Genomic DNA, 288,358 nt, shown 5'->3' with positions numbered 1-288,358 from the left:
CCTTCGGCACACTCGGCCTTGTTTATTCGTCTCAACTCAAGCTCAACTCAAGTTTGACTCTAGGTCATACTCTTGAAGGCCTAGTGGCACGTAACATCGCCGCCGGCATCTACAACAGCTCTCATCCTGCCAGGAAGGGAGCTCTAGAGTGAAGTGCAGAGGTGAACATTGGGCCTTAATGCTTCCCAATGCTCTTGGACTGCTCCCCACAATTGGTCTGCCAACAAACCATGCAGGTTTTGACTCGACAACACAAGTTTAATGTTCCCCCATATAGGTTCTCGATGTTGAGGTGTGGCGATTGTGGAGGCCAATCCATCATGACCATTCCCCAGTTCTGCAGGTGCGAGGCAACCTTCTTGGATGTGTGTATTGGGGAGCGGTCGTGTTGAAGAACGAAGTCCATGTCAGGGAACAAGTACACTACCAGAAATGGCAAAGCCACATCGTCCAGTATAGAGCAGTAGCCCTCCGATGTGCATCGCCTGGGTATTCGGACAAGAGGTCCAAAGCCATCCTTCGTCATGGTGCCCCACGCACAGTCACAGAGGTCCTTCCATTTGCGCCAACTCGTTGTATGAATTGCAGCATATACCTGCAAGAAAACCGGAATGCAGGTACTATATTCTTCTTCGCTCTGTTGCCGTGAAAAAATCACTGTGTTCTAGTGTCGTAGAAGGAGTAATTGTCTTTTGTTAAAATGCATTTGTTTGATGTAATAACATGTAAATTTGTTATGTGCATACATTTGTTATGAGGATTATACATCAGCCATCCGAAACCGAATTTCAAGGAAGGGATAATTCTGAAGGCATACTATGTGTTAATATCATTGAGTCTGCCAACGGAACTTGTATTCCTAGAAGCCAAGATAATTACCACATGCAACTGAAAAAAATAATGGCTTGGCTGCTTTTTTAGCTTACCGCCTTTGCGTCAATCGGCTGCGCTGCCAAGTGGCTGAGAAACAATAAAAAAAATTGAGAATTGACACTTCAACCTGCATGTATGCATTTTTGACCTGTAGTTTAGCGTGAGCACCTCGTGCATGGAAAAGTATCGCTGTCCAAGCAGTCCACAATGCACAACACAATTTTTTTTTTTTACGCTGTTCGCAATCGATGCTTCTAAATAAGAAGGTCAAAATCAGAATGGATTGCGCGCAACTGTGATCAAGCTTTCTGTATTCAAGTTTGTTTTTACTGGCTTTAGACATATACAGCTAAGCCGGACACAATGATCAGTCTTTGCTTGATGCTGTTAAAAACAATGAGCTGCTGCGCATTTGAAAAGTATATTATGCAAAGTATGCACATTCATCAGAACGCTAAATTGCAAACTGAATAATTTTCCTAAAAAAAGTTCTTCAAAGCTGCCACGCATTAATTTATAAGAAAGGTTTACGAACAAAGCCACATACCTCGTGTTGATGGGGCGCCAGACTCAAGCTCTTTGGTCCCATCTAGTAGAAAAAGTAGACTCGTCCGTAAAGACGACGCTCTTCCAGTTCTTCACCGACCAATCCGCACGGTCTTGGGCAAACTGCGGACGTTACGCCTTGTTTTGAGCATGCAGGAACGGCTTCTGTGCAGCAGTTTTGCTCTTTAGGCCAGCTTCGTAGAGGCGGCATTTTATTGTAGTGGCAGAAACATGTTTCAAACCTAGCTCCACTTGCAGCTCCCGTACAGACCTCTTTGGGTTATCTGCCACAGTAGCTACTAGCTACTAGCTCTCTGTCTTCTTGATCTGTCGTCACTCTGCCAAGAGGCCGACGAGGGGCATCCTGATGCCTGCCTTCATTCCGGTATGCATTAATTATTCTGTTCACTGTGTGAATTGCACGATTGGTTTCTGCTGCAATTCGTTAATGCGAGTAGCCCCTCAGACTTAAATCCATAATTAGCTGCCTTTTGTCCTCCGGCACACTCAACATTTCGGTTTAGTGTAGCCCACATGCAGAAAACATTTAAGTGACCAGACGCATCTGTGCTCTTGTCCTAGACAGGCGGGATACACATTTTGGGTCACAGTTGTGATAAGGCAATGTTCTTGTAGTCTTAATCGCCGAATGACTCGCGAAAGCAGTTCCATTCGGTGGCAGACGGTGTCCTGACCGTTTACGTCTATAGGCAAATTTCGTCATAGAAATTTCGCAACCGGGAAGCTTCAGTATCACGGTACACCGGAGAAAAGATTATGCTTTTAGCGCTCATCCAAAAGCCTTGATGGAAACCTTAGAGGTAGACTGAAAGGCGGTGGACTGAATTGTCCACATACCCGATTCAAGAGGTTCTGCTTCGATATGCCAGCCACACTTGGAACTTAGCGGGAACACAGTACGGCACTCTTTGCTACGGCACCTGGAACTGTAATAAATACCCGCTTAGAAACTACTTAAAGCCATGCAAAGATGAAAACTGAGGTCCTCATAAACGTTATGGATTGTTTTCAAATGCTGATGCATTTGAAATTTCAGCAGACAACAGCAGTTGTTTGCTAACATTTATTGCCAGCTACTCAGCAAGACACCAAATATTTAAAATATTTTCAGATCAACTGCACCAGGCACACAGAAGACTTTGCTACTGCTGCTGCGACGGGATAAAAGCAGCTCATCGGCTTCTCAGCAATCTTTTATTTAGTCAGAAACGTTTCTCCGATCGACGTTTTGCGACCGCAATGCAAAATTGAAGCCCACTTCATCGCAATACAGGGCACACTGTAGCAGACGACGTGCGAAGCCCCACCTGCGGCTCTCACTGCTCCTGCGCAATAGTTTCTACGGTGCCCGCCAGAGGCGCCCCAGGGAGCGCAGGCAGCACGCAGCGGCATTCTAAGAGTGAACGACCCTGTACATCATAAACGCACTGGAAGTCAGCAACATTGCATCGAAACTGGTTGCTTTCAGCGCTAACAATGCGAACTGCAACTTCGGTGGTGCCACGTGGAATGGCAAGAACGTCTTCTCAAGAATGCAAGGTGCTTCGTCACTGAAAAGATAAAGTGCGCTATGCAGCACACATTGTGCACACCATCCAGACTGCTGCTGACTGCCTGCCTCTTGATCAAGTGGCAGCTGTGATTAAGCTCTAAGCTGTGATTAAGCTCTAAGCTGTGATTAAGCTGTGATTAGGCTGTACTCATACTTTTACATCTATACAGTGCGGGTGGAGTCATTCAAGGAGTTTTGTTACTTCACATCTGAGCAGTACCGGTGGCTTCTGGGCTACAGCAAGATGAGGTGGTTGGCATTAATGCCAGCTGTTCAGAGAGTGCTTTCAAGCTCCTTCCGGCTTTGAAGTCATTCTTTTTGTCGGCAGACAAATTCCCCTCTCTGATTAAGTCATTTTTTGAAAAACCATGTGGAGAGCTGTGGCTCTACTTTCTACACAGCCAGGCTGCCATGTTTCAAGCAACTGTGTTGCAAATTGAAGGGGACTTAGGCACTGGCATTGAAGTTCACAAAGCACTGAACCAGCTGCAGACCAAAGTCCAAGACAGACTTCAGCAGGCATTGTTTCCATCAAGTGTGGATTCCAGGATAACATCACTTGACTTGAGGAACTAGGAGACGTTAGAAGAGGATCAGCAGCAGAAGTTGTGAGGAAGTTCTACCAGACCCGCACTTCGTATCTAAAGCAATGCTGCAACCAGTTTGATGAGCTCAGCAGTCTCTCATGGGCCTCTCTTGAATCTGCACCACTTTAGGACAATGTGCAATGAAGTGAGCAGCTGATAACTTCAGAGTTCAGTCACATCCGTCTTGACGAGTATGCTTTATTTGATGAAGCCTGTAATGTTTCATGTTATGTCACGACTGAAAAACTAGAGGAATGGAAGAGTCAGAAGAAGCTGGTCAGGGAATGGTGGGTGGATGTTCTGCAGCACTTTGAGATGAATGATGTGTCTTGCAACATGACGGCAATCATCAAATACTGCATGTGCTTGCAAGGAAAAAATTCACCAGTACTAGAGAGGGTGTTTTCTCTGATGAACAAGCTCTGGTCTGCAGAGAAAACGCAACTTCAAGTGACGACACTTAAAGTGATGCTGATGCTCAAAGTGGATATGCACATGACATGTGAACACTACCACGGACATATCTGCAAAAATGAAAGACTCTTCAAGAAGACCCATTCAAGGCTGAAGTATTAGGTATTAGGAAGCATTAGGCAACGAAATGCTGCATAATATAGATAGAATAATAAAAAGTGCATTTCTAAACTACTAGCTGTGTCAGTCAGAGGCACCCCCCCCCCATGTCTCGCTTTGGGGTCTGAGGAATATGGTCACTTTAGGTATTAACATTAGTCTGAATTTCACTATTACATCTCTTAGCTTGTGCTTGTTGCAAATTGCATGATTGATATGTCAAATTTAAAAACAAAACTTTGTTATCAATTCATCGCTAGCACTTGGACACTTTTAGTGGGTACATAAGCATGAGCCTGTGGTATGAGGCTAAAGGTGTTTGTTATCATCATCATCAGCCTGACTACGCCCACTGCAGGGCTAACTCCTCTCCCATGTCTCTCCAATTAACCCGGTCCTTTGCCAGCTGCGCCCACCGTGTCCCCGCAGACTTATTAATCGCATCTGTCCCCTGACACACTTGCCTTCTCTTGGAATTCAGAAGGTGTATGTGAATATGGATTATTATGTGCTGTAATGGCTAGTTTCTGCTTGCTGAGTGGGTTTAAGCTGCAGGCTTTCAGTTATTTTTTGTCCATCATTTAAGAAATATTTAACACTTGTCAGTAAATTGAATACTTCAGAAATATTAGAAAAGAATTAGCTTACACTACAAATGTTTTACCCAGAAATAACTAGGAGTCTAGGTGCGAATAGCTTTTTTCCAAACCGAACACGAATTGTGTAGCTAAAAGCCAAATTGAATACAAATCTAATGGTAACAGCCTCAAATACAAATTGCATATTTCTACTAATATGCACTAATTGTGCAAATGCATCCGTGCCTCATTAATACGACCCCTGTTAATATGTGAGACTCGAATTGTGGACGATTTCTCTGGGAACCACACTTTTTCATTACATTTACATCTTGTTAATTTGAAAACTCTGTCCGGTCAACAGAGGAGGTGAAAATGCACAGTGCCCATTAGGGCCCGTATATTTTTTTCTCGTTAATATGGGCATGAGAAAAAAATCTACACTGCACCAACTAGGTGATTCAGTTTTTGCATTTAAGCACAAGACAGCACAGGAATGTGAAAATGGCTGAGTGATGGCACCCTTTCTTTTCTGCCTGATTGACATGCCTCACAAATTTTTGACATTGCATTAATGACTGTAATGAAAACTTCCTCTGCAGTTTGAGCCACGGTCAGCCAACTGAGTGCTGATGTGCAGTAGTGAGCGGTTTGTGAGATGTTAACAGTCACAGTATATATAGCTAGGTCATTTATCCACAAGACATACATACAGAGAATTCTGTCTTTATTTGGGGGAATTTAAAAAATTCCTGTGAGCAAACTACTGGCCTAATCGAGAGCAAACTTCGCTCACGGGGTAGCATATTATGGTCTACATTATTTGAGATGTAATTAATGTTGGTACTGGCCTGCATTTCCTGAAATTAAGAAGAAACTGCTGTCAACTGCGAGTAAAGCTGTCGCAGACACGGGCCAAGCAGCTGGTTCGACAGGGCGCGCCATCTGCCGGAAGGCAAGGCAAATGACATCCCGGCTCAGCGGATGGGAGGGTAGCGCGCTGGCTTCGAAGATGCAGCTCGTCTGCTCGTCGAAATGAAAGCGACAAGAAAGAGTCGTCTCTTATAACACTAAAAACCACGGTGAAAATGCGACATCGATAGCACTGCACACAATAAAGCTAACTTGTCGCTTGTAGTGGCGCGTTCGTTTCGGCGTCGTGGTCCATGAAATGCCCCGCAGTTGAAGGCTCCAGAATGATTTCTACCCGAGGTTCTTTAAAAAGCGCTGACATCACACAGTACACGGGCGTTCTTGCGTTTCGCCTGTGTCAAAGTGACATGGTGCTGCAGCCTGAAAAGGATGGGTAGAGGGTGGGCTGGGTATCTTAGGTTGCAAGAAAATGTGCTCAAACTTCGAAGTGCCCTCCTGCAGCGTCAATACATCGTTGCAGCCTTTCTTCGTAGCTTCTGAAAACCAATGCCCTCATGGGGTCCGTGACTTTTGAGCACGCATCCTCAATCTGCTGCTTGAGCTAGGTTGGCACTCGACACCGGCTGTAAACTCTGCTTTTCAAATAGCCCCACAAAAAGAAGTCGCACAGAGTTAAATCAGGCGAACGGGGAGGCCATGGCATGTTGGGCGAGCCTCGTCCCACCCACATGTTCGGAAAAGTGCTGTTGAGCCAGTTGCGGACCCTTTTAGCGTAGTGGGCCGGAGCCCCATCCTGCTGAAATATGCATACTTCCTTCTGCATGTGTCTGTCTTCCAGTTCGGGAAGGACCTGATTTTTGAGCATGTCCAAATATTCATCAGCGGTAACTGTGTCTTCGAAAAAAAATGGACCGACGAGTCCTTCGCGCCAGAGTCCACACCAAACAACTGTACGTGGGGACTGCACATTCCTTGTTGAAAAAAATCTTGGGGTAGTCTGTGCCCAATACCGTGTGTTCTGTTTATTGACCCGGCCATCAAGATGGAAAACGGCTTCATCTGAAAATATTAGGAACTGGAGATGTACACCCGCGGCTATGCGTTGTTCTTGCGCACGGCAGAAGTCAAGGCGACGCTCCTTGTCACCTTCCGACAGCTCTTGCGCAGTTCGCATTCTGTACGGATAGTAGCCTTTGAGCTTCAAAGCTCGATGAACAGTTGCAGGCGACACGCTGAACAACAGCTCAGCGCGCTTGCAGGACAACTGCGAGTCAGACAAAAATGCGCCTTCAAAGGCATCGGCGATGCTGCAATGGGTTTTACCTGCATCGGTTCTCTTCTTTCTCACGACACTGCCTCTTCCTAGGAAGGTGCTTTTCCATTTCAGCACAGAACTTTCAGAGGGAGGGCGACGGCGAAATTTTTCTTTGAATTTTGTGCATACGAAGTGGATCGAGCCAGATGCAAGGAGCCACGACACAGCTGCAGCCTTTTGGTTCATTGAGTACCCTGGCATATCACCACACTCGTAATAGAAAATACGATACGTGACGATTCAAACACAAACTGTTAATCTTTTCCGCAGGCACAGAACGGAAAGCAACTCAAAGTCGTCAGAACAAACCAACTGTCGCAAGCAGATGCCGCCGAAACAAACGCGCGACCACAAGCGACAAGTTAGCGTTATTGTGTGCAGTGCTATCGATGTCACATTTTCGCCGTGGTTTATAATGTTATCAGCGACGACTCTTTCTTGTCGCATTCATTTCAACGAGCAGACGAGCCGCATCTTCGAAGCCAGCGCGCTACCCTCCCATCCACTGAGCCGGGACGTCGTTTGCCTCGCCTTCCGGCAGATGGCGCGCCCTGTCAAACCAGCTGCTTGGCCCACGTCTGTGACAGCTTTACTCGCAGTTGACAGCAGTTTCTTCTTAATTTCAGGAAATGCAGGCAAGTACCAATGTTTAATTACGTCTCAAATAACGTAGACCATACTATGCTACCCCGTGAGGGAAGTTTGCCCTCGATTAGGCCAGTAGTTTGCTCACAGGAATTCTTTAAATTCCCCAAGGTAAAAATAGAATTCTCTGTATAAAGGAATGGCAAGCAAATGCTACAGCTGGGCTTCAGAGGCCTCCACACACGAAATGGCAAAAAAGTAGGAGCCAAAGCCATAAAACACCCCCACCATGCACTCTTCAAAAAGGGACGCTGGGTCCCTCTCAGCGGGGAGCTGCGGGGATGTCGGAGGAAGAAGACATTCACATGTAACCAACCCAGAATATACGTGCTCATAGCTGTTGCCCCACTATGTTCAGTTCCCGCTCGCTGGCTTTGGTAGAATTCATATGTGCCGAGAACAGGTAACTCGGAGGAAGTCCGGGGCAGTCACGACTGTCAAATGACTTCTCGGATCATAAGGCCATGATTATCACCACCACAACAAATGAGTGCACGTTATCGAAGATGAATACATACAACTGAAATGTGATTCTGTTTGCGTAGCTACTGCACATTATCAACACTTTTCGTAACCCTTGGGTCTTCATCTGTCTCATCATAAAAAATAATCGTGAAATGTGGAGTACAAACTTAGAAAATAATGCACTTCTGATGGCCCCGGTGCATTGTGAAATCTGTGGATTTCAGATGCCACAGCATCGCCATCTCAAACATCACCACCAAGAGGAGAAAGATCAGAAGGCAGAAGTAGTTAAAGCGCTAGTCTGAGCTTCCATTGGTAGCAATGCCGCATTTCTCTCACCAAAAGCAAAAGCACACGAAGCGCTAAACGACGCAAATGAAGGAATCAACTTTCAGGTTGATTTTCTCAGCTTTCACTTTTTCTGTGATTGCTAACACTCATCACTTCGTGATGAATGACAGTAGAATGATTTTTTTTTTTTTTTAGCTTTTGAACAGAACATAGGTACCTCCTTAAGGACAAGCAGACAAGGAAGTGGAAAGAGGTGCTCATTCTGACATGCACGATGGAAGCAACGGTTGCTGAAACCGTGGAGTACATAGGGGATGTCTTTTTTTTATTTGTATAGTTTTCATCAATGTGTGATTCATAAAAGCAGAAAAAAAAAATTCCACATGCCACTGGTGGAAGCCAAACCCACAAACTCCAAATTTCTCACTGGCGGCATGTGGTTGTCCCCATGCACCTTGGTTTCAGTGACTGCAGTCTTAGCTGCTTTTGCGCCATTAAACTCTGTATAAAAAAGTACCTAACTTTTTTTTTTTAACATGAATTCTAAGACGTTGAGGAGTGCATTAAAACTGTAGATTTTTCTAAGTACACATATTTATAATATAGCTTTTAGAAGCTATACTTTGCAAGAAACATCTTCATGTAAATATGCAATTTTTATTCCATGAGTTTTATTCCATTTCCATGAGTATGCTGTGCATCTAAAATAGAGGAGGGTTTTGTGAATATGGCAGAAGTAAATTACTAGACAAAACAGACTGCCGGCGCACATACAAAAAAAAAGAAGAGTGCGTCGGCCGGGAATCGAACCCGGGCCACCCGCGTGGCAGGCGAGTATTCTACCACTGAACCACCGACGCGATGAGAGAGACATTCAGTAAAAAATCGACTCCAGTGAAGTTCCAATCGTTTCGCCAGGTAGTGCACGCGTGACATGAATGCTCCGTAGGTGCTACCTCCGGCCGATAGTGCAGTGTGCCGCGCGCGATTAGTTCCAGACAGGACGCTACGTACGCGCGGCTATGTATACCCACATACAGTTTACTTCTTTTTGTAAGTGATTGTGCGCAATGGCAGCTCGCGCGCACTTATTTTCGGACAATGCTTGGACATTAGCGCGCGAGCGGCGCGAACTTGATTATTTTTGTATTTTGTAAATACATAGCTTGCACCGACGTCACATCCGGTGGCAGTCGGTTGCGAGTCGGCCATGCTGCCGAACCACTGCCAGGCCGCCTCTATATAGTGCCTAGAATATACTAGGCACTATAGCCTCTAGCTTTCCGCTGCCTGTGTTAGCTCGCAACGTGTCGGTTCTCGTCCATCCGTAGATTCGGTATGGTTTTGTGTGCCACCCTTGGCTGCTATGACTGTAGCGGCAGCTCCAGGCGAAACAAGAAGCCGATTAACACGAATTTCATCTGCATTCGCAAGATAATCGCAGGCATGCAAGTGCGAGCGCTCCATGACACAGTAGGAATCTGCGCGAGCTGTGGCTGGCTCGCATTAAGCGCGATGATTTGGACCCCGACAACCCAAATTTAATTGTGTTCGGAGTGCACTTTGTGACAGGTAAGAGGCTTGTGTCGACAACTTAATGTTTACGATGTAGCGAACCACGACGGGCGCGCCTGATACCGCCTAGGCCGATCGCTGCCGTAGCGCCAACGACGACGAAGCGTCGCTGCAAGACGAAGTGCCGCCGCTCTGCACGAGATCGCTTGGGTTGGACTGGCCGTCTTCTGCGCTGCTCGCCGTTTTGTGTCGCCCGCTGTGAACACCACGCCTTGCACCATTTCTGCAGAAACCCCCTTTCAACGAAAACGTGGGAAGCAGTAGCTACACTCTTGAATGCTGCTGTTTTGATTGACGCCATCTAATTTGTCTGAAAACACAAACCCAGACTGGGTCCCGTGTCGCTGCACAGGAATAGGCAATCCTTTTCGGATCGCTGCGACCGCAGCGAGCAATGACGGCAGAGAAAGAGCGGCGTGCCGAGGCCGAGCTTTTCGTCTCGTTGCTTGCGCATCGCAGACAGGTTTCTCACCCACCTGCTGTAGAAATCATTGTGTGGTCCCATTGATTCGAAGGCTTTCATTTTTTCCAACTTCACAAAGCTGGAAGGAGTACACGATATCCCCCGTGGGCCACTTCGAGGAACAGATCAACGCCCATCGTCACGTCGACTCCCGGTCGCAGCGTGTACGGATCTGTATCGTCGCTAATTTTCACTTCGTCTGCGTAGCTACACGCGCCGATCGAATAAATTCAGACCAGTAGCCTTCACTGAATGGTTCATTCCTCTGTGGAGTAGGCATCGCATTCGAAAGGTAAGAAAATAATCCAAAGCGTCCGAGGAGTGGTCAGGCGTCGCAGGGCGGAGGGGCGGGGACGGCCGAATGGTTCGGCAGCATGGCCGCAAGCGCTTGATGGGGGCGGAAGTGACGACACGTGCAACCTGTCCCCTGTCCTTTCTTGCTGTCGCTCCCATCTACGTATACTTCTCCTCACTATCCTTTCCCTTTCATTTCTGCCGGCTGCAGCTCGGGTGCATCCTTTTCCTCACTTTTTTTTTTTAAAAATAAACCCTACCACCACCAGCACGCAGCGGCAGGGTTACGGCGCTCAACTACTGAGCCGGTTCGAACATGGCTGCGGTGACCGCGTTTAGATGGAGGCGTAACGCATAAGGCCCTTGTGCTATGTGCGATGTCAGCGCACGTTAAAGGTCCTCAGGTGGTCGAAATTATTCTGGGGCCCTCCACTTCAGCACCTCTGCCACCTTGCTCCCCCAAGGCACAGTCGAGGTGTCCACCAAGACGCGAGACATTTACCGCGCTGCCTTTCATTTGCCGATAACCAAACATTATGAGCGCAAGCAGTGCTAAAACGGGAGCTAGTTGATTCTGCATCATTGTTAAGCGCGCTACTTTACAACACAATCACACGATCGCGCTTCGTCATTCTGTGCTTTTCTTCGTGTGATTGTGTCACAAAGTAGCACGCTTAAGAAATCATTCCGAGCGGCAATAAAAGCTCCATGTCCCTCTGGGGAGCATGGAGGAAGAAAAACTTCCTCCATGCTGGGGAGTGCGGTTGACACACGACGCTCGTGTGGAAAAACTAATTCAGTCACTATAATGACACCGTCGCAACGCAACAGCATAGTCACTAGCCGTCAGCGGCAAATTACCCCCGCCTCTGGTGCCGCATAGCTCTGCCAGACCCACCTCAATTCAAGCAAAACTGCGCAATGTTACACCCACGCTTACCACGGGAATGTCTGTGTGGTCTCACAATGGTTACTCCCTTAACGCGTTCTTGACGACGCACTGCTATCAAGAGCGCTTGAATTCTGATTATGTAATTAAGTAATATTATGTAAATAGAATAGCTATTTTAATAAGCACATAAATTTGAATGCTTTGGTCCAGGTTACCTAGACAGACATGGCAAAACACGGTGGTAAGTTCCCATTAATCTTTTTTTTTCCAAGCCCATGACACCTCATAGGGTATCATCGACTTTGAGAGACGCCGACACTGCCAACACCATTACTAACGGGTAACGGCTGCCACACTCATTATAATTATAAGTGGTGGTTGAATCATTCTGATTTTGGATTTCTCGTGAAGGGGGATAGCGCGAACGCAGTCCCCCACTACCAAAAATTGCATGCCCCATCTGCCCCAGTTTGTGGTAGTGGCAGGGGTCAGCACGAGCGCAGTGCAATGCCCGCGCCTCTCCCTGGAGGCACCGCCTCGCTGATCACGGTAACCCCGGCACCAGGTAAGTATGCTGGAGAAACGTCTCGACTCGGGTACCCACCGCGCGCAGGCAGCCAAGAGAGGCCGGTTGGCGGATAGGAAAAACTGGGAACGAAGACCACTAGGCGCAACTAACGAGCAGATTTCAAGAGTGGTCTAAGAGATAGCACACAATAAAACAAATTGTTATTCAAAGCACCCGTGCCTTACTCTAAATGATTAAGGGGACCCGAAAATTATCCCGAATATAGCCTGAGAGTATGAGACGAGATGCTTCCTGTACAAGCCACTGTAGGCGCCACCGCTGCTCGTACCGGCGTAGTCTGCTTCCAGACTGCGATGGGTCACGACATGTAGCGATCGTGGGTACAGCACCGAACAGACGCCACAAGCGTCAAGCCAGTACATCTCTGAAACCCTATCCCGGCTTTACAAGGCAGCCGGCACAGTGCATCCCTTCTCCCCTGACCTAGCAGAAACAGCGCAGAACTGACAAGCTCACAGTTGACGGGCAGAGCATGCGACACTTTCAAACAGCCAAACCGAAATGAAGGCACCACTAGCTAGCCTAGACGGACGTTGCATAGAAATGCAGTCATAGGCGACATGATTGACAAAGCATGGTATAAATGTTGGCAGACAAGAAATTAAAATAAAAACACGGGATGAAAAAAATAAAAAATACTGCGTCGGCCGGGAATCGAACCCGGGCCACCCGCGTGGCAGGCGAGTATTCTACCACTGAACCACCGACGCGACGGAAAGGTCATCGCATGAATCAAGATTTTGGATTTCCTTTGAAACTGCCCTTCCGATAACCTATTGATGATCATCTCCGATGTAGCGCAATTTAATTCTCTATAGTAGTACGTTACATGCACGCTTGCTTTCGGTCATTTATTTATGGACCTATGCGCTAAATCGCAAAGCACGCTCACACGTATTATGCCGTGCGCGAGCTCGCCCTTATTGCCCATTCGTCATTGCCTTTCCACGATTAGTACGTGTATTAAACAGCATGTTGATTTTTGTTCTCCCTCGCGAAGGAACAGCAGCAGCCACCATTTCCTTGATTCAGTTCCTCCTCCTCCTCCCAGCAAGAGACCCTGAAACTTCTGCTGCAGAAAGCGTATGCGAATTCGCAGCACCATGGGACCGGACAGCGCGCGTATGTAGCACGTGACTGCATTTTATCTGAGAGACAATATTATCATTGTCAGCTTTGGCATTGTAATTCATCATCAGCCTGACTACGACCACTGCAGGGCAAAAGGCCCTGCAGTGGGCGCAATCAGGCTGATGTTAATTGGCATTGTAATCAAGGGACTACACAATTTTTTTTTTTTTTGTAAGGCCTACTGCTGGTGCTCCATGCATACAAGACGCGATGCCCTCCTTTTTTTACCCAATACCAGGCTATTCTTACGACTCCTTATCTAACTGCAGCACACCAATCTGCTGTTTTCAGGCCTCTGGGTGGTAATTCTTTTCCTCATTTTTATTGCTTGTTTTCATATTACATTGCCCTTTTGTTCCTCAGATGATACATTAAGTGCAACGGTTCATGATCATTAGTTCGTTGTTTGCATGACATGCTTTTAAAACGCTTAGTTCACCTTGTAGAGCCTTTTGGAATAAAGTTGGAATCGAGCACGCATCCATGTTGAATAGTCTCTTTCACAGTTTATTCACACAGTTCCACTTCAGCACTATATATACTTCAGGAAACAATAAACCTCACCTTTAGTGAAATCACGACTTTCTATCAAAGGAGCAGAATGGAATATCCCCCTCCCAACTCCACGCTCGCAAGAGCAAGCAACCACTCTCAGGCACCTCCAAACACATAATTCGCCCAGATATATACTCTGCAGAATGCAGAAGTTGCGGAGAGTATGCTAACCTCTACTACATCATGTGGGCCTGCAGTAAGAACCCTTTCAGCTGAATAACCACAGAGGAGCACTGCGCAGCTCGGACCTGTGGTAACAAAAGTTGCTCACAGAGAGAGCTGACCAGGTCACCTAGATGCAAGAGATCAAAGCAGCAGTAGCCCACCTGCTCCAGAAGGGAGCCTTCCTCTTCAAAGACTCAAGTAAAGTTTATTCTCTGTCTCTCTCATAGAATTGACTAAAAGCCACTGTAAACCATCAATCTCTGCATGCCCACAGGCATGCAGTGTTTGAAAACCTATGGAGGAATCATTCAAAACACATCCCAGCAAGTGTCCATGCCTGTTGTTCATTCTCGACAGAGTTGCTGTTAGCATTTAAAATGTACTATACAGCTTATATATGCACACTACCACACATCCTTCCCAGATGAAAAATACTTCCATTCCCAGCTAGATTATGATAAAATTATGGAACTAGAAATAGTGCGCTTTGGAAACCATTCAATCCCCATGCAACGCCTCCTGTTTCCAGCATAAAAATTCCATCTGCTGGATTATGGAACCAGAAATCATGTCAATCAATCAATCAATCAATCAATCAATCAATCAATCAATCAATCAATCTCTGTGCACACTATGGTATGTTCTCTCTGCCGAGCACAAGCTAAGCACTGCTCGGTTGCGGCTGTGCAAAAATATTGGGGCTCGAACATGCAGATTCCTCGACCACATGAAATGAACAGCACCACTGCAGCTGACATTTTTTTGGTGTATACTTCCTATAAAAGTATACATACTTCCTATACAAGTGAACACTTTGAATTTTGAAATTTAGAAAATTGATTTACATGCCATTTATCAGACTTGAAAGCTGCATCCCCCTTCAGGACCTCCTTGATTGACACGCAAGACATGACGCAGGTTTTTTTCACAGCTGAAACTCATAAAGAAAGTGTTTCGTTCAGGTGCATAATCAGTGAAAAGGTTGCATGGCAGAATAGCAAGCCAGTTCCTGCTGAAAGAACTTAGCACAATGGTTGTAAACTATCCGTTTGTCATCAGGAATAGTTTCTAAAATATTGAATTTTTGCGAGAACCAAACTCAGCAGGACATGTTTTCTGTAGTTATTGTTGACCGATTTTATTCTATACCATAGAACGTGTTGCAGACGGCTGTTATGTTGTGCACAGAAATGAATGTATCAGTGCCTTTCCAAAACAGTGCTGGTATGTCTGTTGACAACTTCTTAGCACTCCTAAAGTTTTATTTGTGTTCCACCGCAATGTCATTTGAAGGTAGTGAATATTTACAAAAGAATGGAATCTACATAGGGTCATTTGTGGCCCCTGCGCTTTAAAACATATTTCTCGCAGGGGTGGTAAAATCATTATGCGAGGCACGCGAAGTAGGTAGCACGGTAAAGATATTTAGATATGTAGACTATTTTTTCACTGTTTGACCTATCTGCAAATTGTGGAGGACATCCTTATTAACTTGAGACGATCAACTTGTCAAAGGATTAGATTTTACTTTGGAACTCGCCAAACACAACTGTTTGATATTTATAGATTTGAAAATAACCCTTATAGGGACGAAAGCTTTTGCTGGAAGTACCAACCGCGTGCACAGAAAACTGTTGCCATTTGATTCGGTTTATGGTTTATGGGGGTTTAACGTTCCAAAACGACTCAGCCAGAAATTTCAACCACCATGGGGTTTGTGCACTGACATTGCACAGTACACGGGCCTCTAGAATTTCACCTCCACTGAAATTTGAACGCCGCGGCCAGGATTGAACCTGCGCCTTTCGGGTCAGAAGCCTAGCAAGGGAGTGACACTCTCATAGAGCCAATGGGGACTTTTTTTTTTCGAAAGCGATGGTGGCGGCACCTGGGAGAGGCGGTAAACGCATCAAAAATCCAATATGGCGGCGCGCGTATAGGCGGCTGGTTGTGGCCGGTTGCTCGCGCTACAGTGCGCTGTACTCGCGCGTTCCTGGTGCTGGCGGCCGCTAGCTCGATCCAAGCTTTGTAAATACTGGTGATTAACTGATCCCGCGCTGCATTCACGCTTGATTTCCTAAGTGCTTTCGGAATCTGCTCACTCGCTTTTGTATTTCGATGTGTCTGTTGATGTAGCATGGTGTATGGTGGCGAGCGGCGCGACTGCTTAGCAGCTGCGCTCGATCGAGAACGAAAAGCGTAAATGGTTTTGTACAAAGAACAATTTATTAAAAGAACATCAGCAGTGACAATCCATGTTCAAAAAGTGATTTTAAGTATCAGTGACATTGCAGTATCAGTAACAGGCATCCTAAAAATCAAAATATAGAAACGCCATTATGTAAACCTAGAAGACATGAGCGCACAGAGTATATATGGTGGATAAATAAAGGTTTCAAGGTACAGTATACATAATAAAATGCTACATGACTGAATATAGGTTTGTACGCGACTTTGTAAGAGATTTAGGTAAATAGCAGGGAAGTAAAACATCTGACATGTATTGAAACGCATCAGTCTGTGGCTATGAATAAACACACGCAGAGAATGGCAGAGAAAATTTTCAACCTTTGACTCGTGTAGAAGAAATCACAGTGCGTTGGGCTAGGGACAACATAATATGCTGCAGTGCTAGTTCTTAGTATAAAGACTCCAAGAAAAGCTCACTGTGTGACTCGACATGACGCCAATGACGCTGCTGCAGTGCGAATGTCGCCGACGTCGCCGTTTTCGCTTGCGCGGCTGACCGGGCGTCGTCTGCTTGTCGTCTGCTGCCGCGTTACCCGCGTCGTCATCTTCACAACTAATTTATTTGATGTCTTATTTTTAATACCTATGGCTGGTTATAATTTAGTTCATAAGCATGTTTTTATTATTGAGAGTGGTCTAAAAATTTCACTTTTATTAGGCTTAACTGCAGCCGCGTTTACCGCCGATACCAGGATCGCTGCAATCGTTTCGACCGGGGCGCCACCCTCGGCGCGGACGCGCAACTTGCAACATGCCACAGCCCTGAGCCTAGTGCCATAACCACTGAGCCACCGCGGCGGCTACACTGCTCTGTACACAGCTGTCTTTTCAAAATTCTGAAGTTTCAGCATATATGGGTTAAAATGGTTTTTGCCATGCATGACTCGGAAGTTTAACTTCATTCTTGGCATAATTTGGTCACAGCCACTTTTTCATTTTCATCACATTGTTGCTGCATGACCTATTACATATCAGACTGTGTCTATGGCATGCATATTACTTATTGTATAGTCATGTAGTGGTGACTGCAGTCGGGCGAACAGGAAAACAGCGAGAATGTCTTCGAAACGAAACTCTTTATTCGGGCTGACTTGCGCCCGCAAAGAACTGAATCACTCGGCGGCGGCGTAGCAACAAGCGTGCTTGGCGGTCGTCGAACAGAATGCCCGCCGCTGTCGGCCGTGCTCTTTTTAAAGCTGATAGCGAACATTCGAGATAAAGCTTCGGAAGTTACTAGAACATTCTGGCACAAAGTAGAATCAGCTCCGCCTGGATGCAATCAATCGAGATAAATCTAGGCGCATCTTGCGTCACAAACAAAGCGATAAAGCGACGTGCCGGCAGCCTTGAAGCATGAACAAATAAACACAACAAACGCTACAAAGATTCGTGGCAGTATTATATTTTCTCTACAAAGTGTCCTCCAATAACAATTCATTCCGCTTTTTTTTTTAACTCCTGCAGTGAGCCACGCTATATGTGCTTGATTTCGCATAAATGAAAACTGAAGCCTTGTCTAACTTTTCTTAACTGACCGTCATAAGGCAGCTGAACTGATGGCCTTCTGCTTGCATGTAAAGCAACCAAAGAGGCAGCATTTTGTTAAAGAAAGAAAGGGCCTAACTCAGGCAAATGTTAGCTATACAGTAACAATATTTCATTTTCATTTAGTAAGTGTGTTTAAAACTTGGACATCATTAAAACCACTATGCTTTGTTCTAATGAACAGTCTGTGCTGTTGAGCTTTGGTAGGGAGGGTAGGCCGTCCTAAGTGCACCTTCTTAGGCCGACAATTGTGCAACAATCTGCAGGCAAAAAGACCTCTCCTGGTCACAGCAACTCATCATCCAGACCAACAAGGTTTGTATTGCCAATCAAAACATATACGTTTAGCAGCTGCTAAGTTAGAAAGTATACTGCTGATGAATATATAGGTGTATTTAAGAATCCCATACTGAATGAATGTTACCGCTCAATACAGTGCATTCATTGTTCTTTATGTACTGTGTTAATTTCTTATTTTTTTGTAGTTTTTCTTCACCACTATTCTTCAGTTCACGTGCAGTCGGTACTCCAGACAAACCTTTCTTCCTTTCATTTTATTGCATTTGTTGTTCTCACAAGTGAAGATTGCTGTGCAGTGTGCTTACAATTTTGACATTTTGACTATATTGACATCAGTTCTATGTAGCTAGGACCTTACAGTTGTAATCTGTTTCTAATTCATATTTGCTATCTTGGTCCTCCAGCAGGCCAGTTTTGCATTTTTCATTCTGATTTCCACAGGTGCACTTTTACATCCCACGAGTTATATCACCCAATTCATTGGTCACAAAAAAAATAACCAGCTCACTGGTCGCTACGCAAGGCAAAACGTTCATGATCTCTGTGGCGGTTATACTCACTCTGCTTCTGATTCAGTCTCCTTTTACTACCTGCACAGCCATAAACTTTACTGATATTGCTTGTAACGCTCTTAACATTGTGTGTCTAGGTGACTGCACAAAACAGTGATGTCCTTTTTTCGTTTGTACGTTGCTTACGTGGTAGGTTACACCAGAATCAAAATGTGTTGACAAAAGTGAGTACTGCAAGCTCATTTAATTTCAATGCTAGTATAATGGAAATGTGGTACTCCTCTTGCACTGCATTTAGAAGAAAATTTGAGTAAAATGATAGCATGCCAAAAGACGGTATTCCTGCTGACACTTTTTTTCAGTGTGGGCTGACTCAAAAGCACTTTACAAGCATTGCAAGAAGTGTGTACACATATTCGGGACAATGTGAAGCCTTTCTTTCAAAGTTTTTTCTTTCCAATATCAATATATGTTGTCGAACAGTACCAGGCAAAATTAGTTGCATGTCAACATGTTGGCCTATTTTATGTATTTGTGAAGATGCACCTCACCCCAAATTTCTGAGACTGTTTCGCTCTGTCCGGTACCGCAGCTGGGACAGCCTTCGCAAATGAACTTCTTCACATCCTGGGCAAGCTCAAAAATGAGCAACCTGGACGATGGTGAGGATGGCATTGAAGTACCACAAGGAATGGACAAATTTCTGGAATTCAGCAGATCAATGACTGCTTTGCCATCTACGAGAAAGCAACTGGTAACTACTTTCCTACTGACATATGACATGCTTCTACATGTTGTGTGCAAAGAACATTGCTGGGTATTTCTGCTCTTGCGGTGCTTGCGTTGAAAAGACAGCAATGCAGATCTATGCTACTTATTATGCTACTACTTAGTGAGTGTGCATCTGGGGAAAGCTATGAACACCATTACATCTAACTAGTCAAAAAAATATTATAGCAAAAGCTGTTTCAAGGAAGCCATCTTGGCTTGGTCCTCAGCGTAACCTGCAACTTTGATGGCATTGCGTCTTTGGCTCGGAGTGGAACAAAAGTAAAAAGATGGAGAAGGGTGCATAGACAGCTCATCCCTCATACTATGTTTATTTTTAACTTCCTAAATGACCTACATAACCATGATTCCTTTGATCGGCTGACCACCTCATGTATAGGCTGCTCCTCGTGTGTCATGTACGTAACCTTCACTGTTGCAGGGTGGGAATGCCGTCATAATATGCCGCTGCCTCATGCTTTAAAATGCCTCTTGCGAATATGCACATGTCTCTGTACAAGATTTAAGCAGTTCTGGAGAGAAGCACAGTAGTACTTGGACGGTACTGTGAAGAAAGGGATGAAGGAAGAGAAAGGAAGCCCACCAAGCCTGGAGCCAAGACCTTGTGGTTCAAGCTGCAGGTGCAAAGAATGCACCATCAAGGTTGAGGTGCCACCAATGCTTTTTAATGGCACTTTAGTGCTAACCCTCAAATGTAGTCTTATAAACATACAATCATTCATTGCAAAACAACAGACAGTGAAATCACACGCAACAGCGCGCAGCTCACTATTCGACTTTATTACCTCCAAGGTGCAAACATCTGTACAGAAAGCATCTCCATGACCATGGCAGATAGTGCCACCACTTAGTCTAGCTTAGTCACAATGAGTACAGTAGCGCAGCTCTCGCTGATTAATGCAATGTGCTGCTAAAAACCCAGCTCTACCAATTTTTGAAATTATCCTCTCATTCGTCACCCCTCAATTTTGCTAAATGTCTTCTACAATCACTAAACTCTATAATGACACCAAAAGAAGTAGTCAATTTAAAAATGGATCGTTGCATGACAAGTACAATGAACTGACCAGACACCTGCACCCAAGAATGCCAAGTAAAAAGCGAGCTTTATTATGTTGGCAGTTGCTTATATGCTTCAGATAACAGGTTGAAAGAAAGGGAAACCGGGGAAGGGGAAGTGATAGTCGCCAAGTGCTGCGGCGCACTGTTGTCACACTAATCTTCTTTCCCCTAAGGGGAGAACTGCTGTGGAGGCCTATGGCTTCGCATGGACCTCCTCAGTACTGGTGCTCGATCCAGGGGTGGCAGGTGTGTGGATGCAAGCAAATCTTCTGCAGGTGGGCTCTCTGGTCCTTGAGGGCCCGTGTTGCCTTCCAACTGGGTGTCGGCGGGACGCTGGACTGGTCAGTTGGCCAGGAAACTGTCCGGAAGCCACAACCTGGCTTGGTCCAAGTGACGGCACATGGCCTCCCGTAGCAGCATCTGCAGTCACCATCCAGGCGTCGTGTGGCTCCCTGATGGTGATCGGAGTCGAGAGTTCTTCTAGTCCGAAGCTGCGTATCCACACTGCATCGCCTGTTTGCAAGAAGCCAGATACGTGAGTACGGCTGGAGTTATATTCAACAGGGGACAGGGGTACCACAGCATTGTCTAATCTAGAATGTGGCTGGAACCACAACAGGCGCACTGCTGGTGTCTCTCCACAGGCCAACAGGGTCGCTCGATAACCATGTAGGATCCTTGCTATATGGGTTTGCAACGGCCCTTGCTGGTTTTTCTTCAAATTCTGCTTTACGGTCCACACAGCTCGTTCTGCCAGCTACGGGTGATATGATGCTATGCACAGGTGTATGATGTTATTCAGCCGCAAGAAAACGCCGAACTCTTTACCCATGAGCTGAGGACTATTATCTGATACAATGGTTTCAGGTATCCTAAAGGTGCTGAACGTGGTGTGCAAAGCCTCGATGGTTGAGCACGCTATGGAGCTTTTCAGGGGCTCAATCCACTTAGTATGAGAATGTATGAATATCAGCAACATGCACCCTTCACCAGAACCAGTGAAATCGATATGCAACCTAGGCCAACGTTCCATCAACAACAACCAGTTTCCACCCAGGGCATCGACTCCTGTCTAGGTGGCAGTAGAACATGTTCTGGGGCAAGTCTAGGTGACACAGGAGCTGCTTGCATGAAAACATGGCAACTTTTTACGAGCCGCTCTATGTCAGCATCAGTCCATGGGTATCAAAACAGTGAGTGTGCTATAGGGTCTTCATTGCCGCGATGCCTCGACGAGTGGCGTACAAAAGGTGTAGCACCACCGTTCTTGCCTCGGTGATGTTGACAATCAACTCGACTCTTCTGTTAAAGAAGACTTTGAAAGTCACGTCCTGTCTCGCCAAGTGCTTAGACCAACATTCCTGTACCCATTTGAACCCTGGTTAACTCCTTGTCTTTTGATGTCAAGACTGCTAGCTGTTTGGCCGAAATCATCCCATCTTTGAGGCTGTCATCCGCAAGAAGAATATGCTCACAACTGTCAAAGTCTTCCATGTCTTTGGGAAGTGTTGATGTTTTTATAGGAAGTCGGCCGAGCGTGTTGGCTGGAACACTGGCCTTGCCCTCCTAGTGCTGAATGTCATAGCTGTAGGCAATCAAGATCAGGGTTAGGTTCGGTAACTACACTCAGGTTAGGTGAGTACGTGGGAGTGGAAGCCAACCGAGCATAACACACACCGTCACATAACGTGCGAAAGGAGTGCACAGATTCCAAATGGCGATGTGTCGCATTCGAGAATTAGTGGCTTGTCGCCATCAAAAGGGGCTAGCCATAAGGCTTCTTTCAGCAGTGTCTTTACCTCGCCAAAGGCCCGTTGCTGCTGGTGGCCCCATCGCCATTTGGCATTGGTGTGGAGCTCGTACGGCAGTGTCATCACTGACAACGCATTCTTCAGGAAGTTGTGGCAATAAGTGACCAGTCCTAAGAATGGCCACAGCACAGCCGTGGTTTGCAGCTCGTCAACTTTGAGGATTGCATTAATATTTTCTGCTTTAACTGCACCCGTGAGCACTTATTTGGTGACCCAGAAGTCAACTTCCGGCGTCGAAATTTGGACTTCTCTGGGTGCAAACACACTCCGTACTCTTGCAACCGCTGCACCACTTTGCAAAGACAAAGAATGACATCATTGAGGTAGACTTGCATGTCAGACAAACCTAGCTGTATTGCGTCCATGCGGCTCTTAAACAACGCCAGTGCTGATAAAACGTACCCTGAATGGTAGTCGAGTAAAACAGAAAAGCCCCTAATAAGTGCTCATGGTCATCAGTAGCCGAGATTTTTTATCCAAGGAAAGCTGGTTGTATACATCACGGAGGTCGGTCATAGTAAGAACTTCACCCCCGTTTAATGTAGCCAGTATATCATCCACGCAGGAAAGGAGATACTGCGTAAAACGACAGGCCTGGTTAAATGTGACCTTGAAATCTCCACAAAGCCTTATTCTGCTGTTGTGTCTAACCACCAGAACTATGGCTGCAGCTCATTCGGAGTGCTTCACAAGTGTGAGAATGCCCTTTTCTACTAACCCACAGGCTTCCACAGAGGTTCTCTCCCTAGAGGAAAGCAGACTTATGATGTCAACATGCCGCAACGCTCAATGACTGTCACTTTTGACTTCCCAGGGTTCCTTTTTCCTCCACTGGTTATCTGGGACATATGAGTAACACCCGACACAATAAAGACAGCTTTTTTCTTGTTGGCATTCTCGATCGTGCAGGCACCTGGTCACTCAGTGGCAAAGAATGTGGCATGATCCGATGAACAACACTCGGGAAATGGAATGACCAACTATGCAGGCCCAACGCCGTTCGACGAGGCCATCGATACATGGCCCACCCACATACCAAGTTTGTCTGGAGGTGTTCTTTAAGGGTCATGGTGTTAGGGACGAGAAGAAATGGGCTATACTCGTTGCAACACTGAGCACCGACATGGTGGACATGACTGCCGGACACTGTGAGCCAGCCAAGATGAACAAACTTTCATACAGCGAGGTTGTTGCCCTTCTGCATCTATACTTTTCACTGAAGCTTAACAAGATAGCCCAGTCTTAAGTTTTCACGTGCAGCCAGTTGCCAGGTGAGCCATTCAAAGAATTTCTTGTGGACATTCGTCAGATTGCACACGTACAATTTCGGAGACAGTCTTCACAGGATGCTGCGAGACACGATTGCATATGGGTTGCAGAGCTCCAGTGTATGCCCGCAGCTTTTAGCAAAGGCAGGCCTGACCAGAAGCGAGGCTGAAGAAATAGCGGTAGCAGCAGAACTGGCAGATAACGAAAAAGGGACAGGCGTGGCTAAGTCAAGCGTATACATGTATGTGGTGACAAAGGAAAAGCCAGCTTTATTGTGCGGGGCGCTGCTTATATGCCCCAGATGACCTGTTGAGGGAAAGCGAACCCAGGGAAGGGAAAAGCGATAGTCACCAAGCACTGCGGTGTGCTGACGTCATAATATACACGTTCCCTTGGACATAACATATTTCCCTAGAAAACTTCAATCAACTGTTTAAACAGAAATTTAGAACCCCACACATCAAGTGTGTGTGCAATCTTGTTTGATGCAAGTTGCGCTGCACTGTTGATTTACAGGTTTAGTTGATCCAGTAGCCAGCATGGCATAGTAGCTAGAGTCTGGTCATCATGCGAGCATGAAAGCCTAAACAACTTGATTTCTGACTCACTAGGGAAACGAAACTGCTCATTCGACAAGATTTTATACAATGGGGATACCCGAGTAATTAAGTTACAGCAAAGAGGGTAGGCACATAGATTTATAAGTAGGTGCTTGGTTGCTATATTGGTAGTGTTTTTCTTGTGCATGCCTTTAATTTTATACCTTAACTGCATCAACTCAGTTATATATCGGTACTGCTCGCAGAAGACACGGTTGAAGAAACTGGGAGGAACTAGTATTGGAGATGAGCTTTTGCTTTGGAATTGCGCTTATGAAAAAGACTTGGAACAACACAGGAACGACACAAACTCTGGTGCGCAAACTGTCAACTGAAGTTTTATTGCGATGAGCACACATATATAAGCTTCACATGTCATAACAGAAATCACCAAAAAAACGCAATTAAGCAACAGTTTTGCAATCATGTCAAATAGCATCAAAAAAAGATTTTGTCCCAGCTGATTGGATTATATTCGTTAATACTGATCCAAGAGTTGCATTTCCTGTTTGGAAAGCAAAACCGAGGGGTCACTTACACAAGTCCTTTTCCCAATTCCATGCGGTAAGCTTCCCACAGCTCCCTGATTGCCCTATCTCTGGATTTCAGCAGAACTGTGGTCCGTTGGAAGTGGGGTTTGCAGCTATTGCACCTGGCGCAATGCGCTGCCAGATTTCCAGGTGAGTTAATCTGGTGACAGTTGCGGTTGTGCTCTCTTAGTCTTTCATTTAGACATCTGCCCATCTGGCCCACTTATGCGCGGCCGCAAGATAGCAGCACTTGGCGAACCTGTTTGTGTGCCTGACGCCACAAGATTGCTCTTCTCTGGGACCGGTTTCTTTGTTCACCTTCGCGCACATTCCTTTTAATTTTCTTGGTGCGGAAAAAACTACTTGCACCTCATGCCTTTGAGCAACTTTTTTCAAGTTGTGGGAAAGGGCATGAATGTACGGAAGGACCACAGGCCTTTTGTTTTCTTTCTTTTTGTCTTTGTCCGTTCCTTTCACAGTTCTTTTAAGCACTTTTTCTGCTACTGATACAAGCAGAGGTTTCGGGTAACTGGCTTTTTCTAGTCTTGCTGCCTGGTTGTTCAGGCTACTTCGCATCTTGTGGCTGCAGGACTTTTTTATGGCCTGCTCAAAGCAAGACATTGCCATGTTTCGCTTGATCAGCTTTGAGTGGGCCGAGTCATATGGCAGTAGGCCTTTTTTGCTGCGTGTTGCATACTCCCAACACAAGTGGGTTTCCAGAGATATAGCAAGATCAAGGAACTGCAGGTTGCCGTTTGTGGGAACTTCATGAGTGAACGACAGCCCTGGGTGGGCTAACTTGAATTGTTCCAGTTTTTCTACCAGGTTGGGTATGGCCACAGTGGTGTCAGCGCAGACTAAAAAGTCATTGACGTAGCGGAAGCACTTTGTGACACCAAGTGGAGCCAACGCTTCTTCAAGTTTCTTGTCTCCTCTGGCAAGGAAGAGGTGACAGAGTACGGGGGCTATGGTGTATCCAATGCATATCCCGTCATTTTGAGAGAATACCTCTCCTTTCAGCTCAACACACAATGATGTGAGATACGCATTCAAAAGGGCGAGGAAATCTGTAGTCCTGATGCCACACTCGTTCATAAACTTGACAGGGTCAAATTCTTCTATGTACATTTCGACACTTTCTAGCACTTGGTCCCAGGGAACACTGTAGAATAGGCCGGTGACGCCAATGAAGAAGCATGTCACGCTAGGCTCATTCTTTAAGTATTCGCCCAATTCGCTCAACTAGCCCAATTTGAAACCCTCTTAAAGTCTTAGTATTGGAGGTGCCACAAAAGGGACTTTGAAGGACATGGTGTCCGATGAAGTAGCTATCCACCAGAGGTGGCAAGGAGTGAAGGGCAAAGGCTTGGTATGATCATACGCACATAATAAATTATTGGATTTGAGAAAGAATTTTAGTCCACACTCAGGTGCCACAAGTTCAAAATGACAGTACATTCAGGCACCCATCGTTTGTCAGCTTCTCTGCAGTACAGTAGAGTGAAATGTTTCTCCTTCAGGAGTTGAAATTGCACATGTAAGTTGAATGCCTGCGAGTAAACATGGTGTTGTTACTTGCCTATCAGCATTTTTGCAGTTGTGCGCTGTAAGGGTTTGGTAGCGTTCGCGGGGGTCATCGGAACGCGGCCGGGGGTGCTCAAAGCGAAGCGTCTCCTTTCTTGGAACGCGGCCGCTCGCGAACGCGCCGGCAGGTATACGGGTGTCCCCCCACCCGCGGTACTGATTCGCACACGTGCTGGCACGGATGTCTATTTGTGTTTGTTTTTATTTTGTGGTGGAGAGAGTGCTCTACTTTACGGCAGCTGGAGGGCTGGCCAGGCTCTTGAAGAACCAATCATGTTGAGAGCACAATATGATTGGTTGCTACGAAATGTGGGCTGGGCCTTTAGGTCTTTAAAACCGGACCCCGGAGCCGGAATCGGGGTTCTGCGCTAAGGTCAGATGCAACGCATCTTCGGCAACGCCGAGTAGGGGCCTCCCCTAGTATTAGCCAGATCCACCTTTTTGTTGTTTGTCTTTTGCCGTTTAATTTGTCTCGAGTGTCTAAACTTCTGTACGCTGTAAATATCTGTACATAAACTTGAAGTATTTGCCTTTATCTCTGCGTGTCAACACATCTTGAGACCGTCTCTGACGGGGCACCCCTGGTGCAATGACATAAGCTTCAGTCTTCGAGTTACCAACCGTCTCTGGCGGAGCACCGCTGGTGTAATAAGGAAGACGAAGAACCTGTGTGATCTTTACTGGCGCAGTCGACAGGATCCTGCGGCCATCGGAAGACGGCGCAGGAAGAAGACAAGGCAGGGAGAAAGGTGACGACAAGGCGACAGGTCGGCGTTCGTGAACGGACCTGCGGAGACACGGCGGCAAGGACGCAAGGACCACGGCAGGTGTCCAGCGACGCGGGACTGCGTCCGGTCAAGGAGGCAGCGCGTCGAGAACTCGACAGTCACTGGCGGGTCGCAGCAAGGCGACAGCAGCGGGCACAGGACCAGCGGCGTCCGACAGCTCATCGCAGCGTGCGGTGAAAGTGGAGGTGGACTCCGACGCCAAGGAGCTGGCAATGCGGATCGACGCATCGAAACCGTGAGTTTCCTTGGTCGCATTGTTCACGTCCCTGTGTTCGAGCCGGCAGGACAGTTGAGGGATACAGACGGCGGTATGGAGGGTTATCCGTGCCGGCCCTCACTCGATGTGAGGTACCAAGTGGAATTAGCGAAGGCGCGCTTAGCGTACTTTCAGGCTGAACTTGCGAAAGTGAATAAAGGAAAGGCGCCGCTGTGCGAGGAGAAACCTCAGGATGTTAAGTGCGTCTTGGAGGAATTAGAAGCAAGACGCCAGCAGGTAGAGCTCGAGATCTCTCAGATCAAGGAGAGTAGGAGAGCTAGTCAACTAGCCATGGAGAACTGCTCTGAGTCCCGAGTGGAGAGGCCGCCAGTGCTGGAAGGCAACGGCATATGCCTGCCGGGCGCAGGTCAAGAGGACAGCCGGGCAGAGGTAAAGGGTGAGCCAGATTTCTGCGTAGCTGGAGTCGCAGTTCAAGAAAGCAGCCTGACGGAACGCAGCGTCGCGGTATCAGAGGCGGTGAACGCGCACGCCGACGACACGGCCGCCCAGGTTAGCTCAATCCCAAATGACACCAGGGACGCGGACGCGTGCTCAGGATTGTTGGAAGTGAGTCTCACAATTCCAAAAACGCAGTCCCAAGCAAGCTGCGGAAAAGAGCATTTAGCTCAGCAGGGAACGGCCAGCGACGACAGATGTCAGATCGCGGACCTAGTGACAGGAGAAAGTCTAGCGTTGCTGGAACCGCACACTGTGTCGGTCATAGGGCATGAAGGACCCCGTAGCGTCATTGATGGAAAGAGCGTTCCATGCGAGCCAGGGAACGGAGGCGGGCTTGCTGGGCCGACCGGGCAGAGCGCCACACAGTTGTGGAACGCACCCGATGTGTGTCTGGCCAGGTCATTTGAGTACCCGGAAAAGAGTGGCGACTTGCCGCAAGGCAAGCTCGGGTCAAGCGACGGCGAGTCAGCTCGTGCAGCAGACGATGCCACGAAGCCGGCCAGCGTCTATCAAGCAGGGAGCGGCGATTTAAATGTTTGCCCGTGCAGGAACGGTGCAAATAGCTCCAAACGCTCCAAAGTACCAGGGGACAGGCGCATAGCCTTCACAGTGAATGTCGGCGCGTGGAACAGTACGTTCCGTGCTGCGGTACGCCAAATTATGTTCAGCAAAGCCGGCCGCACTGTTACAGCTGAACTCGGCAAGAGAGATGTTCCTTACGCAGCACGCGGTTCGTACCGGCGCGCCAGAGAGAGCGGGCCCTCAGGTGCGTCGTGTAGTGAGGGGTTTGGACCCATCAAAACCCGGGACGTTTTTGATCCTGGAGGGCACCATCTTTTCAGTTCGCGCCCCGTTGTGGCGCCAGCCTAATGAGTGAGTTACCGTTTAGGCGTTAATTGTGTTACTGACAACACGTGGTGGCTCGAATGTACACAGGGACGCTCGGTGCGACTAAGGAGGCTCACGTGGGCATTGTGCGAGTGCTGTGAACGCTCCAGTCGCGAGTGTCTGTGTCTGTGTGCTCATTCGCGAGCAGGACGACGGCGTGCATGCAGGCGAACTGGGTGCAACGCACCAACTTGGACGCTGTGTTACGGCGCACGGCAGGCATGCCACTGTGTGTATTTAAGTGTGCATTTTGCGTGATGTTGTGTTGGTGCCCGTGTGCATTTTGTTGTTTTTGGTTTTGTTCGTGCCAGTGTTTGTGTAGCTGCGGTATGTCACCCACAGGGTGGTTTTGTGACCCGTACCGATCCCTTTGTTAGAATTCTAAAAGTGGCATTTGAGCCCTTTGTAGAATCTTGGGAAGGGCGTGTAAGGGTTCGGTAGCGTTCGCGGGGGTCATCGGAACGCGGCCGGGGGTGCTCAAAGCGAAGCGTCTCCTTTCTTGGAACGCGGCCGCTCGCGAACGCGCCGGCAGGTATACGGGTGTCCCCCCACCCGCGGTACTGATTCGCACACGTGCTGGCACGGATGTCTATTTGTGTTTGTTTTTATTTTGTGGTGGAGAGAGTGCTCTACTTTACGGCAGCTGGAGGGCTGGCCAGGCTCTTGAAGAACCAATCATGTTGAGAGCACAATATGATTGGTTGCTACGAAATGTGGGCTGGGCCTTTAGGTCTTTAAAACCGGACCCCGGAGCCGGAATCGGGGTTCTGCGCTAAGGTCAGATGCAACGCATCTTCGGCAACGCCGAGTAGGGGCCTCCCCTAGTATTAGCCAGATCCACCTTTTTGTTGTTTGTCTTTTGCCGTTTAATTTGTCTCGAGTGTCTAAACTTCTGTACGCTGTAAATATCTGTACATAAACTTGAAGTATTTGCCTTTATCCCTGCGTGTCAACACATCTTGAGACCGTCTCTGACGGGGCACCCCTGGTGCAATGACATAAGCTTCAGTCTTCGAGTTACCAACCGTCTCTGGCGGGGCACCGCTGGTGCAATAAGGAAGACGAAGAACCTGTGTGATCTTTACTTGCGCACTTCAGGTTCATAACAAACAGTGCCAACTGTATTTGCAAGGAGTGAGTATGTGACTTAAGTTAACAGGAAATCACATTAATAAAGGTGAGGACCTTACTAAGCTTTTACCTTGAAAGCACAGTACACAATGGCATAAGATAGGTTGAGGCAAACCAAAAAAAAAATATGCCTCTGCCAGCAAGCAATGACAGATAAAAGGAAAACCTGATGCCTGCTGGCTTAAGGTAGTACAACCGTCAGAACTGCAGCACTGTAGGATTATTCGCCATGGCCAAGTAGCCAGTAATTGGGCAAACAACTGTGAGCAGTTCCAGTCTTGGCCGAGGCCAGAGACATTAAAATGACTGCAGCCATGCTTATGACTGGTTCATTCCCATCTAAATAAATCACGCAGCAATATTGATGCTCCACAGTTCACATTTTTGGTATTGTACAATGACCACAATGCTACCAAAAAGGGAGCTTCATGCGTAACGTTTTTTAAGAACTTTATTCTTCTTTTTCTATGGATGGTTGTTTAATACGGCAAGGACTTGCTTCAGATATGCATATTTTTGGCATGATGCTGCAAATTGGATAGATAGGCTTTCCATCACAGCATTATTGCAAAACCTCAGTTGCAGACTAAATGGCAGTCTCAAGCTTTTGTAAAAGAAAGAGGAGCTATTTTATTTGTTTTGAGTGAATACATGCCAACAATGACACTGGTACAACACTGGAAATGCTGTGTACTGGAAGTGCTGTCTGTTACTTCAGAAGCCATGTATAGCACAAAATGATGTTGACCTTTCTTGAAAGTACTGTGTTCTTTCACCTTTAGAGTACTCGCACCTTTAATAACCTAGAAAAGATGGAAAAAAATTGGAGGGGACACTTAAGCTCTGCCTTACGGGTAAGACACGATAGCGTTAGTGGGGTAGTGTCCATATATGCGGAATTGGTCATTCTCTGATTAACATTCATAAACCCCTGGGAGTCCTCATAGCACTCCCGGAGCAGTGATGCAGTGGTTAAGCGATGCACCATTGCCCTGCGATAAAGGTGCTGCCATCAGTGGAGCTTATCCAACCTCTCGCGATCAATCATTAATTTAATCGCCACCTGCCGTGGTGTGCAGGTCGTGATGACGGCACAAGGTTACGCGACTGAGGCTGCCCACCTGCCTCTTAGGTTAGTATTAGGTTAGTCCTAGGTTAGGTTAGTTTTCTGAAGATTTTTCGTACATTTTTCGCTCATAGTTGATGACGCCAACAGCGGATTTTCTGCGACGCGAGCTCCTTAACACCATCACGTTAAAATAAATACAAATGCTGCCATCTTAGGCTGATTTCACAAGTAGGCTGTGTGGCTTTGACAGGGGTTTTTGGATGCTGTATCGAGAGGCTAGACTACACCACCATTTACTTCGAAACGATGGACCTGAGTCATTTTCCGCACAGACGTTGCAAGTTTGAATGCAATGATGAGGAATTTTTTTAATTCAACATATTAGCAATAAATGCATTTTTGCAACCAGACAAATACAACATTCCCAGAGAAAGAACAAAAATTGGATGGAGCTGTTTTCAGTGTCCCTTTCAATGGGAGAACCACACAGTTTCCACTGCTTCACTAAATGGCACAGGCATATTTCACTACTGCTTGTGTCCATCTGTATGCTAAATACCACACTTACTCACATAATGAATGCACTCCACTCTTTTGGTGCACAGTCTGTTTTGGAAGATAGTGAATGGTAGCAAGCACCCTTTCTTGAACAGCAAAACCTCTCTGCAATACTATAAAGTGCCATCTGTCAAACTCAAGACTACTGCCTATGGACAACTGTTGCCTATGGACAACATTATGGACCGCTATGCGAGATATACATACGGGTTTAAGATAATATTTGACTCTGCTTCTTAGCATGGAAGGCATACTGAAAAGTCTTTTTGTTTGTTTTAAAGATCAGCGTTATTATTTCTTCCACTGGTTAATTCTCCTACCAGCCTATTTTTCCTCCTATTATAACAAATTATTATTACTTGTTCTGAATGTTTCAATGCGAATGTTTGAGAAGGCGAGCACAGCTGAGGGCGGCAGGAAGTTAGGTAGGCAGAGGACAAAGAAGTTTGTGGGGACAGGGTTGCTGCAGCTGGCACACAGGGTTAATTGGAGAGATATGAAGGAGGCCTATGCCCTACAGTGAGTGTAGTATGGCTGCTGCTGCTGCTGATGATGAATGAATGCACCCCCAAAATTTTCGGCAATTTGCAGGGAAAAAAGGGTATTCATTACGCGAGTAAATATTGGGTACTTCCCCCTTTACAAGCTTATTTCCACAATGTCAAGAGTGCTTTAAAGGGGGCTAGTTGGTTGTTCATAATTACGTAGGGATGCGTCAGCTTCGGAACAGACAACACAAGAAAACACCAAGAGAGACAATCACATACAAGAGCAGACTTTCAAATGAGTTTATTTTAAGCAGGGTGCACTTTGATGCCCACCTAATCATGGGAAACAAACACACAAAAACAAACCAGCAAAACAGCCATGCAAGCAAGACATCAAGCAAGACATCACCCCTGTCACACAGTCATGTGTTTCTACTTCTGAGCAGCTAAATAAACATTAGCGATCCTCCTCACATGACCTGGAGGAGTTGTTGCCACTGGGGTTGTTGCCCGACAGCCACAGAGTTAAAGGGGCTCTGAAACGCAGTTCAGGGAGAGCACATCAACTCACTCAATCACTGCATTGTGTCGTCATGAACACCTGAGCAAAATAACACTGCATGCAGCAGAGAACCCACAATAACGAGTGAAATTTGACGAGCTCTTCCCAGCGGCTTTTTCATGCTCGCACCCTCCTCCATCGCTCGCACCTGCGTATACAGGTTGAGAGATGGCTATTGGCTAGATTCTTTCAGACACTAGGTAGCCACACAGCTCCGGCGGATCAGGAAGCTCCGCCCCTGGAGGTGGGGTCGACGGAGCAGCGTCGACCATCCAGAACGGAAAGAGTTATGAGAGAAGAGGGAGAGGTGCAAAGACGTTGAAATTGAAATTTTGACTACAGATAACTCAGCTTCCACAGAGCACATTAAAAAGATTCTTGCTGGGGAATATTCGTCAAGCAGCGTGCTTTAACAGGCATACCGCAACTTTACTACAGCCCGATTCAGAGCCCCTTTAACTACCAAGTACAGGCTTGCTCATGCTCTGGCCTTTTAAGCCAGATCAGTCTTTTTCTCACTGACAGAAACAGTCCAGCTAGTGGACTACCATGGCTACTGCAAACAGCATCGGTGACACTTTCAAAACTGAGGGAACTATATAGCCAATCAAAGCATTGACAGAATTAAGGCCAACCAATGGAGTGATTTTCCTGCGAAAAACTGGCAAACAAAAACCTGAAGGCATCAGTCTAAACAGCAACATGCTGAGACCAGGCCCAATCATGATTATCAGAGTACAGTGTGCACAGCCCAGGCCATTTGTTCAAATCCTTCAGTCCATGTACTGATGAAAAGGTCAAACACTGTCAAAATAATCTTAAATTTAAACAATAATTCATGCTTTCCGCTCTCACTGCATAATCAATGCTTAATTCCAAATGCAAAGCTGCTTTTTTTAAGGCGTTTTTTATCACGCCATTTCTAGCAACACTGAAATCATAGCAGCGGCAGCCTAGCAATGGAAGCCCATTTTTCAGAGCATGTGGTGTAGCATGGCGACGACACGGCGGTATTTCACAGCGCTGGTGCTGGCCACAATAAGTTCAATATGCAACTGAACTTTTCCACGCTGAACTGTGCAAGAGTTTAATGTGGGTTGGCCTTTAGCAGCTAGCTAACATTGATGAAATGCATCACAAACGCAAAAGAGACTGCAAGAATTTTATTAGGGAGAAGTTTCAAGAGTTCAAGAAAGAAACCATAGAAATTCGGAAGCGGCTTGCCGACACAAAGATTGATATGAATGAAATAAAAAAGGAAAGCAGTTGCCTCTTAAATGAACCAAAATACGGCACAGACAGAACCCACAAATTTTACGGCACTGCAGTCTCCAGTGTCGACTTAAAGATTAAAGGCAGCCCCATCGCCCCAGAAGAACGTTGCACTCGCATATCCAGGAACGTGACTTATAAGTTATTCACTTGTTTCCAGCAAAGGCAAAGATAAGCAAATAATGTAGCAAGATTTTTTTCCTCACGAAATGACAGAAGTTTCTAAAAGCAGCAAGAAATAAATAAAACAGCTGCAGACCCAATTTTGGTTTTTCGCAATATAGTGCTACCACTTACATTAATAAGCACCTGTGCTCAGCAATCAAGGTACTTCTGCATGGGCAAAGCATTAAGTGCTAAGAGAGAAAAATAATGAAAATTCATCCTGGCGTAATATCTTGTGGGTGATTCCATAAGGATAACGCTCTTGAACTCATTTATCTGATACACCAGACTAATCCTTTTACAGACACTTCCCACCCAAGCAAATTAAATTGTGCACAGAGGACACTTGGGCATTGTCAGAAAAAAAAAGCTCATCAAAGAAAACCATATGGCTTCAAGGTGGACTGGACAAGAAAGTAGATGCTGCCATAAAGAACTGCTGTTCATACCAGAGTACTGATTCAGCAGAGAGACCACCAATGCTGAACGATTGACCCCTCAACAGGACCTTGGCAAACATTAGCAGCCAACTTCACAAGTATCCTTTCGGGTGGAAAGAATCTTTGATAACAGTAGAAGAGTTTTTAAAATTTCTCTGGGTCACTCCACTTCTCTCATTTACTAAGGAGTCGGCCATGACAACCTGATCTCGAAGAGCAATTTTTAATCTCACAAATGCGGCGCGTTCTACGACTTGCAATAAAATCTTTTCGTCCATGTCACCAAATTCACAAGTAGCTGACAGCACACAAAGCTAGTCAGCAGTTTTGGTTTCTTCCTGCTTTGCTTGGCAAAACACATGCCACTCAAAGATGGCATTCTAATCTGGTGCAGAACACTTCTTCAGCTTTTTCACTGTAGTGTCAAATGAAGCACTAGTGTCTGGGAGTGCAAGGAAAATGACAGCTTCTCCCACAAGGTGAAACAGCATCACTCATTTTCTTTGTCATCAGTGCTGTTGGCCGCAATAACATAGTGCTCAATCTGGCATGCCAATACGCCCGTCACTGCAACAGCGACACAGGGACTGTGCATGGGCCAAAAGCAGCAGTGTTCACAACATGGATGTCCATGCCAGTCTAGCCTGGGGACCAGCAACAACTTCGTCATTCTCTTCTGGAATCCCATTCTTGTCACCAGTTTGTAGCGTCTACTAGGTGATTTCAAAAGAACCACGTCCTCAAACTGGAAACATTTATTTAGCCCACCTGCATCAGTACTGACTCCAGGTCTCCGCGCACAGCTGGCTGTTGTTTTCATCTGCCTGGCTCTGTCGTTTCCATTTCCCTGGTTTCGTGCTTCATGAAGCAGCAGTCTATTTCTGCCAATACAGCATTCCTTCGGAAGTGTGGCACCCTCTCTGCAAGGTGCAGTGCACTACACCCGAGTTTCTGTCTGCAAGATATTGACGAGGGAAAACAGAAAATTCCCAAGCTCTGCAAGTGACTTGTGCATAAGGGCCTAGCTCAAGTGTAGTAAAATCATGACCGTGTGATTGTAGGCCCTGAAAATGCATGGCAGGAACAGATTAAGTAACTGATACTCAAATGCAATAATTTAAGCATCAATGAAATGTAAAGCTGCAGCTAACCTACATTTGACAGCATTAGTTTGCATATGATGTTATTGTAGTAAGAAAAACATTGTTGAATAATTCCTTAAATTCCATGATTTATATTTTATGACAACAATTAATAAAGCACATCAAGAAAGCAGTGCAGTCTCTGCAGTAGTGCAGCACAGCGCATGCGTTGTGTTAGAATATTCTGCAAATCTGCAGAAAAAGCTGAACGAGTCCCACCCCGCACGTTGCCACAATAGCCAATACATGATCCATGTTTCAAAATGGGAACTGCTAGGTATATTCGAAATGCGCAACTAAAGCGCAGAAGCATTGTTATCTCAGTGACATTGTGCTAGTTTCTACGCAGAGCGATTACATGCTTACTATAAGCGTTACACACATTCAGACTGTGTCCGCAGCGTTTCTTTTAGGATACATTCTATTAGAGAGGAATACTACCCATGCAGCCGCAGCACGCAGTGCACAGTGCCCCATAACACAGCTGCTCATGCGCAGTAGTAGCACACGCACAGAGCATACTGTCTTGAACCCTGACTGCAACTGCGAAAAAGGATTTGTAGCAAACAATGCAGCACCTTGGATGGCCAACGAAGAGTGTTACACTATTTATAGAGTCTTGCATTCCAGTACTCTGCGGTAAAAAAAAAAACCATAGAAACACTCAATTGTACATATTGTAATGGGAACGACCGCATCAGTTCACGCGGTGCGACGAAGAGGTGAACGAAGTGCTGTGCTGATTCCGGAGTGACTCCTGGGTGTGTGCCTGCTGTGACGCGTCGTCGGTTAACGGCCTCCGACCTGTACAGCACCTGTACAATATATAAACCTGAAGTATTGTATTGTATTGGGTTTCATGGCGCATAAGCAACTCAGACCATCATGCGCCAAACACATGGTATAATTTATTTCAAAAATTGGGTGCCCTCGGTGACACTCCTTGTATGGACAAGGACTCTGAGGAGCCCAACAAATCAGATAAAGACCTCAGCTTTCTTCTCAGGCCTAAGAAAATGGATGAGGTGCATCATGAAATGCATCAGAGCACAAGGTAAGAATTTTTAGAGCTTGTAGTTTTTGTGATATTATAGTTTGTTCAACATCACCGCTTCTTCAGGAAGCTAAAAACAGACTAAATATCTACAAGTGGGTTATCTCCTAGAAGTAAATTGGGGTGGAAGGAAATGTGTTCAATGCAAAATCCAGTAAAATACTTTTCCTTTGCCGTTCCAGTTCTGTGCACGAAAATAAAATGTAATTTACTGAGAGCTCACCTCCACATTTCTCACATAGAGGTTTGTCTTGTTTTGTCAGTAGAAAGTTATGTGTTAGTTATGTGTTATAAACCTGGAGTGCGATGCTATAAGAAGGGTGGTTTATCACCTGCTTAACACACATACAAATGGGTTTATCTCGATCGCTTCAGGAAGCCATTATGGTTCTTCCTATGCCTTTATACTGTTGAATGCCATTTGTGGGAACTTCAATATAGACCTGGCAAAATAAGGCAGCCATGACTAATGCACATTTTCTTTATCTTTCAACTTAAAAATCTCTACACACTTATGTAATCAATCTGCAATCATCATTGACTTAATGTAGGACATATGTACAGTTAGGCATCTATGCCATTGCTCTTGCAGAGCGTTGCCGTGCTTTTTTTCTTTTTGTTTCAGTGCTACTTTCTACCATTTTGCCTGAGTTTGAAAAAACTGTGTGTGTCTGCATGTGTGTATTATTCACGGGTGTACAACATTCGGAACTATTATTTTACAATACAATGATGACCTTCATGCAAAAAGCAAGAACATCTTTTGCTGCATTATTCACTCGACAGAGCGCTCAAGCTAAAAATGCCATTAATATAACCACAATTAATCAATGTGCCCATGGGTTACCAAAAATATACTTACAGTGCTAAAGAAGAAAGATTACTCCTTCCTTCCAATATCTGAAACAAGATAAAACAAGTAAAAGGAAATTTAAACTGTTTAGAAATAGGTCTAGCCGTTATTTTGTACAGCCAAAGCATGTAAGCAGGTATAAATAATTATACGCTGAATAAGCGTGCTGATTCCTGCATTAGCACAATTTGAAAATTGAGAAAGTCGTACAAAGCCAATTCAAGTTCCACTGAACACTGTGGGGGTGGGGATACTGTGGCTGCAGTGGGGATAAAGTGAGTGCAGCAGGCCTAGGACAGGGTTAATTGGAAAGATATGGGAGCGGCCCTTGCTCTGCAGAGGACTGAGTTAGGCTGCTGATGATGATGAATGTAAGCTTCGTCTCAAAAGATAACTTGTGAGAAGCACTGGCACCAGCAGCACGCTGGTTGTTGGAGCATGAGCATCTGAGCACGTGAGTACACGAAGCACAGGTTATTACATAATTTTAAAAATGCAGCGAAGAGGCATGACGTTGAAATTGCATTTTTATCTCTTAAAGAACTCTATAAAATCTGCAGCCTAATAGAGAAAAGAGCCAATATGCATATTTACACCGTATGAGATGAAATGCACCTCAGCTTTCGTGACCTGCCAATTGGCAGTGGTACATCAACCAGCTCTGTCATGCATGGAAGTGTATACTGCATGGAAGTGTATACTACATGGAAGTGCATACTGCATGGAAGTGTATACTGTTTCTTTATCCCCTGGAGGACCAACACAGGAGAATGCATTTGTGCCAACAGATCAGCATGGTTGACGTGGTGCCATCGCCTGTTCATTTGTGCAGGTGCAGTAGTGGGGTGCAATACCTGCCTCGCTCCTCGAGAGATGTGAAGAGGGCAAAGAGGAGAGTGGTTTCAACAATTTTCCGGCCCATCCACTCCATCGCCTGTTCTTGTGGTCTGCTATGCGCATGCGAGCAGCTGCCAGATGATCAGCACATGACTGGTCTCATGGCCTTTCGCCCATGGCCTGGCCTGTCGTCGGGATCCCTCTTTAGTAACCAATAAGGCTGCCTATTTAGCAATGGAGTACAAGGACTGCTAGCCACCAAATATTTGCACACACCATCATTCTGGCATACCATGCTAACCACCTCAATCGGAAAATTACTAAGTGTCAGCCAGCTGTCTACTGCCTTAACACATCCAGAGGTTGGCTTTGTCAATAGTCAGACCAATGTAAAAAATCACAAAATCAACGTGTGTATCTGGCAACAAGGTCAGTCTTTATCAAATTGAAGTGTTATACAGCTGACCCTTACCTTAATGCTCTGCTTACAAAAAGACTGCTTGAACTGTCCGCTTCTCCGCTTTCTGGTCTCTTGATAAAGGGCACATGGTGAAGCTGCCCATTACATTCAGGTTTCTTTTCTTTTTAACTACCGTACTTGGTATTTGTTGCTGCTCTCTAACCATTTCGAAGCTCCATATGGTGACAATGGTACTTTTGCATCAAAGACCACTTCACTTCCCACTCATAAAAGCATGTCTTCCGAGGAGTCATCCAGCATTTCCTCTAAATTCTGCTACACCGGTGATAAAAAGTAGCAACTGTTTTCCATGATGCTCTTGCTTTTCCAGTCGAACTCTCCATGCTCGCAGATACCCATTCTTGACACAAAATATTTTTTGGACGCCACCATAATGCTGTCAAAGTCTTGTCTCTAGTCTTCACCAATCCTAAAGCTAACCACAAAGTCTGCAGCTTAGAATAATACAGTAGTGCAAAGAAACATATAAACTTGCTTTGCATCATCTTGGTTTGAAAGACCAGAAAGGTCTCTGCATCTCTCAAGCTGTCACAATGATGGAAGTCTGACTTTTCAGGCAGTTCAACGGAGAAAGGAGTAAAAGGCAGGCACGTGTTGAAACCACTGCTTCTCAGTGCTGAGCCAGGGCATCACTGTAGAACAGAGCTGTAGCACTCAAACACTGCTGTTGCTGCCATACCATGGACGTATCTTAACAGCAGGCTGAATATATATAGCATAAGTCAGTTACACAACGAACGGTATAGGGTCACACTTTGCCTATTCCACATCTGATAGCATTCAGCTAACCCTCCCACTCCCCACACCCTTTATTTCTGTGACATGCAAGTCACCACACTGCGTGAGCATCAGATGTCATATGACGACAGGAATCTTGCGGTCCAACTACTGCATGCAGAGATGCAGCATTTTCACGTCTCTGGCATGTCTGTCCTAATCCTTGATTGGTCATGCACATGGCCTGCATTTAAATTAAGGCAACTCTCTGCTGCCAGTATGTCTTCTTCATAAAAGAAAAAGGAAAAACAGGTTGAGAAATAAAGTTGGTGGCTTGGGACAGATAAAAAATGTTGAGTCATGCAGGAACTGCCTGTTACAATGCCAGTAATCCACGATACCGAAAATATCAAATGACTCATTCCTTGCACTCCAAGAATGCTGCCGTAGGCCCAATGCTTTTATGGTGGAAGCCTTGCCGGCACCTAAATACAGCTTTACAAGCTCCCTCGTACAGCAACTGCACCCTTACTAAAAAATTAAACCAGCTACTTCAGAAAGTACTCACTACAGACACTGGATTGACTAGTCAAACAAGAAACAGAAGCTGTCTTCAAAGCTGTCTTCAGCTGTCTTCAAAGCAAAACAATTTCTTGCTAGAGTTAACTTTGGTTGTTACAAAAATTTCAAGTAGTTACATTTGAACAGACATGACGAGTTACACACCAGTGATTGCTCATAAATAACCGATCAAACAAACACACGCTTAATGAGCCCAACAGCAGATGTGTTTTTCTTTTGTTGAGTTCAGCAGCCTAAATAACAACAGTGTCAGCATTTAAAAATGATGAAGGCACCTGGAAAAGAACAGCAGTAAAGTGAAGTTACTTTCCTACCCCTGAAGTGTTCACTTGTTCAAACAAATGTGCAAGGGTAGCAGCACACCTACTAAAGGGAGTGGACTGGTTTAAGCTGCCTGCGTTAAACATGCATTTATGAGCAGGAACACAGTGGCCGTCCCTGCACCTATCCCTTAATGATGCGGTTTCACACCTGCACAGCGGTCAATGCAATGTGGCTCAATTTCTGAAGACATGCTGTGCCAACACAGCCACTCAAAGAAGCAGAGATGCCGTATCAAGAGTGCCTCAGAAAATGCACCAGGTGCCTTGCCCTTTCTACTGCGAGCGCAAATGCGCCAAGAGCAAAAGTCTCCCCAAAATCTTAGTGTATAAACAGCTATGTATGCATGTGGAAGAAATACACGTTGAAAGCACAAGAGGAGAAGACAGCATGCAGCATTGCTGGCAGCTGGTGCAGTGAAAAACAAATCAACAAGAAAGCCTATCAGTGAAAATGTGCCAGTAGGTCAACTGTGCACCATAGATGTACAATAATGAATGCTGGGATTCTTCGAGGAAACCAAAAGGACCCCATTGTATTGTTTTTTTCCTTGGTTCTTTACTCTTTTTATTTCTGGCATTGCCAACTGAACAGAAACTGCATGCTAATAAAATTAAGTCTTGGTACTCACCTTCTGTCTATCCAATAGGTACATGTCGCAAAACAATCAAACCTTTCCTTTCAGATGGAAGTTCCCAAGGTGCCGAAAGCTCCAGGTGCTACCTTTGGCTGGCAAAAATGCATCATAGTAAGTGCTGTTCTGCGTTACCAATAGCATACATTGCACCAGACAATTCTTGGTGGTGCTGGAGCAACCCGCCAGAATCAGAGACTATGGGACACTATGTCCAGACACCAGGGGTTGTTTCTTGTTGAGTACTAATAGAGATAGTCACAGGAAATAGAGCTGAAAATTTTGGCTAGTGCATCTGCTTCTTAAATGAACACAGTCTTTCATTTTTATGATAATGAACCAATTTTAAGAAAAGTGAGAAGTGACTCAATTACTAGTTGTTATACACACTGAACTGCCTACCTGTGCCACTGACAGGAACTATAATGAGCACACAACTGCACACATGTGCACACAGGAAAAGCAGTACCACGACATGATGTTAAAAAAAGGTGACGAAAAATATTTTAACCCAATTAGACACTAGACCACTAACGACACAGCTCGACGAAAGCTATAAACTTAGAAGCATTTTTCTTTTTCTTCTACAGCAGGGAACACAGTTTCAGCTCAGTGGCTAAGGTGTTAAACTGCGGAGCACAAGGTCGGGTTCAAATCCTGGCCGCATTTCGATGGATACAGAATGCAGAAGCCTCGGTGCGCTTTGCGACATGAATTCATGTTACAGCTCCCGGGTGGAAATTAATCAACAGCCCTTTAATATGACACCTCAAAGACCATGCATCACACGAACGTTAAAGGAGTAAAGACATATATTTTAATTGCATGTTTGGCATTAATATATGATTCGCCCATTGGTATATTCCCCTACAAATAAATATTACTGAATTTCTTTTTAATGCTGTTTCTGCTTCAGCAAGCAAGCAAACGATGGATGTGACATGTGAGGTGTGTTTAGGCCACTTAGGCATGAAAAAAATTGCAACGCTTAAGCCAGCCTCCTTCAAAAGTTGCAATGACAAATACCCCAATTTTTTTCATTCCTCTCGTGACCTAAACATACCTTGCATGTCAGCCATCATTCAGTTGATGTAACCAAATCATCAAGGGACAAGAAATTAAATTATAAATTATAATTAAGGCAAACATCACGTGGTGATATTTTAATGTCCTGTGCATCGATCGTTACATAGAAGAAAACAAGCAACTAAAATCGCCTGGTTACAGTCCTAAAACCTAGCAAGACCCTCTAGCAAGGTCAAAACAGGATTTCTGTGCAGCGTACGTCAGAAAGCGCGGGTAATGGAAATCCGAGAAAACAGAAACCGAAATACTGTCGCCGCGGCCGGGAGGCAAAAACAACAATATTAAATCTCGCGAACTTGAGATACGCAGCTGAACGCCAAAGCCACTCGGCTACAGCGGCAGGTTCCATTCTTTTTATCAGCATAAATGATGACAATACACCGACTGACTGACGGCCTAACGGCTGGGCTAACGTGTACGAGCCAGAGGAAAAGCGAAAGCAGCTGGAGCGCATGGTCATAACCGGGGCAGTGAATCGAGACAACGTTCATCGAGAACAACAGCTGAAGCCGGCACGGCAAGAGAACTTAAGTTGGGGCGCCGCTTTAAGACTTAATATATGCGACCTTTCCGCGAGACCGCTAGTGACAAGGCGCTGTCCAGCACACTTCTAGAGCCTCTTCTGAAGTGTAGTCTATAATGGCAGTTCTCACGCTACCGATTTGAGACACCCAGTAGTACAAGGGGGGCAAACGACAGCAATAGCAAATTCCATTACTTGTACGCGCAAGCTTTCAATTCCGAAACCGAAAGTTCACAAATCGCTCACTGGCAATTTCGAGTATTGCACACATGTTACCGGTAGACTGAAAGCACTGTACAGCGCTAGGTATTCAGAACTTAAGGGCTGGTATAATTTATAAAATATATGTTTAAACCTCAACGGTACCTACCTCCTCTATGTACCTCATTTCCGCCGAAAGACTCGTGCTTCGGGCGACGACTGTACGTCGCACTCACAATAATGCCTTTGGGTGACGTCTTCACGAAGAAAACGCGAGAGTTGCAGCCTTTTCTGTTGCAGTTCACACCTCAGAAACGCAAAACGCGCAAACTTCACGTATTTTGACCGTACCACAGACCACAGTCACTGCAAAGCATGTCCAACAACTGCGTCATGCTAACAACGCCGAAGAGCACGTGCGAGCAACATGCATGAAAGTGGTATATGCCGTGCGTCACGTGACCGAAATGCGCATACACTGTATTAATTAACGTAATTCGCCGTGTCCATGAGCTACTATCGTGAAAATGCCATTATTTGAAACAGCTCCCAAATTCTAAATGTCAGCAGTGAGCAGGGAGCTGCTATCATCTACTCAGTTTCAGCAACGCGTTACTGAAAATACCAAATCCGAAATTAGTAGGTTGGTTTATCTAGGGTACAGTGAACTATAATCTAGGGAGACAGCATGATTGCACGTGCCCGGCGTGGTTTCGCTTTTGTGATATGAACACCGTCGTCGTAGAATTCTTGATTGATTGATTGATTGATTGATTGATTGATTGATTGATTGATTGATTGATTGATTGATTTTGAGAATGATGGGTTGCAGTTATTGGCTCAAGACGTACGTTATGCGGGATCAAAAACGCTTCCTCCGCGGTGGCTCAGTGGCAAGGAGGATATATAAAACTTGGTTAGGGCGCTTGGCTATTGAGCCGGGAGTCCCCGTGTTCGAACGCGACCGCGGCGGCCGCGTTTCGGTGTAGGCTAAGCGCAAAGGCGCCCGTGTGCTGTGCGATATTAGTGCACATTAAGGACCCCATGTGGTCGAAATGATTCCGGAGCCCTTCACTACGGCACCTCTTTCTTCTTTCACTCACATCTTCCTCCCTGCCTAAAATATATACTTTTTTTTTTAGAAAGGAAATGGCGCAGTATCTTTACCTTTAACGTGCACTGACTTCGCACAGCACACGGGCTCCTTTTGCGTTTCGCCTCCATCGAGGAGGAGGAGGAATAAACTTTATTAGGCTTTTCTGTCGTCGTTAGCCCACTTTCGAAATGCGGCCTATGCTGCGCGGTTCGGGGGTCCACCGAGATGTCAGATAATTACTGCGCCACAATTTTTGTAGCGAGAGTAACATTCAAGGGCGTCCGCAGAACTTTTTCCAGGAGGGGGGGCGCCCGATGGCCGGGTATGGGGGAGGCGGTAGGTTAGCACCAAAAAGGAACTTTTGTGGTCTAAACTGCGCACATGAAACAAAAATTAGAAACAACCAATTAGTGCTATATAGTAGAATACAACTTATAAAAACAGCAGTTGCTAACACTGGGCCGCGGTCCGCGGCGTCTTGTATTACTCCGCTGGCGAATCGCAACTGTAAACGAAATCAATTTTTTAATGCTTGACTATATGAAACAATCCACATATCAAAACTGTAGAGCTCGTAACTTATTTCTTGTGCTAAGCTTCTTGTTTACGTAACAAGAAACGTTTCAGCCACAGACTACTTTTTCGTCGTGGAGGAATTCTGCGCGCGGAGGCTGAATGTGGGCGGCGCTTTAAGTTGTATCCGACTATAGGCTTGGAGAACAAACATTGGAATTTATTAATGGTTGGTTGGTTTATGGGGTTTAACGTCCCAAAGCGACTCAGGCTATGAGAGACGCCGTAGTGAAGGGCTCCGGAAATTTTGACCTCCTGGGGTTCTTTAACGTGCACTGACATCGCACAGTACACGGGCCTCGAATTTCTCCTCCAAAGAAATTCAACCGCCGCGGCCGGGATCGAACCCGCGTCTTTCGGAATTTATTAATGAACAAAAAATTGAGCTCAGTAAGCAGAATCCGATAAGTTAATGTTACCTTAGCGTGGTAATCCTGTTTAGTTATTTTCTACTAGTGCATAATATCCGTAATTCCAGGAGGAAGGAGGGGCAACCGCCCTCCCCCCCTTGCCCCCACTTCCGGACGCCCATGGTTACATTATCCGCAGTCCCGTCGTTTGTTTCGCTGTGGGCCTTCGACGCCACTTGTGCGCATGCGCGAGGAGGTGAGTGACGTCACAGCCGCGCTGCTGGTGCGCCGCGCGCCCCGCCGCTCGCCTCGGACCGAGAGGAGACGCCGAGTGGTGCCACAGCTGCCGGCGCCGCGCGCCCGTGGTACAGTGCACTGTACCCGTGGCGCGCCAACGCCGCTCGCCTCCGACCGAGAGAGAGACTGCGCATACGCGACACGCAGCTGGCGCGCCATGCTCTACTGTGCATGCGCGGCAAGGGGAGGAGGGTCGCGTTGTATAAATGATGGCATAGTCCTAACATTGAAGGACTGTGATGATGGTGATGTGGCGGCGGATTTGGGGAGGGGGAGAGAGGGGTATCTGTTACAGCCAGCGTCTTCGATTCGGCGGACGCGATTGTTGCGACGCGCGTCTTTTCTTTCACTCATTCTTCTCACATCTTTCAGCTCTTCTCTGTCTGCACGTGGCAGCGATTGTGGCTCAGCTCGAACCAACCCAAGCAACCACCGATATCCTTCGGACGGCCGACAGAGGTCTGTTTCGGATGTTCCGTACGTCCGATGAACATCCGCAAACAGCCGGTAGACGTCCGTCGGCCGTCCGAAAGGAGGTCAAAGGTATACGGTTCGCCCGCCGACGGACGTCTAGTTGAGTACGTCCATTGGCGGATCTTTCTCGAATATTTGCATATATGGTGCATGCGTGCTTTTTTCACTCCGTGCAATGCAATAAAACGAAAAACAATTTGATGCATAACAGGCATATTTTATTGTGGTCGATGATACATCAGCAGAGCAATGGGTTATATTCGTAAAATTTCTTAAATGTGACTCTTCAAATGTGGCAAGTTTGGGACACAACCTACCCACACGATTTCCGAAAAGAAAAAAGAACGCGGGAAACATCAGTCATGTGAAACAAATAGCACAATGTATACTAGTAGCCCAAGTAAAAACATTGAAACCAATTAATAGAAGTGTTTAATGCTGCAAGTATAAGAGACAATGCACTTTAACAAACACCTCAATAAGTATAAGACAATAACAGCTCTCACTTTTCCACACCATATTTGACAATGTATCTGTTCTTTGGATATTAAGGCACTAACCTGCGCAGCATTGTACGCCACTGTGCACAGAAAACCGCAAAGCTTCCGTTGCGAACCACTGCGAACTACACGTGCTCCCTATGGTCTGCCTTTCGCGTGTTGTCACTCTTTATGTAGGAACAGTGAACCTAGCGATGCCTTAAAAATGAACAAGATGCGAAAATACTCCGTCCCGCAACTTTGAAGAGGCGTGGGAATTAGCTGCGCGAGTTGAGGGCTCCCGCAGCTTTGGAATGTAGGCTCCCGAAAGTGCGAGGACAGCACACACTTGTGGAAGCCAACTCCTCGCGTTTACTGCTCCCACTGTCCTGTGAAGGAATGTTACATGATGATGCTGTATTGTCCGAAAAGCAAGTTCCAAGAAGGGTACTGGATACATACCTTCGTAGGCAATCGCATGTGCACTAGCCTTCTTTAAACCAAGGTCGACGCTGTAGGGCATTCCGGTGTTCCAGAAGAGCTTCAGGCGCTTCCCGTATCTTTCGAATTGCTTAAGTTACATACTACTTTCATCCACAGACCGAACAAAGCCATGCATTATAATAACAGAGCTATAAAGCAGCACAACAATACGCATTGTAGTGAACTACTACGCATCAAGTCAACGACAACCTCACGGAGCCGTACTGATGGATTAGATTGGACTGACCGCGAACTGACGTCTGTGATGATGGTGATAGCACAATGCGCGAAAGTTTTGATACTCAAGAATGGTTTCAATGTCAAGTTTGGCGCGACCTCTTGCCAAGCTTTTTCCGGCGAATAAAATGTTTTACAATCAATCAATCAAGTTTAGCTAGCAAAACGGTGGACATGTACAACTCTACTAATTTGGAAAAGTTTTATAAATATAAAACTAGTCATTGAGTTCTTGCAAAATTCTGCAACACCTGCTTCTCCTCTTAGATAAATTTAGCTCGTTGGCGGCTCTTGCACTGCAGGTAGGAGTGGAATCGCACCAATTTACAAACATCTTCGCGTCAAACCCTCCAACTGATGCAAATGAAACAGTATACATACACGAAAGGCGCGAGTTTTTTGTGAAAAAAAAAACGTCCATTCTCATGGCCTGATCCTCACCACCTGATCTTCACTTCGGCGGACGCGGTTGTTGCGACGCGCGTCTATTCTGTCACTCTTTCGTCTCATATCATTCAACTCCTCTACTTGCACGTGGCAGCGGTAGTGGCTCAGCTCGAGGTAGGCCCGTGCATATTCCTTTTCATCCTTCGTAACGACAACGTGGAAAAGCACACTGTCATCCCAGCAAACCACAAACCTCTCAGAGACGTCTAGCTTGACGCCTCTGAGAGGTTTTTGGTTTGCTGGGATGGCGGCCAAGGAGAGCGAGTCCGACGCTGTGCGGCGTAGAAGACGGGTGAAACCATGGGCGTCCGGAGGGGGGGGCAAGGGGGGGCGGCTGCACCCCCCTGGAAAATCACTCACTCGAACCGTGAGTGATGGCCGCACGCCAGGGGCGGTGGTGCGCTCAGTCAAAAGGGTAAAAGCAGCCCCGCATGGTCACATCTGCGAAATGCCGCGTCCGGGCGTGCGTCGTTCCGCCGTTTTCAAACCACGCCATCGTTAGCTCTACTGAAGGGCGACCTGTTCCAGACATACAGCGGCACCGGCGAGCATGTGTTTCGAGCCGCCTTGAGATGGGTGTCTGTTTCTTTGATCTCTAGAGAGATAGCGACACGGAGGCAGACAGTGCACGGGGCATCTTGTTTTCGCCTATCGTTACGCCGGTCACCGATGAATTCTTAAGGAGGGAAGGTAAAATCAGCCGTGTCCACCCCCGCTTTGTCGGGCTGCTCAGGGGCAAGCGGGCGATGAGTTGGCGCCGCCGCCGCTCGCTGTCTCCTCCGATCCACGGGTAGCGCAGTTCGGTAGAAGCGCCGCTTTCAGAATCTCCGGCAAAGGGGATTAGCTGCTTTTGTTCACGGCGACGCAGTCTCCCGAGGCGCCCCCACACCAGCGTTCTTTGCGTCTTCTGCGAAAATCAGCGCCTTTGGTCAACGCAGCCCGATGGCGCCTGCCTGGCTCGCCTGTCACCTCTGGCTGGGCCTCAAATCACAACAGCGCCCATGTACTGTGCGTGTCAGTGCATGGTAAAGAGACCCAGGTGGTCGACATTACCCGGAACTCTGTACTACTCCATCCCTCATAGCCTGAGTCGTTTTGGGGCTCTGAACCCCATAAAAACACAAAAACAAATTTTCCGACTGGAGTGGCGAGTGTCCCTTCCCCTCGGAAGTTGCGCGGCGTTCCTTTCACCCCCAAAGTGCGCATTCGGGGATACTGCGGCAAGTAAGCCCTTGCACGTGTGCGCGCCTCTGTGTTTGTGCTTGGGTGTTTTTAGTGGCCGGTTGTCAGCGAAGCTGAGAACAACCAAGACAGCGGACGAGAAAACGACGAGCGGAGAGCAGTGTGTGTGCGGTTGCTCGACTGTGCGGATGCGCAAGCAAGATGGAGCGAGGTGTATGAAGCTGCGAGCGTGCATTTATCTTGTAAATAAGTTTTCGTTGTATATATAGTCATCTTTTGTTTTCAACGTACGCGTTCAACAGTTTTTCCAATCAATGTGTATGATGAGTGTGCACCGAGAGCGTGTAATGAAGCACAGAAGTGAATTTATCACACGTGTAATTACGCAATTCGCCCAGAAAAATCCGAGGCGCCTACAGTTGCTGTTCAAGGAAGACTGACTGAGTGACTGTAGTTGCGTGTTTGTGAACATATTGTGCTGTGTGCTGGTCATCAATCCGGGTGAGTCGAGAACCCGTATGCAGCAAGACTGAGCACTCTTCTCCACGAAGTGATATAGCATCTTTTTGCATTTTTATTAATTTTAGTTGTTTCTTCGTTGATAAACTCCAATGTACCTCTCCTAGCCGCGCTTTAATTTGCTGTTTGTAATTTTTCTTTCATGTGTGCATTTTGTTTAATTTTTATTTATATATAAATAAATAAATTTACTCCACAAATAGCGCCTTTCTGCTACGAACATACCCCCCCCCCCCGGGGCACCAACGGGGCCCCCCCCTGCAAAAAATTCTGCGGACGCCCTTGGGTGAAACTCGAGTCGTCGGACCCCGAGGTTGTAGCCTGGCAGTTAGCCGTCCAGGCAAGGAAGAACGAGCGGCGCAGGGCCAAGAGAGATGCGGAGACACCGGAGCAGAAAGAAGAGCGCATCGCCTAGCGCATACGCCAGGACGTGGTGCGGAATCAGCGGCGTGCCCTGGCCATACTGGAAGACCGGGGCGAGATGGATACGACCGAAGAAGAAGAGGACGTGAAAGGACGGCGCGTGACTGACCACGTGATCAGACTAATTGAAAGTCCCAGTGCCACGCGCGCGTTCGAAGCCGACTTCACGAACAATCCGTTTGGCTTTGCGTGTGACGTGTGTGACTAGACGAAACCAGGGATATACCATACCTCTCGCTACGTGTATCCTGGCATAGCTGAGCTAAGCCATTGCCAGTTTTTTCGGTAGCTGGAGCCCGTCGGGTTAATTCAAGCTGTGTGGTGTGATGGCGGCAGTTGTGGCGGTCGGAGATGGCCCGCACGGGCTTCCACGTGTAGTCACGCTCGCTGCGAGTGTGTCGTACACACCTGGGGGAGAGGTGAGCGATGCCGGGTCGACGGAGGCGTGACAGTCGGGGCATGCACGTGTCATTACACTCAAAAGCGTGGGTCCGCGCCGTCAGGAAAAGCTAGCGTCAATAGCCCTTGAGCACTTGCAAGTTGTTATACGTGCACCAGTCTACTATGATAACCGGCTCATAAGGTGGTTCGTCAAAGGTTAGATGAGTTAAGCCCTTCTGTAAACGGAAAACTGTATATGCATATGGAGGGGCTTGAGGGTTGCGGCGCGACCTGCATCGCCGGTAGTGCCTATTTGTCCGGGCAGACGATGTACTTGGGCGTACGAGTGACATACGCCACTTCCGAATATCACCTGATGCAGGCTTTCGGCCTGAATTATGCTATGATAACCATGGCTGTCATGCTCACACTCTGGCGTCATGAGCGAGCGAAATTCGCCATTGTTGCGAAGCTCAATGTGCGCGCTCCGCTGGCGCCTGCAGGGCCGTACGAGGCGACCCAAAGACACGCCGAGAACCTTCGCTTTTCGCAACGTGCCCCGGTCTACGCCGTGGAAGCGTGGAAGGCGAACATGGCTCGCCATCATGGCGCTCGCGACGTCCCGTGCAAAGCGGCGAGCAACCGGTTTATTAGCCGACAACAATCGGTTCCATATCGATCACGCTTTCTGCCCCGTTCACCGCCGGAATGAGCCGCGGCGGCGGCGGATTTCGCTCGCTCCTGACGCCGAATGCCATGTGTGAACGCATCCCATGGCGCATAACCCCTGCGAGCTCTGTTGCATGGCCAGCACGTTCAGCGGCGAGCGCCGTTAGCAGTGTAACTGTGACAACTCAAATCTCTCTCTTGACAGTAGTCCTATAAACTGGCGACATACGGGTACTCGCACTCTACATCGACAAACATAGAAGGGCAGACGCTGCATTGGTCAAACATCGTATGGTAGGTGACCAGCTGGGCCGCACGATCCGCCGGGTTTCCAACAAACATAGGGGGTTACGAAGTAAGGGTGCCTTACAGCTGGCAAAGGCTTTCGTGACCAGTCGAATTCTCTATTCGACTCCTTATCTCCACCTACGGAAACAAGCGGAAGATGCCCTTGAGGTCATCTTTCGCAAAATTATTAAACGTACCCTGCACTTCCCCATACCTCAAACAGCCGTTTTATGGTCCTTGGGGTGGCGAATACTTTACGGGAGCTCCGGGAGGCGCACCTTACAAACTAGTACTCGCGCTCTGCTTGCTGGACTCCATATCCAACACACCACTCTCATGGAAGGCAGGTTTCGCATCCAGAACTGTGGAGACGTGCCCTCCATGTGCGACCTCTCTCAGCCAACATGTCACATGAATATCATAATGGTCGGCGCCTGGTGAGGGCGGAAGGCCTGACCCGACATTATGGCAACAGAATAGGTGTATACCACGTGGACGCCTTCGGCCCCCAGCTAACGGCCTCACCTTCAGAGCCCGCAGTTCAACACATGCAGAAGAGGTCGCGATTGCTCTCGCGGCCTCTCATTTCGATTCAAAATACATAATAACCTACTAACGGGGGAAGGCTGCACTCCCTCCATAGCCTATCTAATCTACCAAAATTGCATACGAGATACGGTCTCCGCACACCGTTTTCTTGTGTGAGCCCCTGCTCATTAGGAGTTGGCAAGAAACTAGGCAGCACACGCTCACCAGGCTGTTTTCTGCTTCCCACCCGATCACGAACCCGATTTCAATCCGGTATATACCTTCAAAGATATTACAACATACTATCAATATTGTAGTCACCTTTACCCCGTCCATGTAAAGGCCTCAAGAAGGCGGACGAGCGGATCCTTCTCAACCTTCTCACCAATACATTGCTGTGCCCGGCAACCCTAAAACATTTTGACTCCTCCTTTGGCGGCAGGGGCGAAGACGAAGAAGTGGACCTTGGCCTCTTCAGCTTTTTTCTAGTTTGCGTCATTATAATGAAGACGCCGTTTCTTTTCGGATGACGGTAATGGAAGTGGACGCTGTTGGACCTCAGTCCGGTGGGTCAGCCGCTACCGTCCAGAATAAATTTCTTAGCCTCCCCAATGACGCAAGCAGCCAGGACACCGTGGGGTACTCGCCCACCAGTGATGACTCCACGTCTGACGACGGCTTCACCAGAGTCCTAAGCAAGAATGCCAAACGAAGACTGCGCAAAGATGAGGATTCGTCGTCGTCGAGTGCGTCCACAATATCCACGGAGTGAGGATCATCGGCACATACTGTCCTGTTTGTGCCAAAGACTCCCACCGACAATCTCAACCATATCAATAGGTAACCGACGTCTGTGGTCCTAGAGTCTCGCATCTCTGGAGCAATTAAAGATGTGAGGGTGAATCTTTTTAGGAATATCGTCGCCATTGATGTCTTGGACTGGAACGTGCTTGAAAGTTTGTGCAGTATCAAAACGCTCGGCGGCATCAGCCTTCGCCCCATGTCCTTCTGGGCAGCGGCATACGGCAGGCGCCATCTACGACGTCCACGCGTGGCCATCCGCGACTCTGATCTGCCCATCGTGATCCAACCAGCTACCGACGGTGTTGCCATACTGCAAACTAACCACATTAGGAGGACAAAGTGCATCAAGTTGACCTTCCAAGGGGACTTCATTCCAACGTACATGAAGGTTGGGCACTTTCGGCACGTGGTTAGGCCTTTCGTCCAGAAACCTCTCCAGTGCTCGAAATGCAAGAAAACAGGACACTTCAGTAGTGTGTGCAATTTCCACTCTGTACTCAGCCACGCAGCGTCGATGCTTGCCGGGCAATTATCCTAAAGTGTACCATTGCCGCGGCCCACATGACGTGGCCTCAAAAGATTGTTCTCGCCTGAAAAGGGAACGGGCGATATTTAAACAAATGACAACAGATAATTCCCCACGCAGAGAACCCGCCGCTAAGGTGCGACGACGTCGTCACCCTCGTCACAGGCTTCTAAGAGTGTAGTGACTACTGGAAAGGATTGTCCAGGAATTTCCGCAACTTGTTCTCCCCCTCCGCATACCACTCTAAGAAACGGGAGCCATATGACTGGTGAGGCAGGGACAGTTGTAGACGGGCCTTGGCCGTCCCTGCCTGAGCTACGCACACCCGCTGTGACCAAGCAGGTATTGCACACCCAAAGTTCCGAGCCTATTGCAAATCAAGCACCAGGCCCACCTCCGATCCAAGACCGGGACTGGCAAGTGACTTGACCATCGCTCCCGAAGCACTGCACACTTCATTGATGGAACGGTCACCGCGCACCCAGTGTGCTGAGCCTATAGCTGGTCGGGCAGTAGGTCAGGGACCGGCACTAGTCGCAGACGAGCAAGTAATTGCAGAGCTGAAGACATTCGTGAGTAACATACGTGTGCTGCTTTTCAGCTTGCACACGCCAGGTGCACAGAATGCACTCCAGATGGCTGGATTTGTTTAGTGTTTGAGCTCTCCAATAGCTGGTACAACGCATCGTCCAGCCTCATCGTTCGAATATGGAGTCGGAATGTATTACGTTGTCATCCGTATTATCAGCCGCAGCGGCAAGCAGCCTTTCTTCAAAGTGGAACGTCTGCGCTGCCTGACTGCCTTGTGTTAGTGATGGAGGACTATCGATTCGTTCTACTCAGGTCGCAGCGCTCGGCAGACCTCAAGGTGTGCAGGCTACAGCTGCGACGGCTTGTGGTTTTCAGTGCATCGCGCTTGCTATACGGACCGCATTGCTCTACTTGTCATTTTACGCCCCACTCATCCCTCTCCCCTAGTGCAGGATAGCCCTGCACTACACTACACTGTCCTACACTGTTCTGGTTAACCTTCCTGCGTTTCCTCTACCACTTCTCTCTCTCTCTCTCTCTCTTTAGCGGCAGCAGCCCGCACGGTAGAACAGTTTCTTCGGGCACCCATCACATGGTGTGAGCCTGCCCCTCCAACCCGGCTATTCTCTCTATCCCCAACCCAATCAGGGAGGACTGGGAGGCGATCCTGCTCGGCTGCCACGACTTATAGGTCAAACAAACCTTAGTCGGGCGTGCCCGTGCGGCGGCCACCGCCACTGGGGTCCCACACTAGGGACCTCCACCTAGTGCTAAAAGGACCGGTCCCTTACGGGCTGATCCAAGGATACTTCCTGTCTTTTTAGTCCCCCCCCCCCCTCCACCGGATATGGGCCGCTGTAGTTTTGGCTACCAGGCTTTGTTCCGGTGCAATACCAGCGGTGGGGATGGGATTGCCGGGACCTATACTCTGGGGATGCGAACCCCATGGGAGTGGCAGCGACTCCCAGGCGACTGTGAGGGCCAGTGGCGCTCGTGAGGTCCGATGCCTGAGCGGACGCAGGCCTGGGTTTATACTCAGGTTGGACCCACGGAATCCGGCATGGAAGGCATGTCCAAAACAAAAAGGTTTTCAAATACATGCTACTATCTCCGCACGCGGGGGCGTGCAAGTCTGGCTACCGACTCGCCGGTGTCTGGTTCCGGAGAAACCAAGTCCGCGCGGGGGTTCACGGTGGCCAGGCTCTAAAACGACACCTCGGGGAAGCGGCCTCACGGCCGGCCGCAGGGCTGTAATGGTCATTGCGGGATGCCGAGGTAGAGGGGGGGGGGGGGGACTACGACCTTGAAACATCCAGTGCAAACCGTCGATGTTGTGGAGCACCGGCGGAGTAGGTCCGGGTCATCTCACCCTAAGCCACGTTCTTGGTTTGTGGCTCGGTCAGCCCAGCCTTGAATACTCCCTCCTCAGTAGGAGAGGAGCAAGCTAGGGGAGAAAAAAAAATGCATGTTTGGTTGTTTGGAAGCACATGTGGGTCCCTCCGGGGGTGTTAGGTCATGGAGCCGAGGGCCGGTGGACCGACAGGCTGACGGCTTAACCCTCTACTGGCCGGATCACATCATACATACTTCCGGTGTCTGAAAAACCGCGAAAAGCACTCAATGGCTATTAGCTGGCAGGTCGGAAACGAACCCCGTCGTGGAGGGGCCCCAGGTAGCTGACCCCGAGTTAGGTTCTCCTGTCTCCGGCGGTCGGAGCCCGTTGCGTTTGGTGGGTGGTCGGGCATCCCGTGAGCGCGGCCGCACCATTGGGCAATCTCGATGCTCTCCCTGTCTTGGCCAGGCAGGCCAGAAATGGAGTCGAGATAAATGATGGATCAGATCAAACAACTCGCTGTCCCCATTCCCGCCCTAATTCCCATAACCCACTTCCTGACAACCATTCACCCCATCCGTTTTTTCCATCCTTTCCGCTACTTCCCAGGGGTGATCAGAGGAGTCTCCGGCCCGCTCCCCCGGCTGTGGGTCACTGCAGTAACTCCCCCACCCCCATTTTTTTTCCTTTTTGCCCACCTACGGGTGGTGAAATTATCATTGCCCACGGGCCTATTATTTTATCTTCAAATTGGTTTAAGCCTGTTGGCAGGGGCTTATTATTTTTATTATTTTTAGGATTCCCCGACCTAAAATATGTCCTTTTATAGCCTAATAAATGTTTTCACCACCACAGAGGTCGACTCCAGTCCCTTCTTTGAGAGAAGGAGATGGTTTTGAAAAGGAAAGGTGTGACTTGTGCTCTACTCTCTTCCTCGACGTTTTTGCGCTTTCCCTCAAAAAGTGGACTGAAGTCGACTTCTGGTTTGGTTTGGTTTGGTTTATGGGGGTTTAACGTCCCAAAGCAACTCAGGCTATGAGGGACGCCGTTATGAAGGGCTCCGGAAATTTGGACCACCTGGGGTTCTTTAACGTGCACTGACATCGCACAGCACACAGGCCTCTAGAATTTCGCCTTCATCGAAATTCAGCCGCCGCGGCTGGGATCGAACCCGCGTCTTTCGGGTCAGCAGCTAGCGCCGTAACCACTGAGCCACCGCGGCGGGGAGAAGTGAAGTCGACTTCTGTCGCATTCGTGTGAAAGCGTGTGGTGTCGACGAGTGTGGGCAGATATTCTCTTCCTGTACAAACTTGTTCGTGGGGATATTTTGTGCTATGGCCGGAGGCTTGTTAACGTTCCTATGGCGAACAAATATGTCCCACCAAATCGCTGTTTCGGGACTCGTGCCTTGCTCAATCGAGATTCTGCCACTGACAGATTATTCTTCATATAATATTTATTCCTACCGACTGGAGTGGAACTAATCTGACGCTGCGGTATATTAGCTAGCTTTTACATGTGCGCATGATCGCTGCCATTTTTTCTCGTTTTCTCTCTATTTTTCTTGCACCTTGAGCCGTGCTCTGGTCGGGTGCGCAGACTGCTACACCGCGCTTTTTTCTTTTGCTTTGTGCTTGTTTGTCACGCTTTTGGTTTGATCTGCTGACTTCGCTGACATAAAATCGTCTAACGGGTTCGAATCTCGGTTGTCATTTTTTTTCTTGCTGTGATAATGTTTCTACACTGTTTTATGTACGATGTCAGTGTCGCAAAAATCGGCGCTCATCAAATATGCTAACGCGGCGCGAACGGAAGTGCGCTCGCGCAGGCTGTAAAAATGTGCGAGAAGAATGGAGAAGCTTTCGATTAGAAATGGAGAGCGCCTAACCTTGCCCTCTCCCCTTCGCCCGGAAGCTGCGGCGTCCCGCGCACACCGGCGGGAGGACAAGCACTTCCACTGTTGATGCACGGCCACCTGAATTTGTGTCCAAATTAGATTAAAAAATTTAATTAAGCGTAATTAGTACTTAAAATCACCGAAAGGTCTATAATTTGGGTAAAAATTGCTCAAAAACGAGGAAAACTAGATGATAACGTCACATCAGACGAAAGGACGTCGAAGGAGTGTGATCCGCCGCCAAGCAACAACTGCCGACGATCTGCGCATGAGCAGCGTGACGTCATCGCTTTCTCTCGTCACACTCTTCTCTGTCGTGAAAGGAATTCAAGCACGGCAAATTCAAATCAGTGCAAGGAGTCACAAACGGCTTTCGCCTTCCCGCACTTAGATAAGTGCCTCCAAAGAATTTTTTTCTGCCGTTGCTTTCCGTATTATGTGGATTTGCGCCCTTTATTCAGTTTTTATTTTTTCCCTTCAAACAGTAATCTAAGTTGTTGCTCCTCGTGTATATTAGATACGCACCTTTCTCAGAGGTCAAACGCCAGCAGCTATGCACCGCACATAACGAGGAGGAGGATGAAGAACAGGAACGTTTGACGTGGTACGAGATATGCCGACACTCTTTCTGCAAAAACAACTGCCGTCGTGAAGACTATCGACGTTGCTATGAGCCATGAGTCCTCAGAGAAAGCGGCTGGCCTCTTCCGAGACCACTTAGACCAGGAGGTCGGCAGCACGAGAAGGATGTTCTCCGCCCCCGCCACAGGGGAAGAGTGAGCAAATTAACCTCTTCGAGTACTCTTACTTTGTAGTACGTAGTAGTAGTGGTGGTACTGAAGAGTAGCCGTAGTACTCTTAGTTTCAGCATGGGAACGACACGTTTGTTGACATGGAAGGAAAAAGGTGGGGAAGGGGGGGGGGGGGTCGTTAAAGGACAGCTGAAGAGGTTTTAGAGTCCACGACATTAAAGGGATCAAATGAGTGATACTCGCAGATAAAGCATCCGAATTCTTTTATGCTAACGTTTTAAATGGGGGCGTAATAGCCAACTAAAGCCACGACGGCTTCTCCGCAGCGCACTGCGCAGGGGGGGGGGCACGATGGCGTCATCCGCGGTTACATCATGGCGATTACGTTAGAATTCTAAATGCTAGCTAGCGCAAAGGAACATGTCACGTTCTACTTATAGAAGCTTCATATATTCTCCTCGTGGAACTCTGAAAAAACGTTCAGCTTTCCTTTAAAGGGACAAATGAGGATAAAATGAAATTCGCTAGATAAACCTTTTTCTGATTACAAAATTTGTACCCGCACAGAACACGAGGCTGCTGGAATTTAGAGAGAAAAAACTAAAAAAAAAAAGGCTCAGGTTCAAACCGGCTGAACATAGTTTATAGAGCGGAAGCTTAGCTTCCTCTGTCATTGTTCACGCCGCTGCTGCCGCTCCTTCTCCCGACGAGCCTCTCGTTCTTCTCGTTCCGTTTCCAAAGATTGCCGTTGGATGCCGCACGCGTCAGTGCAAAATGTCGACTTCTGGGTCTGAATAAAATATTAAGCGTCACAATTTCGCCTTTCTCACTGGTCGTTGCAGCATCAATATGAACCATCCACCGCAAATAAACAATAAAAACTACATGGTTAATCTACGTCGCGGTGCCCCTTTAAAGAACCCATGAAGGTGGTCGAAATTTCCGGAGCCCTTCACTACGGCGTTTCTCATAGCCTGAGTCACTTTGGGACGTTAAACCCCCATATACCAAACGAAACAATTGTTCATTCAGAGGTTTACGTCATCCAGGTACATGCTAAATTTTAGGCCTTCCTTGTCCCTGGTGGCCGCGGGGGAGGCCCCTCATCGCCACGTTTAAAAGGAAGGGGCAAAGCACCAAGCCCTGCGGCGTATCCTCACTTCCCAGGTGAACCGTGGGGAATTTTAGGTAGTGAAATTTTTGTTTTAGCGTCCTGTTTGACAGGAAATTCTTCATGTAATAATACATCCTCTAGCCGACTCTTAACTCCCGAAGCCCGGCAAGGATCGCCGCATGCTTAGCATTGTCTAAGGCTGACAAACCTATAAATACTATAATCTACTTAATTACTTTCGCGTCTTTGGATCTTCTATTTGTGATGTCATGTTGTGAGCGAAGCATCACATCTTGCGTGCAAAAGCCCGGCCGGAACCCGACCATCTCGTGCGGCCACATCATTCTGCTACATGAAGCGCGTCAGTCTGGCCTGAATCATGCGTTCCATAAGCTTTCCTATGCACAAAGTGAGGAAAATGGGTCTGAGATTTTCTGATTTGGGTGGTTTACCCGGTTTAGGGATTAGCACCGTTTGCAGTCTTCCATTGCTGAGGCAGACGACCTCTACTCCACACCTCCTGCATGTATTTGGTTCCTTAATAGACTCCTTAATATTTTGTTCGTAATCCCGTCAGGGGATCCGACCGCGGGGGCCGAGGTGCAGCAAGTTGACATGGTATGACGTCACAGGCACACCTTCACTCCACCGCTTGAAGGTCATTCATCGGAGCTACGTGACCTTGAGGTTTTGCATGGGAGGAGTCGAGCTGCCGCTCTAGAAATTCAGGACAGGTGTCAGCCCCACCGAGTGCTTCTGAGAGCACACTGCGCGGACGCTAGTTAGGTGAGGGTCATTTGTTGAACAGAGCAGAAAACGAAGGATTGCATGCCCGCAAATGAAGCTAGTCACTGCAGCGCTACCGTCATATAGTGCGCTTCTATCGCACTAGGACGACGGCAACAAAAAATAAGCACGAGAAATCGCAGGAAGCAAGCAACGTAATCACCAACGTCGCAAGTTTGAATCAAAGGCAGGGAGAAATATTCTATCTTCAACTCCTACGTTATCAGCGAAAGTGAAATTTGCCGTCCGTGAAACGTCAACTGAGTCACGAAAGGCCAAGCTATTGGATTCCGCTAAGAAAACATCATGTATAGTTGATTTCAGTGTAAAAAAGAAGCAAAACAGCGCTTCTTGATGATCGCGCTGAGCCTATTGCTGGCGGTATCCTGAGGATGCGCCGCCTTATCATCGTTTGTTTCGACTGAATGTTTAGTTATCTGGAAAGCCCTTCTGTGCAGTAAAAGGCCACCATCTCTCTTTACTAACTGCACGGTATGTGTTCTGTCTCTTGAACTCATCTGCGGGTAAGGCGTGCACATGTTTACTGCGTTGCGACAATAAATAGCTGATGGTATCAGGTCAACAAAACTTGTCTTGTGCATGTGTACTGGGAAGGCGGTGAGAGAAGTTTCATATGAGTCAATATCGAAGACACCTTTAATATCCAGTTGACAGACGACAGTGGGAACCACAACAAGCGGCCCACTGCTACACCCTGTGTGCGCTCGTCGTGTGCGTGCATGTCAGCTCTTGTTCATCCAGTGCCGCTCACAGTCAGCGTATTGATTGCATTTAATTGCCACTAGATATGTACTACGACGCATAGCTGACTGATTGTCTGTATGCTAACATTACGGCATCTCTCACAGCCCGCGTGCACTTGTGGGACGTTCAGCCCCGCGTCCTCTGTATAAGAAAGCAGCTGCGAAAAAGAGTCGCTGTGCAGCACAAGGTTAGCGGTTATTTTCTCCAATGAAGCGCCTGGCCCCATTTAGAAGCCCGCAGGTTACAGATCTGCATTTGAACCATGCAGTCGAACACAATTAGGGCATCTTTGAAACTCCAAATCCATGGAAAGGAAGCAGAACTCTCGCTTTCACTCTGCAAGAGTTTTGTTGATTCAGGGGTGCCGAAAATGCGCCACTGCTCAGTTCAAACGTACCAAGCAGTTTTTGACCACCGGCTTCATCTACTCAGCACATGTATATAAGTAGCGAAGAAAATGTAGGAAGCCCGATAGGGAAGAGCTGTATGTTTTGGCAGTGCCATGCTCTCAACAGAGACCAAATGAGCGCCTTTAACTGAGCGCCAAGTCCGATGTTAGCAGCCCACCACTTATTCGGCGTATATGTGCGGAGCAGTTGATTGATTGATTGATTGATTAATTGATTGATTGATTGATTCAATTTTATTTCTCGACATTCATACAAGGCATGCTTGTGAAAACATCTGGATCCCTAGCTAAAAGCTAGTTGGGATCCATGCAATGTTCGTGGGTTGAATCGTAATCGTAAAAATGCCTCCGCCAAAGCGTTTTACTGCCCTGGACAGCTTGTCCTTTTTCACGGGTCCAACGAGACGCAGACGGCCTAACCTTGAAACGTACGCTGTCGACAGAATGGAGTGTTTTAGCTTGGCGCCGTGCACCATGCACTATACCGTCACTAGTATATCGTGAAGAGTTAAGATGTCAAATCTCACGTACGCATAAGTGGTTGGAGGGAAGTTTTACCTTGTGGTCACCGCGCGTGCATGTGCGCAGCCAGCGCCCCACGGTGGCAGCGATGGTATAGTGGTGTTAGCGGGATGTGCTGAAGCGTTCGCGTGTGTGTTGAAGGGCGCAGCAACTCGGTGCCACCGAGCTGCATTTGAATTCGTTTCGCCGCGCGCGTGCAGGCAGTCGCACGTCTCCGCCTCGTCTGTGGATGAGCGGGGTGCTCAGACGGTGACCGAGGAGCCCTCGCCAACCAGCGAAGAGTACCTGACGGCTGAGATCGAGTGAGTGGGCGTCGCCCTTTTAATTGTGTTGCATTGATCATCATCGTCGTCGTCATCACCAAAGTGCACTGCAGGACAAATGTCTCGACATCCATTTAGCCCTCCAGTCGAGACCTCCAGTGACCTCTATAGTCTTCTTGCTCCAGGAAATTTCCTCGCAAGTCTTTACCACCGTTTCCCTACATCGACCCTGTCGCTTGGAGGGCCTTCCTATAATCGCTGTGATCACACTGGATATTATCACGCTTGCAGGAGTTTGGAGCCAAGGAGATAGTTTCTTATGCGCTGATAGTTGATATTGGACATCACGTTAACGAGGTCACGTCAGTGCTTGGATGAGCGCGGTTCAGGGCCGATTGAAACAGTACTGTGAAACGTTCTGTATGCATTGAATTTATTTCAATTCATTTCATTGTTACCTGCAATAGAGGGCAGGTTGCTTTCGTCACACGGACGGACGCCTGCAGCTTTCTCGCGAACATGGAAACTTGAAGAAACATGGAACTACTTGCCCTTTTTCGCCGAACTGCGAATCGTTTTGCTACGAGGTGTTTGCAGCGCTAGGAACTGCATGCCCATCTTGCAGCAGCGGCGGTCTCAGAAGAACAGGACAAAGGTCTGGTAAAACGTGAAAAAGTGTTTTTTTTTTTTTTTTTTTTTTTGCAGCGTTCACCACAATATTAAGGCCTTGCGGTTTGTAAGGTTATGAATGACACCGTGGTTTTATCCCAACGACATTACAGAGCACCATCTTGTACAGTGTTAAATTTGCCTCAACCGCAGCAATGACTATACCTTCGCCATGAGAGGGAAATAGCCCCGCCTATGGTCTCTCATTTTGATGATTCGTGTCGCTAGCATAAAAATGCCTCGTTATAATGTTCGCGTTCTGATTCAACCGACCGTCGCGAGAACACACGCGTTTTTAAGCCATTTCTCTAATTGACTGCAAGGTGCTGCGTCATGGTGTTGCTCTGAACGTAGTTCAAACATATATCTTGTTTTATTTTGCATAGTATAGTATATATGCTGAGCCCATACCGCGGAGGTTCAAGTAGCGTGTCTTAACAATTCCATTTCTCTTTAATGCCTGTTCGTTTGCTGCCTACGTAGCAAAATGAGGCAAGCCCACAAACCGATATATCTGCCCGGTCTGTGGTAGATCTCAAGTTTGCGACTGATTTCAGAATCGCGAGATGCTCGTTCATAACCTTGCACCGTCGGACACCAAGTAGTACTTTTTTTTCACGCGCCTCAGCATAAGATGTTGCCGGCATTCAGCCCCCCCTTCGGAAGCAATAAACACCGAATCCGTATCTCTTAATTAAGCTCCACTGCGGTCTCCTGAAGAGAGTGGTGCAAGGTAGCGTAGTAATAAACTACCTGTCAAGTTCTGTACACTTGCGGTGACAAACGTGTGCTTATGGCTTCCGAATGCCTGCCTCTGAGCCACTTACCTTTGGAGATGATGACCTTGCCATTCCAGCGGAACCCTTTCCATCTCCTCCAACTGCAATGAGCGTAAGGAGGGAAAGCAAGTGGTGCTGTTCAAACTGGTTTTCTTTATATTTTCCGCCCGAACAGGGATGCACCTTTTGCCACTATATAACGCTCCCTTCGTCACATCTTGTAAAGCCGCTTAGCGGGACCCATAGCATCTCGCTCAGTTGTGCACGTTTCTACCTAGCCCCGCTGCACTGCATGTGTCGGTGAAGACCATTAGGTGACTGCCCTCTGTCCCCTTGCCGCACGTCCGTCCGTCCGCATGCAGCCAGGGCCAGCTCGAGCCGACCTCCCCGCTCCAGTTGCCGTTCACCGTCGAGGAAGGTTCGGTGCCTCGGGCGGAAAGCGGCGAGGCGATCGGCGGCGGCGGCAGCGCCGTGCTGCCCTCGCTGCCCACCAGCTGGGACACCACCTGGGGCAGGGACACGTGCAGCCTGTGCAGGCCCTCGTGGTCCGTCTTCTGGCAGGTGCGTGCGTGTGTCTGCTCACGCAGTCGATGCGCATCTTCGGGCGAGTCGCAGAGATGGCGCTGACTGCATCGCAGGATTACGCACGATCATGCAGCAGTGCTTTCAAGTTGGAAGTCTGCGCCTGTGTTGTCGTCTGTGCTCCTCGTTCTCCTGTCCTGTCTCATTCGCACAGTACTAACGTTGTTTCTGCAATGAACGAACTAGCCCGCAAGAACGTTCTGCTTTCAAGCAGCTTGACGGTATACGCCAAGGCCAGATAAGGGCCCAATAGCAAGCTATGTAACGACCACTTCAGTGCTGTCTATAGTCGGCACAACTCAAGACTGAAACAGCAAATGCTCCTCAAAGGAGGCCCTGCAGTTAAAAGCGTTGACGACCGATTGTCATGACATCGCGGTTAATCCCCTTAGACCAGCTGCTATAGTCCGATACAACTCAAGAACGAAGCGGCTTTTCCCCGTCAGAGGATCCCCTTCCAGCCAATGGCGTCGGCCGATTCTCGTGAGTCTGCTAGCGTGACAACGTATGAAGTGGCGCATGAAAGGGGGTAGTCCCCTCCCTGCATTGCCACCTTAGCAGGGTCATGAGAATCAGCCGATGCCACTGGCTGGAAAGGGAGTCCTTTGACGGAGAAAGCCGCTTCGTTCTTGAGTTGTATTCCGACTATAGCATGGTATCACGGAGAGCGGCAGATGAAAGGGGATTAACCAAGGTTTAATCCAATTAACCCCGTCGGCATGAAAATCGGTCGACGGCATTTCTGGAGGGCCTCCTTTGAGGGGCCCTCCATAGCTTCGTTCTTTATTTTATTTATTTTTATTTATTTAGTAGTGCCGAGGATGTTGCAGGATTGGGGCATATTATACAAGGGGAGAAAGACGACAGTAAGACCATGTACACTTAACTAATTGTTATACAGTTCTAATTGGAACAGTGGAACAAAGGAAAACAAAACTACAGTCAGAGATCATTAGTCGCAAAAAAATTTGCAGGAGGGCAAAAGTAACAAATCGAGAACATTCTGCAGTCAGGGTACAGTTGATAGCTGGGAAAGAAAACTTTTCAGGGACGGGCACTTGACCACGTCATCAGGTAAGACATTCCATTCACGGACTGCTTGGGGGAAAAATGAATATTTAAAGGTGTTGCTGTGTGCCCGGTATTCGATTAAATGCTTGGAGTGCTGTGTTCTAGTGCTGCGGTGAGCTTAGCAAAAGATGCAACTCTCACTGTTTATTTTAAAGGCTCCAGACAAGAGAAGATAAATATATTTGAGGCGTGTATGCTTGGCACGACTACTAATAGTGCTGAGACCAGCCTGGGTAAGAAGTTCGGATGGTGACTCGTGGCGGCGATACTTGTTATAGATGAACCTAATTGCCTTGCGTTGTATGTTTTCTAATTTGGTAATTAAATTATTTGTGTGTGGGAACCAGCATATTATGCTGTATTCTAAAATTGGTCGCACGAGGGATGTATAAGCAAGCAATTTTGTGTCGGGTGAGGCGAAATTGATGGAGCAAAGAGCGGAAAATACTTTGGATGTTATGTATGCTATATGCTTGTCCCATTTTAAGTCGGAAGAAATGATTATGCCAAGTTACTTATATTTATCGACAAATTTTACTATGTTATCTCCAATTTTATACGGGAAAGTGAATTGTATTCGACTATAGCTATCGGTTGCTGAGAGCTATGTAGAAGTAGCGGTGTGTTTGAGTTTTGTGGGAATCCTGGTTTTCCGCCGTCGCCTTTGCGCGGCTGTGCCGGCCTCCCGCGTTGTTTCTCCTCTTTCCCTTGCTCCCGCCTCAGGCGGTGGAGAGGCGGCTGGGTGACTAATCACTGTCATTTAGCCACAGCTCCGCCCCGGCTCCCCAAGGGCCTTTGCCATTGGCGCCTTTTGGCGGGAATTCGGGGACCCGCTTTTGGCGGCCGCGCACCGCGCGACCGTCCGAGCGGGGCCCAGAGAGAGAGAGATCCCTCTGAGACAGCGTAAGGTGCGTACGCAACTGTTTTGTCCGTGCCGGCCTTTGCCGTTCGGACCAGTGCATACTCGAGCTCGCCCGCACGTGTCCTCTGACCTGCAGCGGCTCGAGCCTGTCCAGCGGGGTCCAGCGACCTCCGACAGGCGTACATTGCGTTGTTTGCCCACTCTCTCGCAACCGGCCCAACGGTCGACACGAGAGAGAGATCACAGCACTGCCGCGGGGACGTTCTCCTGCAGCGGCGTGCTAGCGGCGCGCATTACTCGAGTCGCTTCGTGCGCGCAGCGGAGCCTTGCTCCTCGCGCGCCCCGGGACGGGGTGACGATTGAGTGTGTGTGTATCTGCTGAAGGACGACGTGAATAAACGTCTCCTTTGTGAACTTGGAGGCCTATTTCTTTGCGGCGAATCGCTCTCCTCCCAGCGGAGGTTGAGTGCACCGCATCGGTGTCCCAGTGTGTGTGTGGTGACGGCTGATCGGGGCCCTTGGCTCGCGCGAAGCTCGAACCCGCGGTGGGTGGTGGCCTGTGTCCACGTAGAAACCCACAGTTTTCACTCTATATACTGGCCGCAGGTGTACGGGCTCTACCTGGTCCTGGTGGCCTCGCTGCTTCTGGCGCACTCGAAGCCCTGGACACAGTCAGAGCCCCATTCAGAGGCCTGCTCAACCGCCGGATGCACGGTATTGCATCTACAAGCGCACCGGCTCGTGCCAGCAAGAACAGTTTGCTATTCAGTCTTTTACTGAACTTTATAAATATTTCTGCTCTTCGTTTGTTCTCGTTAGTTTGTCACTATAACATTAAGCATAGACCAAGTTAGGTCTCTGAAAAGATGGAAGCCATACAAAGTTTCTCGAAGACATTTCGCACGGTTCGGGCGAACCGACAGACCTCGAATTAATAAGTCAGTAAGAAGGCCATTCAGTAAATGGCATTAGGGTATTATTAAATACCTAAACAAAGTATGAGCTCATCAATTTGAATATATTGCTTCCTCCTAGATAAACAGAAAGGTTTAAATTAAAAGCTGCTGAGTGCGCAGATTTGCTGTCGCAGCTACACAATCCCTAGAAATTTTGATAAAAACGTTGGATAAAAAGCTGCTTGCGTACATAAGATGTAAGGGCGCCCATAGGCTCAACAAGCAAAAGGGCAGGACAACAAAGACGGAAGTACACTGGACAAGCTGGTCCTTGTGGCTGGTACTTTTTGAGATACTAAGCCACAACGATACATCTTTCATGCCGGGCAATTATGTTGTGAAAAAAGCGCCCGTTAACACTCATGAACGCTATGGAACAGGTTTTGAAGGCCCTGAAGTGAAGAGCAAATGGATGGATGATGTATGAAGCTGTATTCATTGCCTTTGTTTGCCGGCAAGGGGACTGCTGAGCGCTGACGTGGCGGCGCTATAAACGTAGGCGGCTGCTTTCCCCGGCAACGAGAGACTGTGACAGGCACGCGTATGGCAAGAAGAGTATATGTGGAAGCTATACGCAGATAATGTCACTATGCGCTGCACCGCTTGTCTAAACAGTTGCTTCTGCCATTAAGGCTGCAATGCTTCCTCAAATCATGGCGCTTTGTATGCCCTCACGGTATATGACACGTACCTTCGATCCGCCAAAGAGCGCTAAGCGTCAGCCGTCGCAAATTTCAGCTCGAACGTACATTTTCATTCTCTATGAATGCACCGCTCGAGCAAAAATGCGTGGGTATTGAGCCCGAGACTCGGAGGTGGTACACTCGGGGGCAACTTTCTGTATATAGCTAACGCATGCGATGGTTTCGAGATATACTTGGGGGCAGCTTTCCTTTGCTTCATTCTATCAATCGATCGATGCAATTTATTTACCAGAAAAATCTGGCTGGTCACCCTGGGCTACAAGCTATGCACACAGCTTTACAAAGGACCGGAGGACCATTACGTGCAACAGAAGGGAACGTAAGAAAAACAAGTTGCTACTTTAACGCAACATGAAAGGTACACCAATCAACGTAAGAGATACAAATTACAATCGCATTACAGTAAAGAAAAAGCGAAAGAAACAACTTTAAAAACAAATTTACAGTACCAGTATTACACTATAACACGTACAAAAATTAAGACATTCAGCAGTGTGGCACGAAATATAAGAACAACACATAAGGCAAATATAAAAATGCAAGTTACAATGGTGCATATAGATTAGCAGTTTAAATTTACATATGCCCAAAATGAGCCATCAACACCTTGAAACTAAAATCGGCTGTGTGCTTATATTTGTTTAATACATATGGTAGATTATGAGCCAATGAGCGTAGTTTATATTTCTGAGATGCGGTATTTCCCATACATCAGTGCTCTGAGTTAACATTTGTACTCCTGTAGCCCAAAGAACTGAGATTTTCTAGAAAGTTTTAGCACCAGATGTAGAAAAATACATAACCTGTAGTAATCAAAATTGGTCTCCACAATGTTGAATAGAAGAAAGCTTCTGTAGGCCGTACGTCAAAGCGGCGTACCCTCTTCGGGCACGAAAAAAAAAAAAAAACGAGGACGAACTTGGCCTTGCGCTGAAATGGTGGATTTCGCGCGCGTGCTAAACGCAATGAAACTACCCAGGAGCTAGAACGCGTCCTGGAGTCCCTGTCCAACGCGTCGGTGGACCCGTGCGACGACTTCTACGGACACGTGTGCGGCGGCCTCCACGCAGCCGCAGGAGCGGAAGGAGTGGGGCGGCGGCGGCCGCTAGGCTTCCGTGCGCTGCAGCGGCGATCGCTGAACGAGCTGCTCGCCCGCAGCCTGGCCACAGCCGACCCGGACAGCTTTCCTGGGGACGTCAGGCCGCTCATCTACGCCTACAAGGTGGGCGCCGTGTCTGCAGGCGACGACGCAGTATAGACGGAACAAATCCCGGCTGCTCTATCTGGTCATTGTATGGAGGAGTACGAAAGCGTGTGCCGAATACCTAGCCGACACGTTCTCGCAACGTTATGTTGTTGCTGAGAAATTTTGTATAGCTGTATTCCATACCATAAAAGCTTAATCACATGATGAACCGTTCGCCCGCGGAGCAGGCGTCACGTCACGTTCCATTTCCGCTTCGTGAGGCTCGCGTCCGGCCGTTACCGCCGGAACCCTTGCGTAATTAATCTTTGCTATTTTTCGTTACCCTGAAAAATCGTGCGGACCTGGCAGTCAAGCAACCTGGTCTGTGGCATAAGTTCTTGCGAGGTGCGCGCGTGACAAGCGCTTGACAGTCATCGAAATTTTTACAGTGGCTATAGCGCTATACAGTACAGTATATTCTGTACCACTTTATTGCACTGTCTATGACTTTGCACTGTAGACTTGCGTCTTGCCACGATACATTTCCTGCACGCCGTGCGTCGATCCCACACGCGCGTCCTGCAACGGTTTAAAGGGCCACTGACCAGGGTCCAGACATTTTTGAAAAACAAGCCCACTGCATAGATGAAGCATCGAAGATAACATCTGCAAAATACAAGAGCCATGCGCGCCCCGAAAAGCTGCAAAAATTCAAATCAAAGCCCGCTCGTTCTTTCCTTTAACAAAAACGTCCCCGCCCCACTACTCTGAACCCCCTTGACGTCATGGGGGTTACTTTCGCTAAAGGCACTCCATTGGTGCATCGTTCTGACTGACGGGAGAAGGTTGGGCGTAGCCTTGGCGTCGCGTCGTCTGCACAACGCTTTCCGCGGCGCCTTCTGTTTTGGCACATGCCCACAAACCCGCATGAAGAACAACAAAAAAAAACTGCGGAGGGAGCGTACGGTGACAGCCTTGAACCGTAGCCATAAAAAGTAAAAAATTGTAAAAAAAACTGAGTGAGTTGGTTCAAAAAATGAAAAGGTGGCTCGCTAACTGGGGATGACAAACAGATGTATGAAAGGATGCGCTCGCTAACAAGTTTAGGTGGCCGAGCCGATCGCGCCTCTCGATCGTATAGTGTGCGGAGAAAATGCAACGGCGCTGTTTCGTCGTTGGATGCGCACGCAGCGACTGGAGTCGAACCACGATCCGGCACAGATTTCCAGGAGATTATGAGTTGAGTTGTGTCTGGCTCAAACGCATCGGCCTTTCTGACACAACGGTAAAGAATGTGGTGGTTTCCGGAAGACACTTCGCGCCGGACGACTATGTCCACGACCCAAGCAACTGGGGAGAGGAAGGACAGAGAAAAAAAAAAAACGCGACGAAACACCGCGAGCAGACCCAAAGAGAAAAATAGAGAGGGCTTTGGGAGACCCGCCGCTCTACCCCCCCCCCCCCCCCCCCCCTCAAATTGACCGGGTAGCAAGCAAAAACCAAGAAAAGAATTCTATTAAAGGTGGGGCCATGACGTAGACTTGTGACGCACTCCACGAGACAACACGCCTCCGGCTAACATCGGAGGAGGAAGGGGGATTTTGCCTTGCGGAGCCTACTCGATGAGGCGCGGGAGAGAAAAATCTCGAGGAGGGAGCGGAAGGAGAGGAGGTTCGCTCCAAAAGAGGTAGAGAGTGTTTTCGACCAGAGGGTGGTCAGGGGCCCTTTAAAGGGACCCTGAAATGATTTCGATGAGTATATTCTATTGCAACAGATCTGTACAGGTGCTCTTTGTGGATATTCGAGTCAAATTTGAAAGCTCTGCGTGCGCCCTACAATATATAAATAATTTTTAAAAATCGCTGCTCGCAGTAGCTCGCACCCGATTATGGCGACACACCTCACCGCGCGTCCCTTACCCGGATGACGTCAGTGGTAGTGGCAGAAGCGCCAGCCTTGAAGTTCTCCCCGTCTGCCCCACTAACGTCATTGGAGTAGGGGACACGCGGAGAGGTGTGTCGCCCTAATCGGTTGCGAGCTACTGTGAGCGGCGATTTTATAAAATTATTTCTAAATTATAGGGTTCACGCAGAGTTTTCAAATTTGACACGAATACCCACAAAGACCGCCTCTACACATCTGTTTCACTAGAATATGCCCATCGAAATCATTTCAGGGTTCCTTTAACTGAGCGCCGCTGAATGTGCGAAGAAGTGTACGCGTAATGGAACTGGCGGTCGCTCTCCGGGTGCAGTACTGCCTGCTGGTTATGAAGGACCACCTGGTAGACGCTGTCGAAGTGCACGCCCTTCTGGCCCGCCACAACCTGACCGTGGAGCTCTTCCGGTCGGCCGAGCGGGCCACCGTCATCGAACACCTGGCGCAGCTGGCCGAATACGGGGACCTGGTGCCTGCGCTCAGGGTTCGCCACGCTGCTGCTCCACACGACGCCGCTTCCAGGTGCACTCAAACGCCGCGCAATCCCGGTCTCCTCAGTGACCATGACGGGGGCCAACAGTGTCAGAAATTTTTGGCGTAGCACTTCGCGCTGCTTTTGTCGTCTCCGGGCGGGACGCGCAGTCGTAAGACACCGCCAAATGGTTAGAAACGTCTCTCGAACGCTGCACGTAAGCGGGAGGCCAGAGCCCGCCGGTATGCTGAAGCGCAGCACCATTCAGAATTGGATTTCCTAACCAGTACAGCGAATCCTATATGAATGCAGCATGAATTAATTGGGTGAAAACGGTTCAGGAAGCTAGTAAAGGCACAATTAAAACACTCTATATATGCTTTGGCGAGCACTGCATAAACGAAGGCGCCACTAAAGCTTTTCAAATATTTGCTTGTAATACTTGATAATATCTGTTAACGGAGCCTAGATCGGAATAATGGGATAACGTCAGAATGCACCTGTTAGCGCATGTATAGACTGGCTCCAGAGCAATATTCTTAGCGCTTGGGAATGCAAATATGATTGATCTCACAACGTGAATTTTTCGCGGGACTAGTCTCCCGTGAAGCGTAGCCCGTTCACGAAAATTATACCCGGAGCTCAATGATTATATGGAGTCATTTCTCCAACTCTGTTGTCGGATACAACTTCAGAACACGACGGCTTAGGACCCCAATCCGGCCAATGGCGTCCGCTGATTCTCATGACCCTGCTAGTGTGACAAAGCAGGAGTGGTAGACGAAAGGGGGAGAGTCCCCTGCCTCTACGGTCGGGGATCGAACATTCTTCTCATTGTGGCTGCATTGTCACGCTAGCAGGGTCATGAGAATCGCCCGACGCCATTGGCTGGAAGGGGATCCTTTTACGGTGAAAAGCCGCTGCGTTCTTAAGTTGTATCCGCCTTTAGTCCTTTTCGGTCGCTGCTGTTTACCAGTGAAAGAAACAATGTGGGCTGCTTGCACGGGCACAATGCGCAAGTGTTTTATCGGTCCCATAAAGAACAGGCCTGCAGCAGTCATCAGTGTTGCCACTTTCTGCACGTGACGCGAAATTTTTGTGATCATTTCTGTAACCGCAAGTGACAGATTAAACAAGACAAAACGAATCGAAGTGCATGTTTAGCTGTCCTGCCTCGGCAGTTTTCGGCTGCACACAAAACCAGCTTCGCCACATCTTCCGAAAGTGCGTTTGTGAACTGAGTCCGCTCTTTTATACCCATTCTCGTGTACCACTCACGGAGGTCGTCGGGGTATTCAAAATAATGAAGAAAAGCACAGTTTCGCTTTTGCTGATGTAAACATCTTAAAGGCGATCACTGCGATTGATGGGGACGGGTATGTGATCTAGCAGTGCGACTCCGATTGTGCAAGACCGATTTCTGTTGACGAACTGAATTCACTCACACCAGTCACAATTAAAAGTTTCGACTTGACAATTTATTTGCGTGTTTCCAATCAGTTCAAATCAGATGTCCAGTAGCCATCAATTTTCCTCTTCAATGGTCGTTCTGAGCTTTTCTTTGTTACACCCAGGCCTAAACCGGCAACGACTTCAGCTTTTGCTCGTAATGAAAATTGGTTTTGAAGAAATGGAAGGCGAAGTGCATGTTTAACTTCTTGGTCGACACCTCAAGCGCGGCGTGAGTAAAGGCAGGAAGGTGGGAGGGAAATATAGGTAAAACGGGGTTTAGTCATAGGAGATGCTCGGTTGGGAAGCATGGCGCCGATGCACAGAAAAAGAGGTGCCGTAGTGGAGGGCTCCGGAATAATTTCGGCCGCCTGGGGATCTTCAACGTGAACTGACATCGCCCAGCACACTGGCGCCTCTTGTGTTTCGCTTCCATCGAAATGCCGCCGCCGCGGTTGGGTTCGAAACTGGGTACTCCGAGTAGTCAAGTGCCGTAACCACTGAGCCACGGCGGCGGGTAAGCGAAAATGACCGTACTAATGCTACTACATTGAAGCTGCATCCTTCTCTCCACTTTCCTAACCTCCGCTCTCCCCTCCTCACTATGTTACCCTCCACTACGGCGCCATTCTCCCTTCCGTCCTTCATTCCCTCCTTCATCCCTACCGAGAAGTGAGATGGTCACTGCATGCGCTTTTTTCGTTTTCATTCTTTTTTCACTCTCTTGCATCGAGACTTCGCGCCAACTACGCGGAGTTTGCCAACAATGAACTTACTAATGCTAGCGCATAAAAATTAAGCCTGATCTCTGCGTCTGGGCTCCTTATCTCCATCTTCTACGAAAAGGAACCCAGTCCTGGATCCGTAGTGCAAGTGAGAAGGGAATCGCGTAACGTCTCACATACAACTGGAAGCTTTGCGGGTCGCTGGGTGAGATGTGTGGCAATGTGCCGACCCCTTGTGGCCATCCCGCAGAAGTAGAGCCGCGTCTATCGGCCGGTTCTTGCGGGCTCGGGATAAAGGCGCCCCACGGCCGCTGACGATGACACTGTATACGGCAAACACGCAAGCTGAGCGGCACAATCTTCAGAGGTGAACGTGATTTGATTTGATTTTATGAGGTTTGACGTCCAGAGCGACTCAGGCTTTGAGGGATGCCGTATGTGGACTACTGATAATGTTGACTACCTGGGGTTCTTTAACGCGCACTGACATCGCACAGTACACGGGCCTCTATAGCATTTCGCCTCCATCGAAATGCGCAGCCGGGATCGAACGCGCATCTTTCGAGTCAGCATCCAAGCACCATAACCACTGAGCCGCCGCGGCGGCCGATGTGGACGTGAAATCTTTAAGATATGGCTTGCACCGACGTCATATATCCACCGCCATGTTGATGGACCCAGAAGCGTGGTGAAATTCCGCGCGTTTCTAATGCGCTTGTCACCCCCTCCTTCCAAGTGCACTGTGGAAGCTATGCGTTGTCCACCACTGTGACGCCCGTGACGTCACTCGCAAGCCATCTATATCATCCTTTTCCTTTCTGTCCGCTCTGTAAAGCTATTGTGCACTGAGTGAGTCGCAGTTGTCACTGCCCCCAGTGCTGTCTACTTCTAAAGTAGTTGGGATGCAGACGCGCGCCTTGCTTCCGTTGTATACTGCAGCAACACGAGCGACGATGGCGAGGAATGCTGGCTTCGGCCGGGCTCCCCTTCCCGCCTAGCCTCCCTCGAGCCAGCCATCCGAACGGGCCAGCTGTCAGCCCTCCTGTCCAAGGTACGTTTGGCAGGAAGAACTAGCAGGAACAGCACCCGCTCGCGGTGTCTCGGTGCCTCCGCTCAAGGCGGGTCCACGTTGGCCTCGTTACATGTGACCAAGTACGGTTCTTGGAAGGTTACAGAGCTCAGATGCAAACGCCGTAGCAATAACCTGAAAACCCGTCGGCGACAGCAGTGCTAAAGCTCTCTAAGGCCCTCATCTCGATCGCCACCCGCAGGCCTCGTGAAAAGCTTGCTGATGTCGATGGCCATGATGCGCCGATGTCAGTCTCCCGTTGCGGTGGTCGCAGGCGCTGCACCTGACCATCACCGCTGGAGACCTGGAGCTGGCCGCAAAGCTCCGCGGGAACCGCAGCGCTGACGAGCACGATGCTGCTGCAGTGGAGGTCGTGGATGTGCCCAGCCTCCTTTTGGACAGCCCCTTGTGGGCCGCCGCCCTCGGTGCCAGCATGCGCTTCGTCGAGGAGAAACGCAACACCTGCAGGGTGCGCGTGCTGCTGCCAGCCGGTTTCGTTTTCGTGAGCACCTGTAGCTTGAATTGCCTATGAGGTGCCCTAGCGCGGGCCTCTCGTCTTGTTCTACTCGATGTGTCGAAGGTGCCGTAGCATCCCCCTTTTTTTAAAATGTGCTGGCCCTAGGGTACCCACTCGCCGATTTCGCCGATGTTTGTCCGGTCCCTCTGCGACCTTGAACAGCTGTGGCACCCACCTATGTGGCAAACACGCCACCTAGGTCACGTGACCTTGTGACAATACCACAACCTTCCGATCGGACTGTGACGAAACTGCCCACAGTGACAGGTAGCAGTCCAATTAATGATTGGTCGCGAGAGGTTGCTCCTAAAGAGCAACCTATCTGGGTCAAGCCTCACCGTTGTCAGCAGACTCAGCACCCGCCATCGCAGGGCAGTTGCGCATCGCTTTGTTGAACCGTTCTGAAGTGCAGTCTAAAATGTGAGGGTTATTTTATCAATATGTCTCTTCCAATTGAAAGAAATTGTTAGACAAAGCAATGCAGTCACCAATGCAGACCAAATATGTAGCCCATAACCTCCGCAAGTCGCGTGCGGTGTGTTGCTAAGTGCGGCCATTTACAAACTTCTGGTTGTGCGCAAGTTCATAGTTTAGTTTTAAGGGTGTACATCATCAACCGCGGAACTCGTGGAACGTTCTACCTGACGCAATATGCATTTTTAGCGCGAAAGCATCATACTTCACTAGCGAAGCTGAAAAACCTGAGGTATGAGCGAAGCCTCGACCTTTGACCTTAAACGAAACGCCAGCGGCGGATGCCTTGCGCAGCTACTTCGTCCACGCGTGGAACCGGCACCCCCCCCCCCCCCCCCCCCCCCCCCCCCCGCCTTTCCATGCGCGTAGGTGCCGATAGCGGCTGACGATAAGATCTTGCATGCAGTTGCCTTTGAGGAGGTGTTGCCTCAAGTGCTTTCGCACGGCCTAATCGGTTTAACTGCGTTAAAACGCTACCCTTTTTTTCTAGCGCTCATGAAGGGCAAGGGACGAGACGGGTGAGAAAGATGTCCTTCTTCATGAGGGTTACGAAAAGTGCATTTCGAGACCGGTCATCAACTAGCCCAGTTGCATGCAGTTGACGTCTACCTGAGTGGGACATGGGCAAAGCCAGTCGAGCTGTAAAACTCGCGCGAACGGTTGAGAATATTAATGAAAGAGCAAGTATGTGAGACAGAACACACCTAAAGATCCTGATGTGATGATGAAAAGCCTTTATTTAATAAAAGAGGTGAGGCTCTCTTAAAGAGCCCCGCAATGGGTGGAGTCCCTATTCCGGGACCCCATTGGTCGAAGCCGCCAGCTTAGCACTCTTGACCAAAGCCTTTTGGGCGGTCCTGAAGGTCCGAGCAGCCAAGCAGGGCCGCCTCCCATTCCTCTCTGGTAGGGTTGGGGTGGGGGGAGAGAGTTGAGTTGCGCTGGCAAGCCCAAACCATGTGGTAGGTGTCAGCCACCTCGCCACAGTGTTTGCACCTGCCAGTGAACGCAGGATCGAAGTGTTTTAATACTGCCGGGCACAGCATTGTATTAGTGAATAGTCTAAGTAGAACGCGTTCGTTTGCTTTCCCCAGTCCCTTTGCAGGGGCTGGGTACACGCGGTGCCTATCCTTACAATAAGATGTTATATCTTTGAACGAGAGTAAAGAGCCACCTTCAGGTTTCAGGTGCTCAGGAGCCAATGGGAACGCCCGGTGAATGAGTGCTCGGGCCGCCGCGTCTGCAGCTTCGTTTCCTGCTAGGCCCTGATGGCCCGGAGTCCAAACTATGCAGCGGGGAGTAGGATCGGTGTCTCGGCTGCAGTTCCTTAGTATTCGTTCAGCTAGTGGAGTTATCCAGCCAGCACTTTCAACTATATCAAAGATTTTCTCACCCATTGAGCAGCATTAATCAAAATCCAAGAGGCAGAATACGGTCCGTATCAAATGGGTACGCGGGGGACACCACAAGGCGCGGTGCTATCCCCACTACTCTTTAATTTGGCGATGCTCCATCTCCCGGACCAGTTGCAGGGTATTGAAGGCATACGGCATGCGCTGTATGCCGATGATATCACGATCTGGGCCACAGAGGGAAACTTAGGGCGCATGGAGGAATGCCTGCAAACAGCCGCTCACGTAGTGGATCGCTACGCAGGGCACTGTGGTCTCCAATGCGCACCCAGCAAATCTGAATTTGTACACCTTAGGGCATCACCTAAGGACAATACCAAAATACATCTCTCCTTAACAAGTGGCCCCATACATGAGGCCAAAGAAATTCGAATACTCGGACTCTTCATCCATAACCAAAGAAGAGTAGACACAACATTGCACAAGCTCCGCAAAATTGGAGACCAGGTGGGCCGTATGGTCCGTCGCGTCTCCAATAAGAGAGGGGGTTTGCGAAGCAGGGATGCAGTTCGCCTGGCCCATGCTTTCGTAATCAGCCGAATTCTCTATTCGGTCCCTTATCTACACTTGCGGAAGCACGACGAAGACAAAGTTGAGGTAATACTCCGTAAAATGATGAAGAGGGCACTTGACCTTCCTGTCTCCACCTCCAATGCGAGACTTCTTGCATTGGGAGTGGTGAACACCTTTCAGGAGCTCAAGGAAGCCCATCTCACAAATCAATACACGAGGCTAGCCCAAACGAAGTCGGGCCGGGACTTGCTAGCCCGGCTTCACATCCAACACGATTTCCACATTCAGGAGCGGGTCCGAGTGCCCGAACTCTGGAGACGCGCCGTCAGAGTTCGACCCCTCCCCACTAAGATGGATAAGGAAGACCATAGTGGTCGTCGCCAGGCTAGGGCGGAAGCCTTAGCGCGCCACTATGGCAACAAGCCTGATGTTCCATGATCCGTAAACGGCCTCCTTGTCCTGCCCGCCACATGCTGCTGGAAATAAAAAAAGAACGACGGAGTACCGTCAGAAAACAAAGAACACGTGTTACCAACAGAGACCATGAGCCAGGCGCCTCAAAGACGTTAGCCCACTGGGTTTCAGCGCAGCTCCCTCATCAATGTGCTTCCTCACCAGTCATGTTTTCCTTCCCCTTCGCTATGCGCAGGTGGCCGATGCAGACGTGGTGGCGGCCGAGCTGCATTCCTTGGAGACGGCCCCGCTGCAGGCACTGCGGCTGCACCTGCTGCTTTGCAGCACAGCCAACATGCTACGCAGTGAACTGCGCAAGCTGGACCCGACCTTCTGGCCCGGGGGCGCCTGCGTCGACGACCTGCACCACGCGTACCCGATGCGGGAGTGGAACCGCCTCCTCTGGCTCGTGGTGCAGCCCTGGAACAAGGACCTCCAGGTTGGGCGGCGCCCCGCGCACGGAGGCTCACACACTGTACACACTGTACACACCGATGTATGAGCATTACAACGATGTCGTTGTACAACAGGTTTTCTCTGGAGGTCGGCCTTGAATGGGAGCTCTGAAGAGTGGCCGGTGATGGGGATGGCGCTGTTATTGCTACGTAGCTCTCGCTTAAGACGCGGCCTAGTTACGCTTTACCGGCTGAGGATAGCATATTGTGCGTTCTGCACTGATCCTGTACCTCCGTTGCTAGGATTAGGGTGGCGATGGAGTACGCAGACTCAAACGCAAAGAAACAGCACTGTCAGCGGAAGCGTTTTGCAGGGTCTCTTTGATATTGCAGCGGATATTCACAGAAGACGATGAGAAGGAAGTGCCTGACTGGTGTGCGCGCGCTATTGTTCGGTGCCTCCTGTGTTGTTCGCTCTGCGCTCCGGTCGCCCTTGCTTGTGACTAGCCTTTCGGGCAACGTAACATCTTTGGTGGAGCGTGCCGGGTATCGTTCCCAGTACCACGGAGCTCCGAAGCGGTCGTCAAACCGGTGCTACTACCATCATGGCCCCACCCAGCGAGTCGCCGACCACTTCTGCTGCTCCTTTCGTGGTCATGGCTTCGTCCCGTGACCCCGGTACATTTTCGGGAAACGACGGCACCGATGTCGACGACTGGTTAAGCCTCTACGAAAGAGTAAGCGCATATAACCGGTGGGATCAAACGTTAATGCTTGCTAACGTAATTTTCTATCTGAATGGAACGGCGAGGGTGTGGTTTGAAACCAACGAAGAAGAACTTACCAGTTGGGATATATTCAAAGAGAAATTGCGAGCACTCTTCGGAAGACCTGACGATAGGCAGATCACTGCGAAAAAACAGCTTGCTTCTCGTGCGCAGTCGTCGACGGAAAGTTACGTGGCCTATATACAGGACGTATTGGCACTTTGCCACAAAGTCGATGCCACCATGAGCGAGTCCGACAAGGTGGGCCACGTGCTGAAAGGCATTGCTGACGATGCCTTTCATCTGCTCGTTTGCAAAGACTGCACAACTGTTGACAGCATTATCAAGGAGTGCCGTCGCTTCGAACAAGTCAAAAGCCGTCGCATTTCTCAGCAGTTTTCCCGACTTCCAAACACAGCCGCTACATCTTCTTGCCAGGACCAACGACTTCAAACTCAGGTGCCCTCAGAGTTTCCTCCTGTCACCGACACTGTGACAAGAAATGTTCGCCGTGAATTCGAAGCCCTAGCCCCTGTGGTAACATCATCGACCACACCTAATGACACACTGCCTTCCGTGTCGCTTATTCAGGCTGTCGTGCGGCAAGAACTCGCCCATCTCAACCTCCCTCCGGCTTTGTGCGCAATCGGAAACTCGTCCCCACAGCCACCACCTCCAGTCCCTTTCCATCCCACCTATTATTCACCACGGCGTTACCGCGATCCGAATGAGTGGCGCACGCCAGACGACCGCCCAATCTGTTTTCAATGCTCTCGGGTCGGCCACATTGCCCGCCACTGCCGCAGCCCCTGGTCGTCACCCCCGCGAGACACCTCCTACTACCGTCCAAACTACACACGCCGCTTTTCACCCCGCCGCCCATCCGAGACGTCTGAGGCCGCCGATCAACCTCCACGACAGTCCTCCCGTTCGCCTTCGCCGCTGGCCCGCCGCTCACGCTCACCGCAGTCGCCTCGTGTTTCGACTGCTGCGTCCTACCGCCCCTCTCATCGGGAAAACTAAGTGATGCAGCTCCCGGAGGTGACGCTGCATCAACGACCCGGACCTCAAACCCTCTACTGACGACTCGACCCAATCTGCTAGACGTTACAGTTGACGGTGTTCCTGTGCAAGCCCTTATTGACACCGGTGCCCATATTTCCGTGATGAGTGCTGCCCTCCGCCGTCGCCTACGCAAAGTCCTTACGCCTGCAACGTCCTGTGTGCGCGTCGCGGATGGTGCTATGCCTGCTGTCGAGGGACTGTGCACCGCTCGCGTGACAATCGGTGACTACAGTACGCCGGTTCAGTTCACCGTCCTTACCACATGCGCCCATGACCTCATTCTCGGTTTAGACTTTTTGTCGGATCATTCTGCCCTCATTGACTGCTCGCAGGGTGTCCTTCACCTTGAGCTTTCCCAACTAGATCCTGACCCCATCGACTCGTCGCTCCGGTTGACCTGCCCCGACTATGCCCACCTGCCCCCTCAGGCCTTATCTTTCGTTTCCCTCACACCTTCTCGCCCTGTTCCCGATGGTGACTACATCGTTGCGCCAGTCCTTGACCTCGCACTGACCCGCAGTGTTGTCCTGCCCCATACCATCGCCACCGTCACAGCCAACAACCTGTCTCTACCTTTCTTGAACTTCGGCTTCTCCTCACAGCTGCTTCCAGCCGGCATGTGCGTCGCTACGTTGTCCCCACTCGCCCAGTGCCATGTGGCTCCATTAGATGCCTCTCCTAATCGCGACCCACCAGACCCACCGCGGTCCACTCCGCTGTCCTCGGACGCATTCACGACCATGATGCCCGCCGATCTCCGCCCCGCCCAAACTTCTCAGCTTCGTGACCTTCTCCAGTCGTTCTCCGACATTTTTGACGTCTACAACACCTCACTGGGCCAAAATCTCGCTGTGACGCACCGCATTGACACCGGCGATGCCCCTCCCATTCGCCGCAGGCCCTACCGTGTCTCCCACGCCGAGCGCAAGGTCATAAACAACGAGGTCTCAAAAATGCTTTCCAAGAACATAATCGAACCATCCCACAGTCCCTGGGCCTCTCCAGTGGTACTAGTGAAGAAAAAGGACGGCTCATGGCGGTTTTGCATAGATTATCGACATCTCAATAAGATCACTAAAAAAGACGTCTACCCCCTGCCGCGTATTGACGACGCCCTTGACTGCCTACACGGAGCCAAATTCTTCTCCTCCATAGATCTTCGTTCCGGCTACTGGCAAATTGCCGTCGATGAGAAGGACCGTGAGAAAACCGCTTTTGTGACCCCTGATGGGCTATATCAGTTCAAAGTAATGCCTTTTGGCCTATGCAACGCGCCAGCCACATTTGAGCGCATGATGGACGCCCTTTTGCAGGGATTTAAGTGGACCACTTGTCTGTGTTATCTGGACGACGTCGTTGTATTTTCGCCTACATTTTCATCCCACCTAGAAGACCTTTCCCAGATTCTTTCCCTCTTTCGTCGTGCCGGCCTACAGCTTAACTCCTCGAAGTGCCGTTTCGCGAGACGTCAGATCACTATTTTGGGCCATATCGTTGATTTCCAGGGGGTTCACCCTGATCCCGATAAGATCCGGGCCGTGAAAGACTTTCCCCTTCCCCGATCTTGCCACGACGTCCGAAGCTTCTTGGGGCTCTGCTCGTACTTCCGTCGATTCATCCAGGGCTTCGCCGACCTCGCCCGTCCCCTTACCGACCTATTGAAGAAAGACGCCACCTTCGTCTGGGGACCTGACCAAGAACGAGCCTTCTCCACTTTGATCGCCAAGCTGACCACCACACCAGTTTTGGCGCACTTTGATGTTGCGGCCCCCACCGAAGTCCGTACTGATGCCAGTGGCTACGGCATCGGCGCTGTGCTCTCTCAGCGACAATCCGGTCAGGACCGTGTCATCGCCTACGCCAGCCGCCTTCTTTCTGCGCCCGAGCGCAATTACTCCATAACAGAACGTGAGTGCTTAGCCCTTGTATGGGCAGTTGGCAAATTCCGTCCTTATTTATACGGCCGCCCTTTTACGGTTAAAACCGACCACCATGCGCTATGCTGGCTCTCCTCTCTGAAGGACCCTACAGGGCGGCTTGGGAGATGGGCATTGCGTCTGCAAGAGTATGATTACACCGTGACTTACAAGTCTGGCAGGTTACACCAAGATGCCGACTGCCTCTCACGTTACCCCATTGGCCAGTGTGACTTGTTTGGCACTGCCACCGAAGCCGACCTGTTTTCAATCTCTGTCCTTGCCAACATGGGCGAAGAACAGCGCCGCGATGACGATTTGAGATCAATTATCGACCGCCTCAATTCCACCCCGTCTGATCCCTCGATGCGGCGCTTTGTGCTCTCTGACGGAATCTTGTATCGCCGCAGCCTCAATCCGGATGGCCCCAACCTTCTACTCGTTGTCCCCAAGCACCTTCGTCCTGCTATCCTTCATGAACTCCATGATCTCCCCACTGCTGGCCACTTGGGTGTATCGCGTACATACGACCGTGCGCGACGTCGCTTCTTTTGGCCCGGCCTGTTCCGCTCCGTACGCCGCTATGTTGCAGCCTGCGATGAGTGTCAGCGCCGGAAACGCCCTGCTACTCTACCAGCTGGCACACTTCAACCTATTGATGTGCCCCCAGAACCTTTTCATCACGTCGGCTTGGATCTTCTGGGTCCGTTTCCAGAGTCCACCTCCGGCAACAGATGGGTTGCAGTTGCCACGGACTACGCCACCCGTTATGCGATCACGCGGGCACTGCCAACCAGTACAGCTACAGATGTTGCGGACTTTTTGCTATACGACCTCATATTGCACCATGGTGCTCCCCGCCAGCTTCTTACCGACCGCGGCCGCTGCTTTCTGTCCAAGGTTGTCTACGACATTCTTCAATCCTGCTCTACTAAGCACAAGCTCACCACCGCCTATCACCCGCAGACAAACGGACTTACTGAGCGTCTCAACCGCACTCTGACCGATATGCTCGCTATGTACGTTTCCCCCGACCACCGCGACTGGGACCTCGCTCTCCCGTATGTTACCTTCGCATACAACTCCTCCCGCCATGATACAGCCGGTTACTCCCCTTTTTACCTTTTATACGGCCGCGAGCCCCAATTGCCTTTGGACACGCTGCTGCCTACTCCTGCTGCTCCGTCCTCTGAATACGCCCAAGACGCCATTGCCCGTGCTGACTACGCCCGTCAACTTGCACGCTCCCGACTTCTCGCCTCGCAGGCCTCCCAGTAGGAGTTCTACAACCGCCGTCACCGCACAGTCTCTTTCTCTCCTGGCTCCCTCGTCTTGCTTTGGTCCCCATCTCGCCGCGTCGGCCTCTCCGAAAAACTTCTGTCCCGTTATGTTGGCCCGTACCGTGTCCTGCGCCAGGTAACTGCTGTCACTTACGAGATCGCTCCAGCCTTCCAGCCCGCTTCCTCCCGCCACCTTCAACGTGATATCGTCCACGTCTCTCGCCTGAAACCCTACCTCTCGCCCTGCCGCTCGACGTCATCCAGTACACCGTGACGGTGTTTTTCCGGACGGGGGGCCATGCAACGGATATTCACAGAAGACGATGAGAAGGAAGTGCCTGACTGGTGTGCGCGCGCTATTGTTCGGTGCCTCCTGTGTTGTTCGCTCTGCGCTCCGGTCGCCCTTGCTTGTGACTAGCCTTTCGGGCAACGTAACAATATTATAAAAGTTTAGCATGGGGAAGACGTATTAGCATAGACGTTTAGCGGATTGCCAGACACCTGCCCACGCGCAGTGGAAGTGACGGTGTCATACTGGTCTACTGCACGTGCGCAGCCGCCGTCCAAGAATCCTGTATACGTCTCCGTGAGTACGCCTACGCTATAGGCTAAATCTCTCTATTATTGCACGCCGAATGTGTCTCCTTTACTAGTTCCATTGAGGGCATCACCAGAAAAGACTTTGGCACCGCATCGAGGACACGCCTATACACGCGCTGCGGATATATCGAAGCATTTTACGTTCAGATGTGGCAAGCGTACCGCTAACTGTTGGCCCTACTTTGTCGGCTGCGTTGCAGGTCCGCGAGCAGGTGCACGCCGTTCGACATCACCTGCTCGCCTATGTCGATCACAGCAGCGCGCCGTTCGAGCAGAAGGTGAACGTCACCGACGCCCTGCGGAACCTGTCACTAGCCTACACCAGGGCGCGGGATGCGGAGTCTTCAGCAGTCCAGCTAGAGCAGCAGCACGGCAAGGTGCTTTGACGCGTGTCTTCAAGCGGGAGACAGGAGCGATAAGCTTGATTCTTTGGATTCATTGTGCAGCGTATTTAGTCGGCCTGACAAAAGAGCGACTTTGCCGCTAACCCGCAGCTGCCAGACTTCGGGTGGAACATGTCCAGCGGTGACCAGAAATGGCCCTACTACGCGACTCTCGACTACCTGATGTCCATCAAGCCCACCCCCGAGTCCACGGCTGCAGACGCAGCCCTGCCCGAGATGGCGTTCAACTACACCGAGCACCGCCTGTACGTGTCGCTGGGAGCGCTCGTACCTCCAGCCTTCGACGACGGCTACGACAAGGTACACAATTGCGCCAAGTTTGAGCCGCGTCTGCGCACAGTCGAGTGCGGTCCACGCTGTTGCTCAACGTGGAGTAGCTCGTATGTAGGACTACGTTACTTCTTCCATCGGTCTGCTGATATTCCACATCCGTCTCTGTCTCCATCTGTCCATCTTCATATACTCTCGCCTGTCCCTTCTCCAGGTTTGCATGCTTTGCTTTTGTACCCAGGCCCACTGCATGCTATTGGGCTTACGCTGTTTAACAGCGAAATGCTTTTTCTTTTGCTTTTTCGCCCGATGCTAGAAAATTGTATCGTCGACTTCGTGGTAGGCGTAATTGATAAGCTTGATTTGCTTTGGCCCCGTGGGCTGCTTAAGCTGCTAAAAAAAAATTGGAGGGGACACTTAAGCTCCGCCTTAAGGGTATGACGCGATGGTGTAATGAGTTGATTCCCATATATGAAGAAGGTTATTCTATACTTTGCGTTTATAGATGCCTGGGAGTCCTCATACCCCTCCTGGCGCAGCGGTGCAGCGGCTAAGCGATGCGCCACTGCCCTGCAATGGCGGGTACTCCCAGCGGTGAGCCTTGTGTGGCCCAGGTTGCTGTATACCCGAGCGACCAATCATTAAACCTCACACTGTGGCCAGTTTGCTGTCCGGTGGTCAGGTTGTCCTCCTAGGTTGTAGGGTGCCTCGATGGCAGGGTTGCCGTTGGTGGCTACTTTGCGCCAAATTGGCTACTTTTCGACCCCGTCTGGCGATGAAAATTTCACGCTGGCTCCTTGGCTACTTTCTGGCTACTTTGAACTTCTATTTTGGCGCATTTACTAGCCATTTTTTTTGCAATTGCATATACAATAGCAAGCAAGAACAGAAAAGAACAATTATTTCCAAGCTTTGCTGTCCTCATTGCTGTCCTGGTCGCCTTGATGCTTGCGCGCGTCCTCGACCCATATATTCCTCCAACGAACTGGAGTCTGAAATACGCCAGCAGCAGAGAATTAGCGGTGCACTTGATCGCGCATCATGTATGACTTTCTGGCACGCAGCGGCATCGTACAAGGACACTTGCGGCGAATCCCCTTTTCAACACCTGGCGCAAGGAGCACTGAAAATTTTGACCCTTCCAATTTCTAATGCTGATGCAGAGCGCGTGTTCTCTTGCGTTAACTTGACGAAAACAGAGATCCGTAACAAAATGAAACTGGACTTGCTTATGGCGATTCTGCGAATTAAATTTGGGCTACGACTCCAAGAAAAAACAGCATCATCGTTTAACGTTCCTGCTGAGTTGTTGAATAGAATGTGCCAAAATTACTCCGGCAAGAACACTATCTACTCTAGATAAACTACGCGGACTGAACTTTTATTTATTTGCAACGTACCTGATACAAGGTTACATCTACCTTGCCTGATACTTGAAGGCCGAGCAAGAGGCCCAAAATTCCGTGCTCTTTATTTACTCTGTGTTTTTGTGTTGATTCAAAATGATATTATTCATTGTTCATTAATAAAAGTTGCTTATAATAATGGTTCTTTTCTACTTGGCTACAAATTTGGCTCCAAGATCAGGTGACGTGGCTACTTTTGGCTACTTTTAGCTTCAATTCTGGCTCTTTTTGAAAAATTCCCAACGGCAACCCTGCTCGATGGCCAGCGCCGCTTTCATGGTGAGGACACCGCTCTCGACGGAGGTATGCTGGGTCCCACTCTCTCGTTCGTCTACATTGGTAGCAATGCGGCGGCGGACTGTTTCGAACAGAAAACAGCTTCTACTGCATGAAATTCTGCAAATTTGGTGTCCTCCCAAGACAGTGCGGGGCCATAGATTGTTTAAGCCGACGGTTACGTTACTGTCTAGTGCGAAATTTGAGCGCAGCTCATCAGCTGTTTCAGCTTTTCGATAGAATGAGGCAAAGAATTCGAGCAAGACATGTATGTACAATTACAGACAGCTAGTTATTTTTCACACATATTCCTTCTTCAAAAAACACTCCGCCAACAGTTCTGGATTGTCATGAAGGAAGCTTTGTGGTCGGAGTAATTGATGGCTATGTGCTCGACTTGCTGCACCAATGCCTGTGTATTTCGCGAGGCTATCGCAGCTGTGGGAGCCGTCACGAGCGAGAGGAACGGGATGTTCTCCCGCATAAGTGGAAAGAAATTCCCGCTTGCCTTTATATCTAATTAAAGTCCCCACCCACCCTGCCACCCTGGCAGGTGGCAGCGTTTCTGGCACAACGTTGTCAATGCCAAAGCATGCAGCGCACATCTGTCACTACCGCCACGTAGCTTAAAGCACGATTGAGGTGTCCCCAAGAGGGCAGTTATGCGCCTTCCCTCTGGTTCAGGTGTCCACCGAGATGTGTGAGATTTTCTTTCCTCAAAAACAAATTTACAAATTTTACCCTCTGCTTTCCAAGCCCCCGCTGTTGTGCCATAGAGGTGGTCCCGTTGCGCTCGCCACCCGTTTCGTGACTGAGCGTTGCCAACTCTCTTAGCGGTAGCGAAGACTCCGAGTCAGGCGTCGGTGAGACTAAGAAAATGCTTTATACATTATGTACAGGGCATAATATAGTTCAACATCGGCACGGGGGCCGAGAGCTATACAACGCGACTGTTCTCGCACAGCGACGATCAGCGAGACACCAGCACGTCACACCATCCGACTCCACTCGTGAGCAGCGCTCGACCACGGTGGGTCGGTCTGATCACTCGGTCACTCCGTCAGTTGTAGCTGCTATCCAAGCGGCAGCGGTGGCGCTTATATAGCCTCAGGAACGGTGGCCCCTCAGAACTGGCCAATCCAAAGGCAGCACTCGACGGCAGTCCGAAAGGACCAATCAGCGATCGCGCGGGCCAACCGCTTCAAATTTTGCCGCGCGCGGTGGCGTCCGGGAGAGAAGGAATCTGGCGCCTCGCTGTCTGGCACCCAGCGACGTGTCCAGGCACGTTGCTCGCCGATGCTTCTCCTTAGACACCGCTGACTTACGGCGCAGCATCGTGGCTTGTCAAGGGAGCGTTAGGGCGCGTTGCCTTGCGGCGCAGCACCAGGGCCTGTCAAAGGGACGTTCGCAGCAGAAAGTTTGCGACCTGCAGAATTGGAATCCGGGCGGGTTTCCCGGCATAACACCGCTCTATTGGTTTCGCAGAGAGAGAGAAACAACTTTATTGCCATAGATTGGCGGGATTTAGGGCAGGTGGGCTTGGTGTGGCCCCCAGGCTGTGGGAGACAGATACTGCGCATTTCCTTTCTTAAAAAAAATACAGAATACAGACAGGAAATTCTAAAGTGTGCTTGGCGAAAGCCTTGTGGTCAATCCACTACCGCTTCCCCGAGCCGCTTGGCGGGGAATCACTGGGCCGCTTCGGAGCCATGGATGCGTCTCACTCGACAGCAACGAGACGTGTAGCGAGTGAGCGGCGGTGTAACTGCCACCACCGAAGCGCCTGCGCTCGTTCTACCGCTACTGTGTGACGTCACGATTGCTATGCACAGCTGCGCCCCCCACTGGCGCGCCGGTTGCTAAGGAGGGGAGGAGGTTGCGCTTTTACTTTCTCCTTTCCAAGCTACCACTCCATTGCTTTCACAGATTAAAGGGTGTCCACTGCTGGTTACAACGGACAACGGCGGTGGTGGTGAAAACTTTTAATTTCTGAAATAGAGTTTGGGAGCCACAGAGTGGCCACGCTACATGGTCGGCGTCCCTAGTCCGGGACACCGCATGACAATGCCCCGTCTCTAGCCCGTTTCACCAGAGCCCTTTGGGACTCAAGCGAGGAGCAGTTGAGAAGGGCAGTCTCCCATGCCTCTCTGGAAGGGGTAGGGGAAGGGGGGAGGTGGGGATTTTGAGTACATGCCCACACCATGTGGAAGATATCACAGGTCTCCCCACAGTGTGGGCATCGCCCATCCGTGTTAGGATCGTAATGCTTTAAGATTGCAGGACAGAGTAGAGTACCTGTCTGCAGGCGCCTTAAAGTTCGCTCCTCCGTCTTACTCAGCCCCTTTGCAGGGGCCGGGAAAAGGCGGTGGATGTCGCTATAATGCGTTATAATTTCCTTGAATCGCAGCAGCGGCTGGTTAGTCTCCGAGCCAGAAGAGCTGGGATGAGGAGCCCGGTGAGTAAGCGCTCGGGCAGCCGCGTCAGCGGCCTCATTACCTCGTAAGCCCTGGTGGCCAGGAGCCCAAATGATTCTTTTGGGTGTTGGATCAGTGGCAGTCCGTCTTAGAATGCAAGCAGCTAAGGGGGAGATATCCCCTGCCAAGTAATGATCAGATGCTTTTCGGGAGTCCGTAATGATGATTCTCGAATTGGCGTGGGCGGCAGCAAGCGCTATCGCTACTTCCTCGGCTCGCATTGAATTCGGGGCTCGAAAAGAGAGTCCATCAACGTGCATTTCCTGGTGAACGACAGCGGCCGTGTAAAATCCCGTGGGCGATGGGCCTGCTACGTCTACATAATATACACCGGGTCGGGAGCCGTGTTCTCTCAAGAGCCCGAGCCCGCGCTTGTCGCCTGTTTACGTGCATGTCGGTGTCCATGTTACGGGGCAGCGGGGAGACCCAGAGCATATGGCGCCACAGTACTGGGATACGCTCCGCCTCCTCTGGAGTGCAGTCGTGTTGGATGTGTAAGCGGTTTAGCAGGCGGCGCCCAGGGGCCGTCTGCATGAGCCGCGTGTATTGGTTCACGAGGTGGGCCTCCCGCAGCTCCTGGTAGGAGTTTAGCACCCCCAATGCCTTGAGTTTGGCATTAGAGGTAGCCACCGGGAGATCCAGGGCTCGCTTAGTTGCCTTGCGGATGACGGCGTCTATTCGCGCCTCGTCTTGCTTAGTAGTGCGGAGATATGGCACGGCGTAGAGGATCCGGCTAGTCACGAAGGCATAGACGAGCCTAAGCGCGTCCCTGCCCCGCAGACCGCCCCGCTTGTTGGAAACGCGGCGGATCATGCGCCCTACCTGTTCGCCTACTCTCTTGAGTTTCAGAATGGTGGAGTCCGGTCTGAGTCTGTGGTGAATGAAAAGGCCCAGAATACGGAGCTCCTCCACCTCTCTAATAGGACCTCCTGACAGAGAGATGTGAATTGCTGTCCTATCCTTTGGGTTCGCTCTGACATGCAAAAGCTCTGATTTCGCTGGAGCACATTGGAGCCCACAGTCAATGGCATACGCATCGACTATGGAAGCGGCCTGCGACGGCGACACCGCGAAACGCAGAAACGGGCGCCTAAAAGCTGCGCTCTAAAACTTTATTCAAGTGAAGGGGAGTTGTAGGAGCTTATGGGCGGGGCCCTCATTCCAGGGCTTCACTGGCTTCAGCTGCCCTGCGGACCTGTTGTTTGAGAGCCCGTTGGTCCTCCAGGTTATCATTGGTCAGCAGCGCCTCCCACCGCTCAAAAAAAGTGCTTTCCGTCTGTATAGAGTACTCGGTTTGGCCCCACATCCCCACGAAATGTGGAAGAGTGTAGAGTGGACCTGGCACCAGGGACACGTGTCTGAGTATAATGTTGGGTATATGAGATGTAGTCTATAGAGGTTTGGAAATGTGTTCGTCTGTATATGCCGCCAAGAGACGGAATCTGGGGTGTCCAATTTCCTGTGAGGTGGGGGAAAGTATCTCTCTTGAAGACGCTGAAACTCGATACTGTCATGTTGTAGTGACGGCAGTCCAGCGGTCAGGAAGACACCAACAAGACTTGGAAACGAAGCTCTTTATTTGGGCTGACTTGCGCCCGCAAAAGAACTGAATCCCTCGGCGGCGGCGTAAGCAACAAACGTGCTCGTCAGTCGTCGAACTACGAATGCCCGCCGCTCGTGGCCTCGCTCAGTTTAAATCCGGCGAGGAAACTTCGAGATAACAGGTCAAGATCATCTACAGTAATCTGGAAAAACGTAGATGCAGCTCTTCTTGCCTGTGATGAATAGAGATTAGTCCAGTCGCTTCTCGTGTCACAAACTAAAATGATAACACCCCTTTCCTGCGGCCTTGAGCGCGAATTAACGGCCACTATAGTGACACGTGGCAATACGTTCGTTATACCTGGAAGTTAGAGCGGTAAAAGCGGGCACGGTTTGCCGTCCCGTTCGGTTGATGATGCCTCGAGCTAGAGCATGTGCCCTCTCGTTTCCCTCTAGTCCCTCGTGGCCAGGGGTCCAGGTGATTTGGCGGTGCTTGGTGAGGGGTGTAGTGGCCATGAGCCGGCTGACATGTTTGAGAACTCAGCCTCTCAGGAAGTTTCGATACGCATGTTGCGAGTCTGTGATCACATGAGCGCTTTGACCTTGGGACTCGTAATGCCTAATGGCAGTGGCCACGGTGTTGATCCCTGCGGCCGCTGGTGTTTCGGCTCTTACAGAAGCAGTGAATAAAGTGGAGAAGCGGTGGTCCACTGCCGCCACTGCGTACTTCTCATGGTCCGGGTATGTTGCGGCGCCCACATAAACCACGTTCGGGAGCTGGCTACAGTCGGATACAACTTAAGTCTGCAGCGAAGCTCCGCCCACATCCAGCCTCCGCACACAGAATTCCTCCACGACAAGAAAAGTAGTCCGCTATACTTATACGTTTCTTGTTACCTAAACAAGGAGCTTATCACAAGAGAAAAATTATCAGCTCTAGAATTTGGTACGTGGTTTGTTCCGTATAGTCGAACATTAAAAAGGTGATTTCGTTTACTGTTGCGATTGGCCAGCGGAGTAATACAGGACGCCGTGGACCGCGACCCAGTGTTAGCAACTGCTGTTCTTTTAAGTTGTATCCTACTATAGGTGTCGGCGTAGGTAGGATACTGTCACAAAGTACGTGCATGCCTTTTCTTTCTTTTTTCTTTTGCGACCGAGCTGGCCACGGCGCCGGTGGTTCGCAGGCATTTCGCAATGCGGCGGCAACGATTTTGCACCCCTCGTGGAGGCAGCTGACCGCTCGCGGCACTGGAGGGTCAAGGCTACTCCGCCCCCTCCCTGGGATTATGGTCGGGAAGCGAGCGATTGCACGAGGTGGGGTCGGGAAGCGGCCGGTTGAAGGCCCCAGCACCGTTGCCGACCTTGGCAAGTTAGCATCGCTCCTCGTTAGGACCGTACCTTTTCCCTCGCGTCCCCTTCAGTTTCTCCGTGTTTCTTCTCCCCCCTTCTCAACATCTGTAAATCGTTGGTGCACGGGGCCGAGAGGATTCGTTTGATTTTGTTTGTTTTTTGTTGTTTGTCATGGGAACGCGGTGGCGGGAAAACCGCGAGCCGGGCAGTTGGCTTGGAGATTTCGGTGCGTGCGGACGTGTGTGAGGTCAGCCAGGGAAGTGGTCGGCAAGCGAGCTAAGGCGGGTGTCTGACGCGTAGAGCGCGGCGACGGCGGTCCCGAAGACATGTGGCCCAAGTTCGCCCGTACCCGTAACCCCCCATCAGCCCCGCGCGCCATCGCAGCCCGACGCTCCTAGCGACCGGACCTTGCCAGTATACGCAGTTAAGCCACCGTTTCTCACCACTCGCTTTACTCTTTTCCTTTGTTCTGTTGCGGGTCTCGTCCTATTCTTTGTACATTGCTTTAATCGTGTAGCGTTGCTGTATAGCTCTCATTCTGATGTTTTCCGCTTCCTGTTAATAGCGGTTTGTGTTGCTTTCTCATTCTGTGTTTGTATTCGCGTCGCGCCTGTGTATTTCCGCAAATTGCTTGGTTTGTTTTGTAACCGTTTGTTCTTGTTCTTACCCAAGTAAAAGGGTTGCTAAAGAAACTTGCCTATATGCCTCATGCCTCTGGTCAACGGCTAATCAGGCGTGGCCCCTATCGCCGGTCAGCAGTCGATCCTCATCTTCCGCACGCGGGGTGGAGAAGTTTGTCGCTCCTCCCCCTCCAAATTTACGGAGAGTGCAGTAGTGGGCAGGTTGGCCCGAATAATTATAATTTCGGCGCCAATCGAACATCAAGCCGCCCACAATATCGTCACAAACTGGCGTCCGCGACAGGACTTGCTGGCCACGATTGGCCTTGACCGCGAGGCATAGCGTTGAAGTGAGAAAGCGTGCGCTGTCCCAGCTAAGAGCATGTGTACGCTGGAGGACTTAGAGAGCCTCATCAGGCGAGGAAAGGCTCTGGGCCTCGAGGGACCTAGCCTTCGTGAATTTTTCTGGAATGAGCGGAGGGCGCAATGTGATCGCGAATGTCGTCGCTAGGAAGACGAGCGCCGTCGTCAGGAGAACGAGCTAGACAAAGCGCGCTCGGCGCTCAGGATGCTGGAGCCGCGGAGAGAAATTGAGGCTCTCCGAGCAAGGAGCAAGCTTAGCAGAAGCGAAGGCTCTGATTACGCTTCAAACGGAAGCGAAGTGCCAGGTGAGGCAGCACGGAAGGTGCTTGAGGCCGGAGAACGAGATTACCGGCAAGGCGACTGCAGGGCAGTTGCAGAAATGGCACCGGCAGCAGACCAGGTGGTTTTACGGACACCTCCCGAGCATGGTGAGCAGCCGTTCAAAGGGGGGGAACTCTGTATCGTCAAAGGACGAGGTGGTGAGCTCGACCATGCGATCGGGGTAGAGGTGAGTCCGGAAACACCTGAAGCGAATACGCTGGAAGAGCGGTTCAGCCGAGTGCCGGCACCACCCTCAGACGTCACATTGGAGGCAACAGTGTCGCCTGACCTAGAGAATGGGACACTGTGGTGGTCTTTCGGGAACAAAGATCCCGGCGATGTCGCAGCTCCTGAGCGACTGTCCGAGAAACGGGCTGTGAAATGCCCCGGTCCTCATCATGATGAGGAAAGAAAAGCACAGCTCCACGGAGCGGTCAGAGTCTAGGAGCATTGCTCGGACGCGTCGGCTGTAGAGCCTGACAGGGAGCATGGAGCACAGTTGGGCTCCGTATAGGGGAACCAGCGGGTCGCGATGATGCCGCAGTTCCCGCGCGGCTAGAACCGCGACAAGCAGTCGAAACAGGGTCGGTTACTGTGACAGATGACCCGTTTTCGGAGCAGCAGCCAGGTGTGCAGATGGATGTACAGTCATGCGTGGGGGTAGGGCGAACCGGTTGCTGCGAGACTGCCGTTTCCGCACAGCCAAGCGCACAACCGGCAAATGACGTACAGTCAGTAACTTCTCGCCAGGGTGCCTATTCCCATGAGCGGTCAGGTTACAATACTCTGGCCGTGTGCTGCTCGCCGAAGGAGACGAACAAGCCTAGCAGTAAAGGACAGTGCCCGCTTCCTTTTATTGCCTGTCAGGAAGGAGGAGAAACCTATGAAGGGTTTCTCAAAGGCGACAGAGAAAAGGCGCGAAACGTTCGCATGCGTCTTACAAAGCTATCCCAAAAGCTAGACGACCAGAGACGCGCTCGCGTTAGAGCACTACGGTGGAAGCGTCATATCGCCGACTCTCGAGCGATCTTTCGCGATAAGTGCCGCACAGTCGAAGTAGACGGAGGAAAATTTATGTGTGGAAAGTTCCGCACCAAGAGGTACGGTGAAGTCCCACTCAGTGCCGTGCTAAAGGAAGACAACAGTCCGGCACTCATTGCACTCACCGGAACCTAGGCGATCACGAGTTCCGAAGCTCCTTTCCTCCTAGGCGGTCATTCCTTTTCTTTTTCTTTGTATGTTGGGGATTCTACGAGTATAGTGCTTGGGGATGTTACGCGGCACAAGCTGTTTGTGTGTTGCTCGACATTTCAGTGACGAATTGTTTCTATGTGCAGTGTTGAACTGTTTCTTTGGAAAGTGCCGCGTAGAACAGTCTGCAGTGACTGGGACGCGACGATGTGAAGTGTGCAGTGCGCTACTGTGCGAGCCATCGTGGGAAACTGGTTGTGCGACGAGGAACTGGTACGCGCTCGTGACAGGGAAGTGCGCGCAAATTCATCTTCGTTTGCATGATCGGAAAGACGCGTTTGTGCATGCACGACATTTGTGTATTTGATTTTGAAATGTTATTAAGAATAACATTCTTTTCGTGGGGGTTGTGTCACAAAGTGCGTGCATGCCTCTTCTTTCTTTTTTCTTTTGCGACCGAGGTGGCCACGGCGCCGGTGGTTCGCAGGCATTTCGCAATGCGGCGGCAACGATTTTGCACCCCTCGTGGGGGCAGCTGACCGCTCGCGACAATGGAGGGTCAAGGCTACTCCGCCCCCTCCCTGGGATTATGGTCGGGAAGCGAGCGATTGCACGAGGTGGGGTCGGGAAGTGGCTGTTTGAAGGCCCCAGCACCGTTGCCGACCTTGGCAAGTTAGCATCGCTCCTCTTTAGGACCGTACCTTTTCCCTCGCGTCCCCTTCAGTTTCTCCGTGTTTCTTCTCCCCCCTTCTCAACATATGTAAATCGTTGGTGCACGGGGCCGAGAGAATTCGTTTGATTTTGTTTGTTTTTTGTTGTTTGTCACGGGAACGCGGTGGCGGGAAAACCGCGAGCCGGGCAGTTGGCTTGGAGATTTCGGTGCGTGCGGACGTGTGTGAGGTCAGCCAGGGAAGTGGTCGGCAAGCGAGCTAAGGCGGGTGTCTGACGCGTAGAGCGCGGCGACGGCAGTCCCGAAGACGTGTGGCCCAAGTTCGCCCGTATCCGCAACCCCCCATCAGCCCCGCGCGCCATCGCAGCCCGACGCTCCTTGCGACCGGACCTTGCCACTACGCAGCTAAGCCACCGTTTCTCACCACTCGCTTTACTCTTTTCCTTTGTTGTGTCGCGGGTCTCGTCCTATTCTTTGTACATTGCTTTAATCGTGTAGCGTTGCTGTATAGCTCTCACTCTGATGTTTTCCTCTTATTTGTGGTTTGTGTTGCTTTCTCATTCTGTGTTTGTATTCGCGTCGCGCCTGTGTATTTCCGCAAATTGCTTGGTTTGTTTTGTAACCGTTTGTTCTTGTTCTTACCCAAGTAAAAGGGTTGCTAAAGAAACTTGCCTATACGCCTCATGCCTCCGGTCAACGGCTAATCAGGCGTGGCCCCTATCGCCGGTCAGCAGTCGATCCTCATCTTCCGCACGCGGGGTGGAGAAGTTTGTCGCTCCTCCCCCTCCAAATTTACGGAGAGTGCAGTAGTGGGCAGGTTGGCCCGAATAATTATAATTTCGGCGCCAATAAAACATCAAGCCGCCCACAATATCGTGACAGATACTCGCGCTCGTCGTCTGCCTGTATGAACGCCTTTTTGCATATGTTTCGGTATCGGGGCCACGCTGATGTACTTCCTGTGCCGTTTTTCTAGAGAGGATTGGGCATCCAATGCGCGGATGTCCACAACTGTGCCTACTCGGCGTAGGATAGCTCGTCCAGCTTGGGTGGTCTGATGCATACCAAGCTGCGCAACAGGCTTGCGGGAGGGCGCGTGCTTTTAAAGAAACTTGCGTGCGGGCACTCGAACCTCACCGTGGGAAAAGGTGCACAAGGAAGCACATTACTACCGAGCCATGGCGAATCAAACTGATGCAGTTCTTTGCGTCGGTTGCATTGTATGCAATATGTCGCCATATTCTATATACTAATTTCTGAGTTACAAAGTAAATGTGCTTAATGGAATGCTTTCTCATATATTTCCAAAATTTCATGCTTTTATGAAACAAAATAAAAAAAAAACAGGTAAAAAACTTTTTCCCCGACAGTTGCGTTCCTTCGCATAGTTTCCCTCAGACTGCCGGCACATAGAAGGAACTTCCCAGACAAGCGTAAGGTAAAATATAAAGGTTTAATTACATTATTAAGGTCAAACAAGGAACTAAAGTAGGGAGGCAAGGTAACAAGAGTGAAGAAGAACCTCCTTCCATGTCGAACAGCGGCTTAAATCGGATGTCCTGTCCCCAGGTCCCTACAGCACCAAGAAACCGTTCCGATGCATCGGCGCTTTAGCGGAAGGAATCGAGCGTAACACCGACCTTTCAAAACTTCTTGAAATTGCCCATCACCTTTTTCTTTTCTTTTGTGTGGGGGCGTATGGCGGCCAAGACCGAGCTGCCAAACCTCTAGTTTTGTGAAGCAGCGCTCGGCTGTGTCGTTGCCTCCGCAGGACCTTCTGGCCGCCACGCTGGGCTACTGGGCGGCGCGCACCATCCTGGACGCCCAGCGCGACGTGTCTCCGGGCTGGAGCCTCAGCACGTGCCTCTCGATGCAGGCCGGGGGGACACTCTCGGCGCAGGAGAAGGCCGGCCTCTTCGCCACGGCTCTGGCCTTCAAGGTGGCTCTGGTGAGCGCGGGCTGCGTGTCCCTTCACCCGCAGCTGCCAGACAATTGACACTCTTCACCAGCATGAAGCCGGCCACGTGCACGTCTACATTGTCAAACGTTCAAACCTAGCGCCATCGCTGCTGGGCTTCCACTGGCATTTAAATGTTCAGTGAGGAAAGCGATTACTTACATTTTCACACCCGCAGTGAAAAGATTATAGAACGCCCAAGGCCGCGGGTTCCACTAGCTTGCTGTACTTCTTTTTTTTTTTTACATAAATGATCAGCTATCCTTAGCCAGTGGTTATGAGGCCACACGCCAGAATAAGACAGCCTCAGCCAAGGATTCACTGACACGTATCAGGGAACAAGCCTTGTGGACAGAAATCAATTCTCAGCTGGAGCGATGTGTACTCGATCTTTCACCCCGCTGACAAGCACGGAATAGTCATTTGCGGGCCGAAAGATGACAATTCCACAATGCTGCATGCAAAGTCAGCCCCTCTCGATCCAACCATTATGAGGTTCACCGAGACCGTACGTACTAGTTACAACTATAGATTGCCATCGTTCAAGTGCATGCAGCTCGAGCTCATCTTGCCGAGTACTGCTCGTGATCTGCACCTTCTGCGCCCCACAGGACTCGGCGCAGGAGTTGAGCGGCAACCGTCTGGCTACGCCACGGGAACGCGCCCGAATGCGGCTCGTCTTTCGGGCGGCGTGCGGCGGCCTCTGCGAACTGCCGCCAAGGCGCAGTGTCGCCTCGAACGATGCGCCAACGTGGCGGATGCAGCAGAAGTTTGGCGGCGTGGATGGCCACAGGATGTGCCACGCGGCGGTGCTCAACGCGCCGCTCTTTTTTCTGCTCTTCGGCTGCGAACCGACGTCGCAAATGTCGCAGACCGGGGTCTGCCCACTCTCCTGAAAACGCACAGCAGCGCCGGCGCGGGACGTCGCAGGGTCTGATGCCTAGGATCAGGAAGGTGTACTGATGAGGAGCTGAAAGCAAGGAGGGCATATGACGGAGAGGTCTTATAGGGACTAACAGAATGAATTCACTGTGGATACTGCTAGATATATAGCTGGCCTATAATGGTTCTGGCTGTGTAGAATACCACGAAGGAATTTTAAATGTTAGTCTGACAGCGAGAGCTGCGCTAAAACGGAGTGTCCAAAACAGCGTTTTCCCCATGGTTTTCCCATATAGTTGCTGGCTTTCCGCCAACATTCACAAGTTAAGGTCACAGCACCAAGCATATGCGACCATATCAATCATTTTTTTAATAGTAAGAAGATCAGCAGCCTTTAGGGCTGCTAAAGAACGGTGTTGTTGTATGAGGACTTGATATTCTGACCCTAATAAAAGAAAAACATTTTTTTGCCGCCAGCTTTTTTATGTAGGCGATATGGTCACCCGTTTGCGTCATCCGGCAGAAGGCACCCCTGCTTTGGTTATATAATTTGTTTCACGTGCTGAGTGTAGTTGTTGCCTTCAATAAGCATTGCATAATTAGACAATGCTAGGCAGTTCTGTCTTCAGTGTTCCATGCATATGTGTGTCACTGTGTGTGTCTTGCCTCTGCGCCGCCTTGCTGCCTCAGGGATCATATTTCCCAAACAACATTAGCACGACTGCTCAGAACTGTAACCGCCACTTCACGCCACTACTGTGACTATATCTCCCACATGCGCGAATACGAGTGCTTCTAATCATGTGAAAGTGTGCTCGAGCGGAGCCAGTCTGGCGAAGCAAAAAAAAGATTGTTCTCAGTCAATACACGACCAGCGAAGCCAGAAGTGGGTTTAGCGTTGTGGTAGTAGTAGTAGCAGTAGTAGTAGTAGTAGTAGTAGTAGTAGTAGTAGAAGTAGTAGTAGTAGTGGTAACAGGAACGTGGTATAACATGGGGAATGTGGAGGAGGAGGGTGACGGTGGAAGGGGGACGGCATGTGCGTCTGCCGAGGAGAGGCTATGCGGCAGTGAGGCGCCGCGGGCTTGGAGCGGTTAGAGTGTCTGGATGCCCATCGCAAAAGCGGCGCTGGCCATCGAGGTACCAGGAGTGGCGGTCTGGAGAGAGACAGAAAACTCATTTCCCGACCCTGGTCCCGGCCGTCGTCACAAGTGAGACTCGTTCATGCAATGTAAGTAGCTTTTCGCTGCAATAAACTTTCGTTGACAAATTTCAACAGCGGTTTCATGAGGGTCCCACTGTCACGAGTGCATGGGTGGCTTGCACTGCCGGACACCTTAGAGCGTGTGGGAGTAGCGGTCCTGGTCTCCAGGAGATGCCCTCAACTCAGTGTAGCAAGTTCAGCCTGATAACCATCTACCGCCCTTCAGACCCTTGATGCTTGCAATGAAGAAGTGTACCCAAATGTAACAGCTCTACTGCAGGTTCTGGCTTTGCTACGAGACAGCGCCGCCTCGAGGGTTCGCATGTTTTCAACACTTTGTCGTTTGAAGACATGTCTTCAGGCAAAGATGAATGAGGAGCGTCTGACCGGGCTTGTTTGTGTTGTGGATGTTCGTGTTGACGCATCTCATGTCATAGACAGCTTTCTTTTTCTGTGGCCCAACGGAAAGCTTGCTGCCTAAGGTGCTGTATTCCGCAACGGTTTTATTGGAAACATTGTAGGAAATTTGTACCGAGAATATTTACATAGCGCATGCGACCATTTTTATCTATCCCGATGCTGGAAACCATGATCAGAGAACGTGATGGCGATTGCATGTCGGCAAAAGCACTGTAACAAAAACTAATATACCTGTAAGTCTCACCCACCAGGAAATAATAAGATATTTTTAGTATATGGAATAGTGTAAATTTCAGTTTCCACACCAAGGCTGTTATGGCAGTGATTTGCGCATCATCAAGAAAATTTTGAGTAGGTCGTGGTTGTCGCCCCGTCCAAGAAACTCAAAACCTTGAAGTGCCATCTATAGTTGCAAAAGCTAAAAGCGCATGGTCGATGATGCGAAGCGAGCTTTCCTTCTCATTGAATGGCGCACTGGAGAGAGTGTAAACTACAATAAAAAATGACGAACACTCCTGAAAGTTTTACCGAGGTGTGGTCACGTGGTGGACTACTGTGGTAATGGCAGGTTTCGCAGCAAGATGGCTTTTTAAGCGATTTTCAATGCCAAATTAAAATTATAAATCCTCGTTTCATTGATAGCGCGGTGCTCAATTCTTGTAGTTTGAGACACAATCTTTTTATTTCTCATGACACGTTCTGAAGGATGAGGAAAGGAACCCAGACCGGACATCTGACCATTTGTTGCTCATGGGCACAACATCGTGTTATGGCATTAGCTCAAGACAAGTAGACAGTTATATATTCTCAACAGCCATGAGACACTCCCTCCAAGATCTCATCCCCAAACACCTGCACAAGAAAATGACACCCTTGATACTCAACTGTCTGCACAAGTAAAGATTACTATGCCATTTAGCTTCACCCAGAATATATCCTGGGCAATAGATTATCGTGGGCAACAGATTTACAGAAGTTCTAGCATATGCCAGCATGCATCAATCTGAACACTAATGACACCAATCTTATCCATTTTAAGAAGCCATAGTCACACCTAATACAAAAGAAATAGTTTATTCAGAGAAGACAGCTTTGATGTCTCTCATTTATGCATACAGCAGGGAGACCAGATTCTTAATTGGCAAAGAGTACATCTCAAACAAAAGACTAGACAAATGAAAATGCATAAACTTTTTTAAGCAAGTAATTACAAGGTCATAACCACACTGTCATTGCCAGATAGCAACAGTTCCATTTCATTTTAGTTTAGCGAGCCATCACACAGCTTGGCTTTCAGTAGTGTACAGCAGCCAACCTGTACTCATACTATATGTAAATGATATGCTATTCGCAACAATTAGCATTGGCAGCAGCACCAAGCAGTGTGTATGCCGATGACTGGCGCTTACCTACTAGAAACATGCTTATCTCACTGCTGACTTAGAAACTTCATTCACAGCACTGAAATAAAACTTGCTGCTCAGCTAAAGTAATGACAAAGTGGTATGACACAGGTATCACATTGTGAGATCATTCATGCACAGTAATAAACTGGAACATCCCTACTGCAGAACCATATGTCAAGGTTAGCAGGTTTTGTGCACTCAATGTGTCAAGTTCATGTAAACTAGACAAGCATGAAGAGACTAGAGAAGCACATATAGACTAGACAAGCATGTGCTGGGCATTCTGGTACAACATGTCAGGGCCATAGACATGCAAAAAAGGGCGCAAGGGGGACATTGAACTCCCTAATAGGGATGAGAGATGGGGTCCAAAACTTGTTCCCCTTTGTTCCTTGTTATCCAGAAGACAAACAGGTGCTACCATGAACATTGCCCCCTCCTAACTTTACCCCCCCCCCCCCCCCTTACTACCTTCTGGAGAGGCATATGCATGCCTAAGCATCTTGCTGAGCACAGTATAAAAAGGACAGCACACAGGATGGATAGCCTACACAAGCACGAGCAAACTTAGCCTATCCGTTTTCTTTTTTTTTTTTTTTGCATTGTATTAATCCAGATATGCCGTACAAACATGCACAATTCACCACCTAAGCTCAGATCAGATCAGCCTGTATGTTTGCCCATATGCACATTACACTTCGTGTGCCTTGAGCTAAGAGTACACAGTCAAGTCCATGTCAGCATTTTATATTCTTGGACCCATCAAAAGCGAGTTAGCTGAACTGACGGCCATTTCCATGCAATACGCTCTTAAGCATGATTAAAGGTTGCAGCCGTAGAGCTCGATTCAAGTTACTCGGCATTCGGAACATTTTTACATATGCAAGGAAAGAGGTGCAACATCCAGCTTTAGAGTTTGAAGTTGCACAGGGCACTGTTGCCACGACTGTCTCCTCAGCAGCGCCACAATGTGTGATAACCAAAGCCCAACCCTGACATGGCAATTAACAACACTGTTAGTCAGTTCCACAGCCACCTTTCTTAGAAGCATCTTTCTGATCATAATAAAGTCATCACTGCTTGGCTGCAATTCTTAATTGTGTACGCCTCTGCTAATAAGTATCTACTCACGCCAGATCGTGCACGGGCTTTTACCTTGAACATTCACGAAGGAATCAACATTTCACTCATGCCTTACTGTTCTATGATGGAGACAAAATTGGCAGCTGGAGACGTTATTTGGCGTACACACTCTGTCGAGATGCAACTAGATCAGATGGCAGGAGAAAAGCCAGAAAGTCCATACCTAACACTGCAGTAAACAGTACCCCATAAAAAGCACTGCATCAAATGGCAAGGTCACTATTAAATGCATTATTTGCCAAATAGAAAAAGGAAAAATAAAAGCCTTTTCAACTGGACAGCCAGTCAGGTTTTATGTGGAAGGTGATATGAATGTTCTCAACACTGCCTTGAAAGATACTGGGGCTCAAATAACAGTCAGGCGGTCAATGTCTGCACCAACACAGGCCAGCATTATGGCCACTGTTAAGGATACTGTCCACACTTGTGAGCAGCCCTTTATCCCTCTCGTAAAATGACAGGAGACAGCACCTGTATGCTTGTTACAGCAGAATCTCGATGATATGAACCTCACGAGATCGCGAAAAATATTCGAATCACCCTAAATTGATATCGTCCAAAAGTAAAAGTCATGGCGGCTTACGTTAGAGGAATGAGCTCTGCTATAACTCTCTATTGCAAATGCCGCGAGCGCTGAGGATCGGTGCGTGACATTTACATCGCCAGCGCCATGATCGCCAGTCACGCGGCACGCATTGAGAGCAATGAACGGTGGTATGCGGCTGTAAATAGATGTTTTATGGGGTTTAACGTCTCAAACCGACTCAGACTATGAGAAATGCCGTAATGAAGGGCTCCCGAATGTTCGACCACCTGGGGTTCCTTAATGTCAGTGCACGTTAAAGATGTTATGATCTTGAATGAATAAATTTCCTAGAAAAATTATTTATATCTCATAAAATGTTGTCCTGTTTGCAAACACAAAGCCCATCAACGCTTCTCTAAATTTGACTAGTACACATCATGATTCTACAGTCAAGGAGGAGACTTTTATATTGGAGCTACAATCTGCAGCATTAGAATCTTGCCTCTAAACGCTTCATAGCTTTACCAGAGGCAAGGGACTACTGAAATGAAGCAGCGCTTCATTGTGATGTCTGAGATTTGCAAAATAGTTCATGACCACAACCACCGCCCAGTGATCTGAGGTGATCTGCAGTGATCGGTGAGTTAACAAGCCAACATTAAACAACTGGCAGTGTGCTGAATTCATGTGCAAGTCACCTAGTATGAAGTAGTAGAGCATTTGCAGCTCACCACAGCATCGCTTACGTATCCCTCTGGACACCTGTAGCTTATGGTTGCATGCATGCAGTCAGCATGGCTGTCATGCAGGCAAAATGCTACTTAAAGCAGTAGCTACTTATGGCCAGTCTCGGAATCCTGTCATTACCTATGCTGTTACATCACAGCCATACCTAACAGGTGACTTCCACCATTTGTTAGATAACCTTGTACATTCACCAAGAAGTGCTGAGGGTCAACAGACTTCAAAACATGGGTCCAGTTAACCACATTGATTTGTAGGTAACATGAACATTTCTTGCTAGACCACTTTGAGCAGACATCCCTATCAGAATGCAAGGCCAGCCAGGTATGTCGCTCCTACAAACAAGTGCTCGGCAGCCTGCAATTGTCATTCACTAGCCTATACGACTCCAAAGCTCTTGATCCCATTTAAAGGCCATTTAAAGGCCATTACTCTGATGGAAGAGCTTCAATTATCATACATAATACCTGTGCACTACCTCATGTTCATGCTCAGCCAAGGTTATGGCCACACTGATGTCCATGCGGTAACCTGTGTGGTGCACAAGCATCTTCCGCTGTGCAATGAAGCTAAGAAGTTCATAAGCTGTGTGAAGTTCAGTAAGACATACTGCTGCAGACTCAAACCATATATTGTTCTTTCGCATTCAAATTAATAAGAGCGTGTTGAATAATAAACAACTCTGCCAACAGCACTGCACTGGAATGGTCATAGCACCCAAACCACGCATCTACATGGAATATTATTCAAAGAACAGTGCACCAAAACTGCCTTATTTTTCAGTTAACATGCCTTCAGAAGTGGCGACACAGAGAAAGCACCTCCAAAGGTCCCTGCACAGGCTGTCTTGCAAACTGTAGCTCACCCTGTAGGCTGCATCTATAACCACCACAAGACATGCAGACACCCCTGTGCGTGTGTTTCACACGTTGGGCTGGCGACGAAGTGCAACAGCGCCATTGCCAGGGGGCGCCCTGTGTCAGCAGGCAAGGTCAGCTGCTGCGGCTACTTCCTTGGGGGGCAGTGGAGGCGGCCGGTGCTGAGGTGAGCTGAGCTCCTTCATGGCAGCCGAGAGTAGCCGCTGCAACTCAGGGGGAAGGTCCTCCTCTCCGGCCACGCAGTCGTCCTCATCCCGTGAGTTCTCGCGAGAAATCACAGAACGGCGAACCTCTGCAGAAGGGGACATTGTAATAGAGAAAGGGGGAGAGGAGGGTGGGGATAACAATGCAGTGAGTGCAGCAGGTCACACAAACAAAAAGGAACAAAGAAACAAAAGCATACTGGACCTAAAAAGGAGATCATATGCTGAACTGTCCATGTTTACTCTTCTTTTTGGAAAAAAACCCTGCTGCCAACACGAAAAAGGCACCGAAACGCGCACATGGTGAAAACATACCAGAGTTCTTTGGCACCTCATAAAAATTTGTGCAAGTGCTCAAGACCCATTTTTCATGAACAATGTGCGGAACTACAATGTAAATCATGAAAAGCAGATGAGGAGTTACTAGAACCACTTCAGTAACAAGTCAAGCTGAAGTGGTCAAGCTCATGCTGTGTTAGTTTATTTTACTAGTTATAATACCTCATACTGCCTCAATGCAGGAGGAAAAACAGAATGCCAGTACTCTGAAGAGCACGTCAGCACCTTCAGCTAACAGCTAGCATCGCTCATGAACGTGATGAACAGATGAGCCAAGTATGTGCTGCTCTGCTGGCACTGAAAAGAAGTGCTAATTAAACAAGCAAGGCCTAAAGAGGCCACAACATATTTATTGAGTTTGGAGCATGAGCAATCAGTATTCCGTCCCTTGCAACCTCACCAGAAAATTTTTTAAGCTAGCTTCATTAACACCAAAGATATATCAGCGATTAAAAATTATATGCTTCTCCTCTCCCTCCGCAACTCGTGCACGCTGATGCATGAGAAAGAAAACATATCTAAAGTCCCTCAAACTTCCCTAGATCTCCCCTTCCCTTCTCCACTCCCTCCTTCGTTTCTCTCTCCTGCAATCATCGCTTCTGCATCAAAGATGGCGTCCAACACATGCCACACTGAGCTTTCAAATTTGACTAGAATATTCACAAAGACTACCTTTACAGATTTGTTGCATTTGAATATGACCAGAAAATCATTGCAGGGTCAAAGAACAGCACAGTCTTGAACTGCCATGCTTAATGCTGCCTGCTAGACTGCACACATTGTGTTGAGTGCTAAGCAGCATGCAGTGCTCATGTCCCTGGCTTTAGCCTTGTTTCACCAAGGACAACATCAATGCCTAAATTTAGCTCAGAACTGCTAAACAGTGCTAGTAACAGAACAGGGTTCCGAGAGAATTCGCTATGAACAAGCAGTAAAGAAAGCAAGGCCACAACTGTTAAAAACAAATGCGTGGCAAAAATCTATAGTAACACAGCAAAGACAGATTATAACAACACCACAAGAGCACTGCGGTCTGATATAACTGCACCAGTTTTAAGATGTTTGGATCCCATTCAGCTGTTAATAAAACCAATGAAGTCAAGTTACATTACCATTTGACAAGCATGCATGGCTCCGCTTGAAGGAAGAATGTGTGAAAATGAGTGTGTGTCCTCTTTGAGCAGTCATTAGTCACAACTGCGCATCTGTCATCTGCTAGCAAAATCACACGTATGACTACTAAGACATCTCTTGACACAAAACCTGCACACACTGATGCACATGACTGTTTCCAGTGCACTGAGCTTCAGCTTCAACTCTGTACTTTGTACATGCTTCCAAGCAGATTCCACACACTAAAAGTTTGCTCAATGTAAGAAATCATGCACAGCACGACATGTTCACACAAGAGCACCTTAGGCTGACCTCATTGTCATACAAGCTAACTGGAGCTATTCAACACAAAAGTTGCTGCTGGAACACATGGCCCAAGGAAGGCACAATGTTCAAATACCAATTTTCTTCTGCACATGGTGCATAGGTGGATGAGGCAGATTGCAAAACGGACCTTTTTCTGGTGCTGCTTTGGATGTGGAAGACTCCAAGGAACTGCTGGATAATGAGCCAACATCTTCCAAAATGCAGCTCCCCTTGCTCCCATTGGTTAATTTTGCGGAATCTTAGATGGCGGAAAAGGGAAAAACAAAGGGTCAGTAAACATCTACACGATTAGCAACCTGATTCATTACACAGAGAAAACTACTAACGCAAAGGAAAGAGGCCCGTGACTATGACTACAGATGCCAGAAGCAGTTTTACCTCATGTATAAGATTCTGTATACAGGATATTTCACCTTAGGCTTTCCACAGTTTTTAAAAATAGGCTTCTTGAGCTAGAAGAGCGCTTTCATATCATTGTCAGCAGTGTAGTACATCAGAATACAGCTAAGACGTGCTAATTAGCTGGCTGGTATGCTAATAGTTAACTTTCTAACTTTTTTACTATTACTGTTCTTGTTCTATAACTGTTCTGTGTTCTATTACTGTGTTGTTTGGATGTTGTTTGTTGCATGGATGAAGCAATCATCCATGCTGGATGAAGCAATCATCCACGTGAAAAAGTGTACCCGGCAAGCAAGTTGCATGACACATTACAGGCCAAAAACAAATGTGAAATTGGGTGCAACAAAACTTGCCTAATCTATGGCTCAAGGGCATCTGAGGCCAAAGATTGCCATGGCACAAGGTTGTTTCTTATACTCAAGGTGGGTGGGTCAAAGACCCATTTCCCAAGCATTTCAGCCTGAATAAGCCGAGCACCAGGCCAGGGGAAACATTGCACCCATTGTATCACCGATGGGCACCCGGCGGCACTCGGGATCGAACCCCGCACCTCCTGCATGCGAGGCGGATGCTCAAACCACTGCAACAGTGGCCTATTTCTGCAATCAGAACTTCTGCTTGGAAGGTGCACTTGCATATATTTTCACTGCACATTCATATTTTTATGTTAAAAGCAGATTCCTTCAAATGAGTAACAACATGGCGCCAGTCCTGTCTTGTTGTGTGTTTTGTCTCCGTTTTTTAGCGCCAGTACACCTTTTGCGTAAACATGTCATGCTACAACCAACTAGCTCAAATCAAAGTATATTGCTGCAACAACCACAGTTTTCCTTTACTATGTCTATAGTTTTCTCACGTACCCAGAAATTATTCACTTTACACCGGTTTCCTGCTCATAAAAATCTATCGAGAGTTCTGACACTCAACACCAAAAATAGATTAACAGTGTCCTTAGCTGCCATTAAAGTACTGCAATTTAGTGTGCTACACTTTGTAAAGTTTTCTTGTTACATTTCGTTGGAAACTAGAAACAGCAAAACTGGAAACCACACCAAAAGAGGCAATCTGCTTATGCAATGGCGGTCAGGAGCAGAGTCCAACTGTTAGCATCACTGCACAGAATGGCAGAGCAAGGTAGTGCTACCAAACATTTATCATGAATCTGGTTATGTCTGTCTGTGCAGAAAAAAAAAAGGAAAGCAAAGCATATTTCCTAGCTTTCACCTTGTGGTGCACTACACTGTCCCTTTGGAGTCCTTTCAAGGTCTTTTGGGAGTGGTTAGAATGTCTGAAAAATTTTGGATCAGTTTCTTTGCTTGCAACAGTTACTAAAAACTCAAACGCCAGTCCCTCCATCCACAGTGTCCACATTTTCTTCCCTTGCATGTCTGCCATTTTCACTCCCACAAAACGCACGTGCAATGAGCGCTCACCAGTGGCCGAGAGGGGCATGTTGACTCTCCAGGTGCCATCACACTTGAGCCTGTTCTCAAGCTCTGTGACACGCTTGCCCAGCATTCTGCAATCAAGGCAGACAAGGCAAAAATGAGCACCATTCTTGGCCGTGGAGATAAAGTTAAGCTACACTAGCTTTAAAAAAGAAGTGTAGGCACACGTCTAGCATGACTGTCAATCAGCCATTTAAATGCTGCTCCTCCCAACCAAGTTAGAAAGGTACCACAGTAATCAGAGTACTTCATTCAGTACTTTGATGGCATCTCCCCTATGAATGTGAAAAAAAAAAGATGATCTGAATAGGAAGCAGCAGGCACGTATCCAAGGGGGGGGGGGCCGAGATTACCCCCCCCCCCCCCCGCTCTCCCAGTACAAAAAAAAAATTTCTCGCTATGTGCCTGGGAAGCAGAACAATGTTATTCACTGCTGTGCAGTTTATGCTACAGAAAATGCATAATTGTGGATGTACTCAAGCACTGCTTGCCGCAAAAACTACGTGAGAAAGCCCACAGACTAGTCGTTCTTAACAGGTGTGAGCCTGACATCCTACACCACCCACTTATGTCCAAAACAGAGAAAAATTTTTTTTAAATCGAACATGCACAAGTTATTTTTGAGCAGTAGCTTACGTCCACCTATGCATCACCAAAATGAAAAGAAGTTCTGCCGGTGAGTCATGTGGCACTCTACACAACACCCCGCATACTGCAGAAGTACAAGTGATATGCTTTTACAAACGGCTTTTTAAATGCGTTAAAATGTTATGGACAAATAGCAACATTCATCACAAAGGGGACAACAAGTGAAGGATGCACAGAGTGAAACTGTTCACTGAGTGAGTTTCTATCCACCTCACAGGAAACATGGCTAAGGGACAGAGCTCTCCATGAAGCTCAGGCTCGTGGACTCGTGGACAAGTAGGAGCCCACCCTTGAGGACTTTCAATATTTCTCTTTCAATTAAATATTACCATCATCACCATCACAACCAACTGTGTCTAGCTTACTCAGCTTTAAGACATGAAGTCTTGGTCTTTAACATCCACGCTTGCATTTCTGCATTTGTCCTAGCAGTAACAGCTGTCAGTTTTTTATGTACATATGCTTCAACAGCTGCCAGCAATGCCTTAGTGTTTTGTTTTCCTACTATTAATGCTGTGTACTTTCTAGGGTTGTGATGAGCATGCAGGGCTAATGGTAGCATTTAAACTGCATGTACAGCCTCCATTTGAAACAGCATCCTGTTGTGCGCACAATATCGCATAAATCCTGACCAACTTCTTGTGACTCGGAAAGCCGTGCTGAGTCCAAGAGGCAATGGAAAAATACTGCCAGCTCATACCAGAGCACACCAGTTTAGTGCTCGAGACGGGGATGTAGAGCACTGTACTACGTCACAGCTGCGAGGCAGACCTGACGCATACAACCTTTGCCACCTTGCTCCTCTGAATTCTCCACGGAAGGCAGAAAACTGAAGTGCAGTTTTGCAACTGGTAGAATGAAACAAGAATTCCAAAAGAGGGCAAATATTGCCTGGTCGGTACATGTTTGAAGAATTAGAAAAAAACAGCGCAACAGAAGACGAGACAAGAGAAGGACAAACACGAGTGCTGACTAACAACCAAATAGTTTATTGCTACAGGTGAGGCAGCATGTAAATGAAATGGCATGAGTAAAAACACAAGAAAAAACATGAGAAAAAGATACCACACAACCACACAACCTGACTGAAAAAAAGACACATCACTGATTAAGATATGCAAGTCCCTTAGATAGAAGATTTTTCATTTTTTATCGATGGGCTGCTGATACAGGTGTTACCTAGCTTTTTAATATGGCAAGCCTCCGAAATGAGCCTCGTGGTCTCACCTTTATAATGGGCGATGATAGTGGTCCGTTGAAATGTGCTTCGCAATCTTTACACTCTACACAATGCAAAGCAAAATGGTTTCTGTGAGATTTGTTCTCTATATCTTCTACCTTAGGAACCTGCGTATCTTAATCAATGATGTGCCTTTTTTCAGTCAGGTTGTGTGGTTGTGCGCTATCTTTTTCTCATGTTTTTTCTTGTGTTTTTACTCCTGCCATTTCATTTATATGCTGCCTCAGCTGTAGCAATAAACCATTTGGTTGTTAGTCAGCGCTGGTGTTTGTCCGTCTCTTGTCTCGTCTTCCGTTGCGCTGTTTTCCAATTCTTGAAAGAACGAAACAACTCTGCAACCGAGATCTCAGCCACTCAGGTGGGTGCAGCACAGCAACAGCAGCAGTATGAGAACGCTAACAGTGGGCATGCCAGCTGAAGAAGGGCATATAGAGCTCACTTGTTGGCCTTGCGCTGGTGGCTGAGCGCCAGGGTGCGGTCGTTGAGGGCCTCCAGGAGCAGGGCAACCAGGCCCCGCATATCAGCACCCGCTGTGCTCAGGTCCAGGGAGCTGTCCTTGAGCAGCTGCTGGACTGCACAGACGTGAACATAAGGAACAATCGACACACTCTTTCCACCACAAGCTGCTTTATTTCGCTGCTATAGTGAAAAAAAATTAACTTGATGGTTGGTTGGTGTATTGGGGTTTAACGTCCCAAAGCGACTCAGGCTATGAGAGACGCCGTAGTGAAGGGATCTGGAAATTTCCACCACCTGGGGTTCTTTAACGTGCACTGACATCGCACAGTACACGGGCCTCTAGAATTTCTCCTCCAAAGAAATTCAACTGCTGCGACCGGGATCGAACCCGCGTCTTTCGGGCCACCAGCCGAGCACCATAACCACTGAGCCACCGCGGCGGCAAAATGAACTTGAAGCCAAGTTATCAGCACACTGACACTTAACCCTTTCAGGCGCCATTTTTCGTTTTGATTGAAATGAATTATTTTTTTGCCTAAGCAGTATATTTAGGCCTCAAGAAAGGGAATTTGTTAGTTTTTCAGTGTGAAAGACCAGCAGGTAAGTTTTTACAACAATGTGCAGAATTCCGTACAAAGTGTCAGACTTGTTAGAAATAGTAACATCGAAATGTTCTACTGTGTCAGGTAAGCACACTAGGGATCATGGAATCATTTTGTGCTTCGAAGATGCTCATTACGCTCGAAATGGAGCAAAAACAATCAATGTTTTCAGTCGCGGCAAAAACTGTCTGCACAAAAATGGCGGATAAAGTGCTACCTGGCTCACTGTTACGTTAAATATTATCTACTGCGTTCGCTACATGGCACAAAAAAAACAACGTATTTGCGACAAGAAGGCTGCTCAGTTCGACTCAAACAATGAAATAACTGCTAGGTGCAATAGTCTCTTAGAAAAGCTGTGAGTTTGCTGTCTACACAATTGTGTACAAAGCGCCTGAAAGGGTTAAGCAAGTATGCTGGCACAAGCTACCACAACTAGTGGCCATGGTGTTTGGAGATGCGTTAGTGATAGTTTTTTTCCCTATATTTTTTACTTGGCTGCCAGGAAAATTGAACAGCAAGCCGAACAACAAGGTTTCAGCAACAGAATAATGCAGCAAGACAACAGGAGAACGGGGGTTATTAGGTAAGCACACAGGAGAAGTCGACGGCCTTCAAAATGAGGAAATGATTGCAAAGAGCAACAACTTATTTTTACATATTGTGGATAAAGCGAAAGGAAGTAGAAAAAAAGACAACACGCCATCAGTGTGCACCAAAACCATGACAGTTGCATGCCACAGGTAATTCTTCCGTCATCTTTTCAATTAACTGCAATCTATGGAACAAATTAATTTGCATGCAGCATTTAAAAACCCTACACCTCATTCCCTCGTACACTCTTCGATTTGAGAGACAGCGACTTGAAACACTTAGTAATGGCAGACAAAAAATAAAACTGATTTTCTAAAGTTGTTCAGACTAATGCCTGTGTGAGGTCACTTGAGTTATTTAGAAGCCACAAACTATGTTGGTCAAACAAACTGCACTAACATCAAGGCATAGTAAAACACTAACAGCAAAACCTGGTTATGGACCAGATTGTAAAGAGGAATTGGTGCGCATTTAAGCATGAGGTAAGGCCACTCTACCAAGAGAAATTAAAAGTTGACGTGTATTACCATCATGACTCCATCTCTTAAGAGAAAGAAAACAATGAATATAACAATTCAAACTTCACATCTTTATAAAGTAAAATGCTTGGCACAGAAACAGTCTTCAGTGCTCGCCACACAGGTTACCTTCAGTCTCTTGGGTAGTACAATTAGTTATTTAATATGAAAATATACACATCTGTCCAATGAATTATTAATGTGTACTTTACACAAACAAAACAAAAACGTGGTCTGCAGCTTCCTTTTTTTTTTTTTTTCAGAGTATTCAAGCCAGTTCCCAAAAAACATCATATGTAAGCATAAGCGACGTTTTAAATGGTATGATATTTTGTGTTTAACACTCAAAAGTGACACATGATTTATGAATGATGGAATAGTGGAGGGTCCGAGACTATTTAGACCATCTGAGGTTCTTTATTGTTTGCTGACATCACACACCACACAAGTGTGTTTTTATTTGTTTTTTTTTTTCATTCCCCTCAAGTAAAATTCGGCCACCAGTTTCTTTGATCCAGCAAGCATGGGATCCGCAGCCGAATGTCGGAGCCACTGAGCCATTGCAGCACGTTGGTCTTAAATGGCGACGTGACGACAAAGGGTTTCCCAAGTGTGCTCCACACTGCCTAGCATTAAAACACAGAGAACAGGCTTTGCAGCAAGTTAAAAAAGGTGTGATCCCTTTAAAATCTGCTCAGTGCCACATTCAGGACACTAACTAAGCAAGAGATTGTTTCTGTAACAGAATAAGTAAGGGGAGAACACAGTGGGACACTCACTCTGCTTGCTGGACACCCCAGACAAGGTAGCTGTGCTCGCACGACCACGGTTCTTCTCTGCCAGGTTCTGTTGCCACAGGAACAAGAAATGAGTCGATCCAGATGAATTTCTCAAACAATGGCATGAAAGGAGCAATGCCTGTCAATCAGTGCTTTACCAACTACATCCCCACGTAGACTTAATGAAGTGATGTTTCACCTCTCATTGTATATACACAAGGTAAGGGAACATAGAAAGGCTGCCAGATATGTGACTTTTAAGCTCCTGCAATGCAGTGTTGTTCTTGGCACTATGTACACGCAAATAGGTACCAATCAGACTAAGAAATAATCTTCTCAACACAAATGTTAAGAAAAATAATAACAAAAAAAACCTTATCAGCTTGACTGCAACTACTTTGGATGCACGTTGCAAATTCAGGGTGTCCAGGCCAATATGCAAGGGAATTTTCAGAAAGGCTATCATTCGGGAGAAATAAATGAAGAGAATGTTGTTGAATGTTAGGTGCACTGGCAACATCTGTTTCTTCCATTGTCTACCTGATTAATTAGGTGACACGAATTAAGCCGACTGTTTAAATACTGCCCTCTGCGTTCAGCTACTAATGACAAACTTCCACAGCATTACAAGAAATTAGGGGTGTGCGAATATTCAAAATTTTCGAATATAATTCAAATATTATATTTTTAGTATTCACATTCGATTCGAAATCCAAGTATTCGTGTTGTCTCGAATATTCGACCCGACGCGAATATTCGTATCTAGCCGAATATTCATTGTGAGCATCGGCGTTCATTTCGGTCCGCAAGCCCTATCGACAGAGACATAACAACAAGGCGGCGCCCAGAGCAATGCGCATTCCTTCCTCCAAGGGCCATGCCGTAGCTGACTGCGCTGGTGAGCTTCTTTGTGGTTATACCTGCGAAGCTGGTATAGTCAGGGCTGCGCACGAAGTACCTCGCAATACGTGCCAGTTCAGTGCCAAGTGAGAGGGCATTTTCTGTGGCTGGAGGAGTCGTTTCAGCTCGAAGGGAACTACTTCTGCCTGACCATGTGGAGCAGCGGGTTTTCCTTCACGACAACCTTTTATGTTCATCCCAGGAACGCGCGTTCGTGCTGATGGCAAGCTAGCCTTAATGCTGTGTACCAACCATCTTCTCTGATATTTCCACTCTTCTAAGAATAATGTTCGAGACTGATACTTTTTGTGCAGCCACACACACCTTTTGTGTGCATTTAATTATCGATAGTTGAACTGCGATGTTCTTGGGTGCTCAATTAAATGTTTTGTAGTGGTTAAATGCGTCTGTCCTTGATTATTCGATATTCGATTCGATATTCGGAGCCAAGTATTCATATTCGATTCGTATTCGAAGAATTTGATATTCGCACATCCCTACAAGAAATGTATGCTCTCAAAAATACACTACACGGAACAATCACCCCCACTGATTTGGCAAAAGAGGAAAGCTTGTTAGGTTTTAAAATACTTTCTAATTGCATAATTGCTCCAATGAGTAACTGCTTCCTTATTACAAATCTACTCCACCTTGAGGGATTCACCCTAACATTGGACTAACATTATCATCATCATAATCATAATCATCATCAGCCTGACTACGCCCACCACAGGGCGAAGGCCTCTCCCATGTCTCTCCCATTAACTCTGACCTTCGCCAGTTGCGACCACCGTATCCCCACAAACTTATTAATTTCATCCGCCCAAGAAGAAATGGAAGAAATGGGCTTGGGCAGGGCATACAGTGCGAAAGGCAAGATAACTGCTGGTCCTTAAGGGTAACAGAGTGGATTCCGAGAGAGGGCAAACATAGCAGGGGGTAGCACAAAGTTAGGACTAAACATAAAAGAAAGCAGTAAAGAAACAGCTGAGTCAATACGAAGTGAATTTCTTAGCTAAATGCAAGATGACTCCTATACGTCGCGCAGACACAGCCACCCACACCCACCTTGAACTTGTTAAGTGATGCCGTGAGCAGCGCCTTCTCCTCCTGGGCAAGCTGCAGGCGCTCGTGCATGTACCTGGGTGGAAGACACCCGCTGCTTTCACCGAGGAAGCCTTGACCAGCTTACTCCTGCACTTCCTAAGCTACGAGGCATGACCGTAAGTAAGTGGAAATTAATGCAGAGGTGCCCTAACCATTCCGTAGCTTTGCTTTCGAGAGCGGGTATGCACTTTCCTGACAGCTTGCTGGCTAGTTTAAGCTCCAGTTTCACTTGGGAATGACATTTTATGTATAGTTGTCGAATACTAAGTTTCATTTCAGTAACTAGATGGTTTTCTGTCAAAAGTTGGAAAATACCATAATCTCTGCTGATGCCAGACTCACGAACTAGTTTTAGGGCACAAACCAGTGGCGCCATCTGTTGCTTGGAATACAAAATGGCTACCACATATATCGTAGTAGAGTGTCCCTAACCTATATAGAATTCATCAGCAAGCAACTGTGGCCGTTTATTACTACACCACCTGCCAAACTGTATACGAAAAGTCACGAGGCATAGCCTCTCTCTCGTATACCGGTGATTCACAAAGCATATAGCTCCACTCACACATTAGGTTTGGCTTGGTTTGGTTTATGGGGTTTAACGTCCCAAAGCGACTAAGGCTATGACAGACGCCGTAGTGGAGGGCTCCGGAAATTTCGACCACCTGGGGTTCTTTAACGTGCACTGACACAGCACAGTTCACGGGCCTCTAGAATTTCTCCTCCAAAGAAATTCGACCGCCGTGGCCGGGATCGAACCCCCGTCTTTCGGGTCAGCAGCTGAGCACCATAACCACTGAGCCACCGCGGCAGCACACATTACATATCGGTTTACCTTTGTTCACAAACACCATGTGCGAACATGGTTTCTTCCCCGACTAGAAAGTACACGACAATACAGGCCTACACAGCTTCCTCATCCCGTTTAGTCTTGCTGCTTTTTCACGCAGCAGCAAATAATATTTCCTGCACAGCAAAATCCTGCTTCACCAGTCTGGCGTTAGTACGTTGTTCGCAAAGCGGCAGGCGTGCAGTTTCTATTCTGGAGAGGCCACCTGTTCTCCATGAGCAGGGCGTCGACATCCAGGGGTACATAGTCCCCGCCACCGCGCAGAGCATGGTTCAGCTGCAGGTTGAGGCGGTCCACCTTGTGGCGGTACGCATCCCCCGCCCGCACCAGCTCCTCCTTCTCGTCCAGCACTGCCTGCAGGTCTCCCTCCAGCATCGAACACTGCGAGCGACACACGTCACAGCTACACACGCTGCACGAACAGCCACACAAACCAATTTGTGAATGCCACAAGCAACCCACCCGATTCACCAGAACTTCCCAAGTTCAATCTTATGGGCAGTCAGCATCTATGGTGGTGAAGTGCACAGTTGAAAAGTTTGCAGTCTTGCTCATGATGTAACAATAGCGCACAAGGAACACGAAGGGTGGAAAGGAAACGACACACATAACACTTGTCTGCATCGTTTCTTTTCCGTCCCTCATGTTCCTTGCGCGCTATTGTTACATCATGAACGTTATCCAACTTGCCCAACTTTCGCCTTTGCATACTGCAGTTTTGCTGTCTACTTTTTACTGGAGTTACACTCCGCATTACACCTGCTGTGGTACTGCACTGTACTGCCCAGTGTACAACTAGCCTTTGTCACAAGGTGTGCCGCCCTTAGAGGATCGTGCAAAACTTCGTCCGTTACAGAGAAAACTGGCTGAAAACAAATGCAAGTGGGTGCCTGAGACACAGTCCATTTCTTTGAAGTGTTAACTGTGCATGCTGTGCGGGGCAAGGTGGCAGTTTGTTTTCAACCAGCACAGTCTGAGAGACGGCAGAGGAGGAGAGGCATAAATGCCCAGAATAGCCTTGTGAAAAAGATGAAATGAGGTGCCATGCAGCGGAACACATGGAAAGGAAAGCTAGTGCCTTTCAAGTGGATGGGAACCGATGCTGGATATGTAGTGGAGAAACACGCCAAGTAATCGCACTGCTGTCTACCGTGAACATGGTGGGCCACATCCCATGGCAAAGAACTCAGGGGCACTACTCCTTTGCGCGCTGTGGCGATGCACTGACCCGTGACTGGAGCATCTCCAGGTGTCGCACAAGCTCCTGGCGATCCTGCCCGGCGGAGCACTGGGCACAGGGCTCTGCTGCGAGGCGGCTGCGTCCCTGCTCTTGCAGCTGTGCCCGCAACAGCTGCATGCGCACAGAGAGGCACACAAGCACGCACAGTTGTGTGCACCACATGCGAAACTTTTGCGAGTGCAGGGCCTTTTTGTTGTCATCAGTGAGAACACTGTAAGTAAGCACGCAGACAGTGGCCAAAGAAAGGAAATGTGGCTGATGTAACCTGCTTCTTGCACTGCAAAGTTCTGTGCTGTCATGCTGTGCAATACACACATTAAATAAAAATTCACAGACGATCAATGCGATTCGTGCGGTAGAATATGTTTTAGAATTAGTGCTTCCCCTGGACGAAGCAGCTACTGCCGCTGACGGGTTCAGACCGTGTGAGCGGGTGGTGCGATCCAGCCCCATTAATCACTGGATCAGACACTGTACAGTCCCCCGATTCAATCCACCAATCCCAGAGTGACACACTGTACCCCCTCTCCGTTCTCCCCACCCCTTAACTCTGAATGGCAACTATGGTGTTCTTAGCTTCCTCGCCCACCATCAAGAAAGGGATTTCCTTCTCTCCACTCTGCCTCCTGCTAACCAAGGCTTCAGACACCAATGCCACACAATTTTCATGATAATGGGAGTACCAGTGATAACATATTAAAACTGTTAGTTGGCATTCAGTGAATGTTTTGATGTTCATGACATTATGACCACTTACGATGGCTTCCAAAATACCACATGGCGCACTGGGAAAGTTTGGAACTCTCCGCTAAACAAAGACAACATGACAACATTTTTTACGCAGACAAATAAGATGGCACTAAGGTCTGGTCTGTAGAAAAGCCTTGAAAAGTATGCTGCCGAGCACCAGAAGCGTAGCGAAAATGCACAGACAAGAGCCAGGTCACTGCATCAAGCTCCTTCACGGCACCTGCTGCATCAACCATTGAATATGTGAAGTAATGACCAGTCATGCTTTACAAACCTAAGCCACAGTGCGTCCAAGAAGCATCATGTTTAGCTTTACACCTTACCATGTAACACTCTGAACTTTAAGCAGAAAATAGAAATGCTCGGCTAGCTAGTTGTGAATACCTGTGTTCATGGCCAGCCAGCACAAGGCCAGTGTAATCAGCAAGCAATCATGTCACGGCTTGAGAGAGTGTTTGTGCGTACTGCTGCTATGACAACAATTTTGTACCTGTTATGCTATGCTCATGCTGCACACAGCTGATAAGGTCAAGTTACATGCAAGGATGCCTTAGCTTTTACAGGAACACGGAAATAGTGGTAAACAGCAACCACGCATATTGCCTGATGGCACATATTGCACATCGTCTGACAGCAGTTTAAGTGGCAACTGAAGTGCAGTCACATGCCTTGCCGTCTTCAAGGGCCTCCCGGAGTTTCTGGGCGAGAGACTCGTTCTCTGACTGCAGCCGCCGGTTCTGCTCCTTCAGGTCACAGAGCAGCTGGGCCAGGCTCTGCAGCACATGGATAGGGTTGGCGTTAATTCTGTTAATTGGCAAAAATTGCCGGTCATGACCGGTTAGCTAGTGCTCCCTGTCCCTTCACTTCTTTGCCTGCCAAAAAAAAACACTATTCCTTCAAGAATAACAGGCATTTGACAGCTACAACCACTGTGCAAGCATGATAGCACACTTTTGTTAGCTTGACCTTTCAAATTAAAAGCTTACTGCAACAGCAAAAGCAACAGCAATTTGTTCCTGACAGCCATTCTTTGCAATTGTTTTTGTCATGTTGTATACAATGTGCAGTATTTGAGATGAATTACTAGTAAAGTTCAGCTGAATCTATTGAGATGAATAAAAATAACACTATAAGAGGCTGTAAATATCTTATTCTCCAATGGAAACTCCTCTATTTGATATCATAAGTTTTGTGTCTTGCCCTCAAAAGATTAAGAAGCTATGCAAGCTACCTACACCCTTTGATGACTGTGTTGTCTTTTTGCCCAAAACAGTTAACCAGAACTTTTATGAAGCCAGTATACGTACAGTTCCAGGATGAACACTGTCAATAGCAGTTTATTCTGTGACTCCGGAGCACATCCCCTTTGAGTTGGCGTTGCAGTCAGGGTGAATCAGCATCATTTTTGAGGAGTGCATTTCATGTCAAACTCTCTTTTGACAAAGACTGTTCTGCAATTCCAATTCACAACAGCTAGTGTTGGCAATGTGGCATTATCAATACACCCATGGACTGAAATGTTGGCATGTGATGAACTGATCAAAAGACAACTGTCGAGCATCAACTGACTGAAGAACTTCCACTTTTGCAAGCTAGGTACTCTTCTCTGAAACAGTGCACCTAGCCATTCAACGTAATGACACAAGCCGCAATCTGGGCGAGAAGATGAGAGTGAAAGAAAAAAAAAAAAAAAAACATTTAGCATCCACTATCGATATCACCTCTCTGGCTACCAAGAAGATCTTTGAGAGGAAAAGTATATGTATAAGTGATGAACATGGGCCACTATTCAAATGTTTTCGTCTTGTTTTCCTACTAACATGATTTATTGCTACACCAATGATATGCTTCCCCTCCCTTCCTCTCTCTCTGTCTCTCCTCTCTCCCCCCTCCCTCCCTGCCGCTCTCACACACACACACACGCACACACAAACTGAAGCTAGGTCACATGATTCAGTACATATTGCGGTATTGTACACCATTTGTATGCAACTGATTACAGAATTGAAACTTCCTACACTTGTTACTATAGGCAATGCTGTCAAAGACGTCACTGCCCATGTAAAGCAGACATCACTGGATTTGTGCAGCACACCTCAAACGGGTAAAAAATTAAGGCAAACAAAGAACAGCAGATGTGTAAGGCTGTTAAAGACGGCTGAGTTGCACCAGCACAGCAGTTTTTGCTAGAGGCAGTATGCAAACTAAACAAAAAGCAAGAAATGATTTGCATGGAAAGTTTTATTGACCACGTCTTATGTGTTAACTGTGAAATCCACACCAATATCTGCATGATTAAATAGGCATAAACCTTTAAGTATCTGAACAAAACTTCGGAAACTAAAGCCAAAATCGTGAAAAGGTGAAGTACTGTGCACAAGACATGCCTATTATCACGGCTGATTTACGCATTACCGGGTTTAACATTACTAAGCAACTCAGGATATCAAGGATGCTGCAGCAGAGGGCTCCAGATGATTTCGGTCAAGTAGGGTTCTTTAACATGCACTAACATAACACAGTAGAGTCTAGCATTTCGCCTCTATCAAGATGCGACTGCCGCAGCCAGCTAATTATCATGATGTGGACTACTGTTTTGTTTACCACTATACGTTACAACTCTGGGTGAAAAGAGAGATAAGTGGGCACTTTTAAACCCAGTAGAGAAGAGCCGTGTCTTTAGCAGAGATGACAGAGTTACAAGCTTTTACAAAAGCATTAAAATAATTCCAAAAAGAAAAAATGTGGACATCTCATTACGTTTCATGATTTCCAGTTGCAGCTGCTCTGCAATAAAAGAAGGAATAGTTCCTACTGCGCACTGTATAAGCAATGACATAGCAGTGTGTTTAGCCAAAATGCAACTCACAAATTCAAGACTCAATCAACCAAGATCAATTGCAGCTACCTGCTGTTAAAGGGCAACTGAAGCGGTTTTCAAATTCAATGAGTTTAAGTTTGCCAAATGTGCGAAATGTGCTGGTAAAGCCCGCGAAATCGTTTTGCTCTAGCATTTGAAATGGTGGCGCGATCGTCGAATAAAGTAGTCGGCGGCGTTCAAGCTTCTCTGAAGTGCACAGCGACGGGCAGAGGCCCCGATAATGACGTCACATATGACAGCAGTACGTTTCCAGCGAAGAAACGGTTATTCCATGGAAGAAAACCGACGCCATCGAAGGTGAAGCTCACAATGCATTGTTTGGCGCCATCTGACGACACACAGCAGCATGCAGGCGTAAGCAGTGGACATCTGAAATTTCGGCAACAATGACGTCACTGCCGAGTTTCCTCGCACTCCTCCAGCGTAGTGAGGAGAAGCCTAAACACCGTCGCGGTTTTAATCAACGATTATGTCACCATTTCAAATGCTAGTGCAAAAATAATTTGCATGCTTTGTCTAGAAGCCTGATAGATTCGAATTCTTGAATAACCTCGAATTCTCAAAAAACCGTTTCAGCTTCCCTTTAAAGACTGCATCCAGCAGCTCGCGATACACTTGTTGAAAGTTATTAGCATAACAGGCTCACCTTCTCAGTTTGGCCTTTGAGGTTCCTGGCATCATACACACTCGCCACTGTGGGGCCCTGCAGAAGTTTAGAAACAAGGCATACAATTCCTGCGCCATACACTGTTGCAATGCAATCTGTCTCCTAAGGGCCGATATGTGCAAACAGGATAGATCATAGAATACAGGGGTCATTAATATGCTTAACTTTGTAGGGGATCATTTAAAAGGCACTATAAAAAACAGTCGAGCTTTGTGCCTGCTGGTGACCTGTAGGTTACTGCAATTTCTCCGCCAAATTTCAAAAGCTTAAAGGACCGTACACATCAAATTTTTTCTTGCATGTTTTCATTGAAATGACACATCAAACATCAGACATCAGACATGCTCGATGTAGATCACTGCACGGTATTTGCTGACGAAAATAAATAATTTATAATGAAATTTCTTTTTGATGCTGTTCCAGTTTCATCAACCGAACCATGGCTGTGACATGTAGTTGTTGTTTAGGTCACATGAGGCACAAAAGAAAGAACTGCAATATATTCACTGATACATAGTTATGCCTCACATTTCCTAAATACCAACTACATGTCACCGCAGCCACCGTTTTGTTGATGAAACCAAAACTGAAACAGCGTTAAGAAGAAATTCAATTTTAAATCATTTAGCGGTTGGAGGTGAATACCATAGGGTGATCTATGTATGCTAATATCTAACACATGATTTGAAAGTTGAAAACATGCGAACAAAAATTTGGTGGGTATAGTCCTCTGATCTTGTCACCTCTCTACGAATGAAATAGCTTTTAACTTTTGAGAATATGCTGAGACAATCCTTAGTGTTTTGCACATGTGGTCAGCTGTGAAATGTGTGGTAGCAAAAGTTTTCAGACTTTTCCAAGAAGCCAGGCTAAAAGACACATAAACATGGGAATATTTTCAAAGGCTGACAACTTTTTGCGTGATATGGGGCAGGCTTCCCATTTATCACAGTTACAAGTGAACTGTCACTGCCATGCAAAGGAGGGACAAATAGGAAAAGCAAAGTAAAATGATCCAAACTGTTCTTTAAGTAGTACCCACTGCTAAATATGCAGCTCTAATATGACTTAAATAGTCTGTGGAAGTGATCACAAGACATCACAGTAAGACTTCAGCGCAAATAGATTAGGACGAAAGGAAGGCGATTGCACACATACTGCCTGGTTGCGCTGAAGTCTAACTATGCAGCCACTCCAACTTACCCAGTTTAACATGCTCAATAGGTGAAACAAGAAGCAAAACTGATCGTTCAAAGTAGGGGCTCCAGTCTTACTATTCTGGTATCGTGGCTGGTTTTTTCTGTGAACCGTAGTGACTATGAAATGCCATTCCTACTCATCAGCGACATATACATACATTTTGATACCATTCTTGATGTTGTGCATAGTTTATCCAACACTGTTACTACATTTGCTGCATTATGACGGAGTAAGACTACATTAAACCTCGCATCAAATTTGCCCCATTATGCATGCAGTAGTAGCATGCATAGGTTTTGAATTGAAAGCACCACTTTTAATAGAGTAAAAATCAAGGCAGGCATCAACAAAGCAAACCATAGGCTTATTAACGCGTCAAACTGGGCAAGTCAATAGCAACCAATGCAAAGTAGCACCAGAGGAATGATGACAGCAGTGCCGAAGGATGGGACAACTACTGTTGTTCTTTTAAGACACCAGAAAGCATTCGGCTGCCTTGCTCTGTTTAAAAACCGGAAAGCTATAGCTATGCTTGCTTCTCGAAAATGAGATCTCACAGTGTAATAAACCTTTGCCCCTGTTTAGAAATAGACTTCCCCTCAAGCATAGCCATTTTGTAGATGGAGTAAGCACCATAACAGCAGAGAGCAGTGCAATGCGAGACTGCCTGACAGGCTGGAGGAAACAAACAACCTAAAGCTAAAGCTATTGTGTGTGCATTACTGGCACTCCGTGCATGTATTTCTACTGCTCACATACATACAGGTCACTCCAGAGGTACACAGAACATGTTTCTGAGACCAAAGTGCCTCGTAACACTTGTCCATCGGGCACAGCAAACTCTAAGGCTGTAGAAGCCGTATACTAATGGCCCCTCCCAGTCCAGGGGGCACAAAGCTCTTTATTGAATAAAATGTATACCACCACCACTACCACTTAAAGAGGCATATCTTGCTTGTGCATGAGTGTTTCAGTGACGCATATGCTCGCCATCACAATGTGCCCCAGATTTTTTAAATGTCCAGAGGCCACTGCAGTCAGAGCAGAGAGCTGTGTTCTGTTCACTTGTGATGTGAGCAATACATAAGACTACAGCCCTCATCTTCTCTGAGAAATATTTCCAGTCACAAGGTCACCTTACACCTTGCTAGTGCACCTAAACACTTGTCCCCTCCTTGCATGTTATAGTGGTATGATACGCAGTCACCAGATGGTTAGGTTATTGCTGTGACACTGCGTTGAGTGATGGTGACATTCGAGTAAGCGCTGGTGCAAGTTATGTTTTCTGTCCCAAGCTGTCAAACCTCCTACTATATCCAGTTTCAATTAGAATGGCTATACCATCCACGCTATAGAGGACTATACATAGTGTTTAGGAAGACAGAGGCGAGTTATTTAATAATACGATGAGTGTGTTTTTGAGAGTGACAGCAGAGAGAGAGTGTAAGAAAGGCGTGCTCTCACTCACGCACCCATGCCTGGAGGCGCTTACGCAGCTCGCCGTGCCGCTCCCTCAGCTGGTCGGCCATGAGCTTGAACTGGTCACGCTCACTCTGGCACTGCTCCAGGTCACGGGTGAGGATGAGCAGGGCCTCCGCCTTGCTCTCCAGCCGACACCGCAGGACACCCATCTGCATGCACAGCAGAACAGACCTCCTCTGAAACTTCTCAATGATGACCTATCACGAGCTAACATAATGAGCTCCTCATTGCCTTAACCAACCTCATCTCCCCCCCACCCACCCCCTCCCAAAGAAATTCTAACACAAAGGTGAAAGAATTCAATCAATCAAAATCAACTTCAACATCATTCGTTCTAGTGATCTAGATACATGGTCTGTTCTGAAAGTAGTAGGACTCATTTTTTTAAACAAAATTTATTCAAGAGAATAATACAAACGATTACAATTTTACAAGGTAGCACCCTTCCGCACCTACACGCTGAGGCCAGTGAGTTTCACAGTTTTCGTACGCCTCCAGGAACGCCTGGACCGGAATGTTGTTTAGCTCTCTCGTCACGGCCTGTTGAACCACCTCTACTGGTCCGTGATGTTCCCCTTGAGCGTCGATTTTATTCTCGGGAATAGAAAAAAGTCTGGTGGGGCCAAGTCGAGGCTGTAGGGGTGCTGAGGCAGCGTTGCCGCCTTGTGCTGGGCAAAAAATCGGGGTCCTCATTCACATGATGAAGAAGATCCTACCAGTTGGCCTTTTCCTCCTCTGACAACACTCCCGGCACCAACTTTGCGCACGCTTTCCTCATGGATACGTTTTCTGTCACGATCTCAAAAACTTGGGTTTGAGGAATGCTCAAGTCATCAGCAATCATTCTGATACTCATTCTACCATCATTGTTAAGTAAATGTTTCACTCGCTACACATTTTCATTGGTCTTACTGGTCGAAGGGCGTCTGGAGCGGTCGTCTTCCTCCACTCTTTCCTTACCTTCTCGGAAAAGCTTGTGCTACTCAAAAAACGATCTACCCATGGACACGTCACCGTAGGCCTCCTTAATCATGTTGTGAGTCTCTTTGCCCGTTTTACCAAGATTTACTCAAAATTTGATCGCGTATTGCTGATCCAGTAAACGCTCGATGATTCTGCATGACAAGACGTTTCGACAGGGGTTCACAGTACAAGCGACCTCCTCTCTTCAACGGCCGAGAGCCTACTGCCGATTTTCCCCAGCATTCCCAATATCCCCCTTCAACTATCCTGCATGCGCAGACAGCCTCTCGTCCGCCCGTTCGCCCAGGAAAAAACCAGACCTACTACTTTCAGAACAGACCCTGTATATGTGCGCATGTATGATTGCATGTAGTTAACCTGTGGCCTCATTTCTGGCCTTTATATTTCTGTTGTCAATATGACCCACACACAATTCATCACCACCTTCAGGATAATACAGTGCACCAGCCCTTTGGTTTGGACTGAATGATTAATTGGCATAATGATCAATGGATTTTAGTGTGCCAAAGCAGCCCTGTAAGCTATATGAGGCATGCCATAGTGGAGGTCTCCTTGTTAGTATCAATCACCTGCAGTTCTTTAATGTACAGCAAAATGTACAGCAAGAGCTCAGCTGTTCACAAGACAATTAGGTCTGAAATCATTTTCACCCTTTATGACAAACCACAGCTATTCACTTCTCCTGAACTCCAGAGAAACTATTGCAGCAGCACACCAGAATTGTTCTGACATTCATTTATGACGCTGTTTTCTTTGGAAATCCCAGCTTAACGCAGTGAACAGGAAAGCTGCAAGTAATAGTGTATTATTGCCTTGAGAGACATGTGTAAATGAAAGCATGTCAGCAATGGCATTCTTCGGCCAAGCTGCCCTTGTGCCATTAAAATGAAATCATATGGATATAAATGTGTCACATTTACGAAGACGAAGACAAGTCCACTTGTCGAAACGTTGGCTCAAGCAACCTGAGGTTTTCCCCTCCCTTGTTCATTTTGTGATCACAGTTCTAAGGTTATATGTGGCAAAAGATTTCTTAAGCATTTTAATTTTTCAGCAGTGCAAGTAAGTTGATCTATTGTGTACACAGTGCATTTCTCTCAAATTTTATTTTTTGGGCAAGTGTATGCTGATCCTTTTAAGCTCCACTGTTTGGTTTTAAATGAAATGAAATTTATTTTGCTTGCCCCTGTGCATATTATATGTTGGTTGAAAAATGCTGTGCATACTTGTAATCAAACTGTGCTCACCTGTATAAACTTCATGTTTCTTCAAACTTCACAATACTCTCTTCCCACTGATTGCCCTTATACAAAGCATCAGAGCGTCATTATTATGACCAATTTGCAAAAATTTGCTTTAATTGATATGATATCTCGATGTTAAGTAAATACTGAAAACGCTGACCGATTAATTTGCATGCAAGAATTCTGCCTAAGCCCCTTCGCACTAATGCTCACTTGTTTCAGTGTTTTGTTTCGGCTTCTTTTTGTGCTGACCTCCTCAAAGTAAGCTTGCCTGCAATACACGGCTTTTTTTTTTTTTTTCAGCCGTGACAACATTTTGCCACGTGCGGCTCACCAAGCAAGGTATGTATAAATGCAAGTCAGTGTGACACAGGACAATTCGCGGTGCAAGATCGTTCCCGTTTTTCTTATCCAATGCCGGCCTTCAACACGTAAGCCGATTTTTCCCTCGATAGCCGCGAAGATCTGCGCATAAAACTGACAGCACAACTAATATACGACCTCTGGGAAGGCCTCCATGCACAGTGCTGGCAAAGTTCAGCGATTCTGGGTAACATGAACGATGCCTTTACATTTGCGCACAGAGCGCACGGCACATCGATCGCCACTGCAGATGTCCCCATCCGTTCTATATATGAGCGAGATGCTAACAGATGTTCGTTACACGTTCCCGAACGCGACCACCGCACGGATCGAGTGGCTAACTTCGACAACCCCACTGAAATATTTGTGCGACCCACAACAGCAGTTTGACGATGGGCGATCGCTCACCCTGCCGCGCCAGCCGTGACTGCGTACAGCTGTTGGAGCAGCGGATATGCGCGCGCCGGAATCGACGAGTCTCCGTTCGGGCGATGCCCGGAGAAGAGTTCGACTCACCTCGCTGACCAACTTCTGGTAGTCCTGCTCGAGTTTGGCGTACTTGGACGACGACATTATTGCTGTGCTAACCTAAAGTTGAGAGACGCATCCCAGCACAAGCGCCGGCCGCGGTTTCTCTTGGCAGCAGCTACAGCCGCGCGTACCGCAAACACCGCAACACAAGCGATACAGCTGTCGTGGGTAGCCTGGCAACATGGCACGATTCCGAAACTGTTAAACAAATTTTTTATAAACTTTTAAAGTAAAAATACAAACTATTATCAATTTAATTACGCACGCCGTAAACGCTACTCGGAACTGCTTGAAGAAGTTGTTTATATATTGTTCTGCTCACCACAAGACAACTTTTGTACTTGTGATACTCTAGAACAGGCCATTTATTATATTAATCTAGCAACGCTGCGCTTTTTTTTTTGGTGGTGTTTTAGGCGGTAAATTTAACAGTTCAACCAGGGTTCAACAGCTCGGATGAAAGCTTCAAGGCCATTCAGCTCTCACGGTAGAATTAACCGCACCGGGACTTAATAACTCGTTATCTGCCGTCCATTAACATGCACGTGCTAGCCCAACAAAGTATCCAGTGGGTGCAGCCTGGAAATTTTCCTTAGCTGAAGCACTTCGTGATAAGGCGAAAGGAGAGATAGCGGATGAATACACGATTGTAACCGTGACAAATAACCAGTTCGGAAAAAAAAAAGAAAGAAAGGAGAAAGGTACCAAAGATACCGGGGCACGAATTGCGTCACAATAGACAGACGAGCGTAAGAGTAGAGAGCTAAGCGTTACGGCCACCGCTGAGGAGCCGAGCAGCAGTGAAATTGATCCTTTATTTCGCGTGCCTGCCGCGCCGAGGAGGCCCGCGCTAAAAACAAACATCCGGCGGCGCCGGAATCGGATACTCAACAAAAGATAAGGCTGCTCATAGTGGTGGCGGAAACCTTCGTTCGCGCAGCTGGCAAAGCAGCTTGCGGAGTCCGTGAAAGATGCCTTCTCGAGGCGCGCAGTACACGCTGGTCGGGTTTGCTCCAGACTTGGACTGGAGACCACTGCGCTTCGTTCAGCGAATTCCGCCGAACAGGATATGCTTGGCCTGTGGACTCGTGTGCAGGACGACTGCACTGCTTCCCTGCATGCACCTACTGTGTCAATCTTGCTACGAGCACTGCACACAGGACGATGAACGCGTCTGTCCTTTGGACGGCCATCGCTTTCAGGACAGAGACGTCGACTGGAAGGAGACCCCTACCGACGAGATACTGAGAAGACAAGTAAGCAGTGGTGAACCGGCTTACGTAGAAGGCAGAAATAGTTTGTCCTTTTTGGCTGAAATACTTGCGTTCTAAGATAACCCTGTCATAACAGCGCTAGAATTCCTGTCGTCAAGTGAACGCTTTCGGTGCTGTACCGCAGTCCCTTGTGGCTGCCAGAGAACCAGATCAGTGAACCCGTAACAATTTTCTTAGTTGTGGCCAAGCATTTAATTTGTGTGTGTATGACAGAAGATGTCGAGTACTATTGAAGTGTTCTTCGGTCGGAGTCTGAGGCAAAACTGTTTGTAATAGCGAAAGCATACAATCAGGGTAGACAGTCACGTGACGAAGAGGAGAGGGAGTGAAGAGAGTTGTCCTCATGTAACCGGGGGAGGGGGGGTCAGAGCCGCCGCGGCAATGCGCGGGGGTGATTGGGTGAACGAAATACGGTGCTCGGGTAGAAACAAGGTTATACGTGAAGCGGCGCTCGGAGCGGCAGTAGAGCGGAGCGGCAGTACCAATGTGCTCCCGTACAAGAAGTATTCCTGTCGCTCAGAAAGCACGACAGTTATCTTTCTCTTGTACAGCAGCAGTGGCCTTTACATAGTTTGAGCATGCGCCTCGTGCGGTGTTGAACCCCTGTGCCGCCTGGTGCGATACAATTGGTACAAGCTTCTTCTCCCTGGCCCGGTGTTCGGCTAGTGAAATGCTTGGGAAGTAGGTCTTCCACACTTTGTGTAAAGAAAACTACCTTGTGCCACTGCGCTCTTTGGCCAAAGCTGCCATGCGCCATCAAAACAATTAATAATCTTCATCAATCTACCTGCTCATCCGTGAAACAATAACAGCGCGAATAGATGTGCAGGTTGCATGGTTGCAGCATGCATGTGCAGTTTTCGTTCTCTGTACAGACCTGCCGCATGCTCTCGGTGCACATGCGATGGAGGAATGTGTCGTATTTTGATAAAGAAAATAACGCTGATATGAACCCTTAATCGAAGTGAGCTGCTGTCTTTTACTCTTCTATGACGCACATATATCAATGTAAAGCGCTGATGGCGTCGGAGCCGTGACCTAGAAGTGGCGATTAGCTGGGTATGTTGGCAGTGAGCGTATTTCTATCGTGTGCGAGTGTCTTTAGATATATCGTGCCAAGCCTCGTACATCCTGGAATCTCTGCTTTTTAGCTCTGTAAACAAGTTCCGCGAAAGGGGTGACGTTAGAGCTTGTGATTGCATTGGCCTTGCGGAAAGGAGTGGCCATATCAGACGAATTGTATCTGGCTCATGAAAGTTTGACAGAGCTGAGATAGCTCCGCTTGCGCTGACGTGCTTCGTTGTTTCGTTATCATTGACAGGGCGCGTGCACCTGTCCTATTGTCTTGGGCTTCACTTCTCGGCTTATAATGCTTATCGCTTGGAGATAGCTATAGATGATCATGTTTTGGTCCCATTTGGTCCGTGGTTTGAGCTTGTTATATTCCTACGGTAGATATGTATCACCCTGATCATTGTTGCTAGCTAGATAGTCATATATGGGATCTAAATTCTCAGTGAATCGTGTGCGCATTTTTTTTTTGTGGCCTATCGTTCACGTCAGACAACGAACATTAAATATGTGACTCATAACTCATTAATCTGCGAGTTGTGCGCTTTACACAACCGCGCCAGTCATGTTTATTAATAATGTCAAGAACTGTCACCAATAATATCACGCTATAGGCCCGCAGCCATTAAATCGTGCCAACACCATCCGTCATGTCGTTCTGTAGTTGTTGTTATTGGCTATTTATTAATGATAAAAATACAAATGGCAGGAAAATATGTTGCTGCCGCAGCATCTGCCATCGAAACCTGAAGCACCTGAGCTGCGGCTATAGCGGGAATAAAAGGACAGAGAGAGGGGAAGAAAGGGAAGAGCGATAGGTGAAGGGATAAAGGAGGGAGCGAAAGAAGAAAGGTCGTTCTGTATGAATCGGCTTTGCCGTCACGTAAGAATATCTCAGCAACGTTAAACAAGTAAAAATGTCTTGATCTCGCTGTCGCCATTGTCTTGAACCGTTATGAACAAGTGTCCGTAGCCACGCAGGGACCCGAAAGACATGTTCAGCGCGTGAAAGAAATGAAAATTAGTTTTTGAGGAAAGTAGATGATGCAGTAAATGCCTCACGTATTTCGGTGGACACACGAACCGCGCTGTAAGGAAGGAATAAAAGCGGGAGTGAAAGAAGAGAGCTCCCGTAGTGGAGGGCTCCGGAATAATTTCGACCATCTGGGGATCTTTAACGTGCACTGTCATCGCACAGCACATGGGCGCCTTTTGAGTTTGACCTCCATCAAAACGCGGCAGCCGCGGTCGGGTTCGAACCCGGGTACTCCGGCTCGGTAACCGAGCGCTCTAACCACTGAGTCACCGCGGCGGATCGGCGCGTGCTCTGAAGCGAAAATTTCTTTTCGTTGCAGGTTTCTTGCTGGAACGAAGACAGTGGCTGCCAGGCTGTGGTATCCGCTTTGGAGATCTCTCGACATTTTCAGCATGAATGTGGACACCACTCGATCTGCTGCCCCAAGTGTTCGGCCACCGTTCTTTGCAGGGACGTGTGCGCTCATCTCAGATCAAACTGCAACGACCTAATCGTAGAATGCGAAGGAAGGTTAAGCTGCAAGAAAGAAGTAGCGTTATTTTCTTCTTTCAGGCGAGCTTTAGAAGAGCAGGCTTGTGAAACGAGAACATTTCTTGAGCGGCTCTTCGTTGAAAATAGCCCATGTGACGAAAGACTGAGCGAAATCTGCCACAGCATAAACGCTTCCAGGGAAGCGCTGAAAGAAGAGCTTTCTCACGGCATAAGCGGCTTAAATGACTCGCTGAAAATTGAACTACAAGAAACTAGACAGGGTCAGAAGAATTTGGCGGTAAGTGCGCGCGAAATCACCACTTCTAACGAAGAAATCAAGGAACGCTTAAGGACACAGATGGATGCAATCGGCAATATATTCCGCCATACAAGTGCAGTCGACGAAACTCTGAAAAGTAGTACTTTCTTTCAGGCACAGACAGGAAGCAGCGACAATAAGTTGTTGCACATTGTGGCTGCCATAGAAAGATCCAAAGCTGAGGCAAAGGAATATCATGAGAAGACAATGGAGTGCATCAAGAAAGTGCTCCGGCATGCTGAACTGCGCGTCTCGTATTGCGTCTTTTTTGTACCAGCTGTGAAATCGCTTCAAGAAACTGCAGTCAAAGAAGGCTACGTTCGTTTTTACAGCCAACAGATATACCTGTGTGGCTACTGCGTGTCGCCTGGAGTCAGATTACATAGGAAAGGCAGCTCTGTCGCATTGTGCGTTTGCTTGTCTCTACACAAGGGTGACATGGACGACTTTATACAGTGGCCATTGGAACACAAAATCAGGCTGAGTGTCATACATCCGAAAGACGGTGCGGAGCACACCATCACCGTGAAACCATACCGTTCGGCTGAACCCCTCAAAAGGCCCCTGCGGAAGAACGTGGGTGCTTGGTTTCCTGCTCCCTCACCTGACCTGAATGATCTCATCAGAGACGGCTATGTGGAAAACGGCCAACTTCGGGTAAAGTGGGAGCTACTGCAGTGACCTGCCGTAACAGTGCAGAGACCGAAACCGATAACAGTTTTTGTTGCTATAGAGCACGTTTACTATAAGGGCAAGAGCGACACCTGTAGCCAAGAGCTCCGTTATTAGCCATCGGCTCGAGACAACGCTCATGGAAGTCAGAGCCGTCGAATGAACGTGATCTAATAAAATGATGCGATGGTTGCAAAATGTATTGTTTCGGCGCCCTCCGAACGTTCTGACGTCTGTCCAGGTTAATTCCGTTGAATTTGGGACCGTATCCAGCCAGTGTCACTAAGCCTAGCGGCTATGGCACTATGGCAGCCATCATTCTTTCTTCCTTACATCTCAAATGATGTCAACGCGCTACTTTTGATTGTTCAAAGCCCTGCACCACATGGTGGCAGCCAAGAGAACTAAAAGTGCTGGTTCCGAATCCTACATGATAATGATTACGACAGCTTCGTTTCAGGCCATTCGGCCGAGACCAGGAACAACATCTGAGCTTTTCGTGCATTTAATGCATAATTTCTCATGTTATTCCTGCCCCTAATGCTAAAAGAAATGTGCCTTAATCAAAACAAAAGTGAAGTGAGGTGTAATGAATAGCGTTGAGGTTGCATTTAGCAAACAAAAAAGGGCACTGCAAACTGCTTTTCTAACATCATGCAAACTGCAGCGGAAAAGAGAGCTGAAGTTTCTATCGCAGCCAGTAAGCAGTGCGGCGCTGCCACTTCGTTTCAAGGAAAAATTAAGGGAACGACATTCGGCGACGTTGCATGCTTATTGGTGCGTAGCACTTCTAGCCGCAGTCACGGATTTCACCGATGGCAGTCCGAAGCCTGGGCCGGCTTGCACCCCTCTATAGGGTTCGAGAATGGAAATGTGCAGGTACCGCGCAGTGGAGGGCTCTGGAAAAAAATTCGCTGTGGCTTAGCTTGGTTAAGCCCGGTAATTGCGAAAGCAATGTCCGTACCTACGCCATGGTACAGCTGGTAGTGTAGCTGGTGGTGGTGCTTGTGGTTACACTTGTGGTGATGCATCGGTTATCCAATCCAATGTAATGTAATCTAATGCAATCCAACCCAGTCCAATCCAACCTAATATAATCCAATCTAATGCAATCAAGGTCAAATGAAGTTCAATGGTGGTCACCGCCGCGGCACGGCAAAGGCGTGAAAGTGCAAGTAGTATTGCTTTCGCAATAAAGTTTCGATCACCTGGAGTCTTCGACGTGCACTGACGTCGTACAGCACACGGGCACCTTTGCGTTTCGCTTCCTTCGAAACGCGGCCGCCGCGGCTGGGTTCGAACCCGGGAACTGCGGCATAGTAGCGGAGCGCTCCAACCATTGAGCCACAGCGGCGGATTAACTTACTTTTGTGCTCCGTATCGTTTTTGTGCCGCCTTGTTATCATTCCTACTGTCCTGCGCGGGCTAAGCCCGCAGTGCGGGTGGGCTCCGTTTCTTTTTATTTCTTTGTCCTCGCCCAACCTTAGGTATACCATAAGCACGCGATCAGGAAATCGAATTGCTTGAGCACAAGGAATGAGGCACTTAATTGCTGCTGCAAAAGAAAGGCCTCTAGATCGTGTCACTGCACGATATACACAACTGTGTTAGATTCCAGACTGTAGGAAGCAAGCAGCGGCGGTGTGTGCCATGCAGCATATAGTGCAAAACATAACGGCCTGCATTTGCAAAACACGGGCTCTCAGATGTCTAATTTGTTACAAGCCGCCACTGCTTCTCTCACGTCTTCTCCGATTTCTCTAACAATCTGCTTGGTGAAATCCATTCAGAGCGTACAATAACTTCTCCTGCCGAATATATCTCTAAAGATGCTGCAGAATAATCCCCAGTAGTATGATAACATACATAGGGTCTGATTCGCGAGCTCTAAAATGAAGTGTGTCTCCTACAGCCGTTGCGCTTCTGTCTTTGCCTCTGTCGAAGACAAAAAAAAACAAAACAAAACACGCTAGTTCGAAAGTTCCATTGTATAAGGTTGCTGAAAGGGTTGCAGTGCAACTGACGGTCAGTTCTTTATGCTTCAACTGATCAAACTTGTCTACCCAACTAACTTACAGCAGCACTTCGGAAAACGTTGTTTACTAAAGATTCTAGGTGTTAAGCTAGAAGCCTACGGCGCCGGTGGTTCCTTTCCCCTTTTCGACGGTAACTGACGTGTCCGTGGAAAGTCCAAGGCCGTGAGAAAATGGGAAGTAAAACCGCGAACAGCCCTTTCAGGGTCGCAAAGGGCCGATGACCTTTTTCCATTGAGGAGGGATGAGCTCTCAAGTAAGGGGGGGGGGGGGGGGGGTCATTAGTGTCGGCGACTTCTCAAACCACCCGACTGTCCAGCCAAGCGGCGGGGTTCTGTTTACTGGCAGCAGTGACAGTAAAGCCGATGCGGGGACGCATCGACGGGTTGCAGGTGCATCGAGATGCACATGCGAACCCGCGCGCCCTGCATGTTCCAGGAAGTGCGGGGTCCGCCGAGTCGGGCTCTGGCGAGCCCTGGGATCTGCCCACTTGTATGTATGGTGCCATTGCACTGTTATTGGTCGAAATTAGGCCTGAGCCCAATAAAGCTCCGCCCAATTACCGAAGGATTTAAAGCCAGCTGCAAACAAACACTCAGTATCGGCCGCTTTTAAACAGCCTTCCTTTTAAACCGCCTTTTTCTCTTACTACTTGTATTTTGGTACAGTCTTTAATAAATCAGTTGTGTTTGTCAAGATGTTGGAGTTGCTGCCACAACCGACAACGTGTCGCCGGACGAGTGGACGAATACGCGAAGTGATCTTCGTACTGCTAACCACCATGTGTACGATCCTCGGCTAACATGCCATCGTCATTCGTCGCCATCGACGAGCTCGTCGTACTGGCTGGGCCGAGGTGCGGTAAAAAGTTAGTTTTAACACACATGGAAAAATAGATGGTGGAGATGATTGGCACGTGTCAAGGTGTGCATTCCTCACAATATAAAAACTTGCCGATCGTTCAGGCTTCACCGTCCGTCGAGGGTTTGTGGTTTGCTACTGTGCGTTTTTTGCAAATTTCTCCCCAAGGCAAATGGTTGGTTGGTTTATGGGGTTTAACGTCCCAAAGCGACTAAGGCTATGAGAGACGCCGTAGTGGAGGGCTCCGGAAATTTCGACCACCTGGGGTTCTTTAACGTGCACTGACATCGTACAGTACACGGGCCTCTAGAATTTCTCCTCGAAAGAAATTCCAGCCGCCGCGGACGGGATCGAACCCGCGTCTCTTGGGTCAGCAGCCGAGCACCATAGCCACTGAGCCACCGCGGCGGCTCCTCAAGGCAAATATATCATTTCAATATATGGACAGCTACTGCGAAATTCAGGCTGTGAATCTCAGCCTCACAGGATGCCAACCACTCCCTGTAACGAGTATTGCACTATATAGAGCCCTAAACTCTTTTTTTTTTTGTTTAATGCGAACGCACTACCCAACCATGAAACTTGTGTGAAGCTTGATCTTGAGGGTGACCATGGCGACTGGGTTTCGAAGCCGCGGCGCCGCGAACAATCAGCTTCGCTGTCCACTGCTCGAGAGCACCATGCTCTCGCCGCAGCCGATCACGCCTCATTGTAAACCCAGCCTCGTGCTGTGCATTGCACATCGCGAAGTCTTCAACTTCCATCTGCGGCACAAACAGATTAGACCAGCTTAACCTCGATCAGATCTGTTAAGCCGAGTCTAATATCGTTGACAGTGCTACGAAAAGCTAACAGCTCTCGACCAGTTTCAAGGTTTATTATTTACACCGAGTGCAATACCCATAGTGTTTGGTTGGCTAGAACATACCCTTCTGCACGAGCACCCGATGTCGGTATCCACGTTTCTTACCTAGCGGTTAAGCTAACCTAGTGTGGGTGCAACCCCGTTGTCAGCATCGGAAACGAACCAACAAAAGGGATAAATGCTACGAGGAACGTGCGGGTTGGCCGCAGCTGCTGCAGTCTCACAGACAATTAAGATAAGGCACGCGCGGGTGTCCAGTGAGTGTGCGCGCGCATGTACGCATAGTTTCGTTTTGCCGTATATCCGTTTTCCAAGGTAGCGTAGCAGATAATTTCGACCACCTGGGGTTCCTTACCTGGGGCGGCTGTATTTCGGTGGAGGCGAAATTCTAGAGACCCGTGTGGTCTCTAACCCCAGGCCGACCACCTGGGTCGGCCTGGGGTTAGAGACCACACGGGTCTCTAGAATTTCGCCTCCACCGAAATACAGCCGCCGCGGGCGGGATCGAACCCGCATCTTTCGAGTCAGCAGCCGAGGGCCATAACCACTGAGCCACCGCGGCGGGGCCCGCGCCTGCTAGTGTTAAAACGCATCTTAGTGAGCAGCTAGGTTATAAGTACATTGTTTTTTAACGCTGAACGAATCCGACTCGAATTACGACATTTACAGCGCCGACATTTCAGCGTGCGAAAAGTGACTATAACGAGAAAGGCGCGAAGACGCAAATATTTAATTGACTTCAGATAACTCAGTGTCTACAAAGGCATTAGCAAAATTCTCGCTGGAAAATATTAGTGAAGCAGCGTCCCTTAACGTCCAAGACATACTGCAACTTCACTGACAGCCCTTTTCAGGGCCCCTTTAAAGGGCCACTGACCAGGGTCCGGACATTTTTGAAAAACAAGCCCACTGCATAGATGAGGCATCGAAGATAACCTCTGCAAAATACTAGAGCCATGCGCGCCCCGAAAAGCTGCGAAAATTCAACAATTCTTTCCTTCAACAAAAACGGCCCCGCCCCACTACTCTGAACCCCGTTGACGTCATGGGGGGTTACTTTCGCTAAAGGCACTCCATTGGTGCATCGTTCTGACTGACGGGAGAAGGTTGGGCGTAGCCTTGGCGTCGCGTCGTCTGCACAACGCTTTCCGCAGCGCCTTCTGTTCTGGCTCATGCCTACAAACCCGCATGAAGAAACAAAATAAAAATAAATTGCGGAGGGAGCGTGTGGCGACAGCCTTGAACCCTAGCCATAAAAAGTAAAAAATAGTGAAACTGAGGGGGAGTTGGTTCGCCCCCCCCCCCCCCCCCCCCCCCCCCCCCCCCCCCCCCCCCCCCCCCCCCCCCCCGCCGTGATCACGTTACGAGACGCTCTGCGTGCGCGCTCCCTTCTCAGTTTTCTTTCTTCTATGCAAGCCCCCCAAAACAAGGTTTTAATTACTAGTGCAGCAGAGCCTTTCTCTCGCTCGCCCACTTGACCGCTCCGCACACACACCGCTTATCCTTCATGCATCTTGCGTACGCCTTGACTCCAATGAACGACATGGGCTTCGGAGCGGAGAAAAGACACAAACACACAGAACACAAAACACACATGAAGAAAAGCAAACGGGCGGTTGCCGGGTCCGCACTTCGCCGTGTGTTTCGAACACAACCGACTTCTGCCCCTCCGCTCGTGAAGCGGTGGGGAGGCCTAAAAAAAAAATGAAAAGGTGGCTCGCTAACTGCGAAAGTGATCGTACAACACCATTCCGCCCCACGCCCGAGCGGAGGCTGAAAGCGAGCGGTTCGCTCGCTGGCGGATCCGCCCGAAAAACGATCGTACAACGGCCTTGACAAGTCTAGCGAGGGACGAATACAGGCCGGTAACAGGGGTCGAGCAGTTTTGTTGCACCCCCAACCAGGAAGGGCAGGGAATGGAGTGGCGAAGGTGAAAAAAAAAGCTTCAAACAGAAAAAAAACAGCAACTGGGGAGAGGAAGGACAATTAAAAAAAACGCCGCGAAACACCGCGAGGAGACCCAAAGAGCAAAACAGAGAGGGTGTTAGGAAACCCCTCTCTGTTAGGGTGTTAGGAGGTAAACTTTCAAATTAGCAGATATATGTACAGTAAAAGATATGAATACTGAAACTCTACAAAAACTTTGGTCAGTCATTACTCCCTGGTTCCCTTATTCAGACTGCTTAAAATTGCAGCAGAAATATCTAGTAGCCAGGCCTTTGTATGCCACTAATGCAGGAACACAACACGAGAAGTTGCAAGCTCCTATTGTTTTGCAGTGCCCACGTAACATTTTCCTCCAATCACTTTCAGAGTTCCAGAAGTCAGCCCAAGCTTCATGACAAAACTGCTGGGTTTCTCTCACCTAATGCACATTTCATTTGTCAACGTGTGACAGAATTCAACTGCCTATGGCAAATGATCCGTAAGGTTTCTCTTGTTTTAGTGAGGAGATTGTTAGCAAAAACAGGGCAGCGCTACTGTTTAAGTTTGCATTTTTGTTTCCAGCCTGTTCAGTTCCTCATAAATTTGAGTTTATTACGAATAGGTAACCCTCTTACTCTACTCCCTAGAAGGCCTGTAGGGCGAAGTACAATAAATAAAAATTCAAAGGAATCTTGCAGAAACAGACCATGCACAATATTTGTGGAGCCTTTCTACAGTCTCCGGTTTTCTATACACGGCTTTTTGCGTATCAGTGTTCTCCAAACATACCATCAATTACCCTCAAGTACATAGCGTGGAAATAAAAATATGCGGAGATATTTCACGAGAAGTATCGAACTGTGCATTTCTCTCGATGCATGCTTCAGAAATCTCGGAAGCCCGTGGTTTTACATAGTGAAGACAAGTAAGCTCAAATGTGCAATTTTCAATGCATACCTTAAACATCAGAGGGTTAAGAAAATTGCGATTAGCCAGTATTAGCGTGCCTTGCATCCAAGCAGCACCACTTGTGGAACGATTCGTCCCAAAAATTTTTCAAATGCAATTCATATTGACAGTTACCAGCTACCGCATTTATACTCGCATGAACACAACCCCAAGCCTTACAAGAATTTTTCTTCAGGAAGAAACATTAAAAGGGCTCCAAAAGGGCTCTAATAAAGTTGTGGTATGCCTGCGATGTTAAAGCACGCACGCCGCTTCACGAATACTCTCCGGGAAGAACTTTTCTAATGCGCTTTGTAGAAGCTGAATTATCTGTGGTCAAAATTTTAAATTTCAGCGTCTTCGTTCTTTTCCCTCTTCTCTCGCCACTTTTTGCATGCTGAAAGGTTGGCGCTTCTCCGCCAGCTCCACCTTCGGGGAAGAGCTTCCTCACCCCCCAGAGCTACGCGGCTTATTGGCCGCAGCCATGATAGCTGCCCGACATCTGAAAGAATGTGACCAATAGCCACCTCTCAACTTGTATACGCAGATGTGAACGACAGAGGAGGGTGCGAGCATGAAAAAGTCGCCGCGAAGGGCTCGCAAACTTTCGCACGTCATTGTGGGTTCTCTGCGGTGTGTAGGAATGTATTATTTGCTGTATGTGTTCATGACAGCCCAATGCATTGATTGAGCAAGTTGATGTGCTCTCCTCGGAAAGTGTTTCAGAGCCCCTTTAAGTGTTGAAAAGAGGTTTAGCCTACGCTCTCGTCACTCCTACTGCATTAAAGGCTACATGTCCCAGTGCATGCTGCAAGATGAGATGCTCCATCCAGTTGCTATGCTTTGTACCGCAAATTATCTCGAGCTCACAATTTTACTTTCAAAGTTAGCACTGCCTGCTTCGCCAATACTGAGCTCTGCAGGCCGCGTTTTCTTAGCAACTTATCTTTACTCAAGAAAAACCCGAGAATGAAATGCAGCTCAAACGAATTTCGTACACATCATGAAATATGCCAAATCCACATGAGCCAAACGTGCTTGTTTTGTCAATTAGACCGGAAGGCACAGAGCCTCTAATATGAGCAATTTACCATTTTCAGTTTTTCTTAGAGCGCTGTTTCTGAATCACTATCCACTAGAGTTGAAAACCGCTCATTTACAAAGATTAACATTCCGTCTAACCACTACAGAAGCCCCTCTTTCTTTTAGTGCAGCAGTCTTTCAAAAGAAAACATTATGCAAGCAGGCAAACTAAACATTAATACCTTCTTGGTCACTTGGTATTTTGCTCACTCTGTACGTACCAAGTGAAGCTGGTATTAACGTCACATATCACTGAAAAGTAATGAACATTTTTCTTTCTAATGAGCTAATAACTTTTTTCTATCATAAGCAGGATGGCCACAGCAATCGTGCAAACATCTTAAAAAAAAATGACCAGTGGCCATGCAAGCATGGAACCCCAGCCTTGAGACAGGAAAACAAAGCTGCTTGACGCTGTTGCCAGCACCTGAAAATCAATGACATGGAAGGGTGTAGCCAACACTTTGCTCGTCTTTATTTTTTGAAATAGCTCATTTTAAATAAGAGACGCTAGTTTACAGAAGGTCCATCGTTTCGCCAGTGCTTTAAACAGCAAGGCTGTCTTTATATTAAGATCTGTGCTCGAGTAGCACGGCCACAGAAGCAAAAGCAGTACTGCAGCTAGTTAAAAATCACTACATTAGGAAAAAGCTTGCGTAGATCTTCCTTTTTCTCCAGCACATCAACCTTGGAAGGCACACAACAAGCAGTGCTTCGGAGGCCTTGACTGGAAAAAAATAAGTGGATTCCCCGCTTGCTTTGCAAGAAGGCTCCGCGTTGTACAAATTGCATAACCCACAATGGCACGACTGTGGGCGCTACGAGATATTAAGACCGAAAATTCCGCCAAAATGAGGCTATACATAAAAGCTTTGTACAAACCAAGAGTGCTTGCACACAGTGCGCCTGCAATTGTAAACTACGCAATCAAGACAAGACTTGCCCAAGTCCTCAAAACACATGCACGTAAAACAAGTCAGTCCATTGTGCTTGCTGTACATCGCAAATTTTTGAAAAGTCCACGACTAAAATGTGAGCTAACGAGCAACTCGTTTGGCCAACACAAATTACGAGCATTCAAAATGCAGAGGAAATAAAGTCTTTAAAACTGCCTAAAATAATTATATTGTCACTTGCATTTACAACACTGCAGCGTCAGCGCTATGCTTGAAGGAGGCCACGAACGATGGGTTCACATCTTCGTCTCGGTGCATGAATTTGCAGTCTAAGCAGCCACACAAAGCAGAGCACGCACTTGTTCCAGATTTGCGCACAAACTGCTGCACTCACTAAAAACACGCACATCCGGGGGAAATCGGCCAGGGTCACTAGGTGAGAGGAGAGTCTCTTTCCCCCGATGCCATGTGACAGTTCTGCCGAGCAGGCACAGAAATGTAGAGGAAGTGGGGATGGGGAGACATCTGCACTTTAGCGTGGCTGCTTTGGCAGCAGTGCAGTTCACGGTGCTGCAGTAACCACCGCCGGCCGCTTGGGCACACAGATGAGCGGAAGATGAGGCATCCAAATGCATACACTCGCCGAAGCACCACAAGCAGTCGACGCGGAAGCAGTCTTGGCGCACGATGAGTCACCAGACGACTCGCAGGGGAGCTCATCGAAGCAGCACAACGGACGACGACACGGCAGACAACGAAGGCGCGCAAAAACTGCAGCCAAAGGAGCCACGCTCGTGGCAGGCCAACGTCCACAGTTTCTTGCACACTCGATTAAGTTAAGCCACCATGCCGTTGCCCCAGAAGAGGCTGGCGGCAGTTGCGAAGGAGGTTGTGTTGCCGCCTTGTGAGACGGGAGCTGCCCTGTGAATGGCTCGCTGCCATCTGGCGAAGCGTGTGACAGTAGAGGCAGTGGAGGTGTGCAATTTTTTTTTTTGGACTAGACCCGCACTGTCCTCTCCTGGCCAGAAGAGCCTCTTCTCCTGCCACTGTCATCTGTCGAAAAGCAAAAGGAAGGGAAGCAACAAAGCTTTAAGACAAAGTAGTCCTTCGTGAGCATAGTGCGAGCACATCACATCAACGCGTACGTTTTCTAGCGACTGTGCTTCATGTAGCTTATACCCCTGTCACACTAGCAAATTTAATGTCATTCGAATCGAATCATGTTAGCGCCTAATGTCATTAAACGACTGCTACACGGGAACATGTAATGTCATTAGGTTCGAATGACATTCGCCATCGAATGAGTTAGGGGAACTCATTCGCATTCGATTTCGAACCGAATGCGTACTCTGGACACCAGATACGCAGCAGGAACAAGCGACGGGAAAAATATAGTGTGCACACTGCCAAACTTAGAAAGTGCATTTATTTAGTTCTGCTAAAAAAAGTTAATGTTTGTGTGAATCTGTTCACACTAGAGGCTGTCATGGATAGCTGTTACTCTGTCTCAGCAGCCTACCGCAGCGGCCACGCGTGAAGCAGCGTCTTTCCCGCGACCGTCGGTCATTTTGGGATGCTTGATTCTTGTTGATTGGCGTGCCATGTTCGTTAAGCTCGAAGGTACTTAAAGACGTAACTGAGCAGTTCACCTTTAGGAAGCCATTTCCAAGCTCCGCGCGCCGCCAAGTCAGCCATTTTGTTTGTTTACATTTATCGGATTTGCGGTTGACTTTGTACTTGGCTTGGCTTTTGATGGCTAAAGTGGTGCAGAATGGCCGCAAATAATATTTTAAGCTTATAATATGGCACAAATGTTCTCACCCACTTTTGAAACACTGCACAACAATTTAAAACATTTTATGCGCGCTGATGTCGTTCAGTTCGACTATTTTTTTTTTCACTGATCGTCGATGCCATCATTTTCGAATGACATTATTTTTTTCCGTGTAGCACCGAAAGAAACCGAATGACATTCGATGCATCGAATGCCATTAGGTTCGAATGACATTACATTTGCTAGTGTGACAGGGGTATTAAAGGCATTCAAGAGGGGTCAAAGGAAGACACCAGGACATAAAGGAAGCTATGAAAAAAAAATTCCAGACAAACCTAAACGTGTCTGCAAGAAACCCTCCCTGCCCTCTGTGCGTGCAGTTTGTCTCACTGGCACATAGACAAAACCACTCGCAGGGCCTTGCCCCCTCACAGAATGGCAGCAACCACACAAGTTATTTTCATGGAAGCAGTTAAACTCTAAAGTGGGAGTACAGTAGACATTTTTTTAGATCAAACGCTGTTAATATGAATTCTTGAACACGGCAAACAAAACAAGAGAGCATTTGACTGCTTCTCTCCGACTGTGTAAAAAATCAGATACTGAGGTGTCATATGTTGCTATGGTTGGGACAAACTTGCAGTCACTGAACCACAGTGGCTCCATGTAATGGTACCTGCGGAGCATGCACACATGCAGCACGGTCAACAGCCCCTGCCTTGCCACCCGTGTGCTCGCGCTTTTCTCTCCAATTGGAAAAAAAAACTCTTGCTTCCCACAAATATAAAAGTGTGTGTTTACACATTCCATTACACACTGCACAGCCACAGAAACGAATGCACTTGCAGGGAAGGAAAGGCAAGGAGAGTTAAAAAAAAGTACTCTTGCCGACAAAAAATCTGGACCCCCAATTTTTCGGACATGTTTGATTACATATTCAGACCTTTTCGTAGAGCCATACTTGCCACAGCACCACCACCAATAGACAAGTGCCATATACTGCAGTAAAACCTCGTCAATTCGAAGCCAGTGGGACCCCAAAAAATGTCTAAGTAAGCAGAGCAAATATTTCCATCACGGGAACACACTACCATATTTTGATAAACGCTGCCATTTCCGCACATTACCCCGCATAACTAGCGCCCACTGATGCTAACCCCTTCCTCCACCATTTTAGCAATTAGAAGTTGAAGTTATATTTTTGAGAAACGAAATTAGATTTTCAGACGACTCGTTTCTTCAGAACTTTTTGGGATCCCTAGAGAGTCCAAAAAAATCTGTCGGCGCCTGCACTACGGTAAGCGGGCCACACGAGCAGACCAGCACAAAAAGCATCCAACAATGCACACACAGGACCCTGCTGCTTTATTGCCAGAAGCAGGCAACAAAACTTGGCACAAGTCAATTCAAACAACATATAGTGTATGCTGGCACCTCAACTTCAGCACATTGTGACTTTACACACAAGACGCATGCATAATATCTGTGCATGCACAAGCAGACACAAGTACACCACACGCACACTTCAAGCAAAACTGTCTCAACTTACCGACGACTGACGATGTGCTACATGAGTAGAAAAAAAAGGAGAGAGAATGCACAGGACAGTGTCAAACTTTGTGCCAGGCAAGGCCAGTCGTCTTCAGCCACACAAAACAAAAAGCAAAAAAAGAAAAGGCTCTGGCTGGTAGTGATCCCTAACTACAGCACTCCTAAAATGCCTGGCTGAAGCAAAGGCGCAGACCATGCAGCAGTCAGTGAATTCCCGCTCACGTGGAGCGAGAAAGCAGCCATACAGCAACTGCTAATGCTACATCATTTCCTCACAAATTTTTGGCCAAACCGAATCCTGTTTTGATCACTCGAATGCTCAACCATTCCCATGTCTCCAATCACCTACAAATGAACACAGGTTTATGAAAACACCACAACTTGCAATGTTTGGGTTGAACACCACGCGAGCCCTGTTTGTGGTGTCTGAGTCATCTTGGAAACATCTTGCACAGCCCACAGCAAAATGTTGTGGAAGTACAGCAGAAACCTGACCATTTGAGCTTGTTACCTTTGTATAATCAGGGCTTCATATAATCAAAAACTTGATGCTATAGATGCATTCATATTATAATGCACCTGCTACCCTTGCAACCAAAATGAATGAATTTTTTCTGCACCGCCGCATCATAAAAGTGCCCCCGTCTTCATTCTGCAAGAAATGGTACCGAGATCACACTGTCAGGTGGAAATTCGGTGTTGATGAAGTGTGCGTACGCTCCCATCACTGGCACTAATAGGGTTACATCACAGGTGCCTTGGAATCTACGCTTTGTATGACATGCAGAAACACAGCTGCTCCGTAACCTTCGAATAAGTTTTGCGACGTGTGGTGCAAGCACGCCAAAGACTAGTCATTCTGTTCAGATGTCACCCAGAACTGTGCTCGAGACCTTGCATTAAAGCAAAAGCTCATAGTTTGAACTTCAAGGGACAAGAAAGATGGTTTGAATATCTGAAAATGCGAACTATCGAATGACCTCGAAAAAAAACTCAAGAATCGCTTGCATCACGGAATATTTACTTGGTGAAAGACTGAGCAATGGTACCATGCTTGTGAGACGAGAACAGTGCAACAATGGCTTTTTTTTCACGTTTCCATGAATGCCTTAAATGTGTGCATGGTACTGGTCGCGAGTTCTAGCTGAGTCGCCACTTTGCATTGCCGTGGTAATCCGGCGATGCCTACACGTGTAGGCGGGAACGTGCCTACACACGTTCTCTGCGAGCCAGGTGCGTAAACGTGCGTGCAGGACACATTCCTGGTGACGTGTTTGTTCTGCAGTTGCATTGCGCTCCTACTTACTTGTTTGCCTCTTACAAAAGAAATCGGAACATGCTATCATCCTGTACTAGAGTGAAATAACTGCCCATATAGAGTATGTCAATCTGGATCATGACATCCTCTGCCGGCGTTTGGCACTTCATGCTCTGGTAAGGGCCTGCCTGGCATCCTTCATGGTGGGCCGCAGTAGCAATAGAGCCCCCTCAGAGGCTACATCGTGTGTGAGGACACTTCACCACACAAACGGCAAACGGCACCACACAAACGGGCGCGCAGCTTCTCCGTAATGGAAGAAGCATGTGGATGGAAGCGAGGAAAACGTAAAGTGTAGCGAAATCAGCGTCTGAAACAGCGCGCAACTAGGCTCAGTTGGCTGGCCGATGCCACCATGGCGTGAAGCTAAGAAAAGCGAAACCGAAACTAGGCGGTCAGATGATTCTCAGAGAAAGAGCCGCTCATTTTTCATCAAATCAGGCTAGAGTAGGGCTACTCTAAAGATAGTCCACTGTGCCGGTCATGCCAGGGCACGGCCTTCCTTCAGTAGCCCATTCGGATTAGCAGATCCAAAACCCGCAGCACCCGAATTAGTGAGCATCCGACGTCATGGACTTAGATGCACATTGGTCGGGACTGCGTCGACAGCTTGAATAACTCTAACCTGCAAATTACTGGGAGTCGAAATAAAGCTGTTTACTGTGTCTCTATAGGAAGTTCGCCAGGCCTACACCAATTCTTCGTAAATGCAGCTCGCCGCATGAATGGGGGACTCATAATCGGATTTCCACTATACATATTTCTCCTGTCTGGAAGCCATGGCCTTACTATGAGTCCTTGCTCACAAATGTTTCATGCCTGCGTGCTCGCTACAACCAAGTCCTACCTTTGCTGTCATTGTTCTACCCTTGCGGGCTGTTAAAGGGACAGGCAAAGCATGCACTAAGGATTTCTGTGAAATGCAAACTGCACTTCGCAAGTCGCAGGATCTCGTTGACACTAAAAAGCAGAGCCCGTTTGAGTTCATCGTGAAGATGGAAGCTGCAGAGTCGAAAAAAAAAGCTGCACTAGAAAAGTCAGTACATGCCAATGCTTGTTTTACAGACCACAAGTAGGAGCACTGCAAGTGAAACTGCAGCCACCGAGGATTCTCACCATGGCCTGTGCAAGGGTGGAGGTGCCTGGTGTTGGCTGGGCCTTGCGGGGGCGCCCTCCTCGCCACTCCCCTCCTGGGGGGACTCCAGGATGTGGGGCAGCCCCTGCCAGACCAGCCGAGAGTGGGCCTCCGGGTCCAGCAGAGCGGGCGCCGGCCCAGTGGCACGCGCCGTCGTGCCTCGCAGGTGTCGCTGGTGCAGCTTTAGGGAGGAGAGGAAACATGAATGGAAGAATGCAGGGGAAAAAAAAAAAAAATCAGTTGTGGTTTAGCTCTGGCTAAGCCTGGTAAGTTGCGACGCTTTTCGAGTCGTGCAGCGCACTCTTCTGTTGTCTCTCAAGCGAATTGCCTCTTTCTAGCTTCGTCTTGTTGCCGTTGCTTCTCTTTAGCGCTCTTCATAACAACAAGATTCCACCGAGTCGAAGTGCGCATGTACTCTCGCGAAGAGCCACCTCCTCACCCTCTACCTTGGCAGAGAGAGCACGCATCTGGCGGGAGCTAGCTATTACATGCGCGGCAGCGTCGTGCCGCCGTCGCCACCTGGCGGAGCTCTGCTGAAAAGGCTGCTAGGCAACAGCTGCTAGGCAACAGCTGCTAGGCAACAGCTGCTCAAGACCATTTGTGCCTACCGGCCACCGGCTACGTGAAGAGGCGAAAACCTAGTGTAGTGTTGCTAACACAACAAAAAAATGTCACCACAAAACTGCTGCCAAGAGCTGCAACTGTATGTTAGGCACAGCTTTTTGCACCACTGCCAAGGCGCAGTCTGTACGCTCAACATTTTTTTAGATGCAAAAGATGACAGTTTAAGGGGGGACACTGGTCTTGAAAAAAAAAATTTTATTAATGAAGTCACAGTTACGAAATCTTCAGGGACTATGTATTTTTGTGTGCTGATTCTATATATGTCATTTAATTTAATGTAAAACAATTCCTTGAGCACTTATGCAGTTTTTATGCTAGTAGTTTGCGGAGAGTTTTGAAGAAAATTTGCTGCGGGAAACTCGCTGAAATGTATACCATTGGGTTCTCTTGACACCAAGGAATACAATAAGGGTGAAATTGTCTTCCTGCCTATCATAGAACTTAAGTTATAGGGTTCTGAAGTTGTCGCTTCAGAAATGAGAACGAAAGTGTGTATTCCTGTTTCTGAAGTGGCAGCTTCAGTGCCCTATTACTCAAGTTCTATGAGAGCCAGGATGATAATTTTACCCTTATTGTATTCCTTGGTGTCAAGAGAACATTTCAGCGAGTTTCCTGCAGCAAATTTTCTTCAAAACTCTCCGCAAAATACTTGCATAAAAAGTGCATAAGTGCTCAAGGAATTGTTTTACATGAAATTAAATGACATATCTAGAATCAGCGCAAAAAAACACATGTGCCCTTAAAATTTCATAACCATGACTAAATTAATAAATTTTTCTTTTCAAGACCAGTGTCAAGACTTAAGGGGGTTAAGTCCCCTTGGTTCCTTAATGCTCAAAATTAACTGAAAATTGTGAACTCTTCCGGACGCTTGTTTTCTCCAAGGATAGATAGATACTGAAATGCTGCTCAACTAATCTCTTTTTAGAAACCTGCGAAATAAGCTGCGAAGGGCAACCAGAGGTTGTGCTGTGCTTTTAAAAGAACAGTGTTGCACATGCCTGCAAGTTGCACATGGGTTGCAAGAATGCGACAGATTCTCGCTGGTTTTACCCAGCTTAGTTGGCTGCTGGTATTCACGAGAGAAATGAAAGCATCTGAGCTCTTGCAGTTCCGCAAGTTTAGCAAATTGCAACCTCCTGTCTAGGAAAGGGGTGCCAGCCTTTCTCATAAATATGGAGCTCGAAAGAAGAGCATCAGCAGAGAGGCAATATAGATGCCGTAGAATCTCTTGTGATATGAACTCGGCTGATACGAATTTCAGTGTGATACAAATTCATAAAATTCTCCGGCCGAATTGCATTGCGTTCAATGGGCAAAAAATCAGTTGTTCCGAACACCTTTTCTCTTCGCGACGGGCGATACGAACTTCGGTATCACGACCGTCGAGGCCCGCGCACTCGCTCAGCGAGAAAAGCGTGTGCAGCACGGATCACGCAAACACGCACGAAAAAAAAACCGGCGCGGGAACCCGCGGCAAGCGAAGTTGGCGAAGGAGCGCTTCCCTCAGTCTCCATCTTCGCCACCATCACCGCTACTTTTTTATTTATTTTGTTGTTGCTCTCTGCAAACGAGCCAACCAGCCCGGTGGTGTTATGCACACAGCCCTGCTGCGGCCCTCTCCACATTTCTCCGTCGCCCCGCAGGCTCCGCTCTTGCGCTTTCCGGAGCCTCCGCCACAGCGGCCAGCGTGCGTTTCGTTTACTCTTTTGTTGAGGCTGACGTGTAGTTTTGTGATCATTGATCACGGCAACGCGAAAGGATACTGCAATGTCACGGAAGCGGAAGGCGCTGACCTTTAAGGACAAATTGGAAATTTTAAATAAGGTGGACAAAGAGCCCATGAAAAGGTGCACTGATATGACCAAAGAACTAGGTCTGCCACTGTCAACAATCCTTGGTCAGCGCCACCAAATTATGCGAAATGTGCAGCGCTTCGCGATAAATTCAGAAGAAGCGAAAACTGCCCACCATGTGAAGTTGAAAGAGGCTCTCCTAACGTGGTTTAGAGAGGAAAAAAAGTCGACGCCTCCGCTGTGGAAGACTGGATAACCATGCTGCCATTTTACATAGCGGGATATGAGGCACGAGGTATTTTAAATGGAGACGAAGCAGGGCTGTTCTGCAATCTCCAGCCCGAAAAAAGTTTGTGCTCTATAGGCGATGCCTGCCAGGGCGGACAAAAAGCAAACAGCGTGTAACAGTTTTGTTTCGTTGCAACGCCGATGAATCAGAAAAGATGCCGTTGACTGTCACTGGCAAGTATCAAAAACCCGGTCGATTGCCCTGTGTCTACAAGGCAAACAAAAAGGCGTGGATGACGTTGCCTTGTGTGGCTGCGAAATGTGAGAGCGGCAAGGGGACGAACTGCACCTTTCAACTGGCTCGCTCGCACTGGCGGTTGCTTTCCCAGGCGAACAGTTTGCTATTCGGTTTGCCGCTAGTCAGCCAGGTCACACACGAGGGCACAGTTTTATTGCTCGTTATCTCCATTTGTCTCTGACTGCTGGTTTCGCAATTGTATTGCAGAGCACTTATTGCTTTTAACTGCGTATGCGTAGTCATGCCATCCCGAGGGGAGGTGGGGAGCAGCAATATACATTAGACATTTGTGTTATAACCTATGTAGTTTTTTCAGGACACACAAAACTTTCGCGTAATTTGCATACCCCTTACGTCCACAGCAAAGTTTAGAAAGCTCTGGGTAAAGCTTGGAGTTTGTTACAATGACCAAAGCGGTGCAACAATGGTGCCGCAAGGCCATAAACATAACAGAAAGAGGACATTGTAATGAACAATCATTATAAATTCAGTTTGATGCTATTCAGCAAGAGAAGAATGAAGACGCTTAACAGCTGGTGTACAGAGAACAGGAAGACAAAGAGAAGTCCACCCACCTCGTGCATGTAGAGGGTGCTGAAGCTCATGTTGGCTGCAGTGGACTCCAGGGACACCTCGGCACCCACCACAGACGAACTGTACGGGTCATTGTTGACACAGATGCTGCAAGCAATGGGGTGCGACGACCACATTGATGGCTGGGTCATTTGCAAGGTAAAAGTCTCCGGACCACGAGTTCCTCAAACGAAGCTTAGAGCTCTGCTATCAGACAGCAGCTGGAGACCGCACTTGTGGAGATGAAAGAACAACTTTTACCTCCACAAGCGTGGTCTCCAGCTTTTGACTAATAGCAGAGCTATCGGTTTCGTTAGAGGAACACATAGTCTGGAGACTTGTCCCTGACTGTATTAATCAAGGACTATGGTGACAGGGTGAGCTCACAGGCTAGTTGGTTATTCATAGTAATTTTTTCAACAGCGCAAGCTACACAAGGACACAAGACGAGGAAACACACACACTAGCGCTGAACTGCAACTTTATTTGAGAAAAGGCGCCAACCTCTACATATATACCCTCAAGGAACCGCCCACTAGGGTAAAACCTAAAATCACTGCACGTGTCAAACCACAAGCAAGAAAAAAAAAACCAACTGTTTGTTACGCAGAAAAAAAGGGCAAGTGAAAGAATTTCTTGTCGCTGCTTCTTGTAATCTTTCTTCTTTTTTGCGGTCTTGGTCACCTGTCTACCGTATGCTTAACTCTTAAAATATTTTTTTTTCTTGCTTGTGGTTTGACACGTGCAGTGATTTTAGGTTTTACCCTAGTGGGCGGTTCCTTGAGGGTATATATGTAGAGGTTGGCGCCTTTTCTCAAATAAAGTTGCAGTTCAGCGCTCGTGTGTGTGTTTCCTCGTCTTGTGTCCTTGTGTAGCTTGCGCTGTTGAAAAAATTACTATGGTGACAGTACACATTCTCTGGTTGGAGGAAGACAGGGTATATACACGACACTGTTCGCTTCTACGTAGTTCCCCATGCACTACTGGCTGCTTCACCGCATGATGTCGCACGGCGAACCATGGATATAACCCCTGGTGCTACGCGCTGCTACGCTCTCATAAGCATTTTCGTCCACTCTATTTGCTGTCAATAGAAACCCTTTCTACAGTCAACAGTCGAACCTTGCTACGATAAGCACATATGTAACAAATTATTGGCTATATCAAATTCTTCCTACACATTTAAGGGCAGACACGGGTCTTGAAATGGTAAAGGATGCAAAAATTTCGATCTTTCAAAACTAGTGCATTCGGAGTCTAACCCTTTCGCTGTCACGGACGTACCGGTACGTTTACCGGTACCGGCCGATTGGAACAGAATCAACCACACACCTCAGCGGCAATTAAGGGGCTCATAATCTTAGCGAAGGAGTCACTTCAGTTGCACAAGGCAGGGCGTTGATTGTCATAAACATTCCTATGTGTGGTGGCCGAAATGGAGGGCTTGCTGGAGTATCTGGCTGCTACCGCATCCACTGCAGTCACTTTTGTGCAGGTTCTAAGCATGACAGCTAACTGCAAACATGTTCAGTAAGTAACTACACAACAACCAGGGCAAACTGAGCACCCCTCTTGCCTGCTGCCCCGCCGTCCACCTTATGCTTCTGCTTTTGATGGAGGCGGAAACATCTGTATCCGCACCTGTGTTCTGTGCAATGTCGGTGCTTGTTAAAGAGTCCCAGGTGATCAAGATTATTCTGCAGCCCTCCACACCTCTTTCTGCTTTCACTCCCACCATCCCCCTTCCCTCATGGCATGGCTGAGGTGTCCACCCAGATGTAAGACAACCGAGTGAAGTCCCAGCACCTTTAATTTCCTAGTAACCAATCTTCACTCGCGCCCAACATTCATCTTTCGCCATGCTCTTCATTTTGCTATAGCTCTGCCAGATATATCGACGACAATGCCGACTATGTGCGAGCCAGGAATAAGCACCCGAGAGCTGCACTCGAAAAAAATCTAACGAAATCCGTTTGCTGAAGCACGGGATGATGCATTCTGGCAAATTTATTCATGGCCGCATGCTACTGCTCAGTGCTTGCAGCGTGACTGACTATGGTAGCGTCAGCAATGTGCAGGCTGTGCGCCACCAAAGTGTAAATGCATCCAACCGATCACAGTGGGACCCAAAGTGTAAATGCATCCAACCGATCACAGTGGGACCCAAAGTGTAAACGCATCCAACCGATCACAGTGGGACCAAACCGACCCACCTGTTGAGCAGACTGGTGTGGCTGGGTGTAGTGAGGGGCCCCTCGGCCCGCGAGATGCCGCCGCGGATGCGCTCGCCCGCTGCCACTCCCTGGGCAGTCGTCGAGCCCAGGTCGCTGCGTACCATGAGGCGCGACGCTGCCAGACCCGTGCCTATCTCGCCACCCAGGGCCCCGTTGTTCCGAAGCACACTCGACACCAGCTCCGAGTACTGCACAGGGGTGGGAGGCAGGACAAGGCCCGTTAGAGACAACTACATGACACACACACAGTCGCCAGGTGTACCGATCAACCCAACCTAGCAATGTACTGCAAAATTAACATTTCTGGACATTCAGCGTGCACCTGCATTGTACAGTCACAAAATCAGTCTCAGCGCCTGCCTCAGCATCGTTTCAGCACCTGCTGTCGTCAGCACTCGTGCTGCAGCAGCAGTGGAACTGCTCCAACAGCTGCAACAAGATTCATGCATTCTGGGTTCTTTTGCGCAAAAGACACGACACAAAAGAGCAGCTGCTGTATTTAAGCAAATGTTCCGTCAATAAACACCCGAGTTGTTAGGAAGCGCTTGTCCTGTCTACCTCGTTTCTTTTGTGTCGTGTCTTTTGCGCAAAAAAACCCAGAATGCGTAGGCACCAACTAGCCTGCAAAAGCATACTCGCAAGATTCACGCCACCTGTAAGTGTGCTCGGTGTCTGTCTGTGTGCAACAAGCTAGAATCCAGTGGTGGCCGAGTGCAGATGGAGCCCAGAGTCCCGCTTTGGCTGGCTGCCAGCATCGCTCAGCACGTACAAAAACGTGGGCTGTCGACATGCCACACAGTGTAAAGCAACAGCGCCAGGGGCCATTTGCGATGTAGCATGCGGGAACACACTGCCACAGTTGTTACATAACAACAGAGTCTGTATTGCATGGGTTTCTGTGGAAGCTTGGATGGGACTAGCTCATAAAAACAGCCTGTAAAACAGCACCAGGGAACACAACAGCAGGGTTCTACTGCAGAACACAAGGTGCATTTGGAGGAAATTCTCCGACGTCTCCAGCCGAACACTGCCGACTCTTTGATCTCCGTTAGTGCAATTTAAAATTTTCCGGCGCAGAAAGTTAGGGGCCTTATATACGGGGCACAAAAACACGAAATCTCTTGCAATTCAACAACTTACCCCAACGTTGATGCCTGATAGCGAGTTGAGAGAGTGGAACAGGACGTTGTCCTCTTGACAAAGGGTCGGCAGACGTGCAGCTTCGGAGCACACTGCACAAGTAAAAGAATCTTGAAACTGTGCAAGAGGCTGCAGGACTAAGCTATGTTTGGAAACACAATAAAGCTAAACAGACATGACAGTAGCATGGAAGAAACAGGCATGACAAACACAAGCACCATTTCTTTGTCTGCACAAATCCAATTTGGGCTATATACCAACTAGCCTACCGATGAGTATACTTCGATATTAGTCTCATCAGTTAGAGCTTGCAAGAGTGCTCAGCCATGATAAGCATGCAAATTTTGTTATGCCATGTGTAGATAGCTGCCCTACATCAGTGCACAGAGAACAAGTTTTCCCATAACCACTGCACAATTCGAATTAAAATTAAGCAAGCTGAAAAAATTTCAGTCACAGAAACTTAGGCACATCATTAAACCTGGATGTAACGAACCTCCATGTAGCAAATTCCTTCATATTATGAAGTTTCAATTTCTCAATGCTCATCTATGGTGTCATTCTTGCTAATTCGGATGCTATGAGCATTGGACCCGTAAATTACCTCTTAATTCCGAGGCCATGTCCAGGTGTCACCAGCACGGCAAGAGATCGTCGAAATAGCCCTATTCAAATCCCCACTTCCATGCTACAGAGTCGCTCGAGCAGAGACTACCTGCCTCCCCGAACAGTCCGACTGCTTAGTTTCGGTTCCGCTTTTGAGCTTAGACCCAGGCCGCAGCAACAGCGGCTCAATCAGCCAGCATCAGCCAGCCAACCTAATCCAGCTAAGAACAGTTCCGGACAATCACTGACACGTAGCTAGTCCCCCCCCCCCCCCAACTTTTTTATCACTTCAGTACCTCTTAACCATTTCTTTCGTTTACATCTGCATGGTTCAGTTCTTTCAGTGCGCTAAAGCAGCGCATTATGGCAGCTAGCTGGTTTTGAATTATGTAGGCATAGAAAACGGATGTATTTTGATGCATCCTTGAAAGTTCCTGTGCTGTGGCGGCACTTGATCGGACAATCGGGAATATTACAGTCCCGGACTCCATGCTTTACTTGGCAGTGAAAACGAACCACACTCATCTGAATTTGACAAAATTGGAAAAATAGTTATTTTTTCCCAGTTTGCAGCTTCAATACGTGTGCCCTTTCTTAATACCCTCCATACTGTCACAAAGTGGGGTAACAGAGTTCAAAATAATCAGCGTTCACAGGTGCTGAATAGTTTTTCAGGTTTACACCACCAAACTATAGAAGGCCATAAGCTGAACAGCTGATGGCACAAAGGTGATTATGAATGGTATTGACTCCCTGGAGTCCTGTAGGCACTTGCCACTGTGTGCACCACACATCACACTTGCAAGCATTCATCACGTCAAGTTCAGCTGCACTCAGCCAAGGGATGACTGCGAACGCAAGAGAGAGAGTGCACCACTGACCGCGGTCCTTGAGGTTGCTGATGAAGGCAGTGGACCCCTCAGGTGGCACCCAGTTGGGATTGGTGAGCTGCAAAAGGATGAAGAAACAACGCACCGGTGTCAGCCATGGGATTCTATACTGACCCATGCTCAGTGGCATTAGCAACGAGCAAAGAACAAAGAAGCCATACAACAACCCTGCCAGCATGTACAGGGTCAATCACACTTAGAGGGAACACGGCTCCGTGTGGCTGCGCACAGGCGGAGCACTATTGCGGCCAAGCCGTTTGCAAACCTGTGCAAATGACACGAAGCATCACGTCAAGGTCCCTCTTCTCGTGCGTCACTCCGCATTGATTCATGAACGGGCTAGATGCAATGGCGCTCGGCAGGCACATGGCCACACGGAGCTGTATTCCCTCTAGCTGTGATTGACCCTGTACACCACTGCCTCCTCTGTCCCGGTTTGAACGCCACTCTTTGAAAAGCATGTGCGAAGTGAAGACAAGGCAGGGGTAACATTAGCATCTGTTTTCCCGAGAAGGAAGTCTATGCGCGCAAAATGGCTCCTTGTACTCGAGTTGTGCCAATCCCATTCCCAAATGACCTCTGCCTAAACAGGGTTCTGCTAAAAATAAATGATGCAATGCTTGTTTTTCGTTTTCTTGTTTTCAACTGCCTCTGTCACTAACTTCCCTTTACGTGCTTCAGCCAGCAGGATCCGATTTCTATACCTTGTTTCAGTAATAATGAACCACCTCCCTCAACTTAAAATCTCCCTACCTTGCCCAGCCCAGCCTCTCACATGGATGTTTCTCAAGTGAAAATTACATTGTAATGGGTGATCAAATGGAACAATCAACAAATTGATGGAGTGTTAAAATTTATCCCACTGCGCAAAGGCATTTACTGTTGACACACATCTCAATACCTCAGCCCACACCTCCTTGCTGGCTTAGCTATACATAACAGAGCGCAAACATAGCTGGCTGGCACATGGAAATGCACCCTATGAGTATTTCCCATGCGAGCTGTCAGCTGTTGACCAAGGTCAAGCCGAAGAGGGCACAGCCACATGACAAGGCAGCCTCTCGAGAGGACCACCCACCGTGAAGTGCATGAGGGACAATTCCGTCTTGCCATGCTGGGCCTGCTGGTGCTCGGGCTGCTCCTCTGGGACCATCCTGCTTTGGTGGTCCTCATCATCCCCACCATCGCCAGGCCGCCACTGCGAGGGAAAACAGGGAAGAGGAGGAGAGGCCACGCTTACTAACTCTAGCACACTGTCTTGCAAGGCATCTGTGTGCGCCCGACCCTCAAATGGCGGTGCACGAAGCACTAGACTTCAAGAGTTCTCCACTGAAAATGATGGCACTAAGACTGAACCCTTGAGGAGTGCATAAGGTGGAAGGTTACTACAATTACACACATAGTAGTGTGGGCAGAAAAAAGAAAAAGATTGCCCAGCCCGCACCGCATAGAGAACAAAGGACTACTACAAGTATACAGTGGCGGTTGTTTGGCACACATCTGTTGCTCTGGCACTGTCACCGGCACAACGCAAAGGAGGAAAGAGAAGGAGAGGGAACTGGTGCCACATGCAGAGCCATGGTTTTGTAGCCCCCTCTGTGTGCAGCCGTGTGAACTAGCCCTTCCGCTATTCGTGCATTCAGCACCACAGATAAGCTGAAGCGGAATCAGTCGTTACATGGATGTAGTAACCAGTTTTTTTGTTTCACCACGATGACAATATGACGACAATTACAGTAGAAGCTAACTGGGTTTATTTACGGCCATGCGGCCACAGCTTACTACTCACGGCGAACACAGTGCAACTGGCTATCTTAGAGTGTGGTGTACGGGCCGCGGTTTGTGCTCAAGGGTGCGGTCATGGCTTGCACATTTGTACAATTCGCAGTGGCACAGGAGAATGTTTGGACATCCAGAATTACTTAAGCTGCATACCCGTGTCAGTGCCTGTGTCATCTATTCTTCCCTGTCCTTAGCTTTTGTTGGGCTAAATTTGCAAGCAATTGTATACAATGAACTCTGGCCAAAGAATTATAAATTTGCATCATCCTAAAAATTCGTATGAATTGTGTTAGTAACATCAAAATTATACTCTAAGACGAAAAGTCACCAGTCATGCTGCCAGGTGTAAAAATGACAGCAAACAGTGCTTGAAGAGTGAACTAAAAACTAGAATATGAACTGAATAAGAATATCTGTTCAGTATGAGAAAAGCATTTCAGAAAATCGGTATAAACATTGACATTTTTTTGCCCCCCTTTAATTTCACTTTACCACTGATGTAGCTGTTGTCATCAATGGAACATGCTTATAACAGGATGTGCCTAAAAAATTTGTTGTAATCAAGGTCTTTTTTTCTTTGCCTTTTCAACGTTGAAAGTTGGTGACAGTGTTGGAAATTGATGAATACTGACAGCTTACTATGTTTTTTAAGAGAAAGCTAGTAACTACAAACAGGGACTACTTTCCGCTGCGCAGGAAGACAGTGTTTCGGCTCCACAGCTTCAGAGTCACTGCCAGAGAAGTTTGTTGTGGAGTATAAGCTGTGCACACTGCCCAACAAGTGAGCAAAAATTCAGAATGCACTGCACCAGAAATTTTCATAACGCCTTACAGATGCAAAATGCAAAAAAAAAATAAAAAAAAATGAAAGCATCCAACAGTAAGCACGGGGTTTCAGACAATGTTTCAGCAGAAACAAAACAGCATGGATGCACAAGTTACACAGACGAGCATTGCAGTACGTACATCATCATCACCATCTGCTTGATTACACCCGCTGCAAGGCAAAGGCCTCTCCCATGTCTCTCCAATTAGCCCTGTCCTTCGCCAGCTGCGGCCACCGTATCCCCGCAAAATTCTTAATCTCATCCGCCCACCTAACTTTCTGGCGCCCCCTGCTGCGCTTGCCTTCTCTTGGAATCCACTCAGTTACCCTTAAGGACCAGCGGTTTTCTTGCCTTTGCATTACATGCCCTGCCCAAGCCCACTTCTTCCTCTTGATTTCGACTGTCTGCTAATCCCCGATAGCACAGCACGTGCCCGCCCTTTAGTACTGTATACGCCTCATCTGTCCTCCTAACCTCACTAAGCCCTATGACAAATTAATACCTGCTAATTCCTCCAACAGCACTCCTAAACTAGCCTCACTGGATAAGGTTCTTGCTTTAAACGTTGCTAGGTTCAGTTTCCAATGGCGGCCTACCCGGAGCCAATGATTTTTAGCACTCTCCACTGTGTCACAGGTCTGACCGCTGCACAGGTCAGTTGCTCCGCAACCGCTGGGGAGCTGTACATGACCAGAGCCAAAGAGTCAACAACGGAAATTCGAATCACTTCGGGCAAACTGCAGGATGAGAACAGTAGCAAACCTCTGGGCTGCCATGCTTGCGCACATCCATGAGGGCGAAGGAGCAGACGTCTCCGACGCCCACCACCTCCACGGTGAAGTTGCGCAGGAAGTCCACCAGCTCCAGGGCCCGGTGCCGCAGGGCAAAGATGAGCACCAGCGGGGTCACCACGGGGCTTAGCACCTCCTCAATGATGCGCACCTGGTCAGTGGGCAGAGCAACGAGCGATGTTCCAAGTCATACTTCCCTAATTCACGAGCTTCTTTTTTGCAGAAACTAGGATTAGTCTATTCGGTGAAAAAAAAAATTCCGCCTCTAGACATAACGCAGCCTATGAGACTCAAAATGGCCCTTTGTTTTAGGACTGAAGGCTCGACTGTCATCAGTCGCCACCTGTCAAGGCTGTCACCAGTTATTCATAGAAGACCATATCGGCTGCTTGTGGCCCATAATTAAAAATAACACTTCACCGTGAGATGCAATTTGCCTAAACATACGGTACCCAATCACCGTGAAGATCGCAATGCGCGAAGTACTAACCAGCATCAAAACTTGGCCAGGCCAATGGAGACTTGCAAATACTGCTTCAACTGCATATCACAAAACTTCGCTTTGCAGTTGTCATCTATATTTACCGTATTTACCCAATTCCAACGCGCCCCCAATTCCAACGCGCACCAAAAAAAAAAAAAATTCAAGCCCCGATTCTAACGCGCGCCCGATATTGGTAATGAAAAAAAAAACTACAAGCCCTCTTCTAACGTGCATGTGGCTTCCACGAATGAAAATAATTTGCAACCGTTTTTATATTTTAAGGAGAGATGCGGGTGAAAAAAAACCGCGATTTTTTTCGATAAAGTCGATTTTGTATTTTCTTACGTTTTGCCTCTTCTTTTATGAATAAAAATATCAAAGCCGATAACCAATGGGAAGTTAGTAAAAAATGCAATTAAAGCTCTCGCGGTGGCTCGCGAAACTGCGAATGTGACCGAATTTCGGGAACGCGGCATTTCGCTCCACGGCGTCGCCCGCTCTTGAATTTTCGCGGGGAAGTAGGCCTAACCCTTTTGTACCAGAAGCAGCCACTTTGGCAGCGGCACATTCTTGATAAAAATACGAAAAAAAGATAGTTTCCCGCCCGAATCGAGCGTCGCGACTGGCCCTTCAAATCACGTGGTACGGTCGGAGACCTTCCATTGGCTACGAGCATTCCACCGCACGGTCGGACGCACACGTTCTTTCTTCGTTCTGCCGCCACCGAGACATGAACCAACGCTTCTGCCCGGGTTTTTCTCCTTTCTCCGCTATGGATGTGACTGAGAAACGAGATTTTCTTTCACGCAAGTTCCTGACAAAGCATCAGTATAAAGGAAGACGCCCCAAGCGCAAGCAGAGAGCTCCGGTGACGGGAGGTTCGTGTGCTGCTAGGCGTAACTGCTGCAGCGGCGATGCACCATTTGGATCCTTCAAGCTTGCGGAGCATCCATGACTTCGTCAGTGCATCTGAGCGAAAGATAAAGATGTTCGACGGCCAAAACAAGCGTAAAAACGAGCGCGGAAGCACTGTTATCTGTTAGATCGGCATGATGCACGACCTCGTCAGCGGCGCGGCGTGCCCCGCCTGCGGACGATGTAATCTCTGTCAGAGAATCGGCCGCAAAACAGAAAGCACTCTCATCGTTTTTGGAACTTTACCGCCGAAATGACGCGTTTCCGACAGCCGTTGTTTCATCAACATATTCTTCAAGCCGCGTATCTCGATCGTGCAAAGGCAGTGATGAGGCGTCCGCCCGCGGCAGTGCACGGGATACCGTCGCCGTGAACGTGGTCCGTGGTCGCTGAGCACGCGACCAATGACAAGCTCCACACCGATTGAAAACGGCTCCTGCGACGCAAAAAACTACGAGCAAACGTGCTCCCATGTTTTCCGGCAGTTAGTGAGCTCCCACATCGTATAATGGCGATGACGATGGGCAGCTATGGGGCAGTTTCGGTTTGCACTCGAATCCAACGCGCATGCGATTTTGAGACGTATTTTCCCCGAAAAAAGGTGCGCGTTGGAATTGGGTAAATACGGTATAACCAGACCACTCACTACAAACATATCTGGACATAACGAATAAACAGTATGTGATGATCATGTTCGCTATAAGCGGGCTCGACTGTACACAGTGAAACAGTCTGCTATAAGCAATCGACAATACAATTACAGTAGAATCTCGATGATACGAATTCCTTGGGAGCACGCGAAATATTCGTATCACCCCGAATTCGTATGAGCCAAAACAAGTAAATCTCGACATGATAATGAACACACTTGGTGTAGAGAGAGGAACTCGAGTGAGAGACAGCGGGAAGCATCACGCCTGCATGCTCTGCCGAAGCGCGATTGGTGGCCCCGAGAGGGACCGTTGAAAAAAAAAAAGCTGCCGAAGCAGCTTTGAGAGAAGAGGAGGAGGAGAGGCGGCGTTGGGCGAGGAGACGGCCCGGGATCAGCCGGCCACGGCTACTTCCGGCCGAAAAAGTCAGTTATGCTCGCTTGCACTTTTTTGCCCTCGAGGTCGTTGACGAGACAGGCCTGAAAGGCATAAAATCGTGCAGCGGTTTTGTCGCTCACGTTGCCGGCACTTACGGTGCGGCGCAGAACATCGAGAGCGTTAAGGCTTTCTGACGTCGGCGGCAGCTGATCGCACTCGTCGGCGTCTTCACCGTCGGCGTCTTCACCATCATTACTCTCGGTCTCGACTTCATTCACTTCGTCGACCAACTCTTCAATGGATCTTAACCCGCAGGTCGCAACGTTGTCGTCCGCGGTGACGAAGTCGTGTGCGGAAGCTTCAGTTTGCAGACTCCCCCAGCCTTCAATTCGAAAGTCCTCATCGGGCTCTTCATTTTCTCCCGTCGGAGCCACGTCGCGTCCCGTTTTAAACCCACATTTGCGAAAACAGTTCGCGATGGTGTCTGAGGTCACATTATCCCAGGACATGGCCAAAAAATGCAACGCATCGAGCAGGCTGATCCGCAAATTCTCATCTTTGCGATCAATCTTTGCCAGGAGACGCCTTACTAAGAGTCCTTTAAAGTGATGCTTCACATTCCGAATTATTCCAGCGTCCAGTGGCTGCAAATGGCTGGTAGTGTTGGCAGGCAGGAACCTTACGGTGACGTTGTTGAAAGTCGTTTCCTTTGGGTGCGCCGAACACTGATCTAAGAAAAGCAAGATCTTTCGGTTTTTTGCAGCCATTTTTCGATCCAGGATCGTGAGGAACTCGCGGAAAAATTCCGCGGTCATCCACGCTTTCTTGTTCCCTTTATAAAAGCAAGGTAAACGTCCTGCCGATCGAAAGCACCTCGGCTGTTTGGACTTGCCTATGACGGTAAGCTTAATTTTCTCCGAGCCGTCGGCATTCACGCAAAAAAGCACGGTGATTCTCTCCTTACTTTTTTGGCCGCCCTGGCAAGCCTGGCCCTTCACACATAAGCTCCTCTCTGGTTGTAAATTGAAAAAGAGGCCCGCCTCGTCAGCATTAAATATGTCGCGCGGTGCATAGTCTGAAATCAGCGCCGGCAGCGTGTTCAGCCAGTCGCTGACAGCTGACTGGTCCACTTTTTTTCCTTCACCGCTAACGACTCTGTAGACAAGTCCATGCCTTTCTTTAAAACGATGCAGCCATCCCCCGGAAGCTTGGAAATTTTCGATTCCCAGGGAAAGCGCAATGTTGTCCGCCTTCTCGCGTAGCACCTTGCCGTCCACGTTGACGCCGGCCGCTGTAACTTCGGCAAACCATGTCAGCAGGACCTCTTCCAGCTTCACGTGTGTAGCAGTCTTCGCCTGTTTCACGTTCACGCCGAAGTGCTGGGCATTCTTCATCACAACGTCTCGCTGCCCAACAATGGTGCACAGCGTCGACGGTGCTATGCCTAGCTCCTTCGCCAACTCGACACGTTTCTTCTTCGGGTTCTCGTCGACCTTCTTGAGTATTTCAATTTTCTCCTTAAACGAAAGGGCCTTCCGTTTTCGCGACATGTCGAACAGCAAACGCTTCGGTCTTTCCGCGCGCACTAAACTTCCGCCAGTCAGGTTCAGGTAGTCCACGTTGCAAAACGCACAGGGCAGCAGCAGCAGCGAACACTGAACAGACGCATGTAGCAGCATGCAGCATGCAGCTTCCTGTGATGGCGATTCGGCTTTTCCTTTCAGATCGGGTCGCCCTGCGCGAAAGCACGGCATAGCGAAAAAAGAAAGAAAACAAAACTAGCGTACGCCGATGGCTGCCAGGAAATGGGCGACGCAGAGTTGTCAGGCACGTGACTCGCCCTGGCTAGGCAGGTTTCGTGCCGAGCCATGTGCCGAGCGCACTTTATGCTAGGCGGCGGCGGCGGCGTGGAGGTGAAAGGAGGCGTGTGGAGAGGAGGGCCTGTGGCCGCTGCCGCTCGGCCGGCAGAGGGTGAAGGGAAGCGGGCTTGAAAAGACGTGGAGGTGAAGAAGGGAGACCGGTGTGGAGAGGAGGGCCAGTGGCCGCTCAGCCAGCGGAGAGTGGAGGTCAAGGGAAGCGGGCGTGGAAAGGGCCAGCTACCGCGCATTAGCCATGGTGGCTACTCTCCCCCTCCGAGACCAGCCGCGTCGCCCTGGTCGCCCCGCTCGCGTGCGCCGGCCATTGGCGCGTTTGTATCATCCGCGAAGGCTTGAGAAACTGTTCGTATAATCCCAAATCATAGCGTATTCTATATAACGTAGACCATCCAAAACACTTGAAATTCGTATCATTGCGAAATTCGGATCAACCGTAATCGTATCATCGAGATTCTACTGTAGTCCCAAAATAGAGTGGGCAGAGGACAGGTGGGGGTTGAAACATGCAAGGATTTGTGTGCTCTCAGAACCCAGCAAGCACTCCAAGGAGCCTTGCAGTTCCACAAAGAACTGTCGGAAAACCCCTACGCCCTCGGAGAGCAGGAGGCCAGTGTCCGTACCAAGTGCACGAGAGAGAGCCAGTGGGAGAGCACTCACGGCCTTGTACTGGAAGAGGTGGGCGAACTCATCCCGCACCACCGTGGTGTGGCACAGGCCTTTCCAGTGGTCGGGCATGTAGTGGATCTGGGCCAGGATGTTGGTCATGAGTCGCTCGGGCCGCCACACCAGGTGCTCGTCGGGGATGAGGGCCCGGGCACCCGCCACTACCACACCCAGTACCGTGATGACACTGAGCACGTGCTCCACGGCGAGGACGTCCTCATCAATCACCGTCAGCAGAAGCAGCACCGCCAGCAGGGAGCCCGCAAAGAACGTCACATTCCTGCAAGCATAGGCCACGGACAGGTTCACTGGACTCTCGATATTTCAAACCTGCACGATATTTTAGACTGCTGAACAGCCGTGCACCTTACAGGGATGTGTACACATTAATGATTGATACAAGTCCATAGATGACTACTCCAATTATAAATTTGTCACGAGTAGACATTGTTGCCGTGAGTAGAGTTTTCCCTGCCGTGGAAGGTGCCATCCTGGATGCAACTGGATGCAATGTTCAGGCAGATTGGCTTGAACAGGCCTGGTATTTCAAGTGCCTCACTGCCGGAATTTAGGTAATGGCATTCTCTGCTCATTTTTAGGCACTATTAGTGGCACAATAGCTCGAGAAAAGCTTGGGGGCCTTCCTAATTACAAGAAAATGCAATGCCATTTAAGCTGCCTGCTATGGTGTGTACAATGAGTGCTTAATGTTCTGGTTTGGTTTATTGGCGTTTAATGCCCCAAAGCAACTTCGGCTATGAGGGACGCCGTAGTGAAGGGGTACGGATAATTTCGACCATATGGGGTTCTTTAGTGTGCACTGAAATCACACAGTACACAGGCCTCTAACACTTCACTTATATCAAAATGCAACCACAGTGGCCAGGATTGAACCAGTGACTCTCGGGTCAGCAGTCGAGCACTATAACCACTGAGAGATCGTGGTAACGACTTTCCCACCAAACCTCCGGCTGCAACCGGTTCCACTGCCCTTGTATGGTACGCATGAGTCATCTTCTAGGATGTTCCAGTACGTTCCACTGGATTACCATACGGGATTGTACAAATCTAACTCACTACAGTAGATGACAGATTTTTCGGACTCCCAAAATAGACTTCGTTGAGGAACTGCACACAGCTCATTAGGAACGTGTACATATTTGCGACCAATATTTCCGACACTTTCAGTCCAAAAGTTTCATTTTTTTTTTTTCTGAAATAGACATGACACTGGAGATCGTATAAGCCATGTCTCTTGGTAGCTGGAATAGTAGTTTGGTGCAACCATGGTGCAATTTCATCAAAAACCATGAATTAGCAGCAGCATGCAGCAGGTCTAATGCAATGGCGCAGGTTGGTGCAATCGGTGCAGCACTCCCACCCCTGCATACATCCAGGTCAGCCTGTGCCGGAAGAGATGCCACCAAGAGTGCCCACTCACTTTGCGAGGATGATCACAATGTGTGAGGAGAAGATGCTCATGTACTGGCAGGCGGGTCGGTAGCCACGGCACAACCTGGGACACATTCGTGGGGCAAGATCACACACACTGAACAGTGTGATAACATCTTTTTACAACACTTAATATAGCAAAGTATCATCAACTCGAGCTACAGGATGTGGAAGAAGTACTGAATAACCGAGTTAAAATTATTGAATCACCTTAACACAAACTGGCCAGAACCGGCTGCATCAAAGTAAATTCATTTCGTGAATGAATAGCCTCCTCGGCACCGTTTACGGCGCAATGCAGTAGCAGTGGAATCCTTAACAAGCTGTGTCACCTATGAGGTGGCTTCACCACACAAACGTCGAAAAGCACATAGTTCTGGCATAATGGAAGAATGGTAGAACTATGCGGATGGAAGCGAGGCAAACTCTCAGCCGGGCTCGTGTGACTGGCTGATGTGTGGCCAACAGCTGTTGTCGCCACCGACTGATATGAACACCGTGGGTGTGAAGCTCAGAAAAGTGAAACAATCTAAGTGGTTCGACTAACGACCAAGATGCGGCCATCCATTTTAAGCCACGCCTGCCATTAGACATATTGCAGAGGTGCACGCCTGGCTCTGTGACAAGCAGTTAAGGTTTGAGTAGGGCCATCTGGACAATCGCTTGATGTGCCAGTAATGAACGATGGCATTGATGCACATGGGTATCAGCCGGGTCCACACTGTTCTTAACTAAGCAAGAATACTCTAAAAGATGGCTTTGAACACTGAATTGAATGCGAAATATTTTACAATTGCCCCTTCTTTGGTTTTATGGGGTTCAACTTCCCAAAGCAACTCAGGCTATGAGGAATGCCGTATTAAAGAGGTCTGGGTAATTTAGACTATCCTGGGTTCTTTAAAATGCACTGACATCATATAATACATGGGCTTCTAGCGTTTTGCCTCCATCAAAAATGAGACTGCCGTGGCTGTGATTCAACCCAGTCCTTTTGAGTCACTAGCCGAGCACCATAACCACTGAGCCACTGCGGCGGCTCATTTGACAATTTATAAAATAGAACTATGACAGAGAGACAGGAGATACAAGAAATCTTACTTTCTTTAGAGCACATAACAGAACAAGTATAACATTACTTGTTTTTGTCACTGACAGCAACAACAATGCAAGAAAAGGACTGCATTACTATATTCTGTGTAAAGACCAAAGACTGGAAACGGCCCTCAAGAAGGAGAACACGACTGCGCACCTGGTGTTGAGTTCATGGTCGAGCTCGTTGAAGTGGCGGAGGAAGAGCCGGCCATAGGGAGACCAGGTGCGCAGGCCCAGCACGCCCGGCTCGCGCTTGATGAGGTCTGTGTAGCTGTAGAAGAAGTACATCACCTGGAAGGCCAGCACCAGGGGCGTCAGCACCAGGTTCACCAGGCCCACCAAGAGGATGCGCCTGCGTGGCACACCAAGGCAGAGAGAATTGGAAAAACAAACACAGCAAAGGGTGCAGAGCACTCCCACCATTTTTCTTTGGCGATTTCCAAAAGAGCCTGCCCTGATCGTGCTGTTATTGCAGCATGGGGGAAAGGGAAACCAAACAAAGAAGGAGATCTCACCGTAATAAAGAAGGAGACTCACCTGGACAGCTGCTGCGCGAGCAGCTCCCGGTTGGCGGGCCGCTTGTACTCCTCGCGCAGGTGCCACGTGTTCTCAAAGGGGGCCCCCGGGAACCAGAAGAGGATGAGCTCCAGGTTGTACTTGAGCCCCTGGGTCAGGTACACCACGGGGCCCAGCAGGGGCAGGGTGAAGTGCAGGGGCAGCACATCCTTGTTCACCAGGGCCACCATGTAGTTCTTGTAGCGCAGGATGCGGTTGTAGATGTCTGCACACGCAGGGAGGGATCCACTGAATGAACCCCGCCCGAGGAAGGCTCCCCTTTGTGGGGAGGGTGGCAAAACTTTGGGGCAGGACATTAAAACAAAAAGGAGACTGACAATGTTTGCGCCATGTTTCATAATGCAAGTTCCCCTCTGCGTAGCATTGCAGCTGTGAACCCTCACACTTTGCACTGCACTGCAGCTGCCAGATCCCTCACCCCCCTGCGCTGCTCCTCTGCAATGCAGTGCTTCCCTCTTGTTCTCACCACCCCACACTGTGGAACTGCACCCATTGCTTTGAAGCACCTGCTACTTCCTCCCCCATACTTCTGCTCCTCTCCTACCCTTTCCCCACCTCCTGCGATGTGTGCGGACACCAACATCAATGTCACAGATCCACAGAATTTGCCACTGCACCTCATGCCAGGTCATGTTGTGCAGGGCACTCTACACAGGAGCATTAACAGCTAACGGAAGGAAGAAAAAAAGTCAACACCAATGACAGCACACTGCGGCACATGCACTGTGCATACTAGTCTTCCTATACAAAGCCTCAGTGAACTTTAGAAAACTTCTATTGTCTTACTGTTGAGAAGGCCACACTAACACAAAATAATTGAAATCTTAGCGGTCAATGCTACACAGATAGAGAATGGGATGGTGTACTTGGTGCTGGACCTCACCGAGCTCAGTCAGCTCCTGCTTGTGGATGCACATCTGCTGCTCCTTCTGCACCTCAAGCACCCGCCGCTGCACCTCATGCCAGGTCATGTTGTCCAGGTCACTCTGCAAAGGAGCAGTAACAAAGCAATACAAAGTGAGCTACACACACAGAACCAACAAAGGGCAGAGGAAGAAATGGAAACAGCAGGCAAGTGAAATACTTACTGACCCTCCAAAAGCTTCTTTTGCCATCACATCCTTCCTGTGGAGGGTGGCAAGACACTTATCTATACTGAACTTACAAAATATTTCGAAGTACACACAAGGAACGCTGGAGGCGATAAAACAAACTGAGACTGCCGCATTATTGGGTGCTACCAAACTGCGGTATTTTTCTTAGCACCAATGATTCAGATTGTGAGGCAAGTCACGGTGTTAAGCCAGGCCCGCAGATCTCGCAAAACAGTCACTGAGCATCGCCAAGGAGTGTGATCAAATGGGAGGAGGAAGAGCAAGGGCACACTCACGGCAGAGATGTGTAGGGCGTGCACGTAGAAGGCGCGTATCTCGAGGAACTGGACAAGGTGGCAGGCGACACGGATGGCCCGGAACACCCAATACAGCCAGGCCACCACCAGGCTCAGCCACGTGAAGAACCCAAAGCTGCACATACCAGCAGGACAGGAGGAGTCAATGGCTTCATACGCCTCCTATGCCAGCTCAGGTGAGCAGTTACAGTGCATTCCTGTATTTAGATTACACTGACACCCGAGTTTATTGAAAAGGTCCCCCTTAATTAGAACTCCCCATATTTCAAACATATCTCCAAATGTATAATGTCGGTGTTTTTACAGAGCACCATGTGCCTTTACAGAGCACCATGTGCCTTTACAGAGCACCATGTGCCTTTACAGAGCACCATGTGCCTTTACAGAGCACCATGTGCCTTTACAGAGCACCATGTGCCTTTACAGAGCACCATGTGCCTTTACAGAGCACCATGTGCCTTTACAGAGCACCATGTGCCTTTACAGAGCACCATGTGCCTTTACAGAGCACCATGTGCCTTTACAGAGCACCAGACTCCCGGTCTGCACAAGCAATAGAAATGGCACAGGCTTTACTTCTACCCACGTCCGTGGCACATGTGGCACAAGAGCCCTACGTGCAAGAAGCAAAGCAAATACCCTTCGAAAAGGTGTGCGAGAGAGAAGAGGACCAGACCTGGCGATGCACTGCCCGCCAGGGATGACCACATCATTCACGGTGACCTTGGTGCCATTGTGGGGTGGTGGCTTGTTTTTGAACAGCACCTGGTAGTCCACGCATTTGATGAGGAACGTCGAGAACAGCACCACAAACAGGAACTTGCTGCACAGGGACAGGAGAGAACACTGTAGCTAAACCAAGCAACGCACACCACCAACCATTCGCACTACAGTGCGCAGTCTGCTTTAAGGGGGGACACTGGTCTTAGACCTATTTTCCTTATTTTTAGTCCAACAATAATGAAACTCTACCACCTTGCTCAGTTTTTTATACTGATTTCAACAATGAAATTATCTTTCTTATAAATTAGTCGGTTCCCAAGATGGTTAATTTTAATTAGTCATTCATTAGTACCTCGGTGCAAAAAAAACTGCTCAATAAAAAATCATTTTTAATCCATGGCTGCGTAGTATGGTGAGCAAAGAGTGCAATCATCAAAGCAGTTTTTCCGTTTTACCCTCATTAGTAATTTTACAGCACTTGGAATATCAATGTTCAAGGTGTGAATTCAATGCATCGATAAACATTGCGAAATTATAAATTTTTGAAGTGCGAGTGAACAAATCTGCTTTGATTATTGCACACACTGTGCCTTCAGCTTCCCTTAGCAAATAATACAACATCTCTAGCTGTCCTAGATGTTGAGATATTGACATACTAAGACAGCCAGATGTCCAAAATTTTCATGCCATTAAACTGTCTGCTCCTGCATAAATTCAGCCCACACGATGATCTGAATTTAATATTATGGTCAATATGTTGCTTTCGTGAAGGAAGAAATTGATACAGTTGGAAAATAGTAACCGTACATTCCACAAATGTGATTTTTTGAAAACCGATTTCTTGGTCATTTTTTGATCTCAAAGACCAGTGTCCCCCCTTAAACGAAACTGAGAATAAGCTTGCGACTGAGCTACTCAACCTCAAGCAGCACATCATGATTCTTGCAAGCACCAAACGAGCAGCTGTTCCACGCAGTTTATAGGGCCAAGTGAATGTGGCATTGAAGAGGAGCACAGAGGACAGCACAACAACCAGCAACTGGCTGGTGCCTAGCACAAATTCACCCGACTTTACAGATTGAACACTCCAAAGAAACTTTTAAAGCATCAAAACTATCGAAACTAGAAGTGCTTCAACACCGGCAGCACGACGGCGCTAAGGGCAGAAAATGAAGCCCTTCTAACCGACAGCGACATTGTAGTGCAAGCCAGGGATTCAGAGACGTCTTCCTGTTTCTCCTACAATGTTGGCGCAAAGACAACTGGACCAAAGAAGAAACACTTCACCCAACACTGGTGTTTCTAGCCGGTGGCTTATTTTATCGGAGAGAACAGGCGATTAAATAAACGAGGATGAAATAACACCACGAAACGAAATGCAAGGCAGACATGGTCCCACTGAAACACTGGTTTTCTTCTAGCACGGTAGACAATTTCAGCAAGAAATAGACATATCGAGGGTTAGCTAGAACAGTCGTGCAAGTTTTTGTGAACGGTGAATGCGTTGTGGTGGTGATTAAAGCCACGTTTCGAGCCGTACAAAACCTTATGGTCAGTTTTTTTTTTACATTTCGCACGAGGCACGGCTAGCGGCTGCCCATGCCACACCATATCAAATGTGGGTAACCATCTTCAAGTTATACCCCTCTCAACCTAGCAAATTTAATGTCGGAATGGTATTAGCACCCAATGTCATTAAAGGGACACTGAGGAGAGCACTATAAATATATTTTTTATAGCAAAATCCGATAGTTCGGCATGTCATGGCTTTGTTGCCACTTGGCCGGCAGCGAAAAATGCATTTATTTCTAAGAAATTTGGATTCGAAGTTGAAAAGGTTTTTCCCGCCGCTGTGATTCAAACTTGGGATTCGGCTATGACGACAGAGGACTAAGTGACGTGAAACACGACGTGATGCAGACTCAGTGATTTCTGGCTGCCAGCAGTGCGGCCTAGCAGCAGCCGAAAAGAAAGCTACCGCCGGCCGCACGTTGAAGGCATCTATCGGCTATTGCGGCCGTCGCTACAGTCTCTTCGCTTACGTTTGCACAGGCGTTTTGCGAGCGTTACGATGGATCTCGTTCTCGAAGTCGTCAACGAAGTTCTCGCAAATAGACACCTTTAGCATACCATGTACCTTGATACCGCTAGCGGAATACCGGGAGCCCGCCTAACACCGGCGAGCAGGCGCTGATTGGTCCCGATGCTTCAGGGGAGCGCGTAGCTGCCCGGCGCGTGGCGCCATCCGGCGACGTCAAGGAGATTTGCGCATGCATTGGCTGCGCCTCAGTGATTTGTGCTTCTCGTGTCCTAGCGTTGCTAGAACCATTGGTTCCAGCAACACTGTTTTGTTATATGATGTCATGACGCTTGTACTTGCGAGTTTGGCCTGTGGCGGCGATACCTGTATTTTGGTTCTTGCTCTTTTCTACGTTACAAGAGCTTTGTTGTCAGTATGAGTGGCGTTTTTGTAATCAGGAGCTGGTATTCTGTCGATACAAGCCAACTTCAATTTCTCCTCAGTGTCCCTTTAATTAGTTGCTACACGGGCACATTTCATATCACTAGGTTCGAATGAGTTTGGGGAACTCATTGGCATTCTATCTCTAATAGAATATATGCTCTGGACACCAGATACCCAGCACAAACAAGGGTGCGCACCGCCAACGTTAGAAATTACCTTTATACAGTTCTGTTAAAAAAGAAAATGTTAAATTTGGACCTAAAGTTATTCGCACTAGAGGTTATTGTGGATAGCTATCACTGTCTCAGCAGGAGCCAACAGCAGCGGCTGTGAAGCACGGCCCTATCTGCGACCATAGATTATTTTTTGGGTTGAGCGTTTCTTGTTGGTGTTCTATGTACGTTTAGCCTGGAATTACTTAAAGCTGTAACTGAACACTCCACCCATGGAAGTCATTCCCATGCTCCGTGCGTCACCGCACTCAGCCTTGTCAACCATTTTGTTCACATTCATCGGATTCATGGTTGACTTTGTATTTGCCTTGGCTTTTGATGGCTAAAGTACTGCAGAATGGCCGGAACTAATATTTGAAGCCAACAATATTGCTCAGAAATGTTCTCACCCATTTTTAAAATACTGCACTAGAATTTCTTACACCTTTTGTGCATGCTGAAATCCTTTAATTGTAAAATTTCTTTTTGACCCACTGAATCTCATTGCTATCATCTGCAAACATTTTTACTGTGTAGCACCGAAAGAGACCGAATGACATTAAATCTAGTGTGATAGGGGTATTAGTGTTCCACTGCATTCAATGGTGATGATTTGGTTTGAATGACACAAGGAAAGCTGAGCCAGAGGGCCATGGATAACTCGCTTTCGACCTGAATGAAGATGGGGTCAAAGACCTGCAAAGCACCAGGCCAGGTAAAAGCTTCTACACTTCAGAAAGCTGGCTCTCACTTGCTTTGAGAGTCAGATTAACTCCACAGCATAAAATTATATTCAAAGAACGCCTAATATGTCATCTCAACACTACAAAATGTTGATATCTCTTCCTTTTCACGACAGTGCCTTCTGTCGCTGAACTTCCGAACTGTTCGCTTCCTAACCGAGTGCATTTGATTGATCACTGCTTCCGTTTTGGCCATCTGCGTTCGTGTTATTTCGATTTGCTACTCCCACCCCTTATGTAATGCCCCATGCCTTTACAGGTGTTTAAATGATGACGATGATGACAAAATTACAATCTATGAGAGGGTCAGTTAGGCAAGAAGCCCTGGATCAATTCTGGCCACTCATAGGGCCTTATATAACGGTAAGAAAATGAGCCCACCAGTCTTGCGCCAAACAGGCCTAACGTGACAAGTCCTCTTGTCTGGTGGGCAGCACAATTGCAATTTCAGGATTTCCAAAAGGTAAAAAATTATATCACGTGCAGACCAGTAAGCAGATGTAAAGCAAGCAGCCAGTGGACCCATGTGAACACCCTGCATGGTGAACATGGTTTTCCTTTTTATCCGGACTTCCTTGACCGTATCTTGCAAAGGGCCTAGGCCTCATTAGAGCCATCACAACAAAAAAGATGTATGTGTAAGGCACGGACACGAGATATATATCCAGAGGTGGACACTCACACAAGCTCCAAGATCTCGTGGAGCATCATGCAGGCGAGTCCATGGTTCTGATGGTACTGGTAGACGTGCAGCACATTGTCAAGGGGCACACAGACACTGCAGGTTCGGCTGGTAGGCAAGTCCTTTTGCAATTCATTCACTGTACGAAACAAGTCTGCACTGCACTGCATAAGCTCTTCACTAAAACCTTTTGCAGCCTGGAAGAAATCATGTGCACCAGAAATATACAAAAAGGAAAGCTGTGCGCCACTGACAAGAGCCTTGACGCAACACGAAAACATTAAACAGGGCGTGGTAACACCATCAGAGTGACTTGATGAAGCTCTCCCTTTTGTTATCTTGCTGAATGCAATTAAACTTTCTCAAGCGAGATGCATTTGTTTTGAAATAAACATGGAAGCTTTTTACATTCTCAATCTGGCTTGCATGCCGAAAAATGTTGGTCAGCTGAAAAATCAGCACCCTGAGCACATCGAACATTTACTACAGTAAAAACTCGATATGATCCCGGTTCATACGAATTCTTAAAATGTCCTGGCCAGAGTGCATTGTGTGGAATGTTACGAATAACCTCCCACCCCACTTTCGACGATACGAACATACGTGAGCCCCGACAACCAGTCGTGTGATGCACACAGCAAGTAGTGAGCAGCGACATGACCAGCACATCGCCGCGATCGCCAGACGTGTGGCCCTACGCCAACTCCATCAGCCGAAAACAGATCTGTGTAAATTCTGCATACGATTCCTTTTTAGTTTTTGATGATCCGAATATTTTTTGAGACCCCGTTAGAATCGTATGATCAAGATTCTACTGTAGCTGGAAATGTGTGAAACATGGCTCTGGATTTTGAGCATCCTTGGAGCACTGGAATACAAAAGTAGAATTTGTATTCAGTGGCGATTTTACAATAGTGGGATCTGCACAAAGCAACTTTTGATTTTCAAATAAAAGTACTAAAGCACGAAAACCAGCGGTTCTGAATTCGCAACCATGCAAGAGAAAATAGGAAGGATATCCTTGTGAAGAAGGAGTCTAGGTCTTCCACGTGGTTCCATCTTGCTGCAAATGAAAAAAAAAAAAAAAGGGAAAGAAAACTGTTAAGTCTCTACACAAATTCCTCATCGCTCAAAGCCAAGCTAAACATGGTCATGTTGCTTTCCTCTGGAGCATAACGCATGCTAATGTTATAGCAACATGTAATACGGACACAGAACAAAATCAAAGGATGGGTTTTGTGTCTTTGGGCTAGGTGCCTTTGAAGGTGGAATTTCAGCTTCACTAATCCAATATTAAACTATGCGAGGAATTAGGAAAAAGAAGAGCTATGCAACATTACTGTCCCACTAACAGCTACGAAAGCAGTGAGAAGCACTGCGGCCCACAGGAGGCTGCAAATTCCAACTACTGCGCACTTCTGTGCCTTCCCATACTCTGCTATTACTGAACGCCCATGGTGAGACTACCCGGAGCACTAGAGAGAGCATCATCACCACCAGCCTGACTACGCCCACTGTAGGGCAAAGGCCTCTCCCATGTCTCCAAATGATCCTGTCCTTCGCCAGTTGCGGCCACTGTATCCCCACAGACTTTTTAATGGCATCCGCCCACCTAACTTTCTGCTGCCCCCTGCTACCTTTGCCTTCCCTTGGTATCCACTCCGTTACCCTTAAGGAACAGCGGTTATCTTACCTTCGCATTGCATGCCCTGCCCAAGCCCATTTCTTCCTAGTGAGAGCAATTACTACTTAATGGAGAAATACTAAAAATAAAAAACACACCCACAACTTTTTAGAGCTGTAACCATACTAGAACATCCGAAACTGTTTTGTAGCTGAGAAGCCTAACAAAGGAAGGAGGAAGATGACACGGGCGTGTCAATATTTCCTTTGACCTCCATTCACCCGCTTCCACAGTTGACTGTCATTTGCTATGTACCAAGTAGCCTCGTTTTCGTACGGCACTGATGCCTGCGCCATGCACAAACTCACTGCGGCTGCTGTCAGGGACGGTGTGGATGAGCAGGCTGCTCTCGTGCGGCCCTTCCGGTTCGGTGTCGTCCGACGGCAACGCCCGGTAGGCCGTCTGCAGGCTGGCCATCTTCTTGGCACTGCTGCCGCTTCTGCCACTGCTGCCCACCTGTCAGGAGATTCACCATCCTTGATCCATTAGCTACACTGCAAGTCTTTGTTCACAAGCATTTTGGCACACACATTCAGCTTCTGATAAAACAAGGCTGCCATAACCAATAGCTGCACCTATAGCCTCGTGCTCAACAGACAGATACACTCGCGATGGGTGAAAGACTAGAAGTTGTTACTTCCAGAATGCTTCCCTTTGTAAAGCACACTTTAGGCAGCTAATTTCAGCACCTTACAAAGAAAAAAAGCAAAACAACTACAAAGCATGCACCACCTTTCACCTGATTTCTGTTGCAGGTTTTCTTGCATCATTTATAGTGCCTACACCCGCTGTGGTGGCTCAGTGGTTATGGCACTCTGCTGCTGACCCGAAAGACATGGGTTCGATCCCGTCTGTAGCGGTTGAATTTCGATGGAGGTGAAATTCTAGAGGCCCGTGTACTGTGCGATGTCAGTGCACGTTAAAGAACCCCAGGTGGTCGAAATTTCCGAAGCCCTTCACTACGGCGTCCCTCATAGCCTGAGTCACTTTGGGACGTTAAACCCCAATAAACCAAACCATTTATAGTGCGCCTCCGTTAGTCATCTGATTTGTACAAGGCCAACTGAGGCACAGAGGGACAGGCAGCATGCGACTGCATTGACACATTTGAGCAATGACTTGTTGCATATTTCCAAGTTATTGTTGCTGTTCCCACTTCCTCTGTTCTCCCTGAATCCCGAATACGCATGTTTGATGTATCGCCTAGCAGGTAAACAGAGCTTGGGTTTGCTTACACCTCTGACGGTGCAAAGCACACGATTCAGCAAATTTCAGTAACTACAGACTGAAATAAACTACTGATAGAAATACAGCTTCTCGCATATGAATACGCATGATGGAAGTTCAAAGGTGGTGTGAAGAGCACAAAAAATATCTCTTGGCAAGTTTCTAGGAAAGGCTCCTAATAGTTCAAGGCAATGCACTAAACCTATTGCAGAATGCGGAAAAAAACTCTTTGTAAGGCTACAAGAAACAGCGGCATAAATTGAGCAGCCATCTCAAGCAGTACACACTGGTGCTTGAAAAAGAATGTACAATAAAGACCGAGAAAAAAAATCGAGAAAAAGAACACTCAACTCGAAAATAGAGCAAGGCAAACTACCTTAAAACACTGTATTCTAACCTGTTGCACATAATGCTTCAGCCCTAAGCAACAATCAGCACAAGAGAAACATTTTGCTGCCGTTCTTGTAATGTGCATTCTTTTGTAACAACGGCATTTTTGATGCGTTTTCGGCAACAATTTAAGCAGAAACAAGCCCAGTTTAAGCAACATATACAGGACAACAGTATAACTATATAGACAGCCATTTGTTTAAAAATTATTCATCCAGTACAAATGTCGAAATCTTTTCACATCTTTTCATTTACTACACTTTAATGTACTTACTACATTTAATTTACTACACAAACTGATGACTTCTCACCGACAATTACAGGAAAGCACTGAAATGATGTCTCCATGCTTATAACTTAAATTCCAGCTATCTAATTATACATAAACTTATGATGGCAATTCTTCTGGATAATACTTTTGCTATCTCAAGTGAACGAAGTGACACTATTCAGCCTAGAAGCCACTGGCTCATTGTGTGGAGCCACAGATCTAATCATAGATTATCACAATGCGAGAACAATGCTCTCGGCAAAGTCCCCATCAAAATGAAAGGTCTCTTCTGCAGCAACAAAGGAGGCAAGTGGTTCAATGCTATGTACAGATAGTGCACGCACAAGAACGTGTTATGAATTCCGCACATCGCATCCAAATGTCATTTTCCATAATGCGACTACTCCCTCGCCAAGTCTCTACTCGAGTAATCGTACTCCGAAGCAGCAGTCCCCTGTAATGCTGCCAATGCTATTGCGCGCATAAAGGCTGCCATTAGTCGCGCCCTTGTGTAGCGTCACACTTCGTAGAGCAGCTGAAAAGCATGCAGCAATAAAAAAAAAAGGATTACACAACTGCTGATGGTTTCCTGGTAATGTGCAGATGTGCACGTCGTTTGTACGTAGCTCTATGTTGCCCTACTTTCGCAACTGCACTGCTTCTAAAACCTAGCAGCTGTGACTAACTACCGCTATGTCTCTAGGGGGAGTGCATCGCTCAAGCACACTACGCAAGTCTGCAGCACTCTTGCAACATGAGCTCAATTAGGAACTCTGCTGGGATAACATGCCAACTTACACAAGAGAGAACTTTTCTGGACTGCAACAGGGTTTAGCATAAATGGACCAGGAAGGTGGAAGAGCCCAGAAAAAAGTTGTTTCTTCCCTTAATACTATGGAAACCAATGCAAACAGCATTTTAAACTTGTAGTTTGTAAATAACGGGCATTTCATGCGGTATGAGTTGATCTGAACAGAGGCTGACCAAGTATGGCGCAGTGGCAAGCTAGTTAGTCGACGAAATTAATGTGGCTTGGGAACAAAGTAGTGCTCGCAATGTGGCGCTTGCAGGTTTATAAGCAAATTCAATGCGACTCTAGCCCTGTTGCACCATGGTCACGATGAACGCAGTTGCACTAAGCACTGGCTTGCAGTCAACTTGGGCAGAAAGAAATGTTCCGCTAACGAAATGGGCCTGCTTTATAGCATCAGCTGTTACGCAGAACATTACCAGCCCATGCTTCGCAGTGGCAGTCACACTGTCAACACCAAGCATCGGCACATGCGCTGGATGGAACGCAAGTGAATGTCAAAGGAGGAAGTGCGATGAGGAGCAGCGAGTCAGCATTCTGCATGCCAAAGTTATGTTAGAGCTGCTAGCAGCAATGTGGCAGCACATCACGTTACAGGAGGACCACGAATGCAGCCGGGGCGAAGGGCAGTGCTCACAATGCTCCGTGTAAGCAGGAGCCCAGAGCCACAAACATGTGGTAGGTCAAACACAGCACGAATGCTGTCGGGACGCTGCCCGCAAACGTGTTGCACGACAAGGTGCTCACGTGAGTGCCAACGCATTTCTCACATCGTAAAGCACTCACTGCAGCCCTCCCAAAATAAACTTAATCCTCACTCGCCCACCTGTGACATCAGCATTCAATAAACATGCAACCACTGAAATATTTAATTTAGTGTGTAATATCGTTCCTCATGATCAGTCCTGCCAATAAGAACTGCAAAAAGGGGTGTAACACATTGAAATGGAGCACTAAAAACTTGTGAGAAGTGTTGGGGCTACAACTGCACCATGGATGGACCCCGTATAACAGAACAGATTTTGATGCATGCTCAGAAAAACCTATTTTGCAGCCTGAATAAACCTGTGCTGGACTTTAAGCACATTGCCACTGCCAAAAGATCCTGCCAAGTTTGCATGCAAAAATACATGCACTTGTTTACATAAGGAGATGGAAGATGTGTTGCAGTGCAGCAGGCACTGAAAGCTGCAACCTTCTAACCTGCTCCAAACATTGCAGGGATGTGTACTACATTTACAAACACTACCCCTACAGTAACACATCTGTTCACACATTTTAGATATTTGAAAAGATTGTAGTTATCATAGCAACCAGCCCAAATGAGGATGTTTCTATCATCACCAAACCACTAAATCAGGAGGAAATATATCCGCAGCTCAAGCACAACCTCTGAATCTCTTCACAAGACAATAATCCCCTCTAAAAAAAAAAAATGGGCTGCCTGTTTGGGACATGTCCATGAGAGCTATAATGAACTCTTTAAAGTCCAAGCAGCACATTTAAATGGACATCAAGTGACGCTTCTACAGGCATTAAACGAAAGAAAAAAGTATGTCTTTGCATAGCGAGTAACAACCAAAGCTCGAACTACTCAGGCAACTAACATCAGCACTGCTCAAACACGAACAGATATATTTACAAGCCCTTTTCACAAGCTGAATGTTTGCTAAATGCCATGATCACACAGAATTTACACTCCATGGAGCAAATGCCATATGGACAGGTTGCCATCACCTACCAAAGCTAAGCAATTGTTGATATGATAAGCGAAGATATTTTTTTGGACCTTCCACTGCTGTCATGGTAAGATCAGCAAAAGTTGCTTGCATTACACACATGCCAAATATGCCATATCTTATCAGATGCAGATTAAAACTGCCTAGCACTTATTTTTGGCTTGTGCATAGATTCTACTGATATCAGTCATTCTAAAATGACTTCACCTTACTGTCCAAGACATATCGAAACATAGCCCCGCTCTATAACCTTACATAAGACCCGCCAGACTGCTTGGCTATTGGTACGCCCGCCCCAAAGAGAGTGGTGCCACCTGTTGTGATGGTGACATGTACTCAGCAGCACTGCCCAGCAAAAAATGCAATTTGGTAAAGAGTAGGACATCAAAATAAGAGCAACAGAACTCCAACACCACCCATAAGGGGCATCTAACAATGTGTTCCCATCGAGTTATTGACTATGCAATTTTGCTGTTTATTGCCAATCAATGAGGATGAGATGTAGTTTTCACAACTATCAAACTGTTCTTTCCGTGCTTCACACACTCCACAATGGAGGCCAAAACTGCATGCACAATGTCCTGCATGAGCAGAATTCCTGGCTCTCACCAGGCTAATTAAGCGAAGGGACAGCCCACTGACTTTTATAGAACATGTTTCTTTTCGTCAGTCTAAAGCAACCTGCCAAAAAAAGCGAATGCCTGGCTGTGGCATTCAGAAACACCGATGAACAATTTAAAACAGTTAATTCATATGGCAGTGTCATTTTCTTAGTAGTAAAGGCACCTGCAAACCCTAACATCAAAGACGTGATGTGGAGTTAGTACAGCAACTCAATGCAACTTCATGCACACTGTGATTGCAGCCTAGGCGACATGCACTGGCTATAACGAGCATGACATTAACAACGGTACATAAAAAGTTAAGGCACCTGGAGTTTCTTCCAGAAAAAATAAAAATAATACTATGTACTGCACTCACTCCAATGCATGGAGCGTAGTATATCCACACCAGTTATAACATAGCACGGTGCAATCATTGGCTCTAGACCTGCTTTACTTGTTAATTGAAAATGTAAATTACTACCCAAATCGCGAGCTCTGCCCCCCACTATTATCATAGGGAAATATCTTTTAGAAACACTAGGATTGTGAACATTTAACACTACAGTCATTAGTGAACTATGACAACCTGTCAGTGCTGGCCTTCCGGACCCTGAATCTATTTTTACAGGTGTTCTTAAACTGTACACATAGCTAGTGTATGCCAAAGAGTTGTTCCAATGTACACTAACGCTTCCTGATAGCATCTACTATCAGCAAACATGACAGCCCAAGATACAGCCATGCAAACAGTGTGGTGCATTATGAATGGGGGCCCTTCGCTTTCAGGTTTTCTATTTTCTGAAATTCAAGAGGGAGTTCAAATTCAATGCACATCTAACAAGGACTGCCCTTAGCATTCAACTAAATAGAGTGGCATAAATGTACACAGTATTTTCTTGTCTGGAATACATTGCAGGATATTCCACCTTACCCTTCAAGCCAATGAGGAACTGAGCTGGAGGCTGCAACTACACTGCAAAGGCACCTGCAGGGCCAAGCATTATCTGAGCAACTGAAGGCACCAAGGCCTTGCCCCTGCCCGCCGGGGTGCTCAGCAGAACAGGACCGGAGAGGGGTTGTTGCCCCCAGTAAGCGCATGCAAGGCTGAGCTCGGAGGCCCCGGAAGCCGTGACTTGCAATTCCGATAACTGAAAAGTGGGGACGACGCGTCGTAAATAACCCTCCCTGCACCCAGCAACCGAAACTGCCTGGTTTGACCGTCGCCGCGGGCTCGTGCCAAACGCACTGCAAGCGCGCTGAAGGCCGAAAATATCGCATTGTAATGCAAGCCAGGCGCGGTGGACAAGCGAACGAGGTCTTTCCGCGTTGCCTCAAGTAATCCCAGTCCCCCTACTCCCTCCCTTTTTTTTTTTTTCGTAATTACCGCGACGGCGCCCGCAGTTCAAGGGCACCTGCGCGTCGGAGTGAACAAGGCTATTGTATTTCGTCCCCAAGGTTTTCGGGGAAGCCCTTCTATTGACGCGCCCCGACTGCTCTCCGCCCGCACTTCTTTTGCTGGTAGAAAGCACCCAACCCCACCCCAAGGGTCGGTGGTCGAGGGGAGTTTTTTTTTTTTTTTTTTAGCACGCGAAAAACGTGCGAGCAAAGACGAAGGGGGAAAAAAAAAAAAGTGGTAGAAACGCGCAGCGCGGCAGTGGAAAGGCGTTGAGCGGATGTCTGAACCACCTGCGCATTCGTTTCGCTAAGCAAGTTCCAGGCGGTGTGGTGGTCGTGCCAACCGGGGTGGTGGTACCACCACAGCCTGGCACCATTCACATATATGCTTCTCGCATATCACTACCGGGTGGTGGTGTTTTCCATGTGACTCACGTAACGCCGTCACGAGCGGATGCGCGTTCAATGAACGCACGCGTGGTTGTAGTTACTCGATCGAGTCGGTCGAACGCGCGCGAGCCGGAAGAAAGGATTTCAAAGAAAACCTAAGCAAAAACACCGCGGGCTGAAAAACACCGCGCCGAGCCTGCCAACCAGGCGCGGTTTATAAAAGCGAAGGGCAGATCCGTGAAAACGGAACAAACGTTGTCTGCGCGGACGTTTTTAGATGTGTGCCCAGCTAGCGCACTGTGCGGCGCGCCCGTAGAAACGCGCCCGCGATCAGCAACAACACTGCTTTGACTACGCGAAAAAAAATTCGCGCGCTAGAGAATGAACGGGCGCGCTTCACCACCGGGGCGCAAGCGCGCGGATCGCAAAGGTTGGACCCAAACCGCTAAAAATAGGAGTCTTTCTCGGGCGCATTCGTTGTGGGGGGAAACGCAGCGTACACACAAGACACGCGGCCGAGCAAGGACATCGCACGACCACCACTCATGGGCAGCTTGACAGGAGAGCGCCACAAACGAGCTATTGCTGCTGCTATCGCAGCACGTATGTGTACTCGTTTCGCTCGGACCCTTTGTTGCCGCACTCTGTAAACGCGCTCGCGTTAGGAGATAACTCGAGACTAGTAAACGCAGCACCTAGCCGGCCGTAGGTAACGGACGCGCCCGGGCTTGCACCGAGTTTGCGCCAGCGGACATGTCGCAAGCGAAACGGTCTGGTAGAGTACCCCATCTGTCGTGTGCGTCGTCGTCGTGACCGCGTACAAACGTGCAAAAAATGGATGACACAGGGAGTCGAACCTTTGTCAATGGAAGGTGTTATGCACGGTATAAAAGTATAGGTCAAACAACCAGAAAGAGACATGGGTAACTTACGTGCGGAGGTTTCGATCAGCTGATGGAGGCGATCCCCGCTGCATCATCCGTCGTGCCCGCCTCGTGCGTATCCATTCCTCGCAAACCACCGTCGCTATGAGGCACTGGACCTCAGTGCCACGACAAGGAACATAGCTGCGAAAAACGTGGGAGGGCGTCGGAAGCGAGCGCACAAATGCGTGCGCTCAGAAAGACTCAGCAGCAGGCGGTTCTAGCTGGGTCAGCCACAAACCGAAATGGCCCTTTTGCCTTTTTGCTTTTCTTTGTCATGCGAGGAAGCAATACAAAAGCTCCGCAGAATGTGCAGTAGCAACTTTTTTGCTTGTAAGCCACAATATTTTGCACGAATTTAAAGTATTATTTACTTTCTATATTTATTGTAAATTTTTTAAAATTAACTTTTAATAAAAGAAGTGAATTGTTGCGGGACTGTTCTCTCCGGCTGATGGCTGCCTTGGGGGTTTTGCGCTGCTCGAAACCATGCACGAAACTCGATGGATTTCGGTGCGTAACTTTTAATACGATGTATTTTTTTATTAAATTTATAAGAAGTTAGCTTTGTAATCAAAGAAGGCACAGCATGACCGGTGGTGCGGGTTGTGCGGGAAGCACCATTAGAAAAAGAAAAAGCTCAAGCGTAGCATTGCATGTTCACCTCACGAAGTCAAATCCGCCTTCACTCTGTTTTCTCGCTCAGGTTAATTCTTTCGCTTTTATTTACTCTCTTCTTGCCAGCCTTTGCTTCTTACTTCCTGACATACATACATGCGCGCTTTCCTTGTTTTGGACGAAGACGAAACTGGGACCGTGTCAGCTGATCGCGCGCTTTGGTCGAGGCCGAATGAATGAAACTGGTTTCTGCGAAACTCCGATTTTTATTCATCGTAACCGCTGCAGTCGGTGGCGGGATTGGCGAGTCGGAGTTCCACTCGTTGTTGTCCTTCTGAATTCGAGCCTTCCGACCTGTTTTGTCTCGAGGACGTATATTTAGCGTCATGTCGAGGACAAAGGTCGCGCGTGGCAGCGCGCCTCCGATGAAGCACAGTGTAAGTAGAGCGCGCGCGGGACATTTGTGCCAACTGGTGCAGCGGCTTTGCCATGGTGTCGGCGCGGAACAAGGTTCCCTGCGACGCAGCAGCGTCTCAAGTGCCCGGCGGAATCGGCCAACACGGCAGTGCGGCCTGGGTGCGGACCTTCTTTCGACTCGTGAAACCCTCGGGCGGCGGCAATACGCTCCACTACTCAGAGCGGAAGCTTCTCGGGTGAGTCGATCGCTTTCCTTTATGATACGTCATGCACATGTCAGCTGATGGATAGTTGTGCAACCTCCGAGTTCGTCCCCTGCAGAGGTGCGAAAAGGGTTTGGCTGCTTGCCGCTGGCGGAGTTGCGTAAGATGGGCCGAGGCGTAGTTAGCACTTGCTGCGTACCTGCTGGCAGGGAAGATCACCAGCGGCGAGGTGACAAATCCCGCGCCTGCAGCCCAATGAAGCGGTTCTCTCGCTTCAGTACCCTTCCTTCAGGACCGTTCCGTTGTAGAACTAATTGTCATAGCAGTGCTGTATGGGCCGTGACACTACTGCGCCAGTCGTTAAACATATGTTGGTAATTTTTAAATGCTGCGGCAAAGAAAGCATTTGATGCAGTAAAGTAGAGATACATTCAGACAATGCATGCAAGATGACATGCCCGAACTTTGACTACCTGTCACACGGTGTGCTTAACAGGAAAATATCGTCAAATAGCAAGAGCAACTTTTTATTACTTACATGTAGCTGGACAAACCTTTTGTTATTACCTTCCACCTTAGTGCACCAATGCTGATCCCTATGTGGTAGGTTTTTCAATTAATGTGGTTAGTTGCATTGGTTGCGTAAGCAGCCCTGAATTGCAGCTGATGCATTGCAGCTGACACATTGTGTTAGGTGACGCCTTTCTGCTGTGTGATTTGTGAATCTCAATGGTGTCTTTTGACACCAGTCCCCTCTCGGAGGAATTCATCCTCGGCACTTGGCCAGTTAGTTAGAAAACTCTACGGGCAACACGAGCGCTGTCACGCTTTTTAAGCAACACAGGCCTTGACTCGCTGGTAATGTTAGCAAATGTGCCTTGTCATTTTTTTCATCTGCCACCTTCCACCATCATCATCCCCCATCGTGACCCTCTTTTTTTCTCTCTTCTCCCGTTCCCCAGTGTAGAGTAGCGTTCCAGATATTCATTTTTCCGGCCAACCTCTCTGCCTTTCCCGTCAATAAACCCCCCCCCCCCCCTCTCTATCTCACAATGGCACAGAATCACTCTGTCATATTCACTCATTGCTAATGCAGTGCTGAAAGCTAACACATATGCATTTTTCACACAGTTGTCATCAGACAGTGGCCGAACTGCTCTGTTCTCAGCAAGATCCAGCATTTGGCTTTTTTAACCCCCAGCTGACTTTTTTTTTTAAATAGTACGAAAAGGTCATTTAGTCCTTGTGCTGCCACCTGTTGGCAAACCAAAATTATGCTTTGGGTGAACCCCTACTGGCCTTAAACTGGACACAAAGTGCCAATAATCTCATGACAAGCCGGACTCGTCAGGAACCAGAAATGACATTTGGCTTGTGACAAGCCTGGCTTGACCAAGCCCGCTAAGGTGTTGAATAAGTACCGAGCAGGAAGTTGTTTGCTTTTTCTTCGATGAGTATCTGTTGCCCAGAAAATAGCCATGTATAACTTGCAGTTAAGCATATCGGCATTCAGTTTAATTTCTGGGCACAGTGTGATGTAGGCAGGTTCTAAAGCATATGCGGTGGTCAGTCATTTGGGCCTTCAAGCCTCTGTCAAGGACACTTCAATTTCTCAAATGAATGATCAAGAGTGTACCAGTATCTGATGACATTACTCATTACTGTGTGCCTCACAGGCTGGCACATGTCACTCACTGTTTTGAGTCTAATTAATGTCAGTTTGCTATACTGGTGCCTATGGCTACATGGTGGTGCACTTTAGAGTAGGTTTATGTAGCTACCTTTAAAATTGGGGTATATTTCAAGCTGTGTACCATGAGTAATGTGTGGAAGGCATCTATGCTGGCACAGAAATTTGAAGTGAAGGCATCCACATGTTTTCATTTCTGTACCAGTAAAAAAATAAATTATGGAGATGCGTGAGTTTCATACTTTAATGTGGGTATGCACGCCAGTGTCTACAAGTGATGGCCATGTTCAGTGCACACTATTTTTCTGCCTCAGACTAGCTTCCCTTTCAAAACCTTAGTTGCCTGCCTGCCTTTCGATATGCCTGCCTGCATGCCTGCGTGCTGCTGTCACTGCCACAAGGCAATATGTTTGACTGCTGCAAGTCCCAGCACAGTAGGTCAAGGACAAAGTCTGTGAAACACATGCATCTACTGGAAGTGTCTTTTTGACAGGTCTTCAGATTTTACGAAGCAACATGAAAAGAGTTGCATAGAGATTTCAGTGCGAGAAAGAAGAGGCGTAATTGCAGCCTGAGTTTCCCATCTAGAAGAGCTTGTAACTGTAAGAGTGATCAATAAAGAATAAAAAAACTATGGGGACGCTTTAGTTTGGAATGCGAGAGCATTAGATTCCTTGACCGCATTGGTGGCCTATTGGTATGAGCATCCGCCTCGCATGCGGGAGATGCGGGGTTCGATCCGCAGTGCTGCCGGTATACCCACAGGTGACACAATAGGGTACAAGTTTTCCCCTTGCCTGGTGCTCGGCTTCTTTAGGGTGAAATGCTTGGGAAATGGGTCCTTAACCCAACCTTGAGTAGAAGAAAAAAATCTTGTGCCATGGTGCTCTTTGGCCACAGATGCTGTTGTGCCATAAACATTCATCATCAGCATTAGGTTTCACATTTTTCACAACTCCCGTTGCAGCTTCTGTGTTTGCGTAAGTGTCTGGGCAATTGTCTGTCCATGAGCCACCATATTCGGACTGCTAGCTGCAGGAGCAGGTATCGGCTATGCTGTGGTGGTGCCAACATTTGGATCATCATATTTTTTTGTTTTTGTCTGAGGTTGCTATCTAGAAACTAGGTTGCTTACAACCCAGTCGGCTGGTTGTGATGATGTCACAAGGTTGCATGGGCTCTCTCGACCAGTCATTAATATATTTGCCTCCTGTCATGGTGGGCAGGTTGCTCACAAACCAATGGTAACATCTGCCACCTGCCACGGCGGGCAGGTTGTGATGACATCATAGGGTCACATGACCTCTGTTGACCAATCAGAGTGGCCCATCAGGGCAGGTTGTGATGTCACAGGGTCACGTAACTTCCCTAGACCAGTCAGCAAATTTTGTGACAACGAATGGCAGATTTTGCTCCTGATGCAGACTCTAAAGCTGTTGCATTAAAATAATGCATATTTTGTGTATTGCTAGCTGTCGTTGCAGAGAGTCCCCTTAAAGTTTGGCATACCACTGGGCTGGGATCTCTTCTGTGGGAATTACCATGCCAGAGCTGCTGTGGCAAGGAACAGACGTTGACAGGTCATTACTTGGTTTTTGTAAACCAACCTTTTGTAAACTAACCTTTCTGCTGCTATTCAAGTCTCCATCCATGGTGATATGCGGTAATCCTTTTGCTCTTGTGCCTGCAGACAGTTCAGGCTCCATGGTTGACATGTAATCCGTAGGCACGCTATTTTTTGTACATGCTACCTGCGACTAACCTGCAGTGGATTATGTGCAGCTACCCTGAACAAAATTTAAGGAATGTGAGAGCTGAACACTATCCTTGCTTACTTCTCTTGCATTGTGCATACCGAAAACAGTGCTCAACCACTCAGTGCTGTCCTTGAAGTGTCGGCTTCTCACTAAGATGTTTTGCTTCACATTTCTTTTGCTTCCCCTTTTTGCAACAATGCGACAGGTACTCAGCGGACCAGATGTTTGAGGTGGTCTCTCGGGTGGAGTTCTACCGGGACTTTGTGCCCTGGTGCACCCAGTCACGTGTGACAGCCCGGTCACCGAAGGCCCTGACAGCCTATATGCAAGTTGGATTCCCACCCATCGTTGAGAGCTACGTCTCACACGTCACCATGGTGCGGCCCACCCTTGTCAAGGTGCGGGGTGCCACTGATCTCTCTTGGTCACAGCTGGCCAGCTTTGTCTTTACTTTTTCTTTTGAGCTCTAAGGAAAGCCTGTTTGAGTTTGGTGCTGGTTGGAATGCCTAATTGCTGTGAGCTCATAATAAATGCAGCATTGTCATAGTCGTGTCTCACGCGGCTGCTTGCAGATGCTGCTCCTGCCACAGTAGTTGAGCTCTATACTGATTCCTTATGCTCGTTTTAATGTGATTGAAAAAATTGAAAGTTGATTTTTGAGGAGAGGAAATGATGTGGTAATTGTCTCACATCTCAGTGGACACCAGAACCGTGCTGTAAGGGAAGAAAAGAAGGTTGGAGTGAAAGAAAAATAGAGAAAGAGGTGCCATAGTGGAGGTCTCCAGAGTAATTTTGACCACCTGGGGATCTTTAACATGCACTGACATTGTGCACAGCACACGGGCTTCTCTGAATTTTGTCTCCATCGAAACGCAGCCGATGCGGGCAGGTTTGAACCCGGGAACTCCGGATCAGTAGCATTAAAAGGGCCACGAAGGCGAAAAACTGTCCGGCAGTGGTGTATATGTGAATTCTTCACCTGCTAGGTAGTGTTTAGGGGGGGAGAAGGGAGACTCCGGACTAAGAATGACTAAGAAGAAAATTGCTCTGACAAGGCCTACCTGCAAAATATACAGCCTCCCGAAGAACTGTCCGTGCAAAAATGTGACTTTTGGGAGCTGTTCCTTCTCACACTGATCAGGAAGAGCAACCTGGGTTTCACAAGCTCCACCAGTAGTGGTGTTTGAAACGGCCACCTGCCAGTGCAGTGGTGCATCGCTCAACCATTGCGCCGGCCTGAATGTCACTCATGTTGCATAGTCGAAATGGACAACTTGCAAAATTGCGGGAAAGCTGACTTACAGGAAGATGTTTTCCAACCAAGAACCCTCGTTCACAGACACGTTTTCGCTTCCTGCAATGCTGCATGAAGGGTTCAGCGCGAGGGGAGATGAGTCAGCAGCCCTGCACTGTGTCCTTCTTCGAAAAGGTGTGCGGGGCTGCCCCCAAATCTGTGTGAACCTGAAGCCCCGCCGGACTTTGCCAGCTTTCGAGGTAGATTGTAAAGGAAAGTTGTGCAGAGGTTACAATGATGCATTCCCTTGACGACTGCCTGTCTCGACCTGCACCTGTCGTTCGCGCCTTGGCTGTATTGTGTCCTTTCAACAATTTCCCTCCCATACAGATAAAGGGATGGCTCTCCTCTCCCTTTTCGAAGAAGAATGCGAGATTGCCATCTGCGTACGAGGGTTCTTGGTTGGAAAATTGTAGAGGGCGCTCGTTATTCTGCAAGTTGTCCATTGAGATAGTCTGGGGAGTGAAAGACAGTGAACTCAGAATTGGAATTGAATCAGATCTAGAATAGCTTCGCAAATGCAGAAGTATGCTGTCACATTTTCTCCGCACCAGTCCAATTGATTGGTCCTAAATTTTTGTCATTTGCCTCACCAAGTGGCTGATCTCGGTAGGTGCAGGTGCGTGGATTGCCCTGAGGCAGCAATGATGGGGAACAAAAGTTCAGAGTGGAACAGGATTAAAATAGAATTTTCGTATTGCGCCTATCTTATTCTTTTGATCATTTTGGCTGGGTTTTCGTGGTGTACGATCCTGCTCAGTATGAAGTGCAACGCGCTAGCACCCACCAGAGTGCTCGCATACTGAGCGCTGTAGTAGTACACCTAAATCAAATGTATCAGGCTTTTGTCTTGGTTGGGTGTATTCAGCAGTAGGTGCCTACATAGGACCAGTAGTGAGAGAAGTTGCATATGAGGCATTCTGCCGAGAATAGCTGAGAGATAATTTTTGTAACAAATTGGAGAAAACACATGCAGAAAGAAAGTTGGATCACGAACTAGAGCTGTTTTGAAATGCACAAAATGACAAGGGCTTAGAAATACGCAGACTAGCACCCTTTTATCAAGTGAACTTTTTTTTACGCAATAACTTATATGCTATACATACACGCATTGATTTTGCTGCTGTGCTTTCTTCACCTCCAGGGGCTGTACGAGACAACTTTGTCTGCAGATAATGGCTGTAGGCTAGTGATTAACAATTTCAAGCTGACTTAACAAGGTTTTTTTTTTGCTTAGATGGACATATAGCCTTATAAAATAGCACTTCTCAAGCACAGAAAATTTCTGCTTAAGCGGCTGCTGCCATTGTGAAAGAGGGCACGAGATATCGCAACAGCTCACCAGATGGCCTTTTTATTTTTAGCTTTACTTATGACATACTCAATAGTGCAGTAGTGAAGCCTTTGCAATAGTGAAGCCTCAGCCACTGTGAAGTTGTTATTGTCAGGGACTATGTGGAAATTTCAGGCATCATTAAAGAAGCCTTCTGGTGTATTCAAATGCTTAGTAGTACATTTCTTTCAGCCTTGTGCCTTGAGCAGTGTCTCATTTTAATGTGCATGAAAGCACTGAAAGCACTAGGGTTCAAGGTTCGTTTATTGCATGTTTATGGTACAAGAATAAAAAAACACTGGAATACAGAAGGAGGTCACAGGACCTCCTGTGAGAACAATTGTAAAAATGAATATAGAGGCAGCAGATGCAAAAATTATAAAGATGTTGGCATCAGTAAAGAGCAGAAAGTGAGATACAGGAAAGAATGCAGAGACTTATTTGAATGAAAAATGGTTACACACCTAAAAGCGTACAGAACAACACAAAACAAAACTCATAGAGTGATATAAATGACAAAACTAGTACCATTTACCATGAGAAATACTATTAGGGGGATTGTAAAAACTGACGAAGAGCGGATTTAAAGGCACAGATATTTGATGATTGCTTAATGGTAACAGGTAATGAGTTCCATAAAGTGGTAGCGGAGAAACGAACTGTTTGTTTACCGTAATTAGTGTTAGGTTTAGGGAGTAAGAAGTTATTGTGATTAGCAAAACATGTGTCGTTGCGACGCGGAATTTGTTCACTGGTAGTTAGTGAAAAAGGAAGTAGCTCTCTAACAGATTTGTACATAATGGTACATAATTTGTATTCGATTACTTTGCGCACAGACAAAATATTGTGGTATAGGAGCAGACGAGGCGCATTTACAGAGTAGTGACTATAAGTTAAAATGCAAATGGCTTGGTTTTGAATAGTTTGCAGAGATGATAAATGCGAATGATATGTGTTTCCCCAAGATGAAATGCAATACTGAATATGGGAGTGGATGAATGAATAATAAAGGGAAATGAGAATGGGCACATGAAAATATGGGCGAACTTTAATTAGTACTCTAATACCATACGCCATTTTTCATGAAATGGATGTAATGTGGGTTTGAAATTTAAGATGTTTGTCAAGTACTACACCTAGAAAGGATGCGTGATCAGCTGAAAAGATCGAGTTTGAGCCTATGCTAACAGATGGGTTTTCGCCAGTATTGTAGGCGTTACCGAAAAAAAGTAACTAAATACGTTACTCGTTATGCTAAAAAAAAAGAATGTGTTACCGCCCTACGTTACCTACAAAAAAAGGTAAAGCGTTACCGTTACAGAAAAAAAGTATCGCACGTTACTTTGACGTTACTCCATGGCCATAAATTTTAATCATTGCGTCTTTGCTGTAGCTGTAACCTATAACTCGTCTTCTCTGCAAGGCTTGTTTTCCAACCAAAAGATCTCAAACCCTGATGACACGCTCATATTCTTCAAGCGAATGGAAACTCCGGATGGTCGCACTCTGCTTGCAACAGAGTCTAGGCAGGAAAAGGAGGGAAGCCGTCCTTAGTCACAGTGCTGTGGGGAGTGCGTTGTTCCTTGTTCTGGCTAAGGGAGAAAGGGGGGGGGGGACATGACTATGATGGGAGAAAGTTGGAGCGACAGTGTCGTTCAGCAGAAAATTTTTAGAAAGTTTGGTGTAAGGTAGCTCACTACTGCCGGCACAGGAATTAACAAAGGCCCATTTCCTTTTTTCCTCTACTTCGGTGCTACAGCCAGTTGACTTCAATCTCCTTTTCTGTGCTGTACCAGTGTACTCTTTCGACGGCTCTCTTGGGGCCATCTTGAAGTAAACTGGCTACATTCCTGTGTTTACTCAGAAGAGAGAACTGCTTCCATAAAGAATGCGAAAAGGTCGCCTGGGATCGAGACCTTTTGGTTGGAAAACAAGCTTACGGAGAAACTGGCTTACAGATTTCTGCAAATGGTCCATTGGTGGCTCGGCAAGCGTCCACTCTTTAGAGAGTTGTGTCTGTGAGTGGTACGGGGGTAAAGACAAGTGTGTGACTGCGTGTTCGTGTTTTTTTTTTTTTAGTTGAGTGCGTCGTCAAGGGCAGATGTTTTCTGGCATGCATGCGAGCCGCAACAAGGGTCGTCGAGAGCACCCGTATGTTTTGTTTATTTGCAACATCATTTTCGGCGTTCTTTTTTTTGAAAAAGAGGCGGAGGGGGACAATTGAAATAAAAAGTAACTAGTAACGTGACACCTCACGTTACCAGAAAATGTTAACGCAAGTATGTTACCCATTACAGTTCCGAAATGGTAATGAGTACGTTACTAAGTTAGTGGAAAAAGTAACGCGTTACCGACAACACTGGTTTTCGCAAAGAATTTTATGGGGGGACCTAAAAACTGTAAAGCTAGATTTGGATGCATTGATGGACAGCAAATTATTTCTGCACCAATCGAATACATTTTGTGCATCAATGTTAGGTTTGTCAACCACTTTAGTTATATGTGAATCCGAGGTTAAGATTGTTGTGTCGTCCGCATAAAGAAAACAGGTGGAATTATGAAGACACCTAGGGAGGTCATTGATATATAATAAAAATAGAAGAGGGCCAAGAAGGGAACCTTGCGGAACTCCAACGTTAGTGGTCTTGAATTTTGAGTATGTTCCTGAGATGAACACGGCTTGTTTTGTGTTGAATAAATAGCTTCTGACTAGTGAAAGCGCATGCCCATTTATGTCAGTAGCATCAAGCTTGTTGAATAAAATAGCATGGTTGAGGGAATTAAAAGCTTTGGAAAGGTCAATAAATAATGCACCAGCAAAGTTACCTGCGTCGATGTAGGATTTAATTTTATCAGTGAGAGAGATCACAGCTAATTCGGCGGAGAATCCCATTCTGAAACCGAACTGGTTAGGTGAGAGAATGTCAAATTTTGTTAAGTAGTTGTTTATTCGAATAACAATGGCTTTTTCATAATTTTGCTGAAAAATGATAAAATGGCGATTGGGCGATAATTAGAAATGATTTGTTTATCACCCTTTTTGAAGACTGGAGTTAGCTTTGCCTTTTTCAACGCAGCAGGGAAAGTGCCTGATTTCAAGACTAAGTTAACAATATGGGCGAACACATCGCAAATGAGATGCGCAATTAACTTAATATGAGATGATTGTATATTATCGAGACCTGGACTGGTGTCTTTCAGATTGCTGATTATTTTGCCAATTTCATCGGGAGAAACAGGAAAAAGGAAAATGCTATGGGGAGATCGTTGTAATGTTTGATTAGCGGCAGTACTTAAAACTCCTGAGGCTAGAGCAAATGAATCACTAAAGGTTTCAGCAATGTCTGAGGGATTGTTATGTGTTTCCTTACCGGAAGTAATTGTTGATATGGGAGCTTTCGTGTTGTTTCTGTTTAGGAAGAAATTAATAACTTTCCATTGCTTATGAACGTTATTACCAGCGAGAGTTATTTCTCTTTCGCAGTACTTTTTCTTTGCTGTTCTAAGGAGCAAGCCTAATACATTAGAATATTTCTTATAACACGCTAAAAGCCTTAAGTTAAATGGTTGCTTTTTGCATTTTCTATAGAGGTTATCTTTCTTTCTCAAGTTGCTTAGAAGGCTAGAAGTCATCCAGGGATTATTCGGAGTTGAAAATTTCTTTTTGTGGTTGTATACTGTAGAACGTTCATCGATAGTATTAGAGATAATAAGAAAGAACTGATTAAATGCCATATCAGCGTCATCAAGAGCCTTAATCACTGACCAGTCAATAATAGCAACCCGTTCAAGGAATAATGCAGAGTTCAATGTTTTTTTAATGAACTGGGTATGCCTAACGTAGTTAACACAGTTGCCCAACTGTATAAAAATAGGGTAGTGGTCGGTTATGTCGGCTTCTATGACACCTGCATCAGGGGTGGTCATTAGGTGGGTGTTTGCTACACATCTCTCAATAAAACACATTCTCATTCCTGCTGCCGCTAGCTTGACTGGAGTCGTCGGTTTATATTCCTGGATCCTCTGATGGAGGAAAATAATTGTACTTTTTGCTAAATTGTTACTGAACTTGTGGGAACTGATACCATAAAATGTGGGCATCAGAACTGCTGACATAGATTGGCTACCGCACCAAATTACCACTCGATTCTGTGCTTTCGTGTAGGGGGAAATATCACAACTCTGAAAAGTGCACATCACAAGAGACTGCAATGGATAGAGTCGCATGTCCAGCTGCAAGAAAAAGTGAGGAGGAATAGCAAGTTTACGGAGGTGAAATGGCACGGAAAAGCTGGGCAGGTGCTGTTCAGTGTATGACTAGGAGAGCTGTCCTTCGATGTCAGGCTGTACATAAGTAATGATTGCAAAGAGTTGAGATGATGACGAGTGCGTCAGTGGGTTTCAAGGCCCTTGAGGCTCAGTGCTCGGGCTACAGGCTGCTCAAGCGGTAAAGGATTGATGAAGATGGTGACTGCGACTCCGGCTATGCCCTTTGTAACAGGTAAGCCGCAGAGCGTACCATGCGGACAAGTTAAAAGAAACAAAAAAAAAACTACACCAAACAGAATTAAACTCTCTGCCAGCTACGTCCTTTGTAATGGGTAAGCCGCAGAGTGTACCGTGTGGCCAAGTCAAAGTGATGAAAGGGAACGAAACAAACAACTACATAAAACAAAACTAATCTCTTTGCCCACAGCACAAACTCGCTGTGGCCAGACTGTTCGAGCACATCTAAAGGGCAGAATATATGCTTAGAAACCTTGCACTCACTGCAAAGGCTGGTTTAACATGCTTCGTTCTGGAGAGCCAAGTGGAGCTCTTTGTTAGTTACTTCAGACCTGAGGAGAAGTCTAATTTTAGGCAGTAGGTGGGTGCATTTATTGATTGCTTTAATTTCATGTAACATTTATTTTTGTTTGTCAAATCACTGCTATGTTTTAATGCCGGGTTATACCAGAGTCCAAGAGAATGGTGTCCACCTAACTGTGCCTCGGCAACATTTAACTAAGAAATAGTTAGTGGTCAGCCGCATCGGTTAGGCTAAGTGGGTGAGCGTAACTGTAGCTGACCACAACGTTGCTCTGCTGGGATATCTTTCTGTAGCAGAATAGTGTTACATATTTGCACGTGTCTACTGTGAAGCACTCTGTAGCACTTCCCATTTTTGTAAATGGTGGCCTTGTTGGAAGATATATTTTGGTGCATCTTGTTTTCAAGTCACTTAGGGTTGCTCCTGGTGCTGCTGCTGCAAAAAAGAAAAAAAAAAAAGAAGGAACTATAATTTACTTTACCTGCACCCTGTCATAATGGTGCATGTAATACAAGGTTGAGGATATCTGAACCCTCATTGCTACATGCACAACATTAAAGCCATTGTGTGCTTTGTAATCAGCTATGCATATACTATGTGCTTGTGGCCTGTACGGTTTGCTTTACTGTATGCATACCATTTTAGAGCCCAAAAATAGCAAGATGTCTCTTGTGGCACACAAGAAGAAGAAACAAGGGAAGTTGGCATTTACTTGTTGGGGTTTGTGACATCGCAGTCGGTGTGCTCGGATGGGCGCCTATTCAACCACCTGGAGACCATCTGGAGGTTTGAGCCTGGCATCGAGGACAACCCCAAGACTTGCACACTGGACTTCAAGGTAGGCTTCCTTGTTCCATGACTACTTTACTTTGTAACAAAGAGTCACATTGGAATTGAGGGGTAAGCTATAGCCGTTTCCGTACCCCTGTATTGCCTTCTTCATTTGGTCGTAACATGGGAAGGGTAGATTCGATTTCTCAGTGTCAATTTTTGGACATTTTGCAGATACTTGTGACCGTTTTGATTCTCCTTTGACATTCAGCATATCTGATAGCGTTATTTTTTGGGCACTTTTGTGTAACAAAATATATATAACGAATACAAATACTTAGGTGTTACTATAACCAATAATCTTAGCTGGAATAAACATATAACCAACATCTGTACGTCATCCTTTCTAAAACTTTGCTTTCTTAGGCATAGATTAAAAGGCGCTCCTTCTAGTGCAAAGCTTCCAGCCTACACATCCATCATCAGACCGAAACTTGAGTACGCATGCACCGTCTGGGACCCTTACACAAAACATAACATTGAGGCACTGGAAATGATCCAGCGAAAACCTGTTTGATTTATCTGTAATAAATATTGTTCTACTGACTCTCCAACCACTCTTATGGCACAAAACAACATAGAGACATTGCAAACACTAAGAAAAATTCAAAGATTGAAATTTCTTTTCCTACTCAAGAGTAACAAACACAACGCGACTAACACGACATCGTCCCACGGAATCTCTAACACCGTACACTGCTAGAATCAATGCTTTTAAATACTCATTTTTTCCTCACACTGTAACTCAATGGAATGAACTCCCACCTGAGGTTTTAAACAGCAGCGATGCCATTGACAAAATTGCTTATTGGTAATTGCCGAGTTGTTTTTCCTTGTTCTTTACTATGTTCTATTACTCATATGTTAGTTTGCTGCTATGTAATTTGCCGCGCTTCTTTTTATGTATTTTTACCCCTCCTGCTTGGACCCATCTTCAGGTCTGGAGTATTCTATAAATAAATAAATAAATAAGTAAATATGCAGTGTCCCTTTAACCACAGCTGTTGCTTCCACATTGCTCAGGTTGCCTTCCTTCCGTGCAGGTGTCCTTTGAGTTCCGTTCTCGGCTGCACTCACACCTGGCGCACATGTTCCTGGACGAGGTAGTGCGGCAGATGACACGTGCCTTTCTGGACCGGGCAGCCACCCTGTACGGCAAGCAGTCCATCCCCGGCCGGGGCGGCAAGGTGCTGCCCTCTGGTGCCCCCTGACGCCGGCCCCCCAAGTAGCCCTGTCTAGACACATGCGGACTGCTTCAATGTCCCACATCCCCCCCCTCACCTCCACGTTTTTCTCGCATCTCTCGCCCCACTTTTTTGTTCCATCTAGAGCTGCCATGTTTTGTGAACGTCATTTCTCTAGTGCGCAGTCCATCTGCCAGGTGGCGCTCCGCTCACAAGGGGCAACTGAGCGTGCATGGATGGTGAGGTGAGGGGGTGTTTTATAGTTTGAAGATGCCAGCAACAAACAGAGAAGTTATGGAGCAGCCATCAGCCGGAGGACAGCAGAACTGTGCGGACATCCATGAGGCGTCGCTTCACGAATTGGCCACAAGATGGAAACAGGCCTAGTGGTGGTGATCTCTGCAGTAGCGCTCGGACGTCCTTGCATGCTGTCCAGCGTTGCGCGAGTGGAAAGTTTTCAGTCGTAAATGGAGCCAAACTGCTAAGGAGCAGCACCTTGAAGTGATCCTCTTGGACAAATTAAAATTTCTAGGTTATTTGAGCAGTGTCGGCTTACGTGAGTGTAGTATTTATGTTTAATGCAATAGCTCATTCTTGTAATATTTTTATTTCATCGGCTAGTGGCTTTTCTAGGTTAGTGTTTTTCTTGCTTTGAGTAGTGGAGACAAAGGAACAAAAGGCAGAAATGTGGCTGTGCTGTCGGCAATCCAAGGTGACTAGTGTTGTACTTCATTTTATAATTGCTCTTGGAGGGTGATACCGAACACGGCACGCAGAGCTTCGGCAGAGCTTATCTCGGTTTTTAAGAAATTCCCCAATTTTTGAGCGCACACTGTTGCAGAGCTCTGGCAAGAAGTTTTATTTTTGTTTGACACTTACCGGAAATAAATTATTATTCCTGTTTTTCTGACTGATTCTGTGTGATTTCAAACAGTTGACCTTGCCTAATATGGCTGGTGCTGAAGTGCAGGCTATGGAATTATTTGTGAATGAAATTGTCGTATAGCTGTCAAGTTTGGTGACTTGCTTATTGCTGCCACCCCTTCTTTGTTGTACGTAGCAAGGTAAGTGCATTTGCTGCAGTGCATTTTGCCTCCGTGGCTGAGGATAAACTGTGGTCAGGATTGCAGGTCTTTTGCACACGGGGGCAATCTCAAGACGAGAGTTTGTGTGGAATAAGTTGAATAGCTATGCATGTTCCGAGCGACAATAGTAAGACAGGCTTTTGGAAGGAACAGCTGTGGTGCTCCTGCGATCCTTGTCTTTTTTTTTTTTGCGCTGGGAACATGTACAGCCAATACCAACTAGCCCAAATTTTCATTTTACTGATATAGCTATGTTTCGAGTAAGCTTCCAGTGCCAGATGGCCACTTGAGAGAACAAACAATGGTTTCAGTCAGTTCAGAAAACTTGTCAGCAGATGATGCATATACTGTGACGCTAATTAGTGTCATTGAGTGAATTTAGTTATTGTGGATGCTCTTGCATTTGTTACTACTATGGCAGGGTACAAGTTAAAACTCCTGCCTCAAGGATATGATGTGATAGCGAAATGAGTTAATTCCCATATATGTAAAAGGTCATTCTCTACTTTACATTCATAGGTTCCTGGGAGTCCTCGTACCCCTCCAGGCGCAGTGGTGCTGCGCCTAAGCGATGCGCCACTGCCCTGCGATGGCAGGTGCTGCCACTGGTGGGGGCTTGTGCAAGTCAGGTTGCTCTTCCCCAGTGACCAATCATTAATTTAACTGCTACCTGCCACGGTGGGTAGTTTTCTCGCTATCCGGTGCGCAGGTTGTGATGATGTTGCTAGGTCACATGATCTGGGAGGCCCACGTGCCTCCTAGGTTGCTCTGTGGGCACCACGAACCAGAGTCATCTCGTGATTTTTCGCTCACAATGCCAACACCGGATTGTGTGGACAGCACGACCCTTAACGCTATTGTGTTAAAAATTTATGTTGGCAACAGTAGCTCATTGCCCACCGTGTGCTGTCCTTTTCCACTAAGTGGCCACTCCTGGAAATGCAGTCAAGTTATATTTCGCTGTATTTAAAAAGTCGCAAGCACCGAATTTCTTGTGCTCGTAATTTCATCTTGTGATTAGAAAGAGTTGAGGAGCAGACGGTTTTGTGTGTTGTAAAGGAGCGGTGTGCGGTGATCATGGATGTGGGCAGAGTTTTGTTGCAGACTTCAGCCATATACAACTAGAGCTGCAAATAATGCTCCACCTAAATAGGTTTTGAGCCCTTGTTTGAGCGTCCAGGCATCGCTTGAGAAAACATTAAGGCAGTATAGACACAAAATTTTTACTTGCATGTTTTGTCTTGAATGTTGCGTTAGACATTAATATGCATGGATCACCCCATGGTATTGCCATACGACTGCTAAATAATTTAAAATTAATTTTTTTTTCTAATGCTGTTTCGTTTTCAACAGCAGAGCAATGACTGACATGTAAGGTGTGTATAGGTCACACGAGACAGAAAAAAAAAAGATTACTAAACGATCGGACATAGGATTCAACAACTCGACAAAAGCAGTTTGATTTACCCTCAGTGATTACTTTGATACTTGTACACTAAGCACAGGCTTCACACGTGTGACAATTTTTTGTTGAGGCTGAAGGTAGCTGGAGGAGGGTTGAGGGTGGGGTTGGGTGGATACCCTCTAGCTAGGGGTGTTGGGTGGGGAGGTGGCTGGAAGGTGGTGCTCCTGGAGGGCAGCTTGCTTTCCCACCATGTCTCTGAATTCGATTTTACTGTCCCTTTTTTGTTTTGCTGTTTGTGCATGGACTTCGTTTGGGTGGAGATAGGTGGGTTGATGGTGGGTGGGGTTTAAATGGGTGGTGAATAGAGCTTCGGAGTGTGAAGATCAGTGGGGCAGTGGATCAAGGGTGGCTGGCGGCTTCACATCAAGGGTTCGGGTGACGCTAGCACTGCTTTCGCTGTAAAATGCACTGTAGTCGCTGACACGTAGTTTTAATTCACTGCAACGCTTAAGCTAGCCTGCTGCAAGAGCTGGAATGACTGCAAATGGCGTATGAGAGTTTACATTGCCGTTTTTATTTTCATACCTTACAAGACTTAAATACACCTTGCATGTCGCAGCTATCTTTGGTTTGTGAAATCAAAAGAGCATGCGAGAAGAAATTCGATTGTAAATTATTTAGCACCCGTAAGTGAACATCTCGTGGCGATTCATGTATTCTAATGTCTTCTGCGTTATTACAGAGAAGAAGACAAAGAAAACATGCAACTAAAATTAGGTGTATGTAGTGCTTTAAGCAAAATGAACATGGCATATCTTCAGCGTGCATGCAACCATGAAATTTGGATCCAATTTATAATTATAAAGGAGGCAACACACGAATGTGCTGATTTAATAAATCCTGGAACCCATCCATGAACTTGGAAGGCATTTATGAATCTGTGCGAAAGAAGAGGTGCAACCTGAAGAAAAATTTTTAAAATATGCGGTGTAAAAGCAGGAAACTTAGCGACACAATGTCTCTCTCTATCTGCCTGGTACCTGCTGTGGTGGCTCAGTGGTTACGGCGGTCGGCTGCTGACCCAAAAGACGCAGGTTCAATTCCGGCTGCGGCAGTCGAATTTCAATGGAGGCGAAATTCTAGAGGCCCGTCTACTTTACGATGTCAGTGCACGTTCAAGAACCCCAGGTGGTCGAAATTTGCGGAGCCCTTCACTACGTCGTCCCTCACAGCCTGAGTCGCTTTGGGACGTTAAACCCCCATAGACCATAAACCTATCTGCCTGGTAGTAGAGTTGGGTTTGTTGCATATTTCATCACGTTTCCAGTGCACATTACATCAAGATACATGTTCTTAGTTGCTGCTTTTAGCAGAACACCAAATTCTTAGTGTATTTTGTGCATACACAATCTATGAGTAGATTATATGTGCCGACTGAGTGCCGTTTAGAGAGTTTATGTTGTAATTGTTCTTAAGCCCCTCCCCCCAAGTTTGGAGTTGCAAGTCAATTTTTGTTTTACAGCTTGTCGCATTTTCTTTGGTATTGTTTAGTGGTTCATTGTCAACCAGTCTTCCAAAGGTAGTTGAAGAGGTGTGGCTTAAACAAAGGCTTCAACACTGATGTGGCTGTACGCAGAAAGTAGGAAGAGGGCTTAGTTGGATAGAACTTTAAGTCTGCAGTGAAGCTCCACTCACATTTAGGGCCGCCGCGCTACATTCCTTCACGACAAAAAAGTAGCCTGTTGTTAAAACTTTTTTTGTTACCTGAAAAAAAAAAGCTAACCAGAATAAAAAAGTTATAAGCTTTACAATTTTGATATCTGGCTTGTTTAATAAAGTGATATGTTAAAAAGCTGATTTCGTTTAATGTTGTGTTTTGTTAACAGAGTAGTACAGGATGCCTCTGACCGTTGCACTGTTTTCTCAAGTTGTATCCTACCTACTATTGTCCTAAAGTAGTATTTGGAAGGCACTGTTTGAATGTGGACATATTTGAAAAAGTTCTTTGAAACGAATTTAAAGAAAATTGAAATAAGTTGAAAATCCTTCGAATAAATAAAAATGAGTGCTTCTGCTCTGAATCATAGCACACGGTATGTAATCGGAGCTTTATGTACCCCAGCAAAGACTTGCATTGGGCTCATAGTGGTGCCTGCGTAGTGAACTATTCACACAACCTTCACCTGATTTGTTGGTTCTGCTGCAGGCTGTCTGGAAGAAGAAATACAGAGCTTCATGGTGAAAACAAAATTACTCTATATGTCATGTAAGGGCCACACTGTGTATGTGCTCACCCTGTCTGACACTAAATGACTGAAAAAAATACAGTTATACATCTTTTTTTTTGTCATTCGTGTATGGGCTTCATCTTCAAAATTCACACTTGAATTTAAAAAAAGAAAAACGCCTACCCATTAGTATTTCATGGCATACGAGACCATGGTGGCGTCTTGAAGTTTGGCACCACAAAATGCTGCCAGGTTTCGTTCCTGATGAGTCATACAATGTTTTCGCATTAAAAACGCCACACAAAGGAGGCTGTCGCACCTACAGCTGAGCTGGACCATTGAGCAACCAACGTTGGTGGGCAGGAAAGCACAACTAATGTGGGCCGAAAATTCGTAGCTGGGTGAAGAGTATGGGTTGGGTAGAGGGGAGTCAGATTTTCGGGCAGGCTCACTCTGTCTCTGTGGTTGTCCTCATAAAGAGGTTATAAATGGAGTTAGTAAAATGCAGCAGCCAGAAGTTTACATGGGGCTTAATCTGCATAATCTGGAAACTACCAGGGCCTGAAAAAAGTGCTCCACAAAATTTTGAGTGACAATGCAAATTTTAAAGCCAAAGCTTTACTGGCCTAGTGAAGCAAGATCATCGGCGGCACCGCAATTTGACATTCAAGTGTAGGAGGGGTGGAAGCGTGGCAGCCACTTTGCATATCTTGTCTCATTCCCTCCCTTGTCCATTCCCTTAAGGTGCGGTTCAGGTGTCCACCGACATGAGACAGATACTCTGCCATTACCTTTCTCAAAAACCAATTTTCAGTTTCCTCTTTCTTCCTTTCTTCTTTCACTCCCTCTTATCCCTTGTCTTACTGTGGTCGGTTCAGATGTTCTTGTTGTTGTTAGTGGATATTTATTGTTTAAAAAAATAAAAATAAATATGGAAGGAACAGATGCTGCTAACCACGGCATCTGCCATCGAAACCTGAAACACCTGAGCTGCTGCTAGTGGGAATAAAAGGACAGGAAGAGGGATATAAAGGGGGAGGGGCATTAGTAAGAAAGGATAGGGGCAATATACACTATGTACAAATAAAGGATATTTCGGGTGTCCACCAAGATGCGACAGTTGCTGGACCATATCCTTTCGTCAAAAACCAAACAAGTGGACCACTAGCGTTCATTGGTGTTGGCGTTGACAACATTGTAGAGTCCGTTGATTTTGACTCAAAAAAGGCGCACAACTGGCTCCTTGTTGTTGCGACTGAAAGAAGGATGAAGAGGAAATAGCATGGGCCTGCCTACTGGCTCGATATCAGCCACAACCGCTGCCACGTGCGGATAGGGGAGAGTTGAAGGATCGAGAGGAAAGAGTGAAAGAACAGACGCGTGTCGCAACAACCGCGTCCGCAGAAGCGACAACGCCGGCTAACAGATACCCCAGTCCCTGGGTCAGTGGACGCTTCAGTCTCGGTTTCATCTACGTGATGTTGGTGTCCACCTGCAAAAATCTGCAGTGCTAAACCGCCACCAATTTTTGGTTGCAGCCGCCGCACCTCGATTGCCCTTTGTGTGTCACTGCCGAATAACGGATGGTTTTTACGTCTCCATCCCTACCACATCGCCGAGTGCGCTCGTGTTTTGCTAGCGTTACTGACATTTATGAGCCCCTGTGCACGAACAAACAAATGACATAACGCAGTAACCGCGTGGGTGCGTTAATCATTTGTCTTGGCCGTGCCATCAACTAGCTGCCAAATTCTAACTAACAGCGCTCGTTCCTGCTAATTATATATATCTTCGTGTTCTCGGCTGTTTAAAGCACAACTTCCTTTAGCATCAGAGGTGAAGCGCGGCTCAAACTTATTATGCTCAAATGCCCGCTTCAGCAAGAGAAAATGTATCGCACAGCAAAAAGAGAAGCTACAATGATCCAAGCCGATCCGATTGAAGTCTTTCCTGAAGGCGGTAGCTGTCGTATCCAAGCCAAGCCGAGCTTGTTGTCATGCCTTCTTGAAACCCACGTGTGTTTGAAGCACGGGGTCGTGATTTGAAGTGAGCAGACAAGTGTGGCAAGACGAGTATGTGCTTGCATCCTACCATCCGCATCTCGCACGTGCCACTCATTATTAGGAGCTGCGCAAGTACTAAGTGACCTGTCGCGGACGACACACTGTCGGCTCTGATCTGCATGCTGCAATGAATACGTCAGTGGAGCTGCCGACCTTGCATGGATCGGGTGATCCCCAAACGTTTCCAAATGGTTGTACCGAAGAAACCGACCTGGTGAGCCCTGTTGTCAACGTAGTCTGCAGTGAAGGCGAGCTTAATGGCAGCGAGCCTATGGTGAGCGACGATGCATTGGCGGCAGATGCCGTCAACGAAAACAATGCAATGAAGGCGCTACATAACGCAAGCATCTCGGATTTGGCGCCTTCAGCCGGGATTCTGGAAGCTGATTCTTCCCTTGTGCGCGAAATGACTGAAGCGTCTTTGAAGTCCGAGGTGAGCAGCTCTTCGTCGCTGGCGGATGCAGAAACATCTACGCGGGCCGCTGCCGACGAGCCTGTACGTGCTGTCGCGATGGGCACTGCGCCTGCTGAAGCTCCCCAGGCAGAGCTTTCTGTGGAGCTGGAACTGGTGAAGGAGCTGGGACCGATCGGTGAAAGTCCAGCTAGCGATGCCGCCAAGTCTTTACCTAGGAGGCCAAGCCAGTCGTCTCCACCACAGTGTCATGACGGTGTTGGAGATGAAGTGTCGCAAAACTGCAGCGTGGAGCAAGCCGCATCAGACGTTGTGTGCCACCTTTTAAATCGCGTCGAGAACGATGGCGAAGATAACGATGTGATCGTGGTGTCGATCGCAGACGTCGACCAGCAGTCGCAGTCTGCCGGCGCGGGTTCCCCACCCAAGTGCTCTCCGCGCAAGGCACACGTGCCTACCAAAGTGCGGCTCGTCCCTTACCGTGAGAACGAAGAGGACACTTCGTCTTCCGACAGTTCGTCTTCGTCATCCTCGGACAGTGACGATGATGTCGTCGCGACGACGGTGGTGCGGCGTCGCACGCCGAAGGGCGACTCCGACTGCTCGGAAGGTGACGACGCTCGGCCGGCGCCGACCAAGCGTTGCGGCCCGGGTGGCAAGCCGCCGGTTCGCAGTGCCGGTCTCAAGACCCCCGGGGAGCTGGACATCGACGACCTGCCTCCGATTGAAGACCTGCACATCACGCTGCCGCGCACGGAGCTGAGCCAGGCCGGCCGTGTGCGGCACGCCGTCGATCAGCTGCTAGTAGTGGAGAGCGAACCGGGAGAACCAGTGCTCGACCTCGACTCGGTGCTATTCCGCGCGGACGGCTCGGCCCTCGGACGCGTATTCGACGTTCTGGGGCCCGTCGCCGCTCCGTACTACACGGTGCGCTTCAACTCGGCCGAGGAATTAGCCCAGCGCGGGCTGGAGCCGGGCGAACCCGTGCTGTATGCGCCACTGCACGCAGACGTGACGCAGTACGTGCTCGAGTCAGAAATACGCAAGCAGCGTGGCTCGGACGCCTCGTGGGAGAACAATAATGAGCCGCCGCTTGAGCATCTGGACTTCTCGGACGACGAGCAAGAACGCGAGATGCGCAAGCAGCTGCGTGCCGCTAGAAGCGGTGGCAGTGGCTCTGTGCCTGCTGCTGGCGGCGCCGGAGACCGTCCAGGTGGCGTCGGAGACCGTCCAGGTGGCGATGAGCGGCAACGTTCTACCCGAGGCAGGGGCAGGGGAGGTGCATCGAGGGGCGGCCGGAACAGAGATCAGCAGGAGAGGCAGCTTCCGGAGGCAGCCAACGGTGTCATGCGGCCGCGCATGGAAGGGCCTCCGAAGCCTAGGCATTTCCAGGACAGTAACAGGCCGCAGTGGCCCCCATCGCAGTGCCCACAGCAACGCTGGTCCGGCACTCCAGCAGCGATAAGGTTTCAATCGAACGTGCCTCCACCTCCGAATCCTCAGGCTCCACCGTGGACTGCGAGCCCACACGGCAGCAACGGCATGCCAAATGTCTGGAACACTCCGCCACCACCCATGGCTGCAGGAGCATCGTCGCCATCCTGGCAGCAGAACAGGCCGTTTTTGAACCAGCCGCCCATGTTTCCAAATCTGAGAACTCCACCACCCAACTTTGGACGGCTGATGCCGCATATGATGATGCCATCACCGTGTCCCCCGCAAGGGCCTTTCCCGCCCCACCGTGCACTGTGTATCAGCCCTTCTGTCGGAACTTCTGGTGGCCAGCAAGCTGCTGCAATGAACCTTCTCCACCAGAGTCCCTTACCGTCACCTGTCTACAACAATGCGGGCCAGAGGGTGCCCTTGTACGACCCTGTGCCGGACCTTAATCGCATTCTGACCAGTCCACCACCTTCAGTGCAGTGAAGGTAGCAGGTTGCAGAATGTGGGGTGTTGCTTGTACAGTGCTTAGACACATTCTATAGACTGCTTTTTTTTTTAGTAATGTTTTTGTTCACACTGAAGTCTGATATCTGTGTGATTCCGTGGGTTTTCACATATGTATTGAATCCCATTGCTTGTATGGAAGGTATGGAGTGTAATGTAGTGCTTCCACAAATGTGAAAGTCGGTAATGGTGTCTAGAAGTTATTGCTTTGCACTCCAAGCTTCTGCTGCCCTGTCAAGCTGCATGGTGGAGTGTTGTAATGAATATGGGGACACTATGCCTGAGTTGTTAACTGTGTGTATGATCATTTCATATTTGAATGTTCATTGGAAGTGTGACCCTCAAGGTGCACACAAATATGAGCTCTGTGAAGTGGAACATGCAGGCCTATGGCAGGTATGTCATTCGCAACTAATGGCAAAGCATTGCAGCAAGACCTGGAAAGGAAGCAGATATAGCAAGGCTGTTGTTCTTCCTGCTGAGGCAGCCCACCATGGGCACCTTGAAAAGTGCAGCGTAATGGCTATTTGCAGTAATACAGAGTGAAGCTGTGGCATGCAATGTAAGCATGCACATAGAAAAGACCTCCCACGGTGACTGTGTGTCTTTGTTTCGCTGCAAGGCTCATGATCACAGGATCATGTGTGTGCTGCGGTGGCTGCATTTCAGTGAGAGAGAGAGAGAGAATAAACAATTAGTGTGGAAAAGGAGACCGGAGTGGATTATGGCTGGCGTCCTCATTGCAGGACTCTAGTAGCTTCTGCCGATGCTTTGGCAGTTTCAGTGAAGGTGGAGTGAAATAAAGTACAGATGCTGTGGAATGGCAATGCAAAGCGAAAAACTTCACAATGTCAAAATCAGGCAGGAGCAGACCCTTACAGCAACCCTTGCAGCCCAATTCTAGCTTTGAGAGGTTAAAACCAAGGAAAAAAGGAAATGCACAAAGAAAAAAAAAGGAGCTGGTACTGGTATAAAGTGACACTGCATTGCTTTCTCTATGTCCCTAAAGGACCTGCCACAGTGATTGGGGATGGTGCTGTCTGGAATGGGCGCACGTTTGATTTTGCAGAGCTCATGTTTGTGCAGTGCCCACTTGCAGTGACCCGCCACATCTTGTAACAAGTGTGAAATGCACATTTTTTAAACGAAAAAGGCATTGCATATTGCATTGGACATAATCGAACACAGAGTGCTAGCTTTGCCTTGAACTTGAGCATGAATAAACCACCTCTTGTACACACAATTACTAGTAGTTTCTCCATATAGGACTGGTGTTATGGAGCACAGCAATGTCCTTTGTAATCGTGAGAGTTTGTCTTGGTGTCCCTGTTTTTACTGACACAAGTTTTTAACAACTCCAACAAGCAGTAAAAAAACATATTTGGGTCTTTGTGATAGCCTACATCTGCTGTTGTGTGCAGGTGAAATTAACAAATGTACACTCTAAAGCATGCAGCTGAAGATGCATGACAAACTCGGTCTTAATTTCTTTACCACCATGAGCCATTTACATCTGCTGCAGGCCTATGACCTCTTCTAATGCTCTACAATTGTCCCCACCTTGTGCCAGTGGCGCTCACCGTACCCTCGTGAACTTCATAGTGTTGTGTCTGCACTTAACTTCGGGCTGTCAATAGCTCCAGTTCCCCTTTGGAATCATTTCACTCGCTGACCCAAAAAACCACTGGTGTTCGGTAGAATTTCCAGCCTCAAGCCCGATATTTCTTCTGATTTTTGCTAGGATATCGTGAACTGGAATATGTTCTGTTATCCATTTCTGTACTGCACATTACTGAACCCAAGATCACATCAAGCCTTCCTTTTTTGTTTGTAACCATTGATGCTTCAGCTCCAGTGGTGAGTACTGGCAGCATACAACTGTCATACTGGATGTTTCAGCGAAGCCTCCGAGTAATAGTTAAAAATGGCCTCTTTCAGGTTCAAAGATTATTTTGCATGATAGCAATACTAGTCTGTTAAGACAATGGGAACAGGTGAATTGTGTTAGCTAGTAAGCTGACTAACTAAAGTGTGACAATTTTTTAGCTATTGTAGGTTTACAATTAAGACACGCTTGGCTTTTGTTCTCGCATTTTAGAATTTGTGGAGTAGTTCCCAGCTAGAAATATATTATTACAACTAGGCACTTAGCTGCAACAGTTCATAGTTAAGTGTATTCAGGTAATTCAGCTTACAAAAAACTGATTTAGTTATAGCAGTAGAGAAAATTTTTGAATGCTATGCAAAACAATATTGTATCGTATAACGCGAAGGAGAACCATCGAGGTAGTGCCGCAAAACTGGGGCGGTCCCACAGTGGTCCGAGCGCGCGAGCGAGAGACAACCAACTTCTCTATTAAGGCGGAAGCCTTTAATGCCTCATCGTTGTAAGCAGGAGCTGTCGACAGAAATGTCACGCTTTTCAATTGGTCGAAACAGTCGTGACGTCACAGTGCGCGAATTTCAAACGGGGCCAATTGTACTTTGGCTACTAACCATGCAACCAATTAAAGGGATCGTATAGTGATGCTCCAAGTAACTTTGACTGAGTTTAGCTAATTGCTTACTTAACCAATTAGTTTAATTAACCTTTCTAGTCAGACCAGATAAATAAATAAAACCAAGTAGGAAATTTGCCGAGTTTGGGAATCGAACCCCAGTTTCCGGAGTGCGAGTGGAGCACGCTACCACTCCGCCGTGCCAGCTCGATGGTTTGGAATGAACAAAGGTACGTCTAGTGAATACGGTGTCTTCGTTCACTCCCATCTTCCTCCCTTCCCGTTACGGCGAGGTTTAGGTGTCCACCGAGATATGAGAGACAGATACCTTTCCTTTCCTCAAAAACCAATTTACCGACGAGCAAGGCGTATTTGTCCGCGTTTCAGATTGGTCCAAATTGTCGTGACGTCACCGCGCGCGAATTTTGACGGGTGTCCACCGATATATGTGAGGCAGTTACTGCCCAACTTCCTTTCCTCATAAACAATTTTCGACTAGTGTCTACTGAGATATGTGAGACAGTTAATGCGTAATTTCCTTTCCTCAAATACAATTTTCATTTTCCTCATTACGGTCCCTCTTTCTTCTTTCACTCACACTTCCTCCCTTCCTGTATGGTGCGGCTCAGGTGTCCACCGAGATGACAGAGAATTACACCCCCATTTCCTTTCCTCAAAAAGCGTTGCGTTCAAAGGGCAACGCATCGCGCCGATGGGGTGGAGGCGTTCCTTGGACTTCGTGGCAGCGCTACAACACGCTGTCGCGTTCCACTCCTAAAGGCGAAGTTCAAGCGTCATTAATTGGCAGTTAATTAATGCACCAACAAAATGTGCAGTGAACAATCGCGTAGCAGAATGCAGCACTCAGGCTTTCGCCTTTCACAACTGTAGCCGCTAAAGTTCCTCGTAATTTTAATGCATATGCGACTTCTACAATGGCGCTTTTCACTGCTCCCCTCTTCTGCAGCATCGTCACAATGCGGCTAGGAGTAAAAGTAAGGGAAAGGCTAGTACACAGCTGCAGGTAACCGCAGTTCAGTCAGGTGGCCTGTCGTGGTAAGGCTTCATGCGAACAATGTGCACGACTTTAGTACGGTGCGACCGTCGTGATGAGCAGGCCGCGGGGGCGGGAACAACTGCACACGCCACATCACTGATGCGGCGCACTACTTCGTAAGGGCCGAAGTATCTGCGCAGCAACTTTTCAGAAATTCCGGGGCGATGAGCAAATGTAGAAACCCACACCAAATCGCCGGGCGCGTAACAGACGAACCGGCGTCCGAGGTTATACCTAGCGGCGTCAGTTATCCTGTTGACGGTTAATTCTCAGGTATGTCAGTCGCCGCGCTTCCTCAGCACGCTGAACGAAGATGTCTACGTCGAGGTCAGCGTCAGAGTCTCTGGTGGCCGGGGATGAGCAGTCGGATAAAAGAAGTGGTTACTAGCTGCACAGAGTGTATCCAGGAGCGCATTCCGAAAGTGGAACCCGTGATGGCGTTGGAGCTGCCAGATTACCAGTGGCAATGAGTGGCAGCTCATCTGTTCGAGTTCAACGGGAGGCACTACCCTGTGGTGGTAGACTAGTACTCGAGGCAGCACTGGATTAAGGGGGGGTCTAAGGGGGCTGCAGCCCAGGGCCTCACCTCGGACAGCAGGAGAAGGGGCCCATTTTTTCTAACTTGCTTAGTATATGGAACCCTGGGCAATGGAACTTGAGCGACACGTATGAACCGAGAAAATCAGAACGAGGAGATGGGCCCCCACCTCATAACTTCGTTTACCCTAATCAATTGGGGAGTGCTTGTCGAGCCTCTGACGGACACGTATCGCACGTTCCAAGAGTCAAGTTGTGTTTTTGTGTGCTGTAAAAATAATGCTACTGCGTTACTGTTTCATGAATCCCATTGATCGCACTTCGTTTTTGATTAGGTGGAATTACAACGAAACAGGGAATATATTCTAGTGGTGTAGCGGGGGCAGGGGGGTCAGTGGAGGGAAAGGGAGAGGGGGCCTAGATTCGCATTAGCCCAGGGCCCCCATTTTTATTAATCCGGCCCTGACTGCAGGTACATCAAGGTCTGTCTGGTGCGGCAAAAAAACATCAGAAGTGGTTGCGACTCACCTCAAGTCTCTGTTTGCCTGCCATGGAATACCAGAAGTCTTAAATTCCGACAATGGACCAAGATTCGCATCCCGCAGTTTTGAAAAACAAAATGAGGGAATCGTCACATCAGAAGCAGCCCACACTATCCGAAAAGTAATGGAGAGGTCGCAAGAGTGGTGAAAGTTGCGAAGGACATCCTAAAGAAGGCAGAAGACCCTTATTTCGCGAGTTTAATCAACAGGACTACTCCAGGCCCCTGCGGATTAAGCACAGTCAACTGCTGATGGGACGCCAACTAATCTCTACACTTCCCATATTGCTCCTCATCTGATCCCCAAAATGTTCAAGTACGGCGACTTTCCGAAAAGAGACAAAAAGAAGCGAAGGAATCCCGGCATAACTGGAAGGATTATAGACAGAGCAGAAAATCAAAGATCGTTTGAGGTGGAGACACCGTCGAGGCAATTTGTAAGAAACATTTACCACTTGGTTCTTCAGCAAACATAAGGCACTCTTGCGATGTCAGTGCACGTTAAAGAACCCCAGGTGGTCGAACTTTCCGGAGCCCTCCACTACGGCGTCTCTCATAGCCTTAGTCGCTTTGGGACGTTAAACCCCATAAACCAAACCAAACCTAGATGACTTGCAGGAAAGATGATGTGACTACATACAAACGAGCGGGCGGCCCTAGAACGAGGAGCCGTGAGCCGAGGAGAGTGAATAAGTACAACCACGCCTTCAAAGCAGAAGTGGCCGCCGAAGCACTCGACCCACAAGATTTAGAGATTAATTCAGCCTTACTTCGAGGGAAAAGGAGATGTGATAATATTCGAATTAGAGCGTTTGCAATAAAGCCCGAGAGGGGGCACACCAGGTGGCCGCGATGCTGATCAGGCTTGACGCGTGTTTCTGTACCTGCTGCTGTTTCTGTGCAGTGTTACGACAGAAAACGCATGATCACGGTAGACATGACCGCACCCTCAAAATATGTGCGTGCCTGCTTTTTCTTCATCAGTTTATTTCCGATTGTTTTTAATTTATGAGTAGTGATTTCGTATTTGTTAATTTCTCTGTATGCACCGGCTTAATGCTGCACAGTTGCGTGTAAACACGAATCATTTTTATGTGGAAGTTGTACACGTGGTACATCATCGTTCGTGTAAAAACTCCTTGCTGACTGGACAAGGGCAGCCGACCCATGAAGCAGCTTTCGCCGGTCCTTTTCGCGGCTTCTACCTCCTTTAAAATATTAAAAATGTTTATTTGACTTGAAATGATATGAATTGTTAATCAGGGCGATGAGATGGCCAAGAGGAAGGTGGTTTTTCGGAGCTGGTGACCATTTACTTCGCAGCCAGCCGGCGCTCAGTGCGGGAACTACGCTCTGCTAACTCATGGAAAAGACCGGGCAACGTGCAGCTTCGTGCCATCACCTACGGCTGGCGAAGAAGTGCAAAACGCACGCGACAAGCGCCACGCATCTCGAGAGCTCTCCACGAGACCGGAAAGAAGAAGAAGGCACTTTTGAAACTGCAGGTCGGTGATGCTGTCATCCCGCATGGAAGACAGCTCCAAAGCTCGTTCGGACGTCGTGGACCCGAAGGACCAGCAGACTGTCCCGCAGGGTTCTCGGCAGGCTCAAGGCGGAAGAGGTCCTGCGGTGGACGAGACAAAAAGGAAGCAGAAGGTGGCTCCCCGAAGGAAGCACCGCTCCGAGGACCACCGCCGCAAGCGCAGGCGAAGCGTCTGCACTGCGACCACCGCCGACAGTTCACGCTTCCTGAAACCAGCTGAACAGAGTGAGCGGAGCGGTGGGTTCCGAGTGCTTGGACATTACCCGTAAAGCAAGAAAGTGGTCGTGGTAGATTCCCAAACATATTTAAACGGGATGTAGACCCCACCACCAACGCCGCTTCACCAACGCCACTGTCCCAAGTCATCCATGTCCTGTCACCACCGTCTCCTTCGTTCCATGTTGCTGGCGGCGCTCTGCAAGAACACAAGCAGCCCGGCGGAGGAGGAGGAGGAAAACTTTTATTACTATTTACAGCGAGAGGTCGATGGGGCGAGCCGGAAGGGCCCGCCCCTTACAAACACTAGGAGGGATTCCTAGTCCGGGATCCCTGTAGCTTCCGCAGCGGCCCGGTCTCTAGCTACCAATGCCTGTTGGGCATTGCCAGGCCGGAGCAGCCGCGCAGGCCCAGTCCTCTTGGGTGGGGTGGAGGTGTGGTGGGTAGGCAGTATTGGAAGGGCATGCTGTGATGCCACAAGCGCCCTGCATTACTAGCGGCGGTCTGACGCTCGCTTGGAAAAAGAAGAAGAGAAAAAAGGAGAGACACGAGGCGCGGCGCAAGCGGCGCGAGGAGAGGAGCTCGGGCAACGGAGCAGGCGAGGCCACGGCTGAACGGCTTCTTGGACCCGGGTGACCAGGCCTGGGGAAGCCATCCTCGCCCAGTTCCGTGCAACCAGGAGCCTGCTGTCTCCTGTCTCCTGCCTGCCTCTCGCTGCCTCGGAGAGCGGGCGCCGTTCCGGGCACAGGCAGGTGCTGCCTGCCCGGAGATCCTGCCGACCTTGCTGTGGGATCGCGCCTGCCGTCCCGTGGCTGGGACCTCCTGCTGAGACAGGGTTCCTTCCTGGCCGTGCCCAGGTGTCCAGACCTGGGCGGCCGTCTCCTTTCTAGTGCGTCGTCAGCGCCACTGTTGCTGGTGCTCCGCGCACGACTTCCGACCGCAGTGAGAACAGCCCTGCGGAGGTACTTGGCCCCGGCGCCTTTCTGGCGACGGGCGGCGCTATCTCACACCGGAGTCACTCCTCGACCCTCGGCCGCACACCTCCATACCCATCAGCGACTGCTCTCCTATATTAAGTAAACCATTTTTGTTACACCTACGGACGTGCTCGGTCTGGGACGACTTTTCTGGATCCTCCGGGGCCCCACCTCGGAGGACGCTCGAACCTGCTGGGGGCCTTTTCCCCTCACACATGCCCACACCATGCGGTAGGTGTCCGAAAACTCCTCCTCACAGTGTGGGCACGCGCCCGAAAAAGAAGAATTGAAGCGCTTAAGTACCGCCGGGCACAGTACAGTATTGGTATAGAGGCGGAGAAGCCAGCGCTCCTCCACCCTGGTGAGGCCTTTACAGGGAGGGCGTCATCCCGTCTGTCAGGGCATCGCAAACTCCCTGGTCACGTTCTTCTAATCCCTGGTCGCGTGTGAGTGCTGCCATCTTTTGGGCACTGACGAAGTGGAAGACGAAGAAAAGCGCTGTTGGAGTGGCACAACGAGAACGGACACGCAGACGAAGAAAGTGCAAAACAAATGCTGGCCTGAACAGTAACCGTACCCATCGGCTAGTTTACTTGCATTAATAGCAGTCGCAGGCGCAGCCAGAAAATAATCACGTTTCGTGCAGTGGCGTACCTGCCTTCATTTTTCGACGGCATGTGTCTTACGTTCTGAGTGTAAACATTAAATGCGAAAACTCAGGAATAAATGACTCCAATTTGTCAAAACTGCTCAATTAAATTTTCAGTCGTGAAATAATTACCTTTAGAAATTATATGAATATTACGTATTTTCTTAGGTTTATCAAAGGAGAGACAGTGACATGTAACGGCATGGTACGCGGCTGGCAGGGCGAATCACACCGACTCAATCCGTGCCTAAAAAGTAGTTTACACACAGTGCAAATTATAACCACAGGGCATGAACTCGGAGTACCTCACATCTTCGACCATGGTTTCCGTTTTCTACCGCTCTTTGTTTTCATCGAAACACTCATCTAGGCTGCGAGAAGAGCGATTGATACGCGGAGAGCAATGCGGTTTTACGGGCACACTACTTCCGTAGCCTCCGCAGCGTTGACTGCTATGTATGAAGTGGAGTACAAGTTTCGTTATATTGCTCGTTATTTCGTTACAACACTAATATGGCGCAAACAACATACAAGTAGGGCCATCGTTGGATGTGCGATGGAGTTGCACTGCGAACACTGTGTTAACGTACGCACGCCCTATGAAGGGTCGTGCATTGCCAGCGCTGTCCCAACATTACGCCGATGTATTACGCTGCCTGGGCTAAAATCATCGCAATTTCGAGGACACGACGCAGCGAGGAAAGGATGCTGACTGCGGGATTGAAAAACTATACCGCAGGGGAGACTTATTGCACCGGACTTGAAACTCTGGCAGACTTGTGCTGAGGATCCGGTGGGATGTTGAAATGGACTTTAAATGACCCTGGAAGAAGTTCGAAACACCACATTGCCTAAGCGTGTGCAGAGGATTAACTTCGGCTATGAAGCAAGGAGTGAAAATGTTGTGCGCGAACAAGGCTGCTGTCTGCTTTCAATGTTTTTTGCTAACGAGAGCAAAGGGAAGGCTATTCTGGACAAAAATAAAAGAAGGGTGGTCACCACTGTCAAAGGCCAGATTCAGCGACAGCTGTTGAGGTATTTTCATTTCGCCATATACTTCGGCAGGGAGTTCGAGAGCGGCACCATACGTGTGCACGTAAGGCCATTTTTAATTTTACAGACACATACTCACTCTACTAGGCAGCGCTGCTTTCCCACTCCATGATAGCTATAAGCAATATTTGTGGTCTTGGAAGCGGCAAGAGATGTGTTCGCGGTGTTGGAGCAAATGCAAATTTTGAAGGACGAAATCTTTGTGTGTGTTTCGGAAGGTCTTCGCAGCGGTGGGAGGAGTTAGGGGGAAAGGAACTACAGACACACGTGGCATAACTCGGTTGGGACCACTTAACTGGGAGCGTTGCTACGGCGCTGCCCAGTGACGTTAAATGTGAGGTCAGTGCAAACCTCCTACAGACACTACAGACACACTACTACAGACTACAGACACACGTCTACAGACACACGTGGCATAACTCGGTTGGGACCACTTAGCTGGGTGCGTTGCTACGGCACTGCCCAGTGACGTTAAATGTGACGTCAGTGCAACCCCCCCCCCCCTTCTTATTTCTTCGTGGTTACCACCCTCCGGTTACGGCGATTATTACTACAGCTACTACTGCTACAATGACGCTTAACCCAGGGAACGAGCCTTTAGCAGCTGTCACTGTAAAATGGAGCAAATCCTGACAGGAGGAACGAGCTATCATCAATGCGGAAAGATGAGGCGGGAGAGAGAAAAAACTGAATTTGAGACACATACGTGCACAAAGCACCGCTATTTTTTCAAGAAACGCATGCAAACCAAGCGATTGCCTCTCTATCCCTCCGAGAAAAATGCTGGCTACGTGCGCATATGTTAGATGTGCACGTATCCGTTCCATATATAAGACGAAATGTAAAGATGACGTAGCGGATGCGCAAGAAGCCGCAAGGTTCAACAAGCAGGGCTAAAATGAGGTAGGTGCCCAAGCCGTCGTATCCACTAGGGCTGACTAGTGACTCTGCACAAAAATCAGATAGTAAAAGCCACAAAAGCCTGATCAACCCTTTTACGAGTGCATGCATGCAGGATGCCTAGGGCTGACGCTTTTAGCAAGATAAGGAGCCGTATGGTGAGATGGGAATATTTCTTCGGTTTCCCCTTGGTTGGCTCTGCACATCGAATTACCGCGCAATGGGAGAATACACAAGGCCGTTCGAGAGGGAAACTTCGAAAACCTATAGCACAAGGCTTTAGGCCCGACTTGGCGTCGGTACGCCGGAATATCTCTGCGGGCGCCATCAAAGGCAATGAGTACGCGTCGATATGGGAGGAAATGGGACTCAGCGTTTTCGTTACCGCAAAAACACATAAATATAAGATGTACCGTCTTTCCCAAAAGTAACCGGGCTACGGGTGTTTGTTTCTTAACCGCGTAGCGAGCCACTTATGGTAGCCCTTAAGCTCCGAATCTGGGTAAAGTAAAGCGAGCCCTTGTCCTCAGGTTCTGACACCTTTTGGTCTTTAGGGGTACCGTAAAGGCTCTTTTACGCGGTTGAGAAGCAATAACTTGTTGCTCGGCTGTACTTTTGGCTAAGGGACGATTGTAACGGAGGACGATTGTAACGGAAAAAGGGTTGTGGCAAGGCGCTCTTTGCAGATTCTTTCAAGAGAAATTAAGTCTCTTGAAAGTCGAGTACCCTTTTTTTGGTTCGCAGCTCTAATGAGGTAGTGGACTATGTCAAGAACCACGAAGAATCTTTGCCGTTCAACTTTGCCTTTTCTATAGATGTCAAATATCTTTTTTTACTCGATGCCACAGGAGGAAATCATGATTGCTTTGCGTGACTGTACTAGAGGTGGGACCTCTCTGTCCTTTCAGATTGCTATTGGCATGTCAATTGATAGTTTTTTAATCCCGGTATCGTTTTACTTTTCGTCGACTTTCATAGCATGAAGGTGGCGAATGTGTTCAGAAGGATGGTACATGCATTGTACGCAACGTGAAGGATGGTACGCGCAACGTGTTGTTGCGCGGATGAACACTGACAAAGCAAAACGCATTTTCAGAAATGTTGACGACTACCTTGTTGTAATGAACCTAGCAAAGTCTGACAAAAGGGACGACATGGTGGGAAATGCACTTGATGCGTTTAATTCTTGTAGCCGGGGAAATGCCTCGGAAATGCCAAGCGACGATAGGCTGCAGTTCCTTGATATATGCATAAAATTTGAAAGGCATGTGCTTGCTGGTTTTCTCATCCGAGGAAAAAAACAACGGAATTTTCAGCTATCATCAGCTATCAAAGAGGGTATACTGTCATGAATGTCATCCGCACTGCCCTGAATAAGCCGTGCCAGCATTGCATCACCGAAAGCGTGCAAAAACTTCGCCTAGAGAACGCCGGGTTCCCTGAGCAAGCCATAACATCTGTGGCAGAAAACCTACTGAAAGAAGTGAGAACTGGGCGGCGACAAAACCGCGAAGCTCTTCACGGGCGAACTTTTCACACCGTCTAAAAAAGATGGCAAAAAAATGTGGCATCGATCTTGTATTGACTGCCCCGAAGAAGCTTGTGCGCTTGCCCACGCGTGAACGGCGCGGCAAGGCAGCCAAGTTCTACTACCAGGGACTCCGGAACGTTTCTGGGAGGGGGCGGGGGAGGGGCAAGTATTGTCTTTGCTTCATCATCATCATCATCAGCCGACTAGACCCACTGCAGGGCAAAGGCCGCTCCCATATTCCTCAAATTAACCGAGCCCTGTGCTAGCTGCATCCACTTGACTTCTGCAAACTTCTTATTCTTATTAATTATTAATATTTTAATTCATTGTAGCCGTTTCAATTTTACGTAATTGCATCCTCGTTTATTATATATTGTATATACACTTTCAAAATGGTTGGAAATTTCATAATTACTGAAACCTGCGCAGACCGCGCAAGTGAGTAAACAGATTCGAAAGCTGCGAAAAAAACACTTCTAATATTTCTGAATTCGCGCTCGCACTGAAGCAAATGTGAACTGATATATTCATGCAAGTAGACATGAAAATAGGCACTAGGTACAAAGCTATAGTATCGCAGACTGACGAGCTTCAAGGCTAGCATGACAAGAGGACGTTGAGCAGGAGAGGTTTTCAAAGGAGGCCGAAGGTTGCTGTTCGTTCTGCCGTTCTAGATACGAACTCTTTCATAACGGCACCCCAATGCGGGTCCGTAACTCTCTTCTTGTGCACATGGAGGAGGAGAAGGTATGTGAGCCTCCTCTGCGTCATTCGATTGCGCAGAAATGTTTTTACCCTCCTCAGAGCACTGAAAGATGGCTCTCCTGAAGCAGCTGACGCAGGCACAGAAAACACGCGTTCAAGATACCGGACAACCTGGTCCATCATATTACGCATGTCTGCAGACTTCACCTGCCGAATTTGTAAAATGCGTTCACTTGCGACCGGACCCTCCTAAAAGCTCGTTTAGGTCGTTTGACGCGAAGTTTCGACCTTCAGCAGCGTCAGTGAAAATGCGCTGGAGGCTAATCAGCTGCTCCATGCCAGGCTGTTCAAATCGCCGTCGGACCTCAGTGGTAATACGATCGATAGCGGCAAAAAAACTCTGTTCTCTGTAATGGCTTGCCGTCAAGCGCTGCGAGCTCCTCAGGCTTGTCAGTGAATTTAAGCCTTCTGGGCAGTTGCGAAACTCTGGGCGCTCAAGGTTCCTTTAGGCCTAACTCTGTTGCTCTTGAGTTCGTCCGCTGCCACAGGACGTCAAATGAGGCGTGAGACCGCAGCCCTAACAAGCGGTCAGGAAGAGCCTCTGCTGCTTCTTTTGCTCCTGCAGCGAGCAAACTTTATTGGGGCATCAACCTTTCTATAGCCCTGTTTGGCCCGTGCGAGGAATTAGCGAGGATGCTTACAACGCCCGTTAAAGGCAAGGCTTTCGCCTTCCTCCACGACGCTACTAAGGTCCCAGGTTCGTGCACCGTGGGCGAACCCATTACTGACAACGCTGGCCCACGCCACATTCTCCAGTCAGTCAAAATATATCCGGCCCTGCCATCTGTTCAGAAAGACCTGTCGGACCTCTTAGCAGACTTTGCGGACTGTTTCGCTAAATGCTCGAAGGTCGGCGGAACCGCAGTCGCCAAGCAACGTATGATCACTGTATGATCACTGAGCAACGTGTCTCCCCGATAGAACGAGAAGTCATTGAGAATCAGGTTGCCGAAATGGTGGCAGACGATGTCATCCAGGCTTCCACCAGCCCGTGGGCATCACCTGTAGTTCTTGTCAAAAAAAGGAGAGTTTTCTGCGTTTCTGTGTTGACTACAGGAAACTTAATAACGTGACCAAGAAGGATGTTTACCAGCTGCCCAGGATTGATGACGCGTTAGACCGATTGCGGGACGCCCGATACTTCTCGTCAATAGATCTTAAAAGCGGGTTCTGGCAAATCGAAGTTGATGTGAGAGACCGGGAGAAGGCTTTCGAGACGCCTGACGGCCTGTACGAGTTTCAGGTACTGCCATTTGGTCTGTGCTTAGCGCCGCACACGTTTCAGCGCATGATGGACATCGTTCTTTCCGGCTTGAAGTCGCAGTCTTGCCTGGTGTACCTGGGCGATGCGGTTATATTTTCGACCACCTTTGACCAACACTTGGAGGGGTTGCGCATTGTGCTACAAGTGCTCAAAGCCGTGCAAGTCACCATCAGACCCGAGAAATGTAAATTTGACTTTGAGGAACTACGCTTTCTTGGTCACGTTCTCGGTGCATAAGGTTAGCCCGGGCGCTGAAAAGACCGCTGCCGTCTCAGGTTTTCCACGACCAACTGACAAGAAGGTCTTTCACCGGTTTTTAGGCCTGTGCTCCTGTTATAGACGCTTTGTTCAAAATTTCTTAAGAATCGCTGAACCGTTAAATTCACTGACTCTCGACGACACGCCCTTCCTGTGGCGAGTTCCGAACAAGAAGCTGCATTCTTCTAGCTGCGCAGCTGTCTACAATGACTCCGATGCTCGGCCATTTCGATGAAATCGCTGCTACGGACATCCACACTGATTCCAGCAATGTTGGCCTTGGTGCGGTACTGATACAGTAGCAAGACAGTGCAAAACGGGTCATCAGTTATGCGAGACGAACACTTACTCGCTCCGAGACAAGTTATTTTACAACGGAGAAGGAATGTCTTGCAGTGATATTGGCCATCAGCAAGTTCCGGCCGTACCCCTTACGGGCGACTTTTCCGTGTGGTAAGCGACCGCCACTCCTTATGCTGGCTGGAGAGCCTCAAAGACCCCTGGAATGGAGTCGTCAATAAGCCGGCCCTTAAGCACCAGGACTGTCTCCCGCAGGAACCGCCAACGTTTATACTTCTCTGGGCGCTGCTACAAAAATGGCGCAGCTTCAGAGGGCGGACTCGGAGTTAGCGCCGCTCATCGATTACCTCCAAGGCATCGACGACGCTCGCATTCCGCGTGTTTTTCTTCGTGGGCTCTACACCTTCACTTTAAGATCTGATGTTCTCTATAAGCGCAAACTTTGACCACAACAAAGAAGCGTTCCTACTAGTCGTGCCAGCCATCACAGCTGAGGCCTGAGATCTTGAGTGCCTGTCACGATGCACCATCTCCAGTAGTCTTGGAGTCGCGCGGATTAAACGAAAATACTATTGGCCCTGGTCACTACCACCCGTGCGGGCCTACGTAAAAACATGCCGTGAATGCCAACGTAGCAAGACTCCTCCATTGAAACCGGCCGGGTTTCTCCACCCCGTCGATCCCCCGTAGACCCCTTTTCACCAAGTGGGCAAGGACCTCCTTGATCCTCTTCCGAACAACTCGGCTGGAAAACTTTGCATAGTCGTTGCGACCGACTACCTGACGCGGTACGCTGAAACCACGTCCCTTGTCAAAGGGACTGCTGCTGAAATAGCGCATGTTCTTCGTCCACAGCATTGTTTTGAGTCATGGAGCCCCCTCCGTTGTTGTTACTGACCAGGGGACTGCTTTCACGACCCGCTTAACCCAGTCCGTGATGACTCTGACGCACACCAGCCATCGACGTGCTACAGCGTATCATCCACAGAGAAAGTGGTTGGTAGAGCGACTCAACCGCACCCTAGCCTACATGCTATGTATGTTGACGTAGAGTATCGAACTTGAGACACCCTTCTGCCATCCGTAACGTCTGCGTACACCACCGCCCTGCAGGAGACAACCCGACTGGCCCCCTTTCAGCGTGTCTTTGGTCGGCAGGTGAACACTCCGTTGGATGCTATGTTGCCCGTTGACCCCTACAGTGACTCTGACGCTGACCTCGAAGTAGACATCTCGTTAAGCGTGCTGAGGAAGCGCGGCAAGTGGCCATCAACAGGAGACTGACGCCGCTAGGTATAACCTCAGACGCCGCTTCGACAGTTACGGGCCCGGCGATTTGGTGTGGGTTTGCACATTTACTCGTCGCCCCGGACTTTCTGAAAAGTTGCTGCGAAGATACTTCGGCCCTTACAAAGTAGTGCGCCGCATCAGTGATGTGACGTGTGCAGTTGCTGCCGCCCCCGCGGCCTGCTTATCGCGACGGTCGCACCGTACTAAAGTAGTGCACATTGTTCGCATGAAGCCTTACCATGACAGGCCACCTGACTGAGCTACGGTTAACTGCTGCTGTGTCTGGCACAGGGCACAGTTATTGTTTCTGCTGGCCAGAACAGAAGTTGGCATTCCAAGCTCTGTTTACGGTAGATTGTGTAGTAATCAGCGATACTGTGTTGTCAGTGTTGGCATGAATTGCCGATTAATATGTACAACGTTGATTCATTTGTTGATACGGGTTGGTTATTGTACAAAAGGCAGGCTTGGTGCAATAAAACCCCAGTTGCAAGCTGGCGTCAGTCCTATCTGTGTGTGCCTTCCGTGTCCTCGTTTCTTGCGCCACTACCAGTTTTTTCGTTCAAGAAATTAACAACCGAAATACTTTGTGAATCATAACTATCCGATCGTAACAACAAGCGAGCATTTGGGCTTGCGAGGTGGGGAGACAATAGAAGTGCGACCACACACACGTACGCAAAACAAATGAACAGGTTGGTTTGGTTGGTTGGTTTATGGGGTTTAACGTCCCAAAGCGACTAAGGCTATGAGAGACGCCGTAGTGGAGGGCTCCGGAAATTTCGACCACCTGGGGTTCTTTAACGTGCACTGACATCGCACAGTACAGGGGCCTCCATAATTTCTCCTCCAAAGGAATTCAACCGCGAGAACTACTGCGAAGGGCGCCATTACCAGCGACACATAAAATATGCACCGTGATCTAGTCGCAACAAACGCCTGCATGGCCCAAAACTAGCGCAAAACATCGCATTAAGAACCGCGGTCCTTCTATTCCATCAATATAAAAATGTCCACGCGCGCTTCTCGCCATGGCACCACCTCTCCGTCGTCTGCTAGTTGCCCGAGCGTTGCGAGCAGAAACTCATCCTGGAGAGTCTCGCTGCCCGCTGGCAGACCGAAACCTGCCAGCCAGAGAAAAATGAACGCGTTTTGGGCAGCCATCGGAAGTACGCGAAGCAGCCAGAGAAAATCGAGCGCCTGGCTCCGCGCTCTGGCAACCCGCAGGCAGCCCGCGGGCCGCCAGAGGCGGGTAATCGAAGAGGCCCAGTGTACATCGAAGCTCCCCGAGATCACGGGACTACGCGTGACACATTCTCTTTTCGCAGACTATAGATGACACTGTAAAGTAGTAAAATATAGGAAAATCGCACGAATGACAATTCGTTGGGTGAATTGTAATAAACCTTTAGCATGCTTAACTTGCAGAGAGGCCGCACCATGCATCACAACAGTAGGCTACCCGAGTGGGAGTGACTAAAAAAGAGACGAAAGTGTAAAATGGCCACGCCGGCCCGAGCGCAGTCGCCGCGGAGATCTGCAGCCGGTTGTGCAGCGCGGCATCGTCGAAAGACGCGTAGTCTTCGTAAACGAACTTCGCGTCGCCTCCAAAATCCTTCTCGAGGGTGCTCTTCACATCTTTTGCGACGATCTCTGAAACGGGAGAAGGCCAACAGCGACGTAGTTAATACCGAACTCTCACTTAAAGCGTTGAGAATATTTCTCTACTTCGTTCATAATGCGCAATCGAACTGTGAACATCTAGAAGTTAGTTTTTGGAAGAACGATATTTTTTTCACCCAATTTAACGAATGTAAATTTTTAAAATCGCAACGGGCTCGGAGCTCCGCCATATTAAATGAACTTTGAACCTCGGAAGCCCATTTTCCAACCGTCTCGCACGACTTTTTCAAACCTCCCACATCCTTCATGGTTTCTTTCTTTATTGGGTTTGAACGTCCCAAAGCGACTCAGGTTATGAGGGACGCCGGAGTGAAGGGCTCCGGAAATTCCGACCACACTTTTGGTTTGGTTAGGTTTACTGGGATTTAACGCCCCAAAGCGACTCAGGCTATGAGGAACGCCGCAGAGACGGGCCCCGGAAATTTAGATCACCAGGAGTTCTTTAACGTGCACTGACATCGCAGAGTACACGGGGCTCTAGAACTTCGCCTCCATCGAAATGCGACCGCCGCGGCCGGGATCGAACCCGCGTCTTTCGGGCCAGCAGCCGAGTGCTGCAACCACTGCGCCACCGCGGCGGCGTTAAACACGCTTTTTCTTCGGTGGTAGCAAAATTATGCTAGAGTTGTCCGTGATGCATTCTAGGACGACTCTATCGTCTTTTTCTTACAACCCAGGTAAACGTGCCATCAAAAGAAAATCGAACAGCTGAGCGCCTATGCGCCGCACTGTTCGCGGTTTTTTCCACCATGATAGTACAGCACATGTCGCACACTAAGAATTGCGCATATCATTCCGGGCTGCGTGAAGAGAAAGGGACTAAATTAGGTTTTCATGCGATTGCGTGAAGGATCCCATTGTGCGGAAACCCTGGCGTCGTCGTCAGCGTCTGCGGCGTAAGCGAAGAATCTTGAAAAGGGTTAGAATGAAGGCACCCTACAGAGAAGCAGCCTTGGTACGCCATCTAGGTGACAGTGGCACCACCTAGGTCACATGACCTAGTGACGTCATCATAACTTGCCCACTGTGGCAAGTAACTGTTAAGTAAAGGATTGATCGCAACATGTCGCATGCTACGCAAGAGCAACCTTAGACTCGCAAGCCCCACCGGTGGCAGCACCTGCCATTACACGGCAGTAGAGCATCGATTAACGCTGCACCACTGCACCAGGAGTGGTACGCAGACTGCCAGCGATCTATGAATGTAAAGTAGAGGATGATCAATTCCGCATTTACGGTCATTAACTAATTTGCGCTAGCGCGTCTTAAGGGTGTGCTTAAGTGTCCCCCCGTAGTTTTTGTTTCCAGTTTTACCTTTCATAAACTCTTCACTCGAGCTGTGCGCCAAACATCGACTCCAAAGGGTTCTGTGAGCGGATTTTTGATCCCCCGGTTCCCTTCCCACACGGTGGCACATCTGGCGTTCAGCTCTCGTTCTGCTGTCACAAGTTTTTCAGCAGTTGGCATTGCGGCATCATTGCCATGGATCCGTGAAAAAAATCTGCGCTGACACTTTTTGAAAATCTCTTCACTTTTCTGCACACATACTGCACCTGAAGTAACAAAAAGCAGGGGACAAAACAATATGCGGACAATATGCTGCATGTCATTTTGCTTGCTGATAGCCTACTTAGTTAAAATAACGCTTGGTGCGAATCTAGTCAAAGCGGACAGTATGTTTTTTCACAGTATCTCCAACTCTGCAGCCTACAGCCGAAGCAGCGTCAAATACAGCGACCAAAGTTAGGTGTGTCTTCAATTTTGAATGCATTCTGCGTTAAAAGTGTTTATGAAAATTTGTTGTGACTGGCCTGCGTCAAACACTACGCGATTTTTCGGGACCACCGAAAGGTAGAAGAAAACTTAAGAAAGGTGCTCTGCTCAGCCAACACAGTTTGTCCTTGCATGGTATTGTGCATTAGGGTTACTCCAGGGAATATACGAGGCGCCTGTATGAACTGCAAAGCTTCAAGCTGACATGTTTGGAAGGACTATCGAAGTATGTGTGCCCTGCTAGCTATTATCCTGATCATTGCCAGCGGCCATTCGCTTTTGTAGAACGTGTGTGGTACACTGTACATAAGTCAACGAGTAACAACAGCGTTAACATACTCTTTAAAAGGAGCTTCCAGGCACAATCGCTCTTTCAGAAAGCGGCACCAACCTGACGGTTCGTTCCATCTGCGAGAAGCGTTTGGAATCAGGGCAGTCTGGCCAGCCTCCTCGCTTCTGCGGCCCATCTTCGGCAGCTCATACTTGGGAAGCACCAAAATGGCCTTGCTGAACAGATCGGAGCCTAAGCGGGCCCAGGCGCCACGTTCGGACGAGGCCGCTGGGGACCCGATCGGCGGCGGCGATGACGGCCAATAATAAGAGGTGGCAGATGCTCGCTCTGGCTCGGAGGAGTTTTCAGCGCCTCCGCGATTCGACGGTGTCCATGGTGCAACGCCGGCTTTGACTGGAGCCGCCGCCGCGGCTAGGGCTTCCTGGTAGAGCGTCAGGTCTATCTCGTCATCTACGCCGTCTGTAGCCAGTTGGAAAAAGAAAACTGCTCTATTATTCTAATTTGTCTCACTGGCAAAGTAGCGTTAAAGTTATCTTTTTTGCTTATTGTTTTTCTTCGAATGCCCGAAAAGGAGTTGCAAGCATTATTCAAATGGGCGGCGACAAACAATCTCCTCTAATGTGCCCTCGCATTTTGCGATACGCATGGATATTGGCTCCGAAAAACACAGAGGCCCCATAAATGTATAACCTGAAGCTACTAGTGCTCCGTGTTCACAGGTTTCGCCGCAAAACACTTCGCTTAGGCAGAGGTGTACTCTTGGTCACTGGCACTAAATAAGGCAGAGAACTGGTGTTGTTGGACTATTCGAAGTAGCTCCTTTTTTAAACGCGTACGTCGTTACAGAAGTCGGGTGTTCACACTGGACTCAGAGCTGCCGAAAGCTTCGATAACCGTCTATTGCGAGGAATATGCAACATATCTGATAATGAATGCTTCAACCACCACGAACCTCAGCTAAAGATATATGACAGCTTTAGCTGTGCGTCCGCAACGGCTTAGCGTGCGCAAGGAGCTTGCGGAGACGGCACTGCTCATGCACAGAGCGCAAGCGCGAGCCTTGCGTCTTGCGTACGGGCGCAAGCCAGCGGACTTTGCGTTGCAGTGCTTGCGTGGCTTGCGTGATTAACGTTGACAACATGATCACCGAAGACCTGCGGAGAATCCTCCTGCTGCTTCAACTATCTTCTCTCCATATGGGCGCACGTCGTATATCTGCCTATGTTAAATTTCCTGCAGAAAGCTTTTAGGCTACATCCGTGCCTTTGAGCATGCTCGATTCTCTCCATGTTATAATTCAACGGGTCGCTTTAGTAACTGCTGGTGATTACCTTTGGCAGTTATGCCAGCTTTATTCTGACGACGGGTTTGAGGCTGTCATGCTGTCATGCAATAACACAATTTGCCTTTCAAGTGAACTTTGTAATATTGCACCTAGCTACCCTGCCCCGTTTTCTAGCACGTCCATTGCGCACTCATGATTATATCAGTAATGTTATATCTTGTAGACTCAGGTCGCCGTGTTTTGTTAAAGCGGAATACCTATCCAGCAGTGGTATTTTGGATTGCTAAACTTTCCATTGTGCCCTTAGTTCGTTTATGTGTTTTTTTTTTTTACTTCCTCGATTTCTCCAGCCCCTATTCATATCCAGACTAATTAGAGACGTCACCTTGCTATGGTCGCTATACCTTACCTTGCCTAGCACCTCCACAACATGCACGATGTGTTTGGCGCACAGTATTCTGTCTACTTCATTTTAGTGCGAAGCAATACTTCACGAGATCAAATCAGCTCTTTGAGTTTGTGTAAAGCTTGATCTTGAGGGTGACCTTGGCTAAACCATGAATAATTGATAAAATAAATATTTCAGCGACTGGGATTCGAACCCGTGGCGGAGCGAACAGATAAGCTTCGCTGGCCACTGCACGAGAGCACTACCACGCCCCGTGTTAAACTCCAACACACACTCGCACTGTAGAATGCATATAGTCGTCTTCATCAAGTAATAATACTACCGAACTAATATACACACTTTAGCGTTTTGTATTGCATAGGTCGTCTTCACCAACTAAAACTACTATCGAATTAATATCATCGCCAGACGTGCCGACGAACGAGCAAAGCAAAACCGTGAGCCAACCAGGCTAGACACATGCTTTCGTAAGTCCACTCCGTTTACCTGCGTTAAAACCCTACTACTTTTAGAGTCTTGCCGGGCTCCATCAAGTCCTCTGAGTGTTTACAGAAAAAGGTATTTATGATTCGTGAAATATTTCAGTCTGCGAACTCGAGTGACAGCTCCCTCCTACTATTCTTAGAAACTATGCCATAGTCCATTATTCTCGGGTCATCGGCCTACTTCTTGCCTACTGACACTGAAGCCGTCCGTCAGTGTAGTGTACTACGCTTTTACTTTACTCAGTGCCTATTCTGCACCTCCATAGAACCTTTCAACAATCCTGTCACTAGCTATATTTTTGTTGACCAGATATTCTACACTAAGTTCTCGCCTCACTGGCACAGCGCGATTGGAGAACACATGCACACTCTGGAGTATGCGTCACCAGGCTTTTTACCCTCACTGAGCCCTGTGACACCACAGTTAATGCCCTATAGCCCCTCTAACCGCAATGCTAGGCCGGTCACACTGGATAAGGTTCTTTCATTAAACGTTTTCAGGTTCAGGTTGCAGTGGTCAGTCACAGCTCTGACCACCGAGCGGGTCACTTGATACGTAGATACACGCCTGGACTGAGACCTGAGGATTATTCCTGCTTCAGCAGTATGTCACTAAAGGGCGTCAGTCTATTTAGGAGTGGTTCGTATCTCATCGCGAACGCCAGATTAACAATGCACTAAGAACTGCTCAGGAAGATGCATGACTGCACTGTACATAATTATTTCGCGTAATAGCATTAAGACCAGAAGAGAAACACTATTAGAACCCTCGTCCTCCGCCGGGGCAAGGAAGTGTATGAAGGCGGGAATTTCGTGTGACAATATACCACGACACCGATAAAGCTTTTTTGATTTACCAGCTGCGAAACTCCTCGTGTAACGCGTACATTTAAACATGGAGCTGTGGGGGCTAAAACAGGAAGGTTAGCAGACTGCCACGCCACTTGCGTCTTTCAAACGAACCGCTTTTCGTCGCTCCAAGCACGAAGGCAGTGGAGGAATAACGTAGCAGGGCGCCAGCGTTGGTTGGCTGCCCAGCTCGTAGGGAGCGCCATAGTCTGTTCGCCTTCGCGATGATGGCCACGAGTAATAGCCGGGTTTCAAAGTGAAATTTCGCAACTGGTGCGGTCAAATAGTGCAAATTTACGCGAGAGGGCCCGATATAGTGTTTTCGAAGCCAGAAAAAAAATGGCTGAGGCTTAGCTAAGGTTAAGCCTAGTCAGATGCGAAGCATATTGATGTCTAGGCTTGGTAAAGTTCCTCGCTTTGTTCTTCAGTTGTTGTAGAGCGTTGTCGCCGAGCCGCATATTGAGCACGCCGCTTAGCCAGACGTTCCCACGCGAGCCGGCAGCCCATCTCTCCTCTGCTGTGACGTCATGTCACGTGGTGTCACGTGGTGACGCTAAAGGTCAATGGTAGCTCCACCGCCGCGCTCGACGGGCTGTAGTGTAGCTCTAGTATGCTTCGCATAAAAAAGGTTGGAAAACAACGAGACATCTTCGTGGCTGACCGATTATGTACGACTCCAGGTCGGCCTCCTGCTTCGGGACGACGTCCACCCAGGACGGCGGAGGCGGTCTGAAAGTCCCCTGTAGAGCATCGTTGTACCAGTACAGGCCGGCTGCGAGGAAAGTGGATGCGGATGAGCCGCTCGTAACTACAGACACTGACGAGCATCATTCGTTCTGCTCACCCACCACGTTGCTCAGTGGCTTTGGAGTTCGGCGGCTGATCCCATGTTCATTGGCTCCATCCCGGCCGCGGCGGAGGCAAAACAAAAACGAAAACGCCCATGCTCTGCGCGATGTTGGTGCGAGTCCAGGCAGTCTAAATTAATCTGGAACCTTAGGAGAGTTTTAAATTGGGCTAGTTGGTGGTTGTTATTCTCGTGCATTGTTGCGCTTACGAAGGAACTTGGACACATTCAGGGACGACACAGAACAGATGTGCGCAAACTATCAACTGCAAGTTTATTTCTGAGTGCATGTATATATAGGCATTGTCAAGACACAAACAAAAACAAAAACAAATCCGTGATCACATCGTCATGGCAAGATATCTTTTAACGTCCTGTCCAGCAGTAAAAAACATGCATTATCTTTCTGACTTAGCTGTTTGTTTTTATTTTTCCAAAAATTCTTTTTCCTGATTTGAGAGCTCGATAGAAGGCACGCTTACACATGGCCCTTTTTTTCCTGATTGTATGCAGTATGCTTCCCAAAGTTCCCTGATTAGCTTCTCTCTTGAACCGAGCAGTATTGCTGTCTGCTTAAAGTGAGGTGTGCAATTTTTGCATCTGGCGCAATGCGCTGCCAGATTTCCCGGTGAGTTGACAAGACTGCAGTTGCGCCTATGTTCTCTGAGCCTCTCATTGAGGCACCTACTGGTCTGGCCAACGTACGTTTGCCCGCATGATAGCGGTATCTTATACACAACACCTTCGCGGCATTCCACGAACTTTGTCTCATGTTTGACGCCACATGACACCTCTTTCTCGGCATTGTCTTCGTCGTTTACTTTCGCGCACATTGCTTTCAATTTTTTGGGTGCTGAAAAAACAACTTTTACGTCGTGTCTTTGTGCAACCTTTTTCAGGTTGTGGGAAAGTGCATGGACGTATGGGATAACCACAGGCCTCTTCTTTTCTTTGGCATTGCCTTGGTCCTTTGTTCGGACTGTCCTTCTTAGCACTTTCTCTGCCACGGAAACGAGCAAAGGTGTCGGATAGCCTGCTTTTCTCAGGCGTGTTGCCTGCAGATGGAAGCTTTCTTGCATCTTGTGGCTGCATGATTTCTTTATGGCCTGCTCAAAACATGACATGGCCATATTTCGTTTGATCAGCTTGGAATGGGCAGAGTCATACGGTAGTAGGCCTTTCTCATTGCGCGTTTTGTACTGCCAGCATATATGTGGTTCAAGAGTGAGAGCTAGATCAAGGAACTGTAGGTTGTTGTTTGCAGGTAGCTCGTGGGTAAATGTGAGCCTTTTTGAACTGCTCCAAAGTTTCTTCCAACACGTTGGGCGTGGCAAAGGTTTTATCTGCACAAACCAAAAAGTCGTCTACATAACGGAAGCACTTTGTAACACCAAGCGGTACCAATGTTTTTTCCAACTCTCTGTCCCCTCTGGCAAGGAAGATGTCACAGAGAACGGGGGCTATAGCAGATCCTATGCAAATTCCGTCATTTTGAGAGAAAACAGCACCATTGAACTCGACACACAATGATGAAAGGTATGCTTTCAGCAGAGCAAGGAAATCTGTGGTACTAATGGCGCTCTCATTCATAAACTTCACGCAGCCATATTCTCCAATGCACTCTTCTACGCACTCAAGCACCTGCTCCCGCGGTACACAGTAGAAAAGGTCTGTCACGTCAATGGAGAAACAAGTCACACTGGGATCATTCTTCAGGTATTCGATGACTTCGTTCGAATTTCTGATGATGAACGGGTCTTTCACCGGAAGCTTGTTCAGATGGCACTGGAGGTATCCCGCTATGTTCCTTTGCCATGTGCCCTTATCCTCAACTATAGTTCGGAATGGTGCTCCTGGTTTGTGCGTCTTAATTGAGAAGAATGGCCTCAGAGTAAGCTTCTTGCTGTCCTTAACTGCTTTAGCGAGTTTTTCCAGGCCTGCGCTCTCGCATAGCTTTGCCGCTTGGTTGCGGTTTTTCTTCAGGGTTCTTTCGTTGAGTTGCTCTTGCCTGGTGAAATTTTTTGAGATTGCATCCAGAGCTTTTGCGTGGTAGTCACCTGCTTCCACTACGGCAAAGCCTCCTGTCTTGTCTGCCATCAAAAGTTTCAGTCTGTTATTACGTAGAAAATCGACAGTTTTCTTTGGAACCACTCTGGCATCCTTTTGCTTGCTTCTTTCATTTATGCACAATAATGCCTCTTTGACGCATGCATTCTTTTCTTCTGATTGAGCTCGGTTTGCAATGGAGCGAATCAAGCCTAGAACTTCCAATGGCTTGAGGGTTGGCTGAACGGCATATTTGGGTCCCTTTTTCAACGTGTCGAGAATCGCAGACGGCATTTCGCGTCCCGAGTAGTTGAACACGTTAGGCACGTCTGAGTCGTATTTCTTTTTCTTCTTTCTTGGCAGATTTCTAAAAGACTCAGCCCACTTACGTTCCGCCAGCCCTTCCGCCCAGTCTACAAAGTATTTAATCATGTGCTTACTTTGTCCTTTTCCTAGCGTCGAAGAGCAGATCAATTTGATGTGGTCGCGGTAGATCCTGACTTGCCTCCATGTCTCTGCTCGCAATACCTTGCAAAGGCGTCGACACGTTGCTTCTGTCGGGGTCATCCAGCCAAAGAGTGCTGAAATAACTTGGGTTGTCAATCCATGGGAGACAGCGTAGGTGAGAGTTCTTGTTCGGCATCTTGCCTCGGCGATGAGTTCGATGAAAAACCTTATACGGGTGAGCGGGGACACTTGTGGTATGTTAAGGCCCGATGTACACGAAATAAACATTAGGAGAGTTTCAAATTGGGCTAGTTGGTGGTTGTTATTCTCGTGCATTGTTGCGCTTACGAAGGAACTTGGACACATTCAGGGACGACACAGAACAGATGTGCGCAAACTATCAACTGCAAGTTTATTTCTGAGTGCATGTATATATAGGCATTGTCAAGACACAAACAAAAACAAAAACAAATCCGTGATCACATCGTCATGGCAAGATATCTTTTAACGTCCTGTCCAGCAGTAAAAAACATGCATTATCTTTCTGACTTAGCTGTTTGTTTTTATTTTTCCAAAAATTCTTTTTCCTGATTTGAGAGCTCGATAGAAGGCACGCTTACACATGGCCCTTCTTTTCCTGATTGTATGCAGTATGCTTCCCAAAGTTCCCTGATTAGCTTCTCTCTTGAACCGAGCAGTATTGCTGTCTGCTTAAAGTGAGGTGTGCAATTTTTGCATCTGGCGCAATGCGCTGCCAGATTTCCCGGTGAGTTGACAAGACTGCAGTTGCGCCTATGTTCTCTGAGCCTCTCATTGAGGCACCTACTGGTCTGGCCAACGTACGTTTGCCCGCATGATAGCGGTATCTTATACACAACACCTTCGCGGCATTCCACGAACTTTGTCTCATGTTTGACGCCACATGACACCTCTTTCTCGGCATTGTCTTCGTCGTTTACTTTCGCGCACATTGCTTTCAATTTTTTGGGTGCTGAAAAAACAACTTTTACGTCGTGTCTTTGTGCAACCTTTTTCAGGTTGTGGGAAAGTGCATGGACGTATGGGATAACCACAGGCCTCTTCTTTTCTTTGGCATTGCCTTGGTCCTTTGTTCGGACTGTCCTTCTTAGCACTTTCTCTGCCACGGAAACGAGCAAAGGTGTCGGATAGCCTGCTTTTCTCAGGCGTGTTGCCTGCAGATGGAAGCTTTCTTGCATCTTGTGGCTGCATGATTTCTTTATGGCCTGCTCAAAACATGACATGGCCATATTTCGTTTGATCAGCTTGGAATGGGCAGAGTCATACGGTAGTAGGCCTTTCTCATTGCGCGTTTTGTACTGCCAGCATATATGTGGTTCAAGAGTGAGAGCTAGATCAAGGAACTGTAGGTTGTTGTTTGCAGGTAGCTCGTGGGTAAATGTGAGCCCCTTGTGGGCTCTTTTGAACTGCTCCAAAGTTTCTTCCAACACGTTGGGCGTGGCAAAGGTTTTATCTGCACAAACCAAAAAGTCGTCTACATAACGGAAGCACTTTGTAACACCAAGCGGTACCTATGTTTTTTCCAACTCTCTGTCCCCTCTGGCAAGGAAGATGTCACAGAGAACGGGGGCTATAGCAGATCCTATGCAAATTCCGTCATTTTGAGAGAAAACAGCACCATTGAACTCGACACACAATGATGAAAGGTATGCTTTCAGCAGAGCAAGGAAATCTGTGGTACTAATGGCGCTCTCATTCATAAACTTCACGCAGCCATATTCTCCAATGCACTCTTCTACGCACTCAAGCACCTGCTCCCGCGGTACACAGTAGAAAAGGTCTGTCACGTCAATGGAGAAACAAGTCACACTGGGATCATTCTTCAGGTATTCGATGACTTCGTTCGAATTTCTGATGATGAACGGGTCTTTCACCGGAAGCTTGTTCAGATGGCACTGGAGGTATCCCGCTATGTTCCTTTGCCATGTGCCCTTATCCTCAACTATAGTTCGGAATGGTGCTCCTGGTTTGTGCGTCTTAATTGAGAAGAATGGCCTCAGAGTAAGCTTCTTGCTGTCCTTAACTGCTTTAGCGAGTTTTTCCAGGCCTGCGCTCTCGCATAGCTTTGCCGCTTGGTTGCGGTTTTTCTTCAGGGTTCTTTCGTTGAGTTGCTCTTGCCTGGTGAAATTTTTTGAGATTGCATCCAGAGCTTTTGCGTGGTAGTCACCTGCTTCCACTACGGCAAAGCCTCCTGTCTTGTCTGCCATCAAAAGTTTCAGTCTGTTATTACGTAGAAAATCGACAGTTTTCTTTGGAACCACTCTGGCATCCTTTTGCTTGCTTCTTTCATTTATGCACAATAATGCCTCTTTGACGCATGCATTCTTTTCTTCTGATTGAGCTCGGTTTGCAATGGAGCGAATCAAGCCTAGAACTTCTAATGGCTTGAGGGTTGGCTGAACGGCATATTTGGGTCCCTTTTTCAACGTGTCGAGAATCGCAGACGGCATTTCGCGTCCCGAGTAGTTGAACACGTTAGGCACGTCTGAGTCGTATTTCTTTTTCTTCTTTCTTGGCAGATTTCTAAAAGACTCAGCCCACTTACGTTCCGCCAGCCCTTCCGCCCAGTCTACAAAGTATTTAATCATGTGCTTACTTTGTCCTTTTCCTAGCGTCGAAGAGCAGATCAATTTGATGTGGTCGCGGTAGATCCTGACTTGCCTCCATGTCTCTGCTCGCAATACCTTGCAAAGGCGTCGACACGTTGCTTCTGTCTCTTTGGCTGGATGACCCCGACAGAAGCAACGTGTCGACGCCTTTGCAAGGTATTGCGAGCAGAGACATGGAGGCAAGTCAGGATCTACCGCGACCACATCAAATTGATCTGCTCTTCGACGCTAGGAAAAGGACAAAGTAAGCACATGATTAAATACTTTGTAGACTGGGCGGAAGGGCTGGCGGAACGTAAGTGGGCTGAGTCTTTTAGAAATCTGCCAAGAAAGAAGAAAAAGAAATACGACTCAGACGTGCCTAACGTGTTCAACTACTCGGGACGCGAAATGCCGTCTGCGATTCTCGACACGTTGAAAAACGGACCCAAATATGCCGTTCAGCCAACCCTCAAGCCATTGGAAGTTCTAGGCTTGATTCGCTCCATTGCAAACCGAGCTCAATCAGAAGAAAAGAATGCATGCGTCAAAGAGGCATTATTGTGCATAAATGAAAGAAGCAAGCAAAAGGATGCCAGAGTGGTTCCAAAGAAAACTGTCGATTTTCTACGTAATAACAGACTGAAACTTTTGATGGCAGACAAGACAGGAGGCTTTGCCGTAGTGGAAGCAGGTGACTACCACGCAAAAGCTCTGGATGCAATCTCAAAAAATTTCACCAGGCAAGAGCAACTCAACGAAAGAACCCTGAAGAAAAACCGCAACCAAGCGGCAAAGCTATGCGAGAGCGCAGGCCTGGAAAAACTCGCTAAAGCAGTTAAGGACAGCAAGAAGCTTACTCTGAGGCCATTCTTCTCAATTAAGACGCACAAACCAGGAGCACCATTCCGAACTATAGTTGAGGATAAGGGCACATGGCAAAGGAACATAGCGGGATACCTCCAGTGCCATCTGAACAAGCTTCCGGTGAAAGACCCGTTCATCATCAGAAATTCGAACGAAGTCATCGAATACCTGAAGAATGATCCCAGTGTGACTTGTTTCTCCATTGACGTGACAGACCTTTTCTACTGTGTACCGCGGGAGCAGGTGCTTGAGTGCGTAGAAGAGTGCATTGGAGAATATGGCTGCGTGAAGTTTATGAATGAGAGCGCCATTAGTACCACAGATTTCCTTGCTCTGCTGAAAGCATACCTTTCATCATTGTGTGTCGAGTTCAATGGTGCTGTTTTCTCTCAAAATGACGGAATTTGCATAGGATCTGCTATAGCCCCCGTTCTCTGTGACATCTTCCTTGCCAGAGGGGACAGAGAGTTGGAAAAAACATTGGTACCGCTTGGTGTTACAAAGTGCTTCCGTTATGTAGACGACTTTTTGGTTTGTGCAGATAAAACCTTTGCCACGCCCAACGTGTTGGAAGAAACTTTGGAGCAGTTCAAAAAGGCTCACATTTACCCACGAGCTACCTGCAAACAACAACCTACAGTTCCTTGATCTAGCTCTCACTCTTGAACCACATATATGCTGGCAGTACAAAACGCGCAATGAGAAAGGCCTACTACCGTATGACTCTGCCCATTCCAAGCTGATCAAACGAAATATGGCCATGTCATGTTTTGAGCAGGCCATAAAGAAATCATGCAGCCACAAGATGCAAGAAAGCTTCCATCTGCAGGCAACACGCCTGAGAAAAGCAGGCTATCCGACACCTTTGCTCGTTTCCGTGGCAGAGAAAGTGCTAAGAAGGACAGTCCGAACAAAGGACCAAGGCAATGCCAAAGAAAAGAAGAGGCCTGTGGTTATCCCATACGTCCATGCACTTTCCCACAACCTGAAAAAGGTTGCACAAAGACACGACGTAAAAGTTGTTTTTTCAGCACCCAAAAAATTGAAAGCAATGTGCGCGAAAGTAAACGACGAAGACAATGCCGAGAAAGAGGTGTCATGTGGCGTCAAACATGAGACAAAGTTCGTGGAATGCCGCGAAGGTGTTGTGTATAAGATACCGCTATCATGCGGGCAAACGTACGTTGGCCAGACCAGTAGGTGCCTCAATGAGAGGCTCAGAGAACATAGGCGCAACTGCAGTCTTGTCAACTCACCGGGAAATCTGGCAGCGCATTGCGCCAGATGCAAAAATTGCACACCTCACTTTAAGCAGACAGCAATACTGCTCGGTTCAAGAGAGAAGCTAATCAGGGAACTTTGGGAAGCATACTGCATACAATCAGGAAAAGAAGGGCCATGTGTAAGCGTGCCTTCTATCGAGCTCTCAAATCAGGAAAAAGAATTTTTGGAAAAATAAAAACAAACAGCTAAGTCAGAAAGATAATGCATGTTTTTTACTGCTGGACAGGACGTTAAAAGATATCTTGCCATGACGATGTGATCACGGATTTGTTTTTGTTTTTGTTTGTGTCTTGACAATGCCTATATATACATGCACTCAGAAATAAACTTGCAGTTGATAGTTTGCGCACATCTGTTCTGTGTCGTCCCTGAATGTGTCCAAGTTCCTTCGTAAGCGCAACAATGCACGAGAATAACAACCACCAACTAGCCCAATTTGAAACTCTCCTAATGTTTATTTCGTGTACATCGGGCCTTAACATACCACAAGTGTCCCCGCTCACCCGTATAAGGTTTTTCATCGAACTCATCGCCGAGGCAAGATGCCGAACAAGAACTCTCACCTACGCTGTCTCCCATGGATTGACAACCCAAGTTATTTCAGCACTCTTTGGCTGGATGACCCCGACAGAAGCAACGTGTCGACGCCTTTGCAAGGTATTGCGAGCAGAGACATGGAGGCAAGTCAGGATCTACCGCGACCACATCAAATTGATCTGCTCTTCGACGCTAGGAAAAGGACAAAGTAAGCACATGATTAAATACTTTGTAGACTGGGCGGAAGGGCTGGCGGAACGTAAGTGGGCTGAGTCTTTTAGAAATCTGCCAAGAAAGAAGAAAAAGAAATACGACTCAGACGTGCCTAACGTGTTCAACTACTCGGGACGCGAAATGCCGTCTGCGATTCTCGACACGTTGAAAAAGGGACCCAAATATGCCGTTCAGCCAACCCTCAAGCCATTGGAAGTTCTAGGCTTGATTCGCTCCATTGCAAACCGAGCTCAATCAGAAGAAAAGAATGCATGCGTCAAAGAGGCATTATTGTGCATAAATGAAAGAAGCAAGCAAAAGGATGCCAGAGTGGTTCCAAAGAAAACTGTCGATTCTCTACGTAATAACAGACTGAAACTTTTGATGGCAGACAAGACAGGAGGCTTTGCCGTAGTGGAAGCAGGTGACTACCACGCAAAAGCTCTGGATGCAATCTCAAAAAATTTCACCAGGCAAGAGCAACTCAACGAAAGAACCCTGAAGAAAAACCGCAACCAAGCGGCAAAGCTATGCGAGAGCGCAGGCCTGGAAAAACTCGCTAAAGCAGTTAAGGACAGCAAGAAGCTTACTCTGAGGCCATTCTTCTCAATTAAGACGCACAAACCAGGAGCACCATTCCGAACTATAGTTGAGGATAAGGGCACATGGCAAAGGAACATAGCGGGATACCTCCAGTGCCATCTGAACAAGCTTCCGGTGAAAGACCCGTTCATCATCAGAAATTCGAACGAAGTCATCGAATACCTGAAGAATGATCCCAGTGTGACTTGTTTCTCCATTGACGTGACAGACCTTTTCTACTGTGTACCGCGGGAGCAGGTGCTTGAGTGCGTAGAAGAGTGCATTGGAGAATATGGCTGCGTGAAGTTTATGAATGAGAGCGCCATTAGTACCACAGATTTCCTTGCTCTGCTGAAAGCATACCTTTCATCATTGTGTGTCGAGTTCAATGGTGCTGTTTTCTCTCAAAATGACGGAATTTGCATAGGATCTGCTATAGCCCCCGTTCTCTGTGACATCTTCCTTGCCAGAGGGGACAGAGAGTTGGAAAAAACATTGGTACCGCTTGGTGTTACAAAGTGCTTCCGTTATGTAGACGACTTTTTGGTTTGTGCAGATAAAACCTTTGCCACGCCCAACGTGTTGGAAGAAACTTTGGAGCAGTTCAAAAAGGCTCACATTTACCCACGAGCTACCTGCAAACAACAACCTACAGTTCCTTGATCTAGCTCTCACTCTTGAACCACATATATGCTGGCAGTACAAAACGCGCAATGAGAAAGGCCTACTACCGTATGACTCTGCCCATTCCAAGCTGATCAAACGAAATATGGCCATGTCATGTTTTGAGCAGGCCATAAAGAAATCATGCAGCCACAAGATGCAAGAAAGCTTCCATCTGCAGGCAACACGCCTGAGAAAAGCAGGCTATCCGACACCTTTGCTCGTTTCCGTGGCAGAGAAAGTGCTAAGAAGGACAGTCCGAACAAAGGACCAAGGCAATGCCAAAGAAAAGAAGAGGCCTGTGGTTATCCCATACGTCCATGCACTTTCCCACAACCTGAAAAAGGTTGCACAAAGACACGACGTAAAAGTTGTTTTTTCAGCACCCAAAAAATTGAAAGCAATGTGCGCGAAAGTAAACGACGAAGACAATGCCGAGAAAGAGGTGTCATGTGGCGTCAAACATGAGACAAAGTTCGTGGAATGCCGCGAAGGTGTTGTGTATAAGATACCGCTATCATGCGGGCAAACGTACGTTGGCCAGACCAGTAGGTGCCTCAATGAGAGGCTCAGAGAACATAGGCGCAACTGCAGTCTTGTCAACTCACCGGGAAATCTGGCAGCGCATTGCGCCAGATGCAAAAATTGCACACCTCACTTTAAGCAGACAGCAATACTGCTCGGTTCAAGAGAGAAGCTAATCAGGGAACTTTGGGAAGCATACTGCATACAATCAGGAAAAGAAGGGCCATGTGTAAGCGTGCCTTCTATCGAGCTCTCAAATCAGGAAAAAGAATTTTTGGAAAAATAAAAACAAACAGCTAAGTCAGAAAGATAATGCATGTTTTTTACTGCTGGACAGGACGTTAAAAGATATCTTGCCATGACGATGTGATCACGGATTTGTTTTTGTTTTTGTTTGTGTCTTGACAATGCCTATATATACATGCACTCAGAAATAAACTTGCAGTTGATAGTTTGCGCACATCTGTTCTGTGTCGTCCCTGAATGTGTCCAAGTTCCTTCGTAAGCGCAACAATGCACGAGAATAACAACCACCAACTAGCCCAATTTGAAACTCTCCTAATGTTTATTTCGTGTACATCGGGCCTTAACATACCACAAGTGTCCCCGCTCACCCGTATAAGGTTTTTCATCGAACTCATCGCCGAGGCAAGATGCCGAACAAGAACTCTCACCTACGCTGTCTCCCATGGATTGACAACCCAAGTTATTTCAGCACTCTTTGGCTGGATGACCCCGACAGAAGCAACGTGTCGACGCCTTTGCAAGGTATTGCGAGCAGAGACATGGAGGCAAGTCAGGATCTACCGCGACCACATCAAATTGATCTGCTCTTCGACGCTAGGAAAAGGACAAAGTAAGCACATGATTAAATACTTTGTAGACTGGGCGGAAGGGCTGGCGGAACGTAAGTGGGCTGAGTCTTTTAGAAATCTGCCAAGAAAGAAGAAAAAGAAATACGACTCAGACGTGCCTAACGTGTTCAACTACTCGGGACGCGAAATGCCGTCTGCGATTCTCGACACGTTGAAAAAGGGACCCAAATATGCCGTTCAGCCAACCCTCAAGCCATTGGAAGTTCTAGGCTTGATTCGCTCCATTGCAAACCGAGCTCAATCAGAAGAAAAGAATGCATGCGTCAAAGAGGCATTATTGTGCATAAATGAAAGAAGCAAGCAAAAGGATGCCAGAGTGGTTCCAAAGAAAACTGTCGATTCTCTACGTAATAACAGACTGAAACTTTTGATGGCAGACAAGACAGGAGGCTTTGCCGTAGTGGAAGCAGGTGACTACCACGCAAAAGCTCTGGATGCAATCTCAAAAAATTTCACCAGGCAAGAGCAACTCAACGAAAGAACCCTGAAGAAAAACCGCAACCAAGCGGCAAAGCTATGCGAGAGCGCAGGCCTGGAAAAACTCGCTCAAGCAGTTAAGGACAGCAAGAAGCTTACTCTGAGGCCATTCTTCTCAATTAAGACGCACAAACCAGGAGCACCATTCCGAACTATAGTTGAGGATAAGGGCACATGGCAAAGGAACATAGCGGGATACCTCCACTGCCATCTGAACAAGCTTCCGGTGAAAGACCCGTTCATCATCAGAAATTCGAACGAAGTCATCGAATACCTGAAGAATGATCCCAGTGTGACTTGTTTCTCCATTGACGTGACAGACCTTTTCTACTGTGTACCGCGGGAGCAGGTGCTTGAGTGCGTAGAAGAGTGCATTGGAGAATATGGCTGCGTGAAGTTTATGAATGAGAGCGCCATTAGTACCACAGATTTCCTTGCTCTGCTGAAAGCATACCTTTCATCATTGTGTGTCGAGTTCAATGGTGCTGTTTTCTCTCAAAATGACGGAATTTGCATAGGATCTGCTATAGCCCCCGTTCTCTGTGACATCTTCCTCGCCAGAGGGGACAGAGAGTTGTAAAAAACATTGGTACCGCTTGGTGTTACAAAGTGCTTCCGTTATGTAGACGACTTTTTGGTTTGTGCAGATAAAACCTTTGCCACGCCCAACGTGTTGGAAGAAACTTTGGAGCAGTTCAAAAAGGCTCACATTTACCCACGAGCTACCTGCAAACAACAACCTACAGTTCCTTGATCTAGCTCTCACTCTTGAACCACATATATGCTGGCAGTACAAAACGCGCAATGAGAAAGGCCTACTACCGTATGACTCTGCCCATTCCAAGCTGATCAAACGAAATATGGCCATGTCATGTTTTGAGCAGGCCATAAAGAAATCATGCAGCCACAAGATGCAAGAAAGCTTCCATCTGCAGGCAACACGCCTGAGAAAAGCAGGCTATCCGACACCTTTGCTCGTTTCCGTGGCAGAGAAAGTGCTAAGAAGGACAGTCCGAACAAAGGACCAAGGCAATGCCAAAGAAAAGAAGAGGCCTGTGGTTATCCCATACGTCCATGCACTTTCCCACAACCTGAAAAAGGTTGCACAAAGACACGACGTAAAAGTTGTTTTTTCAGCACCCAAAAAATTGAAAGCAATGTGCGCGAAAGTAAACGACGAAGACAATGCCGAGAAAGAGGTGTCATGTGGCGTCAAACATGAGACAAAGTTCGTGGAATGCCGCGAAGGTGTTGTGTATAAGATACCGCTATCATGCGGGCAAACGTACGTTGGCCAGACCAGTAGGTGCCTCAATGAGAGGCTCAGAGAACATAGGCGCAACTGCAGTCTTGTCAACTCACCGGGAAATCTGGCAGCGCATTGCGCCAGATGCAAAAATTGCACACCTCACTTTAAGCAGACAGCAATACTGCTCGGTTCAAGAGAGAAGCTAATCAGGGAACTTTGGGAAGCATACTGCATACAATCAGGAAAAGAAGGGCCATGTGTAAGCGTGCCTTCTATCGAGCTCTCAAATCAGGAAAAAGAATTTTTGGAAAAATAAAAACAAACAGCTAAGTCAGAAAGATAATGCATGTTTTTTACTGCTGGACAGGACGTTAAAAGATATCTTGCCATGACGATGTGATCACGGATTTGTTTTTGTTTTTGTTTGTGTCTTGACAATGCCTATATATACACGCACTCAGAAATAAACTTGCAGTTGATAGTTTGCGCACATCTGTTCTGTGTCGTCCCTGAATGTGTCCAAGTTCCTTCGTAAGCGCAACAATGCACGAGAATAATCTGGAACCCTTCACTATGGCGTCCCTAATTTCCAATGTCGCTTAGGAACCTTAAATCCCACACTTTACAGTTAACAATTGCACTATAAAGGCTAAACCAGTAAAGCTTGAGGAAGAATGAAACGTTACAACTTCTGGAAGCGCTGCGTTGATCTGTAGAGCTCATTCTTGAAAGCCCGAAGACAAGGCACTTATAGCAAGAGTATATTGGTTTAAAAATATACGTAGAAAGCGTATGCCTAAAATCTAAAAGGAACCGCTTTTTCCGCAGAGAATAAATTGCAGTGCGTATTTTCGCGCAAGCGTCACGCTTTTGGTGTTTTCGTCGGATTGGCTTTGATAGTTTCCAAGAAACTGAAGCTCCTGCATAATTTTCAGAATCACTGTACAAGCTTGTATCATTGCATAACTGTAGCATTACTTTACCAACTTATGCAATATGGCAATTTTTTTCATTTTTCAATTCACAGCCCGATCGAGTTGGACTACAATGCGGCAGTTGTTGTTTTTGTAGTAACCACAAACACAACAGCTTTCTTTTTCTGATAGAATGGCCCTGTTTCCTTTCTTTTTTTTTTCTGGAAATACAGAATAAATATTCGAAGAAATCAACAGGCGAGGCATACTTGTCCGAAAAGGCGGCTTTCCGAAAAACAAGAACTTAGCAGAGCCGCATGGGCAGGTCAGGCTGCCGGTAGCGGCAGTAATGTTTAAGTGGAGACGAGGTGCTGCGAGAATTCCTTTCGTGCCCACACACCAAACTCCCTTGCGGGGGGGGGGGGGGGGGTAGCCGAAACTGATCCGGACAACTTCATGTGTGTCACAAAATTCGGGCCATTTTGAAACAAAGAAACAAATTCAGCGCTGCGCGGACGCATCTCGCCAGCGCGGTGGTAAAACGGGAGAGAAGGAAACCCCTGGAGAGCGACTAGCCTTGTGTGTGTGTGACTGCCCCCTCCACCACCGCTCGCCGGAGGGAATGAGTCAGCCACGACGTCGATTTCTCTAGAACGTCGGAGTCGTTGCTACCCGATGTTGGCGGAAAGGGCGTAGCCTTGCGTGCGCTAAGACATGTCCCCCTCCTCTTCCCTCGCACGTCGGCGGTGGCGCCACACCAGGCATTACGAGATGCTCCTCAAGGTGACTCCCGGCTTTTGACCAATCAGGACGCGCGGCCAGCCCGAGAAGGAAAAGGAGACTGCACGGCCAATACTGTGTGTATGTGCGCGCCTACTTTGGCGCGTAGAACAAACAGATGCGGACCAAGCTTATATAAGAAGGGCGTTGACCGCTGCCAGTTTAGTCTGAGCCGCCGTTTAAGCTTCGGAGAAGCGAGCCCGCTTGACTCCCAGGAGAACGCCACTCGCCCAGCCACGGACCAACGAGGCAACGTGCGCCAGTCTGCGGGACGGCATCGTCGTGGACCTCTGGTCGTCGGACTGTCGCAGTGCCCGGTGAACAGATTGTGTTTTGTTTGCTTGCCTCTCTCTTGTGTTAGTGCACTTTAGGTGCAATATTGCCTTTGTATTGCATTCTATCTTGAGTGTAACTTTGCACGAGTTTCATTGTTTTGTTAATCACTTTATATGTGCTTGTACAAGTGATCCTGAATACAAGTGCTTGTATAAGTGATTGCTGTAAAAAATTCAGAGGGCACTTTGACTGTCTAAAGTGGGTAGAGGCGGAAGCGTTTTCCGCACCACCTTCGCTGTTTCTGTGGCACTGGTGGCGTCACATATAATTGAGTACTAATTACTAAGTGATGACATCACTAATTAATGGTGAATTACTGATTAATGTCTGAATACTGATTAACTGCTAATTAATGACGCTTAAGCTTTGCCTTTAGGAGTGGAACGCGACAGCGCGTTGTAGCGCTGCCAGGGAGTCCACGGAACGCCACCACCCGTCCGGCGCGATGCCTTACCCTTTGAACGCAACGCTTTTTGAGGAAAGGAAATGGTGCAGTAATTCTCTGTCATCTCGGTGGACACCTGAACCGCACCGTAGAGGAAGAGAGGAATTAGGAGTGAAAGAAGATAGATAAAGAGGAGCCGTAATGAAGAAAATGAATTGTATTTGAGGAAAGGAAATTACGCAGTAGCTGTCTCACAAAATTCAGGGGGGCACTTTTTTGACCTAAAGTGCGGTCACTGATGTGTGGTTAAGATGTTAAGCTTCGCCCCTAAGAGTGGAACGCGACAGCGTCTTGCAACGCTGCCAAGGAGTCCATAGAACGCCATCGCCCATTCGGTTCTACGCCTCGCTCGTCGGTAAATTGGTTTTTGAGGAAAGGAAATGTATCTGTCTCTCATTTGTCGGTGGACACCTAAACCTCGCCGGAAGGGAATGGAGGAGGATGAGAGTGAGCGAAGACACCGTGTTCACTAGATGCGCCTTTGTTCATTCCAAACCATCGAGCTGGCATGGCGGAGTGGATAGCATGCTCGTCTCTCACGCCGAAGACCGGGGTTCGATTCCTGAGCTCGACCAATTTCTTAATCGGTTTTATTTATTTATATGGCCTGACTAGTAAAGCTAGTTAGGCTAATTGGGTAATTAATCAATTAACTAAGCTCAGTCCCACTTACTTGGAGCATCACTATACGATCCCTTCAATTGGTTGCATGGTTACTAGCCAAAGTACAATTGGCCCGGTTTGAAATTCGCGCACTGTGACGTCACGACCGTTTCCACCAATTGAAAAGCGTGACATTTTCTGTCGACAACTGCTGCTTACAACGATGAGACATTAAAGGCTTCCGCCTTAAAACTTTGTTTATACAGCATTCCCATTCTCTGGCTTGCGACCGGCGAAAGCTGGGCACCAAACGACCAAAAACCTCTTGTCACTTGGTAACTGGTCTCCGCTGAGCTTGCCACGCTGAATAGAGGGCGTCTCCTTTGAGTCTGAGACCGTTACCCCCACACGCTCTAAGGGTGTCTGGGAACTTCACGCTTTAAAGTGCGGGAATTTCGGTGGCAACGTGTAATTCGCGAACCTAAATAAAAGGCGCCCTGCATGCCTGCTCTGCAGTCCGGAGATCTATAGAAAAAGACCACGTGAGATGTCACCAAACGACACCAGTCAGGAGGAATGTATTTTTCCCCGAGGGCTGCTAAATATGTCAAATATTCTTTATTATCTATCAAGAACATGATCAACCTCATAGATCTACGATTCTCGCCTCCGTATAAACGTAAAATATTCTAACACAAAGTTTACACGCCATCCCTGTTCACCACATTCAGAAACATTACTTTGAGTTAAGAGGCCTCATATTTTCTAATATAATCTGGGGTTTCACCGAATGTCGTCTGGTCAGGCATTAGCTCTTTTCATGTGACGACGGCAAGTTCGACTGCAGTGCTCGTGAAGAGCTTTTCTTGCTGTAAAGAGTGCACTCCATCTGGCATCATAAGCTTTGCGACTGCCTCAGCTGCTGCTTGAAGGGTCACTGAAGACAAATAGGAGCTGACCTGTACTGACAGGATACGGCGTTTTAATCATAAAGGAACCACTCTAACCGGAAACGGAGCTTTTCTGAGCAAGAATAAGCCAAAAAACGAAATACAGATGTCGCCATCAGCGGCCGATATCACGTGTAAAACGTGCGCGTCTACCCCCATTTTTTGGGAGCAGGTACGGAGGCCATGCTACATAGCTGTTGACTCCAAGACGGTTGCAATTCCTCATTTTCGGCATATAGACGGGAAGATATTTAAATCGATTTTTCTCAGAGATTAATGCGCGTTTGGTGACTTGCATGCGTGAACAAAGCAGGAGAAAACCAGAATATCAATTTTTACTCAGAACAATAACTAAATGAAGTTGTCCTAAGTGTCCCTTTAACCAGCACGTACTTGAGGTACGATGGATCCATCTACAAGAAAATGCTTGGAACCGCTATGGGTGCATCGTTAACCATTGCAACGGCAAACTTAGCAATTGAGGAGAAAGTGCCGAATCTTTCGTCGACAGAAAACGTTTGAGGTGCGTCTGCGTCTCCTTCCCCATCCTATAGACAAAAGACAAATGAAACATTTACTGTATCATCTGAACACTGCAGAAGCCTCCATTAACTTCATGGTTGAGAGAGAAAACAACGAAAGTACCATATTTTTTTATGCCGACATTACACGCTCTTGGAATGGCCTAAATTTTAGAGCGTACGGAGGCCCATCCGCACAGGAGGATGCCTCGATTTCAAATTGGTGTATCCACCAGCCTACAAACATTCAGTCGTGAGGTCACTTGTAATACGGACACACCGCACGTATTTCTATGAGCACAACCTGAAGCAGGACCTTGGTGTCATCAAAGCGAATTAGAAAGGAAGGAATACCGCACACGGCCTGTCCAGAAGTAAGCTTGACAAGCATTCGAAGGCGGAGCACACACAAGATGCAACTGCATCATCGCTACCAAAACTCGCACCAATTCATTACATCCGCAGGCATAAACGAAATCCTGGCTCGAGCTTCTAAAATTGCTCACATGCCGACTAAGAAACTGCGAGAGGAACTCGCTGACGTAAACGATGTTGCATCTCGTTCAAACTTCTCGGCTATCGTTTACAAGCCTACCTGCGGCTATTAATAGTTTTGTACGTCGGGGAGACACGAAAGCTACAGAGACGGGTAAAAGAGCACCGCCATGATGTCAACCGGAATCACAAGCGCTCGAGTTCTGTAGTAAAACACGCGAAGCAAAGCAGGCTAAGAAAAGCCCAGGATGACGTGTAATTTATTGCTACCGAAAGAAATTTGTCCACGCGGGTGCGCTTGGAATCCTTGACAATACAGACGGCGTCGAATACACTAAATATAAGAATGGGAAACCTCTAGACAGCTTATGAAGAGACATTACAGCGATTCGTTAATACTACAAGAGCTGCGTGTTTCATGCGCCGTTTTCCACGGGGAAGTAAAAACAGGTACAGGTTCAAAAATGTCAAATAATGGTTTCTCACGATCAGTGACCGAAACATTTTTGTACTATGATTGATAGCATCGTGACAGATATCGTTGGAAGCGGGCTTCTATTCTATTAAACACTTTGCACAGTCACACACCGCACAGTTGCACAAGTTCGCGGAAAAATAATGAAATGTCTGGAAAGAAGACGGAACAGGCAAGTTCCATCTGCTCAAATTAGTCGCTAAATAGACAAAGAAGAATTTTTTTTGAGGACTTGCATACCGTAAACTTTCGTCCATGGCGAAACGTACCTGTCAAAAAGCGAACGCCATACAGCAGTCTGCGTCACACAAAGTCCTTCGCGCAATGTCAGTAAAAAAAAAGGAAAGGAATATATAAGCAAGAAAATGATTTTGTTTGAACGTTCTAAGTGTTAATTATGTACGCTTTGAATTCGCAGCTTTTTCCGAGTGAGTTGTTCTAAGCACTGTTTTTTTTTACTTTATTTCAGGCTAATTTTGCATCCTTTATCGAGCAAACAGCGTGCGTGCTCTTTTATGCCAGCTAGCGAACGCAGAAAATAGTATTCGTCAAAGCAGCCAGCTTGGTAACACGTCAACCGCCATTTTTATGCATACATATTTTGTCGCCAGTTGTAACGTCAATTATTTTCCTCAGTTTTATTTCTTATCTCCGTTTAGAAGCAGTAAATTATTCATGTATCCCTGGGATTACAATTTCGTTTTTTTTATGAGGTTGAACGTCCCGAAGCGATTCAGGATATGAGGGACGCCGTAGTATAGGGCTACAGATAATTTCGACCACCTGGATTTTCTTTATAACTTGCGCTGACATCGCACAGTACACTGGCCTCTAGCAGTTCGACCGCCGCGGCTGGGATTGAGCCCGTGTCTTTCGGGTCAGCAGCCGAGCACCATAATCACTAAGCCAGCGTGGCGGCGGGTTACAGTTTAAGAATTCCTGGCATTTTAATACAAGGGCTTCCAACAGTTCTGATACTTTGGAAGAAATTTTGGAGATGCGGCTCAGTGGCACAAGTCATCGTAGGACGACAGTTTACCATCCTCAAACCAACGGCCTAACCGAGCGCCTCAATAAGACTATCGCTGATATGATTTGTATGTACGTCGACGATGATCATAAGAACTGGGACAAAATACTTCCGTACGTCACGTTTGCCTACAATACTGCCCTTCAAGAGACGACGGGGTTCACGCCATTTCGTTTGGTACGCGGTCGTGAAGTCGTGACTATGTTGGACACGATGTTGTTGCCCGATATTGCGCGCCCATCCGTTGCCGACACTGATGCATTCGTTCGCCATGCAGAGGCTGCCCGCCGGCTGGCTCGGCAACGAACCTGCGTGCGGCAAGAAGTCGATGCTCACCGCTATAACCTTCGCCACCGCGAAGTCATTTTCCAGCCTGGCGATCAAGTGTGGGTTTGGAGCCCCATCCGTCTGCGCGGTCGCTCCGAGGAGCTTTTGCGCCGTTACTTCGGCCCCTACGAGGTACTCCGCAAACTCAGCGACGTTACATATGAAGTGCGCCGGCAAGGGAGTGTTCGTTCTTCCAGACGCCCGCCGACATCCGAACTTGTGCACGTCGCAAGTCTCAAGCCATACCATGCCCGCTAGGACAACTCTCACCACGTTCGGTGCCTGGGATTCTGTTAACGCCCACACGTGGCTCACCCTCACTTTCAGGCATCGAGTCGATGCGTTTGGAGAGGGGAGGGGCAATGCCGCACTTAGTTTAGACATCGCTCTACCGGCGCCCCCGTGCGGTCTGTCTTCGACCTTTGTCGCGCGCCGGATTTCGTCCTCTTCTGCTCGGTGCTAGGGCCTGCCGGCTGCACTCTGCCCAGTGTGCTCGCCAGGTACTGTTCTGCCAGGGATAGAACGTTCTACCGGCGTCCGTGACAATATGATTAAAAAATACGTATTGGTGTTTTCTTTAACAAAACTCAAGATTTGGTTTTCTTGATTCATGGATATACTTTTTAGGTGGCAAAATAAGGATTTTCATTCAGAATGTTAGCCGCCTACGGAAAGTATTAACAGCGTAATGACTGCTTGACCGAAAAGCGCCAAGGCCAAAGAGCTCTTTGGCCTCCCGCCTTGCAGAGCGCCCTTGAAGAACTTACAGAGCACCCGGGTGCCGTACAGGGACCTGTCGCAGATGCAGCGCAGCCGCGCCCCTCTTGCGCTGTAGCAGTCCTGCAGGAAACAGTGCATCAGCCAGCACCGGCCCGGGTACACGTCGCAGCGGTCGCCCGCGAAGCCGAATAGGCAGCGGCAGCCGCGGCCCTGCAATCCACGGCCACGGGGGCAGTGGGAAGAGAGCTGTACAACCGAGGGGCGCACAGGTGCATACATCCAGAACGCTCGGTATTCAGAACGTTCATTGCTTCACTGCTGGATGTGCACTGCACCGGGTGTTTCAGCGAACTCTTTCAGAAGTTCCTAAAATAGCTTTTGGAGAAGCTTAAACTCGTTGCCACCACTGTAGCCCATGATACTCACATCAGGCGTGCATGTTCCGACGCCGCAGAATCGTAAGTGCCTCCCTCTTTTGCACGATGGATCTGAAATGAAAACCACAACACGAAGAAGGATTAGCATCACAAAACGAGCTTGGTGCGGAGCTAGAAAACAAGGATCGAATTTTGTGTACCAACATACATCTCTGACACGAGTGCAGAATTAATCAGCAAAAACGTCATAGGATAAGCACCATTTACGTAAGTTCGCGAAAAAAACCTGCGGTGACACTTAATTACATCATGTTTGCAGATCGCGATACAGTGAATATTGTACAGACCACAACGACGGGATTTTTCCGCGATGACACCGATGAAGAGAGGTGCTGCGCGGAGGCGGCAGGTATCGAAGGTTGCAATTCACGAGATATGTTGATGGCATAACTGTATCGACTGGTCAAACAATATTATGACAGACAGCAATGCTAGCTGAGTAGTCCGCGAATTTTATGACTGACCACAACGCCAGGCATTCTTGTCGGATGTCGGATTTGTCGGATGCTCTTTTCTGTACATTATAGCTTCGAGCGTTATGGAGTTTCACTGCCTCACTAACAGCCAAAGTGCTGGAATCGTTGCATATGAAACTTAAAGCAAAGCACAAAAGGAAACGACGCGATACCCCGATTTGAAATATTCTAAAAGTTGATACTGACTGAAAGCTTGTGCTTTTTGCTGCAAGGCGTGAGGTATTCTCAAAACAGCGTGCTCGTAATAACCTGCCCTGAGACACCACCTGTCGGCCATCGGACTCTACTCCGAAACAACAAGCGAGAATGAGGAAGAATGTCGTTGAGAAACAATTCTTTCTTTCACAAATTCGCACTTAGAGCGGAAAAAAATTCAAGGTGCAATTTTTAGCTGTTGTGTTTATGGTCAACAGGAATTCTTTCATTTTTGCTTGCATAGATTGTTTAGTGCAACACGCACGTTTTGTACCTTCTAAAGGCTAGTACGAAAGTTGTTAATATTTATCAATTGTGGTAATAATAAAACAGCGTAACTCTGCTAATAGTGGAATTTCATCGAATCCAACAATCTGGGGCTAAGGTGGCACATGTCTCGACGAAACGATACAGCAACCACACGCTAGCTTTCCATTCGGCGTCTCTGAGACCACTGCAGAGCATGCAATAGCGGCGTATTCACCGACCGCGGCGGACACTGCGTAGGTAGTGGTGGAACTGGAAGAGCCGCTCGGGTGACATGGCCACCACCGGACTGGTGGAGCCACGACTCTCCAGGCAGGTCAGGGTGCGCCGTACAGAGTTGAGCGCCAGCGCATCGGATGCAAGGTCACCCAGTGTCTCCCGCTGGGACTCGCCGTCCGATGGAGCAGAACTGAGCAGCAGTAGAAACTGAAGGCAGATGCCCCTGCGAAGAACCCGGTGGCTCATTCTCGTGCTATTCTGCTTCTTCCTCTTTTCTTGCGGATGATATTTTAAGAACAGAAAATGAGAAAGCGACCATGGATGAAACCAGTGAACAAGCCCGTACAAGCCCTCTTCTGCCTTTTCAGTCCATGCCCACTTTAGGTAGACTCCACTGGTGTTGCTCTCCCGCCTGCTTTTCTTTTGCCTTTAGTATGTACAGGTGACTAGCAAGCTCTGCCTTCCGACTCTTGGCCGTTCTCCCAGTGTGGGTATGTGCCATCCTTTGAAAGGCTAACAACAACAACAACAACGAAGAGCTCGTTCATTGCCTGTAACCACGGTCGCCATTGCTGCTGCACTGTTTTTGTCTATCTTTGGCCACAGCCACTCTTACTGTAGACATGTGTTCCAGAAACGGGGACATAACAATATCTGGTGAAGGGACGCATGAAATTGTCTTCAAATAAAAGACACCGCAATCTTTGTGACGAAACCGGACTCAGTATTGTGTCCTTCTGCTTGACCTATGCGACGTACATTCAGACGCATTGTAGATGCCGCTGAGAAGGTATAATGCGCGCAGCTCATTTATGCGTTAACACTGCCTCCAAAATGCATGAAATCTAGGCTATGCCAGTCTCGCTATAGCACCAAGTCATCTTCCAATACAGTCCGCAATGGTAGAGTCGTCCTTGTTGAGCAAGTAGTGAACGGAGTCCAACACGGTCGCGTTGGGCAAACGTCCTAAGGCTCCCGACCGTCCGTGTCGTATGGTATACTTAGTATTTCAGAGAACTGAGGTCCAGAGGTGAGGAGAGGGTGGGAGGGGTGATCGTCGACCCTGGCATGGCCTCTTGCCTCTGACGGCTCGAACCAGCTGGGCACTTTGCTTCAGAGCTGCAAAAGGTCTCGCAATTCGCAAACCCGCTGTAGCAGTTCTGCCGTTGCCTTACAGGACGAGGTCACGGAGCTGTAGGATGAGCTGCCTTGCAATTACCACCTGCTTTGCCTGCTTCTCACTCGCAGTCCTACTCCTCTTGCACCGACGCGTAGTCACCCACTTTGACGGAGCACTCAGGACAATTGAAGTTTGTTGCTTAAGCGGCCTGGTAGATGCTCTCATAGAAGGATACTTCGGTGTGCCAGAATGGAATGCAGAGCGGAAAACTAGGAAGGTATTCTGCTCGCTGACCAAGAAGAAAGCGGAGTTTTATATTCCCGCTCCGCTATACGGCTCCTGTACGGCTCCTGATCTTGTGTGAGACACTGACCTCACTGTTTTCATAAAAATAATGTTGAAGCATTTGTGGCTTAATACTATCAAATATTCATGCACAGTCCTCTGTCTGTCCTGGTTGGTACGACAGCATTGCACGATTTTACCACTGCTCGTTGTACCTGGTGGCTTCCTGTGCATCGGGTACGTGAGCTTCACGCTTCTTTTTACATTTGTTGCTCGGCTGCTGACCCAAAAGTCGCGGGTTCGATCCCAGCCGTGGCGGCGGAATTTCTTTGGAGGAGACATTCTAGACGCCCGTGAGCTGTGCGATGTCAGTGCATGTTAAAGAACCCCAGGTGGCCGAAATTTCCGGAGCCCTTCACTACGGCGTCTCTCATAGCCTGAGTCGCTTTGGGACGTTAAACCCCATAAACTAAACCAAACCATTGCATTTGTTATATTTGGGACGGGGATGTGCATTTCTAACATGGAGTAGTAGACGAGTTGCACTTATGTCGCTTTAGCGGCACTGAAAAGTGCCATAGCAAAGCACCCCGGTATGTGGTTCGCATTGAAGGATGCTACATGTGGCGGTGTAGTTCCTCGCCCTAGTAACTCCTCCCACAGCTGTAACGACCTCCCTAAACACCCGCAACGATTCCTTCTTTCAGAATCAGCTATTGGTCTAAAACCGAGAACACATCTCAAGCTACTTCGCAGACCACAAGGCTTCCTTGATAACTTACACTTACTGAAAGTTAAATGTTAACTTGAAGAGAGAGTATATGCCTGAAAAATTAAGGGCGGTCTAAATGGACACGCATCATGTGGCCCTAAATTTTTGTGCCGCATTACATCGCGAAATAAAAATACCTCAACAGCAGTTCTAGCGCTAAATCTAGCGCTACACAGTGATAACCATTGTGTCAGTAAATTTTTGCCCTCATTTTTTTCTCGTTAGCATAAAACAGTGAAACCCGAGTGCGCCGTTATTCGCTCACCACATTTTTGCTGCTTGTGTCACAGGTGTAGTTGACCCACCGCACAAGTTTAGGCAATCTGCTGTATCTAAATACTTTTGGTATTTGCAGCCCATTTGAATATCCCACCGAATGCGCAACGTAAGTCTGCTAGATTTTATAGCCCGCTGCATCCTTTCCTCGCTGCTTCGTGCCCTCGAAGCTGCAATGATTGCAGACGATAAATTGCCTTCGTCGTACGATGACTTCATTACTCTTTCCGGCTCCATCTTCAGATCTCCGTGGTCATGACGACGATGTTGCGTCTTTCAGTCTTCCTCCATTCCTACCTAATGCACCATCTTCTTTCCGGAGTTCGTTTCCCTTATTCTTGGCACCAGAGCAACTGTTTCTTGCCAGTGCACTCGCTCGAGGCCTTCTCACCTTGAGTGGCCCTTTGCTGCCTCGAATCCATCGCAAAACAGAGGCATTCTCCGCTTCTCGATTATGTCGCTTGCGCCAATCACAATATTAATTTGAGTTTTGAAGGTGTTACTTGTTCTTACTCAATGGTTTCATTCAGTACTCGAGAGAAGGGGCTCAGTGTGGGTGTCGTGACGAACCTTGGAGGCGTGTTTTTCGACTCAGAACGTCGGCACATAGCGCAGATCTTCCAAAGATAATGCACAGAAGCTTTTTCTCGAAAACGTTGTTAATTAATACATATACAAAACTGGTTTACACTCGAAGCGTTTCTTCAAACTCACTTTAAACTTTGCTGCCTTAACTTCAACACTCCTGCTATTTCGTTAACTTCCAAGTAAAAAGCTCAAGCTGTCCCCAACGCCGCCGGCGGCCACACAAAACCGCCGCCGGCCACATACAGAACCGACTTTCCTGGCCTGCGCAAACGAGCTTCCAGCGCCCTCTGTCCAGCGCATTCCTGTTTCCTTCCTGTCCTTCCCGAAGTACCTCTATGTCGAATGTTCTGGTTGCATGTTCAAAGGCAAGAAAGCGGTAGAGTGGGTCCAGAGACGGGAACGGAGGATAGAAGGCCGACGGTGTTCGTGGTGACAATGGCAGGCCAACTGGCGCACTTCGAAGGGGACTAGCCGGCGCCTACCGGATGGTAGGATGGAACTTCTACCACTGGGCCTGCTTCGGACTGCTGTATACCTGGAAGTGCTCAAGCCCAGTTGAATCTCCCAGCAGCCCGTCTGTATGCAAAGGTTCGTTTTCCTACCTAGGAAAAGCTGCTCTGCTCGGTGGTTCTTGAATGGCTGGAGCTGATTAGTCCGCCTACTGCTCAGTGGCGTCTTGTCGCTGGTGTCCGTTAGGAAACACGGGGTTTTTTAGTGTGCCGACCACAACACCACTCATTTCAGTCGCAGCCAATAGCTATTCTTGCGCATATTCTTTAATCTTGAGAGTTATTTAAAAATACGGGAAAAAATTGGCTGTGGCCTAGCTAAGGTTAGGCCTGGATATCTCGAAGCAAAAAGCTCTCGCTGCTTTTCAGCAAACTCCCAAGCTACCACTTCTGGATCAGTGCTTCTGCGCAGGCCGACTGTTGCTGCTTCTCTTTCTATGACGAGTGTCTGCGCCTGTTGTGTGGGGAAGTGTGCCTTATATACTCCTCCTTTCAAATGCGCACAGCGCACGGCTGCGGCGACAGGTCAAACGGTGGCGAGGAGGGGAAGCGGCGGCGCACATACGCTGTAGCGCGCGGTGGCGGCGAAAGGCCAGGCGACTGAGTCAGCGGTGGCAGCGGCGACAGCGGCCACCTGCGCCGTGCGTGACGTCGCGTGGTTTCGCACATGCGCAGAAGTGGCAAATCTGGCCTCCGGCTCACGCGAAGCGCGTTGTTGACTAGCCTAGTAAAGCTCTTCGCTTCAAAAGAAACATCCAATGAAAGAATGATTTTCACACACACGGGGAAGTTGCAAAAAAGCACACAGACACAGTGCCGTTTCCGGAAATCCCTGCACTTGTTTCTGCACAATCAAAGTTTTATCGCGCTGTGTTGTGCAGAACAAGCAAGAAAACCACTAAAACTTTGCGGGATTCTTGCTAGTGCACTATACGCCACTTCGGTGAGCGGAGAAGCGAAAACTATCTAGCGCGTTGCATTGTGCAGGGGCTTAAGCCTCGCCTTTTCGTCCTGCCTTCCCATCTTCGAGACTACTACCCCTAGGGCCCAGCCTACTTTGGGCCTGTATTCCACGACGCGTCTGCGCCACGGCCGAGGCATCAAAGTGCAAGTGTCCGAGCTCCAAGGAATGAGAGTGCATGGCCCAGCATCTAAGCAACTTTAAACAAGGAAGAAAATGATATATTGTTACCTGCATTAAACGCATTTATTTTCTCTTATTAGGAGTTAAATGTTTTCATCACGAGTAGGGTGATCTACCCAGCATCAGCGCCGCAAATCCTCCGCCTCTACGACCCATGCTACGCGCCTTTTTCCAGTACTTTTTAATGCTTTCCCTTTCTTCTCGACTCCGGATTACTAAATGTAGAGTGAGGACTCATGTGAGGACTGATACTGGGGGGGGGGGGGGGGGGGGGGGGGGGGGGGGGGGGGGGGGGGGGGGGTGAGGAAGTCCTGGCTTCGTACCTGGGTCAGCGCGCTGGAGTCGTAATCATTGCGGCAGGAAGACCATTACCATTCCATTAGTCCAGTTCATTGCTTGCAACTGAACTCTCTCTTCCCTTACGGAGCCCTTTCATGCATGTCCATGATGCCGGTGTATTCTCCCTTCGGTGTGTTTTAGTTTGCATGTTCACTTGTGCAAATGCATTGATTTAAAGCGATGACTGCCGCGCAACTTGAGGGGTTCATCTTCTGACCACAAGTCAGCCGGCTCTACACCGCTCGTAACGACCACATTTTGGTGGAGGCAAAATTCAGGAATGCTTGGCCGCTACATCTGCTGTTTACCTCCGCAAAAAGTGTTAAATTTGTCGAGGGTTGGGTTGTTGAACTGAAGTGGCCTCAGCAGATACCAGTATATCTAGTTTTTGCACCTCTTCTGTTATCAGAGCCCAATCGCACTAAAACCCCATAAAGATGCTGGTTTTTACTATTTTTTATTTTCAGTTCAGTTCAGTTAGTTCTTATGCTATTAGTAGCTTGAAAGAAGTTGCGGCTAAGAGTCGTAGAACGCCCTCATGGGTCCCAAAGAACCGCTGGGCCGTGCGGTCATCTCATGATTACGTTGAGATTGATTGCCCTTTCAGGACTAACAGCCAGTCCTAAAGGTAGTATAAGGTTAAGAATCGGCATGGAGGTAGTGAATCTATTGATTATAGTCGATACAGCATCCGGAGGGGAGGGAGAGGGGGGGGGCACAGCCTCGCAATGATGTTGTTCATGTCCTCAAGAAAATAATGGCGCGTACCTACTACGCGCGATTGGCCAAGGCAGGCGACGACTGACAGGTGCTTAGATCGCTTTTGAAAGTAAAAAGGAATGCAGATTTGGTGATTTAAATTAACATATCAAACATTTTGAGACTGTTGAATGAAAATGGTAATGGGGCTAAGCATGCAGTGTTCAGGAAGTTTTGTTTACAATTGAATTTTGAACATGAATAGCCAGAAGATAGAACCCAAGAAGAGTTTAGGATGGCAGCCATTTCGTGTCTAAATGCAAACTTTAAATGGCCGAGAGCACATACCTGTTGCTGTGCCGAAGGGTAGAAGCAGCACGATGCAGAACAACCTCAGCAGGCAGACTTAAACCGAGCTGTCGTAATGGGTGCTCTATTAGACGCCTCCGTAGAGAGGACAAGCGGCGGCAGCTCAGCGAAAAGTGATCAATTTTTTCTGGTTCAGAGCAAAGCAGGCACAATGGTTAGACCGCCAAACTAGACTTACGTAGGAAGAAGTTTAATTGAGGCACGCTACCACATAGACGCATGGAAAAACCTCAAGCTTGCACGATCGCCTTCCTTTACTGTACCACGGATAAAGAAGATGCTGGAAGTTGGGAGAGCCGGTAAATCCAGGCGCTGAGTATTTTTTCAATAGCAGATACCTGCGAAACCTGGTCGCTGCAATATATGCACTGAACGAAATAAGAGTCATGACTGGTTCTTGCAGTGATTATTTCGCCAGGATAACAGCAATTTCATTTAAATTAAATCTTGTCTGCTCAGGCACCCAAACCAACCGTACTGGACACACGTGAGGTGGTACCAAACATTTGAGTAAGCGGATAGCCTGCGATCCCAGAGACGCGGTTAGAGAGGGACACAGGAACAATGAATCTGTCGTAATTACGACTGAAGACAAAGCGCTGTTATTTCTGGGCAGGGGCTTTTTTTCTTCGTTCATTTATTTCCCATTGCGGTGTTGGCCGTCTTAGTAGGGAGAGCCGAGTCCGTGCCGCCGTTGCATGACCAAGAACAAGACCAAGACGCTTTATTGGACGGACACAGCCTATATATACACGAGCTGACGTCACAAGACAAGAATACAAGACAATCCGCAAAAACGAAAGAAGAACTGAAACCAGTATGGAAAACACATGAACCATAATACAACATACTCCCTTCCTTGGGGAAAAAGATTCACAGATACATTAAGAATTGACACACAAACAAGAAAACACACACTTACTCCCTCGGGAAAAAGGTTCACAGCTACATTGAAAATTGACACACAAACAAGAAAACACACACTTACTCCCTTGGGAAAAAGGTTCACAGCTGCACTGAAAATTGACACAAACAAGAAAACACGCACTCTCTCTCCCTACACAAACAAAGAAATTACATACAAGCACACCGCAAGTCACTTTGGGACATTAAGCCTCACCTACTACACTGATAAGTTTTGCACAGCTTTGGAGATGCGCCGCAAGGTTCCAGTTCTTCAGAGGTGAGCTGTGCCACGGCATCACTGCACCAACATCACACTCACTTAGGAAGGTTGCAACACCAACAGGTACTGACCGCACCAGTGCACGGAAACTCTTGTGTCACAGTCAGCTAAGAGGCACTGCCATCTTCAAACAGCGTGTAGGGCGTGATGCGACTCTTGCCCTCCAGATGAGTGGCACTTACTACGCCAGTCTGACACCTCGCCGAAACAGAAAATTCAGATTAAAAATCACATCACAAAAGACACATCATAACATACGCACATCACAAAAGACATGTCCCTGCACAGCCCTCCCAGGATGTCACCTGTTTGGGTACAAGGTAAGTACAGCATCGGGCCTGAGGCACTTCTCCTGAAAGAGGCGTGTGAGAGAGCCGGATGCAAAGTGCAGCGAGCACACGAAGCTCTCCTCATGCTCTAGCAGCATCCAGTCAATCAAGTCACCACGGCCAGGACACTGTCGCACAAAGTCAATCCACTCGTGGCGAGCGGGCTCACGCTCGGGTAAAGGATGCGGCACAGTGTTCTGGGACCGCTGCAGGCCACACACGATGCAGCATGGAGCCAGTACGTTCGCTCTGTAAGAGACAAGGTCTGAGACGTGAAGGCTACCATTTGGAGTCCGTGTGGACCAATTTTCTGGAGGACTGCTCTCAGTCTTACATCCGAAGCATCGGCAGTCAGAACAGTGGGAAAATAGAGATCAAACATTTGCAAGACAGGTGCAGATGCTAAAAGAACTTTCTGAAGGTTGTTATCATGCTCTGCTTGCGATTTGCCATAGACAATGATATAATCTATGTAAAACAACACTCCTGAATGCGAACAAGGGAGGGGAAAACCTCAGGTTGCTTGAGCCAATGTTTCGACAAGGGGACTTGTCTTCGTCTGGGCAAAGCGTTCATCATTGGCAGGGATTAAATAGGGCCTTCGCTTCGAGGAGGAAGGCCCCGGGGGTGGGGAAGGAAAGTGGTGTGAGAGGGGATGCGTGTCAGGAAGGGGGATTAGGATACTGATAGTAGGGGATTAGGAGAAAAAAAGAAAGAAAAAAAAAGGCGAACAACAGTTCTCGGAAACCATGACATTCCTGTTACCCCCCTCCGCCCCCACCTTTTGGCTTTCTCTGAACTCGAGCCATTCCCCCCCCCCCCCCCCTGCCTTGTCCTTCCTTGGAAATGTCCCCCCTTTCTTTCTCCTTCCAGTGCCAGCCTATTTTGTTTGCCTTGTTCTCATTTCCCTGTACTACGCTGACTAATCCTCTTATCTGAGTTTTACAGGTCCACCCAGCGCCTCCCCCCCGTCGCAGCCCCTTCAAAGCTTTTGTTCATTACACCCCCCCCCCCCCCCCCCCCCCCCGGATATAAGTTTTTTCACTATTGCAGCTTAACGAATCAAGATTCACCTCCCTCCCCTTCCTGACATGCATCCCCTCTCACACCACTTTCCTTCCCCACCCCCGGGGCCTTCCTCCTCAGAGCAAAGGCCCTATTTAATCCCTGCCAATGATGAACGCTTTGCCCAGACGAAGACAAGTCCCCTTGTCGAAACGTTGGCTCAAGCAACCTGAGGTTTTCCCCTCCCTTGTTCATTTTGTGATCGCCAAGGACCATCTACCACACCCTCTCTCTACCAAACACTCCTGAATAGTCCTTCAAAATTTGTGCCGTGATCTGCTGGAAAGCAGAGGGCGCAGATGCCAAGCCAAAACAAACTCTTTTGAAGCGAAAGAGACCTTCATGTGTGAGATATGCTGTTAAATCACTACTATTAGGATGCAAAGGAATCTGGTGGTACAGCAGAAACTAAGTCCAACTTATAAAAGTGTTTAGCACCTACCAGTGCATGGAGAAGTTCCTCTGTATGTGGCAGTGGGTACACATTAGGTACCACGGCCTTATTGACTTCATGCAAGTCAATGCACAAGCGGATGTTTCCATTGGATTTCTGGATAACCACGATTAGTCAAATCCATTCTGAAGCGTTCACTCTTTCAATAATATCTTGCTTCTCTGACCGTTCGAGTTCCTCAGAGACTTTGTAACGGATAGCAAGTGGTAACCGTCGTAGTTTGGCGACTACAGGTTGCACATTCGGACGCATTTTCACTTCATGCTGGAACCCTTTGCCTAGTCCCACTTCTTCTGAAAAGAGTTTCGGAAACTCTGTCGCTAGTGCGGAGGGAATTTTCTCAACAGGATTCGCCACCGCCTGAAAACACTGCAAGGTTGCTCCCACAATAAATACGTTCAGGGCTCGAATAGCATCCAAGCCAATAAGGGTAGTACCCTCAGAGACAACACAGAAAAGAATAGGAACAGTTCTGTCATGATACTTGGCTGGTGCAATGAAACATCCTAGCCTATTAATAGAACGCTTGGAATAATCCACAAGTGTTACACGAGGTGCTTCAGGTAGTTGAGAGGGTGAAAAGTACCTTGAAAAAGTTGGTTGGTTGGTTGATTGGGGTTTAACGTGCCAAAGCAGCTGATGCTATGAGGGACACCGTAGTGAAGGGCTCCGGAAATTTCGACCACCTGGGGTTCGTTAACGTGCACTGACATCGCACAGTACAGGGGCCTCTAGAATTTTGCCTTCATCGAAATTCGGCCGCCGCGGCCGGGATCGAACCCGCGTCTTTCGGGTCAGCAGCCGAGTGCCGTAACCGCTGAGCCACCGCGGCGGGGCCCTTGAAAAAGTACTGTTATCAATGACGGAAACAGCAGACCCAGAATCAACTGGGAAATACAAAGTGGCCTCTGCCACTTGCAACTGGATATGCATGCCAGACCTCCGGTTCTTATCAATAACGTAAACATTGCTGGCCAAGGATTCTTCTGTTTAATGTTCACCCTGAGTTTCTGTGACTTCAAATTCGTTGGACAGGGACGCTGTTTTTTCGAGTTCCGAGGCTTGACCATTGCTTGGTGATGATTGAACACAAGAATGAGCAAGATCAAGTTGGGACCCTTGGTTGAGACCTGGTTCGTCCAGCGTTCGGCTGTGCGACTGCGGTATCAGCTGATCGCGGAGCTGCATTGCTGGAAAGCCTATCCTCGCTTGTTCTGTCACTTGGATCGTTTCCACAGGAAATTGTTCTTGCAGGCTTGTTTCTTCCTGTTCTTGCTGTCGCTGCCTACACAAGGAAGCAAAGTGACCAATTTTTCCGCAGAAGAAGCATGTCTTGCCTTGAGCTGGGCAGTTAGACGCTGCAGCACTGTGACGACTTGATCCGCGACAAAAACAAGACGACTGCCTTGAACGCTGATTTTGCAGTTGAAAATGCCTGGTATTGGGTGACCTCATAGGCTGTTGCGACATTGACGGTGTTGTATTATTTTGCGGAGGATAACTCGGACGAGTGTACCGCGGACTGTACTGTCCACGTTGATATTCTGCAGCCTGCGATACAGGTGGTTACTGAGAAAGCTCGATGCTTGTGATGAAAAACGAGGACAAAATTGCCTGGGTGCCGGCCTTTGTGAGGACACTGAGCGATTCGATGTTGCTTTCCTTATGGGCTGAACAGAAGCAAAGAACTTTTGCGCATCGCGAGTCACCTGTTCGTACTGCAACGCGATGCTAGACGCTGCGGAGAACGTAACTCGGGATCCTTCCAGCAAAAGTCGCTCTCTAACCCTTTGAGAGGAGACTCCTGTCACAAATCGGTCCCTCAGCATTTCTTCGGGAGAAGCATAATCACACAGCTGTAGCAAATCACGCAGGGCAGCTATTTACTCTGTGATGAACTCGCCCGGCAGTTGTTGCCTGTTTTGAAATCTTTTCCGTTCCATCACTAGATTGGAAGGAGTACTGAATTCTTGTTGCAATAAGGCAACAGTTGACTTGTAGACGTCTTGCGTCTCACTTTCAACGCGAGCGTCTGTCGATGAGTGGGCTAGCGTCTCACTTTGAGATGCAGCGCGAGCGAAATAAATTCTCCTTCCTTCATTTCCTAGACTATATAGGAGAAGGGCTTTTTTGTTCTCAGTGGTCGCTGCCGACCCACCTGATAGAGTCAGGTAAAGTTCAAAAGTTTGCATCCATTGATTAAATGGAGCTGGTGGACGACCCGGATGCTGAACAAATGGGTTCGGTGCGCGGACGCCAGTGAAAGACGAAAAAGCCATTTTGTCAAATATTGAAAGTTGACAGATATTGGAAGACGGAGAGCACGTAGCCTGTTAAACTTGCTTGTCTGCAGCGACAAAATAGAAATTTTCCGTGACGAGCTGTAGTTGTTACGACCTAAGCTCCTTGCAGACGCTGCCTAGTGTAGAAGACAGAGATCGCATAGTCAGTACATGCGTATTTTCTGTCTTGTATCGGGACCACGTTTTTCTGTTTCCCTCGACGACGAAGCCTGACTAAGCGTGACGCAACATACTTGAGTCACGGAGACGAACGGTCACATTTGCGACTCAGGGCACGAACGCTCTTTGTTCAAATACTAAGTTTGAAAACTTCTGAGAATGAACGGAGAATGCGCACAAAGCCTGGCGTAGGGTAGCTCACGAGTGCTACTTGAGTTGACGGCTTAACACGAAAATTTCTTGCCTTCCTTCTTGAAATTCTTCACTGAATGAAAATATGTGTTGACACACGGACTTTGCACGGTGAATTCGGCCCGAGACAGCATCTCACCAGGCTGTGGCTCATCAGGTGACGACCTCGCTGGCGACGACCACGCTGGTCGACGAAGTTGAAGAAAACTGGAAGAAAATGTTCAATACCTTCGAAATATGACATCTATGTCGACGGGGCTTCTTCGTGCAGCTTACATAGCAGATAGCGGCAGGACGATTACTTAATAAGATGACGGATGTCATCGGATTACTTCAAGATACTTGGATGGTATCCCTATTCTTTTGGGCCTATCCCATCCTCTAGCGCCAATGTGGTTTTGGCCGTCTTAGTAGGGAGGATCGAGTCCGTGCCGCCGTCCCATGACCAAGAACAAGACCAAGATGCTTTATGTTGTTGTTGTTGTTACTGAGAGAAGGATGAAAAGGAAATTGCACGGGACGTACACAGCCGATATATACACGAGATGACGTCACAAGACCAGAATACCCGACAATCCACAAGAACGAAACAAAAACTAAAACAAGTATCGAAAACACATAAACCATAATACAACACCGATAGTTTCTCAGTGTGTACCTGCTCATATGCTGCTCAGTTGCCTGTAAACAGGATTAATTTTTCTGCATAAGTTATAGACGCGGTACCTTTTGAGTGTGAAGCTCATCATTCCTACAAAAAGCTTCCTGCTGACTGGAAAGGGGCATGAGACGCTTCGAGCAGCTTTCACGGGTGTTTTTCTTGGGTGTTCGCTCCTCTGAAGTATTAAAAATGACCTTCTTGACTTCGATTGAGATGAATGTCGATCAGAACGATAGGATGGCCAAGAGGGATGTGGCTCTCAAGACCAGCCCTACATTCACTTCGCAGCCATCTGGGGCTCAGTGTGGGCACTACTACCTGCTGGCTCATGGAAAAATCAGGGCAATGCGCACATCTACGTGCCATCACCTTCGGCTAGCGAAGAAGAGTAAAACGCACGGGACACGCGCCGCGCATCTCGACCGCTCTCCACGAGACTGGGCAGAAGAAGAAGGATCTTTAGAATCGCAGGTCGGCGACGCTCCCATCCCTCATGGAAGACACCTGCCAAACTCGCTCGGACGTCGCGGGCCCGAAGGACCAGCAGACAGTCCCGCAGGGTTCTCGGCAGGCTCAAGGCGGAAGAGGTCCTGTGAAGGCCGAGACAAAGAGGAAGGAGAAGGCGGCTTCCCGAAAGAAGCACCGCTCCAAGGACCGCCGCCGCAGGCGCACGCAAAGCGTCGGCACTGCGGCCACCGCCGACAATGAATGCTTCCTCAAACCAGCTGAGCAGGGTGAGCGAAGTGATGGCTCTGCTGTGCTCGGACATTGGTTGTAAAGGGACCTTAACATTTTTAGAAATTTACTGCCCTAGGTTTATCAATATCTCTTGAGGGAACGTATTTCCATTTATCCTTCAAGGTGTTTCATCTTTTTATTCATTGCTTTTTACCGGAAGTTATGCACGTGATGGCCAGCTTGCTGGTGGGTGCTTGAGAAAACTATTTTAGGCTTTCTTTCCTATGCTGACACACGTAAGATTCACGCCCTGTTGCCCTTGAACTTAGCCAACCTGTGCTTCACAGTCTCCCCGATAACGCGGAGTCTCAGCGTCGTCCCCGCTCTGTCATCATCGATGATTTTAGGCTTCCCTCCTTCGGTAACAAACAGCGTCGGCAGATATGTCACTTACCTGCACCTTAATTCGCAAGATACGAGGTCTGTTAGAAAAGTATCCGACCTTATTTTTTTTTGCGAACACCTGATGGATATGAAACAAGCGCGCTTGCACCAGCAGACCTTGAAGTGTCGTGCGCATGCACGAATTTTTTCCCGCCTGCCGATAGCGTCATTCGCTGGGAGGCAGCGTTTGAGTGAGGTAGTGCGCAGTGCTCTCGTCGGTTTTTTAGTGCAAGCAAAATGGCGGTGCTACAGGAGCAGCGATAATGCATCACATTTTGGCCAGAAACGGGGCGACAGCCAAGTGGAAACCATTCGAAATATTCAGACGGGTTTCGGTGACGATGCTTAGAGCAGCACACAAATTAAGCAATAGTACAACTGGTTTAAAGATGGCCGCACATCGGTGGAGAGCGAGCCACGCTCCGGTCGGCCATCAACATGCCGAAATGGCCAGATCATTGCCGAAGTGAACGCTCTGGTGATACGGGACTGTCGTGTGACTATCCGACAAATTGCGGAAGAGGTGGACATCAGTAGGTTTTCTGCACATTCCATTATCACCGAAGATTTGGCCATGAAAAGAGTTGCGGCGAAATTCGCGCCGAAGCTGCTCACGGTGGAGCAAAAGCAGCTTCGTGTTGAAGTCTCACAGGACACGCTGGATTCCACAAACAGTGACCCCGACTTCATCAACACCATAATCACTGGTAATGAGTCTTGGGTGTGCGGGTACGACCCGGAAACCAAATCCCAGTCGTCACAGCAGAAGCATTCCACGTCCCCACGACCAATGAAGGCCTGCCAAATGGTCAGCAACGTCAAAGTGATGCTGACTGCTTTCTTGGACGCTCGCTGTGTGGCACACGCCCCAGGGTCAAACAATGATTAAAGAGTACAACAGGGATGTCCTCCGTCGCCTACATGATGCTGTGCGGCGCAAGAGACCGGAGTTGCGGTCAACAGGAAATTGGCGCATCCATCACGACAATGCTCCTGAACATTCTTCGCACTCGATTCAGACTTTTTTGGCAAAAAACCAGACTCTTGTAGTTCAACACACTCCTTACTCTCCTGGTAAGGCCCCCTGCGACTTCTGGCTGTTTCTCAAAATCATAAGGCCATGGGAAGGAGCGCGATTTCAGACAAGAGAGGACATTATGGCTGCAGCGACAGCTGAGCTAAACTCCATTCCGAAAAAGGCCTTTTCGGAATACTTCCAACAGTGGCAGCACATCTGGGAGAAGTGTGTGAAGTCCAAAGGATTCATTTTTGAAACAGCGCAACAAAGACGGGACGTGGAAACTGAAGGGTAAAGACAAACAGGCGCTGACTAACAACTGAGTTTATTGAAAAAAAAACACACAAATATATAGACAGAGTTAGGAAAGATTAATCGCCACCATAGTCAACTCATGCTACATGTGAAGCCAGATACCCAATCTCCCCTTCGGAAAGGGCGACCGATGGGCAACTAATGCACGTTGCGCCTTTCTCACGTATAAGAAAAGCTTCAATCACTTCTCGCGTCATCTTATCACAATGGCGGAACAGGATATTGGTGTTCTTATAGTCGGGGGTACATTTGCATTTCTTGCAACGGAATGCACCTTTAGCGAGAGGGTCTCCTTCAGATTTTCTTTTTTCGTAATCTTTTTCGTGTTGACATTTACACTTTCTGCAGTGGACCGCCACGTGTGACAGGGGGTCTTTTTTTCTGGTGTTCTCATGTTCCATGAGTCGCTTGTTGATGCATCTTCCTGTTTGGCCAATATATGTGGCGCCACACGAGAAGGGAATTTTGTATACTACCCCTACCTCGCAAGGTACACAAGGGGAAACATGTCGCACCTGACAAGCCCTTTTGTTTCCCTCCTGCCTCTGCCTTACCTGTTTGCACATCCTGCCTAATTTCTTCGGGGCAGAAAACACGACGTCAACGCCATATCTGCCTGCCACTTTTTTGAGCCCATGGGACAAGCTGTGCGCATATGGAACCACTGCCGGCCTTTTATTTTTATTTTCATTTCTTGCACTCGGCCGAGCCCCATACTTCACCTGCCTAAGCAATTTCTCCGCCGCCCTAGAAATGAGGTGAGCCGGATAGCCATTCGCGCATAATCTGTTTGATTGGGCTGCAATGCTCTCCCCAATCATTTCATGGCAGGACGACTTGAGTGAAGATTGCAGGCAAGACAAGATAATGCCTTCTTTTATAAGCTTGGAATGACCTGACCTGAAGTTTAACAAGGGCTTAGCCGATCTTGGCCGATAACACCAGCACACGTGCTTGTCTCGGGAAAACAAAACCAAATCTAGAAACTGCAGTTCCTTGTTCGTGGGTACCTCTGTTGTAAATTTTAGCCCACGCCCGTACTCATTAAACACCTTAAGAACATCGACTAACATTCTAGGCAGGCTGCCTGGCGGGGTAAACACCAAATAGTCGTCAACATAACGAAAAATACGCACCCCTAACTCTTTTGAAGCTTGCTCAATCGCCCTGTCCACAAAACTAAAAAAAATGTTAGCCAATACAGGTGCAACCCTGGAACCAATGCATACCCCAGATGCTTGCACAAATGACTTGCCCTCCCACTCAACAACTGTTGCCGACAGGTAGAAGGACAAGATTTCTAAAAAACTATCAACAGACACACCACATTTTTCGATGAATGCACTTTCGTCATTGTCCTCTGTGATGCACATTTTTACAGCCCTCATGAGCTCTCCGTGTGGCAATGAATAATAAAGGTCCACTACGTCAACGCTAAAAAACGTGCAGATCCCAGGGTTATCCAGCTTAAGGTGTTCCACCAGCACATCCGAATTGGGAATCACAAATGGGTCTGGCAGGGCCAGCACTTCCAGTTGCCTTTGAAGATATCCTGAAACCACATGCTGCCACGTCCCTCGTTCGGAGACAATGGAACGGAAAGGGTGGTCCGGCTTGTGCGTCTTAATGGTGAAAAAAACTTCGAGCTTCAGCCCTGCCGACTTATTCGCTGCGTCCGCCAGCTTGCTCAAATTGTGGTGTCTCAAAAGTTCGACCGCCCGCCATTTCACCTTAGAACCACTGAAGTCAACTTCCTTGAAGTTTCTCCCCAGGGCTTCTGAAGCTTTATCCGCATAGGTGCCTGCCGGAAGGACCACAAAGCAACCCTCCTTATCGGCCGTCATCAACGCGAGCCCACTTTCAGCCAGGAAATCAACCGTCTTCTTCATGTTCCCGCTGTTTCGTTGCATACCATGGGTTCTGTTCAGCACGGTAACACATTCCACAGTGCACCTCGGGCGCATGTCCTCAGGAGCCAAATGAATGATGTTCCTTAAACAAGCCACCTTCTCTGCAGGCTTCAGGCGAGGTTCAAAGGCGAATTTTGGCCCCATCCGCAACACTTCTTTGTGTCTCTCAGGTATCACCTTGGTGCTGAGGTCGATGAACCGTCCTTGCGAGGTATGTACCTTATGTACCTTGCGAGGTAGGGGTAGTATACAAAATTCCCTTCTCGTGTGGCGCCACATATATTGGCCAAACAGGAAGATGCATCAACAAGCGACTCATGGAACATGAGAACACCAGAAAAAAAGACCCCCTGTCACACGTGGCGGTCCACTGCAGAAAGTGTAAATGTCAACACGAAAAAGATTACGAAAAAAGAAAATCTGAAGGAGACCCTCTCGCTAAAGGTGCATTCCGTTGCAAGAAATGCAAATGTACCCCCGACTATAAGAACACCAATATCCTGTTCCGCCATTGTGATAAGATGACGCGAGAAGTGATTGAAGCTTTTCTTATACGTGAGAAAGGCGCAACGTGCATTAGTTGCCCATCGGTCGCCCTTTCCGAAGGGGAGATTGGGTATCTGGCTTCACATGTAGCATGAGTTGACTATGGTGGCGATTAATCTTTCCTAACTCTGTCTATATATTTGTGTGTTTTTTTCAATAAACCCAGTTGTTAGTCAGCGCCTGTTTGTCTTTACCCCTCAGTTTCCACGTCCCGTCTTTGTTGCGCTGTTTCAAAAATGAATACGTACCAACTTGCCCAAATTTCTGCTTTACTCAAAGTCCAAAGGAGACTACTTTGAAGGTAATTAGGTTTCCAACGCTCCAGTTATGCCATTTTTTTTTCTACGGCCAAAGGTCGGATACTTTTCTAACAGACCTCGTATAAGGGTCTGGGTTGGACGTCTAAGGTCAGCGTTTTCAGCGGAGATAAGTTTAACGGCGCGACGCTTTCTCGGTATTTTAAATTGTAGTGTAACTTATCCCGGCGAGGAAACTAGCACTTTGGTATGTCTATAGCGCGCTGAGTGGGAGATTGTAGATTTATTCCCAAATATGCTCATTAGATAACGAAGCGCTCGCTGCTGCGGGTGAATGGCTTCAACGTTGAGCTCCTGAGTATGAGTTCAAAGCTTCGAGTCGTGCGTCAAGATCCACATGACTTCGCAGTTAACCCGGGAGCGATAGGCGAGGAACATTTCGCGCAAAACGTATTGTATGCACCAGTCAAACTGATATTAAAGCCTAGTGGGGTGGCACCGTATAGTAGCGGCTTGTAATTGCACGCGCTCTATTTTACCGCTAGCAAAACAGTTTGCGATAAAACAGTTTGCGATATCAAAACAGTATGCGAGATAAAAATACGCCCATCGGAGTAATTACAACAACGCCAATGTGTATCGTGATTCTGCAGCCGACAACCTATCGTGCACAGGCGGAAAGCTTGCACGCAGCGTCACGGACGCCGTCGGTGAACCGAAGCCCCCAGACCCAAATTCCGGCTTGGGTGAGGCCACGATGACCTTAGCAGGTTCGCAAGTGGAACTCGACAAATCAAGGGGCTCGCTCTCCGCGCCAAAGCGGCCGTCACAAGTCACCACTGTCCTGTCAGCACGGTCTGCTTTGTTCCATGTGGCTGGCGGCGCTCTGGGAGAACACGAGGCGGAGCCCGGCGACGATCCTCCGAATGCCAGGACATCGGGAATTCCTTGGTCACCTGTGAGTGCTGCCATCGTTCGGGCACCGACGATGTGCAAGACGGCGAAAGGGGCAGTTGGAGTGGCACAATGAGAACGGAGACGCAGGCGAAGAAAGGACAGAAGTGCGAAAACTGAGAAAATTTTATTAAAATACGCAATATATACTAAAAGCGTGAAGTGCGCAGTCCAAGTCATGGCGGAGAACAAACAGACAAAAGTACACGTGAAACAGCATCACGAGTTGAAAAGCAACCACATGTTCAAAACATTTTCAAGATCGTCCTTTCTGTCCTTTCTACATCTGCGTCTACGTGGTCATTGTGCCACAGAACTATGTATGAATCCGTGCCAAGTCTCCCAAATTGCCACCTTTTCGTAGTTGGAGCCGCGCAAATGCATCACATCTACAGAAGCTTCTTCTTAGGTAGTCATTTTTTTTTTCGGTGAGGAAAAAGTAGGATACCTGGACGCAAACTCAAATTTTAAGACTTGCGCCAAACGCCACCTAACGCTTATGCGAGGACTAATTACGTTTGACGAACAGCACGCTGTCATACCTTCAAAATGGCCGTATTTGTTCGCCTACCTGATCGAAAGCATCGGCCACACCGACACATTCTACATCGCCCATATTTCTAGTAGGTTCTCTGAGCATACTGCCCCATGATCTCAGCTTCCAGCTAACTCTTTCTCTAGTCTAGGTCACGTGTTTATGTTTCGTACAAAGTCGGTGGCATGAAATCGAGAAGTCGTCGCACTCGGCCCTGCCTATGGGAAGGATTTCAGTGCAATAGTTGCAAAGAAGGGGGGCCGAGTTGGCGAGGCGACATCTTAAAAGTAGCAGCTCGAAGACAGGCGAAGGAATCTGCAGACAGAAAGGCTGAACTGGCGGTTAACTGTCCGGGGGCCTGGACGAGCTCATTACAGTGACAGCTGTCAAAGCCACGTTTCCTGAATGTGCGGCGCCGGTGTCGTCGGCTTAACGTGCCAGGTTCAACGGGTCACGTCGATTTGTCCGAAGGGAGTGACGATACGCATGGCAGAGCAACAAGCTTATTGGGCAGATTGCCAATAAGTGAGCAGGCCGAACACAACGGCGTCACTCGTGACGTCCTTGTGTTCCACATAGAAGAATACATTCATATTCAGCGGGTAGATAAGCAAAAGTGCTTGACCATGCATGCTTAGTACAAAGAGTTGCTAAACATTCCGACGCACCACCACGTCTATCGCTGAAATTCGCGTTACCAGATGGGTAAAGGTCTAGTCAGTTATCCGTACGCAATTTCATGCACCGATTTTCCTGCTGTAGAGGTCGGTTTTCTAAGATGCTGGAAAAACTGAGGTTGCATTCGCATACGCGACAGTATACGATAATTCGCATGACAGTACGAAATTGCGGTGAATGGGTATTTAAACTGTTTCAAGTGCGCGTTGCTGCATCGCATACTCTGGTCAACAGAGATTGTGCTCTGTTTATAAATGATATACCTACTATTGATTGCACTCCAAGGAACAAACGTTAAAATGTGGTGTTGCCACGGAGCGTGTCTTGATTTTGTTCTTTGCACTGAGACGTGTATTCGTGACCTTCTGTGCCGATGCAACCGTAATGTTTACATCGAAGTGATTTTTTGTGTTCCTAGCTTCGTGTGCATAGCCGGCGTACAATCGGGAACAAGTTTTCAGGCTGCGTGGGTGGAAATAGAAGCCAACATCTCTGTTATTGCACAGTGTTTCGAGACATGCGCTGTTGTGGAAGTTAAATTCTCTAGTGTCTTCTAGTGCCTAAGTATCTTTTCGCGCATTTCGCATACTTCTTTCTCCGACACCGTATCGCGAATAAAATCCCGGTGCAACTATTTCACCAGCATCTCACTTTGCTTGAGGGATTTTCATGTACGCCAAATCTGCTTCTCGCATGCGGTATATACATATACATTTAGGACGTGTTCTTAGCTATCAGATGAGTTTAAGTTTCTCAATCTCCTGTGAAAATCTTTCGTCTGCCCCAACGACACAAATTACAGCTTACTATATTATCGTCTGAACGTGCCTGCCCCACATCACTTGGCTCAGAGATAAGCTTCGCATATAAGATTTTTGAAATGTGCTAAGTTCAGATCTAACAGTGCATATTAGTGATTACGCCTTAGGTTAACAACAAAATGGAAGCGTGTTCAAACCGCTTTTTTTTTACGTTTGCCACCAATACAGAACGCCAGTATAGAAACTGCAAAGTGTTTCTATGTTCATTTCTTGTCGCACACGACAGGGCGATAGCAGGAGTGTTGCTGCAGGAACGAGGAACTACAGGTTTTCTTCGATTTCTTGTTGTTGTCTGTGGGATGTTACCGAATTAAAAAAAAATATAAAACAGAACAAAAGTGTGTTGTGAGTTATGGAAACTGCTATGTAATGTTTTAAGCACCGCGGAAATTAAAGGGGCAGTGAGACGGTGTCAAGATTAAGTACAGAGGGGAGCGATAGCGAAAAAAGACAAGGAAGAGTTTTTTACACTGTTTATAAGCCTGTAAAAAGTAAACACATTAACGGCGGTCGCGAGCCTGCGCTCACGCACAGTTAAAATGAGAACTTTGGCCGAGCGATGGGCACACATATCCAAAAAAAAAAATGCTGCATAAAAAGCCAAGCGCACGCGCGGTCTCCTGTTACTACTGAATCGCGCACGGCACCCAGCTCACGCAGCCGGGGTGGGGCGCCAGGATGCATATCGTCCATGAGCAGTTCACACGGAGCTTCATAACGACTGCGCCTACTATTTGGTATGTTTTGCAGGTCTCGCTCAATCCGGAGGGTCATCCTTCGTCTGACGCGGCGCCGGACACCGACAAGACTCGACGAAGGTCGTCCGTTCTATGTGAGTTGTGCACGAGGTTCCACTTCGGCGTGCTTCCACGCTATGTCCACTTGACATGAATAGTCACAACGCAGAGAGACAAAAGAGTTTGACAGGGCTGGAGCCACCAGTTTCGTTCTAACGGGTCGCATGCATTATATGGACGGCAGCGGGAAAGCCAGCCACTCATTAGCTTTGTGGCAGTGACAAGAAAGCTGAGAGTTAAGTATATCGTTTTACCAAAGCAGTGCACCTATCACAAAGCAACGAGTGAAAAGAATGCAGTAATTACACTTGAAAGTCTTCATGGAACATTCTTAGTTCATATTCTCGTTTTTACGCTATTTTTGTTACGAATGAATGCTGAACAAAAGGTATTCTTTCAAATAAAAATTACCACCGTATCAACGCACTACATTTCACATTTAAACATTGGTTGGCTTAACTAGATGCAACTGGCAAAAAGGTATGAAGTGAAATTCTCAAACTTTCCACGAGCTCTGACGTGAAGTGCGAGAGATGAATGCATCGAACCCCGGACTCAACCCACACCAGTGTCCGTATACTGTGCGTCGAAAGTTCTGCTCGTCCACAACTTTGGTAACATCGTCGTTCTGTATAGCATTCATGGGGTGCCGACGCACTGCACTGACCGCTGGCGGTGATTACGACGCTGCTGACCCTGCTGAAATATTAGCACACGCCTGCCGTTGCAAATACTCATCAAAACCACTGTTGATGTCAGTGGCTGCTTCCTTCAGCTACTCATAACGAGGTTGTAGGTTCGATTCTGGCCCAACCTTACCTAGCTGAACGCTCCACCAGGTCGCGTCTTATGGCAGCTTGTCATGTAATTGGTCAACCCGGACCCCATAGCAGCAAAGACGGACACATGACCAGCGCTGATTATTAACTGAATTTAACACGATAGCATTAAGGACCTCGGTCCGCAAAAAATCCAGCGCCGGTGTCGTTCGCCGTCAGCAAAAGGTCGACGAAAAATCCCCAGTGAAGCAACCTAGGGAGCAGGCGGGCCACCTGTGTCAGATAACATTGCGGTGCAATCGCAGCCTGCCCATCGGATTGGGAGCAAACTACCCACCGTGGCAGGTGGCATTTAAATGAAAGGTTGTGGTATTTCCTATACTTCCCCAGGCGGCCCAAGAGTGTACCACAATATTATGCATCAGCATAGAAGGTATGCTGGAGGAGGGGTATTTTTGAGAGTTGGCGTGAAAGTGGGCCCATTCTCGTGTTAAACAGGGTGGGAGAGCGATTGACCTCTGGGTAATGCCTCGCGTAAGGTTTTGGGGGAGCCGACATGGAGTCGGTGGGTGGAAGCGCGCTGTGCGATTGCTAACGTCCTAACTGTATATGTTAGGGCCGCAGTCTGCGGAGTTGACCGTTTCAAGTAATTGGTCGTGCGCAATGTTATAAAATGACTGTCTTATGTCGCTCGTTACTACCTCATGGATTTGGCCGGTTTTCAAGTGGGAAAGTATCATTCAAGAGTAGGAAGAGGTCTGGTGTCGACATTTCTTTGCAGAAACTGATTTTTTTTTTGTGGCGAGAAAAAGTCGAAAAAGTTGGAGGTGAGTGTGGAGATGATCGATTACCATGCGCTTCATTCTTAAGCTCACGGAATTGGTGAGTGATGTGGGGCGCATGTTCAAGTGAGGTTCGCTTGCCTGGTTTGGAAAGAAATGTAGAGGTGGCACAGATGCACACGTTTTTGAAGTAGACCTTGATGTGTTTCGCCACCAGCTGGCAGCCAGATGTGTGATTGCGGGCTGGACCTCAATTGCAGTCCTTGAGGACATGCACGTTCCCCTCTGTACGCACTGCTTTAGGTAAGGACAAGCAGTGAGCCGCTGCCCACATGCGGACGACGCCTGAAAAGCAGTCCGCAGGCGCTGTGCTGGACTCCATCGCGTCACAATCTGTAGCGTTCGCACGCGGGACTCCACCATTTGTTGCGCCGCATGCCGTCAGGGCGCGCGAATTTCGAATCATCCAGCCGGCCACGGAACCTGCCCTGTTTTAAAGGAGAAAGTAGCCCATGTTCGAGCCGGAACAAATTCTGGCAGGAAACCTGAGCCACAAAAGACACAGAATGCACACTGCCGGCTACTACAATGTTGGCGTGGCAGTGGAATTCTAGAGTCTTCCGACAAAAAAGGGGAGACCTGCATCAATTCTCAAACACTCGCGGGCGTGAACGTGACTTCAACGCTCTCCAAGAAATAACTGCACACCAACGCTCATGGGATACTCAACATTCGCGCAACAAACATCGGATGGCTACGAAACACCCCACGCAACCGCTGTAGTAACCAAGGGTATCTGATCGCGATCGGTCGCTCAATGACACAACACCTGCACATGTCACATGTCTTGCTCGAGCTTATGCCTGGGGAACGACACCAGGGAAGCATCTTCGTGTGGAATGTCTTCAGGCCTCCCAAAAAGGGCAAGATGAGCGTGTGTGAAGAGCTCTTCCACGGTGCCTTCTAAGCTTGCCAAGCCAGGTCAGATATTGTTCCTAATTATGGGTGACCAACCCGTCCCATCCTTCGTGAGGATAGACGGCAGAAAATCCCAAGGGCATTTGCTGAAGGGGCTAGTCATTTTTGGGCTGGGCTCCTGAGCATGAATTCAAGGCTTGCAGCCTACGTTAAGATCCCCCTACGTTCGTAGTTAACCCGGAAGCGATAGGCGGGGAACACTTTGCGCTACAACGCACTGCATGTGCCAGCCAAACCAATATAAAAGCCCAGCGTGGTTACACTGCATTAGAGTTCCTTGCAATTGCACTCGCGCTACTTTACCGCAGTCGGAATAGTTGACCGCGCAGTTCAAATAGCCCTCAAGAAACGGTCATCGCAATAATTACGACGACGCTTGTTTGTTTCATGTTGCCTCAGCCGGAAAACAGGCGCGCAGCGCCACGTATACCGTCGGTGACAGCGGGCACCAGGACCCAAGTCAAACCACCAGTCAGGCCACGACGACATTGGTATGTTCGCTAGTGGAACTCACCGAATCAAGGAGCCCGCCCTCCCCGCTAACGCCGCTGTCGCAAGTCACCCATTCCCTGTCAGCACCGTCTTCTTCGTCCCCTGTGTCTGGCGGCGCCCTGGAAGAGCACAAGGAGCCCGGAAGCACCGTCCCGTCTACCAAGACATCGGAAATAGTCTGCTCAGCTGTAAGTGGTGCGATCTTATGGGCACTGACGCAGTGTGAAACGAAGTCGTGCGCAGATGGAGTGCGTCTTCAGTGGTTCACGCTGTGGTGCGCTGCATCTCTAGGAGCTTCGTCTTAGGTAATCATTCTTTCTTGGTAAGAGGCAAACAATCAAAAAATGACCAGGACACAAGCAGAAACTTCAAGACCGGCTCCAAACGCCACCGAACATTTATTGATAAACGCTAATTCGCCTTAAAGAACAGCAAGCCATCAATCCTTCAGAATGGCCGCAATTAGTTTTCTTTTTCAAGCTATCTGTGGGCATTGTGGTACCCCAATGATGGTTGACTGTGCTCAAAATGAAAACGCGCTTTCTTAACAAGCATGAGATGGCACTTGGCGTGAGTCATGCAATTGGCGGTGTTTTCCTGGGAGTGTCGAGGAAGCCTTCTTAGAGTGTTAACCAGGCCACGTGCGGCACAAGGTGGTGTACGTTGCTCGAACTCCATTAGGCTCACGAGAAAAATTTTGGCAACGCGTCTGCGGATACCTCGTGAACTTCTCGTTGGCAGTCACTTTGCTTCCTCTTGGCATGTTTCCACGAGTCAGACTAACGATGATGTCCAGGTGAGGAGGAATGTGGCAAGAAAGAGTGCTTAAATTTTAAAGTGTATCTGTGGATATTAAGTAAAGTTGCTGTTTTCATAAACACAACCCCTCCTCTGGTCATTTTTAGCACTCTGAAAGGCCTACGCTTTTCCGCTGGCACCACCCGACTAAAGCCGCTTTACACCCGACCAGGCCACAATGCCATCTGCCGGCGCACCTGTAAATCCCCCAGATGGACGCCCTTCCTGACGAGCCGCCAGCCGCTGCCTGACGGTAGCAGCGTGACGTCTAAATGATTACGACAAATAGGCGTTTCTAAACCAACAAACTCGTATGCATGTACAAAGAAGGGTGCGAGTTTCAAAAGTAACGCGGGGTAGGAAACTTCCTATCGCGATTGCGGGCTCTGTGTTGCCAGTAGAAGTTTATTTGGCACAGGTGTTCATGGCAATAAAATCTTGAAATTCAGGAAGTTTATAGAATATGCTCCAAAAATGTTGCAGAGCCCCATTGAAGGCATCGAGAGACCCTCTAAATACATGTTCAACCGACTGCATCATCAAGATGTGGTAGGCTGCGGCGTCAGCTTTTATCACTCGTCATAGCTGCCTGTATCGGAAAACTTCCATTTCGGGTGAAGTATTCTGCTGCCTTTGCTCATCGGCTTCATCGACACCACAGGTCGCTCGGAAAGGCCTAGGTTTTAGCACTCGGCACATCTTCCATATTTCGGCTGGATGCGCTCAGCGCGCTGCCGCATCGGACTCAGCTTCCATCTATCGCCCTCTCTGGCCCTGTTCACCCCTTTATGCCTCATATAGAACAGACAACTTAGGAGGAGGAAGTTACCGCTCTAGACCTTGCCTATGGCAAGGGTTTCAGTGCAGTAACTGCAAAGGAAGATGGCACAATTGGCAATGCGACTTCTTAAAGTTTCAGCTCAAACACATGCGGGCGGAACTGCGGGAAAGAAGACGGAGCCGGCGGTTAACTCGCCTGGGCCCTGGTCGATCTTTTTACAGCGACAACTGTTGAGGCTACGTTTCCTTTTTTGTGTAGCGTCGGTGCGGTGGGCGTAACACACCAGGTACAACGCGTCACACCATTTGGTCAGAAGAGGATGAAATTACTTCTGTCATGACGTCTTGGCGAGAATACCAATCACTGCGTCGGCTGTGCACAATGGTGCCATTTTTGACATCCTAGTGCTCATGTCGATGTAGGCATTCATGTCGATATGTATGTATAAGTGACAGTGCTTGACCACGCTTGCTTTCTACCCAGAGTTACTAAACATTCTATCTGGCGTCGGCATTTCTCTACACCCCAGTTGTCGCTGAAACTCTCAAAACCACAAGGGTAAAGATGATATGTCTGCACCGATTGGCATCGTAGGGAAGGCGTGATTGGAAAAGGAGGGGGCTCATGTAAGAAGGAAACGAAAGGCCCCATGTATCCCAGTTGCATTGCGTTTAAAGTGTCAGAAGTCACGTGTCATATCTAAGCCTAGTTATGATGCAAATATCTACGGTGTCTTAGTTGCTAACAGGCAAAGCGGCGGGCGGCGCGCAAAGAGTGTTGGCACCTCGTGCAGAAAAGGGGCACAGGACCGCAATTTCCGGTCTAATCCCGCGCGGCGAGAGGGCGAGCTTCGCGAACAGTGACGTCACGGCCTCTCCTTACTCTTCCTTCCTCCATGCAGTGGCTGCATGGGCATCCGAGACAGCATGTGTTTGTTCACTTGAAAGTTTGACGTTGCGGTGACTGAGCTTCAACTGAACATTGACGCATCGTTCGATCTGGTTAACAGGGTACTCTCCGCTTCAAAACACTAGGGCAATCTCATTTACGACTAATTTTGCGCCACACTAGAAAGGTTGAATTGTGGCGTACTCGAGTTCCTTGCCTCAGCTGGTGTGCTCAGAACTTTTGCTTTTGTTTTTAATACTACGACTTATCGCGAGGTTCTGTGCTGACGAAAGCAAAGTGTGAATGTCGAAGTCATTTTCTCCGGTCATAGGAGTGTGTGAGCAGCCGGTGTACTTCCCGGAACAAATGTCTCCAGGATGCATGAGTGAAAACCGAAGCCGACATGTGTGTTAATAACGGGTGTGTGAAGATGCGCCCTCTTTGGGAGGTTAAAAGAGCGCACACGTTCTGTAGTGTGTGCAGGTGAAATGAGGCGCCCGTTGGCAGACCTGAAACCAAAGCGCCTAGATAACTTTTCGCGTTTTTTGCAGGCTTTTGTTTCCGCTACTTTAACATACGACATCCCGACATACATTTCTCCCCTTCTCACTTTGCTTGAGGTCATATCTTCGGGTATAAGATTGAGTATTGCGCGAATTTTAGAAGTAACAGTGCATATCACTGAACACGCCTTTTGATAACGACAAAGGAAAGCTTGTTCAGACCAGCCTAGATCGAATGCTAATATAAAAACTGCAAATTTTATTCTATTCGTGTATCTGGTCACATACGACATGGCTCTGGGGGTAGTGTCGCTGTACGAAACCGGTAATGGATGCTTGCTGAGAAGTCTTCGTCTTGTTAATGCTTATGACATAAACAACTGCTATTATGTACACCCCCCGTCAAAAGCATACGGTCTAAGGGGTTTGCTTGGGAAGCCTGCTGGTTGTCTCGTTATGCATCCTCAGTGACTGTAACCTCTCGAAAGAGGGATGGCATCGCGTCCTCAATCCTGCTAAACTTTGGACTGCTAGATATGCTAGGAAGCCCCGATAAACTCTTTAGAATCAAACCCTTTGGGCTGTGTACTTCTTACGAGGGCTGTACTTTAAGCACGCGAGCTGTCGTCGGGGGAACTAAAAGGGACAGGGAGTGGATAGCGAGGTGAGGTGCCCAAGAGAGCGATAGCGAGAAACGACCGTTATTAGCTAATTACATTTTTCACAAAAACACAAAATCGCACCGCTGACGCGCCAGTGTTCAAATACATTTATGCCATGCGCCGGTCGCCCGCGAACTGCAGTAAATTCTTAAGAATATAAGTTTGTTACTTTCATTATTTTCGGAGTTAGTGCTACACGTCCACATTTAATGCCCTTATACGAAAGTGACAATGACAATAACACTTGCAAGGCCGTCAAAATTTCACCGTGACATAAACAGTGCTAAAGGGCACAATATCTCGGAACGTTGTTGTAATGGTACGCATTTTTTTTTTGCAGAAAATACGGCTGTTCTTACTTGATATATCGCAAAAGTAGCCATAAACACGCGTGTCAGCGCAAAAGCCCAAAGTACCTCTCAGGTGCTGATGAAAACGGCACCCTTCGCATCGAAAATGCTGGAGAAATGCATCATCGGACTGAAAGTCAGGATTAAACCATAACGTACTGGTCAGGAATTTGTTACTAACAAAGTTGCAGGATTTTCTGCGAGTAGACTGAGTACGAAAGTGCGCACTGCTCGGTCGAATGAAATGTAGCAAAGTCACTAGGTCTCCAATGAAAGTAAGTCTAATGCGATTAAATTTGTGCGTATGGCACTGCACGAATTCCATTAAGTCTTAAGCAGTAAGCACTTTATGGCATTACATTTGCCTGTGTGGAATAGGTATTGGAATAAGCCCTACTCGAACGACGGCTGCGTATACGTACAAATACTGCATACTATAGGAAGGAAAAACCGCACAGTGTTCTGTCACTAATGAATCGCCCGCCGCACACGGCACAGGCAACCGACGTGGTGCGTTCAGTAGCACATCGTCTAAGAGCAGCACACGCGGAGCGTCCTCGCCACTGCACCCACTGCCTTGTATACTTCGCAGGTCTCGGTCAACCCACAGGGTCAACCTTCGTGTGACGCGGCGGTGAGCATCCAAACGACCAAGGAAAGGTCGTCCGTTCGATGTGAGTGGTGCACGAGATTCAACTGTCACAATGTTGAATAGGATTTCCACAGTATGTCTTCCTTTCACGAATAGTCATAAAGCAGCGAGAGAAAGGAGCTTCACACGGCTGAAACAGCCAGCTGTATTCCAAGTGTAATGTGCATTATCAGAAGGGTACCGGAAAACTGAGACACTTATTAGCCTCGTGCGTCTGTAACAAATCAACGAGTGCTAAGAAAGAAAGTATCCTTAAAAGCCTCCATGAAATCCATTTGAGTTCATTATGTGTGTTTTACGACACTTTTCGTTTCGAATGGGTTCGTGAAAAATTTCTCCCGAATACAAATTCCCACACATTTTTAACAATTATTCTACTCAACTGGATGCGAGAGGCACAAACGCAGGAAATGAAACATCATGCACCAGCTTGGACGTGAAGAAGTGCGAGGGATGAATATGTACTGACCCTGTTTCCCATCCAATACCAAAGCCCACAAGCTCTGCTCTAAAAGTTCTGCTTCTCGGACTATCTAGGACTGTCACTGGAAAACATACTGAATAAGCTTCTAGAAAATTACACGACGGAAGCCAACAGTAACCCGAAACCAAGGAGCACAGCCGATGTTAATTATATATATATATATATATATATATATATATATATATATATATATATATATATATATATATACTTTCCACATATATATATTTCCACAAATATATATATTCCACCCACATTTCCGAATTTCGCGCCCGGTGCTGTAACAACCGAGCTGCGGCGCCTGCCGTTTAATCTTCTGCTTTTCTGCTTACGGGTCATTTTATATGTAGTGTAACCGAACGTTGTGAGTGTTCATCAGCACCAACCTCGTGCATAGGGGTGAACGTAGTGCGTGCAGTATTACTGCGAGTGCCACGTAGGAAATTGATCGAACGGTGAGGACAGGAGCTGCTCGAGAACCGTCCTATGCTACATTTGTAATTATATTTCCATACTACACTGAACGCTGGCGGTGGTTACGACACGTTCATCCTGTATAAAACAAAACGAATGATATTATTACGTGACGGCAAGGCGATGAAGACAGGACTAAGTCATAGATGGCGATGGAATGATATAATGGCGGCGGGCGTTACGCGAGCGCTGGGTGGGGCGCCACAGCCCACTTTGTCGTCTTCTACTCCGTGACAATATAAATGACATGGGCTGGAATGAGAGGCCAGAGAAAAGTAATTGGGAGTCATCATCATCGTATCAGCCTGGCTACGCTCACTCCAGGGCAAAGGCCTCTCCCATGCCTTTCCAACTAACCCTGTCCTTCGCCAGTTGCGGCCACCGTATTCCCGCAAATTCCAGCCCACTTAACTGTGTGCCGCCCCCTGCTACGCTTGTATTCTCTTGGAATCCACTCCATTGCCCTTAAGAACCAGCGGTTATCTTGCCTTCGCATTACTTGCCCTGCCCAAGCCCACTTCTTCCTCTTGATTTCGACTAGGATGTCATTAACCCGCGTTTGTTCACTCACCCATACCGCCCCCTTCCGATCTCTTAACGTCACACCTATCATTCTTCTTTCTATAGCTTGCTGCATTGTCCTTAACTTAAGCTGAACCCTCTTTGTCAGCCTCCACGTTTCTGCCCCATAGGTGAGTACCGGTAAGATACAGCTGTTGTAGACTTTTCTTTTGGGGATATGGGTAGCATGGCAAAACTCACTAAATGCAATAGCAACTGCGAGAGGGTTGTTATTGACTGCACCATTATAAATGGTTAGAGGTGGAAGCGCATTACAAGAATTTATGTTCACAAAAGGGGTTAGAATATTTTACAACTTTTTTGTATCAATCAAATACTACATTCGTATTCGTATTTGTATTCAGATTTCCTCGACTCTTACTTTACCAAGTTTAATACGTCACGATGTTTTTTTATACAGCGGCAAACAAAGCCTTCATTTACGCGCACATATGCACATGCGTAGGCGTGAACGCACGCACAGAGACCACGCTGCCTTCACCGAAGGGGCGGCCCTTCGACAGCCGTTTCTTGCTACTGCTAAGCAGTCGACTGTTCGGCGTGAAATTTGCGGCCAATGACTGCACTTTTCGAATGTTTCTTACACGCCGGTAATTCTGCGAATGCTTTATCAGTCGTTAACGCCCATTTGTGTTCGATATACTGACAAGTAGAACGCTTAGGCTGTCAAAAAAGAAAGGTTTGCGGTTTATGGTATTTATTTATTTATTTATTTCAGTATACTGCAAGCCAGAGTTGGCCCAAGCAGGAGGGGCATACAACTAAAAAAATTTCTAAAAGAGCATCAGCTACAACACCGCGAGTCAGTAAACAGGACAAAAATCCAGAGTCATCAAACAAGATACTAGGAGCCATACAATAAGTTCTTGAGCTCCTTCTCAAAATTTCTAGACTTACATAGACCCGAAGGAAGGCCATTCCACTCCGCGACAGTGTTCGGAAAAAAATTGTTCTTAAACCCACTAGTTCGTGCAAAAATTGGTGCTAATGACTGCTCATGTACATGACGTGTTCGCCTAGTGCTCGCCAGCTTCACACAATCAGGAAGATCTGCCTTCAAATTTCCAGACATGTAATTATGAAGCAGTACTAGACGGGTAACTTTTCTTCTTATTGCCAAGAACTGTAAATTACTCTTTCGAATTAATGCAGTTGGAGAAAGAAAGCGACTCAGGCTATGGGGACGCCGTAGTGGAGAGTTCCAGATAATTTCGGCCACTTCGGGCTTTTTACCGCGCACTGACATCACACAGTTCACGGGCCATTAGAATTTCGACGCTATCGAAATTCGACTGTCGCTGCCAGGATCGAACCCCCGTTATCAAGTCAGCAACCGAGCGCCATAATCAGTTAGCCACCGCGGAGGGGCCTGAATAAAAAAACAAAAAGGGACTTTCGACAACTCATGTGAGACACATCATATAGTATAAATAAAAAACGCTAATTCATCCGTAGGAAATATTAATTGCGGGGAAAGACGGGAGCCTAGACTCAGAAAAAAATCTGAACACTGAAATAACGAAAGAACTCTGCTTAATTCACAAAACAATTTTAGAAGTGAGAAATCCAGCCTCAAATATAACATTCACCGTGTGAAGGATAGCTTTCTGCATAATATGAATTCTGCAACCCCCCTGACGTTATAAGTATAGGCATTAATAATATTTTATGTATATTTAACCCTAGTGCTGGAAATGAGAGCTGAAGTAAAGTTGCATCTTGTGTGTTCTTTTTGGGGACCTATATTTTTTTCTTCTGAGCGTTCGCAACAGCTGACAAACAATTTCAGTAATCTCCCTGATGTTTGCTCAAATCACGGACTAGCGGTAGATTAACGGACGCGAAATTCGTTATTTGTGGGTCCGGATCTCGCTGGCACCATGTGGATATGGTTGTTCTGCTTTGAAATCGGTGATCTTTAAGCCATAAAATAATTACACTACTAATCCTCCGTTGATGAACGCCACAAATTAAAAAAAAAATATTTTCCCTCTATGCATGCTCTTGGTTTCGGTGGCTCTTTGCTTCGTTGATACGTACAGTCGGGGACAAAAGTCTCCGGACCACATGTTCCTCAACGAAGCTTATAGCTCAACAATCAGACAGCGGCTGGAGACCGCACTTGTGTTAATGAAACAACCAAAATTTAACTTTTATCTCGACAAGTGTGGTCTCCAGCCGCCGACCAATAGCAGAGCTATCGGCTTCGTTAGAGAAACACGTGGTCCGGAGAGTTTTGTCCCCCACTGTACGTCATATCGAGCCCCTCGTTTCACTTACCTTAACTACGCTCTAAGAGGATACTGTAGCTATAAGTTGATATTCTACAGAAATTATTACTGCACTGCACCCATTAAAACAAAACAGTATTTTGCAGGCATTGAAAATCCAGTCGTGCTTTTCTTGCTCCTCACCGGGCTGCCAATGATGCTTAAGCGCTACCGCTTACCGCTTGCGTTTCGCAGTTGGAGCCAACATGATCCGAGAAATTTCGATCTTTACCGAGACCGTGCTCAACCGCGACGATTACACCGTATGCCTGATCATCGTGACCGTATGGGCCACCTTTCTCGGCATCGTAGCCTTGCTGTTCTTGACCGGCGGCCAAGGACGGCAAGGCCCTCGTCTCGGCGACTGCACCAGCGCGTCCTGCAAGCGGGCCTTTCGAGACTTGGACCGGCTGATAGACCCGGACGCGGACCCGTGCCAGGACTTCTACGGACACGTCTGCCACCGCTGGCAGCAGTTGGCTGCAGAATCCAGCGGAAGCCCAGCCAGCTTTCTTCGCTACAGCAGCAGAGAACTCATGCGGCGTATCAACTACACGCTGAGCGGCATGAGGGGAGCCAAGCCAGCCTCATTCGTCCTCTACAAGGTGGCCATGTTCTACGTGTCCTGTCAGAGCTTCGTGAGGACAGAAACTGCGTCCGTGAGCGAGGCACTGCTCCCCTTCCGCGACTATGGCGAAAAGCTGCTCAATGTGAGCACTTTTCCCGAAGTTGTCCAGTACCTCGTGCAGTTGTCGCTGGTGCGAGGGATTCACACCCTGCTGGACATCCGTCTGAACAGGTTTCCCGAGGCTGTATCTCTGCGACTTTTGCGGGGCCACACGTTGTCACGTAAGGTGGATGCGAAGCCCGCGTTGTCCCTGAAGAACTACTTGAAACAGCTGATGGGTGAGGTCTCCGGCATGCTCGGCCGTCGCTTTAATGTCACCACCATCTTAGAAATAGAGCACACGTTGCGGGAATACATGGCATGGGAAAGTCGAGAGCAACGCCAAAGCATTGCCATACTGGAGAACTTGACTTCGGATATGCGTCTTAATGAATGGCTCGACGCTATAAATGCCCATCTGCCGAAACAGCACAAACTGAATGTCGAGTCCGTTATATCCATTGACAGCGTGGACCTAATTCAACGGCTGCTCAACTTTTTCAGAGTCCTAGGAAACGACGGAGTCGTATACTTATACGTCCATATCCTGCTCGACGGATTTCAGTTTGACTACCTGCGCCGAGTCAGCTCCAACGACCCCGAACGCGTAGTATCCGCATGCTTACAGGCAACTCAGTTGGTCATGCGGAACACCAGGGGTGCCATCGCGTCCCAGCTCTTCCCAGAATCGAGCGGGGACATTGCCATCGTTCCATTATTCTCCAAGGTGCTCGAGTCCGTCTCAATTCCAAGCGCGTTTTCATGGATGACTGTGTTCATGAGACATAAAGCAGACAAAACTCTCCAAAATGTCTTGCTGTACCCGTTTAACGTCTATTCGCAGACTCCGTTTGACGAGGCCGATCTCAAAGCGGTATCCAACACTAGCAGCTTTCCGGGCTTCTTCCTCCAAATGAAGAAGCGGCAGCAGCTAAGCCTTTTGGAAGAACCTCCGGCGCCGCAAGACCGCGAATTCGACGACGCTTTCCTCTTGAGCAGCGATGTGCTCTATGACGACCAGTCCAACTACATCGTCGTACCAGCGTCCATGCGCCAGGAGCCCGTCCTGTATGCGGAGGGCGTTCCGCCGGAGTACGTCATGGGCAGCGTTGGCGTTCTGCTCGCAAAAGCCCTCCTGCGCGCAGTGATTCCAATCAATGCCTCAAGCCTATGGGCGCCGGAAGAAAGGTTTGCCCTCTTGTCTTTTTACGAGTGTCTCGATGAACTTGCCCGCACGGTCCTCAATGTTAGCATCGGCAGTCTTGACTTGTGGGAGCCTCGTGACGTCTACATCTGGACCCAAAGTGTTCGCAGTGCTTTCAACGCTCTCAAAGCAGCCTACGAACCGAGCCGGACTGCCACCAACTACGACAGTTATTGGGTTTTGGCTCAGAAGACATTCTTCCGGCGCTTCTGCCTTCTGTCGTGCAGCGTGAGCAGCGAGCATCAACACCTTGCTTCCAGGGTGCTCTGTTTCCTCCCCTTGCTCAACATGAAGGAATTTTCAAACGCTTTCGACTGCCCCTACCGAACAGCGGAATACTCGATCGAATACTGCGATGTGGCGCCGCCGAATGTAAGATGAATGTTAGTGTGTGCATATCGCTTCCTTTCTAGAAAAACTGTAGAATGTCTAATTTCCAAGTGCTATGTATAGAATGTCGGGTTTTCACCTTATCTCCTATACACGGTACAGATACTTTGTTGCGGCGTATATATATACTGCACATTCCTGCGCCAGTTTGGAGTTTAGGGGTGGGGAGGGGAATTCAGATATACGGTTATGTCAGATTATTCTTGTGTTTTCTCGTGGTTTTTCATTTGAAAGATGTTACGCCCTATGACAGTTCCTGTTACAATACATAGATGTGACTGATAACTTTGCGCCTTTTCTTCAGACAACCCTTTCTGTACTCAAAATCAGCCATTATATCGTGGTCACATGAGATCCTTTAGCTGTTGTTCGTGCCTTTATGGCTTCATCGCCTGATTGGTTCGTGCTTTTTACCCAGCATAGGTGCTTGGGGCAGGTTCCAGCATGCCCGGCTTACTTTCCTGGCCTGGTGTTGCCGTTCTCTGGAGCTCGGCCTTGGAAGAACCTTAGCTTAGGTTGCATGATTTTCGGTTATTTACGCTATCAATTTCTTGAGACGCAGCGTTCATTTGCTGTTGTGGATTTTTGGGAACTTTACGCGCCCAGCGTTTTGAGCAGAAAAAAATTATTCTGCACTGACCCTTCAACGTGGACAGTGGACACTGTGTTGGCAGGGTATGAATTCAACATTTCAAGGTTAAAGACATGCCGAGATGAAGCTTCGACTCTTAAACTGATGTCTTCACTGCTCCTGTTGGAGACTCGTGCACTGAGTCTTGTGTAGGAGGACGGAGCATTGAGTGACTGTTTTACATAAGTTACATGTTCTCTTTAAAGCAGCGTTGCCTCGAAAAAAGTGGCCGGTTGAACTATCGCGCGCTGCTCTTCATTGCACTCTATGGCAGAACAGCCTCCGCGATCTTCCGTTAACCTAACGGTTTGCTAATGGATTTTGGCGTTCACTGCCAAGCAGCGGTTTTGCCTACGGGGATATGCTGTGCGTCCATTTTTCAAGGCCAAGAATACTGGTGTTCAGTGCATTTTGTGTTTGCGTATGCGGTGGACAACGAACTGTAACCCCCCACACGACTCGTTGTAACAAGTCTGCTGCCGACACTCGGCGCTATGGACGCTTCAATACCTAAGCCTTTTCAGTATTGGGAGGAAAAAGATGTTCGTTTCAAATATACGCTCTTAACAGCTATCACACCGAGCTAGCGTGAGTGTCTGTTTTTGTACGCACGTTCTGCGCGTGGTGTTGTTTCACGCCTGGAAATCCCGCTGCCTCGGGATAAGTCGCGCGATGGCTGACGCTTCTCAAGCGTGAGTAATGGCAGTATTTCAATAGGAAAGCATTGCATGGCTTACACGGCGACGCAACCTGGCGGCGTTGACCAGTGTTGGGGGTAGTGACGCCGCTATCGTCTCGCATGATATCACCAGAAGACCATAAATGTGACTTCTTCAAAGGTGCGTGCAATTAAACGAAAGATCTTCTGATTGCGAGGTGATCATGCATTACGGCTGTATATTAATGAGTAGGCGTGTGATTACTGAATTCTTCAATAGGGCTCATGATGAGGCACTGATTTCGCATTAAAAACACTTATATGGGGTTAAATGCCTCCCATAATTCCATAATTTCGCACGCTTGTTTTTGGCAGCGGTCACTTTGACGATTGAATGTCACATTTTCTAGGTCTTATCACTCGCTTTGTTTCACGCTTGGCAGTGATGGCAGCCCTGTTGCCCCCAAACCCCCTCTTCCACGCAAAAAATGGGCGATGCCGATGCCGCGTACCTCCGATAGCGAGAGTTTGTATCCCCAGAGCCTAATGAGTTGTGGGATGGCAAGGTGCCTTCATCAAACGATGCTTCCGGGTTTTATGGCCGCCACTCTAAAAAGCTAGCATGAAAAGATGATTTTCCATGCAGCATGATTCGTGCGCGTCTAGGTGAGAGCTATCGAAGCATTTATACACGCACGTTCTCCCAATGCGGTGCACACAAGGTTTCACAAGGAAGAAATTTTCTGGAAAAATATAGAGGGCAAGAGGGAACAGACCACAGGGCAAACGCAGCCTGTTCTGGACGCTATGCAATCTGCGCTAAAACTTCACAAAATTGCGCAAAAACCTCGCGAGCTTTAGTGTGCACTCCTTTATGAGACTTTCTTACTACTATGAGAGTAAGCAACCAGCCACATTACGATCCGGGATGGGCACCCAGCAAGACAAAGCCATCCGCAAGTGTCTAAGCCTCCTTGCTCTCACCGCGACAGTCATCTACTACTAACTTCGTATTCCCGTGATGCTGGTATATATTTCGGTCGCCAAAGACTACATCTTCCCCCTTCCTGAAATCTGCTTTTTAACCTTGATAGTAAAACACATTTTTTTGCACCTTTCCCAACACAGAGTAGCAAGCCAGATATTCCGCTTTCCGGACGACCTGTTTTCCCTTCCATTCTTGGCGCTATTATATTAGACTGATATGACGGCATTAGGCTGAGGTTAAGCTTAAGCTCTGATCGATGTTGTTTTATCTGTTCGCGCCGCAGATGGAAGTTGACGAAGACGTGCAGTGCACAGCGCGGGAGTGTTTCAAGTTAACACGGGGAATGAGCGGCTTCGGAAAAACAACAAATCAACACGGAATCTGAAGCGACTGGCCATCTGGCATCCGCGCCTCCAGATCGAAAACCGCCGGACCCGGGCCCCCCCGTGAGTGCTACAGAGACTGCTGTGCTTGCTGCACAGGAACACCTCGTCGCCACAGGACAACGTCCGGATATGCCTCCTGTGGAGTCAGTCGAGGCGATACAGACAGTTAATGCTCGCCGATCCTCCTCTGTTGCTGATTCTGCTTCGTCGTTGGAGGGTAACGGTGAGCCGTGTGTGGCGTCGATCTCTGGCGTGTCCGGTTCTCTGTCGGCTGTCAGTGTGGCAGCGAGTGATGTGCTCCCCTCGTGTTCGTGGGCCGAGGCCTTGGCTGTCTCAGAGGAAGACATGGACAGCACCGCACCTTTGAAACGTCCAGCAGATGCCGACGAGGTGTGTATCGATGGCGCTGATAACAAGGCACAATGTGTAGAGGCCACGGGAAGGGCGGCTTTTAAGAGGAGGGCGATGTCTGGCCGAGAGGCCGCCAATTTGGAGGCGTGCCACCCCATTCCAGGGGATGGCGTTTGTTAAGACTGGCACCAAAAAGTGGCGAGCGTCGCAGCATATCAAGTCGCTACCCTTAACGTTAGGGGTATGCGTAATCGTAGGAGGCAACAGCAGGTACGGCATCTCTTAAAGAAATGGAGCGTGCGTGTAGCCGCTATCCAGGAAACAAAGTTGTCCTCTGATGAAGAGATAGAAGCTGCTCTCGAGCCTTTTTTGTCGGAATAGAGCATTATTGTTAGCCACGCGAGAGGCTTATCCGGAGGTTGTATGCTATTCCTGGCGAACACGCTAGAGATGAGAATATGTCTTATTGCATAGATGACGAGGGGCGACTTATATGCTGTGATCTCACAATTTCAGGTGTACATTGGCGGAATATTTGTGTCTACGCCCCCAAAAAGCAGCGCGATAGAAGGCTTTTCTTTCTGTGATTAGTTGAACATTCGTGCACGGACCGCAAAATTATATTGTTGGGAGATTTTAATTGCGTTTGTAGGGATGAGGACCGATAAGTGGTATGTAAGAGATACGACCCTAGTGCTGCATTACTTACCGATTTGGTTTCTGAATATAATCTTGTGGATGTCGGACAGGAAAAAGGCGACAGTATACATTTCACTCATTTTCAGTTTTCCTCTAATGCTCGCCTTGACAGAATTTACATTTCTGTAGACGCGTTAGCAAGTGTGTTTGGCTACTCCCTTATAAAAATGGTCTATAGACTTTCTATAGACTTTTTATAGACTCTATAGCCATCCTATAGACTTTGCCTTTTGTCTATAGACAGTCTATAGAAAATCTATGGACTAAAAAGTCTATAGCTGCTTCAATTTCCTTTCGTCTACAGACTGTCTATAGACCCTCTATAGACTAAGGTCTATAGCCGCCTCAATTTCCTTTCGTCTATAGACTGTCTATAGACCCTCTATAGACTAAGGTCTATAGCTGCCTGAATTTCCTTTCGTCTATAGACTCTCTATAGACTAAGGTCTATAGCTGCCTCAATTTCCTTTCGTCTATAGACTGTCTATAGACACTTTATAGACTAAAGTTTATAGCTGACTCAATTTCCTTTTGTCTATAGACGGTCTATAGGCTCTCTATAGACTGAAGTCTATAACTACCTCTATTTCCTTTTGTCTATAGACGGTCTATAGACTCGCTATAGCCTAGGGTCTATAGCTGCCTCAATTTCCTTTTGTCTATAGACTGTCTATAGACTTAAGTCTATAACTGCTTCAATTTCCTTTCGTCTGTAGACGGTCTATAGACTAAGGTCTATAGCTGTCACAATTTACTTTCCTCTATAGACGGTCTATAGACTCTCTATAGACTACGGTCTATAGCTGCTTCAATTTCCTTTCGTCTATAGACGGTCTATAGACTCTCTATAGACTACGGTCTATAGCTGCTTCAATTTCCTTTCGTCTATAGACGGTCTATAGACTCTCTACAGACTACAGTCTACAACTACCTCAATTTGCTTTCGTCTATAGACTGTACACTATAGATAGTGTACTGCCTATAGACCAGTCTAAAACAGTCGTAATTTTATCTAACAATGTTCGATACACTGACCTTCGACTAAGTCCAGAACAATGTCAATTTCTTTTTGCACTGTATGTTGAGGGGACCTGCATCTAGTGACCGCAACTATGTCGGGATTCCCCCACCTCCTTCGCTATTACGGAAATTAAAATGTATTGCGTAAGGCCATTACAACACCCTCCTGTATATTGTTTTCAGGAGCCTTGACAAGCTCCTTTTCGTT

The 288,358-nt window shown here is 47.9% G+C and overlaps 6 protein-coding genes, 1 long non-coding RNA gene and 3 other non-coding genes across 11 annotated transcripts; 4 read left to right on the top strand and 6 right to left on the bottom strand.

Annotated features, from left to right (window-relative positions):
- Positions 1-9,108: 9,108 nt before the first annotated feature.
- TRNAG-GCC (transfer RNA glycine (anticodon GCC)) lies at positions 9,109-9,179 on the bottom strand. The gene has a single exon. It is a non-coding gene; the product is annotated as a tRNA-Gly (tRNA).
- Positions 9,180-11,952: 2,773 nt separating this feature from the next.
- Positions 11,953-12,116, bottom strand: LOC149343624 (U1 spliceosomal RNA). Its single transcript, XR_016283338.1, has one exon. It is a non-coding gene; the product is annotated as a U1 spliceosomal RNA (small nuclear RNA).
- A 655-nt stretch (positions 12,117-12,771) lies between these two features.
- TRNAG-GCC (transfer RNA glycine (anticodon GCC)) lies at positions 12,772-12,842 on the bottom strand. Its single transcript has one exon. It is a non-coding gene; the product is annotated as a tRNA-Gly (tRNA).
- A 54,628-nt stretch (positions 12,843-67,470) lies between these two features.
- On the top strand, positions 67,471-96,682 carry LOC149343622 (uncharacterized). The gene is made up of 9 exons (XM_089545978.1): positions 67,471-67,714; positions 69,933-70,138; positions 73,202-73,313; positions 73,606-73,800; positions 76,894-77,136; positions 82,921-83,097; positions 83,215-83,424; positions 95,382-95,558; positions 96,179-96,682. Exons 2-9 carry the CDS (start codon positions 69,948-69,950, stop codon positions 96,461-96,463), a joined length of 1,590 nt encoding a protein of 529 aa, XP_089402104.1. The 5' UTR covers positions 67,471-67,714; positions 69,933-69,947; the 3' UTR covers positions 96,464-96,682.
- Positions 96,683-99,125: 2,443 nt separating this feature from the next.
- Positions 99,126-125,889, bottom strand: LOC149343621 (coiled-coil domain-containing protein 149). Its single transcript, XM_089545979.1, has 12 exons — positions 125,624-125,889; positions 122,507-122,665; positions 119,814-119,870; positions 116,955-117,059; positions 115,525-115,647; positions 114,502-114,677; positions 113,408-113,480; positions 111,440-111,506; positions 108,927-109,059; positions 106,585-106,670; positions 104,877-104,987; positions 99,126-103,059 (listed from the first exon to the last, which is right to left on the bottom strand). Exons 1-12 carry the CDS (start codon positions 125,678-125,680, stop codon positions 102,869-102,871), a joined length of 1,338 nt encoding a protein of 445 aa, XP_089402105.1. The 5' UTR covers positions 125,681-125,889; the 3' UTR covers positions 99,126-102,868.
- A 523-nt stretch (positions 125,890-126,412) lies between these two features.
- Positions 126,413-130,703, top strand: LOC149343620 (uncharacterized). Its single transcript, XR_016282717.1, has 2 exons — positions 126,413-126,894; positions 129,339-130,703. It is a non-coding gene; the product is annotated as an uncharacterized LOC149343620 (long non-coding RNA).
- A 7,947-nt stretch (positions 130,704-138,650) lies between these two features.
- Atg9 (autophagy-related protein 9) lies at positions 138,651-180,698 on the bottom strand. 2 transcript variants are annotated; one of them, XM_089545975.1, is made up of 20 exons: positions 180,427-180,698; positions 172,975-173,122; positions 172,002-172,045; positions 170,983-171,047; positions 166,835-166,981; positions 166,138-166,273; positions 165,631-165,733; positions 164,709-164,952; positions 164,329-164,523; positions 163,069-163,143; positions 161,622-161,907; positions 156,632-156,811; positions 154,339-154,458; positions 153,252-153,318; positions 151,765-151,856; positions 150,604-150,812; positions 148,393-148,498; positions 144,853-145,052; positions 142,417-142,433; positions 138,651-140,146 (listed from the first exon to the last, which is right to left on the bottom strand). In XM_089545975.1, the coding sequence occupies exons 2-20, from the start codon at positions 173,081-173,083 to the stop codon at positions 140,091-140,093; spliced, it is 2,451 nt and encodes an 816-aa protein (XP_089402101.1). In that variant the 5' UTR covers positions 173,084-173,122; positions 180,427-180,698; the 3' UTR covers positions 138,651-140,090. The 2 variants fall into 2 exon arrangements, with proteins under 2 accessions (XP_089402101.1, XP_089402102.1); XM_089545976.1 differs by lacking the exon at positions 142,417-142,433.
- A 131-nt stretch (positions 180,699-180,829) lies between these two features.
- Positions 180,830-195,457, top strand: LOC149343618 (coenzyme Q-binding protein COQ10 homolog B, mitochondrial). Its single transcript, XM_089545977.1, has 5 exons — positions 180,830-180,930; positions 181,515-181,688; positions 185,308-185,500; positions 193,276-193,377; positions 194,414-195,457. The coding sequence occupies exons 1-5, from the start codon at positions 180,872-180,874 to the stop codon at positions 194,579-194,581; spliced, it is 696 nt and encodes a 231-aa protein (XP_089402103.1). The 5' UTR covers positions 180,830-180,871; the 3' UTR covers positions 194,582-195,457.
- Positions 195,458-201,255: 5,798 nt separating this feature from the next.
- Positions 201,256-204,937, top strand: LOC149343617 (uncharacterized). Its single transcript, XM_089545974.1, has one exon. It carries the CDS (start codon positions 201,463-201,465, stop codon positions 203,671-203,673), a length of 2,211 nt encoding a protein of 736 aa, XP_089402100.1. The 5' UTR covers positions 201,256-201,462; the 3' UTR covers positions 203,674-204,937.
- A 15,553-nt stretch (positions 204,938-220,490) lies between these two features.
- On the bottom strand, positions 220,491-248,524 carry LOC149343616 (uncharacterized). Its single transcript, XM_089547035.1, has 6 exons — positions 248,281-248,524; positions 247,111-247,172; positions 246,732-246,894; positions 226,511-226,621; positions 222,921-223,280; positions 220,491-220,726 (listed from the first exon to the last, which is right to left on the bottom strand). Exons 1-6 carry the CDS (start codon positions 248,522-248,524, stop codon positions 220,491-220,493), a joined length of 1,176 nt encoding a protein of 391 aa, XP_089403161.1.
- Between the last annotated feature and the right edge of the window lie 39,834 nt (positions 248,525-288,358).

The sequence above is a fragment of the Amblyomma mixtum genome, chromosome 5 (assembly GCF_055824585.1).
Source record: "Amblyomma mixtum isolate Tamu chromosome 5, ASM5582458v1, whole genome shotgun sequence".
Lineage (NCBI taxonomy): Eukaryota > Metazoa > Arthropoda > Arachnida > Ixodida > Ixodidae > Amblyomma > Amblyomma mixtum.
The sequence above is the reverse complement of the archived record's forward strand: the minus strand, read 5'-3'. Positions and strand labels throughout refer to the sequence as shown.

Excerpts from the sequence above, each read along its gene's own strand:
- Atg9 (XM_089545975.1), bottom strand. The coding sequence starts at position 173,083 with ATGGCCAGCCTGCAGACGGCCTACCGGGCGTTGCCGTCGGACGACACC. Across the intron at positions 163,144-164,328 it reads GACCATGAACTCAACACCAG|GTTGTGCCGTGGCTACCGAC; the intron begins GTGCGCAGTCGT and ends AATGTGTCCCAG. Across the intron at positions 148,499-150,603 it reads CACACCAGTCTGCTCAACAG|CATCTGTGTCAACAATGACC; the intron begins GTGGGTCGGTTT and ends CATTGCTTGCAG.
- LOC149343622 (XM_089545978.1), top strand. The coding sequence starts at position 69,948 with ATGAAGGACCACCTGGTAGACGCTGTCGAAGTGCACGCCCTTCTGGCC. Across the intron at positions 83,098-83,214 it reads TAGAGCAGCAGCACGGCAAG|CTGCCAGACTTCGGGTGGAA; the intron begins GTGCTTTGACGC and ends GCTAACCCGCAG. Across the intron at positions 95,559-96,178 it reads TGGCCTTCAAGGTGGCTCTG|GACTCGGCGCAGGAGTTGAG; the intron begins GTGAGCGCGGGC and ends TGCGCCCCACAG.
- LOC149343621 (XM_089545979.1), bottom strand. The coding sequence starts at position 125,680 with ATGTCGTCGTCCAAGTACGCCAAACTCGAGCAGGACTACCAGAAGTTG. Across the intron at positions 106,671-108,926 it reads CACCAGCGCAAGGCCAACAA|AATGCTGGGCAAGCGTGTCA; the intron begins GTGAGCTCTATA and ends CCTTGATTGCAG. Across the intron at positions 104,988-106,584 it reads CATGCCCCTCTCGGCCACTG|ATTCCGCAAAATTAACCAAT; the intron begins GTGAGCGCTCAT and ends CCGCCATCTAAG.
- LOC149343618 (XM_089545977.1), top strand. The coding sequence starts at position 180,872 with ATGGCTGCCTTGGGGGTTTTGCGCTGCTCGAAACCATGCACGAAACTC. Across the intron at positions 180,931-181,514 it reads ACGAAACTCGATGGATTTCG|CGGCTTTGCCATGGTGTCGG; the intron begins GTGCGTAACTTT and ends CAACTGGTGCAG. Across the intron at positions 181,689-185,307 it reads TCAGAGCGGAAGCTTCTCGG|GTACTCAGCGGACCAGATGT; the intron begins GTGAGTCGATCG and ends ACAATGCGACAG.
- LOC149343616 (XM_089547035.1), bottom strand. The coding sequence starts at position 248,524 with ATGAGCCACCGGGTTCTTCGCAGGGGCATCTGCCTTCAGTTTCTACTG. Across the intron at positions 247,173-248,280 it reads CCTACGCAGTGTCCGCCGCG|ATCCATCGTGCAAAAGAGGG; the intron begins GTCGGTGAATAC and ends TTTTCATTTCAG. Across the intron at positions 220,727-222,920 it reads CAGATGGAACGAACCGTCAG|AGATCGTCGCAAAAGATGTG; the intron begins GTTGGTGCCGCT and ends CTCCCGTTTCAG.
- LOC149343617 (XM_089545974.1), top strand. The coding sequence starts at position 201,463 with ATGAATACGTCAGTGGAGCTGCCGACCTTGCATGGATCGGGTGATCCC.